The sequence below is a fragment of the Selaginella moellendorffii genome, unplaced genomic scaffold, assembly GCF_000143415.4.
Source record: "Selaginella moellendorffii unplaced genomic scaffold, v1.0 SELMOscaffold_53, whole genome shotgun sequence".
NCBI lineage: Eukaryota > Viridiplantae > Streptophyta > Lycopodiopsida > Selaginellales > Selaginellaceae > Selaginella > Selaginella moellendorffii.
The window spans coordinates 691,467-947,233 of record NW_003314314.1 but is presented as its reverse complement, the minus strand read 5'-3'; the positions used below and the strand labels follow the sequence as shown (position 1 = coordinate 947,233).

Here is a 255,767-nt window from a genome sequence, read left to right as displayed (position 1 = left end):
TCGAGATCATAGTCTTGGTCGATGGTCATGTCCTGGCAGATCCGGCTCATGAGCTCGTTCTCGGTGGTAGTCGTCTCTGGAAAGCTACAAAGATTTGAGATGTAAATGCAAAGTGGAAGTAAGGTCTCTGACGCACTTAACGAGCAGGAAGAACCACTGCGAATCGTCTTGAGCTCGTGTAATGGTTTCGTGCTCGACCTTGATCTTGATAGCAAATCACTGCATTTGCTTCTCTGGAAAAAAAAAAGAAGAAAAAAGACCGCTCAATCGATCACGAAGTGTTCTATAGTGATGAAAAAATACCTGTGGGGAATGCCACCAAGAGCCCTTGCTTTTAGCTTCTTTGCTGCGAAAGATTTGGGGAACCCCAAATCAAATGTAAGCTCAAGGAAGTCCCGGACACTACCTGATATCCTCTCGCACCCGGTGCTCCATCGCCAATGCGGCGCGGATGCTCGCAAGCTTCGTCTCCTTGTCTTTGGCCTCCTTCTCGAGCTTGATTGTGTCTTTCTCGAGCTTCGTCGCTTCCTCGTGGATCATCGACAGGCGCCGGGGAGATCTGTGGCTGCAAGGAAATAGTATCAGAATCGAAGCCTAGAAATCGAGATTTCTTGCATACCTCCGCCCATTGGTGCCCATCTCTCGGGTAGTTTCCACGCGAAGAACCCTAAGCCTAAATTTCTGTTGAGATTTCCCGCCGTTTTTTACGCCTTAATTTACTGTTTGTCGCTAGGGTTTCTTCCCCGAACGATGATCTCCGCTTTGGCTGTGATTCTGGCAGCGGTAGCTGGAGGAGCGTTCTATCCCTTCAAATTCCTCCATGATCAAGTCTCTTCTCCCTTCCCGACCGAGGCGCTGCCGACAATCTCCGGCTATTTCCCTCTCGATCGCTCTTCCAAGATGTTCTTCGCCTATTACGAGGCAATCGAGCCTGCCGAGGCGCTGGCGTCGACGCCGATCATCCTGTGGCTGCAAGGCGGCCCTGGCTGCTCAAGCATGACTGGAAATTTCTACGAATTTGGTCCCTGGAGGACGGCGCCGGATCTCCAGCTCCACCGGAACGAAGCGCCCTGGAATCACAGGTTTGGTGTTGTCTTCATCGATAATCCGCTAGGAACAGGGTACAGCATCGCTGAGAAAGACGATGATATTCCAGTGAATCAAGACGAGGTTGCTCGAGACCTCCATCAAGCTCTACTCCAATTCTTCAAGCTTGATCCTTCGTTCAAGAACCGGCCTTTCTTCATCGCCGGGGAGAGCTACGCTGGAAAATACGTCCCAGCTCTTGGTCACTACTTGGTGAAGCTATCCAAGAACTCTTCCAAGAACTCTTCTTTCCGGCTGGATGGCTTGATGATCGGCAATGGTCTCACGCATCCGATCACCCAGGTCCAGACCCACGCCGCCACTGCTTATAGCTTTGGTCTGCTCGACGCTGCCCAGAGATCCCACGCGGAAGATCGAGCAAAGGTGGTGGTGGCATCGATCGAGAGAGAAGACTGGCAGGGCGCCTACGAATCAAGAACACAGTACATGGAATGGATCGAGAACGTCACCGGGTTGGCAACAGTCCTGGACGTGAGAAGGAGCGTTCCATACCACTGCTCGGAGGATGGAACCGAGTTCCTGGCCTTGTTCCTCAATCGCCAGGAAGTGAAAGCGGCGCTCAAGGCCGACGATGCGGCGCAGTGGATCTCTTGCAATCCTCGGGTGAGGACGATCATGGCCAACGACACGATGAAGAGTGTCAAGTGGATGGTCGAGGAGCTGCTGCTCGAGATCCCGATCTTGATCTACCAGGGGCAGTACGACATCAAAGACGGCGTGGTTGCTTCCGAGGACTGGATGCGACAGCTCGAGTGGGAGCACCGAGAGAAGTTCTTCGCGGCCGAGAAGAAGATCTGGAAAGTTGGGAAATCCTTCGCGGGGTATTGGAGGAGCTATGGAACGCTCACTCACGTTGTAGTTTCGGGCGCCGGGCACCTAGTCCCAGCCGATCAAGGCGTGAACTCTCAGCAAATGGTAGAGAAGTGGATACGAAGCGCGTTACAGGTAAAAGACAAGTAGGCAAAGTAGCCTTTACGTGGCAGTACGGGATGCTGTGACACGTCATCTTCTTGTGAGTGGATTTGCAACGTGGCAGCTGATTGGACCGATTAAGAAATAAAGAGATTATTTAATTGAGAATAATATGGTCTTAACACGTCAGGACTTTTCGCAACGTGGCAACTGACTAGGACGACACAAAATGCGACTTAGCTTGTCATTACGGAAGGGGATTTTACAGCCATACCGTACGAAGGCCGTACGGGGCTACTTCTTCCCACTCTTTTTGATGCCGCCACTGGTGAGAGGGCCTTTCCCGGAGGCCTTGCTCTTGAGTTCCTTCATTGCCTGCCAAAGAAAAGAGGGAGAAATGGAAGAAGATAAGTAGGAGCCGTGGAAGGAATTACCTTCTCCTCTTCTTTCTTCTTCGCGATGTGCGCCTTATCCTCCTGTGAAAGCCCAAGCGACGATCGATCAGCGCAAGCGCAACCAAAAGAAAGATCTTCTTCTCTTACCTCGTCGTAATCCTTCTTGTCGGATTTGGGAGCTTTGAGAGGCTTCAACTTCCCACCTGGACAATCGAAACATTAGAGCGGCAATGCGGAGGGCTAGAGAAGAACAGCCGAGATCTAGAAGAGACGGGAGAAATTCCGAGAATCTAAACCGGAGACCGAGGGAAACAAAGCGCTCGCAATCTCCACAATCAATCAACCCTAGAGCATCGGGAAGGGAATCGATAGCATTACCTTGCTTGCTCGACATGATCTCCTTCCAAAATCACCGAGCGCCAAGCTCCTAGACCTCCCCTCTCGCTCTCCTCTTGACCTCTTCTTTTGCTCCTAGGGCTATTATATATACACCCAGTAACCGCGGTTACACCACGGTCACACCACGGTTCACCATGGTCACACCACGGTTACACCATGGTTCGACCACGGCGTTTTAATGATTATCAGCACTCTCGGATTTTCTTTTTTCTTTCGAAACCAGTGAGCTAGAAACACCTTTAGAAAAAAGAATTCTTCGATCACTCTCGTGAATGGAAGGAAGAAAACCGTGAGCATCTCTTTTTTCTTGGATGGAGCCCTCAATAAATCGATCCATCTCGATTAGTCGTCGCGGGCTTTCAAAGATCTAGAACTTGAGCTGTGTAGAAAAGAAAAATCGAAAGATGTACCTCAAGCAGGAGATTTATGGATCACGTCCTCTTTTACGCTGTTTTTCTTGCGATTTCTCCTCCTTACTTTCTTCCGGGAAGACCTCTCTCCATCGTTTGATGCCTGCAACACCATTTTCATGTTTAGCTGTCATCTTAGAGAAGAAAGAACTCTTACTTCTGGAACTTGTTTCTTTTTCTTGCAAGAAAGTGGATTTGGTCCCTGCGACGATGACCTCTTTCTTAGCGAAGAAGAACTAAAACGAAGCGAGAAACACTTACTTTTGCTCGCTTTCTCTTGAACGTTGGCCGGTCTCTCACCATCAAACTTTTGCTTCGCTTTGGAAGTTCCTCGTCCTCGGAGGTATGAGAGAGAAGTCGCTGCTCTCGACACTTCAAACTTTCGCGTTTGCTTTCCTCTTCCTTAGCAAACTGCTGCTGGAACTCTGACGGCGGTTCCACACACAGCGACGTTTTCTTCGAGTAGACAACAGCGCAACCAGGCATCTAGAGAAACAGAAATCGTGATCTTCGAAAGAGAGAAACGAGGAAGAAAAATATTCTTACGACTCGAAGCTTCTGGCGTAAATCACCATCTTGTGTTGCCACAAAAAAATGCTCCGGATTGAAGCTCTCCACGAGCGACTCCAAGCACTCGCTCCCTCCTTTTGCAGGCTCGTGATCGCACCTATAGAACAAACCAACAAAGTTTTCTATAACCGAGAAGAACAAAACAACGAAAGCAGTTTTCCTACTTGGCAAGATGAAGCTTTCGAGCAGCATTTAGAGTGTCCGAGAAAGAAGTCCCAAGCTTTTTAAGCTCCGCATTGATACACCTGATAGAAGAAATTCTCTTCGTTTTTCTTCCAGTGGATAGCTACATTTTACCGCAGACCTGGTAGTAAACGCCTTGGCGGCTCCTCCCAGCGCCTGCGACAAGAGCTTGTCGAAGTCTTCGCTGCCTTTGCGAATGTTGTGGAGGACAGAGTGCTGAAAATTACCGTCACAGAGGACTTTGAAGGGCTCCCGGAAGCCAAACGAAGCCTTGAGGAAGCGCACGGCCTTGCGGTAGCGCTTCTGCCTCTTCACCCTCATTGCATAAACCCTAAAAACAGAGCCCTAGTTTGTTAAAATAGCGAATATTCCACTGGCTCGTTATGACACTAAGAAAGGAGCTAGAGTTCTAGGAAAGACGTGGATTTTCTCCTCCTTCCTATTGTGGTATGGCGCTTATGATCTATGTACCTCTGGATCCCAAGAGTAAGACTCTTACCCGTCGTAAGCGTAGAATCTCTACAGGGGAAAGTCACAAACCAGATGAAGATTTTGGTCTTTCCATGGATATTGAAGAGGTAAATCCGCAGCCCAAGGAAACAGTGAGCCATGAGGAAACAGTGGGACATGAGGAAACAGTGAGACAGCCCGAGATTCAAGAGGAGGCTGAGAAGCAGCCCAAGATTCAGGAGGAAATCCAGAAGCAGCTGCCCATTCAATTACAGCCACGGGGTTTACCGCTTGTGTCTGAAGGTCGGTTAACCAGGATTGAAGAAGACATCAAGACTTCTTTTCCAGCGACGGGAGCTTGAGATGCTCAAGAAGGAGGTCCAAGAACTTGGGACACATGAAGCATGTTGTCCAGGGTCTTAAACGAGCTGCTGATACTCTTGTTCTTTATGATGTTCTTGACAACATCACAACGAAGCTGTCCTACGCTGTAACAAGGTTGATTGCAGAGGAGCTCCAAGCACTTGATACGAAGGCCCGGTGTGTGTACTTTCAAAGTCTCTTTCCGCACAAAACTTTACTCTCAGTCACATACCCTGGCATTCTCTGGGATTTGAAGGTGCAGGACGTAACGAAATATTTAGAGGAATGTGAGCAGGCGGATGAGGATCCTCAACGGGCCAAGGAGGAGCAGCAGGTCAATGATGAAGATGAAGGCCAGGAAAGAAAGAGGGTCAAATTGTTGGAGCAGCTACAGGTCCAGGAGTGGAAAAGGAAAAAGAAGGCACTTCTTTTATCTGCGGAGAGGATTGTCTCAACGGAATTGCAAGTTCCTGTCTCTTCTTTGAGGAAGACTGTGGTTTCATATGTCTTGGAGCTTAAAGGTCAAAGACACAAGCCAGTCCATCGATATCAGCTTCATCCACCAGTTAATGAGAGGAAAGTACTTGACACTAGTATGCCTGCTACCAGAGAGATGGTATCTACATGTTTGAAGACTCCACCTATGCAGTCATCAGCTACAGTGATTCAGGATGTGCAGGGCTTGCGGGACATTGTGGTTTTCTCTTCTCGGTTGAGTTTGCTTCTGCAGCATTGGACTTTCTGGCGTTTGGATAAGATTACAATGGAAGCGGTCCTGCAGATTCTAATTACCAGATTTTCAGGGAATATTGCACTGCGGTTCCAGGATTTTCTTGTGAAGAATGGACGTCTGCCTTTTCCATTTAATCGATTCTGGAGGACACAGATTGCAACTGATGATAAGTTTGACGGTTGGTTGATTTGTGATGATTCACATTATATTTGGCTTTCTCGGAGGGGCGAATGGATTAACGAAAAGTACGAAGTTGTGATTCATACCTTCGATGGTTGGAGTTTGCAAGAGAAGTAACATAGGATTCTAAATTTCTTGTTTGATGTGATTACAGTAAGACAAACTGATCATCCCACACCTGGCAAACTACATAGGGTATATTCCCAGATTATACCCTTCCGCATTTTTTAATTTTTTTTTCATATTTCTCTCAATGTGCTGAAATAGGCTGCAAAACCCCCAAGACTAGTATGAATGGATTCATGATGGTCATGATGCTCATACATGTGATGGGCCATAACAGGCACACATGGCATGTTACAAGCAAAGGTTAGTATTTGTAGATCAAGGATCTCTCTTGGTCTCCCAAAACACAGCGATCTGGAGAGGTATGGTTTGATCTGTAAAAAAGGAATTTGAATTTCATGTAGGCATCATGTAGGTGCCAGGAACACCAATTCTAACTAAAGTTGCGAGGCTTATGCTTGACATTGTTGTCTGATGCCCTGAAAGGGCTTTATATTTCTTTGTACATTTGAAAGGAATATTCTTTTGCAAATGGTTTTTCTCGTGACATTGTTAATGCATTTCCGTACAATTCCTCGTCCAGGAACTCAGAAGCACAGTGTTCACGATAAAATATGATCCTTTAGAGCTTCGGGTGTTATTTGTCCTGTTATATTATAGTCATTGAAACTCTCCATAATAACTGTTATTCTTCACGGGATGTTATGAAGCATATCAGATACAAGTATAAGCCTCGCAACTTTAGTCAGAATTGGTGTTCCTGGCACCTAAATGACGCCTACATGAAATTCAAATTCCTTTTTTACAGATCAAACCATACCTCTCCAGATCGCTGTGTTTTGGGAGACCAAGAGAGATCCTTGATCTACAAATACTAACCTTTGCTTGTAACATGCCATGTGTGCCTGTTATGGCCCATCACATGTATGAGCATCATGACCATCATGAATCCATTCAAAGGCCATTCATACTAGCGGATGCAGTAGTCCTGGGGGTTTTCTATTTTAGCACATTGAGGTGTGAGTGCATGGAATATGGAAAGAGAATACAGAAATGTGCATATCAATTAGCCTAAAAACCCTAGCTTATATACAGGAGCGAGTGGTCCAGATTGAAACCAATCCGACGGCTACCAAAATCCCACTACGCTAATATTAGTATACGGCATCGTAGCCGTACACTTGGCCCTCACATCATCCCCTCCTCTCGGAATAATGGAAGGCCATCAGGGTTCTCTTGTAGATGGGCCAGGATCTAGAGGAACGTCAGGAGGAGGCATCGGCGGATCTGTAGACGGTACTAACTGCTCCTGATCCCTTTGTATGAAGCGTTTTAACTGCTGCACATGCACAATCTCCGGAGGATCGGCCTACTGAACGTCATGCCGAACCTCATAAACTTGTGGTCCAACTTGCCGCAACACCCGATACGGTCCTTTCCACTGCGCAAGGAGCCCCTTAGATAAACCACGTACCGTAAGATGGGGAAAACGGACCAACACCAAATCATCCACTTTGTACTCTGCAGGTGGACGATGATGGGAATTGTAGCGCCGTTGTTGTCCCACGTGTACGCGGCCTAAGTGTTCAGCAGACTCTGCGCGGACAAGTGGAAGAATGCTTGTCAAATATTGATCCCATGACCTAGCATCAGGAACTCGTGGCAACCGCGAAGGTAAACCCAGCTCCGTTGGTAATATTGGATCATGACCATATAGAAGTTTATATGGTGAAGCACCAACAGAACTCTGCACCCCTGTGACATAGGCATACCGAAGAGACGGCAAATAACTATCCCAATCCGAATGCTGAAAGTTCACATACTTCGCTATCATCCCTTTGAATGTCCGAATGAGCCGTTCCACCAGACCGTCTGATTGTGGATGATAAACACTCGTAAAAGTGTGGCGTATCCCCAATCGAGATGTCAAAACATGAAATACCTCAGCCATAAATGCAGGACCATTATCCGAAAGAATCTGCTCTGGACAAGAATGCTGGAACACCACTCGATTGAGGAGGAAGTATCCAACAGCAGTTGCAGAGGCACTAGCAAGAGCACCAACTTCCACCCAACGAGTCAAGTAGTCAGAAGCAATAATAACATACTCATTGCCAGCAATCGATCGTGGAAAAGGTCCCATAAGATCAAACGCCACCAACTCAAACGGACGGGAAACTGCAATTGACTCCAACCGTCCTTCCGCAGCACAAGGGGGAGTATTACGAGCTTGGCACCAAACGCAGCTACGCACATACCGGATAATATCACGTCGCATCTCTAGCCAATAGAAAGACCTACGCAGCTTCTCAGTGACACGACGGTGTCCCATATGCCCACCTAGAACAGGAGAATCATGGTAGGCATGGAGAAACCGCGGAATAAACACCGAAGGCACCACCAGCCGTAAATGATCATCAGGATCCGTCCCCACAAAATAAAGAAGGCCATCTTCAAGGTGATATTGAGAATGTAAATGCCGGAAAGGCAAGTCATCAGCAAGTGATGCAGGATTCTCAAACTCATCTCGAAGCCTTCGAATCCACGGCTCAATCTTTTGAGCCTCGCGAACCTCATCAAGAGAAGGTAGATCTTGCTCTACGCCCTGTGGACACTGAACGTCAAGGACAGCAACCGCCGACGGCACAGAATCCTCATCTAGAAAATCCACAGATGCTGGAACAACAGGTTCGTCAAAAACATGAGAAGTGAGTGGAGAAGCAAGAGGAGCTCGAGAAAGGGCATCAGCATCAGCCATAGAACTCCCTAGGCGATGAACAACATCGAAATCATATATCTGAAGCTTCAAAGCCCATCGAGCCGTACGACCAACCAGGTTCTTCCGCTTCAATAATGAAGTAACAGCAGCATGGTCACCTTCAAGTAACGTCCGAGAACCATGTAGATATGCATGAAGTTTCTCGAAACCCCAGACTATTGCTAAACACTCCTTCTCTGTCGTGGAGTAGTTCATCTCCGCTGGTTGTAATGTACGGCTTATGTATGCAATGGGATGGCACTGACCAGGCACACTCGAGCTCTCTTGCATCAACACACCTCCAAGACCGATGTCAGAAGCATCCACGCGCAAAATAAAAGGTCGAGTGTAGTCAGGATATGCCAAAACCGGAGGAGTCGTCAATAGCTCTTTGAGATTCACGAACGCCCGCTCACAATCTGGAGACCAGATGAAAGATGACGTTGATGACTTCAGCAACGCTCGCAATGGTGTAGTGCGATCGGAAAGATGATCCACAAAACGACCGAGATACTGCACCTTACCCAAAAAACGCTGCACATCATTCACACACTTCGGAGTAGGGAACTTTAGAACAGCCACAAGTTTGTCAGGATCAACTTGCAAACCCTCACGAGAAATACGGTACCCAAGATAAGTTGTGTCCTTGGACCCAAACACGCACTTTGACCGCTTCAGCTTTAAACCAACGTCGCGTAGCTGATCCAACACTTTACAAACATCACGAACATGCTCCTCCCACGTCCCCTCCGAGTGGATCAAGACATCATCAATGAAGTCAGCCGTCACCTCCGGCATATCGCAAAGAACCTCGTCCATCATCCGCTGAAAAGTTGCTGGAGCATTGTTCAAACTAAATGGCATCACCAAGAACTCGTACAAACCAAATGGTGTACGAAAAGTAGTCTTAGGAATATCTTCTTCGGCCATCGGTACTTGCCAATACCCAAAAGCAAGATCTAGCTTGGTGAACCAACGACTTCGCCCCAGACGATCCAAGAGATCAGCAGTGTGAGGAAGAGGGTACACGTCCGGGATCGTCAGTTCATTTAATGGACGATAGTCGATGCAGAAACGAATACTCCTATCAGGCTTCGTCACAAAATGAGGTTCACATGCCCAAGGACTCCGCGACTTCCGAATAACACCCTTCTCCAACATCTCCTTGACGTTTGCACGTAAAATCTTGATCTCCTTGGGTGACCGACGACGAACAGGAACCTTGATTGGACGAGCATCCCCGGTTGGAATGGGATGACGTGTGGCAATCTTGGCCCCAGACGATAGGTCAAAGTCAAAGAGATCAGAATACTCCTTCATGAGCTGGTCAATAGCTGCAACACAAAGATCATCGGAGGGATCGGAAAAGGGAAGAGTAGAACAAGATGGAGACACAAGAGGAAATAGTGGGGGAACAAAAGTAATGGAAGCAGAGGTAAAAGTAGAGGGACGAAGAAGTACGGAAGTGAGAGGAATGGATGAAACATAAGGAAGTATGAGACAAGGGGGAGAAGCCTCAAAGTCACACTTGGCATGATTGCGCTGCAACCAATCCATACCAAGAATGAGGTCAAAAGCTTGACTCGGCACCACCCGCAACGACTGCAACTCAAGCTCGAAATCACCCACACGCACAACCAGATCCGCCTCATCTCGTGCACATGCATGTGTACGGCTGTTGCCATAAAGAATGAAAACTGGATCCGCCGCACGATGCAAGTGTAGACGACAACGTGTGGCAATAGGTCGAGCAATAGAAGATAAACTCGAACCTGTATCAACCAACACGGAGAGAAGAATAGGAGACCTCTTGTTATAAAAACGAGCTTGGAAAGTAAACACTGGATGAACTGGTGCCGAGTGAACCTCTTGATGATACTCCCGAAAGAAAGATGGAGGGGTCACTAACTTATTCGCGCAAGGTCCCTCCATTACTCGCGTGACTCCTCGTTTCCCGAATGCACCTCGGTATCCAAACCTTCCACCGCAGCAGCACCAACGGGACGTTGCTGACGCCAAGGTCTCCACCCAGGAAATGGAGGTCGCCAATCCGGAAAGCGCCGACAATGCCGATAAGTATGACCAACTTCATCACACGCCCAGCAACGAACATCACGGCCACGACCACGTCCTCGCCCTTGTCCTTGGACTCGAGTAGCAGCAGCATCAACCTCCATGGGAACAGGACCATCACTCATAGGAAGTGGAGCTAAAGGACATGTAGCAAAAAGTGGAAGAGGCGACGTCTCATAACGTTGTGCCAAGCGAAGAGCATCGTCAAGAGTGGCAGGAGCAAGTGCATGCACAAGTCCGACAAGATCTTGACGAAGTGCTAGCCACAACATTCCTAGCTTGATCCGCTCCGACATATTTGGTTCCGCACAAAGTAAAAGACTTCGGAAACGAATGCCAAATTGCATCACCGACTCAGATGGCCCTTGGCGAAGATGATGCAATTGTTGGAAGGCATCATCACAATCATCAGCGTGTCCGAAGGCGCGTTTGAAGACGTCCAGAAGAACACTCCAATCGCCACGAGTGGCTGCGCTCAATCCATTGTACCACTGCAATGCCGTCCCTTGGAGACATGTGGGGAACTCACGCAAACGTCGAGCATCATCCCAAGAATGATATGTGGCAATCACTGTGAAGTAATCGAACCAATGATACACATCATCCCCAGGATTCCCATAAAAGAACTCCGGCCGAACGCGAGGATTGGCACCAAGAGCAGAAGGAGTTGTAGGAGTTGTACCATGTGCCGTGAACGCCGCCATCAACTAAGTTTGGTTGTTCAATTGCAAGTGCATAGCATCAAGCAATTGAACCAACTGCTGCTCTAGAGTCAAAGGAGGAGATTGCGGATCAGCCATGAAGATGAATGAAAAAGAAAGAGCAAAAGAAGAGAAATGACAAAAAGCTGGAAAGAAATGGTAGATCTAGAAAATGCAAAAAGCTAGATCTAAACCAAAATCCTGAAAGGAAAGAACAAAAAAAAGGAAATGGAAAAAGCTAGATCTAGACAATGCAAAAGCTAGATCTAAACCGAAATCCCAAATCCAAGCACTCCCCCAGGGACAATCAAAGGTGCCCCTCACCTCCACCAATGTGAATGCATGGAATATGGAAAGAGAATACAGAAATGTGCATATCAATTAGCCCAAAAACCCTAGCTTATATACAGGAGCGAGTGGTCCAAATTGAAACCAATCCGACGGCTACCAAAATCCCACTACGCTAATATTAGTATACAGCATCGTAGCCGTACACTTGGCCCTCACAGAAAAAAAATTGTGGAAGGGTATAGTCTGGGAATATACCCTATGTAGTTTGCCAGGAGTTTGTCTTATTGTAATCACATCAAACAAGAAATTTAGAATCCTATGTTACTTCTCTTGCAAACTCCAACCATCGAAGGTATGAATCACAACTTCGTACTTTTCGTTGATCCATTCACCTCTCCGAGAAAGCCAAATATAATGTGAATCGTCACAAATCAACCAACCGTCAAACTTATCATCAGTTGCAATCTGTGTCCCCCAGAGTTGATTAAATGGACTAAGCAGACGTCCATTCTTCACAAGCAAATCCCGGAACCGGAGTGCAACATTCTCTGAAAATCTGGCAATTAGAATCTGCAGGACCACTTCCATTGTAATCTTATCCAAACATCCAATGCTGCAGAAGCAAACTCAACCAAGAAGAGAAATCCACAATGTCCTGCAAGCCCTCCCAATCATTGTATCTGATGACTGCGTAGGTGGAGTCTTCCAACATGTAGATACCATCTCTCTGGTAGCAGGCATACTGGTGTCAAGTACTTTCCTCTCATAAACTGGTGGATAAAGCTGATACCGATGGACTGACTTGTTTCTTTGAGGTTTAAGCTCCAAGACATATGAAGCCACAGTCTTCCTCAAAGAAGAGATAGAAACTCGCAATTCCGTTGAGACAATCCTTTTTGCAGATAAAAGAAGTGCCTCCTTTTCTTTTTCCGGTCAGCCTCCTGGACCTCTAACTGCTCCAGCAATTTGACCATGGCCTTTATCTTCAGCATTGACCTGCTGCTCCTTGCCATGCTCCTTGGCCTGTTGAGGATCCTCATCCGCCTGCACACAGTCCTCTAAATATTCCGTTACGTCTTGCCCGAGTAAATATTTGAGCGGAAAGAGACATTGAAAGTACTCACACCGGAGCTTCGTATCAAGTACTTGGAGCTCCTCTGCAATCAACCTTGTTACAACATAGACAGCTTCGTTGTGATGTTGTCAAGAACATGAGTATCAGCAGCTTGTTTGAGACGCTGAACCTCATGCTTCATGAATCCAAGTTCTTGGATCTCCTTCTTGAGCATATCAAGCTCCTGTCGCTGGAAAAGAATGCTCTTTTACAAACCTGCAGTAAACTTGCCTGTGGCTGTAATTGAATGGGCAGCTTCTTCTGGATTTCCTGGGCTCCTTCTCGGGCTCCTCTTGACTCTTGGGTTGTCTCATCTTTCTTACTGGGTGAGAATCTTACTCTTGGGATCCAGAGCTACACAGATCGGGGTGTATCCCACGATAGGGAAGCTAGCGAACCCTACCTCCTTATTCTCTGTTCCAATTTGGCCTCATATATTCTTTCTTAACAGGTACACAATAAAATGTGAATAGAATTTATAAATTTCACTTTCCAGATTTTATTCTGTAGACTGGAAATTATTGGGCAAAAAAGAATGGACAATCTGAGCAGCACAACAACTTTTCTAATCGATGGCAAAATTCTTGTCTGTTGATTTTGAGACAACTGAGCAACGCAAGCAAGGCAAGGTACTCAGAATGTCACAGGTCTTATCAGAGCAGCCAATCCACAGTCCCCACTTTTTCCAAGGTTCTTCTTTATTACCTCTGAGATACCCAAAGACCTCTCTGGTCAAGGAGCATGTGAAGTGGTAGCTCCAGAGCAGCATTCAGCTTGTATTTTGAATGGGGTATTTTCTGCTCCAGCTCCAGCTCCAGCTCCAGCTCCAGGCAGGCACTAACATTTTTGCAGATAGAGAGATGGGAATTCTTATCTCATGCCCTAAAAGCTTCTTTACAATGCTCTCTTGGGTGGGGGCAAGCTCAGCTTGCACTCACATGTAGAGTGGCCCACGCACAAAACATGATGAGTTGGGTTTCTAATGCCACCTTTCTGTAATTGTTGTGTTTACAATGCCACCTTTTTGTATGATAAGTTTCGAGGATTGGGGATTTCGGGGGTGGTGAGTGGTGGTGATTACCGCTTTTGCTTTGACGATCATGAAACCCGACTCGTAACGATCCTCATTTATGATCGCAGGAGCAGCAAGACGACGTGTGGTGTTCTTGTTCGCGTGTTTCTTTCGTTTTTTTTTTAGTTCTTCGTCTCTCGGTGAGAGCGAGGGGCGATCGACGCAAAGGGAAACAAAGCATGGTCAGGAGTTTTGTCCCGGCGCCAAGACACGGTTCGATCCAGGAATGCTGGTTGCTGGGAGGATCATGGGCTCCATCTCCGCGCGGGAGCTTCTGGAGGTAGCACAGCAGCGGATTGCGGCGGCGCTGGACGAGGCAAGCTCCGTGAAAACGTTCCTGGGGCGATGGCGGATCATCCAGTTCCGGCTGGAGAAGCTGGGATCGCAGCTCCACGACATGTCCAAATGCCCCCTCCTCTTCCTCGAGAGCTACTCCCTGTGCACGGAGGTGCTGGAATCCATGGTGGCCACCATCGAGGACGCCAAGATCTCCGCCCGGAAGTGCCTCCAATCCGGCCAGATCGATGGCAAGCTCCAGATGCAAAGCGCCCTCGACGCGCTGGCCGCGCGATTCCACCACCACATCCACGACTGCGACGTTGTCATCAAGAACAGCCTCGTCAAGGAGTCCATGGCGGCGCTGCTCCTCGTCACCGGCTCGCGAGCGTCGCGATCGCGATCCATGGTCATCTCGGGCGAATCCGCGCTGCGCTGGGCGGTGCGGGATCTCGTCGTGCGCCTCCAGATCGAGACGGATCCCAGATCCAAGCACCGCGCGCTCGCCTCGATCGTGGATCTCCTCGAGGGCGATGACAAGAATGCACTGCTGGTGGCGTCGCAGGGAGGGATTCCAGTGCTGGTCCGGTTGCTCGACGCTGGAATGCCGTGCGCCGTGCGGGAGAGGGCGGCGTCGGCGGTATACCGCCTGGCCCGCGCGTCATGCTGTGAGCAGGAGCTCATAGCCGAGAATGCACTGCCGCCGCTGGTCCGGCTGCTCGAGTCGGGCACCGGGCTGGCGAAAGAATGCGCGGTATCCGCGCTGCACTGCCTGACGTACACGCCCGAAAACGCGCGGTCCCTGGCGGCACACGGCGGCGTGGCGGCGCTGGTCCAGATATGCCGTCACGGTACGCCGCTGGCCCAGGCCTCGGCCGCCGGCGCCATTAAGAATCTCGCCGGAGTGACCGAGCTCCGGACCGCTATAGCCGAGGAGGACGGGCTGTCCGAGGGTGCCGTGGCGGTACTACTCGGGCTCGTGCTGTCCGGTACGGATGCCGCGCGGGACGCCGCCAGCGACGCGCTGCAGATACTGGCTGAGGCGTACGGCGCAACGCACGGCGGCAGGCTCGGCGACGTGGAGGCGATTCTCCGGTTTCTATCGTCGTTTCCGCCGCCGCAGGGACGCCGGGTGGCGGTAAGGATGCTGAGGAACATCTCGCGAGCCGGCGGCGTTGCTGGGACCGCTGCTTATAATGCTTTGGCGAAGCTTGGGGACGATGAGGAGAGTGACGAGCTAAAACTTACAAAGATGGTGAGTAAGAAAAAGCTGAGCTTGGGAAAAATGGTGATGGCGTTACTGACCAGGAAGATTGCCACTGCTTCTAGTTCGTCCAGTCACGAGAACAGATTAAAGAGTTTTTTTCTCAAACGATGGTAGCGCGCTTGTAAATAGAAGCGAAAACGAAAAGAAAAAAAGAATCCGATTGTTTCGAGTTTGATACCTTTAGAGGATGTACGTGTTGCGATTCAATGCAGAGCTAGATCTCGGATTTCCTGTGAAGCTGGATGAGAAACACAGAGAAAACGAGTTATACGTTACCTGAAATAAAACGTCTCGTCAAGAGAAAGCATTGGAATCTCCAGATCGCTTTTAGCTCAACAGAGCAAACACTCTCTGTTTTCCAATCCGAGCTTCCAGGACACGGCCGAGATGCCGGATTATCTAAAAGAAAATGTGAGCTCTTAAGTTTAAATGCCGGAGTTTCTACCGTGAGTATAGCTTTGCCCGTTGTGTCCATTTTCAACAATGGACCACGCATGTCGGACTCCAAGAAGAAATGCTTCCCTTTGATCGTCTCAGCTCCAGCAATATCTCGTAGTTCCTAGACGAAACACGAGAAAATGTTGGATGGAAATCAAACGAAAGACTTACCAGGACTTTCTCCAGGATATCGTCTCCCAGCTGTGCATATGAAGAAAGAAATTGTAACAACGCCATGCAAGCATTCAGTCATCGGAATGACCTTCTTTCTTGGTGCCTGTATTAGTCTTAGATTGTTCTCAGCAAATCCAGCCATTTCATCAATCGCAGAGTTGACTTTATCGAGAGTGATCCTTCCCCTCATATAGCTGAAAAGAAGCTTTCACAACAAAGACAAGGAAAAAATATAGACAACCTTGATAACGATGCGAACTCTTCGTCCGATACATACTTCCGAGGAGGCAAACCTTTCCCTTTCTTCTCCTTCTCCACCTACAGAACCAGCATAAGAGCGCAAAACGATGAAAATTACTCTTTCAAACCTTTGGATTTTGCGTTTGAACAGGAAGAATGTTGCTGGTGTGAGCAGCAGCTTTCTCAGGAACAGGAAACAATCTGCCAAGAAAAAAAATTCTTAGCAGAGAAAAGAAGGAAAATTTGCAGAGAAAACCTGTTTTTCAACGCGTCCGATGGCGCTGCAGCGGACAAGGTTGATGGAAAATGATCTACGATAGCTTGAATCTTCCTCGTTTGCTGGATTGTCAGCTCCGACAGTGCCTAGAACACACGCAGTTTAGTTTTCCAAGAGTTCTAGCCGAAGAAAACGAATTTGTTTTTTTCCTACCTTGGCCTTGCTGAGCGCCTCCATCTCCGATTTCACATAGCTATCCATCTTGCGAAAATCATGCTCCACGGCCTTGAGAGAAACATCCACAGCACTCATGTCTGCAGCTCTTCCTGAGAGAGAGAAAAAGTGAAGAAATTCACGAACAAGCAGTAGAGAGATCTAGGCGCCGCGCTTACCATCGCCGCGAAGAACCATGAGCTCCTGGAGGTCGGAGATCCGGCGCGTGAACGCCGAGACGATCTTCTCAAGCGCCATCCGCCCTAAAATCTCTTCCCGCCAAAACAACCATTTAGTAAAATGCAGCTACAGAAGGGCTGAGCTAGGGTTTATAGCTATGGCGATGCGTGCGATCACCCCCCAGCTCTTCGTCTCTCCCAATCAGCTCAGCGCGAGTGTGGAGCGATCGACGAGGATCGCGCTTCCGCGGCGCAATCCGGTAGGCGCCCGCTGCGCGATCTCAGAGAGCACCATGGCCGCGGAGGAGGTGTTGAATGCGCAGTATGGAGGATTCCAGCGGCCGGATGCATTTGGGAGGTTTGGAAAATTTGGTGGGAAGTATGTGCCGGAGACGCTCATGACGGCGCTGGCGGATTTGGAGGCCGCTTATCGATTGCTTGTTGTGAAGCCCGAATTCCAGGTCGGTGCTCGTGTTTTTTTATTTTTTATTTTTTGCTTGCTCATCTCTATAGAACACCCATTTTCTTGGGGTAGAGTTTCTTTTGTTGGATCTGTGTTCACTAGTTTTTCTAGCAGTGTTGCTGCATTCCAGCAAGAACTGGCCGAATTCCAGGTCGGTGATGGCTCTTGTTTTTGCGTGCTTTTTAGATCACTCTATAGAATATGCATTTGAGATGGTGGATCTGGCTCTTCTTGTCTCTAGTTTTTCTAACAGTGTTGCTGCATGAATCCAGCAAGAACTGGCCGGCATTCTCAAGGACTATGTTGGTCGAGAAACACCTCTCTACTTTGCGGAGCGCTTGACTCAGTTCTACAAGAATGCCAATGGTACTGGACCAGATATCTATCTCAAGCGAGAGGATCTAAATCACACTGGTGCTCACAAGATCAACAATGCCGTTGGCCAAGCCTTGCTCGCAAAACACATCGGCAAGAAGCGAATTATTGCCGAGACTGGAGCCGGCCAGCACGGAGTCGCCACCGCCACTGTCTGTGCGCGATTTGGATTAGAATGCGTCGTCTACATGGGTGCGCAAGACATGGAGAGGCAAGCTCTCAACGTTTTCCGTATGCGACTCCTCGGTGCCGAGGTAAAGTCACAGACATGGTTACCAAGTTTCAACAAGGTGGTGTTGTTTCTCTCTCAGGTCCGGCCTGTTCACTCGGGCACTGCTACTTTAAAAGATGCAACTTCGGAAGCTATCCGGGACTGGGTGACGAATGTCGAAACGACGCACTATATCCTGGGCTCTGTCGCTGGTCCTCATCCATATCCAATGCTGGTGAGAGACTTCCATACCGTGATCGGGAAGGAGACCCGGCGGCAAGCTCTGGAAAAATGGAATGGCAAGCCGGACGTGCTCGTAGCTTGCGTCGGAGGTGGCTCCAACGCCATGGGCCTGTTCCACGAGTTTGTGAACGACAACGATGTCCGGCTAGTGGGAGTGGAGGCTGCTGGCTTTGGCTTGGACAGTGGCAAGCACGCGGCAACACTGACCAAGGGAGAAGTAGGAGTTCTTCATGGAGCTATGAGCTACTTGCTACAGGATGAAGATGGCCAGATCATCGAGCCACATTCTATCAGCGCCGGGTACTTAGATCGTCCCCAGTGTTTAAGCTCGCTCGCTAATTCTTTTCTTCTCGCTTGTGTCGCAATCAGGCTGGACTATCCTGGTGTTGGGCCGGAGCATAGCTTCTTGAAGGACATGGGCCGCGCGGAATATCACAGTGTGACAGATGCCGAGGCCTTGGAAGGTGAATAGCATTTATACTTTTCTAGCGATGGCCGGCCATTGATTGGTGTGGTTTGTTGCCAGCTTTCCAAAGGTTATCAAGGCTTGAAGGTATAATCCCTGCGCTGGAGACCTCGCACGCTCTAGCGTTTCTGGAGACTCTGTGCCCGACTCTGGAAGATGGTTGCAAGGTAGTAGTGAGCTGCAGTGGTCGGGGTGACAAGGATGTCCAGAGCGCCATCAAATACCTCAAGTTTGAAGCTTAGAGAGGGAATTCAGAGGTCAATAAACACTTTTTTTGGCACTTACCGAAAAAGCTAAGCACACTCTCGAAATCACGATCATCGCTGGAGTAAAGTTGGCATCGAGGACCACATCGCCGCTCGGCATCGTTTTCCAATCCGAGCTAACAAAACTTGTTACTCAAAAACTGGAACAATAAAAAATTAAAAAAGAAATATAAAAATAAAATTGTCTGAACCCAGGTTTGAACTGGGGACCTCTAGTGTGTGAGACTAGCGTGATGACCAACTACACCATCCAGACCAAGAACATGATAAAAAGGAAGTAGTTTATCTTTACAATATGCTCTAGCTCTTTTACTTTTTATAAAAATTGTATGTATTTTTGGTATTTTGCAGTTTCTTTATGCATTTGTGTAGGTTTACCCTCTTCGACTTTCAATCTCCTATAAATTGTAAAGTTCATTTGGCACCAGCAGCTTTTTCTTCTTTTATAGATGCAAAATCCACGTTGGTGACCAGCAAACGCTACAGTTTGTTCTAAGGCAAAGTTTGATGGAGAGGCAATTAGGAGTCTAAACAGCTGCATGAAAAAACTCAATACCAACAAAAGGAGGCCCAATTGGCCTGTCCAAGCAATGTAGAGAGAATAGACCATAAATAAGATTTAGTTATAATCTTCACCTTTGTTTCAAAAGAAACTACCTAGAACCCAGGTCTGTAGCAGTGCCTTACAATTATAGGCGTTATATTTTGCGCAACGCCTAATTTCACACGTCTTTGCGATGGAGCATGTCACCAAGGACAAAAGATAATATACTTCGGAACCCTGATTAGAAACATTGTTTTTGCTAAGCTAAAAGTGCTGGAAAAGCAATTATTTGTATTTACGCCACTTGAGGCTTGGCTCTTGACCTTTAACCAAGATTCACACCACCGTGCTATGGATTGTGGTGTGCAGTAGTGACTCATATGGAAGACATGTTACTCAACAAGATGCCACTCAATCTAGATGATGACATGAGGAAAAATTCTTCCTTGCCTCGTCATCCATATTGAGTAGCATGTTGTCACGCAGTTACAAGTGTAGAAGCAGCTTGTGTAGAACTTGTGAGGTATTTCTTGTAACACAAGTAAGAAATGCCTAGGAACAAGAAAATTGAGAAATGAAGCAAAATTGACTAAGACGAAACTATTGCTTCTTTAGATCAAAGTTTTCCTCCACAATCTTCAATGGCCACTTCTGTGACAACGATAGTCCATCCGAAAAAAAGGAAAAGGGTGGCATGCATTCAGCTAAGATTTTAAAGACATTTATAACCTTTCTAACATTACTATTACATCAGTAATTTATCAATGCATTGCACTGCGGAGAATCTGTACTGTGGCGTATCAATAATATCAATTTGTTAGACAATATCTTAATCTTAAGCTCTGAACCCAGGTTTGAGGTTTGAATTGAGGACCTTAGCGTATCTGATTTGCTAACATCTACATAAACTAGAAACCTGTTGTCGCCACATGTAGGCTACGTGGCCGCAGGAGCGCTCCATCCAGATGTCTGCCATTCAACCAACTAACTAAAAGTCAGACCAGGCGAAAACGTTATAAGAGTTTCGCCATTGCATTGCAATATCTCATACCCTTGCTTGTTTTGTGCTGGTGAGGGAGATGGATCAGGCAAGAGATGTGGTTGATCAGAGCCCCATTGTGGAGGATCTGAAAGGTGAGGATCACCAGCCCAATGCTCCCCACCATGGCACTGAATACGCCGACCGTAAGAACGCCAAGAAGGGTGTGGAGCGCTTGAACAGGCACGGGGGACCGGTGGGGGTCAGGGCGCAGCCCAAGAAGGGCGGCAAGGGGGGCGAGTTCACTTGGGAAGGGAACAAGGATCCCACGCAGTATGACAAGGAATCAGTACCCGTGGCGATTGACGAGAAGGATCCCAACTATGTTGACGAAGAACAGGAGGAGCAGGACAGGAAAGTTGCCGCTGGTGTTGTGGAAGTCGCCAAGCTCGCCCCCCACGATATCTCGGTGATTGATGTTGCTGCTCCTTGAGCGTCGTCTTCGTGAAAGATGATTCCAAGACAAATGCTAGTATGTTCTAGAACGGCTTTTACTGTTTTAGATTAAGTTTTGTGTTATAAATATATTTGCACTTGGTTTGGGTATTTGGATATTCGGTCACTTGAGAGAACTCTGCAACGTTTGAAGGTAGGTTCAAGGGCAAAATACTTTGTTTTTTTAATTTTCTTTTTCCTCCTGGTGACTCATCACGGGCTGGCTTTCCAGGTTCTGCTACAGTCTCGTTCTCTATGAAGGAATGCCGAGCAGGAATAATTTAAAATATCTAACACGTATTGTGTCCCGATTTTCAAATATAACAGATAAATAATGAAAAAAGAACCCTAAACCAAATGGTCCATAAACTCTGTTTTATCCCTTTACTAAAAAGTAAAAACAAATTAAGAAAAAAATATTACTTCAATGAATAAAAATTGAGCTAAGTGATATTTTTCCAATTTCTTATAAGTACAGAGTTTGGTAATAAAATATTATCCAGCTATCTTAATCTCAGTTAGTAATTTTGAAAAACATAATCTAAATTAATTTAAGAATAGTTAAGGGTTTGACCTATGATATACCTAGAATATCCTCAAGAACTTAGGGCATTTCACTTCTATTTGATGTCCTAATGGTGCTGTGGGAGATCACATTGGCGACAGCCTATTGCTTAGGGCTCAAGAGGACCTATCGCCTTGTCCTGCGCCTGCAGCGCCGCCTCCTGTCCAAGCATCCAAGGATCCGCGCCTTCGTCTTCAGGTATGGATGCAATCTAGTTGAATAGTTGGCTTATGTGATTGAAATTAGATTTGGCCTCTTATTTTTCCTCTGTAAATTTGAGTGCAAGCATTCCTTTGCTTGATTCTTGCGTGAGCATTTCGTTTTCGTTATTAGTTTTTGGAAGTCTTTCTTTTCCAACGCTTTTTTGCTTGCAGGCGTGCTCGAGGGATTTTTGATGTAGCTCTCAGAGTCCATAGAACCGTCCAGCAGCGCGACATAGATGCAGGCAAAAGCGTAGGGAATCGAGTTCTTCGCTTTCTAGACCGCCTTCGACCATCAGCCAACATCCGCAAACACGACGCTCCGGAAAACAACGCGACTAAATCCAACCAGCCGGACGAGCCCGCGAGAAAAAACCAATGCCGCAGCAGCAGCAGTGGTGGTGGTGGCCAGAAAAGCAACGTAAACTTTGTCCAGCTCTCGACGACGACCCTCTACGGATCACACGCAGGTTTTGGAGCTCTCGCCTGGGACTTACACGCAACTCCTCGAAGATCACTGCCTCATATCCTTTTGGAAAACTTCTGGGCTCCTTTGAAAGCGAAGCTCGAGTTGTCACAGCGACACCGCGGCATTTCCTCGGCTTGTCTCCATCGCCACCCTGGTGGGATCCAGTGGCAACAGCAGCGTCTATAAGAAACCTTTTGTTTTAAGTGGGACTGACAACACCATCTATGTTGTGATAGAATTATCCTTGGAACTGAAGGGCTCTCGCGATTCTCCAGCAAAATAAATAATAAGCCATCTCCCAAGGTACACTCTTTTTATTCTCTCTCTTTCTCATGCAAGAAGACGAAAGCCTTAGGAACAGCGTGGAGCTCGTATAGATTGTGACGGGCCCCCGGTTTGCAGAGACGTGTTGGATGGTATGTGACACATTTTTTTGCCTTGCAATGTGCTGGAAGACTATTACGTCTTTGAATAAACTGTTCTAACAGATGAGCCTTTCTTTCCAGGACCCCACTTTGGATGCCTTGTTAAGTTTGAGGGATAGAAAGCCGGAGAAGGCACAGCGGCGGCATCAAGTAAGAGAGAGCTTTCTTCTTGTGTTTGTTTTTCTTCTCAATTCGAGAGTCTCCGAGGAGAAAAGGGAGAAGCGGTTTTCAGCAGGAATGGCCAAGTTTAAGGAGGGGAAGAGTGCGATGTGGATGTTGGTTCTGATACTGGTGATCTTCCTTTATTTCTCAATCCAAACAGCAGCTCGAGAAGAAAACATCTCAAGTGTCCACTACTGCTTTGGGGATGATGAGTGCTCTGTCGGTTGCAGCTGTGTTTACTACCTTCGAAGCTATGGCCGGTGTCTCAGCGGCGTGGAGAAAGAGCAGGCTCTATTGGCCAAGAACGCTCTCAAGCTTAAGATCAAGTCACCGCTGCCAGATCTTGGGAAATACTAGACGTCCTTCGACTGTTATCCACATTTGAGATCTGTGAAGTATGCTCTTTAGAGTGCCCAGATCTGTAATTCCCCGGGTGCGGAATACAAGTAAAAAATGTTTTCGTAAAAAATGTCTCAACCGGGATTCTAGACTAGCGAATTCAGACATAAATATATCATTTAAAAACTTCCAATTAACTAGATTAAATTCCTAAATTAATTTCATCTCTAAAAGTCAATGTCCATCCACAAAGATTACCTAGACTCTTTACAGCCTTAGGCCTACTTAGTGTAGATGTTAGATTGAAGTAACTAAAAGGAATAGTTTTAAAAAATCTATGTAATTCCAATATTGAAGGAAGTGCCACAAAGTCTTAACTAAAAAGTTTACATTTTATATAAAAAAAGGTCTAAACCTCTAATTCTATTTAATTAAGGGATATCTTGAGATTGACAATGTCCTTTGTGTGTGTGAGAGAGAGAGCAATTATTAACTTCTTTCACGAGGGTGTGAAGTTTGTTATAAACAATTAAAAATAACAACTTGAGTAAAATCTATGAGATTTAAATATAAAAAATAAAAATCCATGAATAGAAATATAACTCCAATAAAAGGGAAACTACTACTAAGATAACTGTCAATTAACAGTATCTCAAATGTCACTCCGGTTCTACTCTATGGTTAAGCCAACCTCAAATAAGCTAGTAAATAAATCAAATGTTTTTCCAACAAGACTTTGACATCCATTCTTGTGAGATCTATGGTCTGGATACAAGGCTATTCCCAATGGAAATCACATTGTGGGAAGAATTCTAAATATGGAGGGATACTTTGGAATGATGTGTCAATTTGCAATTATCAAGACTCCTCACTAGAACCTATAGATACACAGAAAGATTTGAGATCTAGAAAAAAGCCATGATTGGTGCAAAAAGTATATTATAAATAAGGTCTTAACTTATATACTACACTACATTTTAGATTAGCCATCACTATTGGTAAAAATAATGGTATCTATCTTTAGCCAGGATGGTTAAGTCCTTTGCCTAAAGCTTGACTGATATAGACCTTAGCATGAGTCTAAACCTAAGCCTAAGCTTGAGTTTAAAGTAGAATTCCTGATAATATCTACCTCTCTTTAAGGACAAGGGGATTAAGCCATAGTGACTTAGTTTTGTCTGCCTATGCTTGAGTGAAAGAGAAGAAGAACTAGGAATTTCTTTTTGCAAAGGTACCCCTTCAAGTTCCCTTCATTCATTCTAGACCAACCTTTGCTAGTATGATGAATCACTTATGGTTGGTTTTATTGGCCATTCATCTTTGTTCCTTATTAGTATCTTCCTAGCTACTTATCCCCCTCCTTTCTCAAATTGTGCCCACACCTGAATTGATGCTAGTTCTGATAGAGCTAAGAAAGGAGGAGGATCACAAACAAGATACACAAAAAAATTGCCAAAAAAATGCAAGAAGAAAAATGAAGTTTAGTGAAGAAAAATTGCAGCTATTTTGTTGCAGATTGGACTAAAAGAAAACCAAGGCAACATGTTGCAACACAAACAATCATAACTCCTAGAATATTGAGTGCACTTGAGCTCGTCAAAAAAGGAGGAGATCCACAACTTTCCAACAAGTTGAGGAATAAAACAATCTAATGCCACACTCAGAAGATGTAGCCACTAAAATCTTGGCACCACAAAATGGAAAAGAAAAAGAAATTATAGCCCTTGTGCTGTAGATCTAGAGATCAGAACCACAAAGATGCAACTATCATGCTGTTGAGCCACAGAACCTAAAGCTGACTATGGTGGCATCTTGGTCAAAAAGAAGAAAAGATCAAGAGCATACAAGAGCCTCAAATGACTCAAGGGAATTGAATTAAACTGTCAGGACTAACCCAAAGCAAGACAAATGGAGGAACTTGAATAGAGAAAAATCTTTAAAATCTAGAAAGAAATCATGACTTATAGGTAAGCTTATGGTAAAAATAATGGTAGCTATCTTAGCTAGTGCATCTGTACTAACCTATGTTGCCTAAGCTTGAACCTAAGGTTTAGCATGATCTTTAAATCATGATTCTTAACAGTGACTACTCAAGACTTTGGATGGTGGCATGCTTGCAAGAAATGGATAGAAAGACTTAATATTGACCTCAACATTCTTTTTCTTCATTCAATAGATAGCCACGAGTATGCCCACAGCCACCAAATCTTTAGGAGGATGGTTACTACTATCACAAGACTTTACTGGAGTGATATTTGGCATCACCTTCAAATGATGGTTGTATTGTACTACCAACCCAAATTCCATGAGTATCCTCTCACACTTAGCATCCATAAGAAACCCTATCACCCTCTTATATATAGTTAATTTGTAAATTTTTTTAAAAAACTATAGATGTTCACTACCCTTTCATTGGGATATAGCATGTATGGTTTTTATTTATTTTTTGAATGTAATAACTACTATAACAACTATAATTCTAAAACTATATTTCCAATATATAATTTATATTTGAAGAAAAGTAGTCTAAATTCATTACAATTTATAGCACCTTTTGCAGTTTTCTATTCAAAATTCAATTACAACCATGCTATAAAAAACATATTTTCCTCTCTTCCTTTCCTCTATTGAATTAGATATTGATTTTCTATGACTGGAGGTTGGAATCACCATAGTAACTTCTAATGGGATGAATCAAGATCAGCACAATATCTTGCTTGTGCTATTCCCTAAACCCAATTGGTGTGAGGAAAGTTCTTTTTTATGCACTTAGATTAATATATTTAATAAAAATTATAGCTTAATACATTTGTAAAGATAAGAATAAACAAGGGCTTAGACCAGTTTCTATACTTAATCTACCATAGATTTCACAATTGGACTTTTATAAGTGAGCATAAAGTCTAACTAGTGCAAAAGATTTCTTACCAACACATTTAGATGTAGAAGGCATTGTTTATTCAATTCTCAAAGTTGGAAAGATCTTTGTAAACTTGTACTTACCATATATAGACACATTTTAATATTCAAGGGTATATAATCTTTAAAAATTTCTTAAAAAATAAATAAATCTACGATATACACATACAAAAAGAATGTTTGATTTAAATAGAAAGCTAACTTATTAAGAATTCTTTACTTTGATTTATGGAAAAACTTTATTATGCTAGCAGCAACACTTGGTTTGCTTTATGTATTTTGAAATTTAAATATCCAAGTCTTAGAAATATTATATTTTATAAAAAAATTATTTTAATTTAGATTAAATATTAAAAGTAAAAAATCTTAATCCTACTATTAAGTTATGTTGGTGTTTAATACATAATTTATAGACTATTTAATATCTTTGATATCAATTTCTATTTTTAAACTTATAAATTAATCTAAAAAAAACTAGATTATTAATCCATAGAAACACATATAGTAGCCTTTGTTTCCCCTCAAGAGATAGATCACATCATAGATAGTTTAGCACAATATGTTCTGCTCTCTATGCTACTAAGGATGAAAATAGTGTGGTGTGGGAGGGGGTAGAGTGAGATTAAACTTAAATTCAACTGAGTTGTAAGAGACACTTAATCCAATCTAGAACTTATTGATTGTTAAAAGTTTACTTCCTCCTACCACAACACAAAGAAGGATTATTTTGTCAAGGGAGGGGTCCATGGCACTAACATGACTTGCTACTGTAGGGAATGGTGTTAGTCTATAAAGTGTGAATAGTTTTTTTTTTACTTTAATTAGTGTGTTATTACTCCTAAAGCTTCTCTAAGTGTTTTAGTAAATAAATATTAAGTCAGAAATGTAAAGAGTGTCATCCACTCTTTTTGGGCAAGTTTGATTATAATGGTGGAAATGTAGAAGCATGGAATAAAGTTGAGGTGTGTTTGATGAAAATATAATGAAGTTAAGATGAAGCTTTGCAAGTAAATCAATAGTTCCATTTTCTAGTTATAAGTAAGGATTAAAATCTGATTAAAAAATATTTAGAGTATAAATTTTATGTAAAAATCACAACAAATTTTATTGAATTATCTTAGAATATATATAGATTTTCTAAAATTATTTATTACACCTGTCCCCCACAAGCTTTCTAAAGAAAACAAAGAAAATATAAAATAGAGAATACTCATCAATGAAAAAGTTTACAACTATTAAAATTATAATATATGATTTTTTTCACAAAAATAAATATTAATAAAATATTACATAAAGCCATTATTTTAAATAGCTAGAATGGAGAAGGCTTTCTCTGAGGTAGAGACCAGAATTTTTTATTCTTATGTATGTGAGTTTCAAAAATTCCATAATCAAATACATAATATTCTATAATTAAGGCTTCTTCATAATCTTCATTACTATTTTGTGTATAAACATTAAAATTTCTTGATACTTGCGCATTCATATTAGTTAAACGACACCAAAATTGAGTTCGACCAAAATCCCAACGTGTTCCAAAACTAAAATGTAAACTTTTTCTATCAGCTATAATATTTGGACCAACTACATCATTAGATTCAGAGTCACAAGATAAATCAATGTCACCACCTAGTCTATTATAAATAAACATTTCTATTGAATAACAATTACAAAATAAACAGTAGAAAATAGAAATAGATAAGAATTTTGAATACATTTTTTTCCTAGGAAAAATTGCTCATAACATCTGGATTTAGACCTTCATATTAAAAGATTTACTCTCTTCTATTGGAAACAGGAAGCTCCAAGGAGAAAGTTACTAGAGCCAGTGGACTCCAAATTGGTTGGATTTTGACTGTTGCCAAGGGTCTTATCGGAGCTCCTTTCATAGGTATTCCAAGACTTTCCAAGTGGCAGAAGCTTGCAATATCTATGACAATTTATTACCAAACGACATACTATATTATCACACTGTAGGAGCCATCTGGAGCATGACAGCCTTGAGTGCCAAAACATAGCTGTATTGTGGACAATGTGGCTTTGATATATTGTCATGGCTCTTGCTTATATATATACTCTATGCATGGTGGTGACACGTAGACCCCTCATGTCATGAGAGGTCATACATCTCCAACACTCCCTCTCGCTTAATCAGATATGAAAATGTTGTGGTCGAAACACTGGAAGTCTCCCTCTCTAAAGCCTCTCCATCCTCATCCCGTCCCCCTCTTAAGGTGACGCCTCACACAAGGCTCTCTGATCACGTCACAGGGCGTGATCCACACCTAAATAGAGAGCAGGGACATACCCAAAAAGATCTAGAAGACTCCATCCTCTTGATCCAAGTCTCGGCCAGTCACACCTTGTCTGCCCCAGCCCAGCAGATCTCAGTGCATCCAAGCGCAGCACACAGCCCAGTTTTTCTTGGTGTTTTTATTCAAATCTCCAGCTACGTGATGATTCCCAGTTGGATTCTCATGGCTACCTTTGACTGAAGAGATGGTCCTTCGTTTCAACGCATCACCACCATGGATTGCATAAGAAACAGGGCGAGGAAGACGAAGAACAAGAAGTCGGTTGAAGAACAACGCCGGTCTAAGTCACGGAGAATTATCAAGACTCCTTTCGGCCGAACAGACATTACATGAACTGATCCACAACAAGGATAGTGCTCTGCTCATAGCATCCTTAAGGACGAAAGCCAGGAGGAAACCAAAGACGTGCAGCCATATTCATACTTGACATCTCCTTCAGGAGCGGGAGTAATAGTAGCAACTCTATATATATTTTCAACGATTTTATTGTGTTTATTGTAAATTTAAGTTATAAATTTCACTTTGCAAATTGGCTTTAGTTACAAATTTTGTGTTGTAATTTGTGACAGCTTGTATATTCACACAAAATTTAGTTGAAAAATAGAGTTGTTCTTTACAACTGAAATATATATAATAATTTATTATAGTTTACAACATATTCTCTAAAACTAGCTAATTGGTTTGCTTAAGCAAACCTATACGAATATACCTAGAATATGTTTGGATATTCTAGGATATTCTACCATCTAACGGTTGGTATTCATTTAGATTAATCTGGCATTTATAATTTATAAACATGTTTATAATTTATAAACTTTCCTAAACCCTTTCTAGTATATTTTTATTTATTCTATCATCTAATGGTTGATATGCAATAAGATTAATCTTGTGTTTATAAATTACAAACATGCTTATAATTATAAACTTTATTTGATCAATTAGATTAATAAGTAATAATAAAACTACCATTAAGCAAACCAAGTGTTGCTACATGCAACGGAGTTAGAGTTGCTATTTAAACTTTTATGTAATGGCTAAAATGTTAGTTGTTAAAGTGTTATAATTGCAAAATTTTAAACATTATATATCAACTAAATTACTAGTAGCAATGTAATGTGCCTACCTCTAACTCATAATTTTTTATTGAACGACTTTGTATTCTTATTAAAATTAATAAATTCTTTTCTTTCTCAAACTTATATTAATCCTTTTGTTTAAGATTTAGAAATGAAACTCACATGTTTAAGGTATGGAGGAAACTATATTCTCCTTATACATATTATCATATATCATATTTATCTTTATGGTAAACATCATTGAGCACCACATGATGCATGGTTTTCAGGATTAAATTACACATATTTACTTCTTCAGTAAAATATTTTAAAATTGGTGAAAATTCAGTAATTTTAGATGATTGTGGTATTAATTTGAGTTGGCAATGATAATATTGAGGATTATAATGTATTTAATTATTTCACAAAATGGTTACATGGGAATGAAACAATTGATTATCTATTTATAAAGTGGCTAGTGTTTCTATTTTGCCTGTGTGTTTAAGTATTCTAGATGTGCAAGTTACGTTAAACCAATATATGAGGTAACTAAGATTTAGTTTTAAGTTACTCATTATTTAGATGAAGGCTCTTCAAATAAATGTTTTATTGCAACTTAATGCAATAAGTGGGGCTAGTGGATAGCAATCTCAAGCTTGAAGGAGGCAGGTTTTAAAAGAGAAGATAAGCTGAAATATGCAGAGAATGGATTAGCAGTAACAGAGCTACAATGCTCTATCCTTAACGGGCTGTGGCTCGCCCGTTAACTTGATCCAACTATTGGCAGCCGTCAGATCGAGTCAAGTTCTCTGCGAGAACGTGGCTAACAACTGCCAGGTTCTCCAGAACCCAACTGCCAGCTGCTAGGTTCTGGAACCAACTGGAGAACCCTCTCATCCTCAAATAACATTCTTCCACGTGTCTGTTAACGGTCTCGCCACAGCCTGTTAAGGCCGTTCCACGGGCACGGGCTCGCTCGTTCCCTCCTGTTCTGGGCGGGAACATGCTCGCCCTACCCGGGAACTCCTTCATCGCAAACTTATCGGAGGCACTCAGAACTATGGTTGGTCCCGACCGTTCCGAACGCCGACTGCCCGACCGCCCGACCGTGGTTATCGACCGGCTATGAAAATGCCGAACGGCTGAACGGTTCACAAAATTTTTTTGATAAAAAAAAAAACATTTTTAGTAAAACTACATTAATAAAAGTAGAAAAACCAAAACATTAAACCAAACTAAACCAAACCATACATTTTATCACAATAATTACATTTCCAATGCCCAGTTCCTTTGCCAGAAGCATAAGGAATGAGCTTGGTAACATGGGACCATGCCCAATCAGGCGCCATCACTCAATTGTGCCAGAATTGCTACAAATCTCTAGAATAATCTCTGAACTCAATTGTGCCAGAATTGCTACGAATCTCTAGAATCAAATCTATGAAATCACTGGAATTTCCATTTTAGGGCAAAAATTTCAAGCGTTGCGGACTGGGCAATTTGATTTGCGAGGCAGCGAGCTGCTCTGCTCCACACTCAATCGAAAGCAGAGGCAGTGGTGATGGCGATAGCCGCTGCAGCATCAGAAATCTAGCGCGATCACAATTTTTTTTTTTGCCGAACGGAATACCGAACGGAGCTGTCCGACCGCGTTCGGCCGACCGCGTTCGGCGGCGGTCGGGATTTCGGCCGAACGCGTTCGGGACCAACCATGCTCAGAACGAACTTGGAGCTAGCATAGAAGATTATAGTGCGACACATCGTTTTCTTTTGTCTTCTTGCAGCACCTGTCATGTGTCTGCTTGAGCTGGAAGACGATTACACTGCTGGAAGAGTATTGAATCGCTGGAAAACGTGAAAGGTTCTCGGTGCTTGGATGTGGTGGATACACCACAAAAGTAAGAGTGTTTGTTCTTTCATTTCGATTCGAGAGTTTCTAAGGACCAGGAAGTGTGAACTTCAAGAATTTCGTGCTCTCGCTTAAGGTTTCCACCAGGAATGGCGAAGTTGAAGATCTCGATGGCGATCTTCCTCATTTTCTCAGTCCAAACAGCAGCTCGAGAGGAGAGTGTGCACTACTGCTTCGGTGACGATGACTGCTCTTGCAATCGCAGCTGCGTTTACTACCTTCGAAGCTATCGCCGGTGCCTCGGTGGCGAGGAGAAAGAGCTGGATCTTTCAGCCAGGAACGCTCTCAAGGACATACCCAAAAAGATCTAGAAGACTCCGCCAGTCACACCCTGTCTGCACTAAAACAAGATCTATCTATGGCAATGGGACAGAGGCGAGCCTAGAGCGCTGTACCAGAGGCGTGCTTGACGCTGGGCGCTGGGCACACAGGCGGAGGTGCTGATGTTGTGCAATAGCAGCGCTCAGCATCCAAGAGGGAACGCCCTCAAGGCCGATACCATGTCAAAACACAGTGGAAGCATAGTGTGGACAGTCATGGCTCATATAGAGGTAGCTTGGAGGCCGTCCTGAACATGACAGTCTCGAGAGTGTCAAAACATAGCGGAAGTGTCGTGTGGACAATGTGGCTCTGATATATCGTTGCCTTCGTCAACTTTAGCCAACGTGGTTCTATGAGGTGGCAACTCCTCATGTCATGAGAAAGCGTACTAAGAGTCATAGTTTCCAGCGTTGGAGAGCTTTCACAGCAGTTGACCGCGAAGAACACGGGGTCTTCCATCTCTTTGCCGTGAGGAGCTCTGGAATCTCACTCCTTGGCAACCCAATCACCTGCTTTGCAAACGAGAAGCCTTCCATGGCGTTGATAGTGAGAAGTTGTGAACAAAGTCTAATCTTCCACCGCATGAAAAATCGGCGGGAGCTAAATCTCCAGCTCTGCTCGTTGTCCAGGGGAGTTTCCACAACCACCTGCTCAAGTGACGGGGATTTGCCGCAGCTTATATCGAACTACGAAATGCCATGCCCTGGTTTTATCCAGGACTTGGTGATTGAAGTTCACAGAGACGACGTTCATGATCAGGAGAGGACATTGCGTTTCATGGAGCAGCCTCTCTCTCAGCCTCCTCCAATCCCTCAGCTCCTCCCAGCAGATCGATCATGCAGCCGCTCAAAGTGATGCTGTTTGGCCGCTCCCCGGCTTGCTTGAGCTCGTTGAAGAGCTTGAGCCCTTCCTGGCGTTGCCGTGCTGCACGTAGGCGGAGATCATCGTGTTTCAGCACAGGCCATTGAACGTGGATCTCGCGAGGCTGAGAGTTTCTGTAAGTGGTCACGACCACGATCACGCTCACGCGTTCCACTGGCAAGGATCCGAGAGTGGAGGCTTCTAGCCATGGCCAAACTTGAGGACGTCTCGAAGGCGCTCGTGTTTTTCGAGATCGAGCTCCCAAAAGACTCCCTGTGCTGTCGCCCGCATAAGCCTCCAGCGCATAAGCCGAGACCACCATTTCTGACGAAGAAATCAAGCTCCATTCCCTCGGTTTCGGGAGTGAAGAATTTTACGGCAGATTCTATCCCCGAGACCGGCGCAGGCTTCCAGAAAGACAATAAATGTCACGCCATTTGGCTTGACTCCCTCCAAATCCATGGAGGAACTCGAGAGCGTCTCTGTAATGCCCATTCCGGGCAAATTCTGGGAACATAGCAGTCAAGGAGACAGCATTCCTCTCTTTGATCCAGCCAAAAGCCGCGGTGGCCCGATCCATTATCTGGAGCTTCCCGTGCATGTCAACAATAACGGTACCATCAGAAACATCTGTCTCGAAGATCCTCGCCTTGATTTCCACGTCCCGCGGTGAAGGGCAAAGAGACAACTTTATATTGTTTCAAACCTGTGGAAAACTAAGCTTTCTCATCGCGTGACTTGTGAGCCCAACATATGCTACCACATCACCTTCCTCCTTCCCTGGGAAATAGTATAGCCTGCTATCCTCAGAAGGACGAACCAGCGTCATTCCAACCGGCTTTCCAAATCCAAAGTCCTCGAAGTAGAACGAACTACCAAGTAATCATGAGGTCTCTGTTGTTCAAACTGCTGAGAATCGCATCTTGATACTCCTGGTACTCACGCGGGGAGAGGCTTTCATTCTGCTTAAGAAAATCAGTGTCAATATCAAGACGAGCATGTTGAAAAAACCACTCACCTTTACCCCAGGTAACAAGGAGAAACTTTCAAGCTTGCAATATGGGCTCTTCAGCAGCTGGCCCACGAGCTGCGCGAAAGATAAATCCAAATGTCAGGAACCAGAGCTTGGACTTGGCATTGTTGTTTATGCAATCTGCCAGCAGGGAGATCTCCTCATGGCTAAACTCCAAGGCCTTCTATTGATCCGCAGATTTGGCTGAGTAGCGCCTGATCATTTGGGATGTTGTCCAGCGTTAGCTTCCGTAGACTTGTTCGAGGCTGGAAGAGGGCAGGGGTCAAGTATTCATTCTTAGTGAGGGACAGCTCCCAGATCTTGCAGGCTGGATCTTGCAGCAGCTTCTCCAGGTTGGGCGAGCAAGGGCAATTATAAAGCTCCAGACGTTCTAAATACTTTCGAAGTGTTGATTGATCCTGCTAAAGCATTTAAATCTACGTCACAGTGATATAGAAAAAGCGTCTTGAGCTTGATTGGCATCCGCTTGTGCTTGGCAGCAGCAATAGCATCATCCAAGCTGAGAATCACTTCATGATCCAATCTGCGACTCAGCCACGCGCCAAATTTTTCTCCAGAAAAGGCCAAGGCTGCTTAGCTTGGACACAGCTGCTTCTAGAAACCCCTCCACTTTGTGGTAGCCATTGCTACACAGGATTACGTGCTCCAGAGTGTTGTCCACCTGCAGCAGCAGCTCGCGCAAGCCTTTGATGTTTTCTGAAGCGAATTTTGCTGCTCTATATCTCTGTTCCTTCAGCTCCACAGTCAACACCTCATGGTTGCACATCTCCAAGCGAATGCTTGGCAAATCCTCGTAATCATCTATCCGGGCCTGCTTTGGCTCCCCCATAACTTCCAATGGAATACCCTCAGAAATTACAACAAATGTCGTTGATGAATCAACATCCAAATGACAACTTGGAAGTGGCTAGCAAAGATGAGTCAGAGGCTTGGCATGTTGCTTGGCTTTAAACATGAAATCAGATGCCAACTCTGACCTACGGTGCACGTTGTACAAAGTGGCATCAATCATGCCAAATCTTTTTCTTTTTCTTTTGCTTTTGCTTTGTAAAGGTAATTGTTTTTGTAGGCAATTAGCAAAGCACACGCGTTAGACAAGCTGTACAAGTTTCGTATGTCGTCCGATGGTTGAGCACAGGCCAGGTAAGAATGCCAAGCAGCAGCTCGTTCTCTCACTCGGAGCGTCTCCGAGTCTAGAATTTTACAATAACAACGATTTAATTACATGCTCTCAAATTCTCGATCTTGAATGGATTTTAGTCCGCAAAAATGCGCCTCCTATATATTTACATGGATAAAATGATTTAGGGGAAACAGAGTATGTCATTTAACTAGAAAACTAACAAGATCTTCCAAGAAAGAAGAAAAATAATAAGAAAGAAGACCCACAGGGATAGTCGAATGTTATCACATCCACGGCGTTGGTCGCTGTTGCCAACAGGTTCTTCCATCTTGCCAGAAGAAAGAAAAAAGAAAAGAAAAGAAAAGAGGATTAAAGCAAGATCCGGAGAGACAAACCTGATCATGCAGTCGGATGAGGATGGAACCCCAGCGCCGTGCGGCGGCACCGGATTCAGGCGCGGTCGCTTTGTTTGGATGGTTTCGAGCTCATCCACAGCGGGCTAGACAGCTTTTTGGTGGAGGGATTTGCTTAGAGTTTTTTTGCGGTACGGGGGACTGGCTTTCATGGCAGCGACTTGGGAGGTACATTTCCTGGAAGAGAACACGTCAATGTTATTGACTTGATTCTCTCGTGGTTTTCTTTCTTTTTTTTCGGTTTAGAACATCCGCGACGAAGAACGGGGATACGCAAAACAAAGCAAAGAGAGTATATTCGTTTCACGTGAAATCATCGAGTGTGGTACTATGCCGTAGGAGAAACGAAAAGATCTTTCTGGAAATTCTTTAGACCATATCCATTAAAGGGCTTTTTTTTATATTGCTCGAGGTTTAGAGGGTTTCTAGGGTTTAGTGATGGCTCACCCGATGGAAGAAAACGTTTTAAGTACCTTCAAATCCTCGTCGTCGATAGACGAGAACTTTCTTTCCCAAAGAATCGAGAAATAATGTTTTCTCTGTGTTTTAGGGCTCGTGGCTCTGGAGTGGAGCGAATGGCGCTCGCCGGTAAGCTCCAAATGCGCTAGCTCTCATGCTCCCGCCCGAGCGAGCTAATGGACTCAGGGCCTACATTGCCACGGATTCCAGGGACGTAGAGGGCGACGATGGGGAAGTACTCTCCCATTGTCTGGGACCTTGACGACGGCAGGAAATCTGATGCGGCGTCGCCCTTGTCTAGCTTCTCCGAGGCGGCTGCTGCTGGAGAGGATGAAACACAGCCGATTGACACCGATGTGCTTTGCAGCGGTGGTGGTGGTGGTGCTCAGGACAATTCCGGGAGCCGAGATGAGGAGCAGCGGTACGAGCAGGAACTGAACGAGAAAGAGCTTGTGGAACTTAGCAACGACGATGGTAGTGCTCCAGACGCGCTCGGGGTCGGACCCCCCGCAGCTACGTAGTCTTGATATGCTGCAGAGTGGAGAGATTGTGGCGCTCAAGAGAGTGAAGATGGTCCACGAGAGAGAAGGATTCCCCATGACTTCTCTACGGGAAATCAACGTTCTTCTCTCGTTTCACCATCCATTGATCGTGGATGTCAAGGAAGTGGTGGTTGTGACATTCTTCTCGAGTTTAAGCGTGCAAAGCTGGACACCCTTCCGAGGTACGCAAAAAGACAGACTAGTTGTTGCCAGTGTTGATGTTTCTCCATGGCAGATGGAGTGGTGGAAGAAGCTTGAAACTGGATGGTTCAGATCACGCTCCTGCTATTCTGCAGCTTAAGCATTACCTTCCATTCCACCACATGAAGCTCCACAACTGGCTGCTCTATTTATGCCTGAGCTTTGCGGTCGTCAGCAAAGTATCAGTGAGTAACTTCTTATAGCGAAGGACGTTTCTGACAACCCCTCGTGCTGACTGGTGTAGTTTCCATTTTCAGAAAGCTCAACGAGAGAACAACAGCTAACACCGAGCCTGATACAAGCCAAAATGTTTCCAAGCCCGCTTTTACACAGGAAACGGGCTGCAGGAAATTACAGAGGCTGTCACAAAGCAGATTGACAGGGTTTTGCTATCAAAGGCATGAATCTTCTGACAAGATGAGCTGCACAGAGGTCGCAGTGCATGGGCAGAGCGAAATCTTCCATTGTGCAAGGGACACGGTGAGCCTTGTGTCGTGAGAACAGTTACGAAGGCTGGTCCCAATCTTGGCCGTGGCTTCTACGTCTGTGCTAAAGCAAAGGTAGCCTTGAAAGATTCTGCATATTTTATTCGTTGTTTGCAACACGGCCCAGCTTCCAATCCTGAAGCAAGCTTTGCTGCTTAGGTGAGAGCGTTTTAACACAGGTACTTCTGTTTGTGAATGTTTTTGTTTCCAGACAATCATATCTAAGATCACTCCTAAGAAGGAAAGTTCCTTTAAGTCTACTTGATGAGTTTCCTGGGCTCGCTCACAAGCTCGGGATCCGAGACTTGGAACGCCTTGGTAATTACATCGTCGCTCACGTCCGCCCTGGAAGCAAAGACCGCCTTTGCAACCTCGAAGTCCCCGGATTCTGGCTGTTAAACGTGGCGATCCCCACAGCTTCCTCCTTCCCAACGTTGAGCTGGAAGTGGACGACACGAGGAAACATGACCCAACACGAACATGTTCCCGGCCTGGATCACCCCTCTGGACAAAGAGGAGCTCCGTACGCATAAGGATCCTCGTCTGATCCTGGAGCACAGGCCAGGAGGCTGGAGGAGAAGAATGGCCAAACAGCAGCACACTGAGAAAGCTCTTTCCCTAGTCTAGAATTTTCAATGAGAATTTTTTACTTACATGGTGCGCTCATGCGTGCCCAGGGGCTGAATCGTAGGACTCCTGCGTTGCACCGTTGCTTTGTGGAAACTTTGGAGTGTCCGATGGTGTGGAGAGAGGTCTTAAGGTTTGATCTCTAAGTTCCCTGGACAGCAGATGAGCTTTCGACATACAATATATTAAGTGGATAACCGCTGCTTTCTTTTATTTTTTTTCAATTCCTTCACTTCACCGCTTCTTCATTTTAGTAGTTTTACTAAGCCTGTGCCCTTCTTCTTCAATAATAGTGATCTTCACAAACCCAGCCACTTGGACTTTTGATGAGTCCAAAGCACTTCTTCATCATCAAGATTCGGTCCTCACCATATCGTTCAGGTGAATTCTTTTTCACATACTCAAACAACTCCACAATGTCATCTTCTGATGCAGGTTGCAACCTGTTATTGAGATCACCTTCAAAGCAAGAGTCGATTGTAGCCTTCAAGCCATTTGCACTAAGCTCAATCAAGGTGCTGACCAGCTCCCCTCCCTCAGGCAATGCCACTTTACCAAGCTTTGCAAGGGTGAAACACATTGTGATGGCTGGGACGAAGATGTTGCTATACTTTTTGAACCATTGATTTGGGATAGTGATTGGTACTCCTGGGTACTTCTTCAAATCAACTGGGTGACAGCCGCTTGGATGCTCACATAAGTAGCTAATATTTGCTCGTTTCCCAATCAGTTGAATATTTTAGCGACAGATTTGACTCCATTGTAAGGTGTGGGAGTTTTGGACACTCCAGCTTAATGGATTCCAACAGTGATGAGCAGCTCTTGATCAATACGTTTTCTGTGTCCTTCAGGCCCTTTTGAAGCTTCTGTAAAGATTTTTTGATATCTGTTATGGAGACCTTAAAGTCCTCCATATATATCTGCATCCCCTGCATTTGATGCTTGTGTAATTGATAGCAAAAGTTGGCAAGGTTACTCATGTCATCACTTTCAAACTTTGGGATCTCGACCTGCACAAGCTGTTGCTGCTGGCTTTGATACACTGGCACTATGTGCTGGTTGTATTCTGTGACAACCTCTTCAACAGAACGCTTATGTGGCTGAATGATCTCGTTGACTTCACTTGGCATTAAGAGTTCCAAGGCACTTGTGGAGTCACCAAAACCCCAGGTAAAGTGATAATCAAAGCCCTCCCTAGCTACCATCTGTTTAACCTCTTGCAATGCCCAAGAGCTCTTGTTGTTTTCATCGCATGACCTCTGTTGTCCTGATGCTTTTCCAAATTGTCTTACCTTCCCTGGATTCAGAACATGCTCTTCAAGCTTGATGAAAGGACAGGCCCTGTTAGTTTCCTTGACTACACAATCCGTATCTCATTCATGAACTGCTCCCCTTTGAGTCCCCTCTTTTCCTCCTTGGGCACCATCAACATAATATCCACCCATTGCCGATCTGTCCAATGCTTATAATCCCCACCAATAGTCACCAGAACTTGAATGAGATCCTCTTGGAAGGAAACCCAACCAGCACCAAGCTTACTTCCATGGCCCCATCTGTCACACATCTCCTTCACCTTGGCTTGAATAACTGCAAAAACTCCTGCTTGCAACCAACAAACATACAGACATCAATGTTTAATCTCAATCCCAGCAGTCAAGAGCATAATTACCTGATGGGAGAAGAACGAAGCCCTTGATAGTGTCGTCTGCTTGCAATCTCCGACCCCAACAATCATATGTTTGCTCCCTTTCAATCCACCCAGTGAACTCATCACGCAATAATGCAGGCACAATGAGGTGTTCTGGCCGATTTCGTGGCTCTGACCACCTTATGTCCCAGCTCCTCATGCCATCAGGAATCAAAACCCCCATCTCACAGAGCAGCTTGAGCAAGAAATAGATGTTGCCCTCTGAAGTCTCTCCATGTGTTCTGAGAGCTTCTACTGCTTCCTCAGTAGACCACTTGGGTTCCCCCCACTTCATCGTATCGTTTCTGTCTTGCTTAGGAATGAAAATTCCTAACACTGTATGGAGAAACCATGGCATGTCTAGAACAGCATTGTTGACAATCAATGCAGCTTCCTTGTCGTTTGGATCCGTGTTTTGATATGTGTCATCTGCCCCAAAGTAGACAGCTTCTCCCATGTCATGTAGGCAGATGAATGTGTATTGTGCAGCAAGTGCCTCATCTTCTTTCTCCCCCTGGAACCAAGCCTTCGACATCTCATGTAGGTCGACCACCCTCTGCTGGACAATTGTTTGTGCCCGTGTGTGGATATGATACCATGGTGAGGATGAAGCCCGCCCTCTGATAACCTCATCACAAGTCCAGGGAATCACGGGAACCTCATTTATCATTTCGCCCACTGCTATCGCCAGCCTGGGCTTCAGTTCCTCCTGTACCTGACGAGCATTCAACCCATTTAACTCGAAATAGTGATCACCACGTTGGCCCTGAACAAAGTCTAGCCTGTCCTTATACTTGAGTAACAGTGACGTCGCAGCTGCTCGAGCTTCTACCAAGAAACGGTCATGACGAACAAAGATGTTGAGTACTAAGAAAATGGTGGGTTTCCTAGCTGGTGCTGCAGTTTGGTGGGCCGCTATGAAGCGAAGCCAGTATTGGAGCTCTGTTTTCATCTTACCTCCACGACCTCCAACCTTGCACACCACCATGAAGAGATCTTTGTCGCTGCCCCTGAGGAAATAGTGATGAAAAGCGTGGTAGACCTCCTGGCCTCCCAGATCGTAAATCAGGAGTTTCTTCCTCTCTCCAAATCTGAGAGTCCTCCTCTCAATTCCCACTGTTGATGCATGATCCTGACATGGCGGCTTCACACACTGCCAGAGGGCTGCATAGGGGCGGACCAGATTGGTGGAGATGGTGGTCTTGCCCGAGGCAGTGTGGCCGCACATGAACAGCTTGGCAGTTGATGGTGTGACTGGAGGGTTTTCTAGAGCGCTTTGTGCAAGAACGGGGCTCTTCTGAAATAGAGCATTCCGGTACTTCACCTTCAACCATCTGTCCTCCAACAGTATGGAAGCCCATTCCCCGCCAATGCGCAGTCTCTGGATCCGGCTGCTGTAGTTGGCCTCCAAATTGCTGAGAATCGCATCTTGATGACTAGGTGAGGAGAGGCTTTCCTTCTGCTTAAGAAAATCGGTGTCAATATCAATGTTGAAACAACAACTCACCCCAGGTAACAAGGAGAGACTTTCAAGCTTGCAATATGGGCTCTTCAGCAGCTGGCCCACGAGCTGCACGATAGATAAAGAGAAATGGAATGATGTGAACTCCAGGAACCAGAGCTTGGACTTGGCATTGTTGTTTATGCAATCTTCCAGCAGGGAGATCTGCGCAGGGTTGGGCTCATTTGAAATTCCAAGGCCCTCTATTGATCCACAGATTTGGCTGAGTAGCGCCTGATCATTTGGGATGTCGACCAGCGTAAGCTTCTGTAGACTTGTTCGAGGCTGGAAGAGGGCAGGGGTCAAGTATTCATTCTTATCCAGGGACAGCTCCCAGATCTTGCAGGCTGGATCTTGCAGCAGCTTCTCCAGGTTGGGCGAGCAATGGCAATTATAAAGCTCCAGACGTTCTAAATACTTTGGAAGTGTTGATCCTGCTAAAGCATCTAAATCTACGTCACAGTAACATAGAAGAAGCGTCTTGAGCTTGATTGGCATCCCCTTGTGCTTGACAGCAGCAATAGCTTCATCCAAGCTGCGAAACACCCCCTCGCGAAATTTGTCTCCATAAATGGCAAGGCTGCTCAGCTTGGACACAGCTGCTTCTAGAAACCCCCCCACTTTGTGGTAGCCCTTCTCCCTCATGATTACGTGCTCTAGACTGTTGTCCTCCTGCAGCAGCAGCTCGCGCAACCCTTTGAAGTCTCTTAAATTGAATTTTGCTGCTCTGTATCTCTGTTCCTTCAGCTCCCTCACACTCGACACCCCATGGCTCCACATCTCAGAGAAAATGCTTCTCAAATCCTTGTAGTCATCTATCCGGGCCTGCTTTGGCTCCCCCATAACTTCCAATGGAATACCCTCAGAAATTACAACAAATGTCGTTGATGAATCAACATCCAAATGACAATTTGGAAGTGGTTAGCAAAGATGAGTCAGTGGCTTGGCATGCTGCTTGACTTTAAACATGAAATCAGATGCCAACTCTGATAGCAACGCAACCCTACGGTGCACGTCGTACAAAGTGGCATCAATCATGCCAAATGTTTTTTTTTAAAATTTTGCTTTAAAGGTAATTGTTTTTGTAGCGTTAGACAAGCTACGAGTTTCGTATGTCGTCCGATGCTTGAGCACAGGCCAGGTAGCTTGCGAGGAGAAGAATGCCAAGCAGCAGCTCGTTCTCTCACTCGGAGCGTCTCCGAGTCTAGAATTTTACAATAACAACGATTTAGTTACATGCTCTCAAATTCTCGATCTTGAATGGATTTTAGTTCCAAAAAATGCGCTTCCTATATAATTACATGTAACTAGAAAGCTCACAAGATCTTCCAAGAAAGAAGACCCACAGGGATATCACATCCACGGCGTTGGGTCGCCGTTGCCAACAGGCTCTTCCATCTTGCCGGAAGAAATAAAAAAAGAAAAGAAAAGAGGATTAAACCAAGATTCGGAGAGACAAACTTGATCATGCAGCCGGATGAGGATGGAGCCCCAGCACCGTGCGCGAAAACGTGCAGCGGCACCGGATTCAGGCACGGTCGCTTTGTTTGGATGGTTTCGAGCTCATCCACAGCGGGCTAGACAGCTTTTTGGTGGAGGGATTTGTTTAGAGTTCTTCTGTGGGACGGGGGACTGGCTTTCATGGCAGCGACGTGGGAGGTACATTTCTTGGAAGTGCTGGCTTGTAACACGTCAATGTTATTGAGTTGATTCTCTTGTGGTTTTCTTGCTTTTTTTTCGGTATAGAACATCCGCGACGAAGAACGGGGATACGCAAAACAAAGAAGCAAAGAAAAGCGAGTATATTCGTTTCACGTGAAATCATCAAGTGTGGTACTAAGAAACGAAAAGATCTTTCTGGAATTCTTTAGACCATATCCATTAAAGGGCTTTTTTTTATATTGCTTGAGGTTTCTAGGGTTTAGCGATGGAAGAAAACGTTTTAAGTACCTTCAAATCGATCTTTCCTCATAAAGAATCGAGAAACATAAAATGCAATAATGATTAGACCAACAAAGGGTAAATATTTTACTTCTCTGTGGTTTAGGGCTCGTGAGTGGACCGAGCCCGAGCGAGCTAATGGACTCAGGGCCTACATTGCCACGGATTACAGGGACGTAGAGGGCGACGATGGGGAAGTACTCTCCCATTGTTTGGGACCTTGACGACGGCAGGAAATCTGATGCGGCGCCGCCCTTGTCTAGATTCTCCGAGGTGGCTGCTGCTGGAGAGGACGAAGCACAGCCGATTGACACCGATGTGCTTTCCAGCGGTGGTGGTGGTGCTCAGGACAATTCCGGGAGCCGAGATGAGGAGCAGCGGTACGAGCAGGAACTGAACGAGAAAGAGCTTGTGGAACTTACCGATGACGATGGTAGTGCTCCAGACGCGCTTGGGGTCGGACTCGGACTATGACAATCGATCGCTGCCCCCGCAGCGACGTAGTATTGATATGCTGCGAGGCTGCCGAAGCGTGGACGAGTTTGTTGAGAGTGGCCCTGTGCCACGTGGCTAGTCCACGTGGAGAGACACGAGTCTTCATCGGTTCACCATCTTGCAGCAGCTTCTCCAGGTGGGGTAATTTTTTGTCGTCACGCAGAGGTAGCTTGGAGGCCGTCCTGAACATGACAGTCTCGAAAGTGTCAAAACATAGCGGAAGCGTCGTGTGGACAATGTGGCTCTGATATATCGTTGCCTTCTAGTTCTTCGTCAACTTTAGCCAACGTGGATCTATGAGGTGGCAACTCTTCATGTCATGAGAAAGCGTACTAAGAGTCATAGTTTCCAGCTTTCACAGCAGTTGACCGCGAAGAACACGGGGTCTTCCATCTCTTTGCCGTGAGGAGCTCTGGAATCTCACTCCTTGGCAACCCAATCGCCTGCTTTGCAAACGAGAAGCCTTTCATGGCGTTGATAGTGAGAAGTTGTGAACAAAGTCTAATCTTCCACCGCATGAAAAATCGGCGGGAGCTAAATCTCCAGCTCTGCTCGTTGTCCAGGGGAGTTTCCACAACCACCTGCTCAAGTGACGGGGATTTGCCGCAGCTTATATCGAACTACGAAATGCCATGCCCTGGTTTTATCCAGGACTTGGTGATTGAAGTTCACAGAGACGACGTTCATGATCAGGAGAGGACATTGCGTTTCATGGAGCAGCCTCTCTCTCAGCCTCCTCCAATCCCTCAGCTCCTCCCAGCAGATCGATCATGCAGCCGCTCAAAGTGATGCTGTTTGGCCGCTCCCCGGCTTGCTTGAGCTCGTTGAAGAGCTTGAGCCCTTCCTGGCGTTGCCGTGCTGCACGTAGGCGGAGATCATCGTGTTCCAGCACAGGCCATTGAACGTGGATCTCGCGAGGCTGAGAGTTTCTGTAAGTGGTCACGACCACGATCACGCTCACGCGTTCCACTGGCAAGGATCCGAGAGTGGAGGCTTCTAGCCATGGTCAAACTTGAGGACGTCTCGAAGGCGCTCGTGTTTTTCGAGGTCGAGCTCCCAAAAGACTCCCTGTGCTGTCGCCCGCATAAGCATCCAGCGCATAAGCCGAGACCACCATTTCTGACGAAGAAATCAAGCTTCATTCCCTCGGTTTCGGGAGTGAAGAATTTTACGGCAGATTCTATCCCCGAGACCGGCGCAGGCTTCCAGAAAGACAATAAATGTCACGCCATTTGGCTTGCCTCCCTCCAAATCCATGGAGGAACTCGAGAGCGTCTCTGTAATAACCATTCCGGGCAAATTCTGGGAACATAGCAGTCAAGGAGACAGCATTCCTCTCTTTGATCCAGCCAAAAGCCGCGGTGGCCAGATCCATTATCTGGAGCTTCCCGTGCATGTCAACAATAACGGTACCATCAGAAACATCTGTCTCGAAGATCCTCGCCTTGATTTCCATGCCGTCCCGCGGTGAGGGGCAAAGAGAACTTTATATTGTTTCAAACCTGTGGAAAACTAAGCTTTCTCATCGCGTGACTTGTGAGCCCAATATATGCTACCACATCACCTTCCTCCTTCCCTGGGAAATAGTATAGCCTGCCATCCTCAGAAGGATGAACCAGCGTCATTCCAACCGGCTTTCCAAATCCAAAGTCCTCGAAAACCGGGAAGTAGAACGAACTTCCAAGGATCAATGCTGTTTCCGTCTTAGATTGAGGAAGCGCTGTGAAGCCCCTGTCGCCACTGCTCACAACCTTTGAGTAGAGACCCACGCCTTCCTCCGTGAGCAAATCACCAATCTTTTTCTTGAGAAGATCCGCCCCGTTTCTCAGCTCATTTCCCTGAGCTCGTAGGCTCGAGACTTTGGTGGAAACGTGATCATACACCGCGGCCATTCCTACGAATCCCTTCGGCACAGTCTTGATCCGTCCTCTACAGTTCGCCGCGAATACAACAGTAGTGGTTTCGTCATCCTTGAGATCTCTCGCAGCGTTAACTCTGGACCATATGAAACTCGTGAGAAGCTGGAACGAGCTAAACCCTGGATTCTCGAGCTTCATCTTTTGGATCTTCTCCTTCTTGAATGCAAAGCACTTCATGTCATACTCCGCGGACTGCGATGTTGACTTGGTGCTTAATTTCAGTAAATCCGCGTTGCAGATCCTTTCAAACCCTGCTGGAAGCTCAAAATCTGTGGGATGATCGTCCGAGACCGCAATGCATGGTGGAGTTTCCACGACCACGGGCTTGAGTGACATAGATTTACCACAACAGACCTCGGCCCATGACTTGACAAAGTTCCAGGTCCCAGCTCCATCTAAAAGCTGGTGATTGAACTTGACGGAGATGCAAATGCCTCCACAAGAAAGCTCTGTCACCTACATTCGATTCGACTTGATTATCAATGCGAATATATATTGAAGTACCTGGATGATGAACAGAGGAGCATCGAAGGACCATGGAATTGTTAATATATCGTAGTCTCCACATTGTGCCAGATCTTCCACTAGTTTTGCTGGAATCCCCTCAAAATGACCACTCACTTCATCCTTTGCGAGCTCCTCAACAGTAACTCCAGTAGCACTGGCTTCAATGAAGAGCACGCCTTTGTCATTGCAAACCACATCCATCCGCAGTCCATTCTCGCTGTCACTCACAAGCAATCTCCCTGCCAGGGGATAAAACTCCACCAGCGCCTTGGCAAGAGAACTCTTGAGATTTGCTACAATGGCCTCGAAGGAGAGATGGGGAGGAGGCTTTCGGAAGAAGAGAAGGCGAGTCCTGTAAGGCACGAACCAAATCATATGAGAAGCAGCACCGAGACGCATTTGCTTCTTCCTCTCCAACAGATTGACATTCTCCGGGCTGTAACTTGGAGAAACCAAGCAAATGTTCGCCACTGTGATCCTGGAAGACTCCAGCGCCATAGCCAAAACTTCTGACTTTAGAGGAGAGAGAGAAGGCTCGACCAAACTTAATCAAGGTGATAAGGAAACATTAGTTAAATGTAGAGTATATCCTATGCCTTTAGTTTTTCCCTGGTGATTTTAGGGTTTTACTTATCTTATAAATTATTCTTGGAGGAAAATTTGGAGTTGCGAGAAGCATTAAGAGTATTATAAAAAGTTGGGCTTGGCTTAGGAAAATAAAAAAGGTGGTTATATCCATTTTTGATAACACAGAGTAATGACAAATGAGAGAAACCAAAGGAAAACTTTCATTTAAATCCATTACCATGAACGTTTTATAAAGGAAATGCTGAAGATTGATGAGTTCCTTGTAAATTCCATTGCTGTGGGTGATTGTATGCATTCTCTTATAAGGAAAGCTAGCAAATATGAAACAACAAATAATATAAAGTAATAAAATTGACATAAAAAAAAAATACTTGCATTCATTCACCACGACCTAGATAGTATTTATCAAGAGCACCTTTAAGCTTCTAAAATAGAAAAAAATGTAACTCCAAAATCAAAGACAAGCATTAAGACATATTGGTAATAAATTAGAATAGAAAACTGTTTATTTTTAAATATCATCATAAATAATGACTTAAATTCCCATCTTTACCACTATGTTTATAACTTTTCTTTTTGGACTTAAAATTTAGTCATAAATAAGAACTAAACATAACAATTACATATTTTCTGGTCAAAACTACAATTTTTTTTGTTTATAACTATTATAAATTACTTAAATAAGAATTTATAATTTTCTAATATAAAACTATTGTGTCTTAAATTTAGTTACAAATATCAATTGTTAGCAATCTCAAGCTTCAGCTTATCTTCTGTTTTCGAACCTGCCTCCAAATATGCAGGGAATGGATTAGCAGCAGCAGAGCTACGGTGCTCTATCCATCGCAAACTTATCGGAGGCACTCAGGAACAACGTGGAGCTAGCATAGAAGATTATAGTGTGACACATCGTTTTCTTTTGTCTTCTTGCAGCACCTGTCATGTGTCTGCTTGAGCTGGAAGACGATTACACTGCTGGAAGAGTAGTGAATCGCTGGGACACGTGAAAGGTTCTCGGTGCTTGGATGTGGTGGATACACCATAAAAGTAAAGAGTGTTTCTTCTTTCATTTCGATTCGAGAGTTTCTAAGGACCAGGCAGTGTGAACTTCGAGAGTTTCGTGCTCCCGCTTAAGGTTTCCACCAGGAATGGCAAAGATGAAGATCTTGATGGCGATCTTCCTCATTTTCTCAGTCCAAACAGCACCTCGAGAGGAGAGTGTCCACTACTGCTTCAGTGATGATGACTGCTCTGAAAGAAAAGTGGAGCAAGAACAATGGATTTCACTTCAACCCACGCATTGATTCATATATGGCTGTATATATATACAACTTCAATCAAATTGGAAATCACCAGAGATCTGATCACAATTTGGACTACTTCTGATATGAATCGTCTTGCTTGTCGTGTTTATCATTATTCCTACACTCCCCCTTCAAGCTGAGGGTGCTTGATACTCCAAGTTGATTCCTCAGCTTGATGAATGTGAGCTCCGAAAGTGGCTTGGTTAGAAGGTCTGCCAACTGATACTATGAAGGAACGTATTCCAGGTGAAGATCTCCAGCTGCTACATGTTCACGAATGAAGTGATGCTGCCCGTCTATATGTTTCGTACAAGCATGAAACACAGGATTCTTTGACATGGCGATTGCACTTTTGTTGTCGCAATGCAGAATGGTCGCATTTGATAGCTGTTGATTGAGTTCTCCAAGTCATCGACAAAGCCAGATGATCTCCCTTGCTGCTGTACTGGCAGCTATGTACTCTGCTTCTGCACTGAAAAGAGCAACCGTCGTTTGCTTCTTGCTTCCCCATGAAACCGGAGCACTAGCAATTATGTAGCAAATTCCGGAGGTTGAATATTGTGTATCCAAGTTGCCAGCCCAATCTGCATCGCAGTAAACTTGAAGAACAAGTTTGGACTGACCTGAGCATTTGTAAACCAGTCCATGCGCAACCGTTCCTTTCAAATACCTCAAAACTCTCTTTGCCATTTGCCAATGATAACAACTCGGAGATTGCATGTATCGGCTGAGGAGACCAACGGCAAAGGAGATGTTGGGGCGAGTCATGTTGGTGAGGTAGAGTAGTCCTCCAACAAGCGATCGGTAGACTGAGTGCTAGTCAAATAAATCATCCATCTTGCTTGTGAACTTAATGCTAGTGATGACTGGTGTAGCCACGGATTTGCAACTTGTCATGTTGAACTGGTTGAGAAGCTTCTTCACATATTGGCACTATGTGAGGGTGATTGTCCTATCTGCTTCATCCCTGTCAACTTCCATCCCTAATAGCTGCCGCACAACTCCTAAGTCCTTCATCACAAACTTGTCCATAAGCTTGATCTTCACATCCTTCAAAACAGTGTCATTGTTGCTGACAATCAAACAGTCGTCCACATAAACTGCTATCACAACAAAGTGATCACCCTGCTGAAGAAGATATAGATTTCCATTGCTGTTCAACCTCTACATACCGAGATCCATAAGAAAAGAATCCAAACATTCATACCACTGATGGGAAGCCTGCTTAAGGCCATAAAGAGCCTTGCGAAGCTTGCAGACTAGTTCGGAGCACCGTGATCCAAAAAGCTCAAAGCCTGGGGGTTGCCGCATAAATATCTCTTCCTTCAAGTTCCCATTAAGGAAGGCTGTTTTTACGTCCATGTGATGTGCACACAAATCAAACTCCGCTGAAAAAGCCAGAAGCATTCTAATACTTGTCTACTTCACAATTGGTGAGAACGTCTCATCAAAATCCACTCCAGGAACTTGTGAATATCCTTGAGCAACAAGTCTTGCTTTATAACGCTGTACCGATCCATCAGGATTTCTATGAAGCTTGAACACCCAGCATGATCCAACAACTTCACATCCTTCAGGAGCTTCCACCAAGTCATAAGTCTGGTTCTCATCAAGAGAATTCAACTCATCTTGCATTGCTGAAATCCACTTATTTGCATCAGGAGCTTGAATGGCTTGCTCAAAGTTGACTGGTTTAGAAGCTATTTCTATTGCTGCAAAAGACTATTGCTTGGGATGAGGTACTCTGCTTGATCGTCCAGATGATGTCCACCCATAGTTCTCCACATTGAATGGTAGATCACGTGTGAGCCTGTCGACTTCTCCAGTTCATGCACAATGAGCAGCATTGCCTTGTTCTTCAAGAAGAAAAGATCCAGAGACTGTTGTTGGAGAATCGTCTGCTAAAGGAGATGAGGGATAGATGATTGTTAAATCATCGTCATCTTCATCATCGTCTTCAACACCATCCCAACTCCATTCTTCCGGAGTCTAGTTCATATTTTGATTTGAGCTTCCTTCTTCTTGAACATGATCTTTGTAGAGTGTTCATTCATCAAAATGAACATCAGTGCTTTGTAAACAACCAAAGGGAACAACTCGAGAGACGATCCATAAGGGTTCAAATATAGAGGGAAAGGGCTCATGAATAAGAGTGCACCCCCTTTTCCAATCGGTTAAGGGTCTTGGGATATTTGGGGTTAAGCGTCTTTGGGTTTGAATAGTATTGGGCTGGGTGACCTCCCAAGAAGTCTAAACTTAGGAGCTTACATGCTTACAGAAATTTGATGATTACCAGGCTAGTATATGCAATATCCTTTTGAATTGGAATCGTATCCAACAAGAAAGGCCAGCTTGCTTCTGCTCTCCAACTTATCGAGATGCTCATCCACCCTTTTTGCAAAGCTTAAACAACCAAAACACTTGAGATGCACCACTGATTGTCTTTGACTAGTCCAAAGCTCTTCTGGGATCTTGTTGGGATTGCGAGAATGAGGGAGAAGGTTTTGAATGTGCACAGCTAATCCGACTGCTTCAGCCCAGAGGAATTTTGGTAGTCCTGATTCTTGAAGGAAGCACTGAATTGCATTCATGATTGTCTTGTTCTTGCACTCAGAGACTCCATTCTGTTGAGGGGTATAAGAGCAAGAGCACTGATGAAGAATTCCTCATTTAGCACAGAACTGCTTGACATATTCACCTCCTGAATCAATATGTAAACAGCCAACCCTCTGACCAGTTTTCACTTCGGCTTCTGCTACGAATTGCTTGAATTTGCTGAAGACTTCATCTTTGTGATGAAGAAGAAGACGTCCGTGTGTCTTGAGAAATCATCTGTAAGCGTCACAAAATACTTCGTGCCATTCTGAGCAAACAGTTGCATGGGTCCACAAACATCTGAGTGAATGAGCTGCAAGGGACGAGTGCTTCTGATCACAGCAGGTTTGAAAGTACAACGGGTTTGCTTGCCAAGAATGCAAGTGTGACATTTTGCTGAACTTTGAAGAACGTGGTCGTTGAAGCCATCCACAAGCTCATGCTTCTGCATACACCTGATGAGAGGGGGATTGGCATGTGCAAATCGAGAATGCCAGAGAGAACTATCTGCAGTCATGCATATCTCGCGTTTGATTTTTCTCCAAAAGCTATCTCCTTCTCAAACAAGTTACCACATATGGGAAAATGCAGTAATGGACGACCATTTGCAAGAACTTGACATTGATGTTTGGAGAAATTCACATCCAGACCTTCATCCGTAAGCTTGGCTACAAAAATCAGATTCTTCACTATCTTTGGAACATACTATGCATTCTTCAAGAGCAAAGACTTTCTTCCCAGTGGAACTCGCACATCCCCAGTTGTGCAAATAGGTAAAATGCTTCTATCTCCCACACGAATGCACTTCCCTTTTGCAGTACGCAACTGCACAAAGTTCGACCCGCTTTGCATCAGGTGTCTCTCTGAACCTGAATCAATGGTCAGTTTTTCAAAAACGTTTGGAACTGCTACCTCAGATGATGCCGCAAGTTCCCGTGTTTCCCCTTCCTGAGCATTTGCTGCGAGCCCTATGTTCATGCGTTGCAGCCAAGCTGCAACTAGGCAATCCTTGGAGTAGTGTCCTGGCATCCCACAGGTCCAGCATTCCTGTTTGTTCTTGCCCACAAAACAATCCCGAACTACTGCTTCTTTACCAGAATTCCCTGAATTCTGCTGCTGCTGCGGATTTCCCCTAAACCCGCAACCTCTGCCTTGTCCTCCTCTTCCGCGGCCTCCTCTGCCTCGATGATATGTGTGGGATGCAAGAACTAAAAGAAGAATCTTGCATGGCCTCGCAAAGTGCCAGAACTTTCTTGCTTTCGTTGAACGCCGCTGGACTGCCTTCAAGCTCCATCCACAAATCTTGCATCTTGGCGAGGAACTCTTCAAAGTTCTCGCCTGGATGAAAATGGGTCTCATGAATGCAAGTCTCGACCGTGCTGATCTTGGAGAGGGAAAGAACAGCATACTTGTTGTGGAGATGAGCCCAGATCTCACAAGCACTCTTATGACGCAAACGCATCATAAGGGCATCTGCAAGCTTAGAAAGAATCAATCCTTTTGCTCGAGATTCCTTCTTCTCCAGCGCAGCTTGTTCCCCTGGATCAAGCTGTTGTCAAGCTGCTGCAACAAAGGCACGAATTGCCTCTTCATCCACGACTTCTCCTTCCACCGAAGTTGAAGCTCCCAATGCAGCAGGGGCTTGCCGCATACGAGCATCTGCAGCGATTGTCGGTGGTGAAACGATTTCCCAGAGTTCTTCCATCTGCAGCATGCGCATCATTTTCTCAGACCAGGTGTTGAACCCTCTCCTCCCATCAAAGGCAGTGACTCCCTGAAGCAAGATCAATCCAACTTTGCTGCAGCTCATGATGTGAGGCACAAAGAAAGGAGAAGAAAGAGTTCAGAAACTGAGCTCTGATACCATGAAAGAAAAGCGGAGCAAGAAGAATGGATTTCACTTCAACCCACCCATTGATTCATATATGGCTGTATATATATACAACTTCAATCAAATCGGAAATCACCAGAGATCTGATCACAATTCGGACTGCTTCTGATATGAATCGTTTTACTTGTCGTGTTCATCATTATTCCTACATGCTCTTGCAATCGCAGCTGCGTTTACTACCTTCGAAGCTATCGCCAGTGCCTTGGTGGCGAGGAGAGAGAGCTGGATCTTTCAGCCAGGAACGCTCTCAAGGACATACCCAAAAGGATCTAGAAGACTCCGCCAGTCACACCCTGTCTGCACTAAAACAAAATCTATGACGGTGGGACAGAGGCGAGCCTAGAGCGCTGTAGTCATGGCTCATATAGAGGTGGCTTGCATGTCCATGGAGGCCGTCCTGAACATGACAGTCTCAAGAGTGTCAAAACATAGCGTGGACAATGTGGCTCTGATCTACTCAACTCCAGCCAACGTGGATCTATGAGGTGGCAACTCCTTCTCATGTCATGAGAAAGCGTACATCTCCAACTGAGAGTCATAGTTTCCAGCGTTGGAGAGCTTTCACAGCACTTGACTGAGAAGAACGGGGTCTTCCATCTCTTTGCCGTGGAATCTCACTCCTGGGCAAACGAGAAGCAAACGAGAAGCTTTTCATGGCGTTGATAGTGTGAACAAGTTCTAATCTTCCACCGCATGAAAAATCGGCGGGAGCTAAATCTCCAGCTCTGCTCGTTGTCCAGGGGAGTTTCCACGACCACAAGTGACGGGGATTTGCCGCAGCTTATATCGAACTACGAAATGCCATGCCCTGGTTTTATCCAGGACTTGGTGATTGAGAGACGACATTCATGATCAGGAGGGGACATTGCGTTTCATGGAGCAACCACTCTCTCAGCCTCTTCAAATCCCCCAGCTCGTCCCAGCAGATCGATCATGCAGCCCCCCAAGTGCTCGCTCAAAGTCCCGGCTTGTTTGAGCTCGTTGAAGAGCTTGAGCACTTCCTGGCGTTGCTGTGCTGCAAGTTGGCGGAGATCATCGTGTTCCAGCACAGGCCATTGAACGTGGATCTCGCGAGGCTGAGAGCTCCACACTTTCTGTAAGTGATGACGACCACGATCACGCTCACGCGAATTCCACTAGCAAGGATCCGAGATTCTAGCCATGGCCAAACTTGAGGACGCCTTCAAGACGCTCGCGATCCAGCATCGTGTCGAGCTCGCTAAAGACTCGGAGCGCTTCCCTGTGCTGTCCGTTTTGGGCATACGCCGCCATCATCGCGCAACGTGACCGCATTTCCCCAGCGCATAAGCTCCATTCCCTCGATTTCGGGAGTGGAAAATTTTACAGCAGATTCTATTCCCGGGACCGGCGCAGGCTTCCAGGGAAAAAAAAAATGGCAAGCCATTTGGCTTGACTCCCTCCAAATCCATGGAGGAGCTCGAGAGCTCGAGAGAGCGTCTCTGTAATGCCCATTCCGGGCAAATTCTGAGAACATAGCAGTCAAGGAGACAACATTCCTTGATCCAGCCAAAAGCCGAGATGGCCCGACCCATTATCTGGAGCTTCCCGTGCATGTCAACAATCACAGTACCATCAGAAACATCTGTCTCGAAGATCCTCGCCTCGATCTCCATGCCGTCCCGCGGTGAAGGGCAAAGAGACAACTTTATATTGTTTCAAACCTGTGGAAAACTAAGCTTTCTCATCGCGTGACTTGTGAGCCCAATATAAGCTACCACATCACCTTCCTCCTTCCCTGGGAAATAGTATAGCTTGCTATCATCAGAAGGACGAACCAGCGTCATTCCAACCGGCTTTCCAAATCCAAAGTCCTCGAAAACCGGGAAGTAGAACGAACTTCCAACGATCAATGCTGTTTCCATCTTAGATTGAGGAAAAGCTGTGAAGCCCCTGTCGCCACTGCTCACAGCCTTTGAGTAGAGACCCGCGCCTTCCTCCGTGAGCAAATCACCGATCTTTTTCTTGAGAAGATCCGCCCCATTTCTCAGCTCATTTCCCTGAGCTCGTAGGCTCGAGACTTTGGTGGAAACGTGATCATACACCACGGCCATTCCTACGAATCCCTTCGGCACAGTCTTGATCCGTCCTCTACAGTTTGCTGCAAACACAAGAGTAGTGGTTTCGTCATCCTTGAGATCTCTCGCAGCGTTAACTCTGGACCATATGAAACTCGTGAGAAGCTGGAACGAGCTGAACCCTGGATTCTCGAGCTTCATCTTTTGGATCATCTCCTTCTTGAATGCAAAGCACTTCATGTCATACTCCGCGGACTGCGATGTTGACTTGGTGCTTAATTTCAGTAAATCCGCGTTGCAGGCCCTTCCAAACCCTGCTGGAAGCTCAAAATCTGTGGGATGATCGTCCGAGACTGCAATGCATGGTGGAGTTTCCACGACCACGGGCTTGAGTGACATAGATTTACCACAACAGACCTCGGCCCATGACTTGACAAAGTTCCAGGTCCCAGCTCCATCTAAAAGCTGGTGATTGAACTTGACGGAGATGCAAATGCCTCCACAAGAAAGCTCTGTCACCTACATACGATTCGACTTGATTATCAATGCGGATATATATTGAAGTACCTGGATGATGAACAGAGGAGCATCGAAGGACCATGGAATTGTCGATATATCGTAGTCTCCACATTGTGCCAGATCTTCCACTAGTTTTGCTGGAATCCCCTCGAAATGACCACTCACTTCATCCTTTGCGAGCTCCTCAACAGTAACTCCAGTAGCACTAGCTTCAATGAAGAGCACGCCTTTGTCATTGCAAACCACATCCATCCGCAGTCCATTCTCGCTGTCACTCACAAGCAATCTCCCTGCCAGGGGATAAAACTCCACCAGCGCCTTGGCAAGAGAACTCTTGAGATTTGCTACAATGGCCTCGAAGGAGAGATGGGGAGGAGGCTTTCGGAAGAAGAGAAGGCGAGTCCTGTAAGGCACGAACCAAATCAGCCTCCCGTTAAACACCATCCTGATTCACTCTCTCTCTCTCCGCTTACCTGGCGATGACGTGGCATCAGCCCTCTTTTTTGTTTTATCTCCAGCGCACTCCCTCTCCCGTCCGTCGCCGCTGCACACTCCCGCCCGCGGCTCCCGCCCGCCCGCTCGCCCTCACGGCTCCCGCCCGCACTCCCACCCGCCCCCGCACGTCCGCCCGCGCCCAGCGTGCGCCCTAAAATTACTTCCACGTGGCCACAGCCCCAAGCCAAATTTCAATTAGCGCGCCCTGGTCCACCCATTCACGCCGGATGGTTGCTCCATAATTGACCTAAAAACGTTTCTGTTTCTTTTATGATCAAGCATGGCAGCAGCACAGCAATTTCCAAAGGTAAGCAATCAATTTAATTTCATATTGATTCAAGAAAATCATTTAAAATCCCCCATGGCTTGATGAGGTGCAAAAATTCCATGAAAGGGATTATTTTTGTGCAGATGATTTAGATTGGAATTTGTCTAAATCAAATGAAACTATAGTGTATATATTACAAAAGGATGTGAACAAGTTTCTCGATGGTGAGAGGAGAAGGGGTGATGGAATGGATTTTTGGCAATTTTCTAACAAAAATCGTGATCCTAAAGATTTGAAATAACCCAAAAATACAAACTTTTTATCATTAATTAGGTATATTTTTTTAACAAAATATAATTACTAACTTCTTGATACAGGTATTGGTGTGAATATGGAAAACAAGATGCTCGTGAAACATCCTCTATTATGATTGCTAAATCTACACCAAAGTCAGGACTTGGAAGTAGACCAAGTCAAAGTTCTAATAAGCGGGGCTGCCTTTGCAATTTTTTGGTCAAACAGTTTTACAAATGGCTTGATTATGTGCAGATTATATATTATCATAGAGAGCATTGTGATAAAAATGGGGTTCCTTGTCATGGTCAACTTGATCTGACTGGAGGAAAGTCATTATTTCCTCAAAAGCTTTCAACAGATATTTGACATTGGGTGATTCATATGATTTAGCAGGATTTCATAGCAAATCAGATTTATAATGAGCATATACAGATTGTGGAAAGGAACAAGTTAGCTGGTGAACCTTCTCATCGAGATGATTTTCTAACTATGCAGGATATCAACAATTTGCATAGGAAGTATTCACTTTCAACTTATCGATTACATAAGAATGACGCATAGAGTGTACATATTTGGAAGAACACAAATCCTGAGAAAGTATTTTTCTATCAAGAGGTGATCGAGGTAAAGATTGTTTTATTATTGGGATCCAAACAACTTGGCAACTACAAAAGATGGTGGACTTTTCAAATAATAATCTATTGAGTCTTGACGCAACTTTTGGAATTAATCGCTACAAGGTAAAATTTTCATTCAGTTTTAAGTGATTAATACTTAATAATTTATAGTTCCCATTATACACCATGCTTACTTTTGATTATCATAGAAATGGTATTCCAATTGCATGGGTTTTAACTTCTAGTGAGAAAGGAGAACATATGAAGAATTGGATAATAACTTTTAAAAAATAAGTTTGAGAACATATGCCAAATTGGAAACTACGGGCAATAATGATTGATGATGCTGAAACAAAGATTAATGTTATAAGGTAATTAATTTGATATGAAATAATTTAATTGTTTTCCTCTATATAGAGCTACATTTGATTGTCAAATTCTATTATGTATTTGGCATGTAAGAAGGAATTGGCTCAAATATATTATTCGTAAAGTGAAATCTTGGGATATTAAGATGGAAATATGGAAACGTTTTGGAAATATTATGTATCATTCAATTCATGCAACTTTTCATGATGATAATATTATGTGAGTTGAGATTAAACAACTTATTGAACATTTTGAGGTGGATTTTCAAAATGAAGTACCTTTTATCAAGTATTTTCAAGACGAATGGAAGGACAAAGTTGGTAACCAAAACATTAATTAAATGTAGAGTATATCCTACGCCTTTAGTTTTCTCCCTGGTGATTTTAGGGTTTTACCTATCTTATAAATTTTTCTTGGAGGAAAACTTAGAGTTGCGAAAAGCATTAAGAGTATTATACCCTAAATGGGTTAAAGATTGGGCTTGGCTTAAGAAAATAAAGAAGGTGGTTGTATCCATTTTTTATAACATAGAGTAATGACAAATGAGATAAACTAAAGGAAAATTTTCATTTAAATCCATTACCATGAACGTTTTATAAAAGAAATCCTGAATATTGATGAGTTCCTCGTAAATTCCATTGCTGTGGGTGATTGTATGCATTCTCTTATAAGAAAAGCTAGCAAATATGAAACAACAAATAATATAAAGTAATCAAACTGACATAAATAAAATATACTTACATTCATTCACCACAACCTAGATAATATTTATCAAGAGCACCTTTAAGCTTCTAAAATAGGAAAAAATGTAACTCCAAAATCAAAGATTGGCAATAAATTAGAATAGAAAACTATTTATTTTTAAATATCATCATAAATAATGACTTAAATTCCCATCTTTACCACTATGTTTATAACTTTGTTTTTTGGAGTCATAAATAAGAACTAAACATAACAATTACATATTTTCTGGTCAAAACTACAAAAAAAAATTTTTGTTTATAACTATTATAAATTACGTAAATAAGAATTTATAATTTTCTAATATAAAACTATTGTGTCTTAAATTTAGTTACAAATATCAATTGAAGCCATTTTATTGCAACTTAATGCAATAAGTGGGGCTAGTGGTTAGCAATCTCAAGCTTCAGCTTATCTTCTCTTTTCGAACCTGCCTCCAAATATGCAGGGAATGGATTAGCAGCAGCAGAGCTACGGTGCTCTATCCATCGCAAACTTATCGGAGGCACTCAGGAACAACGTGGAGCTAGCATAGAAGATTATAGTGTGACACATCGTTTTCTTTTGTCTTCTTGCAGCACCTGTCATGTGTCTGCTTGAGCTGGAAGACGATTACACTGCTGGAAGAGTAGTGAATCGCTGGGACACGTGAAAGGTTCTCGGTGCTTGGATGTGGTGGATACACCATAAAAGTAAAGAGTGTTTGTTCTTTCATTTCGATTCGAGAGTTTCTAAGGACCAGGCAGTGTGAACTTCGAGAGTTTCGTGCTCTCGCTTAAGGTTTCCACCAGGAATGGCGAAGATGAAGATCTCGATGGCGATCTTCCTCATTTTCTCAGTCCAAACAGCACCTCGAGAGGAGAGTGTCCACTACTGCTTCGGTGACGATGACTGCTCTTGCAATCGCAGCTGCGTTTACTACCTTCGAAGCTATCGCCAGTGCCTGGGTGGCGAGGAGAGAGAGCTGGATCTTTCAGCCAGGAACGCTCTCAAGGACATACCCAAAAGGATCTAGAAGACCTATGACGGTGGGACAGAGGCGAGCCTAGAGCGCTGTAGTCATGGCTCATATAGAGGTGGCTTGCATGTCCATGGAGGCCGTCCTGAACATGACAGTCTCGAGAGTGTCAAAACACAGCGGAAGCGTCGTGTGGACAATGTGGCTCTGATCTACTCAACTCCAGCCAACGTGGATCTATGAGGTGGCAACTCCTTCTCATGTCATGAGAAGGCGTACATCTCCAACTGAGAGTCATAGTTTCCAGCGTTGGAGAGCTTTCACAGCACTTGACTGAGAAGAACGGGGTCTTCCATCTCTTTGCCGTGGAATCTCACTCCTGGGCAAACGAGAAGCAAACGAGAAGCTTTTCATAGCGTTGATAGTGTGAACAAGTTCTAATCTTCCACCGCATGAAAAATCGGCGGGAGCTAAATCTCCAGCTCTGCTCGTTGTCCAGGGGAGTTTCCACGACCACAAGTGACGGGGATTTGCCGCAGCTTATATCGAACTACGAAATGCCATGCCCTGGTTTTATCCAGGACTTGGTGATTGAGAGACGACATTCATGATCAGGAGGGGACATTGCGTTTCATGGAGCAACCACTCTCTCAGCCTCTTCAAATCCCCCAGCTCGTCCCAGCAGATCGATCATGCAGCCCCCCAAGTGCTCGCTCAAAGTCCCGGCTTGTTTGAGCTCGTTGAAGAGCTTGAGCACTTCCTGGCGTTGCTGTGCTGCAAGTTGGCGGAGATCATCGTGTTCCAGCACAGGCCATTGAACGTGGATCTCGCGAGGCTGAGAGCTCCACACTTTCTGTAAGTGATGACGACCACGATCACGCTCACGCGAATTCCACTAGCAAGGATCCGAGATTCTAGCCTGGCCAAACTTGAGGACGCCTCCAAGACGCTCGCGATCCAGCATCGTGTCGAGCTCGCTAAAGACTCGGAGCGCTTCCCTGTGCTGTCCGTTTTGGGCATACGCCGCCATCATCGCGCAACGTGACCGCATTTCCCCAGCGCATAAGCTCCATTCCCTCGATTTCGGGAGTGGAAAATTTTACAGCAGATTCTATTCCCGGGACCGGCGCAGGCTTCCAGGAAAAAAAAAAATGGCAAGCCATTTGACTTGACTCCCTCCAAATCCATGGAGGAGCTCCAGAGCTCGAGAGAGCGTCTCTGTAATGCCCATTCCGGCAAATTCTGAGAACATAGCAGTCAAGGAGACAACATTCCTTGATCCAGCCAAAAGCCAAGATGGCCCGACCCATTATCTGGAGCTTCCGTGCATGTCAACAATCACAGTACCATCAGAAACATCTGTCTCGAAGATCCTCGCCTCGATCTCCATGCCGTCCCGCGGTGAAGGGCAAAGAGACAACTTTATATTGTTTCAAACCTGTGGAAAACTAAGCTTTCTCATCGCGTGACTTGTGAGCCCAATATAAGCTACCACATCACCTTCCTCCTTCCCTGGGAAATAGTATAGCTTGCTATCATCAGAAGGACGAACCAGCGTCATTCCAACCGGCTTTCCAAATCCAAAGTCCTCGAAAACCGGGAAGTAGAACGAACTTCCAACGATCAATGCTGTTTCCATCTTAGATTGAGGAAAAGCTGTGAAGCCCCTGTCGCCACTGCTCACAGCCTTTGAGTAGAGACCCGCGCCTTCCTCCGTGAGCAAATCACCGATCTTTTTCTTGAGAAGATCCGCCCCATTTCTCAGCTCATTTCCCTGAGCTCGTAGGCTCGAGACTTTGGTGGAAACGTGATCATACACCACGGCCATTCCTACGAATCCCTTCGGCACAGTCTTGATCCGTCCTCTACAGTTTGCTGCAAACACAAGAGTAGTGGTTTCGTCATCCTTGAGATCTCTCGCAGCGTTAACTCTGGACCATATGAAACTCGTGAGAAGCTGGAACGAGCTGAACCCTGGATTCTCGAGCTTCATCTTTTGGATCATCTCCTTCTTGAATGCAAAGCACTTCATGTCATACTCCGCGGACTGCGATGTTGACTTGGTGCTTAATTTCAGTAAATCCGCGTTGCAGGCCCTTCCAAACCCTGCTGGAAGCTCAAAATCTGTGGGATGATCGTCCGAGACTGCAATGCATGGTGGAGTTTCCACGACCACGGGCTTGAGTGACATAGATTTACCACAACAGACCTCGGCCAATGACTTGACAAAGTTCCAGGTCCCAGCTCCATCTAAAAGCTGGTGATTGAACTTGACGGAGATGCAAATGCCTCCACAAGAAAGCTCTGTCACCTACATTCGATTCGACTTGATTATCAATGCGAATATATATTGAAGTACCTGGATGATGAACAGAGGAGCATCGAAGGACCATGGAATTGTCGATATATCGTAGTCTCCACATTGTGCCAGATCTTCCACTAGTTTTGCTGGAATCCCCTCGAAATGACCACTCACTTCATCCTTTGCGAGCTCCTCAACAGTAACTCCAGTAGCACTGGCTTCGATGAAGAGCACGCCTTTGTCATTGCAAACCACATCCATCCGCAGTCCATTCTCGCTGTCACTCACTAGCAATCTCCCTGCCAGGGGATAAAACTCCACCAGCGCCTTGGCAAGAGAACTCTTGAGATTTGCTACAATGGCCTCGAAGGAGAGATGGGGAGGAGGCTTTCGGAAGAAGAGAAGGCGAGTCCTGTAAGGCACGAACCAAATCATATGAGATGCAGCACAGAGACGCATTTGCTTCTTCCTCTCCAAGAGATCGACATTCTCCGGGCTGTAACTTGGAGAAACCAAGCAAATGTTGGTCACTGTGATCTTGGAAGACTCCAGCGCCATAGCCAAAACTTCTGACTTTAGAGGGGAGAGAGTAGAGTTGACCAAACACTAAATCCCTTCTCCTTTACTGAGTTGATAACGTTAATTAAATGTAGGTTTTTCTTTTATTATAAAAAAAATTATAACAACTATATTATGCTTAGGATATTAAATATTTTAACAACTTGAATAGAAATTAAGAAGCTCACAGCATTGTGAACGTCTCTACAGGCAAGCAGCACTCTGGGAATAGTTTGATGTTATTTGGATTAAGTACGGCTTCAAGCATATTGCTGTGAAGTAAGTCCAGGTTTTTGTATTTGAATCTCCACAATGAACTCAACGTGGCTTTGTTTCCTAGGTGATGATTTCTGGAATCTCATGGCTACTTTGATCTAGAGCTCGGAAGAGATGGTCCTTCTTTTCATTGCATCGCCGCCATGGATGATGTAAGGATTGTCGAGCAAGACGAAGAATTAGAAGTCGAGCAGCCAAATCCTGGTTTACTGTCACTCGAAGAAGAACGCATGTTTGGTTTTCAACAAGTCACGGAGGATTATCAAGACTGGCCAGGACATATGCAGGGAATGGATCAGCAGCTGCAAAGCTACAGTGCAGCAGAAAACAAGAGAGACGCCGTCACTTAACATAATTTCAGTGCTCTGCCGTACCGCTGAACTTTCTATGGAGAGAGCTACACACGCAAATGGAAGCGTCCACGACGGATGAGAGAACTTGCGACAAGGAAGTTCTTCACTGGAAACATCTTTGAGTTTTTGCTTACTTTAAGTTATGTAATGTTTTCCTTCTGTGAATTCCCAAAATCGAAGCGACCAAATCCAACCAGCAAAGCAACGCAAACTTAACTCCCCGAAGATTTCCTTATCGCCCAGCCAAATATCTCGAGCTCTTGGAAAACTTCGGAACAGCGTGGAGCTAGCATAGATTGTGACGGCCTGCAAAGACTATAGTGTGACACATCGTTTTCTTTTGTCTTCTTGCAGCACCTGTCAAGAGATTTCTCTTGAGCTGGAAGACGATTACTCGGCTGGAAGAGTATTAAATCTCTGGAACAGGTGAAAGTTTCTTCCCAGGATCCACAGTTTTGGTGCTTTGATGCGGTGGATACACCACTAGGACCATAAAAGTAGAGAGTGTTCTTTCTTTCTTTTTGATTCGAGAGTTTCGAAGGAGAAGATTAGTGTGAACTTCGAGCGAGCCTCTCTTGTTCTTTCTTCTTTCCAGGGAGAAGGTTTCCACCAGGAATGGCGATGTTGAAGGCTAGGATGGTCAAGATCTCGATGTTGGTCGTGGCGATCTTCCTCATTTTCTCAGTCCAAACAGCAGCTCGGGAGGAGAGTGTCCACTACTGCTTCGGTGACGATGACTGCTCTTGCCATCGCAGCTGCGTTTACTACCTTCGCAGCTATGGCCGGTGCCTCAGCGGCGCGGAGAAAGAGCTGGCTCTATCAGCCCGGAACGCTCTCAAGCTCAAGATCAAGCCATCACTGCCAGAAGAAACTTCTAAGTACTAGCCAAGCTTGAGATCTTGAGCTTTCTAGATCGCCCAAACTAGCCTTGGTTGAATCGAGCAATCATGATCGAGCACGGTTCCCAGCCAACTCGAATGATCAAGATCGTTCTAAGCTTAGTGACTTAAAAGAATTTCTGGACAAAGCCCACTTTATAATGAAGCAAGCAAGCAAGCAACCTTCACTTTCTTGCTCTTCTATCTCTCTCCCTTCTATCTTTGCTACCTCGCTCCCTTTCTTTCGATCTATCCTTGCCGCGCATTGGAGGACTCCGGCTGCGGCTCCGGCTCCTGGTTCGTTTCCTGGAGAAGACGTCCCTCCTCTCGTTTCGATCTACAAGTTTTGATGGTCTAAGAGACTGGAGAACTATAAAATGTGAATCTTTCTTACCAGAGCCTCGGGAAGAATCCTCCACGCCAATATCTGACTCCAGCTTTTTCCTGTGTTGCATTACTTTCCTCTCGATCTCCTCCACGTTTCTCGAGCCTCTCTCCTCTAGCGAGTCCCTGTACTCCATCACCGACACCTCCAGCCTTCTCAACTTTTGCCTGTTACAAAGCGAAGTCGATCAGTCAGTACCAAGTGAAGAAAAACAGAGAGTGACTTGCCTTCTTTCTTCGTCTATTCTTCCATCGTTGTCCATGCGCCTCTCGAACACTTCGTCTCCGGACGAATACCCCACCCTTCCATCGTTTCTATCTTCCTCTTCACTGCCGTCATCCTCTTTCGACCACTTTGAAGCAGGCAAGATGGTTTTCTTCCGCGTATCGGCAGGATCATCATCGAAACGCTTGACCGGCCTTTGCCTCGCAGCCTTGTGCAAGTCGTTTCTTCCATTCCCAGCCTTCTGTTTCTCGGACTCTTCCAGATTTAATAGCCGGGCCACCATGATCCCTTTCCCTCCTCGTATGCATAGACCATTGTGACGGCATCTTCTTTCTAGTTCCGCACAGGGCAGGCTCATCAACTCGGCTGCAGGCTCTCCTTGGCAAACCGCAAGAGCGGCTTCATGAACTCTTTCTTCGTCCATACTCTGCTCATCTTCCAGTCCAGCTGGTGGAGCATCTCCACAGAGAGCATGGAAGCCAGGAACACCAGAGCTTCCAGAGCGTAGAAAAGTGACTCTTAATCCATTTACGTAGGCATCCGTAAATAAAAACCAGTCCGCCCAAACCTGTAAGACTTTCAGCACGCGCTCCTGCACGAGATATACGTATGTATAGTTAGTCAGCGTTCACGAACAAATATGATGCACATTACCTTCAGTGCTTCGGCTGTTATTCGTCCTGTTATATTGCGGTATAAGTCATTGAAACTCTCCATAATATCTGGTAGCCGAGCTTCAAAATTGGTGCGATAAGCCGATGCATTCTTCACCGGAGCACTGCTGTTATGTAGTATATCAGATACGAGCATAAGCCTCGCCACTTTAGTCGGAATTGGTGTTTCCTTGATTGTAAGGGACTCCGTCAAGACATCAACCACCTGCAAGTGTTTTTTTTTTTTTTTTTCCCAGAGAAACACCAAATCATACCTCTCCAGAAGCTTCAGAGTTGTCAAGAGCAAAACCCATTGCATCTCTTATTTGACTTCTTTCAAGCGTCAAAGCACGTAGCATATCTTCAAACTCGTCACGTTGGGCATCCGCGAGTGATCTTTCAAACGTATCTCTCTGTAAATCAACCTTAGAAGCAAGAAAAAAAAACGAGGAAAATTAGAGGTCTTACCCTGACTCTGCCAGCAGCAAAAGTTGATGCTTTCTCATGCTCGGGACTTCTTACAGCATCTTGCTGAGGTAACGGAGGAGGAACCCATCTGAACAATTAAATCCATCAGAAACAGCAAAAATATTCACTCCCTCGTGTATCCAATACTACCAACACTAAGAGAACAAAGATAATCCAATGGAGCTCTATAAGCGAGTCCAAACGGACTTGAGAAGATAAAAAAAGAGGAGAAAGAAAAACACAACACTCACCGCCCACTACCCGTGATCATGATGAAAGGCTCTGTCCTCCATCTTTGAAGTGTGTCTCCCTACATTTCATATAAGAAACTACTCGTCAGATTGTCCAGCAATCATAACCAGGCATGAAAAAGCTCAAGAAAATGAAAACTATAAACCCCACCCCAGTAAGCCATACCTGAGCAAAAGAATAGAGTCGCCAGACATAGTATGTGTGCTCGGGGGATCCCAGATCAAATAAAAAGTTAAATAAAGTGTTACCACGGCCTCTTTCCATAATGGCTTGCTCGAAAGGACAGCCATCGTCAAGAACATACATAGCCACGGTATCTATAACATGTCGAAGATGACTGTTTGACGGTGGAACCACCTCAATATCAGGAACGTTGGGTGTCAGCACCTACAAAAACATTGTCTTGATAAGGAAGCAAGTGCTTTAAAAAGCTTACCACTTCAGCATTTTGAGTATTAACTGAAACGGCAGAAGGAGCCCCTGGGCCAGACCATGCAACATCAGCTGTGGCACCGCCCTGCAAAGCGACGTCTCTACAAAACTTTCGATTGCAAAAAACCATCGTACCTCTTTCGACCGTATAGCCATTTGGCCAGGAGGAGGAGCAGGAAGAGCCTGGGCTGGAAGGGCGACAGCTTTACCCCAGCCGATGCGCAACTCATACTCGTATACAACAACACCTACAAACAAAATAATCAGGAAAGAATGAAGAAGAAAAACTTCTCAACCTTGCATCTCGTCTTTTGCAGCTTGAGCTTCACCCCTGTTCATAAAAGCAACAAATCCACAATTACGCTGCCTTCTTCTTTCCTCTTCTGTTCGTGGCCACATAATCTTGACGCTGGCAATTGGTCCAAAACGACCGAACGTCCTCAGCAGGAAGTTTTCGTCGACCTGAAACCAGTGCATATATATATATATCAAGAGAGAGAACGAGAAAACATAGAAGCTTTACCTGCGGTGAGAGATTTCCAACGTAGAGATTGGTCGTCTGTGGATCACCATCATCAAACGATCCAGGAAGCTTGCCGTTCGGATCTTCTTCGGGAAGCTCGTCGAAACGACTGGGAGGCTGGACACAGAAGGTAAGCCGGTTATTCACGAAAACGTTTAGCTTTTGCAGGACGATGTTGGCCCCAAGCGAGCGCGGACCAACTGAAAGCTATATAGTATATAACTACCGTTGAAGTGCCTCGTGGTTTTCCATCTCGTTGTCGATGCTCTCGGTCTTGATGGCGCTTCTCCCTCATTTCTTGTTCTTTTTTCAGCTCTTCCATAAAATTATCTATGTTGCGGGATTTGCCACGATCTTTTTCCTTGGCTTTCTCTTCATCCTTCTAAAGTAACGTGCAAATTTGAGTTGATAAGAGAATGAGGCTCTTCAGTTCATTTATCAAAAACCTGTAATCAACATGTACCTTCTTGTCAGATTCCTTGTCCTTATTTACACTTGCTGCCAATCCAGGCGGAATGAAAGATGGCACATACCTGGAGGAATCAAAAACAAAGAAACCTTTGAGCAAAGAAGAAGAAACTTGTGACTAGAAATTATACCTGCTGCCAGGTTTTTTTGCGGAGGAAGGCACTCTCGTCACAGGACCTGTGAGTCCATAAAAAACACGATCAAAATTCGAGAACTAGGAGAAACAAGGCAACATACTCTCCGAGCTACTCTTGTCTCTCTCCTTTTCCGAGGTGGCCTTTACTCGTTCGTTTGGATTCATAACTCCACCGCGAACAAACGCTTTGCTGCCTGGAGTGTCATCAGCCTTGAACGACTCGACAAACTCTTCGTAGAGACGGGCAGCTTCTTCGTCGGCACGCTACAATCGAGAGAATAAAAAGAAAGAAAGATGAAACAATCAAAACTCCCAATCACTTCTTCATACCTTCTTCTTAGCCTCCTCTTCTTCCCTGTGCTTCTGAAAGGGCGTCTTCTTCCGGACAACGGAGAATGCCGGTATTTTGTCTTGCGAATCAGACTGTGGCGGCAGAGGAGAATCGTCAATCCTTCCAATCGATTCAAGCTCAGACTTACATTTGAGGGACGCTCGGCGCCCCCGGAGGAAGATTGGAGCCGCAGCGCCATCGCAGTGTGCCGCAGAGAAGCGCGAGCTCCACAAAACCTACACCATAGAGTTCGTTTTAGGGTTCATGGAAAAGAAGAAGAACCAAACTCTTTTTTATTCTTAAAGAGCTACATCGACGGATGAAAATCTGCCACGCGGCAAAATCTTGAACGTACGCGAGGGCATTCATTAGAAAAATGCTTTTCTTCTAGGCCTGGATCATCGGCGTGAAAACTTTGAATACTTGTTCGTAGACTGGCTTCTTGAACTCTACGGCCTGGAAGAACACAGACATTTAAAAGCCACGAGAGATTTCGAGAAAGGAGAGATTTTTGAGATCTTACAGCTTGGATTACATCTGGAACTGGCAGCCATTTCCACTCGGCAAATTCAGCAGCCTCTTTGCCATCACCAGCAAGATCAATCTCACTCTCGTCTCCAGTAAATCTGAAGAGAAACCTGTCGAAGCAAAACAAACTAAATGTCTCGTCTCAGGAACCACGTAGAGACGAAGTTTACCACTTCTGTGCTTGACCCGTCCATTCTTTTCCCCAGAGCCGTGTGATCTTCGCTTTCACATCGGGAGGAAAGTCGTAAGTCAGCCACTCTGGAACCTGCGAGAAGCATAAATGAAAAAGGAGGATAAACATCGTTCTTTTGACTCACCTCTCCAAGAACTTCCACTGAAGTAACTCCAGTCTCCTCTCGTAGCTCTCGGATCGCAGCTTCTCGCGGCTCCTCCCCCTTGTCAACACCTCCCTATCGAAAAAGAAAAGATCTAGCTACGATCAGAAGGGAGGAAAGAAAAAACGATCTCATACCTGAGGCATTTGCCAGGATCCAGGAACATCGAGCCTGTTCGCAACAAAGACCTGGACAAGAAGTAAGTCTCTGAAAGAAACAAACGATCCAAAGCGCGAGTTTTCACCTGGTTTTTCTTGTTGATGAGACAAACACCGACATTGGCCCTGTATCCCGGCGGAGGAACGCTAACGATGGCCATCACCCGGCCTTGATCGCCCACTCTAGCGGCTACACGACTCTCTCGATCCTCCCTCTTAGCAGTGAGAGGCCTGGTAAAACCAAGTCCTTGAGCATGAACCTCGGACAAAAGACACGCACAAGGAAACGTGTTTGCAGGCGCTGCTAAAAGCCGAGAGTGACAAAATGGAAGACGAAGAAACGCATCAGCTTGTCGAATGGTAGCAATCATCGCAGGAAGAAACGCATGGCCCACTGGGAAAGGGAAGAAATCACTAGAAACTCGAGAAAATCTATGGCTTGCAGTGGCAGGAGAGAGCGATTGGCACAATTCTCACAAGAATCGAAGTCAACACTCGCTCTTGTCGCTTAATGCGATCAAATGTGCTGCCGCCGACAGCCTAGCGAATAGCGAAATCGAAGAAAACGAGTGATTTGTGCTGCAAACCTGGCGCTCCTGGCGATGGGCGCCGCGGGCCCCTTGCTCGCCTACAATAAACCTAAACGAAAAGCCCTAGATTTCCTTCCGTGCAAATTCGAATGGAAAACGTGGGCAGTGCCGTACGATTTTCCCGGGCTCATGACATTAAGCAGTTAGTTGACACGTGTCGCGGTCTTGTAAGCCCTAATTCTGTGACGCAGCGTCTCTTGGTCGAATGGAGGAGAAGATCGTTGAGAAGAGCGAACGAAGAGAGCATTGAGCAGCGAGGGGGGGAAATTTTAGGGCGCATGGGCGGGAGGATAGGGTTTCTATAGCGCCGCGTGGAGGAAGGAGAAGGAATCGAGGATCCTCTAGCGATGTTGCCTTGCCGGCAGAGCATTCTCAACAGGCGGCCTCGATCGGCCATCGCCTACGCCAAGAATGAAGAGGTGAGTGTCTGTTTCTCGCGCGATCATCGTCGAAAATTTTCCTCTGGTTTGGCAGAATATCGACAAGGAGTACCACGATCAGTTGGAGCTCCTCAAGATCCAGCAGGAGAAGTATTACATGAAGGAGGCGGAGGTGAAGCAGCGGGTTTCGCCAAACCGGGACGAGACAAGGAGGCGTCAGTAAGTGAGAATTTCATTCTTTTTCCCCAGGGAAGAAGTTTGTCCAAGCGTTTTTCCAGGCAGGAGCTCAAAGGTTGCATGGAAGAGCAACTTAAGATCAAAGAGTCCGAGAGGATCCGCAGAGCCCACGAAGATCACGACTTGAATTGCTACAACGAGTACCTAAGCAAGTAGGAAATCCAGATCTCTCCATTTTCTTCATCGTTTAGGTGGAAACTTTGTGACAGATTTGCTCCACATTCTATAAACCATGACATGGGACGAATCCAACATAAGAAAGACTACCTCAAACAGCTTATGGAGGACAACATACGGGTACTCTTTTCCTTTTCGCTCTTCGTAGCTTTCAACTTCGCGTGTTTACCAGGTTGCTGAAATGAAAAGGGAGTTAGAAAAGAAGGAAAAACAACGAGAAATCGAGCTAGATCATATCAGAGCCAAAACACCTTGTTGCTGGAATCGGCGTCATTACATATAACTCGCAAACGCTGGCCAGAATTTAGAGCTTTCAACAAGGGAAGACTAGTAATGTGTTATTCTCATAAATACATCGCTCACAGGAATTCCGGTGCTACCATATACATTGTTCCTGTTGGACAAAAAATCTCTGGAACTGGGTGACGCTAATTTTCATTGGCAAACCGCAAGAGCTACCTCTGATCGAGGGGAGAAAAATGCTCGCCAAGGCTCACAGGAATCATATGTGCATCTAAAAACAAAAGGATCCATTAAACGAAAAGAACTTCCGCAAGGATTTTAGTACCTTGTTAGACCACGTCATTCAGGACTTGTCGCTTCGAAAAGGTTTTCTAGAATTTCTCTGATTGTCCATCGCAACATCGAAGCATCGGAAGGTTTGAACCAGCGTTTGCCAAACTGCATAGAAAACAATGAAACACGTAAGAACGAAAGTTCGTTCCAATACAATAGAATCGAGAACAAGCTTAATACCAGGCTTGTTGTGTCTGTTAGCTTGCAAGGCAGAGGAGCGGTTTCCACAAAACGCTTGATGTAATACAAGAGAAATAGCCCACAATCATACTCGTTCTCTTGCCGAGGTACCTGAAACATAACAATGCAACAGGAGAAAAGTATGAAATGAGCCGCACCTCTACTCTTTTCTTCACAGTTTCACGCCATTTAACTTCGATTGCCGTCTCCATTTGAGCATGTTCCAGTTCAAGATACCTGTAGTAGAACGAAAGAGAGGAACTTAGAGGAAATCTAGTAACACGAAATATTGTCAAACTTTTGAATGTATTTGAAAAGTTCCCTGCTAGAGTGTCCATTGTCAAGCGAATCAAGATGGAAAATGTATGGCGTCAATCCCCCGTCTGACAGGGAGAAGCAGACGATAGCCAAGCTCCAGTGCAACCTGAAAAAAAAAAGAGATAGTAAAATTTTGTGAACAAAAAAAAACTTACCTGTCGTTGATTGGGAGAAAAAGATATGACTTCGAAAAAATGTCAATTCCTTTTGTCCACTTCCGTAGCTTGGAAAATGCTTCTACTTGTTTGGCCTACTGCGACTGTAAGCATTACAACGCGGACAAAGTTGTGTACCTCAGTGTCGAATGCCTCGCTAAGCTTTTTGAAGAAAAAGCTGCTGTAGAAATGGAACTTCTCTTTGCGTTCCGCATCTATAGCTTCCCTCTGGAGATACCTGATGGGTATTGCACGGGTCAGATAGGTGGCAAGCAACATAAGATGCAGAGAACGCACTTGATGTAGAAGTCGATCACTGTGTCATTCAGAAACTCCGCTGGTTGTAAACGACTAAAGTCTCCATAATAAACCTCAAGAGCGTCGGGGTCATCCCTGTAAGAAATATAAGTTCTTAGAATGATATAGTCATCCGAGCGAAACAACATACTTGGATGGATATGCAATTTTCATATTTAAGTCCATTTTCCTGACAAAACGAAACCAATGTGTAACTTTCACAGATGAACTGCACAGACCTTCTCGCTGCAATGCGCGAGCTTGTTCTCCTTGTGGATATAGCGGCAGGTTCCATGACTTTGATCTCATTTTCATCGTCAGATGAAAACAAAACCACCGTATCCTGATGAGTTGAACGAAATAGTACATAGATTAATCGCAATACGTCAAAGCTTACCGGAGACGAACGAGTATTCCTTCTAGCAGCAGTTTCCTCGGCATCTAATACCTACATCACATTGAAAAACTGTATAGCTCTTCAAAGACCCTCACCAGAGTACCTGTGGAGAGAAACGATGTTGTTTACCCCGTTCGGCCACGGTTGTTCTTATCAACCAGTGTCAGAAGGCCCGACCAAAAAGCGAAAGAACGAAACCTTACTTGGAAGAAAGACCATTCGAACAACTCTTAGGCATTTCGGTGGCAGGACTCTGTTTCCTTCCTCGTTGAAACCTGAGAATTTTTAGTTCCGAATCGAACGCTCTTGGAGGGCTAAGTCCCCTCGAGAGATTGATTTCAACTTTTCTTTCCTGTAACGAAAAAAACAAATATCACTGTTTGAAACTTTCGTCTATTCCATACCTTGGAGTTTCTACCTGTGTCAATAGGTGTGTTTCGATCAGAGCCGATGCAACCTGAAATTTGGTCAGGAAAAATGGAAATTCTCAAACTTGCTTAACTTCCAGCAAATTAAAACGAACGTTTTTCAGTGATCTGCACGACCGATCAAACACTCCATCAGAAGCATACGAAGCGAACAGAACAAGAAAAAAACATTCGATACCTGTTGCAAAGATGTTGCTCCAGTTTCCTGTTCGACGCAAAAACGAAAAAAAAAAAAAACAAAGAGAAGATCTCAAGCTTGGAACGAAACCAAAACGACGCTTACCTTAGATTTCTCCCGCCGGGATTTCTCTGCGAGCAAGGCATCCAGAAACGAAACAAGCTTTGTTTTGTCCACCTTGAGCGATGAGTCCTGTGTGTGCGACGTAAATCTTTGGATTTTTTCTTCCAGCTCGAAATCGCACAATTTCTTGGCATCGTTGGCCGGCGTATCCAAGACCATCACCGGTTCTTCGACCAGGCCATCCGTGAGGGCCTCGTAGACGTACTCTATCACCATTGCGACACGAAAAAAGAGCTGGAATCTCTCACATTCCAGCCATGGCGATACTCCACCCAGCCCCGGTGCTTGCCCGGCGCTTCGATCGCACCTATCTACGAGCGCTAAAACCCTACCGCCATGGCTTGGCGCTACTACTTGGAGCTTTAGGGTTCTTGGAAGAAATTTCATGGATTACACTTTAAACACAAAAAAAGAGGAAGCATTGCTCTTTCAATCCGAGTCCTCGTCGTCTCCATCCTTCTGGATCTTCGTCTTGCGCTGGAGGTGATCGATGCGGACGAGCATGGCGGTGACGCGGTAGAGGACCCAATAGAGGAAGAGCGCGGCGATGACGAGGAGGAGATTTCGCTGGCTCTTCATCTGGGATTTGGCGTGGTGCTCGCGCTCCACGATAGTGCACGACGGCCCCTCGCAACGCGGGTGATTCTCATACTTCCAGTACAGATCCAGGAGCAAGAAGAGCGCGAAGGGGACGATCGAAAGTAGCGGCTGGAGCGCGCTGCGCAGGACGGCGACGATTCCCTTGACAAATTTGTGAGATCCTGGGAATGTCGCGAAGAGTAGCAAGATTCCTTCGGCGGCGACGACGAGAGCCAGAGCTCCCCACTCCAGAGCCATCACTAGACGAGATAAAGACCCTAGAACGCCAGAGAGGAAATAAGAGTGCTTTTACACAGCGCTTTCGACGGCTAGGATGGAGAACTCCCGTGCGCGATTCAATCTCCACCGTGGGGTTGTCGTCACACGGGGGAGGGACACGCGCTTACACGTCAAATACTTGGTTGTAAAAACAAACTTGATTTTATAATCAAAACATGTATGTAGCTTCACTCTTAGAGTTTTGGGATTTTTCTTGCCTGGATTGAGTGCCTTTCTCTAGATGAGCCAGATGTTCCACGAATTCTTTCTTGGCATCACTGTAGAAGAAGAAGCAAAAAAGAAAAGGTTTTGCTGAAGTCCCACTTTGACTTTGGTTGGGAGGAAACTTTGATGGAAAAATGTGATCCCCTTGAACTGATGGTTTTGGAAGCCTTGTAACACCAATCTTCAGTACAGTTATACACACCCTTAGTTGAAGCCCCTGAGGGATATCAAGATCTGAAACTTCTGAGTTATGTTTTATGTGCCTAAGATACAATAAAATAGATAGAACGGTGAAACATACCTTTTATGTAGTCTTAAGTATATACTCCATATATAGCTCATAGAGATCTCAAAGCCAACATCTCCCAGCCCTAAATTCTGGAATATTCTTAGCATATTCTTGTGGCTCATTATGAATTAGCTATGAATGGCAGCCTTGAGAAGTTAAATAAACCTCACATGAAAAGAGTTTAATATAATACAGCCATGGAATTAAAATGTGCAAATGGCAATATCAAAGTCATGAAAAATAGCTATGAAAGAAAAAAAAGCAATATAACTTTCTCTCATGATAATATGGTCATAGAAATAAAAGACAAATCATATAGCAATATGGCCCTTTCTTTATAAATGTCATCTAAGTTATAACCAAAACTTAGACACACTCTTTTCATGTCATCTTTAATTTCCCATATAGCTTCATTCATGGAATGATCATTCCATTGAACTAATAACTCTTGAGTTGTCTTATAGCATATTTTCATTAATCTTTGAGTAAAAACATTAGTTAGATTAACCTTCCCAACATTAATCTCTGGGATTTAGATGATGGATTGATCCACAATATTACTAAAGTGTAAATATTGTTTATATGGAATGTTAAATGAATTTTTGAACTAACCACAGCCACAGTTCATGTAGCGCATGTGATCATGAGATGAAATTTGGATATATTGTCACCGTGGATCCTTGGAACCTTGGGGGATAAATAGAGATAAAATAACTACTAAGGGCTCTCTCATCAAGTAATTGCCCTTTTTTTAGTTGGCTTAAGGGGAAAGAGATAAAGTGTGCTACAGTTGGTATCGAAGCAAATGGCATGGGTTTGATTCCCATTGATTAGTGGCTACTTAAAATATAATATACCCTTGAGCAAAGTATATTCCTACCCCTAAATTTGAAATCGTATGTATTGGGCATCCATGCGTGCGTCCTTCCTCTTGTGTGGAGTATCCACGGACGAAGGTATCCACCGTGAGACTACAGTACGGGTGGATGACTAGTTTGGTGGAATAGCTGGTCTACACAATGGAAGGATTGGTAAATTGGCTCAGTAAGGGTTGTTAGTCAATAGTCAATGAGGACATTAACATCTCTGATGTTACCGTGGATCCTTGGAACCTTGGGGGATAAATGGAAAGATTGGTAGATTGAGTGTGGAAATGGAGGTGTTGATTCCCCTTGGCTCAGTAGGGGTTGTTAGTCAATAGTCAATGAGGACATTAACATTTCTGAAAGGGGGTGAGTGTAGTGCATGTGATCATGGGATGAGATTTGGATATATTATCATTGTGATCATGGGATGAGATTTGGATATACTATCACCGTGGATCCTTGGAACCTTGGGGGATAAATGGGGATAAAATAACCACTAAAGGCTCTTTCATTAAGCAATTGCCCCTTTTCTAGTTAGCTTAAGAGGAGAGAGATAAGGTGCACTACAGTAGTGTCACAAATGTAGTTATCTGTTGACCAGTCCTTACGGACACTTTTACATTACTGCCACGATGGCAAGAGGTCAGTATTGCTAGACCCTTTATCAATCCCTTTTGTGCTAGTGGAGTTAACTGAGCATTTTGAGTGTACTTAAACTGGATGAATATAAGGACGGAATTCCTACATGTTATTAGCTAAACATACTTAGCCCGGTAAGGAGTTCCCGTCTCGTTATATCTTGCACTGGCTAGTGACAAGAACCCTTGCATATTGAAATTGATCCCTCAATATTGCTAAATGATAGCTTATTGTGTCTGCCAAACACCCTTGCTATCATGCCCTTAGTGTTAGTCTCATTTCGGTCTTAAATGCTATTTATGGAAAGTGTCTAGATTTGCTCATTTGGCATATCTACGAAATGTAAAGATTGTCCTGAACACAATGGTGTTCGTTCCATGTCCAAATTTGTAATCTAGAGACATTCCATATTTAGTAAGTTTCGAGCTTGTCCTAGAGACTAACTCTTGGTACTAAGGGTAGGCTTGGGGTGAAAGCCCAAAGCGTGTGTTCCTCAAGGGGGAAGGCTATGGGGGGTTTCAAATGTATAGTAGGGATAGTGGGTAGGTCGGGTATGGCCGACCAACCTGAGGCACAATCTAGCTCCCACTTGCGTGCCTGTCCTTGTTCTGTGTCCAACTTGGGTCTAAGCCCAAGTTCCATTCCATGCTAGCTGGTGGAGTACCCATATCTTTGCATTAGGCCACCAGTATGCCGAAATAGTGCCAGACTCCATTTGGCTCCGTTTTGCGTGTTAGTCCTGGTATTAGGATGCTAGTTACTCTAGGATTGTTCCAAGTCACTCCAGGCTCCTGTCCCTTTGCTCCTTGGACTGTATGCTTGGGAGTTGCTCCGTGATCCGGTTCCGTTGCTCCTTGGCGCCATGCTTACGAGTTTGGCACTGTTCCTTCGTTCAGTGGCCCAAGGCCCTAAACCATGGGTTCCACACCACTGTTCTGTGGACACGTGGCATATGTCACATAGCATAAAGAGGGTTTATGTTCCGCTTTGTGGTGTTATTCTATAGTAAATCACTATAGGATAAAGGGTAAAAACCATGTGCACTACATTTGGTATTAAAGAATCCTTGGAACCTTGGGGGATAAATGGGGATAAAATAGCCACTAAGGGCTCTCTTATCACCTTTTCCAGTTGGCTTAAGGGGAGAGAGATAAGGTGCGCTACAATTCACTCCTTGTTAGTTTCATTAGTATTAAAGTAGTAGGAGGAAACTTTTAATGATATTATCATGTAACAAGAATGCTAAATCACTAGGTTGAGAGTGACATTAAGAATTCCATTAATATTATTAAGGATTTCATATTTTGCATTGACCCTTAATTTGAATCAATCTTGTGTTTGTGATTATCATTGTTACATCAATCATGCTAAGGATTATAGTATTGTGGAATGGAAGTCATCACTAAATGTTTGTGACAGCCAGGAGATTGATTATTAATTGGAATCATAAGAACCCTATTAATCTCATAACCTTTCTGAAGACAAAATAAAGATTGATTTTTTTATGATAAAGCTTATAGATCATACTTCTTCATGGTAGAAGAACCACATTAAAGCTAATATAAAGTTGACTTCTTGGAAAAGGTTTTTCTCACTTTAGTTGTCAAAAAGTTTGAAAAAGTTGATCTCATGAACTAATTGCTAAAGATTAGGTAGGGGACTTTATCTTTGGACTTTATCTTTGTGATCTTTGCATTAGTCTCACAAACACTTATGTTTCCTTAAATATTTAAATTTAGCGGATTGAAAAGATTTAAGCCTAGTGACATTAGTCAACTTGGTCAACTTTAGTCAATAGGATGGTCTATGGTAGTCAAAATCATGACTAGCCAACCAATACTTCATATTCAAGGAAGAAACAATCGAATAATAAAGATGGCAATGAGGCTAAAAAGTTTTGTTTAGATTAATAAGAAAAAGAGAGGTAAAAAATGATTGTTTTAGTTGCCACAAGGTTGGACATCAAAATGAATATTGTCCTCTTGTGAAGGGATCAAAGATAATTGTTAGGTGCTAACTTTGACCACATAGTCAACATTGGTCAAAGGGAAGCTTAAGGGTATATCAAGGCATGTTAGGGTAAAATACATAATTTACCCTTAATGAAGCTAACTTGGGGGTGATTAGGTGGTGAAGAACTTCAAGAAGAGGTGTAATGTAATTTAGGGAGATTAGATTTTTGTTGTTTTGCACTGGATCATAACATAAATGTTGTGTAATCTATTGTGGAAATGGCTTATGCATTTGTTGTGGTTCTATGGCAAAAGTTCAAGAACCAAAGTCTTGAGTTTGTATCAACTCTCTAGAGCTCAATAGTTCTATGTACAATCAATTTGTGAAAGCCCCTTAAGGGGATATTTAAGCTGGTGCATTTAGTATTCTTTTCAATCCAACTTGTACACAACTTATACACAACTTTTTAAGTACTAACATAGTGAAGAAACTTGTAGAAAAGAACTTAGTAATCTATAAAGTAGTTATGGCAAATAAAGCACTTATGTTTACTATAAATGGGCTCTAAGTGTTCTTTTGACTATTCAAAGGAATCTCAACCATCTGTCATTCCAAATAATGAATCCAAATGTTATTTTTAGGAAGGAATGGTTTTATAATAGAAAGCTAGGGATTGATTGGGAGCACAATATTCTAAGTATTGATGTTGATGGCACTGTGATAGAGATGGACAAAAAATAGTGATACTCCATTGATTAATACTTTAGAGTTGATGAAATGCACACATAAGGTAGTTAGTTCTCTTGACCAATGTTCTTCAGAACACATCAAAACATATTACTATTCATAATTGGGATGAAGAGTGTCAAATGGTATTTCAGCATTTGTGTCTATTAAAGATTTTTTATCCTAAAAAGCCTTTTGTGGTGAGATGTGAGTGACATTGCTATTGGGGTTGTATTGTTTCAAGTTGGGCATCTTCTCACATACATAAGCCACAAGTTTAATGCTACATAGTAGAATTAACCTATTTAAGATAAGGAGTTGTATGCTGTGAGTTCCTACAAAAGATGTTTGTTAAGATTTAATACAAGCATGGAGGTGATAATAAAGTGGTTGGTGCATTATCTAGAATGATAAATTATATTTTATTCATGAAGCTATCCAACAAACTCTTGAATGAGCTTAAAGAGTTTACTGAATTTGACTTCTTTATCACTAATATTCACAAAATTACTACTATTATGAGATGGAGGAGATTGAGTGTCCAATTAAGGAACCTCTAAATGTAGTAAAGATGCCTACACACAAGGATATGATTGCATAGATGAAAAAAAAAGGTGTTATAAAGTAGGCAATCTTACTACTACAATCAATGTAGACTAGAGTACATTCCATTGGCATTTGAAAAACATCCTTTTATCAATGAAGCTAGAGTTTTCCGCTTTCCACCATGTCCTGCTTCTGGAACATCATGATGTTCCTGCAAAAACAATTGCTACAAATCCTTAGAGGGAAGATACAATCTTTCTTGTTTATAGAATATAAGTTCATCCCAAACTAAGAAGTGAAGCTTTGCGTTGGTCCAACATCCCTTCTTAGCTGCTTTTTGAGCGGCTCTCGCAGTCAGGAACTTTGCATCCCAATCCTTTAAGGAGTGCTTTTGCAATTAAAAAGATACATCAGGATGTCCTTCTGACTTAAATGTGATACAACTTTGTCCAACACTATAAATCCCTTTTATATATTTGTTAAAGAAGTCTATATCAAACACCATTTGAAAATTTGGTATCATCAACACTACCAAATCCACTCTTTCTTTCCACTTGGATATTTTTATTGGAACATCACTCACAAACTTTCTGGCTACTTGCCCACCTTCTGCAAACTAGAAGTGCATAGGCAACATTTGCTCAACATTCAATCCTAACAACTTAACTAAGTTTTCGGATATCACACTGTGCATAGCTCCTGTGTCAATTGTCGCGAATGTGACTTTGGGTATCGAAAGTTATCTGTCGGTTAATCCTTACAGACACTCTTACCTTACTGCCACGATGGCAGGAGGTCGGTATTGCTGGTTCCCTTTATCAGCCCCTCTTGTTCAAGTGTTAGTTTACTGTCCTATGTACTTAGCCAGATGGACATAAGGTAGGAACTCCTATGTGTTTCTAGCTAAGCATACTCGGCCTGGCTCTTAGTTCTTTTTTGCTCTGTCTTGCACTGGAACCCTCATGTATTGAGATTGGTCCCTCAATATCGCTGGATGATAGCTTACCGTGTTTGCCAAACACCCTCGCTATTATGCCCTTTGTGTTAGTTTCATTTCGGTCTCAAATGCTATTTATGGAAAGTGTCCAGATTTGCTCATTTGGCATATCTACGGAATGTAGAGATCGTTCTGAACACAATGGTGTTCGTCCCGTGTCCAAATTCGCAATCTAGGGACATTCCATATTTAGTAAGTTTCGAGCTTGTCCCAGAGACTAACTCTTGGTACTAAGGGAGGCTTGGGGTGAAAGCCCAAAGCGTGTGTTCCTCAAGGGGGGGGCTGTGGGGGGGTTCCAAATGTATAGTAGGGATAGTGGGTAGGTCGGGCATGGCTGACCAACCTGAGGCATAGTTTAACTCCTGCTTGCGTGCCTATCCTTGTTCTGCGTCCGGCTTGGCTCTAAACCTAAGTTCCATTCCATGCTAGCTAGTGAAGTACCCATGTTCTCGCGTTAGGCCACCGATATGCCGAAATAGCACTAGACTCTATTTGGCTCCATTTTGCATGCTGGTCCTAGCATTGGGATGCTAGTTACTCTAGGACTGTTCCAAGTCGTTCCAAGCTCCTGTCCCTTTGCTCCTTGGGCTTTATGCTCAGGAGTTGCTCCATGGTTCGGTTCTATTGCTCCTTGGCTCCACACTTGGGAGTTTGGCACCGTTCCTTCATTCAATGGCCCAAGGCCTTGAACCTCGGGTTCCTATAGACATGTGGCATGGACACGTGGCATCTATCACATGGCATAAAGAGGGTTTAGGTTCCGCTTCGTGGTGTTATCCTATAGTAAATCACTATAGGATAAAGGGTCAAAACCACGTGCACTACATCAATGATCACTCGGATTCGGTGTCCACGGACAAAGCCTACCAGATACATCAATGGATTAGTGTTTGCATTGACTGTGAGAAAAACTTGAAGAAAGCAACGAAAGTACTCACCTCTTCTTCCTTATAGTCTACATTGACCAACTTATCAACCCTTTCAGCTTCACCACCACCGCCTTCCCTCATGACATTAACACAGGACCTTGTCTTATGCTTATTGGGATATTCCGAAGACCTATGTCCTAACTCTCCACAATGGAAGCAATGACCCACACTACCTATATTGCTAGGAGCAAATTTTGCAAGTTGTTGCTACTTGTACCCACCAAGAGGAGGAACAGAGAGCCTAGGACCAAAAGAAGCTGTTGGTGGTCTCCAACCACCACCACTTTTGTTAACTGTTGCTTGTGAGCCTCCAGGGCAGAACCTGCCTTCCACCCTCTGTTTCCAGTCACCTTGTTTATTCCTAGAATTTTTATTTTTATCCGAGTTACCAGCATATGGTTGTTGATATTGTTCCATGAGCGAGTGAATAAAGGCAACTTGCTGTGCTGCCTCCTTACACTCCAGGTATGTCTTCAGCTTAAATTTCAAAATCTTATTGCAAAAAAGTGAACTTAAACCCTCCAGAAAATAACTCTAAGCATCTTCATCACTCATATTTGCAATCATAATGCTCTTTTAAGCAAGCACATTAACGTAATGCATGAGATCCCTTCACTGCTTTAACCGCCGCAGCTCCACGCGATGTCTTAGACCAAGATCATCTGGCAAGTATTCCTTACAGATATGAGAATGCATCTTGGTCCAACTTCTAGTCTGCCCTTTTTCAACACACACTTGGCGCCACTAAGTTTTGGCATGATCGGTGAGAAAGGATTGCGCGCACACAACTTTCTTATGATCATCTACGTCTGCCGCTATGAAATAGTTTTCCATATCGTAGACCCAGTCTTCCAAAACCTGATAGTCCCACATGCCTCTAAAATTGGGTGGTTTTGGAGGCTTGAACTTTGAAACTTGTGTAACTGGGGGCGGTTGTAGAACTTCATCGTCCTCAGAACTTGAAGAGGAGTTTTATTGCTTAGGCTTTGCTAGTTTAGCTACTTCAGCTTCTTTCTTCCTCTTCTTATTCTCCTTTTTCAATTTGTGAATCTCCCTTCGCAAATTCTCGATCTTGACTTCCTAAGCCATACGCTGCAACACCGCAGCATCTAGCTCTTCCTCTTTTGACTCGGCCTCAGCCTCTTTTGTAGCATCTCTAGTAGGAGTTTCCTCCTCTCGATTCACCCCTCTAGAGGTTTCAGTGTCATCAGTATGGTTCCTTTTCACCATCCCGCTAACTGCATGCATATCTCTATCAATAACTGAACATACTTACAATGTTCTTACTGAATGGTGCAATCCAATTAATCCTACACAAGTCACTTCAGATCTACTAGAAAAGTCTCTGCGTATGCAACTTAAGTCAGAAAATCTGACAAAAGTTGGATAGGAATCGCTGAAACAATTCCTCTGATACCAAATGTAGCGCACATGAATTTGGAGCCGAACTCCAAGTCTGTTGCGCTACATTAGTGTCATGAATGTGACTTCGGGTATCAAAAGATACTTGTCGGCTAGTCCTTATGGACACTCTTTCCTTACTACCATAATAGCAGGAGGTGGTACAGTTGGATCCCTTTGGTAACCCCTCTTGTGCTAATGGAGTTAACTGGGCATTTCGAGTGTACTTAGACTAGACAAGTATAAGGACGGGATTCCTATGTGTTATTAGCTAAGCATACTTAGCCCGGTAAGGAGTTCCCGTCTCGTTATATCTTGCACTGGCTAGTGACAAGAACCCTTGCATATTGAGACTAGTCCCTCATTATCGCTGAATAATAGCTTACTGTGTCTACCAAACACCCTCACTATCATGCCCTTTGTGTTAGTTTCATTTCGGTCCCAAATGCTATTTATGGAAAATATCTAGATTTGCTCATTTGGCATATCTACAGAATGTAGAGATCGGCTTGAACACAATGGTGTTCATCCCGTATCCAAATTCGCAATCTAAGGACAGTGTTTTGCCACAACATCCCGAAGCAAGTGTTGCACCCAAGGCTTGGGATTTAAAGGGTCCTATGATCAAGTCTTGTTATACCAAGGGATGTTAAGTTTAGCTGGTTTAACTGCCTCAGCTTCGTTCTTCTTCTTTTTGTTCTCCTTCTTCAATTTATGAACTTCTTTTCACAAATTTTCAATCTCAATGTCTTAAGTTATATGTTGTAGTGCTACAGCATAAGGCTCTTCTTCTTCTGACTCACCCTTAACCTCTTCCATAGCATCTCTAACAAGAGCTTCTTCCTCTTGATTCTTTCGTCTAAAGGTTTCAATGTCATCAATACGGTTCCTTTTCACCATCTTGCCAGTTACATGTATGCCTTTTTTAATAACTGAACATGCATATAACATGTTTACCGAATGGTGCAATCCAATGAATCCTACACATGTCGCTTCGAATCTACTAGAAAAGTCTTTGCATATGCAACTTGAGTCAAAAAATCCGACATAAGCTGAATAGGAATTGCTATGACAATTCCTCTGATACCAAATGTAGCACACTTGAATTTGAAACCAAATTCCAAGCCTATTGTATTATGAAATAAGGGTCCCATACACTCTTAATCCTACGAACACCAATTTCCTGTATCTAACACTTGTATGAAAAATGGTGTCAAACAGTGTTTAACACAATTTTGATATACCAATGGCTTAAGGTGAGGAGGAAGGTACCTCACCGACTAGAGCAACATAGAACTTGCGTTTAGACTTAAGGCTTACAAGGCTTAGGATTTTGAAATCACAATCAAAACAATAAAGAGTTTGAATAAGATGAAACTAAGTCTAATAATGAGTCTTAGAATGAGTTTAAGATTGACAAAACCAAATCCAAGAAGGGCTCTAACCTTCATGTCATCCTTGGCAATACAAAATGGGCAATGCAATTGTGTGAATTTTATTAAAAATAGAAGCCCAAGCCCTTCTAATAGACATGATGTATACACTTGTGACCACTACACACACACTACACTCTGAAAGCACAAGAGACTAAGTGGGTGACTCTAGGACTATGGAGACAATCATTTATGCAGCTTATTTAAATCCCTTGGTCACATCTTCTTGGGGGGTGCCATGAGGCCATGTAAACAGAATATGAATGAATGCTGCTTTCCAATACTGACTGGCACATAAATTGTTGAGCAGAGCAAAACCATCCTAAAGTATATTCTCCCACTAGAATAAATTTGAGCTTAAACACAGCTTAAATTTAATGGTGCTTGAACGTGATAATCACGACTGTACAGTTCTCTTGTCTTCTATATGGATTTGGGAAGACATGGACTACACTGGCAATTTTCTTCAAAATGGCATTTCTAAATCTTTTGATTTCATGTTTCATGGTGGGCATATATAAATGAATAAAAACAATTTCATTGTGTTACGGTGACAGCCAAAAGTGACCTGTTTTGCTACTTGTGAAACTCCAGAATTGCTAGTCCATTGGAGACGTTGACAAGATGCACTTTGTTGAAACCAGCTTGTTCGGCGAGCGCCTGGTACTCTTCAAAGGTCCGCTCCTTGCCGTTGAAATTAACCATCATGACAAGATCTAGGAGCAGTCCAATTCGCAGCTCAAACTCACTGGCAGCTTGATAAGCTTCAGAAGGTAGTAAAACTTCCACGACAATGACTTTCCCTCCCTGAGCAGGAAGGGATTTGTAGCAGTTTTGCAGAATCTTCAGGCACTGTTCGTCGTTCCAATTGTGGAGAATCCACTAGAAAGGAATGAAACACCAGATTGGCAAGGAGAATTTGACTCTGGATCCTTTACCTTCAACATGATTGAATCTCCTTGGGGAATTGATCCAAACATGTCGCCACCAGCATGCTCCACTCCTGGAAGAAGTAAACAAAGAGTGCTTGAATGATCGAGCATGAAAAATCTGTGAGAGGATACCTTCAGATGCAATTCCCTGAGAAACAACATGGGGCTGATCGAAATTTATGCCTTTGATATGCGGATAGCGAGTTCGAATGTCACACAGCAATGCTCCATTGCCGCCACCAACATCGACCAGAGTTTTGATGCTTGCAAACCCCTTGTAGCAATCCAGCCACGACTGCTGGGTTGATCACAATCAGTTTGATACCATTGCCTTGAGCAGCAGCGAACTCCCATGCGGATTTTTCAGCAAGAGTCTTCGCCAGGCAGTACCACTCCTTGATCTGGACAACGTACTCCACATCGCTCCAGCATGATTCATCCACTGTCTGCTCCAGAGGCCGAGTTGGATCCAAATACATAGGACGTCATCACAACAGTGGAAACTCCAGAACTGAAGCTGGCTTTCAGGACGTTGAGTGTGCCTTTCACTGAAGGCTCGATCAGCTCGGTCTGCGGATTAATGATTCGGAAATTCGCCTCTGGACAGGGGCATGCCGTGTGGATCACAACTTGGCAAACTAGGCTATTGTCGAGCAAATCAGCTTTTACGTCTGGTTGGCCCCCTTGAGATTTTTGAGGTGTTCCACCTTGCGCAAATCCTCTGGATCTCGGACTGCTCCACGTACAGTATAGCCTTTGTCAAGGAGGTATTTGACAATCCAGGATCCAACGAAACCCGATGCTCCAGTGACACAAACCATCATCCCTCGCAACTGAGCCATCATCCCTCACTTCTGGTGTTTACTCCCAACATTTCTATTTATAAGACCTGAAAAATTGGGTCATTAACGTTCTCCCCCCGCCAGACAGTCTTTGAAGGATGTTCCTGGAATGTTTCTTGAAGGCCAAACGAATCCAAAACTTGGAAGGTCAAATAAAAAAGGCGCAAGAAGATTTAGCTGAGCTTTGGAGGGGGATCCTCCCATGTTAATAGGATTCGTCCGGGTCGACCCCAGGCCCATCGATTCTGTCGGGGCGGGTCTAGGCTCGTGCTTTTAAGGTCTCAATCTCTATGCCTGGCTGGTCTCGTGGGCAGCTCTGTGAATACTTGGTGGTGTATGATGCGAGAGTGAACACCACTGAGAACGTCCATCATAGTGTTTGGGTCGTCCATTTAGACCACCTCGTTGGTCCGTAATAAAGTGAGTGATCGATCGAGGTGGGGGTGAAGTGCATGGCGTGTTATTTTTAGACAGGTGCTGCATGAAAACAGTCCCTACTGATTCAATCGGGTCATCTCTTCAACAAACGTTCCTGACAGTCTTCAACCAGGAAGGATGTTTCTTTAAGGAGATTCTACTCCTATGTGTGTAAGGTCTCCCATGCAATATATATGTAGCTGTTGGGTCGACACGCATGCACCGCTCTTATTGTCACTCTGAGCGTGTCGTTCCGTAATGGTCTTTTGGTGCCTAGGAACACTACCTGTAAAAGACTTCACAACCTGTAGTCATTCCGCCTTGAGTAGTCTTGTCAAGCACAAAGATCTTAGGTTCGTGATTTCAAGGTCGTCTCACGGGCAGCTCTGTGAATACTTGCTGGTGTATAAATTCTCTACGGCCCTCGTCTCAGCTCTGCCTCACCAATAATGGATGTCATCTCGGTTCTTCTTGTCGCACTCGTGCTTGCATTGTCTGTTCTATGGATGGTGTGCAGCTTCTTCATGCGCTACTATTGGCTGGCCAGTGCCCTCCGTCCAGTGATGGAGAAGCAAGGCATACGAGGCTCACCCAATCCTCCGAATCCCATCTTTGATGTTTTGTATGGGAAGCCTGACATGAAGGAGATCAGCCACGATATTCTGCCTCATGTTCTGCACAGAACATCAAATTCTATGGTGGGCTTCAATTTAACTTCACAACATTATTAGTGTACTTTTAAATTCACTTTGACTTTCAGGGAACGTACACTTGAACTGGTGGCTGCGGGAGCCCCGGATTGTGATCTCAGAGCCCAAGATGATATGGGATCTGTTTATGAAGAAGCACAAGGATTTCATCAAGTCCCACTTCATCAAGGTCTTTTCTGATGATATCTTTCATAAGGGCCTCTTCCATGCAGATGGAGAAGCTTGGGCCAGGCAGAGACAAATTGTAGCTACATTGACGAAGTCAAGGTGATACTGTATTAACAAGGTCAAAGTTTAAGGTTGACTGAACTCTATTGCACACGCAATGGTTGAAACTGTGAACAATGCAACAAGCCAAGTCATGGCAAAATGGGAAGCCTTTGTGAAGGAGAGTGGAGACATGGAGAGGGAGCTAGATGTTCAAGTTGAGTTCATGTGCTTGAATGTGGATGTTGTAGCAAGGACAACACTGGGGTTGGAAAACAATGACTTTCAGAACATTCTCAAAGTATAACATCACATTGCTCAAGCTGCAAGATGACCAAGAGACCTGGAGCTGGTTACCATTTGCCAGGTACAGGTGGCTTAAGGAAAAAGCATATCAACTGTACTGACTTACGGAAGATATTGTGGTGCAGGCCAATCCCCTTCGGTATAAACGTTGAGCGGTGGAAAGTACGGAAACAGCTAAATGACCTTGTTCGTAAGCAAGTGAGAGAGCGAAGAAAGAAGACAACAGAAGGCAATAACGTTGATTTTATTGGGAAACTTTTGGATAATCCAGATGTTAGAGAAGACGTGATTGTTGCGGAGTTGAAAACACTCTATGCTACAGGGTTTATCAGCTTGGCCCCACTTCTCTCATTCACAATGTTGATGCTGGCTCTCCATCCCAGTTGGCAAGAAAAGGCAAGACAAGAAGTTGACCACGTTCTGGATGGAGGATTTGTTAGTCCCAAAGATGTCAGCAAGCTAACCACGGTAACCAGTTAATCGGATTTGTCCTTTGATCCACATAACTAAGCTTGCTGTATGGTTCTTGTTTGTGCAGATTGAGATGATTCTGCGCGAGACATTGAGGCTGTATCCCACAATGCCGCTCATCACAAGATTGTGCATTAAAGACACTATGGTGGGGGACGTGTCCATTCCCAAAGGACTGGGGGTGAGCGTTAATGTTGTTGCGCTGCATCATGACCCAGATCTGTGGGGAGATGATGTAAATGAATTCAACCCATCCCGCTTCAAGAATGGTACAGCAACTGCAGCCAAGCATCCCATGGCGTTCATGCCATTTGCCTATGGAGTTCGAACCTGCATTGGAAGGGCCTTCTCTGAGGTGCAGTGCAAAGTAATCATTGCTAACATCTTTCAGAGATTCGAGGTTAAATTGTCTCCAAATTACCGGCACCACCCAGTCATTACAGGACCCCTGATCCCAAAGCATGGCATGCCTGTCATACTCAAGCCAAGGCGGAACTTCTAAGACAAAAAGATTTTAAAATAAATTTGTTAAGATATAAAGACCTTTATTCATGTCCAGAAAATAACACTCGGCATTTGCTCTGAGAATCGCGTTCCACGGACGGAGGGGCAACAACATCGACCTGACCTACCCTTCCATGTACATGTTGGCCAGGAGAATGTAGCCAGCTGAATCCATAGCGGCACTCATAGCAGCCCGCGAGAGAAACCAGCACGAAGAGCGTTGAACGGATCCTCGGCAAAACAAGAAACTTCCCCAACTCATTCGTCTCACCTACCTGTCACTGAAATCTGTCCAGCCTTCTGGTAAGGATCATAAGGCAGCAGCTTGTGACCATCCGGCCACCCATTGTCGATGCAGTCGACGATGTGGGATCTTCTTGTACACCGGAATTGCCTGCAGAAGCTCCTTGCTCTTGTCTCCTCCTGGTGATGGTGATCCACACCCTTGATAGTCAAGGGATAGTGATGTCGCAAGCCGAACATGGTCGGCCAGAAATTGAGAACTTGCGAAGCCGCCATAAACCCTGCTCGATCCAGATGCCCGTAGCCTGATCGTCCAGGCGATTTCATCCCACTGCGGCATCAGAGTCAACAGATATAGCTTGAGATTCCCAGCGGATACGTTTGCCACACAGTCTAGGAGACTACATCCTTCGAACAATATACTGCTCGGGACTTGCCTGTTGCAATTGGAAGAGTTGAAGCGCTTGCCTCACAGATTGCATTCCATCTGCTGAGGATTCTGCTCATACCATGATCTCCAAAGCTTTTGGATTGCCAGATGCTGCTATCCAAGAATCCAATAATCATCCTTCCCATGTTCCAGAATGTAAAAAGACTTAGATGGTAAAGAATAAATTTAGAATATACTTTGATATTTTGGGATATTTTATCAACTAACGGTTGTTATTTATTAGATTAATTTTTTATTTATAAACAAGTTTATAATTTATAAACTTTCATAAATTTTTTTTAGTACATTCTAGTTTATTCTACCATCTAATGAATAAGATTAATCTTGTGTTATAAATTATAAGTATGTTAATAATTATAAACTTTCATTTGATCAATTGGATTAATAAAAAGAATAACACTACTATTAACTTAAGAAAACCAAGCATTGCTATGCAATGACTAGTATATTTATTTGTATAAGATTATTATTGCAATTTAAATGACTTATACTACAACAAGTCTTTATGCTTAAGAAAATATAGATAATATTTATCTCACATATTTTCATTGAATCAAAAGTTGTTGCTATTTTCAAATATTATATAAGTTATTTGTGTTAGGAGCTTGTTATCAAGAGAAGGTAAAACAATAAACAACCAATAAAATATTAAAGATAAAAAATAAAAAATGAATTTCTGTTGAATACCTTAAATACAAAGTTTTGGATCTCTAGAAACTAATCTTGCCCAATCTCAAACTAATCCAAAAACCTAATTTTGTTCATGCATATGCATAATAATTCTTGAGTTCAAATCCCATCAACAAATGTTTCAATTAAAAACACTTCAAAAAATACCAAAAGATGATAAATATATGACATCATCCCCCCTTTCAATACTAAGCACTAATAGGCAACTTAAATTAAAAACACTTCAAAAAATACCAAAAGATGATAAATATATGACATCATCCCCCTTTTAATACTAAGCACTAATAGGCAACTTAAGTGGTGTAAGATTTAGTTTGCATAGATATTGCTAATGGAAATTTATAATCAATTCAAAAACATAAAAATGAGAAATAGATTCATATAGCACATATGAATTTGGAATTGAAGTACAATTTTATTGCACTACAAAACAAAGATTCAATATGCACTCAAAATCCCCTCCCCGTATTAGATAGTATCTGCTGAGACTATTCCTATAATACTAAATGCAGCACACATGGTACTGATTTTATAATGTATAATAAATCATCATAATATAACCAAAGTGTGAAACCTAACTCTTCAATATATGTGCCACAAGCAATAAAGTGGGATCTGAGTTTCAAGGTTAGCTAACTCTCAACATACAACCAATGAGCAAAGGAATAAAAGTACAAAATAACATAGGATAAATATTAGAGTTTCCAGCATTTAAATGGCAAAAACAATATAGCCAAATGGAATTTAACACTATTTTATAAATGGGTTTAGACCCAAGTCAAACTCAAAACAAAGATAAACATGCCCAGTAAGAAATTAAATTATATATCCCTATTATACATTTAAAACCCTTCCAAAAATACTTTTCAGCCCTTAATTGAAGAGAAGATCTTGAAAGAGCATTCAGTGCAAGCTCAACCTTTTACCCATCTTGCTTCCCAAGTATGTTGAAGAGGTTTCCACTTTCATAATCCTTGATTATATTGAACCAAGGGTGGTACACTGTAGCAAGATGTATATGAGATTGCAATCTTTTTTCAAGGTTTTCTTTACAATCTCCTCAAAGTCCTGCAATAAAAAGGAATTTGGTACAGGAGATCTCCTGTTACATGATTGGACTAACCACAAAAGCAACCCCCTTTGCTTTTCCAGTGCCGAGCTTCCTTGGACAATCCAACTTCTTCCAATGGAAACAAGTGTGTTCAAGCATCTCCCAGATGTAAGACTCAAACCACTCCTTTTTGTTGGCGATATTGTGATGACCTCCAGAGAAGTTGATGCAGAAACAAAATTTGTCCTTGATACTCTATGGCACGTTAGGATCTTTCTAGATTTTATGCATCACAAGGCACAAGTGTTGCCTGGAGACTATGAGAAACTTCACGTTGGAGCGCTCCGAGTACTCATCTTTGAAACGAGTGAGTAATGTGGATTGCATTGCCCTCCATTTTTTTTATATGTATTACAACACCAATATCCGGGACTTTGTGGATTCTTGAGCATGGACTGCATCAACTGTTGAACCCAATCTTCATTCACCTTCCTGTGGTTGAACGTGTTGAATATGACACAATGGGAAACCTTTATAGCCACAAGAGGCATCTCGATGTACCAATCCTTCAAGTCTTCCAATAGCTCGCCAGCAGCTTCAACTATCCTCTCATCCTATAACCCACCCCATCAGATGGCGCTATCTAGCGGCCCACAAAGTTCACCTTTAAACTCAACTGGACGTGTGTTAAATTCTTCTCTAACCGAAGACCCAAGGTGTGAGGCTCTCCCATTGGCTGAGAGCAACATCCACAAAACTTTTCCAACAACCATGTCTCCTCAATGCCTAAGATTCGATGAAGCTATGCCTTATATATTGTTAACATGTTATTTTTTCTAAGGCACTAAAAACTTCTAATAAGGACATCAGGAATGTAGCCAAAAGTACCAAGATTGTTTCGTCAGAGCCATTGCCAGACGAACAAAGGAATCCTTACACAGCTCTTTCAGTGGATAGGATGGTAGAACTCGATTCAATCTCCACTGTTGGCTTTCACATGGGGGATGGACACACGCTTACACTTGTCAACGTTTTATAGACAAACCATGTGTTTGATCACCACGTACTAGCTTCAGTCTTGGAGTTTTGGGATTTTCTTTGCCTGGATTGAGCGCCTTTCTCGAGACGAGCCAGTTCTTCCACGAGTTCTTTCTCAGCGGCACTGTAGAAGAAGAAAAAGATAAGGATTTACGAAGAAGAACAAGGAAGAAAGTTTTGCTAAAGTCCCACCTGACTTTGGTTGGAAGTAAAACTTTGACGGAGAAAATGTGATCCCCTCGAAGGGATGGCTTTCGAAGCCTTGGAACACCAATCTTCGGAAGGGTTATACATGCCCCTGGTTGAGTTCCCGCAGGAATACGAAGATCCGAGAATCCTTCCAGCGTTTTCACCTGTTAGAGTTGTGTTTTATGCGACTAAGATACGAGAGAACAGCGAAACATACCTTTTTCGTTGTCCCGAGTATACATTCCGTATAGCTCACAGAGATCTCGGAGTAAAGACTGATGCCGTCTCTTCGAATTCCAGGCATGTCTCTGATTTTAAGATTGACGTAGAGATCCCCAGATGGACCACTGAGAGAGGGCACAGTCAGTCACAAAGAAACTATATAGAACAAGCACAAGATTTAAGCTCACCCTCTTTCTCCAGCATCTCCTCCACCAGCAACACGGAGAGTGCTCCCGCTGTCAACTCCACATGGAACACTTAGTTTGATCGTTTTTTTCGCTCGAATACCTCCTTTGCCTCCACATTTTCTGCAGTGATCGGAAATCACTTCACCCTCGCCACCACAGTTTGTACAAGTAGACACCTGAGAGAGAGAAAAACAATGTGAGCCAACAAAACAAACGTTATCGACGAATCGCTAACCTGTGAGAACATCCCAAAGGCTGTTTCTTGTGTTCGCATAACTTCACCCATTCCTCCACAGACTCGGCATTTCTTTCTGCTCTTACTTCTGGCGCCAGTTCCGCTACATGCCTCGCAGCTTTCCAAATGCCATATGTCAAACTGTTTTTCCACTCCAAAAACCGCTTCTTTGAAGTCAAGGCTCAGATCGTAGCTGCAGAAGAGACACACACACATTGTCACGATAAAAAGAATAAAATCCAAAAGAGAAAAACGACAGAAGAGCTTTTTGCAAGTTGGATCATACCTGAGATCGTTTCCTTGAACTCCAGACCAATTATCAGTGCCTCTGCGCCTTCCAAATCCGCTTCGACCTCCAAAAAACGAGTCAAAAATATCGAATGGACTATCCTGCACACACAAACAAACTCTAGATCATCTCTATCAATCGAAATGTTTGTGTCTTACCGTGAAAGTTGGACCTCCTCCCTTTAGACCATCTTCACCAAATTGATCGTAAATGGCTCTTTTTTCATCATCCGAGAGCACCTACATGGGAATGATCTTCGTCGAATGGAAAGAAATGCAAAGACCAATTCTTACCTCGTACGCAGCAGTGATCTCCTTGAACTTTTCTTCCGCATTGGACTCCTTGTTTACGTCTGGATGAAACTGAAAAACAACAAAGCTATCAAAATGCAAGCTTGTGAAATGCATAGGAGGAAAATCATACCTCTCGAGCGAGTTTCCTGTAAGAAGTTTTGATTTCCTGCTTGCTAGCGTTCCTACTGACCCCGAGAACTTGATAATAATCCGATGGGGTCGCCGCAGTCCTGCTACTTTGGTAAGAATTTCGACAAAGCAGCGGCCTCGCTTTGATTCTTCTCCCCGCAAAAAGCCATCGCTGCTCACCTACGCCTTTCCCAGCTCTAAATCCTACTCCTACACGCCCTCCAAGCGTGCTTCGTCTATCCCTGCATTGTGAATTCTCGGAGCTGGAACAAGACGCACAAGAAATAGCCCTCTTTTGGCGAGTGGAGGAAGACGATGGCTCCGAAAACACGCTGCAACGAAGTGACAGCGTCGACATGACGAGCCTCACAACACCATAGCTAGGCAAAACCCTAAAGTTCGAAAAGCCATTCCCAGGCTTCGAACCCTTGACCCCTAGATATTTTGTATAAATTACAAGTATAAATATACGCTAGAGGGAGGGTTCGAACCTCCGACCTTGTGGTTAACAGCCACACGCTCTGTCCGGCTGAGCTACTCCAGCTTAGTTGTTACTAATTTAAATATTTAAGCTACAAATACATCTTCAGCTGGAGAGCGCGGGAAAGCAAGAACTAGGGTTTTAGGGGAGCAGCGGCGTCTATGGCGGAACCATCGTCGCCTCTGGTCTTTCCTGGTGGGTTTTTCTCGCTTCAATCACTGAAATCATGACAATGTGGCGCTGATTTCTTCGCCTTCTTTCTCTCGCAGAATCCCCAGGCCTGTCCGATCGGGTTCCGGCCACTCCAGTGTCGGCGGCGCGCAATGGCTCGGCGCGCCGGCCGCGTCAATCGCCGAGCGCTGGATCATCGGGTCACAGCACGCCGATCCTCCCCGGAACCCCAGGTTTCGGCAATAGAACGCCAAATTATTTTAAGTTTACTGGAGGCCGTGCAAGAGAAGCCGAGCCACAAGCCGAAGGGGTGAGCTTTTACTTGTGCTACATTGTTGTGCTTCTAGTTTGAACTGTAGGTTTTTGCTCAGGCCCCAGTTGAGGATCCGGGATCGAAAACTTATGTCTGGGGTACCAACATTAGCATCGATGATACCCGCGAAGCTATGCATTTATTTTTTGAAAGATTTCGTGAAAGCCCAGAGGCTGTGGAGGCCAAGTATATCCAGCTTTTAGATCAGGTAAAAATGTAAACTTGCCATCGATCGTCCTTGAGGGTGAACTGTGGGTGCAGGTTATCGAACTAGAAGGACGCTCGCTAAATATTGACGCTCAGAATATATTTACCTACAACGAGGAGCTCTACTCTCAAGTTGTCCGTTATCCGCTTGAGGTTATTCCGCTTTTTGATATGGTAGTGGGAGACATAGCTAGAGAACGTAGGCCGGACTGGAACAATCATATTCAGGTACCTGATTTCCTTTTTCTTCTTTTCCCAAACCTGAAACTCTTTCAGGCAAGAATATTTAATTTGAAACTGAGCACAAATCTTCGGGATCTAAATCCCTCCGATATTGAAAAGCTCGTTTCCGTGAAGGGAATGATCATAAGGTGCAGCTCAGTTATACCAGAGATAAAGGAAGCATTTTTTCAATGTCTCATGTGCGGCCATTTTCCTGAAGTGACACCGGTTGATCGAGGTGAATCTTTTTCTTGTCCTTGTTCTATATCAAGCTATTGTTGCAGGTCGTGTAAACGAGCCGTCCAAATGCGCGAATCCTGCGTGCTCTGCCGTGAACTCCATGACAATGATTCATAATCGCTGCACGTAAGTTCCTCTCTATCGAAAACAAAATTATTAAGGCAGACTATTCTCCTCTTCAGCTTCACAGACAAGCAGATTGTAAGACTACAAGAAACACCAGATGCTATTCCTGAAGGGGAAACTCCTCACACAGTTAGTCTTCTTATGCATGACAAGTTAGTCGATGCTGCGAAACCAGGTGATCGTGTGGAGGTAAAGTATTTCGTTGCAACTGTTTGTGTACCCAACTTCAGGATATTTCAGGTGACTGGTGTCTTTAGAGCCATGGCAGTGCGCGTTGGACCAAATCAACGGACTCTAAAGTCTCTATACAAGGTGTTTTACAAAAATATTTTCGTGTGTTACAGCATTTCTCACCTACATATTACAGACCTACATTGATTGCCTTCATGTGAAAAAGGCAGATAAATCGCGTATGCAGATGCATGGTGGAGTTGAGTTTGATAATAATGAGATTTTCCTAGAGACAGATACCTCTCCGGCTGTCTATGAAGCCAAGGTACGCATCTTTTTCATATACACCACTGTTTGAGAAAGATTTCAGATTAACAAGCTCAAGGAACTTTCGAAGCTTCCTGATATCTATCAAAAGCTTACGAGGTCCCTTGCTCCCAGCATATGGGAGTTGGAAGACATAAAGAAGGGTCTTCTTTGCCAGGTGAGTCCGCTGGATAAATCGGCTTTTCTTATAACATTCTCTTGCAGCTGTTTGGCGGTTCTACGAAAAAGCTTTCGTCAGGAGCTTCGTTTCGTGGTGACATAAACGTACTCCTTGTTGGAGACCCAGGGACCAGCAAATCTCAGCTCCTTCAGTATGTGCATAAGATTGCTCCTCGTGGAATTTATACGAGCGGTAGAGGTAGTTCTGCGGTTGGTCTTACAGCATATGTTACCAAAGATCCTGAAACTCGAGAAACTGTAAGCATTTGTTTGAAACTATTCCTCTGAACAGTCTTTTGCTTTTGTTATCAGGTTCTAGAAAGTGGTGCTCTGGTTCTGAGTGATCAAGGAATCTGCTGCATAGATGAATTTGATAAGATGTCTGAAAACGCGAGAAGCATGCTCCACGAGGTACAAGACACATTGCAAGTTCATCATTGCATTTTGTTTTACAGGTTATGGAACAACAAACTGTGTCTGTTGCTAAGGCTGGAATAATCGCCACTCTAAATGCTCGGACATCTGTTCTAGCTTGTGCCAATCCCAGTGGGTCTCGCTATAATGCACGACTGTCTGTCATTGACAACATCCAGCTTCCTCCAACATTATTATCCAGGTGAAACTCATCCTTTCTTGATGTTGTTTACATGTTTTACTTCTTCAGGTTCGATCTTATATATTTGGTATTGGATAAGCCGGATGAACAGACAGACCGGCGATTAGCCAGGCACCTGGTTGCTTTGCACTACGAGGATCCGGAGGTAAGGCTACGTGTCTTCCATCATTCGTGTTTAATCAAAGTTGTGGTTCAGGTTGAATTGCTCGAAGCACTAGACTTGCCTACAATAGCTGCATATATCACGTATGCTAGGCAGCGTATACACCCAAAATTGTCCAATGAGGCTGCAGAACGTCTGATTGAGGGATATGTGAACATGAGAAGACGAGGAAACTTTCCTGGAAGTCGCAAGAAGGTATGAACTTTGTCTTCGTTTTATTCTCTAGGCTAAACGGTACAGGATGTAGGTAATAACAGCCACACCTCGTCAGCTCGAAAGTCTCATTCGAATAAGTGAAGCTCTTGCACGAATGCGCTTTTCTGAAACGGTACCAACAACTTTTTGTTCAAAGCTCCTAGTTATCCTAATTCTACTGCAGGTTGACGAGTGCGACACGGTCGAAGCATTGAGATTGTTGGACGTAGCATTACAGCAATCGGCTACTGATCATTCCACAGGTACTGAAATTCTTGTTCACAAACGTAGAGGGACTTCTGTTTTCCTGAACCAGGAATTATTGACATGGACCTCATCACAACGGGAGTTTCCGCCAGTGAACGCACAAGGCGCGAGAACGTCGTCTCTTCTGTAAAAGTGTTCATCATGGACAGAATTCAAGCAGGATCGAGCTTACGAATAACAGAGGTCTACTTTGTATTTTTATGACTTTTGTATTTTTGCTTCAATTTCTGGTTTTGAATGCAGTTATTTGAAGACATTCGAGCGAATGTCAACCAGGAGATGAGCTTACAAGATGTAAATTTCTTTGTTTCATGTTAAGCCTCAGATTTTATACTTTTCTTTTTTTGCAGCTCAAAACTGCGTTGAATACGCTTATGACAGAAGGATTTGTTTCAGTTCTAGGGGATAACGTGGCCAGAAGCTGAATGCCCTTGTAAGATTGATTTATTGACATGTTTTGGCTGGTTGTTCTAGGATCGCTTGCTGTTACTTCGAAGAAATTCATCATAAGTTTACGACGTGCTGCTTCCTGCTGAGCTATGCTACTGTCTGGCACGGGTAATGCCAAGGAGGCACTGCTCATGCCAAATCAACAAACAGCATTTGGATGGCAGTCGTATTCAATACAGGTAGTATGCTAGAACTGGACGAAGGAACACTGCTGAAAGGGCCACGTAGCAATGAAGTCATTCCAGACAAAACAAGGTCAGTGCTTCCTCTATTTTCAACTTCGTTCCCTCAGCATATTTTTCCTTTCCATGATTGAAGGTGTCACTCATACACATGGTGACAAGCTCGTTTTTATGAAGCTCCGCAACGACACACTGAAAAAGAACTCTAGCTATGGTTCGCCATGCGCTGGATTCGCCAAGAACACACACGTCCTCTTCCTCGAAGTATATAACTATATCGACTCTGGAGAGCCCGTGAAGTACCAAAGAACTTGGCAGCGAAATGTTTTCCAAAGTTGGAAAGAACCCGGCGGATCAAAGCGAGTAAGATACGGACTCGGGAGGATTTTTGAAAGGCTCGTCTATACACAGTGGACTTATACGTCACGACTTTGGGATGAAGAACAGGAAACGCAGACACCGTTTGCTCCAGCGTAACAAACTCTGCTTCTCAGTCTCCCAGCAGTAATGGCTACTCGGTATCAATATCAATCAGGTGAGCTTCCATGCTTTTCTATCTTTCTTCCGCTTGATCGTGGCTGGTTTTAATATCTTTGTGTTTTCCAGCCAAGAGTGGAAGCAGGCACGAAAACGACGCAGCCCAGGCTGGTAGGTACTTTTCCCGCAAAGCAATAGAGTTTAGAGTTCTTCGCAGTTTTCTTTCCATTCCTACGCAGACAAGCTTCCAGCAGCGATTTTTATACTCGTTTTTCGCGGGAAGGATAAGTTTTATATGAATTGAAGAGGGACGGGCAGACTGAACCAAGCCAGTTCTCCTTACCAGGTACCACTGATCATCAAAGTTACCACTCCAGTGCCTCGCTGTGTTCTTCGCAGTGTCATAAGCAAGAGCGATAGAAGAGGTCTCTGGCAGTGAAATAGACGGGGGCTGGATTCTACCGCATTTGAAAGCGCTCTTGGCGTCCTGGATTCCGGAATCTGGGAAGCGCGACCAACGGCCGGAAAACCCGCGGATCGAGGGTCCCTGCCACCCCTGGCCGTTCGATCTTACACCCGACAGGCTGCCCACATGGCGCGCATCCGTCCGTCGGATTGTGGGCTCCATCCTGGCCGTCCGAGTCGTGTCACGTAGCTTGCTCCCATTCGTGTTGCTACTATACCTTATCGCTCTCTCTCGCCAAAAACCTTTGCAAGGAATTTGGATCGCTCGCTCTCCTCCTCCAATCCAATCAAACCCAGGGGCTCTTTTGGGACAAAAACATCTTTAAGGAATCTTTGTGAGGTGGGGCAAACGTCGCATGATACATCGCGATCCATGGATGTTCTCGATTGATCAAATAATTCGTAAAGGCTCAAAGGTATTTTCCATGGTTTCTAGAATGCACCAATCTAGATAATGCCAAAGTTGGCGCCAATGTGGCGATTAAATTTTAGGGTCTATGGGTAGGAGGACGTGACGTTATGGCGAAAGCATCGCAGTAAAATCAGGCGCGAACGAAGGCGCGAGTCAAATTCTAACTGAGCGGGGTTAAATTAACTGACGCGTCTGTTTGCTTGTGGCAGTAACGTATACGCTGGAATATGCGTATATTGTGCCCTCTACTCGTAGCTCTCGTTCGTCAGTGCAAGAAAACAACGGCCAGGGGCGGGGAATAGGAGTGCGCGGCGAGGCGAGAATCCGGGCAGCGATCGATTCAATCCATGGCGCTGCGCGCTAGCGGACGAGCATTCGTGATCTTGTCTGATCGATGAGCGAGCTCCCCCGAGAGAGCGCTGCCGCCTTCTTGATTCGGCTGCGGCGAGCTAGGGTAGTGTGATCTTCGCAGCGCTCGTGAGGGCAGGGAATGGCGGCTCGAAAATCCGGGTCGCCGCGCGATATTTCGGGATGAGGAGAAGGAAGGCGGCGCGCACGAATCTTGCGGGATGAGCGTCGTCGCAAGATCATCCGAGGCGATGGCGCCGCTGCTGCTGCTCGCGTTCTTGGTTTGGGGGTTTTGCGGCGAGCTCGTGGCGGCGCAGGGAGGATCGGCTCAGAGCGATATTGCGGCTCTCATCGCCTTCAAGAGCAATCTGAATGATCCGGAGGGAGCGCTGGCTCAATGGATCAACTCCACCACCGCGCCGTGCTCCTGGCGTGGGATTTCTTGCTTGAACAACCGAGTCGTGGAGCTCCGCCTCCCTGGCCTGGAGCTGCGAGGAGCAATCTCAGGTAATCTTTCTATTTTCGTGTCTCGTTCTTCCCAGAGATTTCATCCACTCTTGCCGTGTAGATGAGATCGGCAATCTCGTGGGCCTGCGGCGATTGAGCCTCCACTCGAATCGATTCAACGGCACCATCCCAGCATCGATAGGCAACCTCGTGAATCTCCGGAGCCTGGTTCTGGGTAGAAATCTCTTCTCTGGGCCGATTCCAGCCGGCATTGGCAGCTTACAGGGTCTCATGGTTCTGGACTTGTCCTCCAATCTTCTGGGCGGAGGCATTCCACCCCTCTTTGGCGGATTGAGCAGCCTCCGGGTGCTCAACCTGTCAAACAACCAGCTCACAGGTGTGATTCCTTCGCAGCTCGGGAATTGCTCGTCACTATCTTCGCTCGATGTCTCGCAGAACAGATTGAGTGGGAGCATCCCAGACACTCTCGGCAAGCTCCTCTTCTTGGCTAGTCTCGTGCTGGGCTCCAACGATCTCAGCGACACTGTCCCTGCGGCTCTCTCCAACTGCAGCAGCTTGTTCTCGCTGATCCTCGGGAACAATGCACTCTCTGGCCAGCTCCCATCGCAGCTGGGTCGCTTGAAAAATCTCCAGACCTTTGCTGCCTCGAACAACAGGCTTGGAGGATTTCTTCCGGAAGGTCTCGGCAACCTCTCCAATGTGCAAGTACTCGAGATCGCCAACAACAACATTACTGGTACGAGAACGAGTTTTTTTTTTTTTTTTCTTTCTTTCTTTTTTCGTCTCCTTGTTTGCTTCCAGTGCTAAAAGCTTGTCTTTTATTTCAAACTACAGGTTCCATTCCTGTTTCGTTTGGAAACTTGTTCCAACTGAAGCAGCTCAATCTCTCGTTCAATGGCTTATCCGGATCTATTCCTTCTGGGCTTGGCCAATGTAGGAACCTCCAACGCATCGATCTTCAATCAAACCAGTTATCATCGTCTCTTCCCGCCCAGCTCGGCCAGCTCCAGCAGCTCCAGCATCTTTCGCTCTCTCGCAACAACTTGACCGGACCCGTTCCATCCGAGTTCGGTAATCTCGCCTCTATCAACGTTATGCTGCTCGACGAGAACCAACTTTCGGGTGAGCTTTCCGTGCAGTTTAGTTCGTTGAGGCAGCTCACGAACTTTTCTGTTGCTGCCAACAATCTTAGCGGCCAACTTCCAGCGTCGCTGCTACAGTCCTCTAGTCTTCAGGTGGTCAACCTCAGCAGGAATGGTTTCTCGGGAAGTATACCACCGGGCCTGCCGCTGGGCAGGGTCCAAGCTCTTGACTTCAGCCGGAACAACCTCTCTGGAAGTATAGGATTCGTTCGGGGCCAGTTTCCGGCGCTGGTGGTGCTTGATCTTAGCAACCAGCAGCTTACCGGTGGCATTCCTCAAAGCCTGACAGGTTTCACGCGGCTTCAGTCGCTGGATCTGTCGAACAACTTTCTTAACGGCTCGGTTACATCCAAAATTGGTGATCTGGCGAGTCTGCGGCTGCTCAACGTGAGCGGGAACACTTTCAGCGGGCAGATCCCATCCAGCATTGGCTCCCTGGCGCAGCTCACGTCGTTTTCGATGTCCAACAACTTGCTATCGAGTGATATCCCTCCAGAAATCGGCAACTGCAGCAACCTGGTTTCTATAGAGCTCCGGAACTCGAGCGTGCGAGGAAGCTTGCCGCCTGAGCTCGGCAGACTGTCGAAGCTCCAGAAGCTGGACGTGCATGGTAACAAGATCGCGGGGTCCATGCCAGCAGAGGTCGTCGGATGCAAAGATCTTCGCAGCCTCGACGCTGGAAGTAACCAACTTAGCGGGGCGATTCCTCCCGAGCTAGGCCTGCTCAGGAACTTGGAGTTTCTACACCTGGAGGACAACTCACTGGCGGGTGGCATACCTTCTCTCCTTGGCATGCTCAACCAGCTACAAGAACTGGATCTCTCCGGCAACAATCTCACCGGCAAGATCCCACAGTCACTCGGAAACCTCACTCGCCTCAGAGTGTTCAACGTCTCTGGGAACAGCTTGGAAGGCGTCATCCCTGGAGAACTTGGAAGTCAGTTCGGCTCGAGTTCCTTCGCCGGGAATCCATCGCTGTGTGGAGCCCCGCTTCAGGACTGCCCGAGGAGGCGAAAGATGCTGAGGCTGAGCAAGCAGGCGGTGATCGGAATAGCAGTGGGAGTCGGGGTGCTGTGCCTGGTACTCGCCACTGTCGTCTGCTTCTTCGCGATACTTCTCCTCGCCAAGAAACGCTCCGCGGCACCTCGGCCTCTAGAGCTGTCCGAGCCGGAGGAGAAGCTGGTCATGTTCTACAGCCCGATCCCATACTCGGGCGTCCTGGAAGCAACCGGCCAGTTCGACGAGGAGCACGTCCTGAGCAGGACGCGCTACGGGATCGTCTTCAAGGCCTGCCTCCAAGACGGGACGGTGCTCTCGATCCGCCGGCTCCCAGACGGCGTGATCGAGGAGAGCCTGTTCCGGAGCGAGGCCGAGAAAGTTGGCCGGGTTAAACACAAGAACTTGGCGGTGCTGCGCGGCTACTACATCCGCGGCGACGTCAAGCTCCTCGTCTACGACTACATGCCAAACGGGAACCTGGCGGCGCTGCTCCAGGAGGCGTCGCACCAAGACGGTCACGTCCTCAACTGGCCGATGCGGCACTTGATCGCGCTGGGCGTAGCTCGGGGCCTCTCCTTCCTCCACACGCAGGAGCCTCCCATCGTCCACGGCGACGTCAAGCCCAGCAACGTCCTCTTCGACGCCGACTTTGAGGCACACCTCTCGGACTTTGGCCTCGAGGCCATGGCGGTGACTCCGATGGATCCCTCCACTTCTTCGACCACGCCGCTGGGATCGCTCGGCTACGTCTCGCCGGAAGCAACCGTCTCGGGCCAGCTGACGCGCGAGTCGGACGTTTACAGCTTTGGGATCGTGCTGCTGGAGCTGCTAACGGGGAGGCGGCCGGTGATGTTCACGCAGGACGAGGATATCGTCAAGTGGGTGAAGCGGCAGCTCCAGAGTGGGCCGATCTCGGAGCTGTTTGATCCGAGCTTGCTGGAGTTGGATCCAGAGTCGGCCGAGTGGGAGGAGTTTTTGCTGGCCGTCAAGGTGGCGCTGCTGTGCACTGCTCCGGATCCTATTGACAGGCCGGCCATGACGGAGGTGGTGTTTATGCTCGAGGGGTGTAGAGTCGGCCCGGAGATTCCCACTTCTTCGTCGGATCCAACTTCGCATACGTCGCCAGTTTGATGGATCGATCTGATCAAGCAGGCAACAGAAACAGCAATGAAGAACAAGGAAGATTCAAGTGACTTTGATTGATTTTTTTTCTTTTCTTTTCTAGAGGTAGCACTAACCAGTGGAGTTGATCAAATCTCTTTTGTAAAACATCTGACTTGGGCCAAAGGATTTAAGCATGGCAAATTCTCATTTTAAACAAGCAAAAAGTGTTCATCTCATCTGGCCGGTTTCTAAGTTGCCGCTTTGTCCATAGGCCGAGATGAGCGAGTTCCCAGCGAGCAAGTTCCTCTCAGGCATGGAATTGTACACGGTGGACGCACCTTGAAAGTAAGCGTAGAGTTTGGAAGTCCAAGAGACGACATTCCTCTCGGGCATGGCGTCAAACATCCGCTTGGCTTGCCCGAGTTGCCCGAAGTTTGGATCATTCCATTCCAAGCTACCATATCTCTTGTTGGCATCAATTTTTCTTCCTCGTGCTTCCCATGTCCTTTCAGGGATCAAGTCAAAGTGGCTCAAAGACCCTATTGGGTATATGCTTGAAGCAGAGTGGTCCATGATACAATGTTGGTTTGTTGATTTTCTCAAACATGGATTGAGCTTTTTCCAAAAACCACAAGCTTGGAACATTGATAAAGAGCTTATACCCAAAGCCATAATGGCTAAGATCATAGATGTTAGTTGTACTACCATGGTTGATTTGGCGCAAATTTTTGGGACAACCGTGCCTAGTTGAAGTGACTGCTAGTGCTTGCACCTTGAGACACATTTGTTTTCATTGTGGCTCTCTTGAACATTATCATTCTTTCTCTAAAAAGAGGATTATGCCTCTAGGAATTGATGATGTCGAAGGATTGCTTACTGGTGGCATTGCATCTGGTTTTGAGATTGGCATTTTGTTTCATTCCAATATCTTTGGATTTTGTGGTGGCTGATGGAATTTTCCAAATTCTTTCACATCTTTGATTTGAATATCCTAGATCTTGAGTGGGCCAAACTATTTGGATCATCTTGATCATCAAAATCGAGGATACTTTGGCCCCTTCAAAAGTTACATGATCCAAAAAATTCAAATAAGAAATATGAAAGAATTTGGAAAACTCTCATAACCACCAACATATTGGAACAAAGCCAAACGTTGAATCTCAAAAATAGATGCAATACCACCCATAAGCAATCCTTCAAAAACATCAATTTGTGGAGTTAAAATCCTCTCTTTAGAGAAAGGATGATGATATTTAGGAGAGCTAATGAAAACAAACATGTCCCAAAGATGTGATCACCAGCAATCACTTCAACTGTACAGGGGTTGTCATATCCACCCCAAAAAATTTGTGTCATAACAAGATCAATTGTGGTAATATGACACAAAGGTAATGATATAGTCATCTGGACAAAAACAGAATGGTTGAAAACAATATAAACCCAAGTATCAAAGTGCACTAGCTCAATCTCAACAATTATGGCTTTACTCATGTTATTTTAATTGAATCTCTAATATATAATCTTAAGGGAAACATCAACTTTAACATATTATCTTGACTGAATATTTAATGACATGGTCTTTAAGCCAATTGGAAAAAAAAAATTTATTTGATGAAAAAACCCTTAATAGTTATTTTATCCCTATTTATCTCCCAAGGATCATGATAATAATATATTCAAATTTCATTCCATAATCACATTCGTTACACAAAAGGCCCTTTATAAAATATATCAACTACCATATCTTTTGTAGTAATAAAGTGTGGAGAGTAATTTTATCAAGGGACAACAAACAATTGAACATCCAAAAGATCTCACTCTTTACTGAAGTATAGAAGACAATGTGATGCTATAATGACATTTCTCTTTGGTACTTCAAATTGAATATAGTATCAATATACTTAGACTTGAAGTAAAGAGCTGGATATTTGGCTAAAGAAATAGTATATTGATTATCACAATATAAGGACATGGGTAGTGAGAGGATGTCCCAAGTTAATAAATAATTTATGAAACCATATGACTTCTCAAGTGGTTAGACTAGCTGTAATATATTCTACTTCTGTAGAAGATATTGCTAGCGTTGTTCATGCTTAGGAAATCAATAGACAACACCAGAATTTATATGAAAATAAAAGCCACTTGTAGATTGATGAAAGTTATTATTATACTAACCCAATCTGAATTAGTGTAAGCTATTAATGTCATAAAACGAGTCCATGATTATAGTGCCATTAAGATATTAAAGAACTCATTTTTCTACCTCCCAATAAATAATTTATGGAGCTATGAGATATTGCCCCAAGGAATTAGTAATATATGTGATATCAAGCCAAGTAGCATTACCAATGTATATCAGTGTAAACTTTGATATTTTGAAACATTTGTAAAAGCAGCAAAAGAAGTGTGAGGCTTTGGAGATGTAAAAATCCACTATAGCTTACAATCCACCATTCTGTAATATAATAAAGCGTCATGTAGAGGAATGTAATGTATTAAAGCATGATTAATAAAAACAACCTTAATGAAATTTAAGAAGAATTTAAAGGAAAATAACTTGATCAAGATTACAATGACCTCAATAACTCAATGATATTCCAAGCTCTATCTAAATTCCTATGTTTCAGCTTGGGTTGTCAAATACACTACTCACATTGTTAATATCTATACATCTGGGTCACCAACTTTACAACATACTTATCATTGCAGAAGCTCGTTACTTGGATCTGAGAGCTTCCCTGTTTCTAATATGATGTCCCAAACAAAATTTAAAACATAAGCTTCAACTAACAATTCCTATTTATACATGTTATTTATAATGCTATAATAAATAAAAATAAAAAAATTTTGTTACACATTGCATGTAACAACACTTGGTGTGCTTAAAAGTAGTGTTATTCTTACTTATTAATCTAATTGATTAAATAAAAGTTTATTATTATAAACATGTTTATAATTTATAAACACAAGATTAATCTTATTGCATATCAACCATTTAAATGGTATACTAAAAATAGTATACTAGAAAATGTTTAAGAAATTTTATAAATTATAAACATGTTTATAAATTATAATTACAAGATTAATCTAAATGAATAACAACCGTTAGATGGTAAAATATCCTAGAATATCCAAGCATATTCTAGGTACCATCCCAAGAAAACCAAAAAACATCATATAAATTAAGTTTGAAATCATGTGATTTATCAAATTATCACGTTGAAGTAAAATTCAAAAAATAATTATCAATCATTTATTTCTAAATTCTAATTTATCCATATCTATGTTACAATTTGAAGTGTTCTGTAAATATATTTACATATATAATATCATAAGGTAAATACAGTATATATCCCAAACACTCACAAAAAAGGCATTATTATTTTTTGTTATATTTCTTGAAGCTGGTCTTAGGGTTCATGGCAATAGATGAACTCCCAGTTGCTACATATGAACTTATTTCTAGTGGGTACACCTGTTGCTTGTGTGGCTGCTGTCACTGCTTGCATTGTTCAGAAGGAGTAGCAGCAAGATCTGTGATGCAGTGGACAAGTGGATGGTACTAGTTGCCAATTCATGGAAGTTAGTGTCTTGATCTAGGAGGCAGTAGATCATGACTGCTCACGGCCAAAAAACCACAAAGACACAAAGAAATGTTTTGCTTCTACACTCCAATTGATTGAGCTCATCACTATAGTCCAAGTGATCTAAGAGGTTAATTTGCGTTTAATGAACATATATGTACATCTCCTAATGTCCCAAAGGGACTAATACAAAAGGAAAATAACTTGATCAAGATTACAATGACCTCAATAACTCAATGAGGCATGTTAATTTATAATCCATATCTGGACATATAAGTCCATGTCAACTAATGATTATGTATTAGGGATTCAGTCAATATTGCTTGGCTTTATCATGCTAGAGTCTTTTGGCAAATATGGCAATCCAAGAGACAACATCAAGCAGAAGATATTCCAAGCTCTTTCTAAATTCCTATGTTTCAACTGGGGTTGTCAAATCCCCTACTCCCATTGTTAATATCTATACTTGGGGGTCCCCAAGCTTTACAACATCTTTTTCTTTGCAGAAGCCCAGAGGGGCCACCACCCGGGGGGGGGGGGGGGGGGGAGACCACTGCTAGCGACCTTATTGTCGCCATAAAAAATGACAAAGCAGGTGCTTCTGAAGGCATTTGTGTCCTAGTCCCTCTGATATACCTCGGAATTTTGATCCTCTGGTGTCATCCCTTTAATTAATGGCAATTGATGTCACTGAGCTCAGATTGGTGTTCACTGCAAAGAACTGCACTATGGCTTCAATGCACTGCTTCAACACCTTAGGAGATGCAAACCAGAACTGTCTAGGTCTAGGTTGAGGTCTTGTTGTCTTTCGGAAGCCTAGTGTTAACAGTTCTAGGTGTGAGGCACCTCTTGCAGGTGTGAGACTTGCTTGCAACCTTCTGCTGCACTACTACGAAAACACAAGTTATGGTATTTGGCCATCTGCAACACAGAAGTGAGGACAATGACCTTCATTACCAACATCACTTTCTGGTCAAAGTAGAAAATTATAATTACCTTGGGTATATAGTCTGCCAAAAGAATCTCTGGAAGGTCGAGACAATAGAACACATCCAAGCAGCCACAAGAGCATATTACTCACTCCAGAATGACCTTAAGCAAGCTGGCATTTTTGGATAGGATGAATGTAGACAGTATTACCACACAAAAGTGATCACTATCCTCACATATGCTGGGGAGGTTTGGGGCCCTGAACTACCACGAATAACGTGGTTGGTTCCTGAATATTGCATTTGGTTGCAACAAAGTGGCAATTGGGATCCTAATTGGCTTGCTCCTCATTGAACTCCAAGTGCGGAAAAACACAATACAATACATCCTCAATCTCATATGCACTACTCACCAAAATTCCAGCATGGCCATCAACCTGTAACGGCTTATCGGTATTGTTATCTACTGATCTTTGGGACAACACCACTACAGAATCCTGGCATGCTATCAAACAGGACAACATCACCTGCACTCAGAAGCTGGTAATTGGGAGGGATGCAAGTTACCCTGGGAGGACCAGATCTATTATTTATGCGCCAAAGACATTGAAACCGTCCTCCACATACAAACAACAACGGGACAAAGAACCACTCCTCAATTTTTGAGCTACCCCTCCCTCTCTTCCTCCAGTAATGGCAACACCAAGGACTTTGTGAGTACCTCACTGCCACCACAAACCTTTGTGATGAGCTGCTTCCCATTCTTGAACCTGCACGTCCCCAACTCCACACCAGCAGTATATAGGACGGTCTGATGCCTTTCATGACTATTCTACCTTACAGTTGAGGACAAGGACAAAGCTGAAGTGTTGTGCAGTCTATGGGAGAGGCTCCGTAGGACAGATTGCTGTGGCATGCAACAGCTCAAGAACTGTAGATGAATTATTCAGGGAGCTTCGTCAAAGGGAGCGCAGCGTCTGTGCCACCCACAACAGCATGGATCACGGAGTCGTTGGGAACATCAATTGCGATTTTCTAGATGGACAGTTCAAGGTGCTGGTGATCAACGTAGATATCCTCCAGGTCGTGCATGTCATCAACTTTGAGCTGCCGGAATCTTCTAGTGGCTACCTGTCTTCTGTTGGTATCAAGTCTGGGTTAGGCTCCTGCATAGTTATCAACTTGGTGACTAGCAGGGATGATCATTTTCTCAAGTACATGAATTCAAAAAGATCTTCATAAGATTTCTGTGGGCTACATAAGGTCTTCATAAATCCATAAGAAGTCCATATCAAGTCTGGGATAAGCTGCTGCGGGGTCATCAACATGGACTTATGTTGAAATTCTCATTTTAAACAAGCAAAAGCGTTCATCTCATCTTGTTAGGAATTTTGAGTTTTCCCAAACCCTGAAACTATGACATATTTAAGAAAGTTCTGTCCTCCCAAAATCCAATCTGAAGATAAGATAAATGTACTACAATTTTCTCTTTTAATTTTTGGTTTTCTTGAAAATGTTAGGAGCTATATTATCCAAATAATGCAGGATGGTCTCCACCCTTTCCTTTTCAGTTTTACTTGTGTAAAATTCAATCAAGAATAGTTGAAAACGCAAAAACTGCTCTCTTTCAGGAGCAGTGGCAGATCGATGTCGTCTATTATAGTAGAATTGAAAATTATTATTAATTGGCTCCGTCTCACCGGAAGAAACCGTCTCGGGCCACTAACACGGGAGTCAGACGTTTATAGCTTTGGATCGTGCTGCTAGAGCTGGGGAGGCGGCCGATGATGTTCAGGATATTCATGTGGGTGATGCCGAAGCGATGCCGATTATGGAGCTGTTTGATCTGAGCTGCTGGAGCTGGATCCCGAGTAGGCTGAGTGGAAGGAGTTTACATGGAACAAATTCTCATTTAAACAAGCAAAAGCGTTCATCTCATCTTGCCAGGAACTCTGAGTTTTCCCAAGCCTGAAACTATGACATAGTTGAGAAAGTTCTGTCATCGCAAACTCTCTTGATATTTACTGTTGCTAGGAAAGGAGACGAATAAGACACGGCATGGATAATCCAAATTGCATTTTTGCATCCATCAGTCTCACGCTTCAAGGTGGGCACCACGAGACTCTCAAAAAACAACATATAGATAGATTCTTGGAGTTCTTCACTATTTGATCAACATGGGGAAAGGTCACGCTATAGTTTTGGCCATTTTAAACAGCGAGAATCCTTCGTTCCAAATCCCATCCTTTTCTTTGTTTGGACCCAAGTTGAGTTACAAGATTTTGGAAGCGACTTTCAGTCTAGACAAGATATGAGCAACATGTGTTCTCCTAAAGCTTTGAACGACTTTACCTTTGATGTAATCCAGATCACAACACCAATGAGACTGTTACCGGCAAAAAACCGTCAGCCCTGCTTCTACAACTGAGAATGCTGCTCCTGCGGCTAGATGTCCAGGATGAAGCTCTGAAAGTTCTTGTCAATGTCCGTCTCCACTACCAGCTGAAACCTCACGTACATAATCCATCCTTAACCTTCTCTTACCTAATTGTTAACATCAATTGTCACCTTTCTGCAGCATTTGACCTGCTTCTGGCAGTATAATTCAACTAGCTATCCAATAACATGTGATATATGAAGGACAATCGAGCAAGAGATCCATGAAAATACACTGAAAGATTTGTGGGACAATCGGGCTAAAGAAGGTCAATGATGGATTCAGCTGATAACAAAGGGCTGTACATTTAGAGCTTCCCCAAGGTTTCCGTCAGGCATCTCCAGGTATGGTGTGAGGCGCCATCCAATCTCCTCCTTTCCCATAGAGCACGAATTCCAGTAAATCCAGCAGTAGCCATGTGGACAAGATCTACTGGAGATCCCTGGCAAAAACTTCAGAAATGTTACGGCTTTTCCACAGTGTCGCATGGAGTTTCTATGACTATACACTGGACCTTTTCGTGCGGATCATTCCAAACCGACACTGAGATTTGCCGAAACAATATATAGGACGCTCACCTTCATTCCATGAGACTACACAACACAAAAGAAAAAGGAGAAATAGATCGGTATCACACAAGAAAATCCCAAATACCAGGAACTTTGATGGAAATTCTAAGAATTCTGTCCAGATTTCCAAGCTTGCACTGTTTCAAACAGTTTTATTTGCGGTAGAAGAACCGGTCTCCGTTGAAGGAGGAGGAGGAGGAGAAGTTTCCGGCGGTGTGAGTGGAAATCCCACCCCGTGTCTGTTCGTGGGGAAGTACAAGAACACGGCACTGACGAGGAAGCCCGAGAGCGCCGGGGCCGATCCGACGAACGAGTCGGGCACCTTGACAAAGCAGCTGACAACGTCGGTGGAAAAGGTGGTGGTGGTCATGAACGCAAACACCGCGAGCAATGCGTGGACGAAGTCCGAGAACCTGATCCGGTACTGGGAGAGATTGATGGTGCATTGGATCTGGGGAGTCCACAGGCCTCGGAATGTTGCGAGGCCGTAGTAGACCTTCCCATTCGGGGCCTGGAAACTGTCCGTGAAGGAGAGCGTGAAGCAGAGGATCGCGCAGACGAGGAGGAAGATCGCGCTCAGGAGCTTGTTCTCGCAGGATCCGGCGCGGAAGAGGATTGGGTCGAGCATCTGGAAGAAGAGGACGGTGCCTGTTGGGAGCATGTTTGCCAGATTTGCGGAGCCGTGGAGGGCGGTGGTGAGCGTTCTCGAGATCAAGTTCTGGAATTCCTTGATGTCGTCGCTGAGCTTCTCGTCGTCGATGGCGTGATCGTGATCGTCCGGTGGAGACGACGAGGAAGTCGGGGCTCCGCTGGTTGGGAGGAGCCTCTGCGTCACCCCGGCATTGTCCATGGATGATCTTGGATGTTTGATTCTCCTAAAGAATGGCGTTGTCCCGAAAGACCCAATTGGAACACACTTTGATCTTTGAGGAGCCCGCTAGCTAATGATGGAATCAAGAAACGAGACCATTGAAAGAACAGAAGAAGAGAAATTTGATCCCGAGAAACTCACGAAAAGACCATCGAATGATCGAATAGCGTGCTCACCTGATCGAGATGAGAAATTTTTTGTAGATAACGAGATTACTCCCAAAAAGAGATCACATGTTCCTGGTATTTGTAATCTCTGCCCAGGAAGTGACAAGATCGATAGGAGCAAAACGAGAGTCCCTTGAGTAAACTTGAAGAGAGGAAGCCAAAAAGCCCAAAAGCAAGGAAAGAATTTGCCTGCACGTTTTCTCCACAGTTTTTGCGTTGCGTATCGAGCTCCGGAGTCGTGCGTTATAGGCTGGACTTTGCCTGTAATCAGAAGGAAAGAAGCTCTTTTTTCTTGGCTTTTGGGGAAGTTCCTCTCGTGAAACTGGCAGCCCTGATATTCGAACACAAACCTCGAGATTTGATTAGTCATTAACTAAGATCATGCAAAAGGTTTAAACCATATTAAAGGTGGATATCAAACAAATTCATACTATTTCACCTTCAAATCAATTTGAACTCTTTCACAATCAAAATATAGAAACAAATAATCGCTCGTGGACTTTTAATCTAAGTGACGATCATGCTTTGGAGGTCTATGCAGTCTAGATTAGAAAAAGTTTAGAAAAAACAGAAGAATCATAGTAAATAAAACAATTATCTAATACAAGAATATTTTATTTTGATATCTGAATCAATATAATCATGGGATTGACTCTCAAGAAACAAATATCTTAGATAAGAGTGAACTTTCCAATGCAGCTAAAGGTCATGCTTTGGAGGATGCGGTAGTCTTTGGAGGCTTCACAGGAAATCCAATTCCATGTCTCGTTGTTGGGAATAACAAGAACACACTACTCACGAGGAAGGCCGTGATGGAAGGCGCGGCTCTCACAACCTCGTCCGGAACCTTGAAGAAGCAACTCGCAACATCGGTGGAGAAGGCACTGGTCGTGAGGAACACATAAACCGTGAGAAAGGCATGGACGAAATCACCAGCAGTGATCCTAAACTTGGAGAGATCCACGCCAGGGCACGGCTGCTCGATCTGCGGAGTCCACATCCCGCGGAAGGTCGCGAATCCATAGTAGACTTTCCCATTGGGCGCCTCGAAGCTATCCGTGAATGAGAGGACGAAGCACACAACGCTGCAAACGATGAGGAAGGCGGCACTCAAAGTCTTGTCCTGGCAGCTCCCAGCTCGCCGGAGGATCGGATCCAAGGTCTGGAAGAGAAGCAGCGTGCCTGTTGGAAGCATGTTGGCGAGGTCGGCCGATCCGCGGAGCGCGCTAGCGAGAGATCTAGAGATCAAGTCGTCAAACTCCTTGACATCTTCGTCTACGTGTTCTTGGCGATCTTCCGCTTTAGGAGGAGCGATGAGGAGGCTGGAACTTCCACTGGTTGCCGGAGCCGCCATGAGATCTCTCTGGAGCTGGATCTGGATTTCTTCGCTGGTTTAGAGCCGGGAGCTTTATAGACCCTCCGCCTGAGACTGGAAGCCGCCATCGCTGGTGGTGTGGCGTGGACGAGACGAGCGGGTCGTGCGTTGGGATGTCCATTCCAATCTTGGAGAGATGATGTTGTCATTGGCGTGCGAGAGACTCGTTGATCGATCGAGGGTCGTCACGCTTTTAGTTGTATGTAGCTTCACTCAAGAGCTCCATCTTGCGGCAACATGTGATTTCTAGAGCTTTTAGCGAAGAAATTTGTTTCTTACGAACACAAGACCGTACAACAAAAAAGCAACGGATATACTACGAATAATCACGCCGTACTACAGCTTACACTTTTTGTTTAATGTTAAATTAGGGTACAATGATTCCTTAAATTCCAAGAGGTAAAGGCGCGATGCCTTTTGTCCACTTAAATATCTAGAGCCCTAAAGTTTGGGGTTTCTGATTTTAGGGTTCTTGCCTACAACAGGTAACTAGGGTCGATCGATAGGAAGAATGCTAGCGTCTCCAGGGCACTCGCCGCGGCTCATCGTGCCCCCCTCTCCATCGCCGAGCGTCCAGAGCTTGGATGGAGTCGTGGCGACGACATCCGGTAGGGCGATCATGGGGCCGCCGCCGCCAGGGAAGCCCAGGAAGAGTTCTCACGCAGTGCTGGACGAGGACACATACGTCGCCGCGATCGAGAGGATCGTGGAGCGGGATTTCTTCCCGGACATCCCCAAGCTCCAGAACAAGCTCGAGTGGCTCGAGGCGGTGAGGAGCGGGGATCCGGTGCTGATGCGCGAGGCCCAGCTCAATATCATCCAGAGGCTACGGGGGATTGGGCCGTCCGGCAAGGATGGAACGCCCTTGTTCCACACAGGAACTTTCGCTACTCCAGGGTCGGTGATGCCAACGCCAGGGTTTGCTACTCCATCCACGACTGCTGGAGCTCCATCTTCGTCTTCGAGCTTGGTGGACGAGCAGGGGACGGTGATCAACACCTCGGTGTCTCTGGACGAGTTCATGCGGCGGTACACGAGCGAGGACAACGAGAGCTTCTCCAAGATCATCGAGAAGGTGAACAGGAGGCGGGAGGAGAAGTTTAAGTTCTTGGCGATCTCGTCGTCGTCGCAGCCGCTCCAGCTGACCGACAAGGATCGACAGACCGATGGCTATGGAACTTCCAACCAGCCGATCAGCACTCTGGATACCTGGAGCTACACGCCCAAGAACTTACTAATGTATGATTCGACTCAAAGGGACGACGCTCCGCTCACCGAGGCCGAGAAGGAAGAACGCCTCCACGGTCCGCCAAAGTCCGTCAACCTGCGTAGTACTCGCTTCCACGAGAAGATCTTCGACGCGAAACTCCCGGAGGAGGAGTCCTTCTCGATGCTCTACACTCCTGCTCACCACGGATCTTCCACGCCGCTCGACTCGGCCACGCGGAGGAGGTATGATCTCGAGGAGCTCCGCAAGACCCCACAGCTCGGAGACAACGCCAAGCCTCCGCCCAAGGCCGGGACGGCGGGATACAGCTACGTCTCGACGCCATCGCCAGCTCCAGGAGTGGACTCCTCGCCGTTCGTGACTTGGGGAGAGATCGAGGGGACTCCACTGAGGCTGGAGATGGAGGATACTCCGGTCGGGATTGGTGGCAGCGGCGATGGTCCTCACTTCAAGATCCCAGCGCCGCCAGTCCGGGACACTCGAGCTCACAGCCTCTCGAGGGAGGCGTCGAGGAACATCCGCGAGAGGACGAAGATCCGGCACGCTCCTTACAGCACTCCATCGCCAGCTCGAGGGGCGGCCATGGGGAGCCCGGGCAGGGGCTACTTCTCCGACGCGGCGCAGCGGCTTGTCAACAAAACCATCGCGAGGACGTGCGCGTCGGTGGATGCCAAGCTGCGGGCGAGCTATGGCGCGAGCACGACGCCGGGGACGCCGAGGATGGCCAGGAACGCGGTGAGGAACAGCAGGGAGGGAAGCTTGCCGCCCGAGAGCCCGCGCTTGATGCGCTCTCCATCTGTTGGGCGGTAGTACGGCATGATTGTTCGTAGGAGATGGGTTGTACGACATGATTATTCGTGGGATATTCTTATCTTTGAAAACTTATGTACGGCAAACGTTACATTTTGTACGGTAGGAACTATGAATCGCCATCTGGTTTGAAATGGGTTTAGGGCTCTCGGCGGGCGGGAAGCGATGGACTGCCCCGTTTGCGGGTGCGCGGTGGACGATGGCGATCTCGATCGGTAAGCGCAGGGCTTTTGGGATCTAGTAGATCCCAAGATCTCGCGAGTTAGCTTCGGTTGTAGGCGTTCATTCGATTTTTGGGGTATCAGGCATGTTAATGAGCACCTGGATCAGGAGCAGATCGAGAGGGACGAGGAGTTTGCCCGAGCGCAAGTGAGTGCGTCCTTGTCTCCCGCATTTTTTTGTTTTTCTTTGTGTTCTCCTCTACATTTTTTTTTTCTTTTCTCTCGCTAACGTTTCCAGTGTTTTAGGACCGCTTGTTTAATAGTGTGGTAGAATGGGAGAGCTCATTGTTTTCCTTGAATGCTCGTCAGTCGGTACACTTTGAGGTAACTTTGCTCGGAAAGAGAGAGTGCCAAGAGTGAGAAGAGCACTGTTCGTGAGTCGAATTGTTTTTCCAGTTTTCTGGCCAGTTTTGATTGAAACTTTCGACTCTGGCAGCTCGTCGGAAATCCTCTAGATACCGGTAGCAGTAGCCAGCAGCAGCAGCAACAGCAGGAACAGTTCGTTGCTGCTCGTCCATCCAGCTCTCGAGATGGTTGTCCGTGGGAGGTTCCGGCAGTCATAGCTTCGCAGGAAAGAGATAGTTTTGTTCCGGTTGAAGAAGGCTTCGTCGATCTTCTCCGCAAGTGCGTGGTGGCCGAGCAGCAAAGGCCCTCGGCCTACGCACTTACGAGTTTCATCGATCATTATCAGAGCACTAGCCATGATCTGGGATGGGGCTGCGGGTGGCGGAACATACAGATGCTTAGCTCTCATCTCCTCGCGAGAGATGAAGCCTACAGGAAAGCTTTGTTTGGAGGAGCCGGGTTTGTGCCGACGATAGCAGCTCTGCAGCAGTGGCTCGAGATCGCCTGGTCGAAAGGATTCGACTCGGATGGAGCCGAGCACTTCAACGGTGCCATATACGGTTCGCAGAAATGGATTGGAACGACAGAGTGCGCTGCGCTGCTGAGACTGTTTGGAGTTCGTGCTAGAATCGTCGACTTCAAGGCACTGACGAGAACGACCGGTGGTAAAGTTCCATCGAAGAGGGTTGCGAAGAGACCCGGGGCAAGGCAGCAAAACGACTCCGAGAGAGGTATAGTTCAGCACTGGAACGCTCACTGTGATTCTTGCGGGATGTATCCGATTCGTGGTCCGAGGTTCTCGAGCAGCAAGCAACAGGATTGTGATCTCTGCTTCGTGTGCTTTAAAAATCAGCCAGGACGGTCGCATGAGTTTGAGAGGATTGAAAAGCCATCGCCGAAGGCTTGTGGTGGTGACTTCGAGGATTATAATCACCAGCGGCTTGTGGACTGGGTGTGGAACTATTACACCGAGGAGGACAGGGACCATGTAGAGAATCGCCAGCCGCTGGTTATCATCTCCAGACGACCGTGAGTATTTCTTTGCGTGTTCTTTGATGAGAGTTTTCTCTGTGCTCATTTAAACTTTTCTCTGGCAGGCCTCTTTACTTTCAGCATCAGGGGCATTCTAGGACAATTGTGGGGATTCAAAGAAGAAGGAAGCTAGGCGGGCCGGAAGAAGCGTTCCTTTTAGTTCTTGATCCATCACAGGTAACTTTGCTATGCTTTGCTGTTTCGTTGATGATACGTCCTTTGGCAGCGGACAGAAGAACTCGTGAAAGCTTTACGAGCGAAAACTGGATGGCAAAAGCTTATAAAACGTGGAGTTCATACGCTCAAGAGAGCAGCTTATCAGGTACATACTGTTCTCTTCGGTGTTTTTGTGTGCGTATGTGTTTCGCTGGAATGATTTTTCTTGCTGCTTCAGGTTTGTCATATTGATCCAGGCATTGCGCAAGGCAAAGAGCTCGAAAACTTGAAGAACTTGTCAAGCACCAGTTATTTGTATTAGAACAAGTTTTGATCCAACGATTCTAGAATCCAACGGTCATGATTTTCGTGGATATACAAATTCCAACGGTTGTAATTTAAAGTAGATCTGACGGTCACGATTTTCGCGGTGAAAATCTTACGAAATGGAATCTATCTTCGCCTTCAAGCTGTCACTGCAAAGCCCTAGGGTTCTAGAGCTAGGATGAGCGAGGAGAGGAGAAATCCGACAAGGAAGCGCGCGAATTCTATCAAAGAATGCGATGCGAATGGGAATTCCAAGCGCCGGCCCAAGGGGGAAGAGAAGAAGGAAGGGATTTTCTGGGGAATTTGTGCCCTGTTTGTGGAGCGCGGAGTGAATGGCACGAGGCTGCAGGTATGTAGGATCGCTGTGCGCTGAGATAAACCCCGCGGGGTGCTGGTAGATTTGGAAGAAGAGATTTGAGAGCCTGGGGGGGACGATTGCCGATCCAAACAAGAAGCGAGTGTCACGAGACTTGAATTATGTCCTGGCTGTCGATAGGAAAGCTCTGGATGGGCTTCCAGACGCTGAAAATCTCGCCAAGGTAAGAACACTTTGTTCTTCTTTCTTCATTCATTCTCAAGACTCTCCTTTGTTTTCTTATTTTTCAGTTGTTTCTTCCATATGATTGGCTTCAAACATGTTTGACAGAAGGAATTCTCGTCTCCACCGAAAGCTATCAATCGTCTGTTGTTCTACGCGAGCCTGAGACAACCATTGTTGCTACGGCCGCTTTAGAACAGCAAGATCTAGCGAGGACTTGCCAGCTCCAAACTCCGGATGTCACAAATCCTGGAGAGGAGCATAAGACCATCTCGGAGATCACATCAACTTCGAGAGAAAGCTCTTCGTTTCTGGACAGGACACAAGATGGCACAAGCTTTCTCGTCAGGACAGAAGAAAACGCAACTATAACCGCTGGAACTTCCGTTGCTGCGGACGATCAAGAGGAGCCTGTCGAAGAGGAGGATGCGAGCTCGGACGAGGATGAAAACATGAACTTCAAGGAGAAGTTAAGGCGGAAGCAGACCTTCTACGGCAAGCAAGAGAATCCAAATCTCAACGAGCATTTGACGAATCCGCTGGCTGAGATGTGGCACCTCTACGAGGACGTTTTGGGAGACCAGTGGAGATCCCTGATATACAGAAAGGTAATGGATACTCTTGCTTTTCTAGTTGTACTAAATCTTGGCTTTGTAGACTGTGAATAAGCTGCGAAGTTTGCCATACAAAGTGACGAGTGTCGAGCAGATTAGAGAAATGTATGGGGTGGGAAAATCCCTTGTAAAAATGGTGAAGGAGATTCTGGGAACTGGACAACTTCAAAAGCTTGACAATCTGAAAGCGCAGGTTTTTCTTCCGACATTTCTTACTTGTGGTGAAGCTGGATGATGATGATGTTCAGGTTGGCGAAATACAAGTTCTTGGCTCAGTGTGGGGTATCGGAGCAATTCAGGCACGAGAGCTGTATAAGAAAGGATTTCGCACTGTCAAAGACCTGGAGAATTACTCGTCCCTGACTTCTATGCAGCGCATGGGCGTCAAGTATTATGACGATATTAATTTGCGAATCCCTCGAGACGAAGTGGTGGACACCGAGAAGTTCGTGCGAGGTGTTGTTGAAACTCTTGCTCCAGGGGTAAGCTTTTACACATTTCTCCTCTTGCTTACCAGTGCGTCATTCTTGTAGGCTTGGGTAAATGCAGCAGGTTCTTATCGAAGAGGCAAGCCTACTTGTGGCGACGTTGATATTCTAATCACTCATCCCGATGGTTCCAGGTTTACGAGTTTGCCATGTTTTACACACTCCTCTCACTCACATTTGCTATGCAGCCATCAGGATCTTCTGGCGAGACTCGTCCAAGAACTGCGCAGAATCGAGTTTATCGTAGATGGTCTTCGCGTCGATGCAAATGCTCGAAAGGTAAACTCAGCTTTTTCTTTTCTTTAGTGTGCTTCATGTGATTCGAACAGGGAGGTACTCAACCCGATATGTTTATGGGGATTTTTCACTTTCAATGCAAAGCTTATCGAAGAATAGACATAAAAGTAAGCTTTCGCTTTGTTTCTCCGATGCTATGTCGTGCTCGTTCAGGTTTATCCAAGGCATGTGTACGCTTTTGCACTACTCGCCTTTACTGGGAACGATGTTCTCAACAGAAAGTAAGTTCCATCGTTTGATACCATTTCCATGCTTTGTTAACTGAAACACTGTCGAGCAGGATTCGATTTTTGGCTCGGGTAAAGTTTGGATACAAGCTGAGCGATCAAGGACTCTTCATACGCGAAAGCAAGAAGAAAGATGTATGGTTGTTCTTTCTCTTTTATCTTGCTCTAACCTTATGTCTTTGCAGTCTAAAGCAAGTACGGAATCCATTCCTTGTGAGACAGAGCGGGAGATTTTTGAGAAGCTTGGTTTGGATTATCCAGAACCTCATGACCGCAATTGGTAATGTATATACATATTTGTGATTCTTTTTTCCTTAGACAACATCTCATAGCTTCGAATATTTCTTTAGACACCGTTCGGCTATAAAATGTCATTTAGGTGCTGGTAGATACTAGTTCTCGTTGTCCTTGGGGTCAATGCCTGTACATGTAAAATTGAAAGAAGGTTTAGACATTCAAGCAAGCAACGGCCAACTTCCATCTCCTGGGCATCCGATGTCAAGGTGATATGCTCTTCTCATCATGAGATCCAGATGACATGTCTTGCCACCTTCCAACAAGTAGGCGTCACAACCCTTAACCTTTGGTTGTATATTCAATGTGATATATCAAACATATCATCTTTTGCCCATCCATTGTTGCTCCCATCCCACACATCACACATCAGTAGCTCTCGTAGAAATTTGGACCCCTCCGTCACTTATGCTTGGCACTACTAAGTGAAGTTCCAGCCAGATGAGAAGCAGGAGACGATCACAGACATTTAGTCAACTAAACATAATAATGATAATTTTTTTGGCTTATAACTATTATAAATGAGATTTAAAGTTAAAGTTTAATATTTTTTAAGTTGATAGTCACAAATAATGACTACTAATAACACTTATCAATGAAAAATAATAACAAGCTTAATGACAGAAAATTAAATTGTATAAACCAACTTAAAAGCAATAACTTAAAAAATTGTTATGTGTTGCATGTGGCAACACTTGGTTTGCTGTGTTATTCTTACTTATATCAAATGGTTTATAATTATAAGAAAATTTATAAACACAAAATTAATCTTATTTCATATCAACCATGATGATAAAATAAAAAAGAATATACTAAAAAGGGTTTAATAAAGTTTATAAATTATAAACATATTTATAAATTATAAATACAAGATTAATCTAATTGAATAATAACCAAACCAAAAACCTAAAGGCGCTAGACAACAGCAGGGGTGGGATTGTCCACCCCCCACTCTGATGTAGTAGTGTGGGATCCATCGCTCTATTCATGGTCTCCACTTTAGCCATCGCTAAGGAGTTTCTCAAGCATGGAATTTGCCTATGTGGTCTCTATTGTCATGAATTACAGGAGCATGTCTTTCTCGCCTACTGGAAGAAGGTGAGGAAGCTTTGCACAACTGAGCTCTTCACGGCCAAGAGGGTGAGTATGAACATGCAGATCATCCGGACGAGCTGTGGGAGTCGTGAGCTCTTCAGAGCTTCCAAGGCTGAGAGTGAGACCACACTGTCCAAGGCCTCAGGTGATCTTGCCATTGCAAAGGAGACCTCGAATTTCATAACGATGATTGATGAAATCCTTGACGAGGGAGTGGCGTTCTTGATCACAACCTATTTATCCTGACTTGGTTGCTGTGGGGATAACATGAAGGTTTTGGATGACCGGTAAGGTTCTTTATTTCATGGAGATCAGTCTCACATTGGAAACAATGCAGTCAACCTTGAAAACCTCTGCTCGTGGTGCTTTACGTTAACTTGTAACTATGATGGTTTTCTCTATGGAACTTACTTGATTCTTGATAGGATCTACTATTGGACATACCAAAGAGGGAGACATATCCAAGGTTGAGGGTTTGAATGCAATCATCAAGAAAATTTCATTTCCACCCTCCCATTCTTTTATTGCATGCATCAACACTTGGTTTACTTAATAGTAGCATTATTTCTATTTATTAATTAATTTGATCAAATGGATGTTTATAATTTATAAACACAAGATTAATATTGCATATGAACCATTAGATGGTAAAATTAAAATATACTAGGAAGTGTTTAGGAAAGTTTATAAATTATTAATACAAGATTAAATAATAACCTTTAAATGATAGAATATCCTAGAATATCCAAGCATATTTTAGATATATTCACTACCACCCGAGTGCTTAAGAAAAAACAAAATAGTAACAAGTTTGTGTACACATTCTTTTTATCATTATATAAAATAAAATAAATTATAATCACTTTATTTTTTTTCATTTTAGTTTTCTCTATATGTTATCATACTCTTCAAGAATTTAAGCACTCATATTTTTATCTATGTACACAGAGAGAGCCATTGCCTCCAATGGATATTCTGAATTCTATGGTTTAAGACTATATCTAAATTAAATATAAAAGATTTTTACTCCCTGAAAAGATTAGTTTTATTTTTATATAATTTAGAATTTTTATGGTAAAAATCTATAAATACTACTATAGATATTTACAATCCAGCTTAAAACATTCTTTTCAAAATAAGCTTAAAATTTTCTATTAGAGAAATAAATGTTATTGATAATATCTAGAATTATATTTTTTGTTATTTCTGGCATTCTTTCATTCTTTTGACTACTATAGTGATGCAATAAACTAATAATTTGTAATACCCTCTGCAACTACTTAAACAGAACATAGAAAAAAATTTCCTTCCTATTACCTTTTCTTTCCTATATTCTCTATATATTAGCCTAAACTTATAGCTTTATCTTTGTATAATATTTTTATATCAAAATATGATGATTATTTTACAATTGTATATGAGCAAGTTTATGGTTATCACCAATTACACTATAAAGTTTGATTTCACATGTATAGTATGTAAACAACAAAATTTTTCATTCTACTTTAATCTTTTAATTACACTTTCAACAACTTAAAGGAATTTCATTTACAATTTCTATAGGTCTTCATCCTAACTTGGGGTACTTATTAACACCCTAAAGGCTTCAAGACTTCATATTGGGTCCAAATACTTTATGTATTTGAATCCCACTTCCAACACCTAAAGCCTCTTGCATTAGAACCATATTCATTCTTATTGTCTTATTAAGAGTCAAAAACCACTCATACTATAATTTTATTTCTCTAAGATTATATCATTTATTTATAAATGGTTATTAATCACTCTTTACCATCTTTAAATTGCCTTAAGATATAAGGAACACCATCCCCTAATATCCTTTTGTTAATTCCCACCAAATCCTTTGATCATGGTAATATTTGCCAATACCACCACTAGGTCAAGGTTTAATCCCTACCTTCCACCACTAAGGTGTGGAAGGAAAGTTTTGCTCCAAAGTGTCATAAAGAATGATTAATAAAAGTGGTGGTTAGTATCTATTAGCTACTTCATTTAGTCATAGGCCCTTTCTTCTTCCTTCTAATAGGTTCAAGTAACAACAATTTATAAAATTTACTCCTAGCAAAATAAATAGTGTAGGTTATTGCTTCCACTATGGAAAGGCAAGAAATAGGTTTTTAGAATGTCTCAACAAGCATAAGGTAAAATTTCACATTAATGTCATAAAGGAAGATAGTGTTGGTGAGGTTAAAGGGGTTCATAAATTGGTTAATGGAGACTATAAAGAAGAAAAAGTGAATTATTCTCTTCAAGATTTATGCAATCACTAATCCATTAATGTATCTTATAGACTTTGTCTTTAGATACTGAGTCTAAGTGATGATTGATATAAAAATTGCATATAGCATGATATCCAAAGACTTAATTAAGTTGTTAGAATTAAAAGTTGAGCAAATATTGTTTATACACTTTTAATTTTCAAAAGATAGGCAAATAATTAAGAAATTTATAAATGATATACAAATAAAGATATATCTAAGTGGAAAGAAAGATTATACTTGGTAGTGTTAAAGATACCAAACTTTTAGATAATGTTTGGTATAGATTTGTTCAATAAGTATATTCAAAGGATATATAGTGCTAGATAAAGTCATATCACATTGTGGTAAGAAGGTCAACTTAATATATCTTTTCAATTGTAAAGTATTTTTTGAGGGATTAGGATATTATGTTCCTAACTGCAATAACAATTAAGAAGGAACATTAAATATTTTGGGTTTAAGTGATGGAGGTTGAGGGTGATGTTTGTTTAAATTTGAATAGATGATAGTGATGATCCTTTACTAAGGGAAGTTATGGAGTTGTTAGTGTGGAATTTAGATAAGTGTTTTCTCTCCATCATCAAAGATGCTTTTGAAAGTTATGAAAGTGCATCCACCATCAAGGAATAGTATATAGTTTCATTGAGAGAGTGGATGCTTGTGGAACATCTCGGAAGATACAATGCACTGCTTGAAAGTAAATATCATTAAATATAATAATTATACTGATTAGTTTTTATAAATATAATAATTATAGATGTGTTTAAGTTTTGTTTTTCCTCTTATAGCTTTTTCAAAACTGATATAACTGATAAATTCTGTTAAAATACTATTTACATTAAATGCTTATAAAAATTTAGCATAATTTTATTTATAATCAAGCTTATCATTAATACAAACTATATTTAGATTTATAAGGCATAACATTTTTTAGAATCAGAAATCTTAGTTATAGCTATACTGCATAACCATAGCCTTGACCATTAGAAGCTAGAAAAGAAAAAAGCAAAAATAGATAAGGAGGTGCCATGCTCTAGGGGACAATTAGCAAAGTTATAGATCCTTGTATTATTGCTTGCAATCCTCTATAAGCATTTCTTAGGTGTCCACTAGTAAGAAAAAGTTGTAAGGCTAATATATTGTCAAGATTTATATACTATACTAGAATTGTTAGATTGGTTATTACTGTTATTAATAATAATGGCAATTATTTTTAGCTAACACACCCAGCAATCCTTTGCCTAAGCCCCAACTTATCAATAAATCTATCACAACTAGAGCTTGAGCCTGGCTTATGCTTGATCTTAGTGCTTGAGTTTGAATATGGCATCAAATGCTGCTATGTAATGCATATGAATTTAAAATTAGTCTATTGCACTCCAAAATAAAGGTCTCACCTTTACAAACATCAGCTCCTTATATCCAGCTCTAATACACAAAATAGTGTCAAACAAAGTTTAACACAATTTTAATATACCAATGATTTAGTGCAAACAAGCAGATACCCCACTGACTTAACATGGAACTTAAGTTTAGACCCAATTTGAATGCAAAATAAGGAATGACACACATTTCACTAAATATTAGAACATTGTTGATATATAGAACAACAAATAAATCTTTTCTATAATGATATATAATCATGAATTCATAGGATCCATAATAAGTCCTAAAGGTTGTCTTCTTTAGATCTTGATCTGCCACCCATATCTAATGATACTTGGTTGCAAATCAAGTTGTATAAAATACTTAACCTTTAAAATTTCATCAAATATGTCATCAATATGAGGCAATTGATAATTGTTTTTTATTGTAAGTTTGTAGAGACCATGATAATCATTCATAGTACCATCTTTTTTCATAACAAAAAGGACTAACACTCTAAAATATGACTTACTTAGTTAAATATGACTTTATCAAGAACTTTTATGAATTGCTTCTCCTTGATGTTCAAACAATATAAAACCGGCTTAGAACTTGAAACAATCTCAATTTAATAATCAACCTCACAATTAGTTGGTAGCTTTGATGGTAAATCTGTTAGGAAGATGTCTTTCAAACTTTTCATCTATGACCCTATCAACAGTGATTCATTCCACTCGAGTTGGACATTGTTTCATGGCCTCACACGTTTTGTGGAATTGGTTCATCTTCATTCGCAAGCCATGATATAGCCTTGAGGCTCTCTCCATTTCATTCAGCAGTATCCCTGTGATGCAAGAAAAGATTTACCTTGACAAGGTAATGCTTCATCAGCTCTTCTTCTGCCTTCTTGCCTTCCTCCATCTTCCTTCTCCGTGAGAGTGCATGAAACTCCTGTTAGTGCTTCCCTCCCAATACCAATAATCTGAGAATTTACTTAGAGGCTCCCAAGTAATTACATAATGCCAGTATGAGAAACGAAAGACATTCGTGCACACTAAAACCAGGGCATCTCGAGCTACTTTGCCACCACTCTTGCAAAATGGTCCATCTAGCATCTCCCCACGAAATAGGATGCCTTCCTCCCTGGATGAAAACCTAGAACTAAAAAACAATGGAAGAAATACCATCCAGCTCGATTGGGATCCAAAAGCTGCAATGGCTCAGAGGGAGGACATCCTTCTTCTCACTGAGAAAGTACCATGTGCTCCCTGGTGGCCCTCTATCTCGTTTCCAGCAATACCACTGTTGATGTTATTGTTTTTATTGCATGACTCAATGTTAAACAAAATCTTTGCCGGTTTACTTTTACACTTCACTAATAGCCAATCTGGCATGGCGTTTTGGACGAGATTCTCGCTGCTCGAAGTGCGAGATCAACCCATCTAGAACCCGTCCTCCTAACTCTTAAATCCTGATCGCCTCGCCCCTTGACACCAAACCGCGTCTCGCTCTGGATCGTTCAAGAAGCCGAGTTCACTCGGTGGTGGATGAAAAGATGCAGAAACCTCTCTTGGAACCTCGGGCTCCCTCGCGATTGTTCTAAACGTTTCTGAGGTACTATGAAAGAGCAAATGATTTATCAACCAGTTTGGTTCAAGAACTCGGAGTAGTTCAACAAACATAACTTTTATGAACGTCTAATGCCACGAACATGCATCACATTTTACTGAGTACAAGCGGCACTCCATGGATAGGCTTCAAGCCAAACTTCATCGCAGGATTATGGTGGTAGTTCGGTGAAGCCGGAACACTGTAGTATCATAGCCAGAATGACTTTGGCTTCGATCATCGCAAACGGCTGGCCCACGCACACCCGCTGCCCAAACGAAAACGGCATGAAAGCATTTGGATGCTTGCACGCGCTTGAGAACCCATCTTTGAAGCGATCCGGATTGAATTGGCCTGCATCTTCTCCCCAGAGCTCCTTATCCTGATGCAATCCAGTGATTGGAAACGACACAGATACTCCTTTTGGAACGTGTAAATCTTGCAGCCAAGACTCCTCCACACACTCCCTGATCACCTCAATTGCTGGTGGATACAGCCGCAGAGTTTCGTAAAGGATCATTCCCACCTGTTCAAGAATCAAGATGTTAAGTTTTGGAATTAGGAGATATTGATTGACTTACGAGCTTGAGCCTGCTGACACTCTCGCCATCAGGAATCTCACACATACTTCGTGTACCTCAGCACGGGCGCGTTCTTGCCATTCAGGATAGCCTCCCAGTAGCATCAAAGTCCAGGTTAGTAAGGTGGCTGTGGTCTCATGGCCCGCAAGGTAGAACGTCTTGCATTCCTCTATCAGATCCCTGCTTGTGAAATTACTGCTGCTGTCACACTCCTTCAGCATCAGTCCGAGTAAGTCATTCCCGTATGTATTGCTTTCCCCTGACTTCACTGAGTTCCGACGCTCGTCTATGATCCCAGTGATCAGAGAATCCAACTCCTGATGAAGCTTCCACAGTCGGAGGTTGATTGGAAGTGGGAGAAACCTGTAAGCAAGTGATTATGATTCAGTTCAATAGATGATAGCAGAGATCCCAGCATACCTGAAGCCTGGAATCCAGGAAAAGCTGACGAGTTTGGGCAGTAGCTCTGGGATTTTCTTAGACAATATCTCGAAAACTCTCTTCCCTTTGAGATAGCTAGTTCCAAATGCTGTATGGGAGATAACGTCTCCTGTGAGCTTACGCACCTCTCCAGAGATTTCAATCTCGGGATTCTAGCTTCACATTGATCAAGCATGCGAGATGCGCACCCTGCGATTGCACCGGTCATTTGCTGTGTACAGGAGAATCAGAAACACTTATCAGCCAGATTTCATGAGAAGATAATAGTATGAATACCCACTTTAATACGTTCATGAAAGAATGCCGGTGCTACGAGTCGGCGGTCATGACTCCATTCCTCTCCAGTAACAGAAACTAATCCACGATCAAGGAACAAGTTCGCCAACCGCAGCCCGGCCTCCGATTTATCAAACTGAGAAAACTTCTTAGACAAAACCTCCCTTACGATCTCGAGACCGATATCCTTGGCTCAGTTCCCCACCAGAGCACAAATCTTCTCCCTGGACCATGCTCATCAGGAACGAAGCTTTGATATTCATCAGAGATGACAAGAACATACCATATTGCTTCCGCCATTTGAGCAACGCAGGATGTACCCGATGGAAAATGTCGTGGCTGAAACTTTCCATGTCGTGATCCTTGATGGCGCTCCTCGTGTTCTGGATTTCAGCTATTTGGCCTACCATGAATCGGGATGGAGGCCCCTGAATGCCCCCTTTTTCAGCTGCGCCGTGTACCAATGATCATAGCACTTATAGTAAACAAGGTGTTCAGAAACTATGAATCTGATAAATCAATTTAGAATTGCATGATGAAATTTTTGCTAGATTTCTTTGTCAAATTCTAATCGAGCTCAGACACCCCAAGACCCGGAGCTTAGGCACCTGACCCCGTGCTCGAGCTCGGGAACCCGGACCCAGTCGATGCATGCTCTGAAAGCAGTAGAGACGCACAACCATATTATTTATCCTAGTAATTAATTATTAGGATTAATTACTTATGGATGGTTCTAATCTTATCTATATAAAGAGACAAAATAAATGAATACGTTCCCCCACTGCGTCATTTTGTCCAGCTTCAGAGACGTATCAGCAGGAAGATCCAAATCGTTCACGGCTTGTTTATGCACGGATCTCTTCCTCCAAACAGTCAGCTTTGATGATTTTTAAGCTGCTGTCATATGATGCCAAATGATGGACTTGCGATTCTTGATTTAGGAGCCTAAAGTTCGCAAGAAACTTGCAGTGCAATACATCACCTTGGAAACTCGACAGGATAAAGCCCACGACTTCCAGGCTTTGAAGGCTTAGCAAAAGATATGGGAACCTGACAGAAAATTACACCAACACTCGAAGGGATCTTGTTAAGAGGCTCAGGTTTCACAGGTATGCTCGTCGATTCTTCTATGTTGGTGATTTTATACGTCCGCAATGGTGTGGCAAACGGAACTGGATGTCTTGTTAAGCTTTGTGGATCTGGCTGTAAGCTAAGTAAGGCCTATTATCACTGGAAGCTTGCTAAAATCAAGTGGCTACAAAAAAAAAAAGAACATAAACACAAAGTTAGAAGGTACACTAACACGCACGGTCTCTTACAAGTGAACTGCCGATGTCAAGTTATCAAGGTTAATTTTTTGAGAGTTTCCAGATGACACAGGCAGTGGGCCAGCGATTTGATTTTGTGCCAGATCAAACGTTTATTTTATTTAGATTGGTGTGAATATCTTGATGGCTTTCTGTTCTGCCATCGTGCTCGAAACCTCGGCGATATTAAAATCTGAAACTGAGACTTCTCTAATAATTATTGACGAACTCGGCCGGGGTACCTCAACTTACAATGGATTTGGTTCGAGTTTGCTAACTGCAAGGTTTTCTGGTGCTCTCTAACGCTCTGTAAACAATGGCAGGCCTGCCTTGGGCAATGTGTGAGTACATACTGGATGTGACTAGAGCGCCAATCAAGTCTCAAGGCTGCCTTGAAACTGGTTTAAAGAGTTAAAGATTTTCAAAGATCGATCACGTGAATTTTGATCGATGCTTGCTATTCAACATTGGAAAGGAAGTTAACGAAGATACTTTGCCAGCGGTATACAAAAGGAGGGCTTCAACAATTGAGGGGCAGAAAGTAGCAATGCTCTGGGCAGTCGTGCTCTTCCTCATCACAGCTTTCATTCTCAAGCAATGGCTCTCCAGCAAATCTCTCAATCTTCCGCCGGGCCCAAGGGGATTGCCACTCATCGGCCACTTCCATCTCCTGGGCAGGCTCCCACACATCTCACTCCAGCAGCTCTCCAAGAAATTTGGCCCGCTCTTCCACTTACGCCTGGGATCCGTCCCTGTGTTCGTGGTCGCCAGTCCAGCAATGGCCAAGGAGTTTCTCAAGAACAACGACACGGAATTCGCGTATAGGCCTCGAAACAATGTGGCCTGCATTGTCGTGAATTGCAAGAGCTTATCTTTCTCGCCGTATGGAGACTACTGGAAGAAGCTGAGGAAGCTCTGCGCCACGGAGCTCTTCACGGCTAAGAGGGTGAGCATGAACACGCACATCATCCGGGACGAGCTGTGGGAGCTCAGTCGCGAGTTCTTGAGAGCTTCTAATGCTGGCCAAGTTGTGGAAGTGAGATCACATTTGAGGGCGCTCAGCTTCAACGTTATGACTCGCATCCTGATGAAGAAGATTTACTTTGGATCCAAGGCCTCGGGCGATCCCGCCATTGCGAAGGAGGCCTCGAATTTCATAGCGATGATTGATGAGAACCTCGAGGTGGCAGCAGCATTCTCGATCACTGACTATTTCCCCTACTTGAGCTGGCTCGACTTGGTCGCCCGCCGTGCAAAGATGGCCGGGGATAAGATGAATGGCTTCTTGCAAAAGGTTTTGGACGAGCAACACCCGGGCGAGGTTCCCGATTTCGTGGAGATCACAAAGAATCACATTGGAAACGATGTGGTCAATCTCAGAGCTGTGCTCATGGTAAGTTTGGTTTTCTCCGTGGAACTTGCTTGATTCTTTTGTGATCTTGATAGGATCTATTGCTTGGTGGATCTGAAACATCATCCACAGTGACCGAATGGACTCTAGCGGAACTTCTTCATCATCCAGATTGGATGGTCAAAGCTCAGCAAGAGATTGAGAGTGTTGTTGGACGCACACGCATGGTCGAAGAGGGAGACATATCCAAGCTCGAGGTTTTGAATGCCATCATCAAGGAAAGCTTTCGTCTCCACCCTCCCATTTCTTTGCTCGTACCACACGCATCCATTGAGGCCCAGAAAGTTGCTGGCTATGACATCCCCAAGAACACAACGCTGCTTGTGAACGTCTACGCAATTGGAAGAGACCCTCAAGTCTGGAGTGATCCTCTGGAGTTCCAACCTCAGAGATTCATTGGCAGCAACATCGGTGTCAACGGCCAAGACTTTGAGCTACTTCCATTCGGATCTGGAAAGCGGTCTTGCCCAGGGCTTGCTCTGGGTCTTAGGAACGTCCAGCTTGTTCTTTCCAATCTTCTTCATGGATTCGAGTGGGAGTTTCCTGGCAGTCCGAAAGATCAGCCCATGGGTGAAGCTATGGGTATTGTAAACTTCATGGCACACACTCTCAAAGCCAGGATCACTCCCAGGCTCCACGAAAGTGCGTACACCACTCTCCAGTTGACTGAATAGCGTTATAAATTAATGCTACGATGTTAGCATATATTCATATATAAAATGGTAGAATATGCATTGACTTTGCACCTAAAAGTCTTTTGGTATATTCTACTCAATATAGATTTCATAACCTATGGCGGGAAATTTCTTAACCTAAGGGCGGGAGCGATGGTCGCGCCGGCGGTGGATTTGCTGCGGAATCCACTGGGCGCCGTGCGAGGCCTCTTCTCCATTGCAGCCATGGCCGCTTCTCCTGCTCCAGCCGCAACTTTGGAGCTCTCGGGGGGCGACTGGGGCGTCAAGGGAGTCTTCGACAAGTTTTTGTACGAAGAAGGCGCCATTGCTCAGGTTTGCTTTCTTCTTTTTACTTCTTAGCCGGGCTGGAATTGAATGCCGCTGCTAGGTTCCTCACATTGGCGATTTGGCGCGTGATTCTATTCCTTCTGGGTCGCTGGTTCGCTTCCGGGGAATGGTACATTTTTCCGAAAAAATTTGTTTGCAAACTTTTTATCTATGTTTCTTACAGATCCAAGATATGTTCGATGTGGAATACTATGTTGGCGCTTACAAGGTATTGCTCTTTCTCTTGAGTTTTTTGTTTTTCAAGGTCCTCTATCGTGATTTATGTTACAGGATTGCAATACTTGGCAAACAAACAAGTACACCGACAGCCCAGTTCCGCAAGATACCGAGCAGCAAATCTGGGATCGACGGCTGCTTTATTGCGTTCCAGTAAGTTTTCACTTTCTCAGGGTTTTCAACTTTTCTTCGAGTGTTTGTAGATTCCTGGTGAAAATCAATGGATGAAAAATAGATGGCATTCAAATGCTGTACAACCGGATGCAACTAGCCAGAGCTTGAAGCGCAAACGGGAGGATGTTCCAGCGACTGTGGAGGTGAAAGCTTTTTATGCGTTTAAATGGATATTCTTACCATATTTTTCTTTTTGCAGAGCATGGACTGTGACTCTCCAACGAAAGAGCAGAACTCGTGCCTCGTCAAAGTCGAGAATTCCGTTTTTTTTTTTCTGAGACTTAACCACTGCCTTTTTTTCTGCCAGATTTACGATGGAAACGATGCGGACTTGAAGTTGAATGACATCGCAGAGTTTGTTGGTATCGTATGGAAAGAATCGGAACTGGTTTCTAGCTCGGCTTCTGATTCATCAGCGCTGGCTGAATCCTTGATGGAAGATGACACCTCCTTGCAGTTACCGTCCAGCACGGTAAGAAGCTCATTTCCATTACCTCTCTGACTTTGATATCTCAAGGTTCCTCGACTTCACTGTATTACCATGAGAAAACTTTCAGCTTACAGTATTCCTAGTCAGCCGGGTGCTTTGGCGGATATATGCTCCGTGAGGGAATCTCTTCTTTGTAAATTACAATCTGTTCTCGGTGAGGACAGACTCGCCGCGGAATATTTACTCTTGCATCTTCTGTCAAAGGTATGCACAATTCTCGTCGTTTTTTACTTGGTGTTATTCTGACTGTGATGCTCAGGTTTATAGCCGTGTAGAGCCCTTGGCTGTTGGGAAGTTTTCTCTCAACTTTAGCGGGTGTCAAGCTGGTGCCGATGGTTCCGCATCACTCGTTGCCTCTGCAGTCGGGCACGCGATATCAGTACTTCTTCCCTGTTCACAAGTAGTGCCGCTGTCACTCCAGGACTTGAACTCCTGTCTGATCGCTCCACGAAAAGATTATGCCACCAATCGGTACGCTTCTTTCATTTTCTCTTTTCATTCCGGTCTCACTTGCTATAGTTTCACGTATAGATTGGTTACCGGTGGTTTACAACTAGCAAGCGGCACGCATCTTACGTTAGACGAGACTGCTTTAAACACAGGAAGGCTGAACGAAACCGGTGTCAAGAATTTGCAGAGCTTGAAGAGCGTCATGGAGTCTCAGAAAGTAAGTCTTGTCTTGCTCATCTCTTACGTGGTATGCTGATGTTTTCGTTCGTTTCAAAAGGTCGACTACGATTTCCAGTATTATCAGATGGAAATGCCGACAGATTTGCCCGTGTTGGTGGTTTCTTGCGGCAAATCGAGGATTTTACCAGCTGATGCGCTCGTACCTTTAAGGTGCAGCGCGGAAGCGGCACGTATCCATGCAGAAGCATCGGACTTGTCGAAATGGCGTATTTATTTGAGCAGTGCGCGGGAGGCCGACCACGTTATCGAGCCTTCAATGCAGAAGGTATTCTTTTCTCCAGTGTCTTTCTCCTTCCCGAGTTCTAACTGTTGGCTGCCAGATTCTGGAGGAAGATCTTGTGGCCGCACGCCAGAAGGATAGAACTGTAGGATCTGAAACGTTTCACAGGTATAGCGCTCCTTACTCCGAGTCGAGAGTAACAAAATCCTTGTTTCTCTTTGTGCGTAGATGGTTAACAATGGCTCGCCTGTTATCCTTGAGCTATGGCGAACGAAGCTTGACGAGGGAGAGATGGGAGATGACGAAGGAACTCGAAATGAGGTGTGCCGCGAGATTAAGAGAAACTACAGCGTAACAATTCCTAAGAATGGACCTTTGTGGAGTTCAAATGATCATCATTAACATCCTTCTGGAGCTCAATTAGATAAAAAAGAAAAAGATAGAACCTTTTATCTTTACCATTTAAAATTTAGGTTTTCGAGTTTAGTTAGCAGTAACCTTTTCCTTTTCCCTCTTCTATATAAACAAGTTTATGCATAGGTTTTGCCACAAAGGTTTTTGGCGAGATGAGGATTTTAGTGTTCGTGCTTGCGATCTTGGCTCTCTGCGCGTGCGTGTTTGGAAGGTCAATTCCTCAGCTTAGGACCATCTATATGGGAGATTCAATCTTTGATGTAGGAACTAACAAATACATGAAAAACTCAGTTTCGCGTTGTGACTTTGTTCCGTATGGGGAAACACGGTATACCAAACCATCTGGGAGGTGCAGTGATGGATTCATCATCCCAGATCTGATAAACAAGGCCTTGGGTTTGCCCTTTTCCAAGCCATTCCTGGGTTTGAAAGCTGAGAGCCAAGTTTTTCCTAGTATCAACTTTGCATCTGATGGTAGTGGATTATTCGACTCGACTCATTCGGACTGGGGTGTCGTGTCATTTAGTGAGCAGCTAAAACAACTCAGGGAATTCTCCATGAAGATCTCCAAGAAGAATCTCAATGACTTTGTTGTTGTGATCTCTTCTGGTGGAAATGATATCGCAGCAAATCTTCAAAACATTATGGATGTGGACTTGGAAGGGATGTTGCTGTCATTAGAGAAAGGTTTGCAACAACTTTACGAATATGGTTTTAGGAAGATCATCTATTCAAGTGTTGGGCCGCTAGGATGCTCACCTATTGTTACTTCAGGAGGAAATTGCGTGAATGAAATCAATAATTTGGTAGAGCAATTCAACACACAGGCTCGGGGGATTGTTCTAAGGGCAGAAGAAAGATTACCAGGGATGAGAAGTGCATTCGTAGATGGTTACTCACCAATTAAATCTTTTGTGGAGAACCCAATCCAATTTGGATTCAAGAACGCAGGAGGTTGTTGCCCTAATTGCCTCTCACATAAAAATACATTGAGCGGTCTGTGCAAGAATCCAAGTGATTATGTCTTTTGGGATATGATACATCCCACAGAGCACACATACACTCTCATTGCTAAGGAATTCATAGAGCAGATCAAAAGAGTGTTATAAAATTAACAAAACGAAAATGTTTTGTTATTCCTGTTTAAAAATCACAAGACATACTATTACTATATAATTTTTATTTTATTTTTTATATTTGAATAAAAATAATTCAACTTTTCCTTCAGTTTATGTAAAGTTTCATGTTAGGAATTGTGGTTGTTTCCTTCTGCCCCCAGAGTTCGATCTCCACTTCCGCGGAAAGAAACGGATGATCGATTGGATGCTGCATCTTGTTGAACGCGTGGGACTCCAAGGTACTACAGATGCTTGACTTGGATGACAATCCAACTATTGAGTCCATTCAGGATTCGCAAGACTCAAAGATCATCGAGCAAGAATGCTTCAGGGACATGTGGAAGCTCAAGGTGGAGCCTTTCCCGGTGTGAGGGAAGACAGGCTGCTTGGGTGCTTGGGAACCTGGTTTCCTCCTCTACGTTCTGGCGCTGCTGTTCAAGGAAAAGCAGAAGGTACTGCTGCTGACCAGAGGGGGATCTCTCTATTACTTCCTGCCGGATGGTAATGGAAGCTACAGAGTCTTGCAAGACTTTCAGGACGTATATGGAAGTGGAACTTGAGGTAGATCCGGATATATGTTTCTTGGCAGACGTGGAGCTGAAAAACGTCCCTCTTTTCATCAGCAAGGCACTCTTGGTAAGCAGCCCAACGAGAGAAAACTACAAGGACTACCGAAAGGACACAAAATGCAGGACTTTCTATCTCCCTGTGTGGTTGAGCAATGAGCTGAGCCCTCTCCAGAAAGAAGTCCTCCCGGACAAAGATCTGGAGGCCTCAAGACACAGGTACTGGCACTAGGGAGGCAATCCGAGAGAAGTCTTCCGTCACTGGAACCTTGGAGTCCATCACCAATTGGGTGGGAGACATGATACTGAGGAGCTACTATACAGGATGTTTCACACGAGTGCCTCCAGTACATCAGTGTCTCTAGTACGTGTCTCCGGTTACAAGACGGCCAGAGGCGGCTGATCTTCAGGAAACTGCATGGGCATTACGTGCCAGAGACACGGCTTTGAAGATCTGAAGACTGGAGTGGTGAGAGAACATTTCAGGCAGACATAGGACCTGTCATCGGAAGATCAAGATTCGTGAGGTGTTTGCAGGCAAGGGTGGCTCAGCTTGTGAAGAAAGGTTGTGTCCGGCATTTGATCCACTTTCAGGTCGTCCAGATACCATGCCTTGCTCAACCTGGCGAAGTCGAAGAATTCTGGATACCATGCGCTAGAGAATCCCATTGACACTGGATGTACACAGAATGAAAGGTAGGTTTTCCATCTCGTCCAACTCAAAGTGATGCAGAAGTTTGGAGCTGACAGTGTTGAGTTCTACATGGTCACTCCAAGTCAGTATTGGCCGTTTTTGGTGTTTTTTTAATTTCTCCAAAGATTTTTTCGTGGAACTTCGGTTTTATCTCTTTGTGTGTGTGCGTGTGCGTTTAAACTTTTTTGGACACGGGAAAGTGAGCTCGATAAATTGCAGGTTTTCTCGGAAAGACTATTTTAGAAAAGAATATCTGTGTGTCGACCAACGCTATCTATGATCCGACTGGGACCTCTGCATCCCACGATTGTCGTAGGAGCTTGCGCTTTTTCTGGATTTCGTCCCGGCTGCTAGAATTCTTCGTTCCTCCACCAGTTTATCTAGAGGCGGAGTACTACGTTCTCTAATACACTGTACAGAACACTTCACAGAGCTTTGGTCGAGCTCAAAGGTGAGAGGTTTTTTCTTAGTTCTGGTCTGGTTCATTTCTTTGTTTACTGATCTCACATTTTGTTGGCTGCGACCAGCAAGGATTTCCACCAGGGCCGAGCTTCAAGGTTGGAGAATTATTTGTCTAGTTTTGGAATCTCACGAGTTTTCTAGCAGGATGAGATGACAATGGCCAAACAACTTCAAGAATGGATCGCTGCTAGTATTGATATCAAGTTTATGGACGACAAGCTGACCGAAAGCAGTGCCTCAGGGCAGTCCAAGAACGTCGTCAGAGCTTTATATTGCTAAGAAGAGGTGCGTGTTCTATGCGACCTAGCGATTAGAATCATAGTAGACAGATGCCTGTGCCAGGAAACTCGAGAGGATGTCTCAGACATTCTACTCTCGGGTGATCTACAAGTTTGAAAGATCAAGACAAGATGAATTGGTGGTGATGAGGTTGGATCCTGCATCACAGGGTTTTGTTGAGAGCTAGGTAATACCCATTATAATATTATAACATATGGACCATCCATTTAGAATTGTTCTTGTATATGTGTATGCTCTAATTAATATATTATTTTTTATATCTTGAGCACTTATATTAGTGGAGATGAACAATATTGCAATTTATCCCTAAAAGGCATAATGCTCTATTCTAGTGTTTGGGATTGTGTTTTTTGTTCTTATTTCTTCATTTTCTTTTAGATCTAGATCTGTATTAAATTTTTCAAGATCTAGAATTCTAGCTATCATTGTGTTTAGATTTACTTATTTTTTTAATTTTCATGGCATTCTCTTCTTCTACCATATCATGTTGTCATCGATCAAGGAGTATATCACTTAAGGCTGTTAATGCTACTCTATTGAATTGAACTTTTGGTGGTATAGAGTGTGATCATATTAGTGTTGCACCCATCTTTGGTGTGTTGCTATTTTCAACTTCTATGGGATATGATTATACAATTTGTCCTATTCTTGATGTTCTACCATCTCTTGTTGATATGGAATGTGATTGTGACATCGATTGGCGAGCTATAAGGGGTTCCAAATGTATAGTAGGGATAGTGGGTAGATTGGGCATGGCAGACCAATTTGAAACATAATTTAGCTCCCACTTGTGTGCTTGTCTTTGTTTTGCGTCTGGCTTGGGTCTAAGCCTAAATTCTATACCATGCTAGTTGGTGGAGTATTTATATCCTTACGTTAGGCCATTAGTATGCTGAAATAGTGCCAAACTCTGTTTGGCTCTATTTTACGTGTTAGTTTTAGCATTGGGATGGTGGATGCTCTAGGACTGTTCCAAGTCACTTCATGCTCCTGTCCTTTTGCTTCTTGGATTGTACGCTCGAGAGTCGTTTTGTACTTCGGTTCCTTTGCTCCTTGGCTCCATGCTTGGGAGTTTAGCTCCATTCCTTTGTTTAGTGGCCCAAGGCCTTGAAACTTGGGTTATGCACTATTGTCCTATGGATATGTTGTTATGATCTAGCACAAAAAGACAAAAATCTAGCCACCCTAAACTATGTTACACCACCTCTTGAGGTTCTTCACCACCCAACCACCCCCGAGTTACCTCAAAAGCTCTATTGTGCCACCGCTCCACTATGAGCCTTAGGGTAGGTTAAGTCCTTTACCCTAATATGCCTTAATATACCCTTGAGCCTCCCTTTGACCGATGTTGACCATGTGGTCAAAGCTGGCGCTTAACATATGTGGCATGTGGCATGTAACATATGACACATGACACATGGAGGATTTAGGTTCCACTTCATGGTTATTATATGGTAAATCACCATAGGATAAAAGGTGAAAATATGGTTATTATATGGTAAAGTACCATAAGATAAAGGGTGAAAACCATATGTGCTACATTCCATATGCTCTGATACTTTAAACCAACTGGAAAAGGAACAATTGCTAACAATCCATACTAAGCCAAGGGGAACCAACACCTTCATTTCCATATTAAATTTACCAATCCTTCCATTGTGTAAACCAACTATTCCATGTGAGAGTAATTAGTCATTCACCTGCACTGTAGTCCTACGGTGGATACCTTCATCTAGGATGCTCCACAAGAGGAAGGATGTATGTATGGATGCTTAATACATATGATTTTAAATTTCGGGGTAGAAATATACCTTGCTCAAGGGTATATTATATTTTAAGTAGCCACTAATCAATGGGAATTGAACTTGTGCCATTTGCTCTGATACCACATGTAGCGCACCCTATCTCTCTCCCTTTAAACCAATTAAAAAAGGGGTAATTGCTTGATAAGAGAGCCTTTAGTGGTTATTTTATCCCCATTTATCCCCCAAGGTTCCAAGGATCTATAATGATAATATATCCAAATCTTATCCCATGATCACATGCGCTACAATATCTAACTTTGGGATCCTAGAGGGGAAACACTGTAGCTTAATGGCTCGGTATAAATACCCCTACTCCCCCACTTCCGTACCAAAAGAAAGGCCCAAGCCTTTAAAAAGGAGTAAAGACCAATTAGCCACATAGTATCAATTCGATTCTCAATCTTATAAGGCTTTATAAACCTTTTTAAGAAACTTAAAATCAATTCATGGAAACAAAACTTTAGATTTTTGGTGTTTAACTGCACTTTCTCCGCAAGTTGAAACTTTATGTCTCAGTTTGCCTTTGTTGAGTATGTTCTAAGAAATCCCTTATTAGATTCCAAATGTTAAATCTTTCTATTATGAACGCCTCCACTTTATGATACTTAGCCATGCCGAGTGTTATAAGGCCTTTAATAGCTCATCCATTGATGACTTTTCATAAACTCACCTTGATACTCAATTATGGTGAGTTGTTATAACACATTTCCATAAGTCCTAGATGACTTAATTAGCTTGGTCTCTAGAAACATATCATCCCAAATAGTCCTCTAGCCACCTATTCACCTTTTTTATTTTTCCATTTGTTAAGAAGTGTTATTGCCATTATACTTGACTCAAAATACTCAATACTTGTCTATAGGTGATAGGTTATGCTGAATTTCAGCTTGCTGTGATATTGCTCCAAGAGAATTTTCCAAAACTTATTAGTGAAAATCTTATCATAATTTTTTCTAGCCTTTCCTACACTTGAACCACTTGTTTTAAAAACAGCTTTGCCACACCTTTTGCATCCACTTCCGTTATTATGGGTATGAAATATGCAATTTTAGAAAATTAATCCACCACCACGAATATCATATCAAACCTTTCACTTGAGGGGAGTTTCATGATGAAGTGCATCATAAGATATTTTTACAAACGATTGGGAATTGGGAAGCTTTGCAACAAGCCCCTACTAGCCTTTGTCATAGCCTTTACCTATTGATATGTTAAGCATGTCTTTATATAGACTTGAACATCCTTAACTATATCTGGCCAATGATACTTTCTCTTGAGTAAACCCATTGTCTTGGGCACTCTGCCGTGTCCTGCAAAAGGTCCATCACAATACTCTTCTAAAGTTACCTTCCTTAGTTCCCTTTGTGAAATATACACCCTCGTTTGCTTATAATAAATGAGTTAATTGCATTTCACATAACCCATTTTCTCTTCCCTAGGTGGTTTGCTTCTTTGGTGAGCATCCTATGCCTCTTGGTTCTTTAGTAACACTTCTTATGCTAAACTATTGTCCTCATATGCTGTCTGCACATCATCCCAAAAGGTTACTATTGCACTGGATATCTATCTACCACGATATTGCTTTTCTTAGGGTATACACAATTTTGCAATCAAATTCTACCAAAACATTGGCCAACCAACCTTATTTTCCTTGAATGTCATACTATGACGAGAGATATTTTGTTGCCATATTATTCATGTATACTTTAAAGTGCCTCCCAAGGTAGTGTTGCCACTCATTGAGTGCTTTAACCACCACAAACAATTCCTTTTTGTAAGCAAGTTACTTTTGTTGAGCCGTGTTCAACTTTTTCAAGAAGAATGTCATTGGGTGGTTATTTTGCTTCAAAACTACACATAATGCAAAGTTTGAAGCATTTGTTTCTACCTCAAAGTCTTTACCAAAGTTTTGTAATGCTAATACATGAGCCTTCCTTAATTTCCCTTTGAAATGAATAAATGCCACCTCACATTCCATTATCTATATCATTTTCCTTTTTCCCATTTGGTCTATTAAAGGTAGGGTTATTCTTGACTTTTAATAGTAGTTGCATAGCTCTTAAAATGCCCTTAACTATGTACATTTGATAGTCATTCTCATTCTTGGATCATTTGGACATTCTTAGGGTTCACTTTGAGCCTGTTTTTGCTCATTACATATTCGAGAAACTTTACTTTTTGTTGAGTAAAGTCACATTTGCTCTCTTTAGCATATAATTGATGTTCCTTTAATTTCTCAAACACCTTTATCATGCTTATTTAGCATCTTGTTATAGATCAGGATGTCGTCAATATAAACAATGACAAAGTGATTTAGATAGGGTATAAAAATATGGTTTATTAGTGCCAAGGATGTTACTGGCATATTACACAACCCAAAAGACATCACTAAAGACTCAAAACTTCTATATCTTGTTCAATAGATTATCTTCTTGACATCTTCCTCTATTACCTTGATTTGGTAGTATTCAAACCTTAGGTCAATTCTTAAAAAGTATTTCACCTTTCTCAACCTATCAAATATGTCCTCAATCATTGGTAAAGGGTACTTATTCTTCTTTGTATATTTATTAAGCAACTGGTAGTCTATGCACATACATATAGAGATATCTTTCTTTTTCACAAATAATACTAACACCCCTTATGGTGACTTGCTCAACTTAACATACCTTTTATCAATAAACTCCTCAAGTTAGCACTTAAGCTCTTCAAATTCTTTTTCATTTAATTAATAGAGAGGACATCCTCAACTAGCTTAGTCTTATGTTTTATCGGTCGGGCAGGGGACCCTGTTGGTAATTCCACTAGCATAGTATTTTAAAATTGGTTTAACACATGTTGGATCACTAAAGGTACTTCCTTTGTTCCTGTCTTTTTGTCACTCCCCACTAAGAGTAAACACAAAATACTAACTTAATTCCATTAGTAAGTTATTCTTTTGTGGACACTAAGTTCAAACAAAAGTCTTTAGCCTTACATTGCCTTATTTTTAGATTTTAGGCCTCCACCCTAAATCATTCTCCTTGGGTATTCATCAATACCACCAAGTTCCTACTTTATTCATGTAATGCGACCATAAACCAATTAAACCAATTCATTTAGCTTTAACTCAATTTAGAAGCACCATTAGAGAGTTCCTTCAAAACTAGGTCTTGAACTTCATTATTTTTACTATACTATACTTTTAGAACCTTTTACAACCCCCCACCCTAGGAGATGTTCACTTGGGGTTTTCACCCCACAACCTGTATTAATATTTAGATTTAGTCTTAGACTTGACCTTGGACTTGGTCTTAGACTTAGTCTTGGACCCAATCTCAGATCTTGAACTCAGCTTTAAACTCAGTCTTTAACTTGGTCTCAAAGTTGGTCTTAAAGTCAATCTCAGAGTCAATCTCATTTAATGAACTCTTTATAATTTTGGTCGTGATTTTCAGGATCCTTTAGCCTACAACACCTCGGGGAGTTAGTTTTTTACAAATATCCACAGATAAAGGTATTCACCTTGAGACTATGTCAAAATTCAATGAAGACATTAACATCTTTGAAGGGGAGATGAGTATAGTGCCTATGATCATAGGATAAGATTTAGATATATTGGTATTATATATATCTTTTCTTCTATATTTGAACATTTATGGATTGTTTCTTAAGTTATTCTCTTTTATTGCTTACATGAACACAGATGGACATAATAAAGTCCATCTGTAAATTTAATGAAGTGTTAAAGAGCTAGCTCTAGCTCTCCCAAAAGATCAAATGGCTAATACTTTCTATTTAAGTATGGGTGGCACTATCTACTTGAATACTTTGTGTGGCTTATCAAAACCTTGTTCTAGCCACGTGGTTAGGGCACTCTAGTGGTAAAAAATGGAGGGAGTATCTATAATGCTCACATTAAGCTATAGTGTATTGAAATGTTATTTCAAAATCCTAAAAAGAAAAAAAAAATGGTCCTCTTAGTGACCAAAGGTATAGTTACATAGTGAAGAAGTCCTAAAGATTAATGAAATTTAATAGATGGGCCTTTGGACCTTAGGCCAATAATGGTGTTGATAAGTATTATTATAGACAAAGAAAAACTTTGTGGGGATTGAAAAAGGGATATTGAGGAATGGTGTTTTTTATATCTTGGGACATCTTAAGAATGTTAAGGTATAGGTATAGGATGACCACTCATAGACAGATAACCTAATCTTGGAGAGATGAGACCATACTGCAAGTGGTCTTGGAATACTAAGGAGACAAAGACAAAAATAAAAATATCATTAGTATAATAAATAGAGATGTTAATGATACATTTAGGTGTTTGAAGTGGGATTAGGCATGTAAAGCATTTTGATTAAATGCAAAGTTGATGTAATTTTGAGATCACATCTAAAGGATAACAAATACCCAAAGGCAAATGAAAACTTATAAAAATTGTGAGTGACACTCTTCTAAGTGGTTAAGGGCAATGGCAATAATGGTTCTTCTGCTCTTAGCCACTTTCATGATCTACATGGCTCTTCCTCGCCCTTCTTGACACTCCCAGAAGTGGGAGCTCTCTACTAGTCTTGTCACTACTACAGGCCACTCAACTGCTATGGACAATACCTCCTCTCAGCCTTGGCTGTACAGCAGTGCAAGCCACTTCCACCACTGCATTCCCAGAGCTCGTAGCAGCATTGTCGTAGCACAATTAGTTCGTCACAAAGTAGCATCATGTATCCTCTCTACTACACGCTAGTGATGGTATGATTAAGACTAAAGTAAAATAAAAAAATTTATTGTTTATAACTTGGTATTAGAGCTAACTTTTATTAGTGGTCAAATATATCACCATTTGATATTGATATCAGAAGGTCCTAAGAGTGGGTCTATCCTCAAAGAGTAATATATTAAGAGGGCATAGTTCTCAATTTTAATTCATATGTGAACATGTAAGCAATGTTGTGGATAAAGAAAGGGCTTATAAGGGAATGACTTTAAGATCTTACAAATAGTAAAAAGTTTTTCTTAGAAAGTTAATGATGTGATCTATATAAGCATTTAACTTAGGAAATTGATTGATGTGGTTGTGGTAAACTACAATTGGGATCATGAGAATGATAAAAATTCCTAGACAATGAAGGAATTATAAAATTATCCTTATATAGTTAAGGATGGTGCTCAATAGTTTGAAATTAAAGTTAATGTCCATGGAAAGTTAAATATGGACAAAGATATATATTCTTGAAATGGTAGCTAGAGCTACCTTTAATAAATGCTGGAACAATACAAAGATTGAGGTGTACTTAAAGGATGAGTTAACATTTTCATGACATGGAAAGATAGTTTTAAAGAGCAAAGGTAGTCCATATGGAATAAAGGATAATTAACAGAGTAACACTTGCAAGAATGGTCTTTCTAAATAGAATATAATACAAAATGTTGCATTCAAGTATAGTGGCACCTCAAGGTAACCATAAGACTAAAATCTTATAAGTCATCACACTTGCACAATCCAAAAGTTAAATGGCTTAGTGAAGTCAAGGGATAACTCTAAAGGCTTGAAAGAAACATATTGAGAGTGAAGTGTATTATGCACAATCATGCATTGGGAGGAATATAAAATTTAAGTATGAGATCAGTGAGTATTGTATTGATAGCAAAAGGTGCTATATTAAAGTCATGAAAAAGTGTTTACAAAAGAGAATAACTTTTGTGAAGAGATACGTGTAAAAATGATGGTGAAGTATCAACTAATAATTAATATAAGAAATGATAAATATAATCTTGATAAAAGACATAAATACAAGTGAAATATATTGTAAAAGCAAGCTTATAAAACTAATGGTGTAGACACATTAAATATCTCAAAGGAAGATGCCTTGAGGTTAAATTAGCTTATTTATTAGAACCTTTCACCAAATGAAATGGAATTAACATAACTTAAGTTGGAAGGTATAAAATTTGTGTGTTTTGTCCAAATAATGATGGAGGTGTGGAAGCATCAGCTATAAGTTATAAAATATATAACTATAAAGTAACTAAAAAAAAAGTTTTGATTAATTGGATGGAATTGTAGTACATGTGATCATAGGATGATATTTAGATATACTATCACCATAGATCTTTGGAACCTTAGGAGATAAATAAGAATAAAATAACCATTAAAAGCTCTTTCATCAAATAATTGCCCTTTTCCAATTAACTTAAGGGAATAAAGATAAAATGTGTTATAAGAATAGTGAGAGCTAACTTTCTGAAACTTCTTGTCGGGATAGAGAAAGAGGCTAAAAACATCTTTTAAAGGGCAAAATTATCTTAGAGGGAAGTAGGCATCCTTGCATAGAAGCTCAAGATGACATGAAGTTCATTCCAAATGATTGTCATCTGGTATTTATGCTTAGACCTCCTCCATGTCTATATGTTCTAATTATTTCTTTATAATGCAGATTCAAGGGAGCTGGATTCAAATCATCACTAGGCTAAATATGGGAGGCAAATCAACATATATCCATCAGGTGAGATTGAGTGTTTCTTGCTTCTTACTCTGATATAGTTTATTTTATTTAGATTGGTGTGAATATCTTGATGGCTCAATTGGCTCAGCATCTTCACCTGGGTTGGAGCAGGTGACTGCCAGGTAAACCCTTGACTTATAATGGATTTGGTTCGCATTTGCTAACTGCAAGGTTTTCTAGTGCTCTGTAACGCTCTTTAAACAATGGCAGGTCTGGCTTGGGCTATCTGTGAGTACATAGTGGATGTGACTAGAGCACCAACTCTATTTGCAATGCACTTCCACAAGCTCTGTCCATTTCTCATCGTCAAGGTCCATTAGCTCATGGTCGCAGCAAAGGTCCTCCTATAGGAATCTCCAACTTTCATTTGAGCGCACACATAGATCCTAGTTCCCAAAAGGTCACAATGGTTTACAAGGTACTTGTGTTTCTTCCTTTCTAATTCGAGATCTGGTCCATGAGTTCTTTCCCAAGTTGAAGATGGCCCTTTCGACCAGAGCTTCGGCATACATGTTACAGAATTTGCTCGATTTCCAGAATGTGTCGTCACACTTGCCAAGCAAAAGGCTGCGGAGCTCGAAGACTTCTCACCACTGGCGATTCTGAAGGACGAAGGTGACGCTGGAAGCAAGACCAAGCAGCAGCGGGGACAAAGGCTGGAAATTCCCCAAAGGCTTTGCTGCGGATCAGATGAGCTGAACATGGTCAAAGCCGAATAGTCGCAATTTACGAGTGGTTTAAAAAGTCAAAGATTCGATCACGTTTTCTATACGAATTTTGACTCTTACATTGTCGCTACTCGCTATTTAACATTGGAAAAGAAATTTACAAAGATTCCTTGCTGGCGGTATACAACAGCAGGGCTTCAACAATTGAGGAGCAGAAAGTAACAATGCTTTGGGCAGTCGCGCTCTTCCTCATCACAGCTTTCATTCTCAAGCACTGGCTCTCCAGCAAATCTTTCAATCTTCCGCCAGGCCCAAGAGGATTGCCACTCATCGGCCACTTCCATCTCCTGGGCAGGCTCCCACACATCTCACTCCAGCAGCTCTCCAAGAGATATGGACCCCTCTTTCACTTGCGCCTGGGATCAGTCCCTGTGTTCGTGGTCTCCAGTCCAGAAATGGCCAAGGAGTTTCTCAAGAACCACGACACGGAATTCGCCTATAGGCCTCGGAACAACGCGGTCTCCATAGTCATGGATTGCCGGAGCATGTCTTTCTCGCCATATGGAGACTACTGGAAGAAGCTGAGGAAGCTCTGTGCCACGGAGATATTCACGGCCAAGAGGGTGAGTATGAACACGCAGATCATCCGGGACGAGCTGTGGGAGCTCAGTGGTGAGCTCTTGAGAGCTTCTAAGGCTGGCCAAGTTGTGGGAGTGAGACCACACTTGAGGGCGCTCAGCTTCAACGTCATGACTCGCATTCTGATGAAGAAGACGTACTTTGGATCCAAGGCCTCAGGCGATCCCGCTATTGCGAAGGAGGCCTCGAATTTCATAGCGATGATTGATGAGATCCTCGAGGTGGGAGCGGCTTTCTCGATCACTGACTATTTCCCCTACTTGAGCTGGCTCGACTTGGTTGCCCGCCGTGCAAAGGTGGCCGGGGATAAGATGAATGGCTTCTTGCAAAAGGTTTTGGACGAGCAGCGCCCTGGTGAGGTTCCCGATTTCGTGGAGATCACAAGGTCTCACATTGGAAACGATGCAGGCAATCTCAGAGCTCTACTCATGGTAATTTACGAATCCATGATTTTCTGTGTGGAACTTACTTGATTGTTCTGTGATCTTGATAGGATCTACTGCTTGGTGGATCTGAAACATCATCCACCGTGACAGAGTGGGCTCTGGCAGAACTTCTTCACCACCCAGATTGGATGGTCAAAGCTCAGCAAGAGATTGAGAGTGTTGTTGGACGCACACGCATGGTCGAAGAGGGAGACATATCCAAGCTCGAGGTTTTGAATGCCATCATCAAGGAAAGCTTTCGTCTCCACCCTCCCATTGCTTTGCTCGTACCACACGCATCCATTGAGGCCCAGAAAGTTGCTGGATATGACATCCCCAAGAACGCAACGCTGCTTGTGAACGTCTACGCAATTGGAAGAGACCCTCAAGTCTGGAGTGATCCTCTGGAGTTCCAACCTCAGAGATTCATTGGCAGCAACATCGGTGTCAGCGGCCAAGACTTTGAGCTACTTCCATTCGGATCTGGAAAGCGGTCTTGCCCAGGGCTTGCTCTGGGTCTTAGGAACGTCCAGCTTGTTCTTTCCAATCTTCTTCATGGATTCGAGTGGGAGTTTCCTGGCAGTCCGAAAGATCAGCCCATGGGTGAAGCTATGGGTATTGTAAACTTCATGGCACACACTCTCAAAGCCAGGATCACTCCCAGGCTCCACGAAAGTGCGTACACCACTCTCCAGTTGACTGAATAGCGTAGCAATTTGATCTTTATTCGTATATAAAATGGTAGAATATGCATTGACGTTGTAACGGGCTAAGGTGACACTGGTGATAACGGTGTCTAGTTTGGTCGAGCCCTAACCGAGTGCTGACGTGGCAAGTGGGCGAGCGAGGGTTCTTGGTTCGAGAGGCAGGATGGAAAGAGAGAAGTGTGGGCGCTGGAGGTGAGCGCACGGGGTGTTCTGTTGTGTGTTCTAGTAGTTCAGAGGTGGATCTCTCTTGGTTTCTCTGGTTTCTTTGCTAGTGTCCATGAATGGACTGTTTGACCGCTACAACGTGGCACCTAAAAGTCTTTTGGTATATTCTACTCATATTCATTTCATAACCTATGGCGGGAAATTTCTTAACCTAAGGGCGGGAGCGATGGTCGCGCCGGCGGTGGATTTGCTGCGGAATCCACTGGGCGCCGTGCGAGGCGTCTTCTCCATTGCAGCCATGGCCGCTTCTCCTGCTCCAGCCGCAACTTTGGAGCTCTCGGGGGGCGACTGGGGCGTCAAGGGAGTCTTCGACAAGTTCTTGTACGAAGAAGGCGCCATTGCTCAGGTTTGCTTTCTTCTTTTTACTTCTTAGCCGGGCTGGAATTGAATGCCGCTGCTAGGTTCCTCACATTGGCGATTTGGCTCGTGATTCTATTCCTTCTGGCTCGCTGGTTCGCTTCCGGGGAATGGTACATTTTTCCGAAAAAAATTGTTTGCAAACTTTTTATCTATGTTTCTTACAGATCCAAGATATGTTCGATGTGGAATACTATGTTGGCGCTTACAAGGTAATGCTCTTTCTCTTGAGTTTTTTATTTTTCAAGGTCCTCTATCGTGATTTATGTTACAGGATTGCAATACTTGGCAAACAAACAAGTACACCGACAGCCCAGTTCCGCAAGATACCGAGCAGCAAATCTGGGATCGACGGCTGTTTATTGCGTTCCAGTAAGTTTTCACTTTCTCAGGGCTTTCAACTTTTCTTTGAGTGTTTGTAGATCCCTGGTGAAAATCAATGGATGAAAAATAGATGGCATTCAAATGCTGTACAACCGGATGCAACTAGCCAGAGCTTGAAGCGCAAACGTGAGAAAGTTTTTTATGCGTTTAAATGGATATTCTTATCATATTTTTCTTTTTGCAGAGCATGGACTGTGACTCTCCAACGAAAGAGCAGAACTCGTGCCTCGTCAAGGTCGAGAATTCCGTTTTCTTTTTTCTGAGACTTAACCACTGCCTTTTTTCTGCCAGATTTACGATGGAAATGATGGGGACTTGAAGTTGAATGACATCGCAGAGTTTGTTGGTATCGTATGGAAAGAATCGGAACTGGTTTCTAGCTCGACTTCTGATTCATCAGCTTTTGCTGAATCCTTGATGAAAGATGACACCTCCTTGCAGTTACCGTCCAGCACGGTAAGAAGCTCATTTCCATTACCTCTCTGACTTTGATATCTCAAGGTTCCTCGACTTCACTGTATTACCATGAGAAAACTTTCAGCTTACAGTATTCCTAGTCAGCCGGGTGCTTTGGCGGATATATGCTCCGTGAGGGAATCTCTTCTTTGTAAATTACAATCTGTTCTCGGTGAGGACAGACTCGCCGCAGAATATTTACTCTTGCATCTTCTGTCAAAGGTATGCACAATTTAAGGTGTTTTTCTTGGTGTTATTCTGACTGTGATGCTCAGGTTTATAGCCGTGTAGAGCCCTTGGCTGTTGGGAAGTTTTCTCTCAACTTTAGCGGGTGTCAAGCTGGTGCCGATGGTTCCGTATCACTCGTTACCTCTGCAGTCGGGCACGCGATATCAGTACTTCGTCCCTGTTCACAAGTGGTGCCGCTGTCACTCCAGGACTTGAACTCCTGTCTGATCGCTCCACGAAAAGATTATGCCACCAATCGGTACGCTTCTTTTGTTTTCTCTTTTCATTCCGGTCTCACTTGCTATAGTTTCATGTATAGATTGGTTACCGGTGGTTTACAACTAGCAAGCGGCACGCATCTTACGTTAGACGAGACTGCTTTGAACACAGGAAGGCTGAACGAAACCGGTGTCAAGAATTTGCAGAGCTTGAAGAGCGTCATGGAGTCTCAGAAAGTAAGTCTTGTCTTGCTCATCTCTTACGTGGTATGCTGATGTTTTCGTTCGTTTCAAAAGGTCGACTACGATTTCCAGTATTATCAGATGGAAATGCCGACAGATTTGCCCGTGTTGGTGGTTTCTTGCGGCAAATCGAGGATTTTACCAGCTGATGCGCTCGTACCTTTAAGGTGCAGCGCGGAAGCGGCACGTATCCATGCAGAAGCATCGGACTTGTCGAAATGGCGTATTTATTTGAGCAGTGCGCGGGAGGCCGACCACGTTATCGAGCCTTCAATGCAGAAGGTATTCTTTTCTCCAGTGTCTTTCTCCTTCCCGAGTTCTAACTGTTGGCTGCCAGATTCTGGAGGAAGATCTTGTGGCCGCACGCCAGAAGGATAGAACTGTAGGATCTGAAACGTTTCACAGGTATAGCTCTCCTTACTCCGAGTCGAGAGTAACAAAATCCTTGTTTCTCTTTGTGCGTAGATGGTTAACAATGGCTCGCCTGTTATCCTTGAGCTATGGCGAACGAAGCTTGACGAGGGAGAGATGGGAGATGATGAAGGAACTCGAAATGAGGTGTGCCGCGAGATTAAGAGAAACTACAGCGTAACAATTCCTAAGAATGGACCTTTGTGGAGTTCAAATGATCATCATTAACATCCTTCTGGAGCTCAATTAGATAAAAAAAAAAAGATAGAATCTTTATCTTTACCATTTAAAATTTAGGTTTTCGAGTTTAGTTAGCAGTAACCTTTTCCTTTTGCCTCTTCTATATAAACTTGCAACAAAGGTTTTTGGGGAGATGAGGATTTTAGTGTTCGTGCTTGCAATCTTGGCTCTCTGCGCGTGTGTGTTTGGAAGGTCAATTCCTCAGCTTAGGACCATTTATATGGGAGATTCAATCTTTGATGTAGGAACTAACAAATACGTGAAAAACTCAGTTTCGCGTTGTGACTTTGTTCCATATGGGGAAACACAGTATGCCAAACCATCTGGGAGGTGTAGTGATGGATTCATCATCCCAGATCTGATAAACAAGGCCCTGGGTTTGCCCTTTTCCAGGCCATTCCTGGGTTTGAAAGCTGAGAGCCAAGTTTTTCCTAGTATCAACTTTACATCTGATGGTAGTGGATTACTCGACTCGACTTATTCGGACTGGGGTGTCGTGCCATTTAGTGAGCAGCTAAAACAACTCAGGGAATTCTCCATGAAGATCTCCAAGAAGAATCTCAATGACTTTGTTGTTGTGATCTCTTCTGGTGGAAATGATATCGCAGCAAATCTTCAAAACATTATGGATGTGGACTTGGAAGGGATGTTAATGTCATTAGAGAAAGGTTTGCAACAACTTTACGAGTATGGTTTTAGGAAGATCATCTATTCAAGCGTTGGGCCGCTAGGATGCTCACCTATTGTTACTTCAGGAGGAAATTGCGTGAGTGAAATCAATAATTTGGTAGAGCAATTCAACACACAGGCTCGGGGGATTGTTCTAAGGGCAGCAGAAAGATTACCAGGGATGAGAAGTGCATTCATAGATGGTTACTCACCAATTAAATCTTTTGTGGAGAACCCAATCCAATTTGGATTCAAGAACGCAGGAGGTTGTTGCCCTAATTGCCTCTCACATGAAAATACATTGAGCGGTCTGTGCAAGAATCCAAGTGATTATGTCTTTTGGGATATGATACATCCCACAGAGCACACATACACTCTCATTGCTAAAGAATTCATAGAGCAGATGAAAAGAGTGTTATAAAATTACCAAAACAAAAATGTTTTGTTATTCCTAAGCTATTATAATTTTTCATTTATTTTTTATATTTATTTTGCAAATAAAAAGAATTCAACCATATTTGAATATGAAACCTTCAGTTTATGTAAACCTTCATGTTAGGAATTGTGGTCGTCTCCTTCTAACCCCAGAGTTCGATCTCCACTTCCGCAGAAAGAAACGGATGATCAATTGTGCTGCATCTTGTTGAACGCGTGGGACTCCAAGGTACTGCCGATGCTTGACTTGGATGACAATCCAACGACTGAGTCCATTTGGGATTCGGAAGACTCAAAGATCATCGAGCAAGAATGCTTCAGGGACGTGTGGAAGCTCAAGGTGGAGCCTTTTCCAGTGTGAGGGAAGACAGGCTGCTTTGGTGCTTGGGAACCTGGTTTCCTCCTCTACGTTCTGGCGCTGCTGCTCAAGGAAAAGCAGAAGGTACTGCTGCTGGCCAGAGGGGGATCTCTCTATTACTTCCTGCCGGATGGTAATGGAAGATACCGAGTCTTGCAAGACTATCAGGACGTATGTGGAAGTGGAACTTGAGGTAGATTCGGATATATGTTTCTTGGTGGACATGGAGCTGAAAAACATCCCTCTTTTCATCAGCAAGGCACTCTTGGTAAGCAGCCCAACGAGAGAAAACTACAAGGACTACCAAAAGGACACGAAACGCAGGACTTTCTATCTCTCCGTATGGTCGAGCAATGAGCTGAGCCCTCTCCAGAAAGAAGTCCTCCCTGACAAAGATCTGGAGGCCTCAAGACGGGCAATCCGAGAGAAGTCTTCCGTCGCTGGAACCTTGGAGTCCATCACCAATTGGGTGGGAGACGTGATACTGAGGAGCTACTATACAGGATGTTTTACACGAGTGCCTCCAGTACATCAGTGTCTCCAGTTACAAGACGGCCAGAGGCGGCTGATCTTCACAAAACTGCATGGGCATCAGTTGCTCCAAGGTTTCATTATGTGCCAGAGACATGACTTTGAAGATCTGAAGGCTGGAGTGGTGAGCGAGCATTTCAGGCGGTCGACATAGGACCCGTCGTCGAAAGATCAAGATTTGTGAGGTGTTTGCGGGCAAGGGTGGCTCAGCTTGTGAAGAAAGGTTGTGTCCGGCATTTGATCCACTTTCAGGTCGTCCAGATACCATGCCTTGCTCAACCTGGCGAAGTTGAAGAATTCCAGATACGATGCGCTAGAGAATCCCATTGACAGCATGTACACAGAACGAAAGGTGGTGGCAGTTTTACAGGTTTTCCATCTCGTCCAACTCAAAGTGATGCAGAAGTTTGGAGCTGACAGTGTTGAGTTCTACATGGTCACTCAAAGTCAGTATTGGCTGGGATGCGGAGGTCCCAGTCGGATCGTAGATAGTGTTGGGCGACACACAGATATTCTTTTCTAAAATAGTTTCCGAGAAAACGTTTTTGGTGGTTTTTAATTTCTCCAAAAGTGTACATATGTTTTGTAGAAAGTATCCTCGACGGTTTGACAAGGTTGTGATTTGTCACCCCGGGACGTCATCGTCAACGCTGGTGGTTCTCTATGCATACACTTCGATAGTTGACCGTCCAAAAAGGAGTGACATGCAACTTGACGCTTCCCCTTGTCAGATGGGCTGTCGTGAAACTCGATCGGGGCAGACTGGCTGTGCACTTTGGTGCGGATTTGGCACTCGAACTCAAGAGCCGTATTAACATGTCGTCTCGACATGACACCAAGTCTTGGGAGCGTGGAACCTGGAATCTTTTTCCTATGCTGACAGGAACGTCCCGCATCTTCCGAGACTTGAAACTCTTCAAGCTTGAGCGACTTGAGCGAGGGATTGAGCGAGCTGAGTACCTGGGGAGTAACTGGAGCGTGGAGGGAGGCAGAGGCTCAATTGCATTGCATTCATAAAGTCTTATACTTTTCCATACTATTCAGCTTTCAATTTGATTTAGCACAATGTTCTAAAACAGTTAAAACTCTTTTTGGGCTAATTGAATATGCATATTTATGTATTCCTTTTCTATATTCTATACATTCACAATATGAACACTGGACTCTGAATCCGCCAAAACATTGCAAACTTTTTGTTCCTCTTACAATTATTGGGACATTACCCTTTTTACCGGTTTAGGGCACAATTAGGGCTCCTATTTCCAAGGGAATGTTTGGGAGGAAAGGAGCACAGCTGTGCGTCGAGCTCTTGCACACGGAGGAAGATCAGCTGTCGCGGTTCAATGTGAGCTTCTAGATGGCCTAGATTTGCTCTGCTTATACCGGCATTCTTGTAGAATGATCTCTTCGAGCAGGTTTTGAACGAGACGAGCGAGCATTTCGAGCAGCTCGAGGCCAGATTGACGTAAGTGAGGCGATTTTCTGGCATTTCGCGTTTGCCTCTCGATTCCTCTATTGTCTGATCTGTGAGAATTTAGACAGGAAAATGCATGAAGAAGGATTGGACGCTCAAACCACCAAGAATGCGGACTTTTATGGAGGATTAACGCATCACACGAGCATTCTTCGTAATAAGCGATGCCTTCTAGCTTACATGTTTGTGCTTCTCTCTCCGTTCTTTTTTCTTTTTTCTTGGTTTCTTTTTCGTTCTTGAGTCCTAAATTGTCTTCCATTTTATTCTTTCCAGCTACCATCGAGCTCAAACGGTTCAGAGACTACGATGGCAACTTGGTGCTGTGCTTCCAGATGATATCCAGAGCAAGCTGAGCTACTCGGAAAATAATTATTTCAAGCAGTATTCAGATTCTCTGGGGGTTTATATGTCGAGCATTGATCTTGATCTTTCAGTGGTATGTTTTTTCATGTTTATCTGGAAGCCTTTTTCTTACTATTTCATTTATCGTATGCAGGATTTGTCACCACCAAAAGATCCTTACATTCAAGTGAAAGTTTTGGAGAACGTCGGAAATGTGTACTTAGACGATCAGTCAACGTCGCTGCTTCGGAACTCGATACATTTGATTAAACGATCAGAAGCAGAACCATTGATTTCGCAGGTAAGACTCTTATGCCTTTAGATTCTTTGATCCTCAATAGATTTTTTATTCTGCAGGGTCTCTTGGAAGAATTTATTGACTAGTGTTTGCATTGATTCTGGGACGCTGAGATGCTTCCCGGCTAGTGATTCTTGTTTATATGAGACCGCTGAGGGGCAAGCACATTGCTTTCCAAAAACCAGGAATCTTTCTACGCTGTCATGGAAGTTCCTCTCGCTCTGAGTGGCAGTGTAAGCTGCTTGCGCGCCTTGACAATGGTTCTCCAGCCACTCTTGCCGATATCATATGCGAATGTGGCCAACACAGAGCCCTTCAACAGGGAAAGCTGGTTCACGCACATATATCGCGGCAAGGATTGGACGGAGGCACATTTCTAGGCAACAGGCTCATTGAGATGTATCTCAAGTGTGGTTCTGTAGCTGATGCTCGACGAACACTCTACAGTATGCAAGGGCAGACAGTAGTAACTTGGACCGTGAACATGGCAGCTTTCTCACAGCATGGTTACTGCAAGGAAGCTATCCGGTTACTCAGAGAGATGCAGCTACGTGGTTTCCAAGTCGACAGGGTGGCCTTCGTCACAGCTCTCGGTTCGTGCACTACTTGCGGATCTCTCGTAGATGGGAAGCAAATCCACGCTAACTTGGTGGAGTATGGACTGGAAAGGAACGGCAGGGTGGGCAGTGCGCTCGTAAACATGTATGGAAAATGCGGGGACTTGGACGCTGCCTCAGAAGTCTTTGGTAAGCTCGATCCTTTGCATGTAGCGGCCTGGTCTGCGTTGCTTGGAGCTTATGCTAACTCTGAAAACGACGCTGTGCAGGCTTTGGAACTCTACAAGAGAATGCAGCTGGAAGGTGTTCGTCCGGACAGCGTTACGTTTGTCACCTGTCTCAAAGCCTGCACTGTCGAGGGAGCCTTGGGAGATGGCAGAAAAGTTCACGCTCATATACGCGAGTTGGGGCTGGAGACCGACATTTATGCGGCAAATGCTCTCATCAACATGTATGGAAAGTGTAGAAGCCCCGAAGACGCCTTCCAGCTCTTCAGCAGGATGGAGAGTCCAAACGTGGTTTCCTGGACGTCCGTCATCGGGAACTTTGCGCAGTATGGTCACCTGGGAAGAGAATCCGTGTTACTGTTCCGGAAGATGGAGCTCGAAGGGATCCGTCCGAACTTGATCACCATGGTGGCCGTGCTGAGAGCTTGCAACTTAACAGATGGGAGACAGGTCCATGGATATGTTTTGGAAGCTGGAATGAGTTTGGATACCTCGCTGGGAAATGCTCTCGTGGACATGTACTGCAAGACCGGGGGTGTTGACGAAGCCGATGTAGTGCTCCGTGAGATGCCCAAGCGGGACGTGATTTCCTGGAACATTATGATATCGGGGTATGCTCAGAGTGGAGACTGCAAGGAAGGACTGAGATGCCTTTGGCGAATGCAGCAAGATGGGCTTTCGCCAACCAAGGTGACTTACGCTACGTTGCTCAACGCGTGCTCGAGCGAAGAAGACTTGGGCGAAGGCAAGTCTATCCATCGCAGCGTTGTCGACATGGGACTCGACCGGGACGAGGTTGTCAAGAGTTTCCTGCTGGGGATGTATGGAAAGTGTGGCAGCCTTGAAGACGTGAAGCGAAGTTCCTGTGAAGTTCACGAGAGGAACACCATCGCCTGGAACACAATAATCGGAGCCTATGCTCGGTACAGCGATCACTTCCAGGCTTTGCGGAGCTTCCAGCAGATGCAGCTCGAAGGCGTCAAGGCAGACGCGGTAACGTTCGTTCTCATGCTTGGGACTTGCAGCAGTCCAGCACACTTGGCTCAGGGGATCCTGCTGCACGACTGGATCTCCCAGCTTGGATTCGAGTCCATCATCGTCCACAACTCTCTCACAGCGATGTACGCAAAGTGTGGCTCCCTGGACGCCGCACGAAAGATGTTCGAGGAGATGCCGTCACGGAACAGCGTGTCGTGGAACTCACTGATGTCGGCCGCGATTCAGCACGGCTGCCATGCCGACGCTCACAAGTTTTTTCAGAGGATGAAGCTGGAAGGCTCGAGACCAGACGAAGTTACGTGCATCAGCATGCTCGACGCTTGCACGAAGCAAGCAAATGCCAAAGAAGGGAGCAGCATCCACCAGATGGTCGTGGAGAGCGGCTTCGACAAGAGGACCGGCGTTGCAAACGCGCTCATCTTCATGTACGCGAAGCTTGGCGATCACGAAGCAGCGAGAAACGTCTTCGATGCCATGGCCGAGAGGAACACCGTCTCCTGGAACACCATCCTCGCGGCTTACGTTGAGAAGGGCCTCAACCGGGACGCGGTGGAGATGTTTTGGAAGATGGACGTGGCTCGAGACAAAGTCACGTACGTTGCTGCTCTAGACGCGTGCTCTGGCCTCGCGGGAGGCCTCGCTCACGGCAAACTCATCCACGGCTACATGCTCGATCACGGCTTCTCCAACCGGCTCGACACGGTAGCAGCCACGGCGCTCGTCAACATGTATGGAAAGTGTGGCAGCCTCCAAGAAGCGCGGAAGATCTTCGACGGGATGCTTCACAGGGACGTGGTGACTTGGACGAGCTTGATCGTGGCCTACGCGCAGCACAGCGAGATCGAGCAGGCGCTCAAGCTGGTGAAGATCATGGAACAGGAGGGAGTGAAAGTCGACGACGTTGTGTTCTTGAGCATCCTCTCGGGCTGCGACCACTCGGGCCTCCTCGAGGAGGGGTGCAAGTACTTCGTCTCCATGATCGATGACTATGGCATCAGTCCCCGGCTGGAGCACTACAACTGCATCATCGACGTGCTGGGACGAGCTGGGCATTTGGATCTCGCCGAGAAGCTCGTGGATCGTCTCCCGTCTCGATCGGATAGCAAAGTCTGGATGACTTTGCTTGCAGCGTGCCGGATGCATGGGAATCCGGAGAGGGGGAAGCGTGCTGCTCGTCGGATCACGCTGCTGGATCCATCCATCCCGGCTGCTTACGTTGTTTTGTCCAACATCTACACACAGACTCAAGCTTCTTGATACATGGTTTTAAAAGATGGTAACATTTTTCAATCGCCCTTTAGAAAAGGTCTCACGAAAAGGAAAAATAGGCTGAGGACTATAAAGGGGACAAACAATGTTAGGGTAGAACAATTCTCCTTTTATTTCTAACTTTGTTTATGGATACAGAAGACGATTATGTTCCCATTCGAAAGCGCAGGTTTGCCAAGCAACAACGTTTGCTACAAAGGAAGTCACAGAAGATCGAAGGCCAAAAGAAGGAAGAACCCAAGTCATGCGCTCCTCTCTCTCTGCTGGAGAAAGCATCACTCCTCCAGCACGAGAAGCAACAGGAAGGAAGACCTTTGCGCCCAAGTGAAGAGCTCCAAAGGCAAGAAAAGGATATGCTAGATAGATTGAACGACGAGAAGAGAATGCTACTGCCGGTGAGCGAGATTAGTAAGGGGATCAAGTATACCGAGCCCATGCACACGGGATGGACGCCACCTTCGCATGTTTCCGAAATGGGCGCAGTAGAGATCGAGGCGATTCGGAACAAGCTGCATATCCTGGTTGAAGGTGAGGACGTGCCACCGCCAATTCGGAGCTTCAAGGACATGGGTCTCCCGAAATCAGTCTTGAGAAAACTTAAGGAGAAGGGTGTGAAACACCCAACACCAATCCAGGTTCAGGGTCTTCCAGCGATCTTGTCCGGGAGAGACATGATCGGGGTGGCATTCACAGGCTCTGGGAAGACTCTTGCGTTTGTTTTGCCGCTGATTATGTTGGCTCTCGAGGAAGAGGAGAAGTCGAGGCTGAAAGGTGGCGAAGGGCCGGTAGGGTTGATCCTGTGCCCCTCCCGTGAGCTTGCGAAGCAGACTTTGGACGTGATCGAGGAGTTCGTGTCGGTGGTGAACTCGTCTCGTTGCTGCCACTTGAGGGCAATGCTGTGTATCGGGGGAACTGACATGAGGTCTCAGCTGGAGGCGATAAGGAGAGGAGTGCATATCGTCGTGGCGACTACAGGGCGACTTAACGACATGCTAGAGAAGAAGAAGATGAATTTGGAGCGATGCAAGTATCTGACTCTAGACGAGGCGGACAGGCTCTGCGACTCAGGATTCGAGGACGACATCCGAAAGGTGATGGATCACCTCAAGTTTCAGCGCCAGACGCTGCTCTTCTCGGCAACCATGCCCCGGAAGATCCAGGAGTTTGCGAGGGGCGCTCTTGTCAAGCCCGTGGTGGTGAACGTTGCCAGGGCCGGAGCTGCATCTCTGGATGTTGTCCAACAAGTGGAGTACGTGAAACAGGAGGCCAAGATGGTCTATCTCCTCGAGTGCTTGCAGCAGACGCCACCGCCTGTGCTCATCTTCTGCGAGAGCAAAGGCGACGTTGATAGCATCTACGAGTACCTGGTGCTCAAAGGCGTGGAAGTTGTGTCGATTCACGGTGGCAAGGATCAGGAGGAGAGGCAAGACGCAATTACTAAGTTCAAGCAAGGACGCAAAGATGTCCTGGTTGCAACTGATGTTGCTTCCAAGGGACTCGACTTCCCAAGCATCCAGCATGTCATCAACTATGACATGCCTAGCGAGATTGAGAACTATGTTCACCGGATCGGAAGGACTGGGAGGTGTGGAAAGACAGGTATCGCCACCACCTTTATCAACAGCAAGCAGAGCGAGAGCACGCTCTTGGATCTGAAGTATTTGCTGCGGGAAGCGAAACAGAAAGTTCCTGCGTTCTTGGAATCGCTCGAGGACCCCAGCACATCCATGGTAGAGGTTGGTGGTGTTAGAGGATGTGTTTACTGTGGGGGACTTGGCCATCGCATGGGAGACTGCCCAAAGCTTGATCAGCAAAAGAGCAGGGACATAGCTAGAAGAAGGCACACCAATTATGATAGATGAGAATTGTTGCTAATTGTATTTATAAGTAAATAAAATATAACAAGAAAAACTCCAAAAAAAAAACTCAACAGTGTTCCCATCTAAAATTACATAAATTGTCTGATCTGTGACAACGAGAACTTTGTAACCAACAATACCTGTCACAAACTGTTCTTTCTAAAATCTTCTTTTGTCTTCAAATCTTTGACTCTCCTCATTTACATTTCCATTGTATTTGGCATTATAATAGTTTAAGACACAAGGCATAAAGTATTTCATCTTAGCCATATATTTGAGGGGATTTTAGCTTCAAAGCTGCTGATTTGAGAATAGACGAGAAATAAACTTCTTATTAGCATTATCGAGTTCTCCCATATATAATACAACTTAAATTTTTTAGAAAACGTTCTATGGAATTTCTTAAAGGCAATTTTCCTCTTTCTAGTTCTATCTACGATCAGAAAGATGAACACTTTAAAGTATATAGCCTAGAAGATCACGATCGTGTGTGTTGATCAACCAAGCCAAGACAATCGTTAGAATCCTAGAGCGACTACATTTGTCTCACCTTCTCGCCCCAGTAGCGACTTGTTTGATCCAAGACAGGGACCTCGCGAGGGTGAATCGCCATGACCAAGCACGATATCGTGGCTTGAAACATCCGGTGTTGGAGAGGGCGAAGATGGAAGAAGAACAATTGGTCGTGACATGGAGCCACGCTCTCAAAAACCTGCCCTACGTCGGAGTAAATAAGTATCTCTTTTTAAAACTATTTAGTGTAACGTAAGATTTTGCCCTAAGTCAGCTTAGAATATACCACTTGCCACGATAGCAGACACGTAGATATCTTTACTCTGCGTGTAGTGCCACGTATGATCTCTCTGGCTCTGGGGCCTAGGTTTGACCAAAGAGAGGCGAGAGGGAGAGAGCTACTGTTCGCTCTTTCGATCGTGTCTCAGCTATCTACGCACGACCAGGGCGCACTGCGCGGCCCGAGTATCCAGCTTTGACATTCCGGCATTCTTGCGCGTCATGGATCGATCGCCTCCTCTCCTTCTTCTTGATCGCTTCCTGTGATCTTCCAGCGGCAATGCCGGGGATTTCTCCTGACGAGTGATAGGCTAGGAGCATCGGTTGGGAGAGCGGCTCGAGCAGGGAAAGCAAAATGGGGAAGAAGGTCTGGAGCGTCGCCAGGAGCGTTCTTGGATTGCGAATGTGTTCTTGGACATTCCCGGCCGATTCCGAGGGCTTTCCATCCGACGAAGAATGGGATTTCCAAGGCCGGCCGGCAACGCCGGCACGATCATCCATCAAGGTATGCTTCTTAGAGCTAGATCCAAAGCTCTCCTCTGGATTAGAAGCATTCCTCCTTTTCGATCGAGAAGATATTTATCATAGTTTTCTTCTTTCTAGTCGAGTCGAGCTGTGGGTAGCGTTCTTAGTTGTCTCTCTCTCTTCTCTTTTTTCGCGATCTTTGATCGTTCTTTGTGTGATTCCTTGCAGAGTTCTTGCCCGATCTGCCTGGAAGCTATCAAAACCGGGGTTGGACAGGCACTCTTCACAGCCGAGTGCTCGCACACCTTCCACTTCTCGTGCATTGCGTCCAACGTGAAGCACGGCAACATGGTGTGTCCCGTGTGTCGATCCCGGTGGAAGGAAGTTCCATGGCACGGCCCTCTTCCAGACACGAACAAGCCCAAGAGATCCTCGACCCCGCCGCCGCCACTCATCATCCCACCACCATCGCCGCTGCCAAGTTTCAACGAGCTTCTCCGCCAAGAACAACAACAACAACACGAGGAACAGGACCCCGTCATACGAATCATTGACGAGTCGATCGCAAACGCCAATGCCACTCAAGAAATCAGTCGAGCGTCGCCACCCTCGAGGCAACAGCAGCAGCAGCATCAAGTCATAGAACCTCTCGTTTACGACGATGACGAAGCTCTCGCCAACCAAGGCTCTTGCGACGATGAGTTTCCAGAAAATGTGACTTCGTCCGAGCAAAGATCCAAGCTCGAGCTCAGCGCTTACGCAGAAGTTGGCAGCGTGTCATTCTCGGAGCAGCGGAACAGTTTCAACGTCCTGGTTCACGTCAAAGCTCCGGAGCTTCTCGATTCCGGGACAGAACCAGCAGTCTTGGATCGAGCGCCGATCGATCTAGTGACAGTCCTGGACGTGAGCGGAAGCATGGCAGGGACAAAGCTCTTGCTCCTCAAGCGAGCAATGGCGTTTGTGATCCGCAACTTAAGCTCCCGGGACCGTCTCTCGGTGGTGGTGTTTTCCTCGTCGGCAAAGAGGCTCTTCCCGCTCAAGACTATGGTGGAGGAAGGCCGGCAGTTCGCGCTGCGAGCAGTGGAGACGTTGGTTTGCACCGGAGGAACGAACATTGCCGAGGGGCTGCGCAAAGGATCGAAAGTTTTGGAAGAGAGGCAGCACAAGAATCCAGTCGCGAGTATAATGCTGCTCTCCGACGGACATGACACTTACTCGCTGGGAACTCGGGGCCAGGTTTTCAACTCCTCTCCAAGCTCCAGCTTCCACCGTCACAAGCTACTGTCACGACGATTGAGCAACACCGGACAGATATCGCCACGCATTCCAGTCCACACTTTCGGATTCGGAGCTGATCACGACGCTGCGACCATGCACTCCATTTCTCAAGTCTCGGGAGGAACCTTCTCGTTTATCCAGGCAGAAGGTGGCGTCCAGGACGCTTTTGCTCAGTGCGTCGGGGGACTTCTAAGCGTTGTCGTCCAGGACGTTCAGCTGGTAGTCTCCACGAACGTTGGAGGATGTGAAGCCGGAGGGTCTCGGATAACGAGCGTTCATGCTGGCAGCTACAGGAGCTCGGTCGTGGAGGATTCGTCACGAGCAACCGTGAAGCTGGGGGATCTCTATGCCGACGAGGAACGAGACGTTCTTCTGGAGATTAGGCTCCCGGCACTCAACTTCAGCCTCAAGGAACAGTTTATCCTCGAAGCTAGGTGCTCTTTCACCGATCCAGTGCGTGGAGAGAAGCTTCACACTGCGTCCCGGAAGCTCTCGATCGCTCGTCCGGATTTCGTGAGCGCCAACCGGCAACATGTTAGCGTGGAAGTTGATCGACAAAGGAACCGGCTGCTGGCAGCAAAGACGATCTCCGAGGCTGGTTTTTTGGCAGATTCCGGTGACATCGAGGCAGCTCAGACGTGTCTTCGAGCAACTCAGCAGCTAATCCAAGCCTCGCTTTCGTTGCAAGGTGGTGACAAACTCTCCAAGGCGCTTGAGTCCGAGCTTGGAGAAATCCAGGAGAGGATTGGAAACAGGCAGCTCTACGAGAGAAGTGGTCGAGCATACATTCTCTCGGCTCAAAGCTCGCATTTCTCACAGCGAGCCACGACGAGAGGATACTCATACAATCGAGACTATCAGACGCCTTCCATGACTGGAATGATTCTACGCTCGCAGCAACATCCGGGCTACAGTAGCTCACCTCTTAGGAGCTAACTATCCAATGGAGGCGAAATTTATATTTCTCCAACAGATGCATGTCCTCGGTTTGAGATTGACGAGGTACGTTGTCTACAAGATACTTTCTCGTATTCTTTTCCTTCTCTAATGGTTAGAGAAAATTTTACAGGCCAAGCTAGTCTCTCTAGCAAAACTTTGGCTCGGCGACAGGAAAACAAAGGGATACGATAGAAAAAAGTGTCAGCTAGAGTATCAGGGTTCCAGGGATTTGTGATGGATCGGATCGGCTCCAGAGGGAACTTGCCTCTCGGGTTGGATGGCATTGAGCTGCTTGCTGGAAGGATCGTCCTTGAAAGTTCGAGGTGGGATAGAACGAGCTGCTGGGATAGCATTTATGGAAGAAGTTGCTGGACCAGATTGAGAAGAATCCTTGGAAGAAGTTGCTGCTGGAACTGAGATAGAATCCTTGGAAGAAGAAGAAGGAACTGGGATAGAATCCTTGGACGAAAAAGCTGCTGCTGGAACTGGGATAGGATCCTTGGAAAAAGAAGCTGCTCCTGGAACTGGGATAGAATTCTTGGAAGAAGAAGCTGCTGGTGGAAATGGGATGGAGTCCTTGGAAGAAGATGAAGTTACTGGGATGGATTGAGATCGATGCGTCAAGACATCGTGGTGAGGCTTGCCGACGGCCGAGTTCCAGCACGCAACGAAGTCCTTGAGGCGCTGGAATGGATCTTCCGGTCCAGTGGGAACTTCTCGCTCGAGGTGGTGATTGCCGGAGGGTGGCGCAGGGATCCCGACGCCGAATTCTTTGCGGCAAGCCGCCTGACTGATCGAGTTTTGGTACTGCTTTGGATCCGAGGGGCCGGAAGGAATGAGCCTCTCCGGCTGTTCCTCGCGATCGCGGAGAAGAAGTTTACGCGAAGTTCCTGGATCTGGCAACGAAAAAACCAACGAAAGTTAAGATCGATACTGGGCGATCGAGAGTGGAGGGAGCTGCTGCTTACCTCGAGATTCCAGAGCGTAGCAGCATAGCAAAGCCATGAAGAAGAAAAGGATGAGCGAGTGGAGCTCTAGCGCCATGGAAGGAGAGATTGATGGATAGTGGTATGTTAGCGATCGATCTGGGCTGAGATGCCATCGCGCTGGATTTAAATGGTGGCCAGCCGGAATTTCCGTTGCATGGAGAGCATGGGAGGGTGTTAAACGGTAACGAAACGCTCGCCACAGTGGGGAGATTGTGAAAGCAAGATGCGCCGCCTCGCCGGATTAGTTATAGCAGTTTTATAAAGGAAGGGAATGTTTAGCGCGCGCCCAAGAACCCTAAAATTAAAACACTTTTGCGCGCCAAATTTTAACTTTGTGGATTTTAGGGTTACTTGGTTTTAGGGTTCTTGGAGCTTGGTGCGAGGGGCGCCTGGCTCCATGCTCTTGCGGCGCGCTCTTCTCAGGCGATACAGGACGATTCCCAGCTTGCGCGAGGTAGGAGGTGTGAGGAGGAAGAATGCCGCTGGGCGGCGCAATCAGGGTGCGTCAGGGCAGCAGGACCCGATCGGGGTCTACGATCAGCTCCGCGGGGATGGAATCATGCCCAGCAATGCCGTGATTCTTGCGGCGTTGAAGGCGTGTACCAGCGCCAGGGATTTGGCCACAGGGATCAGGATCTTGGGCGAGATTCTGGAAGAGCACGGCAGCGATGGGAATGGAGAAGAGAAGAAAGGCTTGCACATCTTTGTGGCCAACACGGTGCTAGACATGTTCGCCAAGTGCGGTAGTCTGGATCGCGCTCGTGAGTTCTTCGAGAAGATGCCGAATCGCACAGTCTCGTCGTGGAACACGATGATTATGGGATTTGTCCAGGCCGATCAAGGGGAGTTGGCTCTCGAGTTCTTCGCCGAGATGCAAGAGAAAGGCTTCGTTCCGGACCCTCGGACGTTCGTTGCGGCTTTGAAAGCCTGCACAAGCCTGGCTCTCAAGGAGCAAGCCAAGCAGGTGGATGGAAATCTCGTCAAGGTGGAAAGTTTGAAGAGAGGAGCGGCTTTACACTCCGAGCTCGCCAGCCGAGGCCACGAAACCAACATCTACGTTTCAAGCACACTGGTGGACATGTACTCCAAGTGTGGCAGCATGGTCCAGACGAAGAGGGTCTTCGATCGAATGCAAAGGCACGACGTTGTGTCATGGAACGCGATCATCACCGGGTACGCACAATCTGGAGATGCCAATGAGGCTTTTAATCTCTTCTCTGCCATGCAGGAAAGAGGCTTCCAGCCCGACGCGAGAACTTTTGTCGCTGCGCTCAACGCATGCTCGACCTTAGCAGCGGCGGATCCGAGAACAAAGCTACGAGAGATTTGCCTGGAGAGAGGCCGAGCCATCCACGCTCAGCTCTCGAGTAGCGGATACGAGCATGACATCTTTGTCGCCAACACGCTGCTGGACATGTATGCCAAGTGTGGCAGCGTTCGTGAGGCAAGGAGAGTATTCGACTGCATGGAAAAGCGGGACTTGGTGACTTGGAACTCGATTATCATGGGATACGCAGCTTGTGGAGATGGAGAGACTGCTCTCCGGCTCTTCACTAGGATGCAAGACCAAGCAGGACTGGTGCCCGACTCAAGAACTTTTGTAGCTGCCATCAACGCTTGCACGGCTATAGCAGCCAGAGAAGATGCCACGGAAGTGGGAGGAAGGCATGTCAAGGCAGAGAGTTTAGAAAGAGCCCGGAGAATCCACTCGCAGGTTTCGAAGAGCAGCTGCGAACTGGATATGTTCGTCGCGAGCAGCCTCGTCGACATGTATGCGAAGTGTCGAAGCATGGAAGATGCGGGCAAGGTTTTCAACAGGATGCCTCGACACGACTTAGTTTCCTGGACAGCAATGATCTGGGGGCATGCTGAGAGTGGAGATGGCGACTTTGCTCTCTCCTCGTTTGCTCGAATGCAAGAGGAAGGCTTTGTTCCCGACGGGAGAACTTACGTCACGGCAGTGAACGCTTGCACGAGTCTAGCGGCCAAGGAAACTGGCAAGCAGGTTGACGGAAGAATAGTAAAAGCTGAGAGTTTGAAGAAGGGACTGGAGATCCACACCCAACTTCGCAAAGCTGGCTATGAATCCGACATGATCGTCGCCAACAATCTTCTCGACATGTACGTGAAGTGCGGAAGCGTGCCCGATGCTCGGCAGCTGTTTGAGAGGATGAAGCTCCGAGACGTTGTTTCGTGGACGACGATGATTTGGGGGTGTGCTCAGAGTGGAGAGGCCGACTTGGCTCTCCAGTACTACGCTCGCATCCGAGAGGAGAAGCTGGTTCCAGTTACGCCTCCAATCTTCGTAGCAGCGCTCAAGGCCTGTGGAAGATTGCCCGACTTGGAGGCCGGGAAGAACGTCCACGACGAGATTCGCAAGGCCGGCCTCGAGAACGATCGGCTCGTGGTGAATTCTCTCGTGGCTTTCTACGGGAGGTGTGGAAGCATGGTGGAAGCACAGCAAGTTTTCGACGCTTCCACGGCAAGAGACTTGGTAACTTGGAGCACTCTCATGGCCGGATACAGCCACCAATGCGACGCAAAGCAGGCTTTTGAGCTGTTCGAGAGGATGCGAAGGGAAAACGTGAGGCCGGACACGATCACTTTCGTCCACCTCCTATCACTCTGCAGCCATGCCGGCCTGGTCGACGAAGGCAAGCTCTACTTTGAGATGATGAGCCGGGAGTTCTCGATAGCTCCGCTGCTGGAACACTACACCTGCATGGTGGATCTCCTGGGTCGAGCCAATCAGCTGGAGAAGGCCGTGGAGATGCTGGAGACGATGCCTTTCAAGCCGGACACGACGGTGTGGATGTCCGTGCTCGCCGCGAGCCGGAAGTGGAGCAACGTGAGAGTTGGGAGGCTTGCTTTCGACTCGGTGGTGAGCCTGGACGACAAAGACGCTGGAGCCTACTCGCTCATGGCAAGCATCTACGCGAGCGCGGGGATGTGGGAGGAGAGTGGCGAGATCCGGAGCTTGAGAAGGGCTGCTCGAGCTTGGAAGAAGCCGGGGCAAAGCTGGTGGATCGATGGAGCTGGGACAGTGCACAGGTTCTCGGCGGGAGACTCGAGCCATCCTCAGGCGGAAGAGATCTCCGCGAGGCTCAAAGCAGTGACTTTGAGGATGAAGGAGGAGGGGGGATACGTTCCAGACACGAAGAGCGTCGTGCACGACATATCCGAGGAGGAGAAAGAGTCGGCATTGTGTGGACACAGCGAGAGGCTCGCCATAGCTTGCGCGCTTGTCAACTCGGTGGCCGGGACGGACATAAGGATCTCTAAGAATCTCCGGGTTTGCGAGGATTGTCACAGGGCGACGGCTGTGATCTCCAAGCTGGAGCGACGGACCATCGTGTGTAGAGACTCGAGTCGGTTTCATGTGTTTAGAGATGGAGCGTGCTCCTGTGGAGAATTTTGGTAAAGAGCTTAGGCGATAAAAATATTTTTGAAACATCCATGTACATCGTCAAACAGTAGATTTTGTTAGAGCAGTGCACTGAATGGATGAGTTCTCCATTAATCCTCGATGAACTTCTTTCAAACACTTCCTAAAATGCTCTCTCACATTCTAAAAAATATTATGAATTTAATTTTAGTTGAAGAATGATTTATAATGGTTTAATTTAACTTGTTCACAAAAATAACCATTATTTAAGGTATTTCATTTATTTTTGGTTTTTTTTTGCAATATTGGATCCTCTTTTGTAGAGCTCTTGCAAAAGGATCTTATATAAATTCAAAATAATATTTGAGTTTTGAATTTAGAATATATTGTATTCTGAAGTCTAGTTCAGTATCAAACTATAATAATAATAATAGCTTTCAATCTCTAAATTGTATAAACTATTAAAGATTTATTTAACTTAATTTCATTATTAAAAAAGGTTATATTTATATTTTAATTGTTCCAAATCTGAAGTAGATAAGGCTAAATCTATAAAATCCCATCAAATTTAAATTTAAAAGATTAACCTTTATTTATTTTGAGAGCACTTGAATTATTAAACTTTTATTTCAACCAAATTTAGATAGCAGGCATTTATATTTTTTAATACTCTTTTATGCAAAAAATTTTAAATTTATATATTTAAAATACTAATTTGAGATTGCCAAACTTTTACTAAATAATAAAAAATCAGTTTATTATTTGAATGATTTAGTATTAATATTTATAAATAAAATATTTATTGAAAAACAATAAAGCATTTTATCACGAAGTCCTGTTTAAGATCCCTACTTTGTAGCAATGTGCCTTTTTCAACTTCCATTCAATTTAAATGGAATTTAAGAACTTTCTATTGATTACAAACGAGTTTACAACCGCTTGGAATTTGGCGCCTCTTTTGCTTTCTTGACCTAAAGATGCCATGGCCGAGCATCCAGCAGGGGAGCATCAACCTCCATCGCCAGCGCCTCCAGCATTGGTAGCGGCGGCAGTGCCTCCCTCCTCATCCCACTCCTTGGGAACGCAAAGGAGCGTTCACGAGATTCTTGGAGGTGGCAAATGTGAGTGAATGTTTCTTTTCCCCCCCTGTTATATGTGTTGTTTCAGACGCCGATGTTCTCATGTGGAAGAAGAAGCATGTCACTGGCGGGATTTTGCTTGGAGCCACCGTTTCTTACGTCCTGTTTGAGTGGTGCGGCTACACACTTCTCTCCATCGCTTCAAATGCGCTCCTCTTCCTCGTCTTGATCTTGTTTACTTGGTCGAATCTCGCGGCCTTGCTCGACAAGTGAGTCTTTTCCTTTCACTGTGCTCTTCATTCTTTCGTTCTTCCAGGCCGCCACCACCGATTCCAGAGATACAACTCTCGGAGGAGATGGTCGAGAACATCGCTCAGACTCTTCGTCTGGAATTAAACCGAGCACTTGGAATAATTCATATGATCGCCCTGGGAAAAGATTTCATGCTCTGTGTCGAGGTAAATCCTTCTCTCTCTCCCTTTTTTTTTTCTCTTTCTCTTTCTTCTTCTTCCATATACTATAGTATTTTCGCTTTCTCTCTTTTTGGATCAAGTTGCGCTCCAAATCTCAATCCACTGTCTACAGGTTATAGCGGGCCTGTGGATCTTCTCTCTTGTCGGTGGCTGGTGCCACTTCCTGACGCTCCTTTATTTTGGTAATGTATTCCATTCCTCTCCTTTTCCTTCCAGCTTTTTTCGTACGCAAATCCTTGCGCTGTGCACGAAAGTTGCAAAGCTAAAAAACGTGCTTTGTCTCTCCTTTTGTATTTCCCAGTGGTGGTACTCGCTCACACGCTACCCCTCATCTATGACAAATACGAGGATGGCATTGATAAGTACCTGGAGATTGTTACCGCGCATCTGAAGAGCCAAACAAGTCGACGCCAAGTCTCTCCCCTCCAGAATTCCCCGAGCTAAAGTGCACTGATTCTCGCCGTGTTCCACTGCCAAAATTCCCCGGGTACGTGATATTCTTTTCGGAGAAATAGTCATTGTGCCGCTGATCGAGGCTCTTGCTTTCCAGTGAAGAGGACGCGACGCGATTCCTGGAAGCCAAAAAAAAAAAAAAAAAAGCCAAAAGAAATCTAACAGGTACTTAAAAAACTCATCCACAGGAACAGTGTGCTTAACACCCGGGTAACTCGCTCTCTCCTCCTGTCTGTCACTCAAGCTCTCACGTCGATGTTGCGGACTAAACTCAAACTCTTCTCTCTCTCTCTCTCTCTCTCTCTCTTTTCCAGTCAAATTCCGCGAGCTAGAGATGAACAAGTTGCAAGCTCGCCCCGCGTCTGTTCTTGCGTAAGTCGTAAGCCCGACATGTCGCTGCCAGAGATAATGCTGCAAACAACATACAAACACACCAAATCTTCACGAGAATCGCGTCTTACGAGCTTCCTCGAGCTTCACGATCAAGAGCAGAAAAAAAAACACACACACAACGAGAGAGAAGCTCTCAAGAGTAGAAAAGAAAACACCAAAAAAACGAGAGAGAAGTTCCGAGTGGTGGAAACTCTCGACACGAGCAAGTGCCGAGCCTTTGCATTGTCCAGGCGATGGGTGACAAAGCCCGCGTGGTTCCCATAACTCCGAGAATATTCGCGCCGTTCCCGGCGCATATTCTGCCAGTTTTTAAAAATTTAAAGGTTCCAGCGTGGCAGATCGGCCACGTCACCCCCGCTCTGCGCGCCATGTGTTTTGCCACACTCGTTCTGAAATCTCTTCGCGCCAACCAAACCCTTCCATATCCGAATATGTGCTTGGCGCAGGAATTCAGCACTGCAACCGATATAGAAACCTCAACACCAACCATGCGAAAATCAGCGGAACAGTGTAGTCTTTTTTATTGATTTCTCACTGAAATGAGCTATCGTATGAATTGATTGATGTTGTCTCTCTGATCCATCTGGAGAGCTCGTGTTGCGAATAGTTGTGTGTGTCAGCGCCCAATTCTTATGCCCCAAACTTTTGGCAAAACAAAAGCTATGTGTGTATGACTGGTCCATTGCACTTGAGAGATTCAGATCCATCCACACGGATCGAGTGGCCGACGTCGCTCCTCGTCGCCCCCAACTCAATCTATCCAATCGATCATTCGACCAAAATCAAAGCCCACGGGATGAATCAAGCAATCCATGCTTTGTTGTTCCCTTGCCAGCTTTTGCGATTCCATCAATTTTGCCCCCACGTAGCGAGATGTGGATGTTTTCTCGCTTAGACCAGCTTTTCAAAGAAGAGAGGCGATCGATCAGGCAGACAAGGTTTGGTTGCTTGTTGGATTCCGAAAACTTAAGGCGGGCCGATGTTGGTTGAGCTGGGCCTGTCGCCCGATTATTACAAGGCCTCGTGTGGTTGCCATTTGGTTAGATCACCGCTCGCTTGCCCATATCGATCCAGCCCTTCTGTAGTCTTCCTGGCACCAACTTTTCATGCATGATTTTACGTGGAATCTTGAACTAAACCCACCGCCACCTTTTCTCTCTCCTTGGAATGAATGAGGTGGCGATGGCGATAAGAGGGAGTAATAGCGGGGAAAGCAACCGAGGCATGGCCCCCCCTCTTTGGAGGGCCAGTGTCGCATTGTCCTTAAGACCGGGAACAGGGCCCTGTGGCTGGCCATGCAAAGGTGATGGGGACTTTGCCAGTGTCCCTCTTATGACATTTGGAGAGGAAAAAGAACGTCAATGTTTTGCTGCTTTGGTGGCGCACTGCCATCTTCTCTCTCCCCCTCCAAAGTGTGTTTGTCAAACCAGCGCTTGAATCGTGTTTTTAGGGCTAATGCATGGATAGATCGAGCCTTTGGATCAGGACAAACTCGCAGAGCCGCGTGCTTTCTAAAGTGCCTACGCACTTTACTCAAATCTTTGGTCTCCAAAGTGGAGAGGCCAACGAGCTCTCGGTTCCAGAAAAGAAGAGGAGCAAAACAACTTTGATCATGACGAGCGGGATGATGATGAAGAGAATAGGGCGGTGGCGAGCTCTCACACAACCTGGTATAAATTTGATGATCTTACATTTCACCCATATACTCAGTCAAAGAAAAAGAAAAAGGGAGAATGAGAAACACTACTGCAAGTGTATGCGATTCGATCAAACACCCAATTGCGAGGGCGAGAAGAATTTTTGTGGTTATGGGTAACACATGGGAGCGCACGAGAATGGGTTGGGTTGTTGGGCGACCGCAAGAACCCTAATTAAGATCTGACCGTTCAAACCGCGCGACGACCGACCGATCTCCGGATGCGGGGCCGACGGCTTTGACCCGGTGGGTGGGCCACTACTTACGCCATTTCGTACAGATGTCCGTATTGTTAGTTTACTATGTATCTTTTGATCGCATCGATTCTACGACCCCACTTTCGGAAAAGGGGTGAGGGCATTTGCGAGACAAAATTTGTTTAGAATGTTCTTCAACGGGTTTCCGCCACCTTTTTTTTTTTTTTTTCCTTTTCCGTTTGTGTTGATCTTTTTCCCATGCTACGACTCTGATAGCTAGGGCTCCCATCGCTTTCTTTTTCCGGAGAATTTGGCTTTTGCTTGACATGACAAGGCCCTATTCATCTTTTTAAAGATGAATCCATCCACCCCAATCCACTCCATCCATCCATTCACTGTGAATCGAGCAAAGCGCAAACATGTCCACCGGTGGGTCAACTTCGTGGCGAAATTGCAGCCAGTTTTATGGGGGGCGGGATTTTGGCGGCGAGGGCGAGAAAGCATGATCATCATCAAGCAGCACCATTTTCGTAATAGGCTTTAAAACTCTATCGCCCAACTGATTGCCAGCGACAATTGTCGGGGATTGGGATTGTTATAAGGTACAAAAGACAAGAATTTCACCTCGCTTGTGGCCGCCACCTTGTGAAATCCCTTAAAAAACCTGTCACCCCACCCTGGGTTGTTTCACAGCTACAGTGGATCCATGTTCTCCCGGGCATAATCATGGAAACTGGCACAAGTTCCTGATTAGATTATGCGCTTGCGCCCCTTGTGCTTGTGGGGGCAACTTGTGGTTCCCCAAAAACTAGTGTTAAAAAGCTGGATTGGGGGCATCAATAATGGCATCAACCAAGGCAAAGCGTACCTCGCAAAGTCAAAATCTATGCGCCCAAAGCTTAGAAAAATGGAATAACCCTCCTTGCCATTGTCTCGAGATTTCATAGCCCAACCAACTTCCCTAATCTCCAAATCATTTGCATTGTTTTGTGGGTGATGTCCCCAGGCAACTCACCACAGCGCCAACCGAGCATGTTCGCGCGAGCGAGTAGAATATTCGGCTAGGGCTTTTAAAAAAATGCCACAGGTTGGTAGCTTGGATTGCAAAGCCCTCACACTTCCTCCGCGTTGTCTGTCGCTGTTACGAATTGCCAGCTGCAGAGATGCCCTAATTTCCGTAGGTTGGGAACGCATTGTGGTTTGAAAACACCCCCAAACCAACCAACGAGAGAGAGAGAGATCTCAAGAGCCCTAAACTTTATGGAGAGAATCGGATTATATTACACTACAATGACCACCACCCACGAAATTTATAGGGCATTCATCGCCGATTTTATGTACGTCCCCAAACATCAAGGTGCCGCAGACTAACGGGAGAGGAGAATTTCTTCGTAAAGGTAAAACGGGGGGATAAAAGGAGCAAATCTACACAAATGGTAAAAAGAGGGTGGCAAAATTGTATTAAAAGAGGCGTATCGGCCTGACGGCCGACCGGATACCATTCCCGGCGACGGAAGTGGCTGCCGGTCGGCCGGCGGACCTGAGCACGAGGGACTCAATGCGATTTACCGCAAGCCTCGCGGACGCCAGACGCGGATTCCAATCCGGCTCACTGTCCTTAGGGGGTTGTGTGTAAAGGCCGGGTGTCCTTGGGCAGCATATGAATGTGGGCGGGGGCCATTCCTTCTAGCCTAGAGCTCTAAACTTGTTGTTCTTGCTTCTCGGGCGCCATAGCTAGAGCTTCACAAGGCACGGGAAGGGATTGCGGTTTCCATAGCTAGAATCGATCGAGAGAGGAGGCGCGGCAAGCGATGTGGCCCGGAGCTCGCGATAATCTGCATTCGCCTGGGGGCCTGGGAGTGGCGGCAGTGATTCTCGAGCGCTGATAGGGTCAGGACGAGGAGCGCGCGTCGAAATATCGGGTGTTGGAGCGAGCGCTGATCTTGTCAATGTCGTTTGTGGAGCAGCCGGCAGGGAAAGGATTCGCGGAGGCGGCAGGAGGAGCGGCAGCGGGTGCGGGAGGAGGAGGAATCGCGCCAGGAGGAGGAGCGGTGGTGAGGGATGAAGCATCGTGCATAGTCCAGGAGAGCAGCGGCGACAGCGGCAGCACGCTCAAGGCGCACGACTACATCGGCCTATCGGAGGTAACATCGATGCCTCTCAAGCCGGATAGCGGCAGCAAGCCGCTGCCGGATCTAAACCTGGGAGAGACCGAGCTCCGCCTCGGCCCTCCCAAGAGCAAGGAGCCAGCCAAGAACAATGTCGCGGCCGGCGAAGCCCCCAAATGGCAGCACGAGAAGGTCGAGCAGCCCAAGAGCGAGAAGAGCAACGAGCCAGATCTGTCCGGGGGCAACGTTTTCTGGCAGGCAGCAGCGCGGATGATCCCGCAGGAGGTCCAGGCGCCATCGCCAGCGGCGCACCAGGAGATGAGCCATGCCGCCTACTGCAATGTGGCATCCACCGCGGCCATGGCTGCCAACAAGAACAAGAGGGTCTTCTCCGAGGCGATTGGCAGCAATGGGCAGTTCGTGGAGGGGCGGTCCGTGATGCCCAATCCCCCCGGCATTGTGGTGGCGGGCTCTCCCAGCAACCCGGGCACTGGCAATGGCGGAGCTTCTTCCTCGAATCCTGGAGTTCCAGTGGCTCCAGCGCCATCGCAGCCCAGCAATGGCAAGGCTAGCGCCACTGCTCCGCCGCTCATGCCGTCTTCCATGTACCCATGGAACAGCTCCAAGCAGCTTCCAGCGGCGTGGAGGATGGGTCTGGAGCAGTCCAAGAGCTCGTTTGGCCCCTTCCCTTCGTCTTCTCGCATGGCACCCAAGATGGGCGATGTCGACAACAACAATAGCAACAGCGGGAGTCCAAATAGCTCGGGCCTCACTTCGCACAACAAGGAAGACGCTACAGAGGAGGCTGTTCCTTCGGCAAGGTGTGTTCTTTTCCTCTTTGTTTGTTTAGCCTCAAGTTCTTAGCTTGTTTTCTCATGCTCGGTGTTTTCGTCTTTGCAGTCCACCGGTTGTGGGCTGGCCCCCAGTGCAGTCTTTCAGGAAGAACTTGGTGGCTCATCCTCCACCTCCACAGCACAAATCTACAGAGACCACCACCAAGAATGGTGTTAGCAGCAACACTTCTGCTCCAGCTCCGGCTCCTGCTGCTGCGAACGCTGCTACTGCCAGTCCCTTGTTTGTCAAAGTTTACATGGATGGCGTTCCCATCGGCCGGAAGGTGGATCTCAAGGCCAACAACAGCTACGACAAGCTGTCTACCGTTCTCGAGGATATGTTTCTCCGATTCATCACTGGTAAGTTTGCATCTTTTGGTTTGCTTGTGAGATTCCTGAGCTGAGCTGGGGCCTTTGGTATCTAAACAGGTCAGAATGGCACTCCAGAGGTCTCGTCTATCCGCGATCCCGGCGAGAAGAAGCTCAACTTTCTCCAGAGCTCCGACTTTGTGCTGACTTACGAGGACAAAGACGGGGATCTGATGCTCGTCGGTGATGTTCCTTGGGGGTAAGTGTGCTTACACTTGTTTCTTCTTCTCCGTGCTTACCGAAAGCTCTTCCTCTTGGATCTTTCAGGATGTTCACTGGAACTGTGAAGAGGCTTCGTATCATGAAAGGCTCCGAGGCGATTGGCCTTGGTAAGTGATAGAAACCATCTTCCCCCTTGAGAAGCACACACCCAGAGATGATACCACACAGACAGTCACAGTCACACACTGCATTATACTTTTACATAGAGAGAAAGGCAGAGGACTTGGGGAAGAACTCTGCCGCTGAGAAGGCACGCTCAATCCTTCTGGCCCTCTTCCTGGGATTCTCATGATCTTGCCAAGATCAAAAGAAAGAAACTCTTGTGTGTGGATTTCTTTGCTTGTAGCGAGAGAGATCGAGAGGAGTGGTTTTTCGGGTTGATGTTATACACAGCGAAGCTGACGGATGGTTTTGTGTGTGGCCTGCAGCTCCACGGGACAAGGCTCAGGCATAGAGAAGAAAAAAAAAAGGAAGAAAAAAAGAAGAAAAAAAAACTTTGATCCCACTGTTTTTTTTTTCTCCCCCTTTTTTCCCCATTTTCGTTCTTTGGTTTTTATATTCTTTGCTTCTGAGAGTTCTTCTGTGAGAGTTCTTCCGTTTGATCTTCGTGAGCTTGTCACGAACTCCCCCGTGGACTTTCTGATCTCTTTCTCTCTTTCTTCTTGATGTTGGTGTGCAAGCTTTTGAAGAATCCCGCAAGGGTCTCTGTGCATTTGGAGTCTTTCTTATTTCCATCTCAGTGTGGTCTTGTTTTTGTGTGCTTTTAAAATTTTTTTTCTTCCTCCAGCAGCTGCTGTGTTTGAGTGAGCTTTGCCAATAAAAAGCTGGATTGGCTTGTTATGCCATATACTTTTATACATATATACATATATCTATACTATATAACCTCCTTTCTCCCTGCCACCCTTGTATAATCAACTTGTTCATATAAAAACCACCATCTTTTCTAAGATAAGTGTGATTTTAGAGACTAGATGAGTGATTTCAGGGCCAGGAAAGTTGTTTAGAGCGTCTGCATGGGGACCAAGTCCAGCAAAGAGGCCACAATTTCTTCTCTTGTATTTGTTAATGAGGCCGCCTGCAAGATGTACATGTCTATCCTGTTGTCTGTCTTGGATTGTAGCTGGCTTGCCTTGCTTGGCCCTTTGGCTGGCTGAGAGGGATCAGAAGATGGTGTGGAGATTTCACTTTCTCCATCATCTGGTAGTTTGGTTTGTCTCACCTTCCCATTTAATGCGGTTTGCAGCAACATTTCTTATGCTTCATGGTATGAGGCAGGAATTCACAGGTTTCAAGGTGAGAAAACTATGAATTCTTGGGTCCTTGTCTTCAAGAAAAGGGGCCTCTCTTCCTTCTGAACATTATGTCTCTCTTTTTTTTTCTTTTTTTTCTGGGAGGGTGTGTTGGAGCCTCAAGTTGGAGAGGGTTGGTGGTGGGTATTCGTTTGTTGTGTGTTGATGTTCAACTGTTGCAGTGATGTTGCTGCATGACTGCATTGTAGCATTGCTCTGCTGCGTGCATGCCAAGTGCTCTTCACCCAGCTGCAGATAGCAGCATAGCAAATGAAAGTGAAAGGATGGACAAACAGGAAACAATAATTGACAACTGGATTGGGAGAAGCAGCCAAGCCTCCTTCCCCTTCAGAAAAAGAGAAGGAAACCATAGAGTTTACGGGAAGAGCTGTCTAGAAATTCATTCCTTCTTGTTGTTTGTGAGTGCATGGTTTTTTCTTCTTTTTTCCCTTTTCTCCTCCTCAAGTAGTAGCATTGTGTGCTGTTGTGAAAGTGACTCCGAGAGGAATTAAGAATCCCAGGGCATTGTAGCCATGTGCTTTGCTGCTGGGTTACATGACACACTGCCTTACATTGATAATCCCCACTTATAAGTAGAGACTCTCTCTTCAACAGTGATCCTCTCAAGGGATCAGTTTCTCCTATGATCTGTGGTGGGCATGTGCAAATTCAAAAGCTTTTATACATGCATACATACAAGCAAAGACAAGAGGAGCTCTATGCAATCCCTCTTACACATAAAAAGGTAGAACTCCAAGAAACAAAATGCCAAAACCATGAAAATGCGGTATCTAGCAAAGTAAAAACAGTGAAAAACACATATATTTAAGCACCATTGAGTTGCATCTCACCTCGCCAAAATGTGGTACTTAAAGAGTGTCACGAACCTCAACTTCTGCATTTGCCCATACAGGGCAACGGCAGCAGAGTCCAGTATCTGGAGAACAGAAAGTTTTGAAGAATCTGTCTTTTAACCTTTCTAGTATCTACACAAAAAATGCCGCCACCCAAACCATCTAAGTTCTCTCAGCTTTGATCTCTGTGATCTCACTGCGAGGTGGAACCGGAGGAATAACAACGTAGTTATCATCATCCCCAGTGCTGTTACTATCGTCAACACTATCATCCTCGCCCCGGCGATGGCCACCATCACCACCATCGTCCTCCCCAGCCGGATAAACCTTGAACCCGGAGCTCACGAGCCCCGCGTACTGCTTTTGCAGCTCCTTGATCTCTTTCGACCTCCGCGAGTTCTCCTCGAGCAGCTTCAGGCTCGCCTTGATCACCTTGTGCATGACATCCCGAAAGTCGATGGACGAAGCATGGTGGCCGCCGTGATCGCCATCGAGCTCCTCGCTGTGCCTTCGCAGCACACACTCGAGGACATGGGGCTGGCAGAGATACGAGGCGTTCCTCATCGCCTTGTCATACACACCCGAGCTGAGCTTGGAGCAATCCACGAAGCTCCACAGCTTGTGGATCTCGTCGCCACCGAGCCTGTTCTTGGCGATCATCTTCTCCACCGCCGAGTAGAGCATGTCGTGGTTCCCGCGCGATCCCGGAGGAAATGCCCGCTCCAGCGCCACAAAAGTCTCGCACGAGATCACGCCGCTCTCGGCGTATCCCCACAAGCACCCGTCAACCTCGCTCGCCACCGCCTCGATCTCGCCCTCCCCTTGCTCCACATCAACTTCTTCACGATCAACCTCTTCCTCCTCCTCCGGATTGTCGTCCAGGTCCTCCATCTCCTCGTCCTCCAGCGCTGCATGGCTCGACGAGCTAATTCTACCTCTCCTCCTCCTCCTCCTCCCGGCCATGAAGTGCCTCACCAGCGCCAGCAGTGTCTCCGGCTCGAAGCTGTACGCCTGGATGTAATCGTCGAGCTCGTGCAAGCTCGCTCCAATCCGCCGCTGGAGCGACGCCTTCACCGCCGCCAAGCTCGCCCTCGCCGCCGGATCGTCCGTCTGCGCCATCAATCCCGCCGCGTGCTCCAGCAAGCTACACCAATACTGCGACGAGAGCTCCAGCCATGGCCGCTTCCTGGGAGCGTTCTTGAGCAGCATCCTGGCCAGGCATAGCACGATCCAGATCCGGGGCTTGATCCGCTTGCACTCGCTCCGGAGGAGATAGTCGATCCACTCCCGGACGCTCCTCGACTGGCGGCACTTGATGTTCAAGTTGGTATCCGAGGCGACGAGCTGATCGAGGAGCTGCATGGAGTAGCGATCGGGGAGCTGCGCCACCGCGATCAAAACGTCCTTGAGGTTGGCGCTGGGGGAGCTGTGCCAGGTGGTGGAGGCGCTGGCGCTGGCGGCGATGGCGAGCGAGGAGATCGGCACTGAGACGTGCTTGGTGTCGAGGAACGCCTTCGTGCATGCCGCGGTCACCACCTTGAGAGCTCGCGATTCGATATACTCGTCGGTGGAGGAATAGATCGGTTGGTACTCGCGGAGAAAGGTGACGCACGACTTCCAGCTCAAGAAGACGTTGGAGTAGAGGAACTTCTTGGTGCTGTCGATGAGATCGGCCATGCCCAGGAACTCGGCGGCGGCGCGCACGGCGGCAACGTTGGCGGTGGTGAAGCTGGGCCGGATGATGTAGCAGAAGTCGGCGGCGATGGAGAAGGCGGCGCCGCCGCCAGGGAGCTCGTCGATGGCCACCTCTTTGATCTGTTGGTGGTGGTGGTGGTGGCGATGGTGGCGGTGGTGTTTTCTTTTATCTTGAGGATCGAGCTTGGCGGTGGATGCCTCTCCGCCGGAAGAGCTGGAGCTGGAGGTGGTGGCGGTGGTGGAAGAATCCGGATTGGAATTGGAGGTGGCGGAGTTGATGGATTGGAAGTAAGTGGATTCGTTGACAAGCGGGAGCATATGGAGCTTGAATTCCTGGTCTTGGATCTTGACAGTGAGATCGCTGTGCTCGCCCGTCTTGCGGACTCTCTGGAGCCATCCCGCAAAGCTTCCTTCCTTCTTGGAGCCCATTGATTTAAAGTGGGAGATCTATCATCTATGCTGTATAATCTATGATCCTACTCCCCACACGAGCAAATGCTACCACCATACCTGAGGCGCGATCCATCCCGAGATCCACCACGAATTGGCCTCCTCCCACCGGAATCGCCTGGAGCCCCGCGATGAAGATCTGTGGAAGAAGATGAGCTTCCTCTCGCAGCACAGGAGCAGTGCCAGGAGACCCATCTGGGATTCGGCGCTGGCGGGGTGGAATGACCACGACCCAGATCGTTTCCTGGCTCGATCCGCGAGCCCAAATGCTGCGATCCTAGCTAGGATCGCTCCTCCTCTCAGAGGGTCGGTGAGGTTGCCGAGGAAGAACAAGACCAAAGAAGAAGAAAACCATTTTAATCGATCCTTTCGACGCACTTCTTTGATCGCCGTGCGAGATTTTTCTAAGGCTATAGTTCTATAGTTCGGCTAAGCGAGAACTGAGACGAAGAAAAAAAGGGAGAAAAAAAGAAAGAGAAGAAAAACCTCCGCTCCGCGATAACGGACAGGGCATGCCAGCGAATCTCTCGCTTTTCACTGCTTGTTTCTTTGATCCCTCTCCTTTTTTCTTGCTCGCTCGCTCGTACTCACAATAACCCGTGCCGCCATCTCTACCAAAGCTTTCATTTTCTTAGGAGCTTTCGTCCTTCCTAGCTAGCTTGGCGATGGATCGATCGATCATGGGGTTGTTTTCTTCGATCTACAGCCATAAGATAAGCAAGAATGGGAATCTAGTGGTGAGTTTCCTATGCGCGAATGCCGAGGAAGTGAAAGATTTTCTTTTCTTCTCACAGTGTAGAGTGAGTGAGTGAGTCACCGCACGCCTTGGTGTTGGTAGCTTTCAGCTTTCACGCAGACACGTTGCTCCTGGCTGCCGCCTGAAAGCCTGTTGACGAGCAACTGGGGCGTCCTTTTGCGGATCTCTGGCAAACCCACCAAAGAAATTCCATCCAAAGTTCCATCTTCTGGAGTCAAAAAAAATTACGAAAAATGGGAGGACATCGCAAGCAAGAAACACATGATCGATAGAAGGAAGAACAACTCAGGAAAAAAAAAAAAAAAAAGACGGGAAAAATACAAAGAGTTTGTTTTACCCCCAAGAAGAATCCCTGTCATGGTTTTTGGAATTTAATTGCTGTGCAGCGAGACAGTGCGAGGACGGGAGCAGTCTGCAGAGAAGAATCCGTTATGGATTCTCTGGTGAGATTGTTGTTTGTCACCATAGCCACAGGTTGAAAGGGATTGGATTGCTGGATTGATTGGATGGATCATAACATTTCTTCCCAGGAGTCATCCTTTTCGTCCATTTTGTTCTACAAAATGAAGATCATATATCATCATCATCATCAAAATGGAGATCATCAGATTCTCTTTTATCACAAACTGCCTGCCACCTTTCTTGCCCTCTTGCTGTTTTTTCTTGTTCCAACTTACATCATATGGACAAAACCTGGCAACACTTGGTTCCTGGCGACTGGTTGGCATTGCTTGTTCATCAAACTCTCCCTGATTTCCTTGAAATTTTGTCCTGGCAGCACTGATCCTTGTGTGTTGGTGAAGGGCTTGCATCACTGAAAAGCAAAAAAAAAGAGAAAAATAAAAATAAAAAAATAAAAAGAATAAAAAGCGAGAAACACAAAATTCACATGATTGCTGACTTGATGGGGGTGTTGGTCATAGTTGGTGTTTGCTCTGTGGTCCAAGCTCTAGAAATAGAGCAGAAAGACATATATATGAAAGCATCCTAAGCATTCAATTCACACACATTCACCAACTTTGGAAAGTTGGTGCAGCAAGAATTTGATGACCAACAAACACCCCATGGGTCACAACATACACACATCTCTCATACACTAGAAAAACATATACACTTTCTTGATCAATCACAGCATGAAAGAGTTCGAACTTGTCACAAACCATTTTGATCTCTCTGTCTCACGCATTCTCAACGGCGGCTTCTTTGGATTCGATGCCCCGCGGCTGCTGCTGCCGATTCTCCCCCTGCCACAGCCTCTCGATCTCCTCAAACGACAGGCCCTTGGTCTCAGGAACCCAAAAGAAGACGAAGAGCAGCGCCGCCACCGAGATCCCTCCAAACAGTAGAAACGTCCACGACGTTCCAATGGCCTTGGTGAGCGAGAGGAAGCTCTGCGCGACGATGAGGTTGGACACCCAGTTTGCGGTGGCTGCGATCCCCCCACAGACCCCCCGGTACTTGAGAGGATAGATCTCCGAGTTGACGGCCCAAGGCACCGGCCCCATACCTGGAGAGAACGCTGCGATGTAAGCTCCCAGGCCGATGAGAGCCAGCCACCCGTAGTGACTTGGACAGCCTTTCGTGAACCACGGTCGATGGTTGTCGCCACAAAAGTCACCCACGGTTCTGTTCGAGATGAAACAGCTCCCGGCAAACATCTATGAGGAGAAGAACAAGTTTTAGAAGCTGAGAGACTCTAGAGAGAGAGAGAGAGAGAGAGAGAGAGAGAGAGAGGATGCTTATGCTTGCCTGATTGGATTCGGCTCCACAGAAACCACAGTCGTGCTTTAAGCACGACATGCAGTCCCAGCGAGCGGAGTTCCTGGAGAAGTCCGGGCAAGTGTATGGAGAGGCGAACGAGGAGGTGATGTCCACCGCTGGAGCGTCGCTGGCTGTGATCTGGAACGCGGCCGTGAGGAGTCCCAGAGCGAGGATGACGCCGACGAGGCTGCTCATGGACAAGCGACGCCTGCCAAACTTGTCGATGAGGACTATCCCTGCGATTGTTCCCAGAGCGTTCATGCCGGCAACGATCATGGAGAGTAGCAGCGCGGTCTGGTGTGACGCGAAGCCGGCTTGCTCCACGATGGAGGGGCTGTAGTACATGACCGTGTTGATCCCCACGAACTGCTGGAAAATCTGTGGGAAAAGATATATCACCAAAGTTTCAGGAAAAAGTTTCTAGAGTACCTGGAGACCAACGCCAGCTCGTAGAGCAAGCCTGATTTCTCTGGATTTAATAAGTTCTTTTATCGAAGCCTTGTTTTCTTTCTCGGCATCCACGGAAGCCTGAAGCTCGCCCATTTCTTTTTTCAGTTGATCCCCGGGGTAGATATTGGTCAGCACGACAACAGCCTCGTCGACTCGTCCCTGGTCATTCGCGTGAGTTAAAAAACATTTTCAAGAGTTTTTTTACCTGTCTGAAGAGCCACCGAGGAGACTCCGGAAGAAAGAACATGAGAAACGCCTGGAGAAGGGCAGGCACGCACGCTACTCCCAACATCCATCGCCAAGTTCCAGGCAGCTGTATCCAAAATAGCATCAGCTCAGTACATCGAATATAGGAGAGAGAAGGAAGTACCTTGCTGAAAGCAAAATTTATAACGTAAGATATGAACTGTCCTCCGGTGATCATGAGAACGTTCAAGCTCACGAGTCCCCCGCGCTTACTCGCGGGAGAAGCCTCGGCGATATAGAGAGGAGCTGTCATAGACGCAACTCCAACTCCAAGTCCAACGAAGACTCGACCCACGATCAATAACGTGGCACTTGTTGCTGCTGCCATGAGCACCGCCCCAACTACGAACAAAGCATCCGCCACAATCAGCACGGGCCGCCTTCCAAAACGATCGCTCATCTTTCCACCAATGGCAGCTCCCAGGATCGCTCCAGCAATGGCCGTGCTAACAATCGTTTCCTGGTGTCCATCGAGTGAGAAACCAATTCAATGTTCGTTCTTTGCATCACCTGAAGGACCGTGCTTCGGTCCACCTCCGGGAAGTCATCACGGATGTATAGAAGCGCTCCAGAAATGACTCCTGCAGCTCAATTCCATTAGAGAAGAAGGAGAAAAGGGATCAGGAAGGCTCGCTTACCAGTGTCATAGCCAAAAAGAAGCCCACCCAATCCGGCCGCCAGCGTGAGCTTCATAACGTATGAATTTGGAAGCCATCGCCGCTCTTTGGAAGCTCCGCCATCGACCTCCATGGCGCGCTGCCCCTCTTTCTCTCGAGACTTTTAGTTGCCAAGATACTTCACAACATGAGAAAAAAATGTTGAGGGTCAGGCTGAATAATCGATACCGACAAGGAACTATGTTGACGAAAGAGAAGAAGAATCACGACGGAACTACAAGGCTTAGAATCTATTTAAACAGCTACTTACCCTTAACGCAAGGACACAGATTTAGTCCTCTTAAGATAGAAAAGGCATCTTATCCAACGCTCATTGTCAGGTGTAAGTCACTCAAAGGTAGCAGATGGAATGATCACCCTGCAAAAAAACAAAGGAAGGAACAAAGAAAGTAAGGACAAGCCAAGAAAAAAAATCTAAGTACCATCTCAATGTTCGAGAGAGTCACGTATGGTGCTTCACTCTCCGGGTCCAAGGCCTCGAGCTTTTCCGCAACACGACGAGCTCTCTCGACGTCACCGTGAACTCGGCAAGCAGCGAGCAAGGCTGTGAGAACTATGGTGTTGGCTGCCACCGGCATTCTCGAGAGGAACTCCTCCGCGGTGTGTAGATGCCCGGCTCTTGCGAGCAAGTCCACCAAGCAGCTGTAGTGCTCCATATTCGGCTCAATCCCGAGCTCGGCCATGGAGGCGAAGAACTCGCAGCCTTCCTCGATGAGACCGACGTGACTACACGCGGAAAGCATGGCGACGAACGTTAAGTTGCTGAGCTCGATGCCATCCTGCCTCAACCTTCGAAAGATCCAGAGAGCCTGTTCACCGTGACCGTGACGAGCGTAGGACGCTATCAAGGCAGTCCACAAGGAGATGTCCTTGTGCTTCGTCTTCTCGAAGACTATGCTGGCCTCGTCGAAGCTCCCACACTTCCCATACATGAAGACGATGGAATTCGCCACTGCTACGTCTGTCGCGAGCCCTCTTCGCATGACACGAGCGTGGATGGCCTGGCCTTGGCGTAAGTCGGAGAGATGCGCACAGGCGTTGAGAACCGAGATGAAAGTCACCCTGTCCGCTTCGACCTGTCTAGAGTGCATCTGCTCGTAGAGCTCAAGAGCTTTCCTATACTCGCCGTGCTGCTCGTAGGCAGTAATCATCGACGTCCAGAGGAATAAGTCCCGGTGGTGCTGCTGACTGTTGGAGAAGATGTTGTCAAAGATTTCTCTCGCGTTGTTCAGGCTCCCACAGTTGGCGTACATGGTGATGAGTCCCGTCACCATGACTATATCATTCTCCAGCCGGCTCTCCGCGATCCACGAATGAATCTGTCGGCCATCAACGAGACGATTAGGATCCGAACAGGCGTTGAGCAGGCTAGCAAAAGTTGCTTTGTCTGGTCTCATACCTTCGAGCTGCATTGCCCAGCAGAGTGAGATCGCGCCCTCTCCATCGCGGCCCTGGACGTAGGCAGCAATCATGTTGTTCCACGACACGACGTCCCGAAATACCATGCTGTCGAAAACCCCTCGAGCTTCTCCCAAGCTTCCACACTTTGCATACATGTTGAAGAGAGCCGTCGCAACGCGAACGTCCGCTGCGAATCCACTGTCGACTATCCTTCTGTGGATCGTCCTCCCGTTCTCCAAATCCGCCGCGTTGACGCACGCGTTGAGCACCGTCATGAAGGTGATCCTGTCCGGACTGACGCCTTCCGGCTGCATTTCTCGGAAGAGATGGAGAGCTTCGTGAGGATCCCTTTCTTGGTATGCTGTGATCATCGAGTTCCAGAGAATCCGGCTCCGGTTGTTGATCCTTTCAAAAACTTTGCGAGCTTCCCCCACGGTACCGCACTTCGCGTACATGTTGACGAGTGATATCCCCACAAGGTCGCCTTCTAAGCCGCTCTCTATAACGTGTGCATGGACGAGCTTGCCACCCTTAAGTTCCGCCAAGCTGCCGCAAGCTTCGAGCACCATCGACAAAGCTAACGTCTTCGGCATCACACCTTCGTGGAGCATGGAGCGGTAAAGCGGGAGAGCATCCCTGCAGTGGGATTCCTCCCGAGAGCAGGCCATGATGATCGTCGACCATGAAACCGAGTCTCGGACGCTCATTCTGTCGAACAAACTTCTCGAATCCTCCCAGCTGCGGCATCTGCTATACATCCCCAGCAGAGAATTCGCTACAACGACGTGTGACTCGAGACTGCTCTCCACCACTAGAGCGTGAATCTGCCTCCCTTGCTCGAGTGAAGATGGTGCTTCGCAGCCGCTCAAAATACTGACAAAGGTGACACTGTTTGGAGTAGTCCCTTCGAGCAGCATTTCCCGGAAGAGCTGGAGCGAGAGGCTGAACTTTCCATCCTGTGAGTAAGCTCCGATCATCACAGTCCAGGAGACCACATCCCGTCGCTTCATCCTCGCGAAAGTTTGCACTGCTCCATCTAGGCAACCACACTTCACGTACATGTTAATCGTGAGGTTGAGCACACCAATATCGAGCTCGAGCTGGGTTCCTGCTAGACGATCCTGGATAAGTTTCCCTTCTTCCAGAGCACCGAGCTTGGTACAAGCAGTGAGCAACGTCTTGATCATGACCCTGTCCGGTGGAATCCCTCTCCGATCCATCTCATCCAGCTGACCAAACACCAACTTCCATTTCCCAAGCCCCGCTCTAGCGACGATCACTGCCGTCCACGTTGCAACATCAAAGCTCTCACAAGCAGCGCTCTGGAAAACCCTCTCGGCCTCGTCGAAGCTCTGGCATTTGAGATACATATGGACGAGGTGATTGCCAAGGAACGCGTCGCGGACAAACCTGGATCTCACAACGTACTCGTGGACGCGCCGGCCCTCCGCGAGAGCGCTGGATCTTCCACAATCCAGCAGCAACCTCGCGAGCGTGGAAGAATCCAAGAAACCATCTCGACCTTGCCTGGAATCGAGATAATCCAGCGCCGCCTTTGCTCCTCCTAGCCGCAGCAATGCCGAGACATCGAACAAATCACTGGAAGACCCGCATTGCGTCGATATGCTCGAAACAAACAACCCGCGCCACGGCATTCTCCCTGAAAACACGAGAATCAATCAAAATCCGCGACAAATCCAGCACGAACCTGGCGCAAGCTGGCGCGTCGCCATCGCCAGAGCTTCCTCATCCTCAAGAACCCTAAAAAACAGGGGGCATCGTCAGCCCTAAACCCCATAAACCCAGTCTTTAGAAGGCCAGCTTCCGGGAAGCCGTCGATTAGTGGCCTCCGCGAATCTCGACCGTCCGTCAAGCCTAGGAATAGCCATTCCGCGTTTTTGGCCCCCTTTATAACGGGTACGCGCACCACTTACTCGTTCGTTTTGCTTTCGATCGATTCGATTTCTTGGCGGAGGAGAGGATGAGCTACTACGATCAGAAGCCGCCAGTGCAAGCGCCGCCGCCGCAAGGCTATGCTCAAGGTAAGCGCCGCGAGAAATCGCGAGATCTTTGCGACGATTTTACCCTGATCGCGAAGATATCTGAGAGATCTGGTGTGTTTTGGCAGGGTATGAAGCGTATCCCGCCCAGGGCTATCCTCCGCAAGGCTATCCTCCACAGGGATATCCTCAGCAAGGCTATCCTCCAGCGGGCTATCCAGTCCAACAGCCGGGATATAACCAGGAGCAGTATCATCAAAACAACAAAGGCCCATCGTTCATCGAGGGATGGTAAAATTTATAGTTCTAAAATCTCTGGAGCCTCGCTTCGCTCGAAGCTCTTCCCTTTTTTTTTTGCATTTGTTGTTTGTTTGATCCTTTTCTTTTCTTCCAGTTTGGCGGCCTTGTGTTGCTGTTGTTTGCTAGACGCTTGCTTCTAGCGCCCAAGACGACGATGTAGCTCCCAAGTTCTAGAATTATATACAACCGCCATGGTGTTTTTGATAGATCAAACTCTCTGTGGGAAAGGTTGTAGCTTCCAATACTTTGATTGGCTAGAACCAAAACTTTGGTTGGCTTGGACTTTTCTTCCATTGTAGTCTTTCTCAAGCAAAACTCTTTACCTTTGCTTCGAAACGAGATTATTCCGCGAAACTTTTGATGATTCTCGAAAGAAAAAGTGCTTTGTTTCTAAGAAAACCAAGACCTTTGAGCTTTCCTGTAGAGAAAAAACGATTTAGTACAAAGGAAACTTGGAGTCTACCTCTCTGGACCACGCCTCAAGTCCTCCCGTGACATCCAAGGCGTTAACTCCAGAGTTTCTGAGCAGCTCCACAGCTTCCTGAGAGCTATTCCCCCTCCGGCAGATAACAAAGACTGGCATCTTCTCGTCGTCGAGTATGATATCGCGGAGCTCTTGGCTGTTCTTCTGGAGTTGCGAGAGAGGAATGTTTGTCGACTGTGGCAGCGCGCTGATGGCGTACTGGTGCTCGTCACGGACGTCTAACAGGACGTGAGGGACTTTTTCTTCGATGCGTTTTCTCAGCTCTAAGCAGCTCAGGGAATTGGAAAGAGAGACCACTTGCTTTCGAACTGGAGCCTACGAAATGATAGAGAAAGATTATCGAAGATTTGAAAGCGTGTTGGTCCTACTTACCTCATCTGTCATGGCAACTCCGGTAAACTCCTCGTAATTCATGTTGTGAAAATTCGCTTCAGTGATTTCCGGATTGTCTCCACACGCCACACAGCTTGGATTCTTTGCTCTCAGTTTGATCTGATAAAAGACAAAGTCTAGATGACTTGCTCAGCTCAAAAGGAACAGCGTGCCTTACATTTTGAAACCTTCCCAAGGTCGCATCAAAGATTAGCATTCTGCTGCTAAGTGGCTCCCCGATACCACTTGCAAGCTTGATTGCCTCTAGAGCTTCAAGGGAGCCAATTATTCCTGGCACTGCAAGAACAAGAATAAAGGATTCAGATCTTCGAGGCTGTAAAGCTTCACGTACCAACACCAAGTACTCCGCTATCAGAACATCTTTGGCAAGCGCTTTGAGGAGGTGGGAGAGGAAATAAGCAACGATAGCATGGTCCATTCTTGTGATTGTAAACAGTTAGCTGCATAAAAGAATGTTGGATTAAATCACATCAAGCTGATGAAAGTCTTACCTGGCCATCTAGACCGAGTGCTGCGCCGGATACCAATGGCTGGAAACGCGAATTACGAGTGTTCTTTTATCCGTTCTATACATCCGAATTGATGGATATGTACCTTCCTTGCAACAACGCAGGCGTCACTGATGAGGTAGCGACTCGGGAGATTGTCCGTAGCATCGACGACCACATCGAACCTGTTGAAGAATGCGAAGAATTCAGGCGAAAGGACGATTGAATGGCATACTTTCTCACAATCTCCAATGCATTGTCAGCGGAAAATCCATTTGGAAACTCCAAAATGGATAGAGAGCTATTAATCCTGAGGAACGACAGGAAGAAAGAACTAGAAACCATTGCTGACGCATAGAAACACCATACCTCCTGCAAGACGTAGCAGCGGACCTCACTTTTGACGTACCGATGGCTTCCTCGGAGTGGATGATCTGAAAAGAACGAAGAAAAAAATGTCTGAAATGCGAAGAACGAAACGAAGTACCTGGCGATGGAGATTGTTTAGCTCCACAGTATCACGGTCCACAAGCCCAAGAACACCTGCCGCAGAAAAAATGATTCACGCACTAGAATTCGACGAAGTATACCAACACCAGCGGCGGCAAGATATAATGCGGCAGAAGAGCCTAAGCCTCCACAGCCAATAACCAAAATGGAAGAACTTAGCAACTTCTCTTGGCCTGATACTAGCTCGTTAGCCTCGAAGAAGAAAAAGGAAGTTCCAGAAGAGAAACTATTCGTAATACACACCTGCGATGCCAAAGGCCGGAACGAGGAGCTGCCTGCTATATCGACAGACCTGATACGAATCCAATCCATGAGTCGTGTAAGCCGACCGCAAATCCTCCGCCGCCGCGCTCCTCACAGGCACGCGATCTCGATCAGCCAGCTTCTGCTCTAGCATCTCCACGCGCTGCTGGAGACGAGAGATCTCCGCGCGCAGCGACTCGGCGTCTTCTCCCCCCATCTCGCAAACCCCAAAACCCACTAAGAGCCCTAAAAATGTGAGCGCCAAAATTCGATCTAGGGTTCTTGGGCTCGCGCGACGAGCGCCATGAAGCAAGTGATCAAGCTAGGCGCCATCGCTGTTCTCGTCACCGCGCTGTGGCTCAGTCTACTCCTTCGATCTGATCTACCGGATCCCGTAGCAAAATTCGTTCCTTACGTGAGTATTGCACTTCTATCTTTTCTTCGCTAAATATTTGACTTTGTAGCTCCCAATTCTCGCGATTTTTGCTTTGGGTTGCTATGGCGTCGTGATGGTTGCTTATGGACTCCTGGTTTTTCCATCGTGTCCCAAGGAGGCGATTCTACTACAACAGGTTTACTTTTCTCGATCAAATTCTCTCGGGAAAAAAGAGATTGATCTTTTTCGCTTCATTGTCTGTCAGGATATCATCGAGGCAAAAGATTTTCTTGAGAAGAAGGGGATCGTTTTTTAGTAGTGGAGCGACATGTGTTCTAACAGTCCGGAAACTTTGGTATAACCTTTTCAATGCTTTCAAGGAAACGAATTTTTTTTTCTTCCTACTTCGTTGTCTAAGTACTTGGTGATTGAATTTGATCTAGACAGCAAAGCAAAACGAGTGTGGATCATGCAGCGCATACACTGATCGATCTACCTGTCCCTCACAAGTTTTGGAGGTGTTGAAAGCACTAGAAAACTTCGTCGGTTCCCCTTCCTCCTCGAACCAAGTAAGCTACGAGATTTTTTAAGTCACAGTGGGATTACTTACTGGCAGCACTAGAAACAATGCTTTGGAGTTTCTCATAGTTTTTACAGGCAGAGAAGACAGAGAGGGCCAGCTCCGGTGCTCGCATTCATCGCTCCCCGTGCTTCTTCCTCGTCTTACACAACACTTTAGTCGTGCGAAATGGGGCTTTCGATGGGGAAACGCGCTTTCCACGATTAAGGTGTGAAGGAAACGAAAATCAAATTAAAGGAGGAGACCGAGGAGAGTCAAGAGTCATCGACAGCGAGCGATCTTTTGAGGTGGCAACTGGGGCTTTTGCTGACCGAGTCGGCATCGCATCAAAGGTTTGGAGAGGTAAGTTGTTAACTTCAGTTTCTCTTATTACATACTTTTTATTCTCTTTTTTGTCTCAGGGCGCGAGATTCCGTCAAGACTTCTCAGAGCAGCGGAGTCATCGCTGTATTTTGAGAGGGATCTCCATGGCTGGACTTGGCCAGGGTCTTGTACACAAACCATGGACTCAATTCAGAGGTACCAATCTCTGTAAAAATCGCTTTGAATGCCTCAAAACCTTTGTTTTCTTGGCGCTGCTTTCCTGGTAAACGTCAAACCGAAGTACAGGTAGAAGAAACACTCTGCAACTTTCTCGTCGTGAACTTACTGTGATTATTTTTCGCAGGTTTAAGGCCAGGGCAGCTTAAATGATTCTAGAAACCAGCCAAATGTCAGCAGCGTCAAGGTTCGCGAATTTATTGAAAAGATTAGAGCAAAGGTTTTTGGGTGTTTGTGGATCCGACAAGGACGTCCACGGATCCCCTCCATCTCTTTTCGTTTGCTTTCTGGGCGTCCTTGTAGCATTCCAGAGCTCCTGATTGACGAGAAATAACTCGCTCAGATGCAAAAAATGTCGAGAACGATCCCCCCCTCCGCCCCAGCGCAAGTTTTCAACGGAGTTCGACAGTTCGTCCACAGGTTAGCTGGGTGGGCGGTGCCACGCGGCAAAACTTTTAAATTCAAATCGGTAGAATATTCCTGTCAAATCAACGTCAGAGCTGGGCTTGACCGGGATCCTACGGCCCTTGGTTAAATCGGACATGGCTCTTTTTCACGCGCTGCGCGCTGAATTGACAAAACTGGATCGCGGAAGCTCCCCCAAGACCACGTAGAAGAAGAAAACAACGATTAGATTTACTAGACCGCGCACGCACAAAAATTTGGTGCTAATTTCCACTGTGCTGGAATGGTCAATGAGCCGCCGGTTTGAAACGATCGAGAGCTGCGAGAAAAGCCCGCTTTGGGATTTATAGCTCGCGCTCCGTGGAGGACTTTGGACGACGACTCTAGGTACCAGCAGCGCGGCAGAAAATCGCGGTCGTTCATCAATAGGCGTTCGCTTCCTCCTTACCGATCGAAACCCGAGACCGGCCGGAATTGCACGACCCGGGAACGAAAAATGTGCTGCAATTGGGGACGATCCAAGCTTGATCAGCTTGCTTCATGGACAGGTGTAGTGGGTTTCAGGCAATTCTTGAGAATTCGGTCTCCTTGGGTAGGAATTCGGGTCGCAAGAACAGAGCTTTAGCGAAGAAATGGGGTCTGGTATGTCGATTTCTCGTCGTCTCGCTGCTAATCCCTGCCGCGCGCTCATTGGGTTCAATGTCGGGGATCGCTCCCACGTACCCAGAAGCTCGGATTTGCGGGATTGTCCCCGGATTGGCTGGATCGATCATCAGCTGCGCGGGCAGCAATAACAGCGCCAGCCCCCCACTCAGCTATGGCGACGCTTCCTTCGTTGGTATCTCGGGCGGGAATGGATTCTTCTGCGCGCTCAGGGAGTGGACGCGGCAGCCCTTTTGCTGGGATTCCATGAATTTCAGCTCGCGCAGCCGCCTCTCGAGCGCGAGCTACTCCCAGATCGCGGTGGGCGATTCCCACGTCTGCGGCATTCGATCGATCGATGGCGGCGTGGATTGCTGGCGAGGGATCGGCATGGCGGCACCGACTAATCTAGCAAATCTCACCAGCATCACCAGCGGCTCGAATTTCAGCTGTGGCATCGTCGCGTCAAACGGGAGCGTCGTGTGTTGGGGCGACGAATCGATCCAACGGCGCTTCCAGCCATCGCAGGGCTCATTCTCGTCCGTACAGGCGGGCGGCCAACACGCCTGTGGCCTATACTCGTCCTTTGGGACCGTGTCGTACTGCTGGGGCGATAACACGTACGGGCAGCTGGATTTCCCTCCCAGTGTGGAGTTCTTCGCGTTTGCGTTAGGGCAGAGGCATTCTTGCGGGTTGGATCGATCGACGCGCCAGGCGCTCTGCTGGGGCGACAATTCCACCTCGCAGCTCGCGGCGCCAGCAGGAGTGAGGTTTGATTCCATCGCCGCGGGGGATTTCTACACTTGCGGCGTGAGGAGCGGCGATCTTGGGGTAACTTGCTGGGGCAGCGTCTCGATCGGGTTGAGCCAATCGCTGCCAGGATCGTGTAGCAGTGGGCAATGCGCGGCGGAATCGTACGCGCTGGTGAATGTCACAGGGAATTCCAGCGTCTGCGGTGGATTCAATCACGTCTGCGTGTCGTGCACCAGATGCCCGGAAGGGGCAATCGAGGAGGTCCCTTGCGGGATCACTGGCGGGGACAGGCAATGCAGCTTATCACCGCCACCTCCACCGCTAGCTCCTCCACCTCCTCCTCCTGGAAGATCTCGGCGGCGGAGGCTATCGAACGTGGAGATCGTGAGCGTGGTGCTGGGATCGACAGGGATGCTACTCGGCCTCGTTGCGATCGCGTTCTGTTCTTGGTCGAGGCTCCGCAAGCGCTCGGAGTCCGGAAGGATCCATCACTCCGTGAATGCCAACAATGGATCGGTGACGATCTCCCAGCAGCAGCAATTGCGACGGCAGCGCAGTGGAGCATCGTACGTGACCGGGAGCCGGAGGAGCCTGGGCCGAGCTGAAACATTCACGCTGGAAGAGCTCGCGGCCGCCACCGACAACTTCAGCGATGACAATCGCATCGGCACTGGCAGCTTTGGCACCGTCTACCGGGGTGTTCTTCCGGACGGGCGCGAGGTGGCGATCAAGCGCGGCGGGGTTGGATCGTCGGGCATGGACGCCATCGCCAAGAAGAAGTTCCAGGACAAGGAATCGGCTTTCCAGAGCGAGCTCGAGTTCCTCACCAGGCTCCACCACCGGCACCTGGTGACGCTGGTGGGATTCTGTGCCGAGGACGACGAGCGATTGCTCGTCTACGATTTCATGCCGAATGGAACCGTCCACGATCACCTCCACGGGCGAAAGGAGGAAGAACACCAGGAACGGCAAGAGGGTGGAGAGATCGTCCCACAGCAGCAAGAGAGGATCTTCGCGATCAATCTAAACTCGTGGCAAATGCGAATCGGGATCGCCCTCCAGGCCGCCAGGGGGATCGAGTACCTCCACACGTACGCGGTTCCTCCGATCATCCACAGGGACATCAAGTCGAGCAACATCCTCATCGACGCCGAGTGCTCGGCCAGGGTCTCGGACTTTGGCCTCTCGCTCATGGGTCCGAGCGATGGCGAGTCCCATCTCTCTCTCACCGCCGCCGGCACCGTGGGCTACATGGATCCCGAGTACTACAGGCTCCAGCAGCTCACCACCAAGAGCGACGTCTACAGCTTCGGCGTGGTGCTGCTCGAGATCCTCACCGGCAAGCGCGCGATCATCGTGGAGAACCGGCTCAAGCTCCGCCAGAATCCACAGCTGCCTGTCAATGTGGTGGATTTCGCGGTGCCATTCATCCTGGCGGGGCAAGTGATCTCAATCCTGGATCCGAGGATTGGAGTTCCCGAGGAGGCGGACGAGATGGAGGCGGTGTTGATCGTGGCGGAGCTCGCGGAGGAGTGCGTCCGGCTCGAGGGGAAGGAGCGGCCGAGCATGGGCGAGATTGTGAGCCGATTGGAGAGCGCTGTCGCGGTGTTGAATCGCAGCGAGAGGAGGAGGAAGAAGCAGCAGGAGCTGAGAAGCTCGAGCAATTCTTCGTCTAGCGGCCAGCTCTAGCTAGTTCGTGAATTTTTTTATTCCTTCGCTTTTATGGGGATATTCTTTTCTTGCCCGCGCCAGATTTTAAAATTTTAAATTGCAGCCGTTGGATAGATCCTGGAATGGACGGCTCGTATTTGGTAGAGATCTTCTTTTTGCTGCGCAGCTTTATTCCGCTGCAAGGTAAAGTACAAGCGCTTGTCACTTAGGTGAAAATTCCTCTCTATCCAGCTACCATGGAACGGAAGATTCCTGCGAGATTCCATACGCTTCTACTTTAGGGGCTACGATTAACATAACCGGGAAAGACAAATATTGTTCTGGCCACGTGGGCCGTACTGGATTTAAACCCCATGTGGCCCACCCTGGCAGTATGTCCGTACTAATCATGGTCTAAACCACAGGGGTTTATGCCGTGGGTTAAGCCGTATCATAACTAATCCGGTCTCGGTGTATAGGACGATCGCGTCCGTCCGATTGGCACGACGTGTCCACGTGGCACGTGTGGGGGAGTTTTGCCCGCCTGTCTATGGCTGCACTGTTGTGCTTGCTACAAGCAAAGCCATGACCCATCCTCTTTTCCTTGCTATTTAGCCCAGAAAGTACAGGGCATCGCCTGGCGATTCCTTTCCGGCCAGCAATTGGATCTTTCGTAGCTCTCCCCCTCCTGGATCGATCGATCCATCGCTGATCGCGAGAAATGCTAGTGGCGAGAGGAAGTGGAGTGGAATCGCCTCGGATGACTCATGGTTTCCAGAGGCCGCGCTGCCTCGATCACAGGCCGGGAAGAGGAAGGCCATAGCTATGGCGGGCAAGAGCTTCTTGGAATCGGTGGAGCTCTCGGATGATCTGGGCAGCGGCGGCGGCGGCAGTAGCAGCAGGAGCAGCAGCGGTAGATCTTGGCACAGCCCACGGATCTCGTTCTCCAACGATTTCGCCCAACTGGGCGATCTAGATCATCCCGGCAGCAATGTGGGCGCTTCGCTATCGCCACGCCACCGCCCCTCCTCCTCGTCTGGCGAGTTTGAATTCACGGCCAGCGCCACCGCCGCTAGCGATCGCGCGGCGCCGCCCAAGAACCCCCCAATGCTCTCCGCCGACGAGCTCTTCTACAAGGGCAAGCTCCTGCCACTCCATCTCCCTCCGCGAATCCAAATGGTCCAGGACTTGTCCGAGCTCCGGATGGATCCAGCGCCGCCTGGGAAGAACCAGCCCATCGCCCAGATGAAGCAGCAGCAAGGATCGATCGTGGCAAGATCGCCACCGGTTGCCCTAATGCGCCGCGAGCGCTCGCTGAGATCTCCCGCTCGCCCATTGGTGGTGGCGTCCACGCTCAAATCCTCTTCCTATCCCCCGCCGGGCTACACCTCGCGCCCCTCCTCACCCCCAAAATCTGGCAAGTGTTCTTCTTCCAGCCGCTGGAGAGATCTCTTCGGATTTCAAAGAAAATCCATTTCTTCCCCAAAAGCATCGAGTTCTTCCAAGCAAGGTGTTCCAGCCAAGCTTCTCAAGATGATCTTTAACCGGAGTAGCAGCTCCAATTCCAGCAGCTCCAATGCACCAGAGATCTCTCCTCCGGATGATCCGGCAGAGATTGTCCATGACATTTCTCTGGTGCCGCTGCTCAAGGATTCCTCCTCTAATTCCTGCGATCCCGAGATCCTGGCGCTCCACTCCTCGTCGGTCTCGTCTACTTCCTCCAATTCCTCCTCGAATTGGACAGCGTCGTCGGCTAATTCCTCTTCCTCCTCCTCCGCGGATTTCCCAGACGAGATCGCCATCGCCCCGGGCAGAAATTCGAGCAGGAGCAAGCCCGATTCGAACAGAGGCCGGGCTAGCAGCAGGGGGCGGCGATCATCGGCTGGAATCTCTAACGCCAGGCTCCATGGGCAGCTCCAGAACTCGTCGGCAGGGAAGAACAGCGGCAGCAATCTCCAGAGAAGTGGGAGCAATCGCAAGGCGAATTCTTCCACGCTATCGGCCAAGATGCAGCTCCAGGACCACGTCCTGATCGGGAATTCGCGGCCCCACAGCGAGAGCAACTGGAGGCGGCCATCGGATCACAAGCCTTCCTCCTCGAGCGTGCGAGTGACGCCCGTTCTTCACGTCCCGGCGTGCATTGGGCCGTCGCTCCGGAGCGTTAGGGTTCATGGCTTGCGGAAGCTCTTCTCGTCCTCGTCCTCGTCCTCTTCCAATCCGCCTCCCTCGCATTCGCACGGGCCGGGCAAGCCAGATCGCACCGTCGCTGTGATGTGAGACCTCTCGCCACCTCCAATCGATCGATCGACGGGAATGGATGGACGAATCAAGCACAATCCCGAGTGCTCTGGTTCATCGCTGGTCCGATGCTGCGATTCTACTGCAATTCGGGATGAATTCTCCCGATTCGCGGCTGCCCATCCAAGGAAATCGCGCGCTGCGGCTGCCCAAGCGATCGGAAAGCCGAGATTTGGATCCCAGAGTGAGGATTTGAGTGTTGTGTGTGTGATATGTGAGATAAGAGAGATATTCTTTGAGTGTGTTGAGTGAGAGACATGGACCATGACTACACAGGGGGAGAGTGGTCAACCAACACAATATATATAAATACCTTTGTTTCTTTTGGACATGTTCTTTGGCCAAAGTACACGCAAGACAGATCAAACGAGATGAGATATGAGGCAGGCAAGAGCGCGAACGAGAAACCAGCCCCTCGAAATTCCCCAGAGGCTTTTTTAATGCCTCGATCCTCTCATCGATGGAATGGATCGTCGACAATTCCATCATCTTTTTCCTTGTTCTTATGGTTGCTGTTGTTGTTCGTCCGTGAATCATTTCGTTGCACTCACCTGGGCTTGCGAGATTCTGCCCTGTTTTGCTCTGTTGCGCGCGGAATCAGGCAATTGGGTCCGCGCAGCTGTCCGGCAGCTGCGAGCCCACTAAAATAATTCGTGGAAATCGCGCTTGGATCGGCGAAACTCGCAATAGCCCTAGAAACAGGGGACCAAAATCCCTAAGAACAGAGTGACATTTATCAAGAACCCTAAAAACAGAGCTTCTCATCCCGCCACCAGCGGCATTTCCATATGGACGCGATTCTCCTGCTCGATCACGTCGAGGTAGATTGGATCGACCTTGATGTCGCTGTCGACGTGAACCTGGAAGACCAGCGCGATTGGGAGATTTGAGCGCGATGAATTGAGCCGACAAACCTCGAATTTGTGGCGCCATTTCCAGACTCTGGCGGCGCCGCAGATCGTGACGGTGGAGTGGAGCAGCATCTCGCGATTATACACGTCTTTGATGAGATCCTTGACGTGGTTCGTGACTTGGAGGCCATCGAGCTTGGCGGGGACGCGCAGGATTTTGGTGGAATCGGCCTCCTGGCTGCCTTCGTCAACCTGGAAGAAAAAAAATAAAGTTTTTTTTTTTTTTTGGTTGTTTAGACGTGAATGCACGCTCTCGAGCTCTGGAAGAACTTCCAAGCTCTCGATTTCTACGGAAGTTTAGATTTCTAGCTCAAATTTGAAGAAGAAGAGATTGGAGTGCTATTCATGCGAACCAAGACAATGTAGCAATTACTTGATCAAAGAAACAGGCAATTCACGAGGAAAACAATGTAGCAATTCCTTAATCGAAGAAACAAGATATTCACGAGGAAAAACTATGAGCAATCGTGAACAATCGAGATCTTGATTGGTCACGATTGTTTTTCATAGTTTTTCCTTGTGAATAACTTGTTTCTACAGTGTTCTCAATCTAGAACAGTTCTTGACAGGAGTGATGGATGATCTAACGAAAAAATGCTGGCTGCCATCTCAAAGCATTGATTTGATCAAGACAAAGAAAAAAAAAAAGATCTAGCACGCCTTGACATTCTTTTGGAAGAACGAAGAAAGCTATAGAAAGTATAGTAGAACTCACCTTGGCTTGCCCTAGAAGTGTGTCGTGGTAGAAGATGTCCATGGTAGTGCTCGTGTACTCAATCGGCGCGACGTTGGGATTGGTGACGCTGATGCTCAGCACCAGCTCCACATCGATCACCGCCATGAGCATCGGCGAATCCGTGCAGAAGCGCATCTGGAATCCCTTGAATTCGATCGAGGTTACCTCGAAGATGGGATCCTTGGGCCGGAATTTCCACAGCGCCACTCCCCCGGCTGCCATAGCTCCCGCCGCGGCGATCCCCGCCAGCGCCATTCGCATCAATCGATGGAGCTGGAGCGACCGATCGATCGCAGAGGAGGAGCAAGGGTTTCTCTTTTTTTCCTTCGGTTACACTTAAAGGTATGTGTCGTGGTCCCGACAAAAGAAGTGGCATGGTTTTATTGGGTGGTTTTTTAAGATAGAAGAATTTTTTTCTTCCACAGGTCTGGGCTTCACGAGATAAGAGACGGGAAGAACAGTGGATCCCTGGTAGCCGATTGGTACGTAGATTCGATGGCATTGCTGAGTTTAAGTCTCAGATCTCCTCGCCCGAGCTGCCATCCTCCGGAGAAATGGAAGAGAAATACCTGCGAGCCTGGAAATCGAAGTGGCACTGGTCGTGTTCTTCTCTCGAGACTTGGTGGTGGTGGAGGAATGGACATCCAGAGTAACTTACTTGCGCTCTCGGGAAGAAATCGTCGTCTCGTTCTCGTGCGAAGATCCTCGAGCACCGAAGGACACAACAGTGGAGAAGGGAGAGCTTCTTCTCTGGCACTCACGCAAGTAATCTTTCTTCTATGTTGAGAGATCTGAGTAAGATCTTTTGAGTTTTTGTCCTAGGTAGATCCAGTTTTTCGTTTTCGTTTTCTTTTTTCTATCGGCCAAGTTTTCGAAGTACTGAAGTTTTCTTGCGAATGTAGGTGGCTCATCTGGGAGTGTCACTGGGAATTTTCCTGGGACTGGATAAGCTACTCAAGAAACTCTTCGTTTCAGCGTCGATAAAGTTTCCAAGTGCGTTGTTTGGGATGTTTTGCATCTTCGTCATCCTCAACGTTTTGGACGCGGCATCACCCGACTCGGCTGCGTCGGTGGTCTCCTTTTTTTCTCCAGCGATCACGTTCATACAAAGATGGCTGCCACTTTTTTATGTGCCTTCCTTGGTCGTCATTCCACTTGCAACCAAAGGTATTCCTGCGTCCGCTGGTGCAAAGATTGGTGCCATTCTCGGTAAGATAAAAGAACTGTTTCAAGTTTTGGCATTACTGATATGGTTTGTTCCTTGGCAGTTTTTGGATGGGCTGCAACTTTGGCTGTGGCGGGATACACTGCGGTGGCTGTCAGGGGAATCGTTCGAACCAAGCTAGAGCCCACGGAGCCGACTCCAAAGCCTGCTCCATTCACAGCGAAAGAGATAACAACCTGGTCCATCGTGTTTGTATTGTCGTTTGGTCTAGCGGTTTTGTCTCCCGGGGCTCTTGGATCATTTCCAGCAACAGCGCTGCCTTTTCTACTTGCAGCAACTGTTCTCGGATATATGCTGGGCTCAAGGTTTGCTCGTCCAACTTTAGTTCTAACCGACTTTTTGTTTCATTGTCTGCTGTAGCTTCCCAGCGGATCTTAAGAAGGTGCTCCATCCGATTGTGTGCTGTGCTATAGCTGCAGACCTGGCCGCGTTCTTGCTCGGCCTTTTCACGCAAAGAGGATTCGAATCAATACTAGGTACACTTCCTGTGCAACCTGTTTTGCAACTTATTCGTGTTTTGTCAAATTCCTCTTTGTCAGGAGCTTATTTGACAAAGAATCCTAGGGATCCTGGTGCCGGTGACTTGCTCATGGGATTTCTTGGTTCGGTGATTCTCTCTTTCTCGTTCTCGATGTTTCGTCAAAGAAAGGTGACGTTTCTGTAAGATCTTATATGACTCGTTCGTTCATTCACTTAGAGTAATTTGTTTCTTCCAAACTCAGCTTGTCAAGAGGCACGCCGCGGAGATTTTTTCAGCAGTTATTGCATCGTCGCTTTTTTCTCTGTATTCCACCGCAGCAGCTGGACGAGTCCTCGGCCTGGACGGACAATTCACTCGAGCTATAGTACCGAGATGTGTTACTGTTGCTTTAGCGCTGCCAATCTCGTCTCTACTCGAAGGTTTGCTTTTCACTTTATCCTGCTATTGAATCGTTTTGTAAGCTCGCAGGTATTTTCTACAGCTCAAAATCAATCGTTGACAGCAGCAGTTGTGGTGTTGACCGGTCTTGTCGGAGCAAACTTCGCGCAGACATTAATGGATAAGCTCGAACTGGACGATCCGATTGCTAGAGGGATGGCTACAGCTTCCAGGTTTGCATTTTAAAATGCGTGAACTTTAATGTCTCATCATCGTCCTGATCCTTCTTCTTCTTTTTCTTCTTGCCAGTGCTCATGGATTAGGCACTGCAGCGCTATCCGCAAAAGAACCCGAGGCACTACCGTTTTGTGCGATAGCTTATGCTCTCACGGGAATAATCTCGTCGGTGGTGGCCGCAGTTCCCGTTGTCCAGCAAAGCCTCGTCGCTCTGGCCGGTTAGTTGCCAATGGAGAAAAAGGAACAGGCAATAGAAAGAAAAAAGAAACAAACTTCTCAGAGGTACGCGAGCGACTTTTTCAATTCGGCATTGATTGCTTGATTGATTCGTATATTTTTGCTGCTGCATTTCACAGAGAGCTTTCGCTTTTTCCTCCCATTGGTCTTGCACGAAAATCTCCCAGATGAACGCAGCAACTTTGGGGTGGAAGTATTTGTTTATCCAAGTCAAAAAAGCAGCTACCACAAATGGAGCACCGGAATTAAATCTGGACCATCATGAACAGCCGCTAGACGAAAGAGAAAAGCGGAGTTTATTCGCTGGGAGAAAGAAGATTAAATTATTTCTCCTTGGCGACGAGACGATGCAAGTTCTCATACGAACACAATCATTGTTTCAATGCGAGGTTCTTCTTCTTTCTTCCTCATCTTCGTCTAAAAATTTGTTTTTCCTTTCGTTTTTTTATATCTTTTTCTCTCTGCGAAGGAAAGAAGCTTCGCTTCAATCATTCCTGAGAAGCAAAAGCCGCAGGGAATAAAGTAATCGACGCTTCTTCTTCTTGTTTGCTCGCGCTTTTCCGTAAGAAGTTTTGTTTATGCAAAAACTTGAGAGCGTGTTAAAATGTTGGCAGGGTTTTCGGCTATAATCGCTGGTCCCTCGCGATGACGACGCTGCTGGGTCATGGCGCTCGTCCTCGGATCCAAGGTATGTAGCGTCACTGCTCGATTCTCTCACGACCCATCTAGTGCTTGGGATCAAACCAGCGAGAGGAGATCATGAGAGTTACTCGTCATGATCCTCGTGCTCCGAGAAGATCACAAAAATAAACAAGCATTCTTTAGCTTAGCTAGAGGGATTTGCGTTTAGAGTCGCTGCTGCTGTTGGATTCCTCACTTACTTTTGTCGATTTTGTCTCAGAAATCGAGGCGAGCGCAAAGAAAAACCATGCAAGGTTTTTATATCAATCATCCACCACCACTGACCAGCGCAAAAGGAAGAGGTATGTATATATAGCAACTGGAGAAAGTGAAGGAATACACAAGCTCCTCCCCACCACCTATGGCGAGGGGAGAGTTTTTATTTCCTGGAGGGATTTCGGAAGAATCAAACGATCAATCAGATCGGAGTTGGATCAGTCCAGACTGGAAAGAGGCATTGCATTGATCGCCATGCACAGAAATGCGAGCAGCGAGCGAGCAGAGACTCCAGGAATCAGAGGTAGCAGCAGCGATCATAAGATATCATTTTTCATCGTGCCTTGAAAGGAGGAGCGAGTAAATAAGTAAGCTATCACTCCTTTTGCTTCCATCTTCTTCGTTCTTCGTCTCACTCACACAAGGCACGGCTTTGGCAGAGAGGCAAAGGAGAGGAGCTAGCTTCTGGTCCGCCATGGCTGGGCGAGAAAAACGTTCTGCCCATCTATCAGCCATCGATCGAGGTAGGTTTTTTAAAGCTAAACTATGGAGTTGTGGCACTGGTAAGCATGATTTCGTCGAGTCTCACTGCACTCACGAGTTTTTTGCTTGGCTCTCATGCAGATATCTCCGCCGCTGCTGCCTCTGCAACAAGATCGATTGTTAAATCGATTGAAAGGACTGCGAGCGCGAGCTTCGCTACACGGAAAAACTTACGCGGTAAAAGTACCCCTTTTGGATTTCTAGGACGAACGAGCGAGTTTAGCGCAGCATTGTCTTCGCATCGCATCGAGTTGAGCTGATCCGAGAGTGGACATTTCATCTCAAAGTTAGCAGCTACTTACACCGATCGGATCATAAAACTCGAGACACGAACTAAAGCAGGCTAGAACAGCGATTTAAATGAGACGCCGACATGCCTGATCGAGCCTGAATGGGGGATCCGCGAAGCAAACTTCTAAAAAGAAATAAAAATCTCTACCAAATCTTAACCATAGCAGGCAAAACACCTTGGGGTATTTTCCTTTTATTTTCTCGCCCGAATGATAGTAAGTACGTTGGCTGATGATGATCATGCACAATGCTACGGCTACTTTTCCAAGTACCAACGTGGCACAAAAATTTATGATGGGCCATTTAGAGGGGCGCATCTTTGGCGGAATATGCGGTCAAGGGCTTGACCAGCGCAAACCCGAATATTCGCCAGGTGCTTAGGGCTGTATGTAGAGCAGTACGCTACGGCGTGGTTAATGCGAGATACGGTCCGTTTTCCCGCTTTATACGAGGCGGGTGGCCGGCGGACGTCAGTCGCGCTCTCAAATCCGACAGCCAAGCGTACCCCAAGATTTGACGCAAATCCAGTTTAGTGTGTGCTCGAAATCAAGGCCGTGTGTGTGTGAGTGTGTGTGTTTTTTCTTATGTTTTTTTTTTTGTCGCTCGCGAGTCGCGAGAGAGCGAGCGATGCGAGCGAGAGCCAAGAAATTGGTGCTAGCTAGAGAGTTCTTCTCCTCGATCCTGGAGAGGGAAGACAAGGAAAGCGGAGATGGGCTGATTGATTGATTTTGATCGGGTGGTCGTTCTTGCGGCGATGGAGGGGATGGATTCGGCGATCTGGGCGCTTTGACCCGGCGGGAATGGCGAGAATGGATGAGGAGGACGGATCACCAGCAGCGAATAGGTGTCTGATACAGTGGGCGTCACCGACGAGCGAGCGCAAGAAGAACAGGGGAGGGAGGGGATAAAGGAGAGACGGAAGAACAAGCAAAGAACAAGCGCGCTGTGGCTTGTGCTGGTGGTCGGGGGTTCCAAGGGATCCCACGCGGCCATAGCTGCGCTTAGCTAGATCGCGGCCGGGGAGAGACACGGACGCTGGTGGATTCAAGCGCAACTTGGAAGAGCGAGAGAGCGAGAGGGATTTGGTCTTGATGGGTCCTGCCAGGAGACAAGAACAGCTGGAGATAAGGACTTGGGTCGCTCTAAAATCCTCCCAATCGCCAGGAGCAGCCCTCCAGTCGCGAACCCACGCGCCAAATCCCGCCGATTGATCCACCACTCCCCTGTTTCTCCACCCCCACTCTTCAAGCTAGATCGCTTCCAATCGCCGGGCTTTGATGAGAGGCTTCGCCCGAGACATGGTGTACGAGTTCCCGGACGACATCCTCGAGCACGTCCTCGTCTTCCTCTCCTCCCACCGCGATCGCAACTCGGTGTCGCTCGTCTGCAAGTCGTGGTACAAGGCCGAGGCCGCCAGCCGCGCCAACCTCTTCATCGGCAACTGCTACTCGGTCTCGCCGGAGCTCGTCGCGCGACGCTTCCCCAAGGTGCGCTCCCTCACGCTCAAGGGCAAGCCGCGCTTCGCGGATTTCAATCTCTTGCCCCCGCATTGGGGAGCCTATCTCCTGCCATGGATCGTCACCTTCGCGCACGCGTCGCTCCCGCTGGAGGAGCTCCGCCTCAAGCGGATGTGCGTGAGCGACGAGGCGCTCGATCTCCTCGCCACCTCCTTCCCAAGCTTCCGCGTCATCGTGCTTAACAATTGCGACGGCTTCAGCACCAAGGGCCTCGCCTCCATCGCCAGGAACTGCCGGTAAGCATCTCCTCTCCTCTGGACGGATTGATTGGATGCTCATCGCCGTCGCCGTGATGATCTCTCCAGGAACTTGCAGGAGCTCAACCTCCAGGAGAGCCTGGTGGAGGATCACAGCGGCGTGGACTGGATCAGCGCCTTCCCGGACACCACAACCTCGCTCCTGGCGCTCCACTTCTCCTGCCTGGACGCGGCCGTGGACTTCGACGCCCTGGACGCGCTGGTCGCTCGCAACCCGCAGCTCCGGAGCCTGGGCCTCAACAAAAAGGTGGCGCTGTGGCAATTGCAGAAGCTGCTCCAGCGCTGCGGGCCGCAGCTCACGGATCTGGGCACGGGCTCGATGAGCGGCATCGGGAACCTTAACGGCGGCGGAGCAGTTGGCGTAGGTGGGCTTCCGCTTCCGCTTCCGCAGCAGCTTCAGGCGCAGATGCAGGTGCAGGTGCAGGTGCAGCCGCAGCCGGCTCCGGAGCAGCAGGAGATGATTCAGTGGGAGCGGATTCAGGACCTGAGTGCGTGTCTCGCGAGTTGCACCAAGCTGCAGAGCTTGTCCGGGATCTGGGAGGCGGAGCCGCCGTGTCTCATCGCGCTCTACCCGGTTTGCCTCAACCTCCTCTCGCTCAACCTCAGCTACGCCAACCTCCGCAACGCGGATCTCCTCCAGCTGCTCAGCCACTGCCACAAGCTCCAGAGGTTGTGGGTAAGTCTCTCTCGCTCTCGCTCTTGGATTTTTCATGGTTCTATGGCGTCTTTGTTGCTCCATGGTGATTGATCGATCGAGGCGAGGTTTTAGTAGTAGTAGTAGTGTTCGTGTGCGTGCATTGATGGTATGTGATCCCCTGCTTTTGTGCGGTGTTTTTGTTTTTTTTTTCGTTTCTTTTTGGTTGGGTGTGATCTCGATCGTGGGCTCCTTGCTACGGGCGTGCATTCGCGATTTCCTTGATGGGTTATACCCGGCCGCGGGAATCACGAGCTGGGTTGCGCTGAGTTTTGCCTCTTGGGTCGTCTCCAGGTCGATTTGTGGCTGTCCCCTTCTCTGGTGTTCTCTCTTTTCTTTTCTCGTTTTTTTTTTTTTTCCCCTTCTGCGTGATAGTTTGATTCTGAACAATGAACATGCGAGCCTCTCTGACTTTTGCTCCTTTTTGCTTTTTCGGTTTTTGCTGGTGTGGCATGGCATGGCCATTGGCATCTCTTCTCTTGCATCATGATTGCTTGCGACTCATTCGCTCACGAATGGAGGCAAGCAGCCTCTCGCTCGCTCTCGATCGACCCAGTCAAAAAGCCCATGCATTCTCTCGATCGATCGATCCATGATCCATTCATCTCACTTTTGCTTTTCTCCCCTGGTCGCAGCTCCAGGACAATGTCGAGGACGCCGGGCTGCGCACCGTGGCCAACACCTGCAAGGATCTTCGCGAGCTCCGGGTGTTCCCGGCGGATCACGAGGGCGTCGGCGTGGTGACCGAGCAAGGCCTGCTCGCCATCTCCGAGGGCTGCGCCAACCTCTCCTCGATCCTCTACTTCTGCCGCCGGATGACGAACTCGGCCATCACCGCCATGTCGCGCGCCTGCTCCAAGATGCGCCGCTTCCGCCTGTGCATCATCACCACCCGGCAGCCGGATCACGTCACGGGCGAGCCGCTGGACGAGGGATTCGGCGCCATCGTCAAGAACTGCAAGGACCTCAAGCGCCTCGCGGTCTCGGGCCTGCTCACCGATCGCGCCTTCCAGTACATCGGCGAATTCGGCAAGAACGTGGAGACGCTCTCGGTGGCGTTCGCGGCGGACAGCGATGTGGGCTTGGAGGCGGTGTTCCGGGGATGCACCAAGATCCGCAAGCTGGAGATCCGCGACTGCCCGTTTGGCGATCGCGCGCTCCTGGCGGGGCTGGAGCGCTACGAGACGATGCGCTTCCTCTGGCTCTCGGGCTGCCGGGTGAGCATCGCGGGCTGCGACGAGCTGTCCAAGAAGCTGCCGTGGCTCAACGTGGAGCTCGTCAAGGAGAGCACGGAGGACGAATATACGGTGGATATGCTGTACGTCTACCGTACGGTGATGGCGAGCGCGAGGAGCGACCGCCCGCCCAGCGTCATTGGGCTGCGCGGCGGGGAGTACTTTTGGCGGTGGGTGCGCGGCGCCGCGGTGGGCACGTCCAATTCGAGCATCTAGGAGAGCGCCCTGGGTCCTGGAAGGATTTTGGGCCTTGGGTCGTGGAGATTTTCTCCATCGAGAGCTGGGAATTGGGCGAGAAGAGGATTGGATGATGGATGCGCGAATTGGTTCCGGAGAAGAGTAGCGGCTAACATTGTTTGTAGATTTGCAGCGAAGGTGGTGATTTTTTTTTCTTGTCTCCTTTTGTTCTTCTTTGTTCCTTTTTCCTTTGAAATTCTTTTTCTCCCTCCTTTGAGCACGCATGGAGTAGCTTTTTCTCGCGAGAGACAACGAGGGGATCTGAGAGACGTAGTGAGCGATGATGAAATTTCTCCTTTTCTTTGCTTTCCTCCCTGCGCAGGCTTTGTCTGTCCAGATCTTGGGGGGGTGTTTTGTTTTGCTTTTGCTTTCTCTATCTTTTTTGGCTCTTCTAGCACTAGCTGCGTGTGCTGCGCTATCTGCCGTGTTGCTTTTTCCGTTCCTTTGTTCCTTGTTCGTCGTTGCTTGTTGCTCTTTCTGGGCACTTCTGGCCGCCATGCCTTGTACCTCCGGCTGGGAAAATCTCCCTGTATTCAATGATTAATCATTGCCGCGCCCACTCCAAAGTCGTGTGGGTCGATTTCACTCGCTCCACTCCACTCTCCTCTCCTCTCCTCCACTCGCCTCACTCGCCGGGAAGAATTCGATTCGATCGATCATCCAATCCCCGCACTTCGCGCGCGCGCCAGAGCCTTTGAATTTCAAAACGTGGAGGGATATTCCTGGTGCGAGAGGGCTTCTAGATTTGATTGATGCGTAGATTTTAGGTTAGCTAGGGGACGAATTTTCGCTGCCCGTTGGGGACGAAATCGAAGAAAAAAGAGGCAAGGACAAAACAAATGAAGTGACCACTCTCTTTTTTTTTTGTTTTTTTTTTTTTTTTTTTGCGCTTTACATGAATTCTTGTAGCTGGCTAGCAGCTAGTAGCTGCCTAGAATGCAATGAAAAGCCAGCCGCACCACCTTTTTCTTACCACATTTGTGCCCAAATCTCTACCTTGGATGGCTTGATTGATTGATGGATGGATAGAACGAACGAAACGTAAACGAGCATGGAGCTGGAAATTCTTCCTCTTCCGTATACTTTTGTCATCTCAAGTTCTTGGAAGGCTGAGAACTCGTTGCCTTTCCAGCCTGTTGAATTTTGGGCGAGAGACTTTTTCACCCGCCTCCACCTAAAGGAAAAGCTTGTGGAAATACACCACCACCAAGATCGCATCACTCCCAAAATTTCAGGGCAATCCAGATGCTCAGTATTCTTCCCCTCGTCGTCAACCATCTCACTTTCGATGGGCGTGCTGAATCCCGGACCCAGATCCACGGTACGGACGCGCCCGGTCAGATGTTGCAAAAAGGTGGTAAAGAATGCCCAAAAGATTTGAATTGAATGAATGGAGCTATTGCTTGGCTGGCTGGGGCCTCTCTCTCTCATTTCATCTCAATCACAAAACACACACCTCTTTTTCTCCTGAGATCTTTGTTTGCATGGCTAGCAGTTGTGGCGATAAAAGGTAAGAATAATGCAAGCAAAACAAAAGGGTGGGGAGGGGTGCGGTCAAAAGGTGGACCACTAGGCTAGAAGCAAACAAACAAACAACAATAACAGGCCAATTTCAGCCACATCCCTAACTTCCTTTCCACAGGTGGGAGGAGGGGGGCTCTTTAAAAACGTTGGCAGCCATGCACAGCAGAGAGAAAACACTCCACATAGCATACAAGAAAGAGAAAACACTCCACATATCATACAAGAGTCCTGAATTTGGAATTTTAAACTGCAACCAGAACAGAAAACTAGGAAATATATAATAATATTATATATACTTGGTGCAGGATTCCAACAGTTGTCTTATAAAATGAGAGAGAAAGAGTTGAGAGCAAGGGTAGTGAAGGCGGCCAGCCTAACATTGGGTGGCACCAGCAGCACCAGCAGCAGCAGTCTCCCCTCCACTATTTGACTGTTGCTGCTGCAAAGAGAAATTGTTCTTGTTCTTGGTTGAGAGCCTTGCCATTGTCACTAGCCTGGAACAAATTTGTCCTTGCCTCTCTGCTCCTCCTAATCTATGCAAATAAATACTGTAAAGTTGAAACCCTTGGTTGCTTGCTTGCTGGCTGTGTACACAGACAATCCTTTTCACAGAGGGTGAAGAAGTTCATCAATTCATGGCCCCCAACGATCAGATAGGAAACATGTGTTCTAATGTCTCTCTCTAGAGGTCTCCAGCCCCCAAAACTCCACCACCTTTCCACTTGGGAATCATGCAATGATGCCCTTACAAGCTAAGTGAATATCCTGGGGGCATTCATTTACTGAGCATGCAAACAATGCCTGCCTTTTCTCCCCACCAATGCCAGCTCCCAAACTTGTGTGTGGGAGAGTGTGTGTGAGCTTTGTGTGCCACATGACAGCTACTAAATGCTGCTGTTTTTCCTTGCATGAGATGGGAATTCATATGATGCTAATTATGACCTCCTGTCCAAACCTCTGTACTAGAGTGTGTCTAGTACAACAGCAGCCTCCTCTTCTTCAATCCTTCATCTGTTCTTTCTCTTCCCTATGTATGTGACACTTCCCCAAGCTTCCCACCTCTCCCCACCATAGCCAGCAAGAACAGCATAAAAGAAAAACACTAAAGAGGTGGTCTGTGCCTGATGAGTTGCTGCTCTGCTACTGCTGTTTCTGCCACTGCTACTGCTGCTACTCTGCTGCCTCCTTTCCTCGTCACCAAATGCACCACCATCAGCCTTCTAATCGCGGAGCTTATCATTTCTCTTGTGATTTTCCTCTCCCCCTGCCTCTTCTGCTTGGCTTGCTTGCTACCTGGTACTTCATATTGATTTAACTTATCAACGTCCTCGTCGTTGTCTGGAGACGCCCAACACGCGCATTCATTGGAATTTCCAGTCTATGTCCAACGCGTGGCTGCCTCCGCCTTCCTTTTCCTTGGGTCTTTCCATTTTCCCGGACTTTGATACGTCCCTTCTGTTGGACGACCCTTCTTCCTCACATTTCGCCAACTTCTCATTTCGACGGTACCACAGCTCGCTTTGCTGCTAGCTAGCTTTTCCCTGATTGATCCTGTCCATATGCAGCCCCAACAATGTCCCTGTGTTCCTTCTGCTACCCGGAACTCTCAAGCGTGACGCTTCAACTTCCTGCCTATCTAGCCGCGGGAACTATTGTCACCAGCCAGCCGCGATCATCTTAGAATACTCTCCTCCAGATCACCATTGCCGACCACTACCAGCAAGCCTATGCTCTAGCCTTCGAAACATCTCGCAATCGTCATGCCTTGTGCAACTTTTCGTCAGAGAACCGTCTTAAACAATGTACAAACGTTGCACAAGACACAAAGATCGCGTGCAAAAACCAAAAGAAGTACAGGCGCATACCGGAGAGATAAGCTCATTGAGTACGTGAGCTTTACTTCTAATGGTCTTGTGGATATAGAACCAGGTGACTTTGCTAGTTGCAGGAGCAAATCTAGTAATTCCAAAGAAACAAGGTTTTCAGCGTATATTGCCGAAGGCATACCTGAAGGCCTTCCTTTTCAGGCTCCCAAGTCGTGTGACTAATCAAGTCGTTCAAACTGTTTTCGGAAGCTGTGGTTCAATAAGTAGTTTCCACAATGGAAGCAGCTAAAACAGTGAACACGTGACTCGCCAAACCTGCAGATGAACCATTTTGAGGCACTCAGAAAACAAACCGTGCAGTACCTTATCGCCTCTGCCTATCGTCGAGCTTTTCTTTGAGCGCTTTATACAGGAGTAAGGAGATCGCAGTCGCAGGAACAATTTTGACATAGCTTGCGGCCAACCCTGTAACATTTCTCAAGTCAAAACAGAACGAAAGTATTCACGACATACCTGAATAAAGGCCATTTACACCCTCCTTTTCAAGGATAACTTGGAAAGCATTTATCATGTTATTGTATACCAGTACTCCTTGCTTTGCAGTCTCAGCCTGTACAAGTAATTAATCCAGGTCAAAGTTCTCTCAACGATACCTGCAACCTCCGTTGAACCACTTCGAGAGGATGCACCAGGGTCTGTGCCGCCGTAGCCGCCACTATCCTAAAGTGGAAAATGGCCAAGCGCGTGTCAAACCAGGTTCACAAAAATGTAAGACAACGCTTACCCGAATAAAGCATCCACGGAAGTTTTAATCTCGCCACCAGGACCAGTCTTTTGTCTATGACGTTCTTGCAAATGATTAAATACAGTGAAAGTTATCAGAGTATATGGTACTGCCCTCGCCTGCCAAATAAACACTCAGGGATCAGAGATTGCAAACAGCGCAGCTCGTAAAACTACGTACCAAGTTGGGTATAAGGCCTCTGTACAAGTTTAGAAATCCGCCATTGTCCAAAGCAGATTTTACCATCAAGTCGTCCACATGCCTGTTTGGTAATTGTGACGCTAGAACCGTTCTCATGGTATCCAGAGGATACCCGGCAATAACACCAGCCATAGAAGCAAACGTCCCCAAAAGTAAGCGATCGAAATTAGAAATTTCTGACTGCTTTCTTTTACTCAGCAGCGTTTCTTTAAGTTTGTCATAAACAAGGAACTCCACGACCTACACATGCAAACAGTCAACAAAGCGAAACAAATTTGAGCTTTGCAAGTCATACCCTGGTTGGAATCACGCGGGCCACATTCAGTAAGTTGCCTCTAAAAAGTCCTTGAAACCCCTCGTCCCTGCAGTCAAGCACTAAGTGATGTCAGCAACTGCAACCAGGTAAGTAGAACCGCTTACTTCCGGATTTCTTCGAAAGCCTTCCCAAAAGCAATATTGGAATCCACCGTTGAGAGAAGCTGCAATTTCAGCCAAACAAATTCTTGTCATGTTCGGAAGGTGTGAAAAGAGTAGTACCTTCACACGTTCCAGAGGTGCCACGAGCGTCCTCGTTACTGCGGAGGCAAGCACACCAAGAGACAAATGCTTCAATATCTTGTCCTTCGACAGGAGGAGGTCGCCAGCTTTTCCTTTCTTCGCAGATATAAGAGGGAAAGATGTATCCACGTCCCCTACATCTATCGCAGCTCGAGCCCAAACTTGATCCGCGTCTATCAGATCCTTTTGACTGTACGCCATCAAGCAATTCCTGCAGTAAAAATTCAGTTCTTAGTCGCAACCACCAGTACCGAGAATGCATATGAATTACCTGTAATCAGCAAAATCAAAGAGCTGGTTTTCATCAAAAGGACCAGCACCAACTTTGCTGTAGGTCCGAGCAAGTGCTTGCAGATCACTGTCCGAAAACCTGAAACGCAAAAAAAAAAAAGAAAACCGAGAGAGAGAGTTCGCAATTCACATACTTTGCACAGCCTACCGGAACTTGTATTTCACCAACGCGGCTTTTATTTCGTTCGTAGTAAGGTATCCTGTCTGTTGCAAGCCAAACAGACAACAGAGAACAATAAGAACTAGACGGACATGATATGATTCGTACGTTATTCTTGTCGAGCTCTCTGAAGGTATCAAACAGGAGGTTTTCTCGGCTAACAGCGTACTCCGCGAACTGATCAAATGGCACAGTATTGCCACCAAGCGAATCGAGAAACTCTTGAACATTCTGTGCATAGAAAACGTCACAACACCAAAGAGATAATAGAAAACAAACACTTAACAGAACCGAATTTTAGTACCTCTTCCGACGATGGGAGATTGAGGCTCTTGAGCACCGCTTTCAGATCATTCTCGCTTATGTGCCCAGCGTTTTGCTTGTCCAGCTCCTGAAAGAGCCAAAGACAAAGATCTTCCTTCGTCACGGCATGGGAATAAACAAAACAATCTAAAATCCCACCTTAAACCTCCGCTGTAGAGCGTCATGCGCATACGTCCCGCGCTTGGGCGAGTATGGCACCGCTTGAGCCGGAGCAGCCTCCTCCCGGCCCGCATTCTCTTGCTTGCGGCGTCCAAACAAGCTGATGCTCGCGAATCCCAATCCAGCACCGCCGAGGCCCAGATTATCGCGTGGAATCGGCAACACCGGGCTCAGCCCCTCGATTCTAGCCCAGCGCACCTGTGCTCGCCGTGCTTCCCTGTGATCGAGCGACGCCATGGAGGAATGGATCGATCCGAGAAACCTAGCTAAAGAGCTTCCATGGCAAGTGCCAAGTGATTAGGGTCTAACGATAGAAGGAAGACACATGGACAGCCGATAAGCATCAACTTGGCACATTGTGAGCCGATATGATTTTTCCACCCGGGCAAATCTCTACCGCCCACTTTGTGCTTGTAGTTAGTTCTTCACATATATCTATAGAGCTGACAAAGAATCGACTTAGTGGATCACTGAGATATCTTTTAAGGAATGGTGGAAGAATTTTATTGTGATAGAAGATCTACACACTCTTTCATAGCGCTAGAAGGAGTGACCCGAGCAGAATCAATAAGCCGCAAGGAACTGCAAGGGATGATCCGGCACTGCTTTGTCTGATCAAACAAAGCCCCGCCAGTGGCCCATCCCTACTCGTCCATACAACCTGGTTAGAGGACGTCACAAGTGAGAGCTCTCCACCATCGCTGAGCCTCGCAAAGCTCGCATTTCTCCCATCTGTGCTTGTGCTCCACACCACCTCCTCCATCACGACGAGCTCCAAGCTCCCGTTGACTTGGAATCGAGAGGAACAGTTTAGGCCCGGTGCGCAAGGCGAGCTCCAGAAGATTGGCGTTGGCTGGCCGAGCAGCACCGGCGTGTTGGTGGCTTGAATCTGGATCTGGCAGAAAGAAGCGGAAGTGCTGGCGAGAACAGCAGTGGAGGAGTTTCTTGGAGAGTTCAACCAAGTGACTGACAATGAAGTTCCTGGTGATGGAGGACCAGTGAAGCTTAAGTTTACAGAAAAATCACTACCATTCGTCTGGCCGAGTTGAGCGAAGCAGCGTGAGACAATGGACAAGAACAGCGAGAACAATATGAGCTTTTCCATCGTCCTTCAATGAAGTTTTCTCTATGATTGTGGATCGACTGAGCAATGCTTTGAATAAGAGCGTTTTGTTTCCATGAGAAGCTTATATATGAGAGCGATGTGGAGAGTTTTGATAGGACTCTTTTGTCAGACCATCAAAGGAGACTGGTTTGTGTTTTTCGTTGTTCTTGATTGGCGGCCGAGATTGCGCGGGCATTTTCCTGACTCAAATTGTGATTTAGTCAAATAAGGTGAAACGTAACAAAATGGGGTATAGGCTTGGCTGGGACAATGTCAAAAGTGATGATAGCAAGTGCATTTGAGCTCACTTTCAAGCCGGTGAGGAAATTGAGTATGAACCCTTTCAATGGGAGTTTGTTCTATAGGCTCCAACATCTCAGCTTTAGGCAATTTCTATTTGCAAGTCTGCAAGTCGCAAATTCAAAGGAGGAACTTCTTGAAGAAGTTGATTGTAATCCCTGGTACCAAAATAAAAATGGAAACAATATATTTTTTTCTATTTTTTTCATTTTTATATCGTGGTCTTTAGTTATTTTTATTATAGCCACTTGATTTATTGGATACAACATATACTTGAAATTAACCTCGATTTATTATTTACTTAAGGTCACCATACAGAGATAAAGTTCTTGAAATTATCTAGCTCATTCTTTATATTTGTGAAATAATTTAGGAGTGCTTTCTTCTACTATAGATGTACTTAGAAATGGCAGTATACCTTTCATTTATCATTATGGTGTAAATTAAATTGCATTTCTAGATCTAAGCCTATCTTCATTATGGATTTTTCTCCAATATCTGGTAAAGTTCATTTGCTAACACCAAAAAATCCACAAATATTGAGTCGAGGATATTTAAAATATTTCTTAAACTTTCCAAAGGCTTTTGTTCAAGTATTCTGAAAAATTGCATTAGGCTACTTATGTGTTTGTACAGAAAAAATTATTTTGAGTGTCTGATTTGAACACATCATTTGCAGTTATCACAACACTAAAATTATTATGAGTTCTGACACAAAATACAAAGGGAGAATAAATTTACTAGAAAATTTGCAAATAAAAAAGGCCTGTATGGTCTTATTATTTTTTATAAATAATGTTTTAATGCTTAATGAAACTAATGAAATAGAAAATATAATCTTCAATATTCTCTCTTTGAATCTTTTGGTTTGCTTAAACAAACTTGTAGAGGGGCTAGGATGGTAGTGGATATACATAAAATATACTTGGATATCCTAGGATATTCTACCATCTAATGGTTGTTATTCATTTAGATTAATCTTGTATTTATAATTTATAAACATTTTTATAATTTATAAAATTTCTTAAAACCTTTCTAGTATATTATTTTTTATTCTATCATCTAATGGTTGATATGCAATAAGATTAATTTTGTGTTTATAAATTACAAACATGCTTATAATTATAAACTTTATTTGATCAATTGGATTAATAAGTAAGAATAACACTACTATTAAACACACCAAGCATTTCTACATGCAATGTGTAGCAATGTTTTATTTTTTAATCAATTATCAATTACTTATCTTAATTTATATTTAATTTAAACTAGGTATCTAATAAATATGATATTATGCACTTAGATGATGGTGGCATTCATAGTGCATGATGTAACTTCTCTTGCTATTATTCCTAATCCTTGCATAAACTAGATTTTTTCCTTAGGAATTCTATAGATGACGTGTATCTTTCATTTAATCACTTTATAATGATTGCCACTTATCTTATGCCAATGTTTAGTGTTTACATAAGTTTCCCACATATTTTCAAAATATGTGGTTACAATGGTATAATGGTTTAAATATAACCACTCATGTTGATTAAAGTTTTTTCTTGAATATCTTCAAGCATGCATTTAAGATTGCGTAATTGCATTGTCTTATTAAGGGTTATTTGAGACTTTATCAAGATCTTATAAGATTTATACATGTAATTGCACTAACCACTTTGATGATACTTTTCAAGTAGCACAATACTATGAAACATATCTCTCCTATTTGTAACTATATATATTTACTTTTCATGAGACATTATAAAATTTTGATGATTGTTGCTACTTGTGTTCAAGGACAAAAATGAAAATATGGGCATGATCATTGCCAAGGGAGGAAAAAGAACTTTAAATTTCACTTCTCTAATGCAAGGCTTTAGATGATCTTTTCTATAACTTATGCATCGTACTTTATTAGGTGCGCTTTAGAGGGAATTTCAGAGCAATGATGTAATCAAGAATAAATCTTTTGATAAAAGAGTTGACAAAGATTTTATTAATTCTTCAGCTTCTCTTTACACAATTATGAAATCATTATGTTTGAATTTAGTGGTTAGTGGCACACTATTTTTATATACTTTGTGCTTTGAGAGAAAGAGAGAGGAGAGGGATTTCTACTAACTTGTAATTTTTATATTTTTTAAGGAAGTAAGGATCAATAAAGAATATTACAAAAATAAAATCACTCCATACTCAATGCTCTTCATTATATAGTCTTTAGAATATATTTTATGTTTTGCTGTTAATATCATAAAATATTGGTGTAGAAAAGGTGGCAAATTTAGATGACTATTAGTGAATGCATATATTACACAAGGAAATATTTTTGAATGATGGTAGAAACTTTTACAAAGTTGGAGGGTATACTTGAATATAAGAGTTATATAATATATCATTTTATAAAGATGATGGAAGATAAGGTTTGTGATAAGGTAAAGTGGATAAGTAATAGAACAAATATAAGATATAGAAAGGAAAGAGTAGTTATACTTTGACTTCAACTATAGAATTATAAGGAAAAATTGATAGTAGAGGTATAAGGAGGATGGTTTTGTATATACATGCCTTGTATCCAGATATCTTGACTTTAAACATGCCATTTTTGGTTGTATAATCCCACCCAAACAAGCAACATGGCTATAAGTCATGTAGGTTATTTACAACCTAATGATAATGTTGTTTTATAGTTGAAGTTAGAACATTTATATCCATGCACTAAGGTGTTCTGTTGTTCTTCATTAAAATCTACTAGCAAATATAATTCATTAGAATTCCATTTATAAAGCTTTTATAAATTTCTTATCACATCTATACTTTCTATTTTATTGAACTGTTTTTGTATATTGAAGAGCTAACATTGATTCTCATGTTGAATAAGCCTCAATTACAAGTCCTTCTTATCACTTAGTCCATGCTTAAACACTAATTATAGACTTAAGATTTTTAACTTAATTGGAAGTATAGCTAACTTCCTTGATGTTGGTTTTAATTTCTATTGCTTTAGCCCACTTAGTAAGGTAGTTTATTGCCACCAGGATAGATTTTTATAACTTAATGTCACTACAATTTGTCCTACAAAATTTATACCGTATTGCTCAAATGATCATGTTGACAAAATTGAATAAAGACTTCTTGATTGAAGGATTCTTCTTCTAAAGACTTGATAAATATGACATGACCTACACCATTTCTTTATATCTTGGAATAATGTTGACTAGAAATATCTTATATTTACAATCTTCTTAGTTACATAATTATGGGAAAAGTATCCACTACAATATCTTTTATAATTCTAAACTTTTGATCTCCTTTCATTTATTCTATTCAACTGCTCCCTAAAACATATTGTCTCATCCAATTTGGTGAAGTTGATTAATTATTAATATGAATGGTTTTGACTTGCATATGATTTTCTACTTCTCAATGCCTTTACACCCTTTTAAAAAACTCCTTATTTTCAAAATTGTAAAATCTTGATATTCTTTAAACACTCATTATCAAAACATCATGATCCTCTTCCTAGCATGGATCTCTTCTTGCTCTAGAGGTATTTTATAATCCAAAATTATAGCCAATTTTGCTTGAGTGAATTTTTTTATATTAAAACTCAAAGTTATAATTTGTTATAATTTATCATCCACTTAGAAAAATTTCTTAGAAGTATTAGCTTTTTTGCAATGTACCTCAAAGCAATATTATTTATAAGGAATACAAAATGCCTTCCTCACAAGTAATTCTTTAATTTCTCTATTGCATATAGGATACATGCATCTTGCTTCTCTAAAAGTGGATAACCAAGCTCAAGTCCTTGAAGTTTTCAACCAACATAGTAGAGGGGAAATATATATCCTTTACTCCTATTTTGGAATAAAATTGCTATAATAGAATATTTGCCATAGGTTCTTGTTGTTCATGCTAAACTATTGATGTAACCTCAAGAGTAAAAAAATCTAGATTGGATCTTTGTAATTCTACTTGTGCTTGCTGTTCCTCAAGATTTTAGCACATGAGTTCTAACTTTTGGGTAAAAGCCATTTGTAATTGCCTATTAATCCATCTATCTACTTAATTCCTCTTAGACACTAAGAGCACACACAAAAGGCTTTTAGGTGAAGTTTCACTCCCATAAAACCCAGAAACTTTGAAGCACACTTTAGAAATTATGATTTTCAATAAAAATTTTATATGCTAAATAACCTTTCAACTTAAAAAACTAATATGCAATTTATAAGTGTATGGAGAATATGGAAAGATGCATATTCAATTAACCTAGACTATAGTGGTTTGGATTGAAACCAATCCAATGATTATCAAAATCCCACTATGCTAATATTAATATATAGCATTGAGTTAATAAGCTAGGATCTTGAAAAACATTAGGAGGAGGCATTAGTGGATCTATAAGTAATGCAACTTATTCTTACAATAATAACTAGATGGAAAAGGAAATGCAAATGGTTTAAAGATATACTGATCATGATGAAATCTATTGTTAGATATTTCAAGTTTGTTACAATAACTCCAACAATATTGGCCCTTTTTCATTCTTCAAGGGCCAAGTGTTTACAAAATAAAGAACTTATAAAGCTAACAAAACTCAATTATATACATCTTTTACACATTGGCAAGGTTGAGAATTTTTTGAGAAGTTTTGAGAGCAATATTTAATAGCCTCAAATTTATAATCCTTAATAAAAACAATTGTGTCAAGAAGAAAGTAAAAACTACTACTATTTGAACTAATCTCAATGATAATTCTTTATGAGAGTTAGTTGACGATGTCCTCATTATTCTAAAGCCTATCTGGTATAGCATCAAATTATTCAATTGTAAAAGTCCTATATATGGCCTTATTTGGGAAAATTGAGAATCAATCTAGAGGTAAGTTTTTTATTATCAAAGTTCTTCAACTTTAAAATTTTCTTTATAGACCTCATTTTCATTTATAGTTTTCTAGGTGTTTGACAAAAAATATAGAAATATTCTAAGAATATCCTTTTAACGTTGGGATGCTTTAAGGAGGTTAAGGATTTTATCAATGTCATTAAAGATTTTCTTGCTTCACATGGACTCTCAAGATGAATAAATCAATCTCATATCTATGATTACCATTGTTACATCAATCATATAAAAGATTATGGTATTGTAAGATGGGAAGTTGTTACCAGATGTTTGTGACAATTAAGGGGTTGATTGTTAGTTAGAGTCATAAGAAAACTATTTATCTCACAACCCAATTTTTTTTCAATGAAGCTTATGGGTCATACTTCTTTGTGGTGGAAAAACTACTTTAAAATTAATCCAGATACAATTTAATAAAGGTTTCCTACCCTTTATTTGTCAAAAAGTTTGAAAAGGTTGATTGAATAAGTAATTGTGGAGCTTATCATTTCCCTTGTGATTTTGCTCTCCCTATGCCTCTTCTGCTTGGCTTGCTTGCTACCTGGTAATTCATATTGATTTAACTTATCAAAGTCCTCATCGTTGTCTGGAGACGCCCAACACACGCATTCATTGGAATTTCCAGTCTGCGTCCAACGCGTGGCTGACCTCCGCCTTCCTTTTCCTTGGGTCTTTCCATTTTCCCGGACTTTGATACGTCCCTTCTTTTGGACGACCCTTCTTCGTCACATTTCGCCAACTTCTCATTCCGACAGTACCACAGCTCGCTTTGCTGCTAGCTAGCTTTTCCCTGATTGATCCTGTCGCTTTCAGATCATTCTCGCTTATGTGCCCAGCGTTTTGCTTGTCCAGCTCCTGAAAGAGCCAAAGACAAAGATCTTCCTTCGTCACGGCATGGGAATAAACAAAACAATCTAAAATCCCACCTTAAACCTCCGCTGTAGAGCGTCATGCGCATACGTCCCGCGCTTGGGCGAGTATGGCACCGCTTGAGCCGGAGCAGCCTCCTCCCGGCCCGCATTCTCTTGCTTGCGGCGTCCAAACAAGCTGATGCTCGCGAATCCCAATCCAGCACCGCCGAGGCCCAGATTATCGCGTGGAATCGGCAACACCGGGCTCAGCCCCTCGATTCTAGCCCAGCGCACCTGTGCTCGCCGTGCTTCCCTGTGATCGAGCGACGCCATGGAGGAATGGATCGATCCGAGAAACCTAGCTAAAGAGCTTCCATGGCAAGTGCCAAGTGATTAGGGTCTAACGATAGAAGGAAGACACATGGACAGCCGATAAGCATCAACTTGGCACATTGTGAGCCGATATGATTTTTCCACCCGGGCAAATCTCTACCGCCCACTTTGTGCTTGTAGTTAGTTCTTCACATATATCTATAGAGCTGACAAAGAATCGACTTAGTGGATCACTGAGATATCTTTTAAGGAATGGTGGAAGAATTTTATTGTGATAGAAGATCTACACACTCTTTCATAGCGCTAGAAGGAGTGACCCGAGCAGAATCAATAAGCCGCAAGGAACTGCAAGGGATGATCCGGCACTGCTTGGTGTGTTCAAACAAAGCCCCGCCGGTGGCACATCGTTACTCGTCCATACAACCTGGTTAGAGGACGTCACAAGTGAGAGCTCTCCACCATCGCTGAGCCTCGCAAAGCTCGCATTTCTCCCATCTGTGCTTGTGCTCCACACCACCTCCTCCATCACGACGAGCTCCAAGCTCCCGTTGACTTGGAATCGAGAGGAACAGTTTAGGCCCCCGAGAGAGGGGGGTGAGAATGCGCAAGGCGAGCTCCAGAATGGCTGGCCGATCAGCACCGGCGTGTTAATCTGGATCTGGCAAAAAGAAGCGGAATTGCTGGCGAGAACAGCAGTGGAGGAGTTTCTTGGAGACTTCAACCAAGTGACTGACAATGAAGTTCCTGGTGTTGGAGGACCAGTGAAGCTTAAGATTACAGAAAAATCACTACCATTCGTCTGGCCGAGTTGAGCGAAGCAGCGTGAGACAATGGACAAGAACAGCGAGAACAATATGAGCTTTTCCATCGTCCTTCAATGAAGTTTTCTCTATGATTGTGGATCGACTGAGCAATGCTTTGAATAAGAGCGTTTTGTTTCCATGAGAAGCTTATATATGAGAGCGATGTGGAGAGTTTTGATAGGACTCTTTTGTCAGACCATCAAAGGAGACTGGTTTGTGTTTTTCGTTGTTCTTGATTGGCGGCCGAGATTGCGCGGGCATTTTCCTGACTCAAATTGTGATTTAGTCAAATAAGGTGAAACGTAACAAAATGGGGTATAGGCTTGGCTGGGACAATGTCAAAAGTGATGATAGCAAGTGCATTTGAGCTCACTTTCAAGCCGGTGAGGAAATTGAGTATGAACCCTTTCAATGGGAGTTTGTTCTATAGGCTCCAACATCTCAGCTTTAGGCAATTTCTATTTGCAAGTCTGCAAGTCGCAAATTCAAAGGAGGAACTTCTTGAAGAAGTTGATTGTAATCCCTGGTACCAAAATAAAAATGGAAACAATATATTTTTTTCTATTTTTTTCATTTTTATATCGTGGTCTTTAGTTATTTTTATTATAGCCACTTGATTTATTGGATACAAAAATTAACCTCGATTTATTATTTACTTAAGGTCACCATACAGAGATAAAGTTCTTGAAATTATCTAGCTCATTCTTTATATTTGTGAAATAATTTAGGAGTGCTTTCTTCTACTATAGATGTACTTAGAAATGGCAGTATACCTTTCATTTATCATTATGGTGTAAATTAAATTGCATTTTTAGATCTATGCCTATCTTCATTATGGATTTTTCTCCAATATCTGGTAAAGTTCATTTGCTAACACCAAAAAATCCACAAATATTGAGTTGAGGATATTTAAAATATTTCTTAAACTTTCCAAAGACTTTTGTTCAAGTATTCTGAAAAATTGCATTAGGCTACTTATGTGTTTGTACAAAAAAATTTATTTTGAGTGTCTGATATGAACACATCATTTGCAGTTATCACAACACTAAAATTATTATGAGTTCTGACACAAAATACAAAGGGAGAATAAATTTACTAGAAAATTTGCAAATAAAAAAGGCCTGTATGGTCTTATTATTTTTTATAAATAATGTTTTGATGCTTAATGAAACTAATGAAATAGAAAATATAATCTTCAATATTCTCTCTTTGAATTTTTTGGTTTGCTTAAACAAACTTGTAGAGGGGCTAGGATGGTAGCGGATATACATAAAAATACTTGGATATCCTAGGATATTCTATCATCTAATGGTTGTTATTCATTTAGATTAATCTTGTATTTATAATTTATAAACATGTTTATAATTTATAAACTTTCTTAAAACCTTTCTAGTATATTATTTTTTATTCTATCATCTAATGGTTGATATGCAATAAGATTAATTTTGTGTTTATAAATTATAATTATAAACTTTATTTGATCAATTGAATTAATAAGTAAGAATAACACTACTATTAAACACACCAAGCATTTCTACATGCAATGTGTAGCAATGTTTTATTTTTTAATCAATTATCAATTACTTATCTTAATTTATATTTAATTTAAACTAGGTATCTAATAAATATGATATTATGCACTTAGATGATGGTGGCATTCATAGTGCATGATGTAACTTCTCTTGCTATTATTGCTAATCCTTGCATAAACTAAATTTTTTCCTTAGGAATTCTATAGATGATGTGTATCATTCATTTAATCACTTTATAATGATTGCCACTTATCTTATGCCAATGCTTAGTGTTTACATAAGTTTCCCACATATTTTCAAATATGCAGTTACAATGGTATAATGTTTTAAATATAACCACTCATGTTGATTAAAGTTTTTTCTTGAATATCTTCAAGCATGCATTTAAGATTGCGTAATTGCATTGTCTTATTAAGGGTTATTTGAGACTTTATCAAGATCTTATAAGATTTATACATGTAATTGCACTAACCACTTTGATGATACTTTTCAAGTAGCACAATACTATGAAACATATCTCTTCTATTTGTAACTATATATATTTACTTTTCATGAGACATTATAGAATTTTGATGATTGTTGCTACTTGTGTTCAAGGACAAAAATGAAAATATGGGCATGATCATTGCCAAGGGAGGAAAAAGAACTTTAAATTTCACTTCTCTAATGCAAGGCTTTAGATGATCTTTTCTATAACTTATGCATCGTACTCTATTAGGTGTGCTTTAGAGGGAATTTTAGAGCAATGATGTAATCAAGAATAAATCTTTTGATAAAAGAATTGACAAAGATTTTATTAATTCTTCTTCACTAAGTTCACTTAGTTGTAATTCAATCACCTCGTAATATATATATGCATTCCTAAAATCTAGTCTTTATGTAGTAGCTCAATTTTGATGGTCCTTCCTATCCATATCACTTTAATTTGAGCTATGTTCATGTCTTGGAAGAGCAATAAAGACTTTTCTAATATGATTCAATGTTGCTAAGAACTTCCCAAGGATAAAATTTCTTAAAGAATCTAGCGGATTTACAAATTTTTTGCCATTAAAGATGAATTTTTGATCATGCAGTCTATAAATAGAACCATCCTCTTTTTGTAATATTGTAAACACCCAACTGGCCTAGTATATTTTAAAATGTATATAATTTTTTAGCATTAGTTTTTGATATCTTGAATTACCATCAAATGCATGGGTAATTTTTAGGCTAAGAACTTATTGCAAATTATTATCCCAAGTGTCATGAACTCACTCCCGTTGCTGTTGAATATCCAAGTTATAAGACTTCTAAGATTAAAGTTACTATAACTACAAATGAAATATCTAAATATCTATTGTAAGTAAGTTGGATAACAAGAAATAACTTTGGTAGATTGTAATAGTATAGTAAGTTCACTTTAAGCACATGACTATAATGAGTTTGTTAGAAATTGTCAAAAATTGCTATAATGTTATTGTAGCCTTCCTCTCCTGCCCCTACTTTAACAAGAAATTTGTCATCTCACATGTGATTTGCATTTAGACCACAAAATCCAACAAGTATATCTACCTTTACATCCAAATGTAATGTTGTTTTGATGTATGTCTCATCTTTAGCCCTAGTATAAGAATTCTCTCAGCATTTTGATTTATATAAGCATTGTAGATGCTTGAACTTGCTGGAATATATCAACCAATAATTCAATACTTAGTTTATATATAGAAAACTTGAAATCTATAGAAAAATACCTACACTCTAATACTGTAGTGAAGTGTTGTTCTTATAGCTCATCTGGTTATAGAAGTACTTGGCCTAACAAAATTTTAAGGATATAAAATCATCAATTTGTGCTTCTTCATGGATTTGAATAACCTCAAAAATTTGCTCTTAGCTTGTATTTCATGGCTATCCACCAGCTGGGCGAAACAAGTTCTTGGATATATCCACAAGAAAATTCCAAAACCCTATCTTCCTTTCAAATTTGCTATCTCGTGCTATATCACAAATTTCCTTGTAAAATTTTCTACTATCCATGTGATCTAAATCCTTTGAATACTGCTCACTAAGACCTTAAACTTTCATAATGATTCTTTATTATTGCTTCATAATTTGAGTCTTAAATTGTTATATAAGTTGATGCCTTAATCATGCATTAGCAAAAGCTCTTTCAATATCACCGTATTTTCTTAGAATCTTAGGGGATAAATGGGGATAAAATAACTACTAAAAAACTCTTTTATCAAGCAATTGCCCTTTTTCAAATTAGATTAAGAGGAGAGAAATAGAATGCGTTATATGTGGTATTAGAGCAAATGGCACTTACTCAATTCCCATTAATTAGTGATTACTTAAAATATAAATACCTTTGAATAAAGTATATTCCTACCCCTAAATTTTAAATTGTCTTTCCTTTTGTGGAACATCTAGGGATAAAGGTATCTATTATGAGATTGTGGTACGAGTGGATGTTCCTACTCCTAAACTTGAAATTATCCTTCCTTTTGTGGAGCATCCACGAACAAAGTTATTCACCATGGGACTGTGGTAAAAAAATATCAATGTAATCTACTATAATATTTATGTATGCTTTAGTTTCATTCCTTAGCTCTATGTTTAGGAGTTTGGCTTTGTCCCTTCCTTTAGTGGCCTAAGGCCCTAAAATTTAAATTCCACTCTATTACTATTGCAAAGGTTTAAGTTCCATTTTATTATAATCCTATGGTAAATCACTATAGGGACAAAAGTGAAAACCACATGTGCTACAAAATTTAAGCACTCATCATTGTCATTTCATAAGTGATAGAATAGATATTGATCTCATTATAATGTCTTATGCATTTAAAGTTCATCAAATCCATAACCACATTCCAATAACTTCATATTGGGATTATACATAAACTTTATCTAGTAATAAAGGATATATTGGCAGCAATGGTGGTAATATAAATAGTTATAGCTCAAGTTATATTAATTCATACTCTAGTTAGCCAAATAGTATTTGGAGAACTAGGAGTATAGATAGATATAATAGTAGTGGTAGGATTAATAGTGGTGGTGGAGACAATGATTGGTAATTCTAGATTTAATTATGGTGGAATGATGGGAAATAGTGAAGCAATAAGTGGAATGAAGGAAGCTATAGTGTTAATTATAGAACTAGATAGTCTAAGAGAAAAGAGAATCTAGTTGTTTAGGTTATACTTTTTAATGGTTTGTCACAATAGTTAATTCTTTCCTCTAATAGCTTAGAAAAGAGGATTATAATGACTCATAAACGCTTTTAACAATATTCTATACAGCATTCCATAAAGGGTAAACTTTTTTTATCTTTCTTATCTTTTTATTGTTTGTGATGGTAAGTATTGATGTCTCCTCTACACAAAATATATTTACCATTTTCATGGACTAGTTGTGGTGTATGCTTATTACCAGAGTTCAAGATAAATTCTTTTACTTTTTCTTCATCACTTTGATTTAACAAATAAGTTTTGATTAATGGTTGAAAGGTCATATTGACCAAGTTAATAATTGATTCCAAAGTGACTCTTTTATGATATTCCCAATTATGTATCCACACTAGTGGCTTCCTTTTTTACCAATGAAGATACGTGTCATCTAAGTTAATGATGATAGCACTTAGCCAATATCCGTGTTACGAACACGGCCGGGATCCCGGCCGTGTTCACCGTGTTTCACAAACACGGCCATGGGTCGTGTTCCCACGGCTGTGTTCGTGAACAGTGGTCCGTGTTAGTAACACGGACCACTGTTCAGAATATTCTCGCGCGGAATATTCTGGTTTTAGGGCGCACGGCATCACATGACAATCCAGCCAGGGCGCACCATTTCAGGGCACAGCAGCAGCAATCCAAGGCAAACAAGCATGGCGCAGCAATCCAGCATACTGCGAAAGCATCCTTCTTCGCGATGGTGGGATGAGGTAAGTGTTCTTGAGAGCAGGGGGCATGGCCACAAATTATGGTCATGCAAATACTGCCCAATGGTGAACAAACTGAGTGGTGTTGATCGTGTGCGAGCTCATCTGTTAGGAGAAGGCCCAAGCAGCAAGGATATTGTGAGTTGTCCTCTCATCCCAGGTAACAAGAAAGCGGATCTGCTCAATATGCAAAAGGTTATTGATTCCGAGAAAGGGGCAAGGGGGAAGAAACGGCCGAATGAATCTGGTGGTGCTTCTATGAGAATGGATGGCAATGTCCAAGGATTTCCACCGGTGGTATCATCCCAGTCAAGTGGAAGTGGCTGCAGTTCCCTGTTTTTTAGCAAACAGAGTCAAGTCCATATTGTTGATTCGATGGATCCTGAGCGGAAGAACCGAGTTGATGTGGCTATCAAAAGATTTTTCTGGAATGAACACATTCCATTTGTCAAGGCTCGGTCACCTTACTTCCTCAATATGATACAGGAAGTTGCCAGGCATGGTGTGCCTTATGCACCACCAAAATATGATGATCTCCGGGATAAGCTTTTGGTGAAAGAGAAACGATTCATTGACATTGAGATGGCGTCCTTGAGGAAGCAGTGGGAGCAGAGGGGTGCAACCATATGCGCAGACGGGTGGGCAGATAGGAGGAATCGGCATATCATGGGGCTTGTGGCATATAGTCAAGGACGAGGAGCTTTTTTGAAGGCTATCGACATTTCCTTAACAGGAAAAACAGCTGAAAATACTCTGCGTTGCTGGGAAGAAGGCATTAACATTGTAGGTGCAGAGAACGTTGTCATGGTTGTGACCGATGGGGAAAATGCAAACAGAGCAGCAGCAGCACTTTTGCAACAGAGGTACCCGAAAATTCAATGTTTTGCCCATTGCTTGAACAATGCCTTGAAAGACTTCGGTGTACTTCCATGGATGGCAACACTTCTGGAGCGTGGAAAGTCTTTGGTGATCTTCGTTAGAAACCACTCTCATATAGTGGCACTGCTGGCGGAGTTTACTCACAAGCGATTGCTGCGTTATTGTGATACCAGGTTCGGCTACAACTTCATTATGATGGAGAGGCTGGTGGAGCTCCGAGAAGCTTTACAACAGATGTTCGTATGCCCTGCGTACAGAGCAAGGCCTAAGTCGAAGTCGAGAGCAGGAAGGGACAGTTATGCAACGGTTTTTGATGACAGTTTCTAGCAACAGGTTAAGGACATGCTAGAGGTGTCCAAGGATGTTATGCTGCTTCTTCGTGTTGTGGACGGTGATATACCTGCGATTGGAAAGATATATGAGTGCATGAACAGGTTGGATGCAAGTTTAGAGGAAGGACAGTCGGATTATGGCAGGTACAGGGAACTTCATCAGATCATGTCTAATAGGTGGCATGAGTATCACTCGCTCATGCACTCGGTGGCGTACATGTTGGACCCCGAGTTTCAGGAGTATGAAAAGCATGCTAACAGAGAGGTCATGAAGGACTGGAATGCTTATCTGCTGGCCATGTTTACATCCAGTGAGAGGGATGTGATACGTGATGAGCTTTTAACTTACCGGAGGATAGGAGGCATTTTCAACTCATATGATGCTAAGGCTGATCGCACTAAGAGGGGAGCTGTACGTTGGTGGGAGGATTATGGTTATGAAACTCCAGCTCTTCAGAAGTTGGCCATTCAAGTTCTAAGTCAGGCATGCTCGTTGTCCTCGGTGGAGAGATTGTTCAGTACTTTCGAGCATGTTTCTTCAAAAAAGAGGAACAGACTTACCATGGACAGGACAGCGGATCTGGTTTTTGTGGCTTGCAACACCAGGTTGTTAACCTGCAAAAATGATCGTGATTACGACAAGTTTGTAAGCTACAAAGTCCTGGAGACAGTTCCTCATCCTGAAGACGAGCTTGAGTCAGGACAGGAAGAGGAAGATGGAGATGATGTCGAAGATTGTGAGGTCGAAGATCATGAGGTTGAAGATGACGATGAGATGTAGGATATTTGAGTAGTTTAAAAGTGTGAAGTAGTTTATGTGCAAATAAAAATATTAAGAATAATATAATAAAATATAGCATATTCCTATAATAATATAATAAGAAATAGAATATAATTTTTAAATAACATATTCTTAGAATATTCAGTAGAATATTCGTGAGCCATCGTGGGCCGTGATCGTGTTCCGTGTTCGGGTTCCTGAAATCTGAGGCTCGTGTTCGTGTTCCGTGTTCGTGTTCGTAACTATGGCCAATATACCATGTTGTTTTAAAGAACTCCATATCCAAGACTTACTATTGTTTTAGTTTGCAATTGTGATTATGTATCATAAACTCATTATGCCAATCTATTTTTGAATAAAAAAGGAATTCTTATTCAAATGCATAACAAGAGTGTTTTTAACAATTTTTTTGGAATCAACTTCCATAAATGGCTTGAATGTTTTTTTACTATGGCATTTAAGGTTGAGGCAATGTTTTTTCTTTATCAACCATACTATCAAAAATATGTTATAGTTCCAATGATGCTATTAGTTTTTCATCATTAGAAATAATATTACTTTCCACCTCTTCTAAAACATCTACTTCGTCACTTATTATATTCATAACTTTTAGTGTTTTTGTTGTTTTTTTTATAATGCACCCTATTTCTCTCCCTTTAAACCAATTGGAAAGTGGGTAATTCAATAATAAAGTATTGTAGTGCACTCTATCTCTCTCCCCTTAAATCAACTAGAAAAGAAACAATAATAAGTATTGTAACGCACTCTGTCTCTCTCCCCTTAAATCAACTAGAAAATAAACAATGATAAAGTATTATAGTGCACCCTATCTTTTTTTTCTTAAGCCAACTAGAAAAGGGGCAATTTCTTGATGAAAGACTTCTTAATGGCTATTATATCCTCATTTATACCTTCATCCACATATATGCTACACTTATATCCTTATTGACTATTGACTAGATTTATTTTTTAAATAGCCATGAGAATTGAACTCATGCCATTTACTCCTATACCGTATGTAACATGCTTTATATTTCTCCCTTTAAACCAATTGAAAAAAAGGTAATTGCTTAATGAGAAAACCCTTAATAATTATTTTATCTTTATTTATCCCCTAAGGTTCCAAGTGACAGTATATACAAATTTCATCTTATAATCACATATGCTACAAATATTCAGTTGATGACTAGTAGATGCAAGCACTCTTAAACTTCTAATAACACCACCTTTATTATCAAACTTCACTTAGTAAGTAACTTATATTATAAAATCATTTTCCATAGGAATTGAAGCACACTTCAAGTATATTAGATTTGCAAAGCCTTCATGGTTAACTCAAATGCATGATTTATGATAAAAAATACTTTTAATCTTAACTTCCTTCCCAAGATAGATCACAATTTGTTAAGTTTCCAACTTAGCAAACTAATTCACTTCTAACTTATCTTGTAGAAATGGCTTTAAGCTCACAAGCATTTTGTGATACTTATATGTTAGAAAATGATATCCCCAACATAATCATGACATTATTTCAATCCCTAGAAATACACACATAAAAACTATTTATATCACAACATTAAGAATGCATTCTGTCTTACTATATTCTTTTTAAAATGTTTTGAAGAACCAATCAATCATCTATTGTTAGAAAGAATTTAGCAATATTTGGCTGTCATGCATTAATAGTAGCAAGATTGAAAACATCTAAATCACTAATTTTTCATTTTGCCTTGCCATCAGTAGTGTTTTTCATGATTGCTTCTACATAGCCTTTGGAGACAAGATGTTACTCTATATTTTGAGTGTAAGAGCCTAAAAAAATAATTGAATTTAAAATGAACATAATGCTAAAAAAAAAAAAAACAATTCACCTTGTCATGGAAAGAGTTTGGTTACATAGAATCTTCATACTTTCTAAATTGTTAAACTTACAACCCGGCAAAAGAACAGTTTAACTCCTTGCAAATGTTAACAACTTTCTCCATCATCCATGAGTTGTTGGTTTATGGAGGGTAAAAGAACTTAATCACTGCCAACTAAAAGAGTGGTTATGGCACATAAGGCACATAACGTAGACATTGAGCACCCACCTCTCAAAACCAAACGAATGCTCTATAGGTCAAAGGACCATACTGCCTCTTTTTATCCACACTTGCAGTGTGAGAAGAGGGGATAAGAAGCTACCTAAATTGGAAAACCATAAGCGATTCCAATTCCCAGTGTATCTCAAACCGCAATGCGTCTTTGGATAAAACAAAATTCCACCACCTTGTTTGCCACATCCAAACCTTCTGAGCTTGCAGCTCGAAGTGGAGGATCGCCTAGTGTGGACGAGTTCTGGTGGCCTCAGAGGTGCCACTACCGGATTCTTGCTTGCTTGGACATAGCCGCGATTGCGGCTTTGGCTCCGCCTTACACTGCTCTCAATCGTGTTACTCGCTTCTCTCTAGGAAAGAAAGGTTACCTCTAACTCGTGTAGTTTTGTCTTTTGCAGAGTGTCTTCCATCTTGCTGCTGCTCAACATTACGGTCAAAACGATTTTCAACAAAACAAAATCCAAACCTTACCTCTGAGTCGATATTAATCGTTCTCAATCACGCGAAAGCTTGCATGTTTGACAGAAGCACGTACACAGCCGAGTCTCCCATGTCTCCGGAACTCAAAACGCTCGTCACGGCTTTCTTCCCGTGCCTGACATCGTTCCGGCCTCTACAAGCTCCCAGCAAGGACTTCCACTCGACACCATCCGGCACAAACGGCATGTCCGCGATGAGCTCTGTCGCCTCCACCAAGTGCCCGGCTCGAGCAAGTATGTCCACCATGCACGAAAAATGGTGCTTGGAAGGCTCGATCCCATAGTCCATGATCATCGAGAGAAACCACTGCCTCGCATCGTAGACTTTCCCTGCGTGGCTGCTCGCAACGAGCACCGAGACGAAACAAACATCGTCCAAGGCGTGAGCGAGCTTCATCGAGTGGAATATCTCGAATGCCTCGTCGGGAAGTCCGTTTTGAGCGTAGGCCGCAAGCATCGCCGTCCAGGACACCGAGTTTCGATCCAGCATTGCCTCGAACATTCTTCTGGCAGTGACGAGATCTCCTGCTTGGAAGTAAGCCGCGAGGATCGAAGTCCAGGAGAAGGAGTCTCGCTCCGGCATGGCATCAAAGAGCTCCTTTGATTCTTCCACCAGGCCGTGACGAACGTAAGCTCCCAGGATGGAGTTCCAGGCCACGAGGTTCTTCTGTGGAAGCGTATCAAACATAAACTTTGCTTCCTCGAGGTGGCCTTGCTGAGAGAAAGCACTGATGAGCGTGGTGACGAGCACCAGATCTTGCTCGGGCATCGACCAGTAGAGCGCTCTCGCTTGATCAAACCGGCCCTTTTCGATGCTGCAAGTGATCATCAAGCTCCAGGAAGCCAAGTCCTGCTCGGGCATGCGATGGAAAACCTCCATAGCTTCGTCCAATCGCCCTTCCTTCGCAAACGCAGCAGCGAGGACGTTCCAAGACACCATGTCCCACTCGGGAATCGAAGAGAAGAAGTTTTCCACCTCCTCGCAGTTCCTGTTTTGTGCAAAAGAAGTCAAGAGTGAGTTCCAAGAAACCAAGTTGTGCAAAGGCATTCGATCAAATACCTCTTTTGATGACGCAAACTCCCCATTCCGGGCAAATGCTGTGATCATCGCTGTCCACGAGACAACGTTCTTCTCTTTGATCATAGAAAATATCCTTTTCGATTCTCCAAGACTAGCAAGCTCCGAGTATGCAACCAGAATAGCGGTGCACGAAACAGTGTCCCAAAAAGGCATAGAATCAAACACCCTTGTCGATTCCTCCAGATGCCCATTCTGGGCATATGCTTCCAGCATCGCGGTCCAGCAAAGAACATCCTTCTCGATCGCGAGAGTGAAAATCTCCTCCGCCTTGTGAAGATCTCCACTCTGCCCATACGAAACGATCATCACCGTGCAAGCCACCGAGCTCCTCACCGGCATTGCGTCCCAGAGCTCCCTCGCTCGATTGATCCCGCCATTGCGGATGTAGGCCACAATCATGAGATTCCATGAGAAGAGATCGAGATTTCTGGAGCCGTGGAGGGCGTCGAAGACCCGGCGCGCGTCGCTGGAGCTGCCGCATCGCCCATACATCTCGATCAGCTTGTTGAGAAGGAAGACATCGTCGTCGCGGACGAGGTCGCGAATGCGGGAGTGGAGCGTCGACGCCGCGGAGAGCTTGGTGCACGATTGAATCGCCCGGAGTGTTTGATTTCTCCCCTCGATCATAGAATACCCAAGAACCCTAAAAGTTTGAAAAGGGGTAAAAAGGAACAAGAGCCCTAAACTTTGAAAGGGAGAAAGGGGGCAAAAGAAATATTCCTTTTAGGTCTAGCGCCTTAGGGTTTTTCCAGGGTTTGGGCGACGATGAAGGTGAGAGTGATCTCTCGATCGGAGGAGGCGTTCACTCGCGAGCGATCCCAGGATGTCACCAAGGTATTCCGCAACCTCGATCCCCGCCTCCACCCGATGGAGCGCGCCCAGGAGTACACGCGCGCGCTCAATGCCGTCAAGCTCGACAAGATCTTCGCCAAGCCCTTCATCGGCGCGCTCTCGGATCACAGGGACGGCGTCTCGTGCATGGCCAAGAATCCCAGCCGCCTCAATTGCCTCGTCTCGGGCGCCATGGATGGAGATGTCCGCCTCTGGGATCTCGCCTATCGCAAGACCGTGGCAGAGTTTCCAGGCCACAATGGGGCCGTGAGAGGGGTCTCCATTTCCAGCGATGGAGATTTCCTGGTTACCTGTGGAGACGATTGCACTGCTCGGCTCTGGGAGCTTCCAGCGGCGGAGATTGGAGAGGTCTCGGGTGGCGTGAAGCACTGCGAACCTGTGATGGTTTTCCAGGACAAGAACTCTTTCCGAGCAGTGGATCACCAGTGGGAGAAGAAAGTCTTTGCTACTGCTGGAGCCAACGTTTCGGTGTGGGACTATAACAGGTCCGAAGCAATGACGAGCTTTTCCTGGGGATCCGAGACAGTGGTATCGGTGAAGTTTGATCCGGCCGAGCCGGACGTGTTCGTCACCACGGGGAGTGATCGAAGCATCTGCCTCTACGACTTGAGGATGAACACTCCACTGCGGAAGCTTGTCATGCAGACTAGAACGAACGCGGTTGCTTGGAATCCTCGCGAGCCTTTCAACTTCACGGCCGCCAACGAGGACTGCAACTGCTACACTTACGACATGAGGAAGCTCAAGTTTGCGAAGTGTATCCACAAGGATCACGTCTCGGCGGTGATGGACGTGGATTTCTCCCCGACTGGGAGGGAGTTTGTGACGGGGTCTTACGACAGGACGGTGAGGATTTTCTCCTACAATGGTGGCCACAGCAGGGAGATTTACCACACGAAGCGCATGCAACGTGTTTTCAGCGTCAGGTTCAGTGGGGACGCGACGTACGTGATGTCCGGCAGCGATGACACCAACATCCGTCTGTGGAAGGCCAAAGCATCGGAGCAGCTCGGCGTGCTACTTCCGAGAGAAAGGGCCAAGCACGAATACCTTGACGCCGTGAAGCAGCGGTACAAACATTTGGACGAAGTCAAGAGGATTGACAGGCACAGGCAGCTTCCTAAGGCGGTTTTTAAGGCGAAGAAGTTGAGGCAGGAAATGACCGAGGCGGCCAGAAAGAAGGAGAGCAGGAAGAGAGCACACAGTGCTCCCGGGAGTATGCCTCGTGAGGCAGCGAGAAAGAAGAGGATCGTAGCGGAGCTGGAGTAGTTTGGCATGCAAGTTTCAGTTCAGTTTACTAGGTGGTTTGAGCGTCACTCGACAGGCAGCAAAAGTCCAGGGAACAGCTTTCATCTCCAGTCAGAAAGTTTTACGGATCTGGTCTGTAGAGCTTGAGGAGATTCGCCATCCTTTTCACAGGGGATTCGCTTCAAGTTGGAAGAGAATCCAGGAGGTGCTTCCAGGCTGCTGCAGGCTTCAATGAGTGAGGACTTATGATTGGTCTTTGGGATCGTGCGTAAAAGTCTCGAGGTGGCGATTTTCTTAAGTCGGGGAATTCGCTTTCTTTAAGCGGTGAGCACCGATTCGTATCCAAAGAGACAATCGAGTACGTACCGAGTGGTGGGGGCTGAGGCCTGTGCACGACAAGTTATCTGGGATTTAATTACGACAGCAAAGAGGAGGTGCAAAACATGTCACAGTCGCAGCTCGCGCGTCAACTGCACTCATGTGGCAAGTGGATATTAGTTTTCTCTCCAGTCGCAAGACTCGAAGAGCTGGGAAATCATCTCACAGTCAGAGCTCCAGGGGATGGGAAAAATGGACGAAGAAAAAAGGAGATTTTGCGTGCTCGATGCGCACGATCCCACGAGAAGTTGAGAAGTTGAAGCCGGTAATGGAGGTGGATGGTCGTTGTGACGATATCAGATAGATAAATAGTACGGAACGTGCCGGGGCGGCGGCGGCGGCGCCAAGAGCTGAGATGGAAGTCACGAAAATGGCTTCTGGAAGAATCGGAGTATTTAAGGAGGGTGGAAGCTCGCAGCTCTCAGAGATCCTCTTATCCGGAGGCAGTGGCAGCAGTAGCAGCAAAGGAAGGAAGATGGACTTCTTTTCGGCAGTTTTTCTTCCGGCTGCGCTGCTATTGTTCGTGGCTCTCAATCTCGCAGCTGCGCAACAATGGAGCAATGCTCATGCTACATTCTACGGGGGCAGCGATGCCTCGGGAACAATGGGTATGGCGAAGTGAAGTTCCTTTTGCGATTAGTTTTTGCTGACAAAAGTGGTCTTTTGTTTCTTGAAGGTGGTGCTTGCGGCTATGGAAACGTGCTTAGTGCTGGCTATGGAGTCAACACCGCGGCGTTGAGCACCGCCTTGTTCAATGGGGGAGCTACCTGCGGAGCTTGCTTCCAGATGCAGTGCGTCAACTCGAGATGGTGTCGTCCCGGAAAGTCGGTCACCGTCACCGCCACGAACTTTTGCCCCCCGAACAACGCCCTCTCAAGCGACAATGGAGGCTGGTGCAACACACCCAGGGAGCACTTCGATCTCTCCCAGCCAGTCTGGGAGCAAATGGCCATTTACCAAGGAGGGATCGTCCCAGTTCAGTACAGAAGGTACACGCAAAAGCTTCCTTTTCCCTGTTTGTTTTTTCTCCAGGACTTTGATTTTGATGACGGAATTGATGATGTGGTGATGGTCTATCAGGGTCAAGTGCTACAAGCAAGGTGGGATCATCTTCACCATGAACGGTAACCCAAACTTCAACTTGGTTCTCATAAAAAACGTTGCCGGATGGGGGGATTTGAGAGCCGTGTCGATCAAAGGCTCCAACACCGGCTGGCTCCCAATGAAGAGGAACTGGGGATCGAATTGGGAATACCATGGAGTTCTAGTCGGCCAGTCCCTCTCCTTTCTGCTCACACCCAGCATGGGAGGATCTCTCATCTCGTACGATGTTTTTCCTCGCAACTGGCAGTTTGGACAGTCCTACTCGGGCCGGCAATTCAGCTAAAACGAAGAGCCTTGCAGAACAAACGAAGAATAAGCGAGGACTTTTCTTAGTTGTGGGAGCGCTGCTCGAACTTTTCTCACGCGGAAAGAGTCTTCCAAACTCTCAGCTTTGCTGCGGTGCTTCAGGGGTACCCGCCACTGAGACTCCATGTTGATAGCAGTTGGATTTGATAAAAAAAAAAAAACAATGGCCATCACAGCAAGATTATAGACAAAGTTTTGCCATGGTAGAAACATAATATGCATTGCATGGAGAAAAGGACCACTTGGCAATTGCTAGCATGCATAGTTTAGGTATATATAGGGTCTCAAGCCTCCAGCAATTAATCACCAATCCAATAGGCTCAATCAAGCTCGCTGTGATTACTCTCACCATGAAGGCTGCTTTAGTGTTCGTAGTGTTTGCAGTGGTTACTTTCCAGATTGCATTTTCTTCTTCTTCTTCAAGTAGTTTAGATGAAGTTGAGGTCTATGGGGTTTCAGCAGCTGTGGAGCCAGCGTCTAATTCTTCACTTGTGAATCCTTCAGAGATGGATGATTGGGAGCAAAGTGGTGATGGCCAAATCAAGCACAAGAGGAAGAGCAACAACAACAACAACAACATCAACATTAATATCAATATTTTCTGCAAGAACAAGTCTATGGATGGTGATCACGAGGAGGAGGAGGATGACAAGAAATCCATGGATCACGAACACAAAGATGAGAAGGAGCAGGATGATAAAACTATGGATGGTGATCACAAGGGGGAGGAGGACAAGAAGTCCATGGATCAAGACAAGAAAAAGTCTTTTCCATAGACAATGTAGGAGTCTCAAAGCACCAATAAAATCATGAAGCATTCATATAGTTATTGAGAGAATGCATAAGCCCTAGTTGGAAGATTTTCTAGGGTTTAAGCGAGGGGCAATGGCGCTGCGCGGCGTCTGGCAGCTCAAGAAGCTCCTGGTCCACTACTGCAAGCGATCCGGCGGCTCGCGAGGCGCGAGGTACTGACGATGACGATGACCGCGGTTGCAAGCGCCTACATTCGTTTTCTCTAGGGATTTCGTGGAGACGCTCCTGCCGCGCTTCGCCAAGGCGAATCCACAGATCGAAATCGAGGCGAAGTGGCGCCCTCACCAGGATCCTTATCTCGAGGCATTCTTTCGTGAGTGTTTTAGAGCTCTACAAGTGGTTTTTACTCCTCTTTTATATTCTTGTTGTGTTCTTCATGTTCTTCCGGGTGTGTTCTCAGCTTGTCTGTGTTTACGTGCATCCACTCTTTTGGCTTATCTTTTTCTGTTCTCTTATATTTTTCTTTGTGTTTCTCATGTGTTCTCATCTCCTCTTTCATCTTTGCCTACATTGCTTTCTTTGCATCTCTGCGTTTCTCATTTCGGTTTTCTCTGTTTCGAGCAGTGAACAAAAGGGAGAGGACGATTGGTCTCAGGAACTTAAGCGCCGAGGATTGCCTGGTTCAAGCCAAGAGGCTGCGCAACCTGGTTGGGCGGAGACCGATCAAGAGGAGAACGAGAGAGATCTCCACAAGAAAGAGCATTCAAGGGAGATGGACTCCCTTCCTCAAAATAACGTGATTTTTACGTGGAGGTAAACTCGAAAGTCCTGTTTTTCCTCTTTTATAATTTCCAAACCACGGTAATTTGTTCCTAAGATGGTTTCAAGGTGTTTGAAGCTGTGGAAGAATCGATGCAGGACGACGAGGACTATTACAAGATCAAGCTTAGTGAAGAACATCTTTGAGACGGAGTTGGGAAAAGCTGTGTAGCTCCCAACATCAAGCCGATTTGCTTACCTCTTGACAAAGATCTTTGTTGGTACTTTTGATATTTCCAGCCCTAGAATCTCGACTGCGTTGATCTCAGAGATGGTAGCAATAAACGCTGAACACAAAGAAAATATTGCCAGAGTTTTCTCTATTAACAAAAGAAGATCATGATGGCTGAACACAAAGAAAATATTGCCAGAGTTTTCTCTATTAACAAAAGAAGATCATGAAGACCTTCAGACTGTTATTTCGCTTATTAATGAGATTCGGCTCGTATTGGTGTCAAACAAGCTCTAGGCGGTCTTGGGTGGTGGTAGTGGCACAGCTATGGTTTCCAGCTCTCGTTCTTCAAGCAAAGGTGATAGTGGGCTTGGATTTTGGGACTAGTTTTCTACTCCCATCTGGCCAGTTGTGGAAGCGTCGCACACCATCCGGATGAGAGTGATGCACGAATGAGAGGTGCCAAACATGAAGGTGCCAGTTCTGGGGGACTGGGAGGAGGAACTTATGTTGACAAGAAATTTCTCGACTTACTGATCAGAAAGATTGGGTGTCTAGAGAACATCATCAGATGGTGGCTGGGATCGCTTGGAAAGAGTAGTTTCAATGGAACTGGTGTCAAACTGTTTGAGCTTCTATGGAAGCTATTTGATGGGCAGCTGGGATGCATAGAGGGTCATGGTGAGAAGTATTATGAGGAGATCCACCCTTGACACCGAGGTGGAGAAGGTTGCCTCTCATGACACGATGATCAAGCATGTCTTTTTGGGTGGCGGATTTTCAGAGAGCCTCGTGATAAAGATCATGGAGGAGTACCAGAGTAATGCTGACGTGACAAGAGAGGTGATCTCTCCTCCATCACCAGATGTTGCCATTTGCAAAGGAGCAGTGTGTTAGAGGTATAGATGATGTGGCATGTAATTATGCCCATGTGGTAGTAATTTCTATGTATATGTATTTGTCCATATATTATAGTTGAAATACACAAAGAATTTTTCCTCCTTGTGCACATCTCTCCACTATTAACATAGTATCAAAGCAATTAACTCCTTGATTCTGAGAATGACACTTGCTAGGTATAAGGCCAATAACAAGGAAAATGAGCTTTTGCACTAGCGCAGTAGCAAAGTCAATGGGGGTTAAGAAATTTTAACATAACCTTATTAAGCTATATGTATATTATAATATTTATAGAGTGTATGGGATATAGAAAGGGAATATAGAAAATGTGCATATCAATTAACTTAAAAACCCTAACTTATATATAAGAACAAATGGTCCAGATTGAAACCAATCTAACAGTTACTAAAATCCCACTATGCTATTATTAATATATGGTATCATAGCCATATACTTAAACATTACATCATCCCCTCCTCTTGAAATAATGGAAAACCATCAGAGTTCTCTTATAGATAGGCTGGGATTTGGAGGAACATCAAGAGGAGGCATTAGTGGATTTGTAGGCGGTGTTAGTTGTTTCTGATACCTTTGTAAGAAGTGTTTTAATCATTGCACATGCATAATTTATAAAGAATTGGTTTGCTAGATATCATACCAAACCTCATAAATTTGCAATCCAACTTGCCGTAACACCTAATATGGTCCTTTGCTTTGAGCAAGAAGCCCTTTAGATAAACCAAGATGGGGAAAATAAATTAACACTCAGTCATCCACTTTGTACTCCACCAGTGAACGATGATGGGAGTTATAATGCCATGGTTGTCCCATTTATAGATGGCTCAGGTGTTCGGCAAACTCTACTTAGACAAGTGGAAGAATACTCATCAAATATATACTTGATCTTACGACCTAACATCGGTAGCTCGTGGCAATTATGAAGATAAACTTAAATGACCATATAGAAGTTTATATAGCGAAGCATCAATAGAACTCATGATCATCCTTTTGAATCCCTTCGCGATCATCCCTTTGATTATCCCTTTGAATCCTTTCGCAATCATCCCTTTGAATGTCCAATGAGCCATTCCACCAAATTGTTTGAATGTGGGTGATAAGCACTAGTGAAAGTGTGGTATATCCCCAACCGAGATGTCAAAATATGAAATACCTCAGCTATAAATGCAAGGTCATTATCCCATTCCAGACAAGAATACTGAAATACCACTTAATTGAGGAGGAAATATCTAATAGCAATTGCAGAAGCACTAGCAAAAGCACCAACCTCTACCCAATGAGTCAAGTAGTCAGAAACAATAATAACATATTCATTGCTAATAATCAATTGTGGAAAAGGTCCCATAAGATTAAATACCACGAACTCAAATGAACGAGGAATTGCAATTGACTCCAACTGTCTTTTTGCAGCACGAGGGGGAATATTATGAGTTTGGCACTAAATACAGTTACACACATATTGGATAGTATTACATTGCATTTCCAACAAATAGAAAGATTTGCACAGCTTCTTGGTCACACAACAATATCCTATATACTCACATAAAATAGGAGAATCATGGTAAGCATAGAGAAACCATAGAATAAAGATTGAAAGCATCATTAGCCATAAATGATCACCAGGATTTATCCCCACAAAATAAAGAAAATCATCTTCAATGTGATATTGAAAATATAAATGCTAGAATGGCAAATCATCAACAAGTGATGCAAAATTCTAAAACCCATCTTGAATTTTTTGAATCCATGGCTCAATTTTTTGAACCTTATGAACTTCATCAAAAGAAGGTAAATTTTGCTCTACACTTTAAGCACACTGAACATCAAGTACAACAACCGCAGATGGCATAGAATTTTTATTTAGAAAATTCATTGATGCTGGACCAACAGGCTTGTAAAAAACATAAGAAGAGAGCAAAGAGGGAAGAAGAGCCTAAGAAAGGGCATCAGCATCAACCATAGAACTCCTTGGGTGATAAATAATATCAAAATTATATATTTAAAGCCTCAAAACCCACTGAGCAATATGACTAACTAGGTTCTTCCGCTTCAATAATGAAATAACAGCAATATGATCACCTTCTAGTAATGTTTAAGAACCATGTAGATATGTATGAAGTTTCTCGAAACCCTAGACTACTCCTAAACACTCCTCTATCATGGAGTAGTTTGCCTCTATTGGTTGTAATGTACGGTTTATATATGTAATGGGATGGTGTTATCCAGGCACACTCAGGTTCCCTTGCATTAATACACTTCCAAGATTAATATCAAGAGTATCCACGTGCAAAATGAAAGGTCGAGTGTAATTAAAATATGCTAAAACCGGAGGAGTTGTCAATAGCTTCTTGAGATCTATAAATGCCCGCTCATAGTCTACAGACCAGATGAAAGATGACATTGATGACTTCAACAATGCTCACAACGGTGCAGTGCGATCAAAAAGATGATCCACAAAATGACAAAGATATTGCACTTTGCTTAAGAAGCACTATACATCATTCACACACTTTAGAGTAGGAAACTTAAGAACAGCCACAAGTTTGTTAAAATCAACTTGTAAACCCTTACTAAAAATATGGTACCAAGATAACTTGTGTCCTTGGACCCAAACACACACTTTGACCGTTTTAGCTTTAAACCAACTTCTTGTAACCAATTTAACACTTTATGAACATTATAGATGTGTTCTTCCCACATCTCTTCCAAATGGATCAAGTCATCATCAATGAAGTCAACAGTCACCTTTAGCATATCACAAAGAACTTTATCCATTATTCGCTGGAAAGTTGCTGAAGCATTGTTCAAACTAAATGACATCATCAAAAACTCATACAAACCAAACGATGTATGAAAAGTAGTTTTAGGAATATCTTCTTTAGCCATTGATACTTACTAATACCCAAAAGCAAGATCTAGTTTAGTGAATCAGCGACTTCTCCCTAAATGATTTAAGAGATCAACAGTATAAGGAAAAGGGTATATATCTGAGATTGTCACTTCGTTTAACAGATAATAGTCGATGTAAAAATGAATACTCTCATTAGGCTTTATCATAAGATAAGGTTTATATACTCAAGGACTTCACAATTTTTGAATAACACCCTTCTCTAACATTTCTTCACAAGATGAAGTTTATATGCTCAAGGACTTCGTGATTTTCGAATAACACCCTTCTCTAACATTTCTTTGATATTTGCACGTAAAATTTTGATCTCTTTAGGTGACCGATGACAAATAGGAACCTTGATTAGATGAGCATCCTCAATTGGAATCAAATGATGTGTGGCAATCTTGGCCCCAAATGATAGATCAAATTCAAAGAGATTGGCATATTCCTTCATGAGCTGGTCAACCACTACAACACAAAGACTGTCAAAGGGATCGAAAAGGGGAAGAGTGGAACAAAATAAAAAAACAAAAGGAAGTAATGGGGAAACAAAAGTAATGAAAGCAAAAGTAGAAGCAAAGTGACAAAAAGGTATGGAAGTGAGAGGAATGAATGAAATATAAAAAAGTATGAGATAAAGGGGAGAAGCTTCAAAGTCACATTTAACATGATTGTACTGCAACTAATACATACCAAAAATAAAGTCAAAAGCTTAACTCAGTACCACCGGTAATGATTGCAACTCAAGTTCGAAATCTCCCATACGCACCACTAAGTCCATGTAAACTCTTGAATTTGGACTTCCCAGGAGGTCATCCAGCCCAATACTAATCAAACCCAAGGATATTTAACTCTAACTATCCCAAAACCCTTAACCGATTGGAAAAGAGGGTGCACTTTTGTTTATGGGCCCTTTCCCTTTATATTTGAACCTCTATGGATCGTCTTTTGAGTCGTTCCCTTTGGTTGCTTATAATCCACCACACTTCCCTGCAAGTTCACACCCTCATGAACGGAAGCTGAGAGCTGTAGCTCTTCCGAGAACCCCGCTCTCTTGACACCCGACCCCTCAGATCGAGCCCAGTGGGAGTAAATTGGACCAGTTGAGAGCCGTAGCTCTCCCAAGAGCCCCGCTCGGTGCAATCTTGTTCATGGACCCTTTCACAAGTTCACACCCTTGTGAACGGAAGCTGAGAGCCGCAGCTCTCCCAAGAGCCCCACTCTCTTGACACCCTACCCCTCAGCCTAGTGGGAGCAAATTGGACCAGCCAGATGTCAATCAACATGTGGTGTGATTCCCCTAGCCAACCAACAAAGTCGGATTTGAGACCGCTCTGATACCAAATGTAAGTTCTTGAATTTGGATTTCTCGGAAGGTCACCCAGCCCAGTACTATTCAAACCCAAGGACGCTTAACCCCAACTATCCCAAGACCTTTAACCGATTGGAAAAGGGGGTGCACTCTTATTCATGGGTCCTTTTCCTCTATATTTGAACCCTATAGATCGTTTTTCGAATTGTTCCCTTTGGTTGCTTACAGTTTGTCTCATCTCATGCACCATGTGTATGGCTGTTGCCATAAAGAATGAAGACTAGCTCTATTGCACGATGCAAATGTAGATAGCAACGTGTTGCAACAGGTCGAGTAATAGAAGATAAACTTGAACCTATATCAACCAACACAAAGAGAATAATAAAAGCCCTCTTATTATAAAAGCGAGTTTGGAAAGTAAACACTGGATGAACTTGTGCCAAATGAACCCCTTAATGATACTCTTGAAAGAAAGATGGAAGGGCCACTAACTTATTCATGCAAGGTCCCTACATTACTCATGCGACTCCTTATTTCCCATATGCATCTTGGTGTCCAGACCTTCTACCGTAGTATCACCAATAGAACGTTGTTGACACCAAGGTCTCCACCCAGGAAATGAAGGCCGCCAATTCGGAAAATACCAACAATACTGATAAGTGTGACTAGCTTCATCACATGCCCAATAGTGAACATCATGGCCATGACCATGTCCTCGCCCTTGTCCTTAAACTCAAGTAGCAATAGCATCAACTTCCATTAGAATAGAACTATCTCCCATAGGAAGTAGAGTTGAAGGATGTACAATGAAAAGTGGAAGAGATAACGTCTTATAATGTTATGCCAAGTGAAGGGCATCGTCAAGGGTGGTTGGAGCAAATGCATACATAAGTCTTACAAGATCTTAACAAAGTGTTGGCCATAACATTCCTAGCTTGATCCGCTTTAACTTATTTGACTCCGCACAAAGCAAGAGGCTTTGGAAATGAATGCCAAATTGCATTACTGACTCAGATGGCTCTTGACGAAGACAATACAATTGTTAAAAGGCATCATTATAATCGTCGGCATGTTCAAATGCGTGTTTGAAGACATCTAGGAGAATACTTTAGTCCCTATAAGTGGCTGTGCTCAAACCATTATACCACTGCAACACCATCCTTTGGAGATACATGGGAAATTCACGCAAACGTTGAGCATCATCCTAAGAATGATATGTGGTAATCACCATGAAATGATCAAATCAATGGTACACATCATCCCTAAGATTCCCATGAAAGAACTCCATCAGCAATTAAATTTGGTTGTTTAATTGCAATCGCATAACATTGAGCAATCGCACCAATTGCTGCTCCAAAGTCAAAGGAGGAAATTGCTACTTTGCCATAAAGATGAATGAAAAAGAAAAAGCAAAAGAAAAGAAATGTAAAAAAGCTAGAAGGAAAGGGAGATTTAGACAATGCAAAAGCTAGATCTAAACAAAAATCCCAAAAGGAAATAACAAAAGAAAGGAAATGGAAAGGGCTAGATTTACAATGCAAAAGTTAGATATAAGCCAAAATCCCAAATTCAAGCACTCTTTACAAACAATCACAAATGCCCTTCACCTCCACCAATGTGAGTGTATGGGATATGGAAAAGGAATATAGAAAATGTGCATATCAATTAGCCCAAAATTTTTATAAGAGTGAGTGGTTTGAATTGAAACTAATCCGATAGCTACTATGCTAATATTAATGTATGGCATTATAGCAGTACACTTGGATTTCATAATAGTATTGATAATTTTAGTGATAATATTATAATACAATATTAAAATTATATTAATTCTTTGTAGGAATTTCTAACAATTGGGAAGGATGTTTATAAAGATTTAAGTAGTAGAAATGGGAGCCTGACAATTCATAGCTAAAACCATATACTAGTGGCAAGATTGAAGCCATAGCAAATAGCAACAATGTGTGTAAGTAAGGCTAAGACCAAAAACCAATTTTGGGAAATGATTAATTTTTTCATTCTATTTTAATCATTTGATAACTTGGAAAAGTCTTACTCACAACCTCCATAAGTCTTATTCTCAATTTAAAGACTTGCTAACCCTGTGAATGGCCTTTATGCCACTCTACTTTTGCATTTGGTTCAAGTGCTCCATATGTTTAATCTTACTATAGACACCCAAAGGTACCACTAATGGTCATCCCATTACCATATCTTAGCATCCTTAATATGCCTAGAGATATGAAGAACACCTTTCCCCAATATCATTTCTTTAGTCCCCATTAAGTCTTTCTCCATCCATAGCAAGGCCATCAACACTGCTATTGAATGAGGGCTTGAAAGCCCAACCATTAAGTCCTATTGACTTCTAAAACTTCCTTACTATATGATTATACTTTTGGTTATTATGCAAGAGGATTGTTCTTCTTCCTTTCCACAATCTAAAACTTTAGGACAATATTTTGAAACATTGTGGCTTTATGCAAACCTTGTAGATACTCTTCCCACATTCTACCACTAGAGTGCCCTAGCCATGTGGTTAGAGTGAGGTTCTGATAAATTATGCAAGGTATTTAAGTAAGTCACCCACACTTGGATTGTGAGCATTAACCATTCGATCTCTCAAAAGAGTTAAAGTTAACTTTTGAACACTTTACCAAGTTACCCCATTTGTCCATCTGTATTCACTCTAGCCTTGGACTCCTTAGTGGTTATATCAACTTACCATATGGGTGTAATCTTCCTTGGTTATACTAACCTTTCCTTATCAAACTAGTTCTACTAGAGTCCTCCCTCTACTATCCTATAGGGACTCACTAAACCCCCTAGGGTTTGGGAGAATTTCACTTTTGGACTTGGACTTAGACTTAGACTTGAACTCAGACTTGGTTTTAGACTTGGACTCAGTCTCGGTCTCGGTCTCAATCTCAATCTCAATCTTGGTCTCAGTCTCAAACTCCTTTTTGGACTCCATCTTAGACTCCATTTTGGACTCCATTTTGAACTCCTTCTCGAACTTCATCTTGGACTCTTTTTCAGATTCCATTTCAGATTCCATCTCAAACTCCATCTCAAACTCTATCTTAGACTCCATCTTGGACTCCATCTAAAACTCTTTTTCGGACTTTATCTCGGACTCCTTTGTAAGCGACTAGATTTTCCATTCTACTTTAGTCACTTAACCACACCTCCGACCATTTGGATGAGTCTCACTCACAACCTTCATAAGTCCTATTTTGGACTTAGGGACTTGCTAGCCCCAAGAATGACATCCATGCCACTCAACCATTGCACTTGGTCCAGTGCTCCACGTGTCCGATCATATGACTGACACCCCAAGGTACCACCGACATATCAGTCTGTTACACTAAGGCCATGCCCATTCACCTTGGTCACACTGGTGGTCTGACACCACTTACATGTAAGCGATTAAATTTTTCCATTCTACTTTAGTCACTTAACCACACCTTCGACCACTTGGAGGAGTTTCACTCACAACCTCCATAAGTCCTATTTTGGACTTGGGCTTGCTAGCCCCAAGAATGGCATCCCCGCCACTCAACCTTTGCACTTGGTCCAAGTGCTCCACGTGTCTGATCCCAAGACCAACACCCAAAGGTACCATTGACATATTGACCTGTTACGCTAAGGCCATGCCCATTCACCTTTGCCGCACTGGTGGTCCAATACCACTTGCATCACAATCCCATCTCTCCAAGACTGGGCTGTCCATCCATGAGTGGTCATCCCAGATCCACTCCTTAGCATCCTTAGGATGCCCATAAACATGGGGAATAGCCTTCCCCAACATCCCTTTGTCAGTTCCTGCCAAGTCCCTTTTCCGTCCATGGCCATGTTCACCAACATTGCCACTAGATCAAGGCCCGCAGGCCCGGCCACTAAGTCCCATTGTCCTCTGGGACTTCCTCACCATGTGATTGTATCTGTAGTCACTACACTAGAGGAAAGCTCTATTTCGTTAAAGTGGGAATTGTCATTATCCCACTTGTAAAATAAGGTTTCCAAACCTTTATATAGTATATAAATATAATAAAATTCAACTGCATTGAGGCACATGCCATTTTATTTTAAACAAGGAAATGTCTACTTAATCACTTCTCCTCCCCCTGCCACTACTTCACCTCTCTCTTCTCCTTGTCATCGTCGTCCAATTTCTTTCCATCCTTTTAATATTGGCTTAGTTGCTCCGAGTCTAGGTGGAGCCCAAGTCCCCATTCAATCTTTACTTTCCCCTTATTAATAAAATAACTTGTTAAACTTCCAATAACATGCTGTAACACTTCTAGTATAATGCAAATCCTCTCAAAGAATTGTCTTTTAATATTAATACAATGGCATGGAACCCCATGCCATAATAAGTTACATTTTTAAATAAATACATGCCATCTCAGACTGTTATTTTTTGCCTCCAACGCCTATACAATAATCTTGGAATTTCATCACTCTCCACACTATCAGGATTTAAACCCAATAGTAATGCCATCTCTTCTCTAATACGTCCACGCTCATGTTCAGTGGTCGAAGAACCCATCCGGTTGAGCAGATTATGGAGATGCAGATAGTGCTTGGCTAGACAATATACATGCCATAAATGATGACTGGTGTCTATCCGATCAAATGGCTTTTGATATACCGTTCCATCTGCCATTTGGTTGATTTCTGCAGCCACCTCCTAGACTGGCCGGTTCTCTATCACCATCGCTCCAAGCCGTTTTGCAAGGTCCCCCAGAACATATGGTTTCTTCTCCCTAGTTTCCATACTGCAAGAGATGGGGTGCACTGCATATGTGTGCGTGTTCGCTGTAGTTTTAATCGGCGAGTCATCGATGATGAGGATTTCACTTGACCTAGCAGTCCGGTTCATCACTACAGCCTCTGGCTTGACGAAGATGGGCTTGCTACCCCTCACATGGACCATAGTCAAGCAATCCTCCTGCGTTAGGAGAAAGTCAAATGGTAATATTACTCGTGTCTAATCATGCACATCTGTAGCAACGTTAATGCATTGTGGCGCATCATGGATGTCCAAACTCCCAATTGCAAATTGAACCCGGCCCTCTGTTTTAAGTGTCGCATGGTCATTATTAGATCCCGCAGTTTCTCCCGTGTGATTAATGTGAATCTGTCTCTTTTGACCAACTTGCGACCGCAGGCTTTGGAGGGTGCAGTGACATTCGAGGACGAGCCACGCTCATGGGAGAAAAGGACACCGTTTAGATCAAAAACGATACAGTACCTTCGCCGTGACTCTGAAATGAAATGCGTCAGCATAAAAAATGGTACAAGTCAATTTTACCATCTACAATATTAGCGAATGGTGCTCCCGATGGTCGTTGAGAGGGTTTTGGTCGAGGAAACGTGAAGGGCGGAAATACTCTCCTCTGCAATGTGGGGTCAATCGCATCCAATGGCGTGTGGGCACATGCCATTTCAACTGTAGACTTTGGTACAACTGGCTCAACAGTGGCATGGGGTGGTTCCGATAGCGTGTGATCACACGCCATTTCAGCTGGTGCCTCCGTTGGCAAAGTGGACATGACCGAACAGGCAGCAGGGGCGGTGTAGGGAGGTTCCAACGGTGCGTAGTCAGACGATTGGGCACACGTTGAGTCCGTTGGAAATGAGGATACGACCGGCTCGGTGGCTGGGGTGGCCTCATGCGGGTCCAATGGCGCCTGGTCACCGTCAGTTGGATACGTGGACAAGATTGACTCAGTGGTATGGGCAGCATCAAGTGGAGCGTGGTCAGCTTGCTTGGCGTTGATATGGATAGTAGCCTCCACCAGCTCTGATGACTCTTGCAGGCAAGTAGAGTCCACTGGCGGATCCATATGCATGTCCAAATATCTCCCTTCGATTGAGATGGTATCCTCCCTACTGGCTACTAAAAACAAACTCATTAGCACATTGAATCGACTATACTGTATTTACCATCAACTGCTATTGAGGAACTAGGACCGATATCACTTGGGCGCACTGCTGATTCTGAAGGATTGGACATTGGCACTATCCTTCCTCGACACTAAAGGCTAGAGTTTGTATCTTAATTCAATTGAATAATCTCTACTTACCATTTGCTCTGCGACCTACATGGATAATGTTAGAAATGGTAAAAGGTTAGGAATGGATGTACTATTATTTACCTGATGGTTTGTTTTGTATGACCTTCCTCCGCTGCTCTTTGGCCACCTCAGGCTGGTCATCGTCGTCATCATCGTCGTCGTCGTTATTGTGATCGTCACCATTGTGAGGACCATCCAAGTCCTCTTCGTCCTCCTCTTCTTCGTCCTCCTCTTCTTTGTCCTCCTCTTCGTCCTTCTGCTCTTCCTGCTCATTATCTTTCTCTGGCTCCTCATCCCCCTCCTGCATTTCTTCCATAGGCTGCTCAGGTTGGATGGCTTGTTCTTCCAGGACCATCTTGGGAAAATCATCTGGCCGAGTCTCCATCTCAAAATACAAGACATCCATAGCCTGTTTTAGTGCGTGACCTAGGACCGTATCCTCACCCGACTGTCTTAACATGGTTTCTACACGTTCTTGCACCCTTCGAAGATGACGAGATGAGAAAAACATGGCCCTGACTTGAAAAGCATCCCTCATCCATTGTACCTCTCCATTGAGATTGGGGAAGGGGAGTCCGCCATAGGAATCTGAGTCAGGAGGTGGTGACTAGCTGCTTTCACTCAGCCCTTGATCTACAATGAATGGCATGAGCACACACGCCATAACTGCGAGGCATTACCTATCATCTTTTCGTTGCCCTTCTTCCTTTTCGAATTAAACGCTTCTGATCCTGACGACTGTCCAACGTGCTTTTTATGACCACTGTCAGTTTGAGCTTGGCTGGTGCTTGCCTGTTTTGCCTTTGAAGAAGTGTCTCCTGCAAGGAATGGCATGAGACCACACGCCATTGCAAATATAATTTGTACCTCCTTTTTTCCTATTGCTTGTCTGTTTGTCCTTCTTCGACGCGCCACCAGTGCGCTTTTCAGTCCTCGTGTCTGAATATTCACAACGATCTATAATCAAAATGGCGTGAGGCCTCACGTGACCTTACCTTGTGCAGGTTGTGAGCTCGGCCCAACATGGGTATCTTCAACAGTAGCTGTTAACGCCGTTTCAGCATCTGGGGGTGGCCACGCTCCTGCATACAGAGCTTGTGAGATAACATTTAAACTTAAAGTGCGTACTCACCAGGTTCGCAGAGAAGATACTGTTTTTCTTTGGCAACTGTAATTATATGCTCCATTGAAGTCACCTCTTCAATGGAGTTTGTCACCGCAACACACGGGACACCCTTGAGTAGTGCGGCTCGAAAGAATAGTCCGCCGCAGTTGTACTCGACAACGCATTTGCCCTTGGAGTCGGAAGCAGGTGACCCACCCGCTATTGCGTTGAAGACCCAGCTGAGCATTTCCCATGCTGCACCTGGAGCTTTCTCTGGATTCGAAAGCTCCATAGCCGTCTTCAGTTCCTCAGGCACGGGTAAATTGACCTCCCTCAGATCAATTCGATCGGTCTTGTCGAACGAAGCTGGGAAGTCAATCCAGTCCCACTCTGCTGCAGGACCAATAACAAGGGCGAGTGTGAAGATGCGGACATTCGTCAGTATCTTCTTCTTAGCCATTATCCCATGGATCTCCCGCATCTCCTTGCCTTTCAACCGAGCCTTCACCTCGTTCAAGGCCTTCCAAAACTTGTGATAGGATTCGGAGTCGTAGATCATATAGTGGACTGAAGATTCCACCTCCGCAAGTCCCACCATTAAGTCAATGATGGAGCTGACTTCGTCTGCATGAGTGATCTCCTCGTTTGTGAAGTCCATCACACAAAAGATGTTCTTGACCTGCTCATCTCCGCGGGAAACGATGCTCCTCCTCATCCGAATTCACGTATACCCGGTAAGGTTCTCGATAGGCCTCTATTGCGGGGTTGAGCTGTTTCTGAAGCCGGTGGTCGACATCCCTCTTAATGAAATTTGGATACTGATCCAACTTCTCAGCTTTACTTTTCGTGGCATCCCGCAGCAGATCGATGAACTTGGGGGCCCCCTTCACGTACTCGTCGATGTCTTCATTTGACAACTCCAGTTCTTCCATCATCTCTTGCGTGGTGTCGATGCTCACCCTCTCCACGGCCACTTGCTCGAAGATCCAATCCTTCAATAGCGCACGAGCTCTCAGAGTCGTGCACAAGTCCTCGTATGTCACAATATGGCCGGGAGTCATTTTGGTCTTGTTGAAGACTACCTCACCACGTAGAAGAGCATTAGCCACTGTCAGAAGGTCGTCGTTGTCTAGAGACCACGAGAAATGCAAGGCGTTGAGCTTCAAATCATTGGGCTTCCGGCCGTTCTCCACACCCATTGAGTTTAGCAACTCCCCGTCATGGTACCTCCTCAGCACATCTACCCATTTGTCAAAAACAACTTTTGTCGCGAGTAGAATGTTATGGATGCTGAGTGTGTCATTGACCCCCAGTGTTTTCGAGAGAAGACTCGAGAATTCCTACAATGGAAATGACGTGAGGCCACATGCTATGCCACATGCAACGAGGCTTACCTGCCAGGCGCTAGTTGCTAGTGCACGTCCTTGTCCTGGTTTTTGTGGCTTCTTCAGTTGAACCTAGAGCTTCCGTGTTCGTGCCAATGTCTCGTGCAGACTCGATTTGTAGTACGTTTCTTGCTTGACATTCTGCGCGTGGGAGATGTATATGATAGATCGGAGGGGCGAGTTGCCTTTTATCAGGCGGACAACTCTTGTCTTGAAGACTTTCTTCACCTCTTCGCCCACCATAATATCCACAACTATCTCTTGCATCGCCAAGCTAGAATGCTGCCCGGAGACGGCATAAAACCGGATGTTCTGATCGTCCAACACCTTCCTATTGATCAAGTCTGGAAACCTCGTCTCGCCCTTCATTGTTCGGTAGTAGGGGATCACGTCTACGATGTCGGGTGTTACTGGACTTGCCAGCATCTTCTGCTTCAGTTTCTCCACCCACTCATCAGATACTAGCCTGTGGTTGTATTTGCTTTGGATATCGATACAGCTCACGTCGATTGTATATACTTTGTTGGAATAGTAACAAGTACTATTATCTGTGACGATTTTTGCTGCCTCTTCTTGCTCTTTCTGCTCTTTGCGGCTCTTCTTTTTGGTGGGTGTAGTGTTCGAACCCGAGGCAATGGCATCACCGAGTAGCTTCTTTTTTGGAGCAGCAGAGTCGGACGTCGGCTTGAGCTTGACCACCCTTTTCTACTTTGGGGTAGTTTCCAGATCGACCCCCTTCCCCTTCGCTTCGCGAACTGGAGGCACTCTCAACGGCTCAATGTTGGAATATAGTTTTTGAACATCGCTGTAGGTGAGGTTCGTGGATTCCATGTGATCTTCATAGACCCGCAGCGTCTTTGAAATTGTGGGCCTCCTGGACAACCTCTCCCTAGCTCCCTCTAGGAATTCCTCATAGCCGCTGCCCCCCTCCGGGAAGCCGCTAGGATGTGCAAGGTGGATCTTGAAGGTGAACGCTGTCTCTACCACAAATGCCAGTCCATATTCTTGCATGGAACTGCATGGAGTGTCTGTCACTTGGATGAGGATCCCCATGCATTCTTTTCTCCCACCATCTGTGTTGTACAGCCTCAAATCCTCGCCTTCCATCCCGAAAGTCCAACTGGTGAGCTCCTCCCCCTTCTCTGCATCCACATTGACAATGGCTGGAAGAAGAACGCAATTCCTCGCCTGTTTAGAAATGCATAACAATTAGAGTTGACAGATGAAAAGCTAGCAGCTGAAAATAACGTGAGGCCACACGCCATTCACCACTACTGCATCAGATGTCTTGAGGCTGCATCCTAAGATGGCGTGAGGCTACACGCCATCTGTAACCGGACTACACTCGAGAGCCCAATCGGTGCATGCCAATGTTGCTACTGAATGGCATGTGGCCTTATGCCATTTTCTACTTGGCCTAAAAGACTTACCATTTGAAGCCGAATGGAGGCGTGACAATCGAGGCCGGACTCGCTGGCGAATGTGCACTATGTGTGCAGTGGATCGTAGCAGCAAGGCTACTCTGCCACTTACAGTTGGAGAGTGGCGCTGAAATCTCCCGGGACGCCAAGTGGGCTGCGTGTGGGTGGCGGAGTGGGCGGCGGAGTTGGCGGCGAAGTTACAAACTGGGTGTGTCTTGAAGTGGAAGCCGATGCACACGAGCGTGATGCGAGCGCGAGTGTGATGCAAGCGCGAGTGGATGCTGATGCACACGAGAAACCTGTAGAGAAGGTAGATGAACGCGAATGTGAGTGTGATCGCGAGTGGGAGCGCGATGCGAGCGCGAGTGTGCGAGCGTGAGTACGATGCAAAACCTAACCTCACACGCGCGAAATGTCACGACGGTTGGTAATCCCGCAACGTCATCATTCCTCGGACTTGGGCGCCACCATTAATTTCTGGATCGCCGCGCGCATGCATGCACGTGAAATCCAAAAGAAATCCGCAACGTCATCATTCCTCGGACTGCATGCATGCGAAATCCAAAAGAAAGATCATGATTGGGATATCATTTAATACCCTCGCTATATTTATACCATGCATGATTGGATATTCCAAAGCATCTTGTATTTCCAAAAATGCCAGATGTTTAACTAAATAAAGAATGGTATACAATGTCCTTCTTGATGACCCTGCAAAGAAGCATCTCGATCAGACACCACATGAGACCACACAAGCCTTACAATGTTTCAGGGGCATTTGCCATAGATCCGACCGTTATTTTGCTCCAAGATTCTACAGTTTAGTGTGCATTGACCTTTCCATCGACACTGCAAAGGGACATCACAATCAGATGCGGGATCACAAGAAACTAACTTCACTAACTCTGGTTTCACCAAGATCTACGTAAGGAGTTATGAAATGAAAGGACCCTCTCTATTGAAATGTGTTTATGGTCCTAGGGGCATTGTGACATATCAAAGGATTTTGCATCAAGTTTTGTATTTGCATGTTTATCAAGCTATTGAATTGCTAAACCCTAAACCCTAAACATGTGGCAAATGCTGCGTGAAGAAAGATGCCCTTTCTGGGCAAATGCTGTAAGAGGCAGATGCCGAGCAGATGTATCTCAAGCTAGCGAAGGGGACAAACGAAAGCTAGTTATAAATATGATGGGATGCAAATAGATTACTAGGCTGGTCCTGCAAAAATCAAAAACCATAATTGAAAACATTGAAAATGCAAAAAGAAAGGTTTATAATATTTTTGAATTTTAAGCAACCAAAGGAATGTAAGTAGGGCATGTGTTTGTAAGTTTAAAAATGCCTCAACCACTTAAATTCCCAAGTAAATAAAGCTGTTTCTATTTTTGGTATAGGTAAACTTTATAGCGTGTGGGCTCATGCAATTTTGAACCCAAAAATGCACCAAAAAATGCTCGACTAGCATTATTCTTTGAATGGCGTGTGGCCTTATATTGCCATAAATGGACGTACACACACAGCATAATTATTCCTTTACACGGTGAATAATCTTGGCGCGGATCGCTGACATGGCATGGCAAAGTTCGAATCACTGACATGGCACAGCTGGATCGAGGCAAGGACATGATGTGACAAAGTTCAACGTCCGACAGCAAAGTCTAGAAGCTACTCAGTTTGAAATTTGTCAGAGGAATCATAAGATCTGGTTTGTCAGAGGATTTGATGTGACGTTCAAGCGTGTGTTATTTTTGAATTCTCGAACTCATTCCTAGGTCTATCATTTTTGTGCACCGTGTTCTTGGTTCCGCTGAGCGCAGTGAGCACTGCTTGTGTAAGCGGCGTTGTGAGCTGTGGTTTATGCGTCTACGAGCGGTTGCGGCATTGCGAGCGGCAGTTTATGCGAGTGGCAGTTTGTGCGAGCGGCGCTACGAGCAGTTGCGGTGTTGCGAGCGGCGCTACGAGTAGTTGCGGTGTTGCGAGCGGCATTGTCTTTGGTGTGGCTACCGCTTCCTCTTGATATTCGGCACTTGTGCTTCCTGGTATGTTCAACATGGAATGGCTTAGGACCACATTTAGAAATGGCATGAGGCCACATGCCATCTTGGGCCCTTGCAATTTCATGGCTAGCGTATTGTCATGTATGTTTTTACTTGCCTACAGCTGTGTGTATATCAAGATGGCATGAGGCCTCATGCCAATTTTGTGAATGCGAAATTTCACGTGGGTGTCAATAGCATGTTTGAATAATGGCATGTGGCCTCATGCTATTGAGGTTGTTTGGTATGTTATGATTTAGGCCATTCTCCAATCATTTTTTGTATGGTCTTAACTTCTTTTCTGCACTTTCAGAATGGCCTCCGCAAGTGCGACGCATGTTCCCTTCGTGGATCTTAAGAACCGTGGTACATGGATTCAGGCAAAGGTGTTTCTAAACAACCCCGAGGGGGAGGTGGTAGCTGAGGGCTTAGCCACAGTTGTCGATCCAAGAGATGCAGTTGCTAATCAAGAATTGGGCTGGGATGATATTGGAGTTGCGATTTTAGAGGTTGTTGACACAAAAGAAAACAATCTGACTATTGGAAGCATTGTGCGGTGGAAATTGAGGCACTTAGTGTTTGAGAATGTGAAGGATTCATAATCAAACACCACTACAATTGATGACAGAACATCTTTTCATGGGAAAAGAAAGTACACCTTCCTAAAGCGCAGCCAAAGGGATTTGAGCAACGAACCGAAAAGGCAGAAAATGGCGATGGAGGTTCGAATGGTCTCGACAGTTGCTTGTTGCAAGAGGAGGTGCTGTCAACATGTTGATTGGGATGCTATTGAAGAGGAGAGAGCAAGATACAAGACATTGTCCTAGAAGGCAGCTCGCAATTTTGTGTATAAGGCATTATGGTCATCTGTTGATGCTTCAGAACATCAGGTGGGGGGCATGGTCTTCCAGAAGGGTTTGGTCTGCATGAAGGCATAGAGAATCATTTATGGAATCCCTCGAACCACATTCTACAGAATCAAAACTGAGTTCGAGGAACAAAGGGTTCAACAGGCAGTCCATGGGAACGACGGCACTCACAAAACCAGGGGTCATGTTGTATATGGAGAGGCAATCTTCAAGAGGTTTGTCGAGACATGTAGCGAGCAACAACCACATAAAACCCGCCTCTTGGAAGATGGAACTCGAGACACCCAACGAGTTCTCCCTTCCATGTATACCAAGGGGGCCATATTGGAAGATGTGAATCGGGAACTCCAGAGTAATGGCTACAGGAAGCTGAGCCAATCTAGATTTAGTAGATTGTGGAGTAACAGGTTCAGGGATGTGAGTATAGGAAAGTACTCCAGCTTTTCAAAGTGTGACGAGTGCACTGCTATCAAAATGGCTTTGTCGAAGAATTCTTGCATCGCTCAAGAGCGAGAGACGTTGGTTAGAAGGCGGCTCGACCACAACATCGAGTAGAGAAGCTGCAAGACTGCATATTATCATAACAGGATTCTCTCCATGGAGAGACCTGACTCTTACCTCTGCATCATCCACAACAAAATGGGCTAGAAAAAGACGTGCTTACCTCGACTCAATCCTGCCCCCAAGGCAATCTCTTCATCCATGCAGCTGCCTGTGTCTCTGTTTGGCATAATCGCTCATGGGCATGGTGCCCAGAACTATGGGAACTTCTTTGTACCTCTATGGGGTGGCGAGGGTGCAAACATGATGATTGCGTCCCTAGCAAAACACTTAAGGTCTCTGCAAAGTGCGCAGACTGAGCTGAACGGCCAACCCTTGCATAAGGCCCTTGTCGATCGAACCCCATACAGAGTTCAGCTGGAGGAGGAGCAAAGGCTTGCAGTATCGCGTGGGGCCCCATGCCATCCCAGTGAATATGTTGGCCGTCAGATTGTAGGGTTATCACGTGAGGCCTCATGCCATTCCGACGAGGCTGGTCGCCCGGTGAATGCACAGCCTCATCCAAACGAAGTAGAATCTCAAGGAAGTTCTTGCGGCCGATGTGGCCTTCCACCCCATCTTCTGCTCCAATCAGACAATGCTGGCAGTGAGAACAAAAACATGTACGTCTTTGCGTACTTGGCGATGCTTGTTGCCAAAGGCATATTTGAAACGGTTACACTTGGCTTTCTCATGGTTGGGCACACTCATGAAGACGTCGATGCCATGTTCAGTCACCTAGCCGAGTCCCTTCGGCGATCCAATGTCCTCACCCTCCCACAACTCTACGATAAATTCCAAAATTGCATCAAAGGCACTGTTGAAGCTGCACTTGTGATAGAGGTTCCAGACTTTAAGGGGTTTGTAAGAAGCTACATCAGGGACGGATCCGAAACGCTGATTGGCCACTCCAAGCCTCTTCAGTTTCATTTCAGCATGCATGACGGTGCTCTAGTGATGAGGTACAAGATGAGAGAATGGGACACAGTGTGGCTGCCAGTGGACGGCATTGAACTCTTCAAGAGAGATCCCATAACTGGGGAACCTATGATTCCTCAGGGTTCCCCACGACCGATGCACCCGGATGGACTCAAAGACCAAGAAAGTATAGTGGCCGGGATTAGACAACATATTGCCTTCTGGAAGAGGGGGTTGGTGTTTGGTGGAGAATCCTATTTTCAGAGGTGCAAGCCTTTGCTCGAATACTAGGAGAAGATTATATCTGCTATCCAAAATGGGCCGGTTGTATATGAAGAATTGGAAGAGTCCTTTTGGCCAGAACCCAGAGCACCAGATAGTAGCGGAACAATGTCCTCTGGAAATGCAGTGATAGATAACGATGTTGAGGATCACTATTGTGGGCCGAGGAACAAGAAGCCGGATTCAGCATTCAATCCAGTACCGGTCTGCAAAGGAATGGTCATGCTTGTCAGACCCAGTAATAAAAAACAAATGATATGGGTGGGGCGCTGCATCACTGATGTAGAGGAGGACGCAGAAACTAACTCCTTCAATGTAACTGTGGAGTGGTTCAAGCCAAGTTCCGGATATACGAAGGATTGCCTAGAAAAGAGATGGGTGCTGAATCCAAGGGATCCCAGCATGAGCATATTGGTGGATAATGTTGTGCATGGTTGGATGCGGAAGCAGAGTGCCACCATCACCTTGCCAGACCATGCAAGAGATGCAGCAAGAGCATTCATAACCCGGGTTCAAAGTGAGATTCATTAATATTCCTTTACTAAGTTTCTAATGTATTTTATTTCAAGGTGAACAATCCGAATCTGAATCAGAGGAGGCGTGATGGCATGTGGCCTTACGCCATTCCTAGGTGAGATGATACAAATAACAAGTATAAATTCTTAGTTGTTCTAGCAAATCTTACTTAAGTTCAAGGTGAACAAGCCGAATATGAATTCATCGGATTGTTATAACAAATTGTGAGGTGATGGCATGAGGCGATACGCCATTTGAGAGTGGTAGCCATTCCTATATGAGGTGAGTGAAATATTTATTAGAAATACCTCATTCAATTGTGCACTTCTAAGTCTTGGTCCACTCAGTACTGTTTGCATGTTTCTATTTTAATTCTTTCTCTAAAATGTTATTTAGCATGTGGCTTCATGCCATTGCTCTCCACAATCATGCATTGAATTTTTCTATCCTTGCATAATACTTCTCCATATATATAGCATGTGCGCACATGTGATATGGTTCATTAGGCCTGATATAGTGTGTGAGGTAAAACAAAGATGATGTGACATATGCATTTACCAATCACACGTGCATAAATCTAATAATATGGCGTGTGGCCCATATTAATGGCACATAAACCCATATTGTGGGCTTACGTGCTTTATGTACCATCATTCCCTTGCAGCGTGTGTGTTGGTTTCCTTTTATAACACAACGAACTCCATATTTTAGGGTGAAGAGCGTTCTCATGGCAAGCACAAAATTTGTAAGTGAGGCAGAAAAGGAGACGGAGAAGGAGATAGGTGAAGATGTAGAATATATAAGTCTTCCAAACTCCCCGTACTATACTCCAGGTGATCATTTTTCTGAACAAACGACA

The 255,767-nt window shown here is 45.0% G+C and overlaps 61 protein-coding genes, 2 non-coding genes and 1 pseudogene across 85 annotated transcripts in view; 34 read left to right on the top strand and 30 right to left on the bottom strand.

Moving 5' to 3' along the window:
* Nucleotides 1-666, bottom strand: part of LOC9660907 — a 1,412-nt gene extending 746 nt beyond the window's left edge. For 2 of the 3 annotated variants that reach the window (XM_024687468.1, XM_024687471.1), the window contains exons 1-4: nt 620-666; nt 407-565; nt 304-346; nt 1-233 (exon numbers count right to left, since the gene is read on the bottom strand). The exon at nt 1-233 is cut by the window's left edge and continues 125 nt beyond it. In XM_024687468.1, coding sequence (XP_024543236.1) covers nt 1-233; nt 304-346; nt 407-565; nt 620-639 — 455 coding nt within the window. In that variant the 5' untranslated portion in view covers nt 640-666. The remainder of the gene's footprint in view (nt 234-303; nt 347-406; nt 566-619) is intronic. The other variant, XM_024687469.1, reaches the window with a different exon arrangement.
* A 70-nt stretch (nt 667-736) lies between these two features.
* LOC9636229 (serine carboxypeptidase-like 50) lies at nt 737-2,147 on the top strand. Its single transcript, XM_002982366.2, has one exon. The coding sequence runs from the start codon at nt 751-753 to the stop codon at nt 2,065-2,067; it is 1,317 nt and encodes a 438-aa protein (XP_002982412.1). The 5' UTR covers nt 737-750; the 3' UTR covers nt 2,068-2,147.
* An 89-nt stretch (nt 2,148-2,236) lies between these two features.
* Nucleotides 2,237-2,870, bottom strand: LOC112350725 (translation machinery-associated protein 7-like). The gene is made up of 4 exons (XM_024687456.1): nt 2,793-2,870; nt 2,562-2,617; nt 2,454-2,495; nt 2,237-2,394 (listed from the first exon to the last, which is right to left on the bottom strand). Exons 1-4 carry the CDS (start codon nt 2,806-2,808, stop codon nt 2,314-2,316), a joined length of 195 nt encoding a protein of 64 aa, XP_024543224.1. The 5' UTR covers nt 2,809-2,870; the 3' UTR covers nt 2,237-2,313.
* A 125-nt stretch (nt 2,871-2,995) lies between these two features.
* Nucleotides 2,996-4,309, bottom strand: LOC9660906 (rRNA-processing protein UTP23 homolog). 3 transcript variants are annotated; one of them, XM_024687454.1, is made up of 7 exons: nt 4,098-4,309; nt 3,958-4,038; nt 3,770-3,890; nt 3,485-3,709; nt 3,381-3,425; nt 3,224-3,326; nt 2,996-3,180 (listed from the first exon to the last, which is right to left on the bottom strand). In XM_024687454.1, exons 1-6 carry the CDS (start codon nt 4,295-4,297, stop codon nt 3,225-3,227), a joined length of 774 nt encoding a protein of 257 aa, XP_024543222.1. In that variant the 5' UTR covers nt 4,298-4,309; the 3' UTR covers nt 2,996-3,180; nt 3,224. The 3 variants fall into 3 exon arrangements, with proteins under 3 accessions (XP_024543222.1, XP_024543223.1, XP_024543221.1); XM_024687455.1 differs by having other exon boundaries at nt 2,996-3,169; XM_024687453.1 differs by having other exon boundaries at nt 2,996-3,326.
* Nucleotides 4,310-13,750: 9,441 nt separating this feature from the next.
* Nucleotides 13,751-15,553, top strand: LOC9636228 (protein CELLULOSE SYNTHASE INTERACTIVE 1). The gene is made up of 2 exons (XM_024687435.1): nt 13,751-13,768; nt 13,846-15,553. Exon 2 carries the CDS (start codon nt 14,004-14,006, stop codon nt 15,432-15,434), a length of 1,431 nt encoding a protein of 476 aa, XP_024543203.1. The 5' UTR covers nt 13,751-13,768; nt 13,846-14,003; the 3' UTR covers nt 15,435-15,553.
* On the bottom strand, nt 15,330-16,892 carry LOC9660904 (spindle and kinetochore-associated protein 1 homolog). Its single transcript, XM_002982251.2, has 10 exons — nt 16,782-16,892; nt 16,603-16,715; nt 16,429-16,535; nt 16,301-16,373; nt 16,174-16,250; nt 16,021-16,126; nt 15,930-15,959; nt 15,766-15,879; nt 15,597-15,719; nt 15,330-15,550 (listed from the first exon to the last, which is right to left on the bottom strand). The coding sequence occupies exons 1-9, from the start codon at nt 16,858-16,860 to the stop codon at nt 15,648-15,650; spliced, it is 771 nt and encodes a 256-aa protein (XP_002982297.2). The 5' UTR covers nt 16,861-16,892; the 3' UTR covers nt 15,330-15,550; nt 15,597-15,647.
* Nucleotides 16,893-16,903: 11 nt separating this feature from the next.
* On the top strand, nt 16,904-19,016 carry LOC9660903 (tryptophan synthase beta chain 1). Its single transcript, XM_002982363.2, has 5 exons — nt 16,904-17,242; nt 17,517-17,873; nt 17,931-18,373; nt 18,443-18,537; nt 18,600-19,016. Exons 1-5 carry the CDS (start codon nt 16,940-16,942, stop codon nt 18,779-18,781), a joined length of 1,380 nt encoding a protein of 459 aa, XP_002982409.2. The 5' UTR covers nt 16,904-16,939; the 3' UTR covers nt 18,782-19,016.
* On the bottom strand, nt 18,988-19,061 carry TRNAV-CAC. Its single transcript has one exon. It is a non-coding gene; the product is annotated as a tRNA-Val (tRNA).
* Nucleotides 19,062-21,441: 2,380 nt separating this feature from the next.
* Nucleotides 21,442-22,820, top strand: LOC9636227. Of its 2 annotated transcripts, XM_024687481.1 has the most exons (4): nt 21,442-21,586; nt 21,763-22,360; nt 22,419-22,473; nt 22,564-22,820. In XM_024687481.1, exons 1-2 carry the CDS (start codon nt 21,459-21,461, stop codon nt 22,241-22,243), a joined length of 609 nt encoding a protein of 202 aa, XP_024543249.1. In that variant the 5' UTR covers nt 21,442-21,458; the 3' UTR covers nt 22,244-22,360; nt 22,419-22,473; nt 22,564-22,820. The 2 variants fall into 2 exon arrangements, with proteins under 2 accessions (XP_024543249.1, XP_024543248.1); XM_024687480.1 differs by having other exon boundaries at nt 21,763-22,473.
* Nucleotides 22,821-33,033: 10,213 nt separating this feature from the next.
* Nucleotides 33,034-60,865, bottom strand: LOC9636223 (fatty alcohol:caffeoyl-CoA acyltransferase). 3 transcript variants are annotated; one of them, XM_024687486.1, is made up of 4 exons: nt 60,704-60,865; nt 54,278-54,647; nt 53,507-54,229; nt 33,034-33,219 (listed from the first exon to the last, which is right to left on the bottom strand). In XM_024687486.1, the coding sequence occupies exons 1-4, from the start codon at nt 60,832-60,834 to the stop codon at nt 33,064-33,066; spliced, it is 1,380 nt and encodes a 459-aa protein (XP_024543254.1). In that variant the 5' UTR covers nt 60,835-60,865; the 3' UTR covers nt 33,034-33,063. The 3 variants fall into 3 exon arrangements, with proteins under 3 accessions (XP_024543254.1, XP_024543253.1, XP_024543252.1); XM_024687485.1 differs by lacking the exon at nt 33,034-33,219 and having other exon boundaries at nt 53,321-54,229; XM_024687484.1 differs by lacking the exons at nt 33,034-33,219; nt 53,507-54,229; nt 54,278-54,647 and adding an exon at nt 57,706-60,285 and having other exon boundaries at nt 60,334-60,865.
* LOC112350734 lies at nt 36,503-37,287 on the bottom strand. Its single transcript, XM_024687490.1, has 2 exons — nt 37,274-37,287; nt 36,503-37,188 (listed from the first exon to the last, which is right to left on the bottom strand). The coding sequence occupies exons 1-2, from the start codon at nt 37,284-37,286 to the stop codon at nt 36,527-36,529; spliced, it is 675 nt and encodes a 224-aa protein (XP_024543258.1). The 5' UTR covers nt 37,287; the 3' UTR covers nt 36,503-36,526.
* Nucleotides 37,380-41,348, bottom strand: LOC9636225. 2 transcript variants are annotated; one of them, XM_024687483.1, is made up of 3 exons: nt 40,441-41,347; nt 38,916-40,392; nt 37,380-38,845 (listed from the first exon to the last, which is right to left on the bottom strand). In XM_024687483.1, the coding sequence occupies exons 1-3, from the start codon at nt 41,275-41,277 to the stop codon at nt 38,604-38,606; spliced, it is 2,556 nt and encodes an 851-aa protein (XP_024543251.1). In that variant the 5' UTR covers nt 41,278-41,347; the 3' UTR covers nt 37,380-38,603. The 2 variants fall into 2 exon arrangements, with proteins under 2 accessions (XP_024543251.1, XP_024543250.1); XM_024687482.1 differs by having other exon boundaries at nt 38,916-41,348.
* LOC9636224 (fatty alcohol:caffeoyl-CoA acyltransferase) lies at nt 44,320-45,819 on the bottom strand. Its single transcript, XM_024687488.1, has 2 exons — nt 45,294-45,819; nt 44,320-45,245 (listed from the first exon to the last, which is right to left on the bottom strand). The coding sequence occupies exons 1-2, from the start codon at nt 45,792-45,794 to the stop codon at nt 44,367-44,369; spliced, it is 1,380 nt and encodes a 459-aa protein (XP_024543256.1). The 5' UTR covers nt 45,795-45,819; the 3' UTR covers nt 44,320-44,366.
* On the bottom strand, nt 50,388-52,207 carry LOC112350733. The gene is made up of 2 exons (XM_024687489.1): nt 50,696-52,207; nt 50,388-50,652 (listed from the first exon to the last, which is right to left on the bottom strand). Exons 1-2 carry the CDS (start codon nt 51,188-51,190, stop codon nt 50,635-50,637), a joined length of 513 nt encoding a protein of 170 aa, XP_024543257.1. The 5' UTR covers nt 51,191-52,207; the 3' UTR covers nt 50,388-50,634.
* A 1,576-nt stretch (nt 60,866-62,441) lies between the features above and the next one.
* LOC9636221 (protein RRC1) lies at nt 62,442-66,467 on the bottom strand. 2 transcript variants are annotated; one of them, XM_024687384.1, is made up of 18 exons: nt 66,363-66,467; nt 66,214-66,306; nt 65,985-66,147; nt 65,879-65,924; nt 65,743-65,812; nt 65,506-65,661; nt 65,280-65,396; nt 65,053-65,218; nt 64,892-65,004; nt 64,761-64,841; nt 64,490-64,711; nt 64,324-64,382; nt 64,073-64,160; nt 63,880-64,017; nt 63,606-63,830; nt 62,954-63,543; nt 62,736-62,893; nt 62,442-62,678 (listed from the first exon to the last, which is right to left on the bottom strand). In XM_024687384.1, exons 1-18 carry the CDS (start codon nt 66,411-66,413, stop codon nt 62,527-62,529), a joined length of 2,688 nt encoding a protein of 895 aa, XP_024543152.1. In that variant the 5' UTR covers nt 66,414-66,467; the 3' UTR covers nt 62,442-62,526. The 2 variants fall into 2 exon arrangements, with proteins under 2 accessions (XP_024543152.1, XP_024543153.1); XM_024687385.1 differs by having other exon boundaries at nt 65,506-65,658.
* Nucleotides 66,468-66,483: 16 nt separating this feature from the next.
* Nucleotides 66,484-67,879, bottom strand: LOC9660900 (nudix hydrolase 25). Its single transcript, XM_002982246.2, has 6 exons — nt 67,322-67,879; nt 67,215-67,265; nt 67,060-67,152; nt 66,913-67,007; nt 66,738-66,852; nt 66,484-66,670 (listed from the first exon to the last, which is right to left on the bottom strand). Exons 1-6 carry the CDS (start codon nt 67,604-67,606, stop codon nt 66,602-66,604), a joined length of 708 nt encoding a protein of 235 aa, XP_002982292.2. The 5' UTR covers nt 67,607-67,879; the 3' UTR covers nt 66,484-66,601.
* Nucleotides 67,880-68,162: 283 nt separating this feature from the next.
* On the top strand, nt 68,163-68,902 carry LOC9636220. The gene is made up of 5 exons (XM_002982359.2): nt 68,163-68,244; nt 68,300-68,424; nt 68,484-68,594; nt 68,652-68,739; nt 68,792-68,902. Exons 1-5 carry the CDS (start codon nt 68,173-68,175, stop codon nt 68,900-68,902), a joined length of 507 nt encoding a protein of 168 aa, XP_002982405.1. The 5' UTR covers nt 68,163-68,172.
* A 32-nt stretch (nt 68,903-68,934) lies between these two features.
* LOC9636219 (ubiquitin-like-specific protease 1D) lies at nt 68,935-71,681 on the bottom strand. 3 transcript variants are annotated; one of them, XR_002993861.1, is made up of 18 exons: nt 71,254-71,681; nt 71,149-71,175; nt 71,066-71,078; nt 70,947-70,999; nt 70,746-70,894; nt 70,646-70,691; nt 70,543-70,593; nt 70,385-70,488; nt 70,297-70,335; nt 70,146-70,241; nt 69,987-70,086; nt 69,849-69,943; nt 69,674-69,799; nt 69,534-69,612; nt 69,376-69,486; nt 69,188-69,300; nt 69,079-69,133; nt 68,935-69,031 (listed from the first exon to the last, which is right to left on the bottom strand). XR_002993861.1 is itself a non-coding variant. In XM_024687450.1 (17 exons), exons 1-16 carry the CDS (start codon nt 71,656-71,658, stop codon nt 69,202-69,204), a joined length of 1,593 nt encoding a protein of 530 aa, XP_024543218.1. In that variant the 5' UTR covers nt 71,659-71,681; the 3' UTR covers nt 68,935-69,133; nt 69,188-69,201. The 3 variants fall into 3 exon arrangements, 1 of the variants encoding a protein (XP_024543218.1); XR_002993862.1 differs by having other exon boundaries at nt 68,935-69,013; XM_024687450.1 differs by having other exon boundaries at nt 68,935-69,133.
* Nucleotides 71,682-71,700: 19 nt separating this feature from the next.
* Nucleotides 71,701-81,600, bottom strand: LOC9636218. The gene is made up of 2 exons (XM_002982244.2): nt 81,504-81,600; nt 71,701-72,128 (listed from the first exon to the last, which is right to left on the bottom strand). The coding sequence occupies exons 1-2, from the start codon at nt 81,598-81,600 to the stop codon at nt 71,701-71,703; spliced, it is 525 nt and encodes a 174-aa protein (XP_002982290.2).
* A 1,109-nt stretch (nt 81,601-82,709) lies between these two features.
* Nucleotides 82,710-83,907, bottom strand: LOC9660899 (annotated as a pseudogene).
* Nucleotides 83,908-85,359: 1,452 nt separating this feature from the next.
* LOC9636217 (cytochrome P450 734A1) lies at nt 85,360-86,520 on the top strand. The gene is made up of 3 exons (XM_024687369.1): nt 85,360-85,508; nt 85,673-85,997; nt 86,086-86,520. The coding sequence occupies exons 1-3, from the start codon at nt 85,360-85,362 to the stop codon at nt 86,518-86,520; spliced, it is 909 nt and encodes a 302-aa protein (XP_024543137.1).
* Nucleotides 86,521-89,830: 3,310 nt separating this feature from the next.
* Nucleotides 89,831-91,943, bottom strand: LOC9660898 (chaperone protein DnaJ). Its single transcript, XM_002982241.2, has 9 exons — nt 91,542-91,943; nt 91,412-91,480; nt 91,277-91,357; nt 91,116-91,219; nt 90,830-91,022; nt 90,595-90,770; nt 90,402-90,531; nt 90,188-90,348; nt 89,831-90,119 (listed from the first exon to the last, which is right to left on the bottom strand). Exons 1-9 carry the CDS (start codon nt 91,896-91,898, stop codon nt 90,014-90,016), a joined length of 1,377 nt encoding a protein of 458 aa, XP_002982287.2. The 5' UTR covers nt 91,899-91,943; the 3' UTR covers nt 89,831-90,013.
* Nucleotides 91,944-92,010: 67 nt separating this feature from the next.
* Nucleotides 92,011-92,084, bottom strand: TRNAN-GUU. Its single transcript has one exon. It is a non-coding gene; the product is annotated as a tRNA-Asn (tRNA).
* A 69-nt stretch (nt 92,085-92,153) lies between these two features.
* Nucleotides 92,154-95,716, top strand: LOC9660897 (DNA replication licensing factor MCM4). 2 transcript variants are annotated; one of them, XM_024687460.1, is made up of 20 exons: nt 92,154-92,216; nt 92,291-92,502; nt 92,564-92,713; nt 92,767-92,940; nt 92,989-93,172; nt 93,219-93,300; nt 93,357-93,489; nt 93,541-93,612; nt 93,668-93,796; nt 93,842-93,955; nt 94,003-94,215; nt 94,270-94,368; nt 94,413-94,573; nt 94,622-94,718; nt 94,770-94,931; nt 94,984-95,064; nt 95,116-95,194; nt 95,248-95,381; nt 95,442-95,492; nt 95,549-95,716. In XM_024687460.1, the coding sequence occupies exons 1-20, from the start codon at nt 92,183-92,185 to the stop codon at nt 95,621-95,623; spliced, it is 2,436 nt and encodes an 811-aa protein (XP_024543228.1). In that variant the 5' UTR covers nt 92,154-92,182; the 3' UTR covers nt 95,624-95,716. The 2 variants fall into 2 exon arrangements, with proteins under 2 accessions (XP_024543228.1, XP_024543227.1); XM_024687459.1 differs by having other exon boundaries at nt 94,622-94,931.
* A 1,694-nt stretch (nt 95,717-97,410) lies between these two features.
* On the top strand, nt 97,411-101,481 carry LOC9660896 (probable inactive leucine-rich repeat receptor kinase XIAO). Its single transcript, XM_024687414.1, has 3 exons — nt 97,411-98,039; nt 98,101-98,736; nt 98,835-101,481. The coding sequence occupies exons 1-3, from the start codon at nt 97,754-97,756 to the stop codon at nt 101,270-101,272; spliced, it is 3,360 nt and encodes a 1,119-aa protein (XP_024543182.1). The 5' UTR covers nt 97,411-97,753; the 3' UTR covers nt 101,273-101,481.
* Nucleotides 101,482-108,826: 7,345 nt separating this feature from the next.
* Nucleotides 108,827-110,123, bottom strand: LOC9636214 (protein DMP6). Its single transcript, XM_002982240.2, has 2 exons — nt 109,812-110,123; nt 108,827-109,705 (listed from the first exon to the last, which is right to left on the bottom strand). The coding sequence occupies exon 2, from the start codon at nt 109,612-109,614 to the stop codon at nt 108,907-108,909; it is 708 nt and encodes a 235-aa protein (XP_002982286.2). The 5' UTR covers nt 109,615-109,705; nt 109,812-110,123; the 3' UTR covers nt 108,827-108,906.
* Nucleotides 110,124-110,508: 385 nt separating this feature from the next.
* LOC9660895 (protein DMP4) lies at nt 110,509-111,156 on the bottom strand. The gene has a single exon (XM_002982239.2). It carries the CDS (start codon nt 111,154-111,156, stop codon nt 110,509-110,511), a length of 648 nt encoding a protein of 215 aa, XP_002982285.2.
* A 476-nt stretch (nt 111,157-111,632) lies between these two features.
* LOC9660894 (splicing factor ESS-2 homolog) lies at nt 111,633-113,311 on the top strand. The gene has a single exon (XM_002982354.2). The coding sequence runs from the start codon at nt 111,689-111,691 to the stop codon at nt 113,213-113,215; it is 1,527 nt and encodes a 508-aa protein (XP_002982400.1). The 5' UTR covers nt 111,633-111,688; the 3' UTR covers nt 113,216-113,311.
* A 59-nt stretch (nt 113,312-113,370) lies between these two features.
* Nucleotides 113,371-115,343, top strand: LOC9660893 (zinc finger with UFM1-specific peptidase domain protein). 2 transcript variants are annotated; one of them, XM_024687427.1, is made up of 7 exons: nt 113,371-113,430; nt 113,521-113,584; nt 113,683-113,760; nt 113,873-114,810; nt 114,879-114,990; nt 115,040-115,135; nt 115,208-115,343. In XM_024687427.1, the coding sequence occupies exons 1-7, from the start codon at nt 113,381-113,383 to the stop codon at nt 115,289-115,291; spliced, it is 1,422 nt and encodes a 473-aa protein (XP_024543195.1). In that variant the 5' UTR covers nt 113,371-113,380; the 3' UTR covers nt 115,292-115,343. The 2 variants fall into 2 exon arrangements, with proteins under 2 accessions (XP_024543195.1, XP_024543196.1); XM_024687428.1 differs by lacking the exon at nt 113,683-113,760.
* Nucleotides 115,344-115,430: 87 nt separating this feature from the next.
* LOC9636213 (DNA polymerase lambda) lies at nt 115,431-118,079 on the top strand. Its single transcript, XM_002982352.2, has 11 exons — nt 115,431-115,645; nt 115,695-115,835; nt 115,903-116,442; nt 116,492-116,641; nt 116,697-116,930; nt 116,982-117,070; nt 117,125-117,215; nt 117,266-117,340; nt 117,387-117,454; nt 117,514-117,595; nt 117,646-118,079. Exons 1-11 carry the CDS (start codon nt 115,475-115,477, stop codon nt 117,742-117,744), a joined length of 1,740 nt encoding a protein of 579 aa, XP_002982398.2. The 5' UTR covers nt 115,431-115,474; the 3' UTR covers nt 117,745-118,079.
* Nucleotides 118,080-124,128: 6,049 nt separating this feature from the next.
* On the bottom strand, nt 124,129-124,719 carry LOC112350719 (cytochrome P450 72A13-like). Its single transcript, XM_024687433.1, has 2 exons — nt 124,686-124,719; nt 124,129-124,630 (listed from the first exon to the last, which is right to left on the bottom strand). Exon 2 carries the CDS (start codon nt 124,622-124,624, stop codon nt 124,277-124,279), a length of 348 nt encoding a protein of 115 aa, XP_024543201.1. The 5' UTR covers nt 124,625-124,630; nt 124,686-124,719; the 3' UTR covers nt 124,129-124,276.
* A 9-nt stretch (nt 124,720-124,728) lies between these two features.
* On the bottom strand, nt 124,729-126,085 carry LOC9660892 (cytokinin hydroxylase). Its single transcript, XM_024687368.1, has 5 exons — nt 126,016-126,085; nt 125,686-125,850; nt 125,407-125,594; nt 125,106-125,337; nt 124,729-125,048 (listed from the first exon to the last, which is right to left on the bottom strand). Exons 1-5 carry the CDS (start codon nt 126,083-126,085, stop codon nt 124,987-124,989), a joined length of 717 nt encoding a protein of 238 aa, XP_024543136.1. The 3' UTR covers nt 124,729-124,986.
* Nucleotides 126,086-127,256: 1,171 nt separating this feature from the next.
* LOC9660891 (flavonoid 3'-monooxygenase) lies at nt 127,257-128,841 on the top strand. The gene is made up of 2 exons (XM_002982351.2): nt 127,257-128,102; nt 128,156-128,841. The coding sequence occupies exons 1-2, from the start codon at nt 127,257-127,259 to the stop codon at nt 128,792-128,794; spliced, it is 1,485 nt and encodes a 494-aa protein (XP_002982397.1). The 3' UTR covers nt 128,795-128,841.
* An 84-nt stretch (nt 128,842-128,925) lies between these two features.
* Nucleotides 128,926-131,390, top strand: LOC9660890 (mini-chromosome maintenance complex-binding protein). The gene is made up of 13 exons (XM_024687424.1): nt 128,926-129,127; nt 129,183-129,251; nt 129,306-129,350; nt 129,413-129,511; nt 129,562-129,675; nt 129,732-129,782; nt 129,840-130,004; nt 130,050-130,226; nt 130,282-130,493; nt 130,554-130,689; nt 130,750-130,977; nt 131,033-131,100; nt 131,161-131,390. Exons 1-13 carry the CDS (start codon nt 128,948-128,950, stop codon nt 131,285-131,287), a joined length of 1,671 nt encoding a protein of 556 aa, XP_024543192.1. The 5' UTR covers nt 128,926-128,947; the 3' UTR covers nt 131,288-131,390.
* Nucleotides 131,391-143,634: 12,244 nt separating this feature from the next.
* Nucleotides 143,635-145,268, top strand: LOC9660888 (cytochrome P450 71A1). The gene is made up of 2 exons (XM_002982348.2): nt 143,635-144,517; nt 144,580-145,268. Exons 1-2 carry the CDS (start codon nt 143,672-143,674, stop codon nt 145,216-145,218), a joined length of 1,485 nt encoding a protein of 494 aa, XP_002982394.1. The 5' UTR covers nt 143,635-143,671; the 3' UTR covers nt 145,219-145,268.
* A 318-nt stretch (nt 145,269-145,586) lies between these two features.
* LOC112350718 (mini-chromosome maintenance complex-binding protein-like) lies at nt 145,587-146,287 on the top strand. Its single transcript, XM_024687432.1, has 5 exons — nt 145,587-145,789; nt 145,845-145,913; nt 145,968-146,012; nt 146,075-146,172; nt 146,223-146,287. The coding sequence occupies exons 1-5, from the start codon at nt 145,610-145,612 to the stop codon at nt 146,245-146,247; spliced, it is 417 nt and encodes a 138-aa protein (XP_024543200.1). The 5' UTR covers nt 145,587-145,609; the 3' UTR covers nt 146,248-146,287.
* On the top strand, nt 146,238-148,112 carry LOC112350717 (mini-chromosome maintenance complex-binding protein-like). Its single transcript, XM_024687430.1, has 9 exons — nt 146,238-146,310; nt 146,369-146,419; nt 146,476-146,640; nt 146,686-146,862; nt 146,916-147,127; nt 147,188-147,323; nt 147,384-147,611; nt 147,667-147,734; nt 147,795-148,112. Exons 2-9 carry the CDS (start codon nt 146,372-146,374, stop codon nt 147,919-147,921), a joined length of 1,161 nt encoding a protein of 386 aa, XP_024543198.1. The 5' UTR covers nt 146,238-146,310; nt 146,369-146,371; the 3' UTR covers nt 147,922-148,112.
* Nucleotide 148,113: 1 nt separating this feature from the next.
* LOC9660887 (GDSL esterase/lipase 6) lies at nt 148,114-149,445 on the top strand. Its single transcript, XM_002982347.2, has 2 exons — nt 148,114-148,746; nt 149,209-149,445. Exons 1-2 carry the CDS (start codon nt 148,114-148,116, stop codon nt 149,443-149,445), a joined length of 870 nt encoding a protein of 289 aa, XP_002982393.2.
* A 1,789-nt stretch (nt 149,446-151,234) lies between these two features.
* On the top strand, nt 151,235-152,231 carry LOC9660886 (DNA replication complex GINS protein PSF1). The gene is made up of 6 exons (XM_002982346.2): nt 151,235-151,318; nt 151,371-151,438; nt 151,516-151,629; nt 151,721-151,883; nt 151,944-152,090; nt 152,147-152,231. Exons 1-6 carry the CDS (start codon nt 151,244-151,246, stop codon nt 152,171-152,173), a joined length of 594 nt encoding a protein of 197 aa, XP_002982392.2. The 5' UTR covers nt 151,235-151,243; the 3' UTR covers nt 152,174-152,231.
* Nucleotides 152,218-155,160, top strand: LOC9660885 (pentatricopeptide repeat-containing protein At3g09040, mitochondrial). Of its 2 annotated transcripts, XM_024687417.1 has the most exons (2): nt 152,709-152,833; nt 152,914-155,160. In XM_024687417.1, exons 1-2 carry the CDS (start codon nt 152,792-152,794, stop codon nt 155,125-155,127), a joined length of 2,256 nt encoding a protein of 751 aa, XP_024543185.1. In that variant the 5' UTR covers nt 152,709-152,791; the 3' UTR covers nt 155,128-155,160. The 2 variants fall into 2 exon arrangements, with proteins under 2 accessions (XP_002982391.2, XP_024543185.1); XM_002982345.2 differs by having other exon boundaries at nt 152,218-155,160.
* Nucleotides 155,161-155,198: 38 nt separating this feature from the next.
* On the top strand, nt 155,199-158,097 carry LOC9660884 (putative DEAD-box ATP-dependent RNA helicase 43). Its single transcript, XM_002982344.2, has 3 exons — nt 155,199-156,979; nt 157,587-157,725; nt 157,891-158,097. Exons 1-3 carry the CDS (start codon nt 155,268-155,270, stop codon nt 158,095-158,097), a joined length of 2,058 nt encoding a protein of 685 aa, XP_002982390.2. The 5' UTR covers nt 155,199-155,267.
* On the top strand, nt 157,903-161,785 carry LOC112350715. The gene is made up of 3 exons (XM_024687421.1): nt 157,903-158,295; nt 158,484-160,535; nt 160,603-161,785. The coding sequence occupies exons 1-2, from the start codon at nt 158,146-158,148 to the stop codon at nt 160,467-160,469; spliced, it is 2,136 nt and encodes a 711-aa protein (XP_024543189.1). The 5' UTR covers nt 157,903-158,145; the 3' UTR covers nt 160,470-160,535; nt 160,603-161,785.
* LOC112350703 (flocculation protein FLO11-like) lies at nt 160,666-161,393 on the bottom strand (the record flags this gene model as incomplete). Its single annotated transcript, XM_024687366.1, has 1 exon — nt 160,666-161,393. A coding segment is annotated over one exon (708 nt), but the record flags the coding sequence as incomplete, so codon positions are not given.
* Nucleotides 161,786-161,806: 21 nt separating the features above from the next.
* Nucleotides 161,807-164,981, top strand: LOC112350712 (pentatricopeptide repeat-containing protein At3g24000, mitochondrial-like). Of its 2 annotated transcripts, XM_024687416.1 has the most exons (2): nt 161,807-164,356; nt 164,475-164,692. In XM_024687416.1, the coding sequence occupies exons 1-2, from the start codon at nt 161,859-161,861 to the stop codon at nt 164,575-164,577; spliced, it is 2,601 nt and encodes an 866-aa protein (XP_024543184.1). In that variant the 5' UTR covers nt 161,807-161,858; the 3' UTR covers nt 164,578-164,692. The 2 variants fall into 2 exon arrangements, with proteins under 2 accessions (XP_024543184.1, XP_024543183.1); XM_024687415.1 differs by having other exon boundaries at nt 161,819-164,981.
* Nucleotides 164,982-165,828: 847 nt separating this feature from the next.
* LOC9660883 (reticulon-like protein B2) lies at nt 165,829-166,986 on the top strand. Its single transcript, XM_002982343.2, has 6 exons — nt 165,829-165,967; nt 166,014-166,194; nt 166,242-166,383; nt 166,511-166,580; nt 166,700-166,885; nt 166,949-166,986. The coding sequence occupies exons 1-5, from the start codon at nt 165,829-165,831 to the stop codon at nt 166,840-166,842; spliced, it is 675 nt and encodes a 224-aa protein (XP_002982389.1). The 3' UTR covers nt 166,843-166,885; nt 166,949-166,986.
* Nucleotides 166,987-170,778: 3,792 nt separating this feature from the next.
* On the top strand, nt 170,779-173,556 carry LOC9636212 (auxin response factor 6). The gene is made up of 5 exons (XM_002982342.2): nt 170,779-172,066; nt 172,146-172,438; nt 172,508-172,646; nt 172,715-172,776; nt 173,098-173,556. The coding sequence occupies exons 1-5, from the start codon at nt 171,087-171,089 to the stop codon at nt 173,121-173,123; spliced, it is 1,500 nt and encodes a 499-aa protein (XP_002982388.2). The 5' UTR covers nt 170,779-171,086; the 3' UTR covers nt 173,124-173,556.
* A 1,421-nt stretch (nt 173,557-174,977) lies between these two features.
* Nucleotides 174,978-176,939, bottom strand: LOC9636211 (BTB/POZ domain-containing protein At5g48800). The gene has a single exon (XM_024687365.1). The coding sequence runs from the start codon at nt 176,937-176,939 to the stop codon at nt 174,978-174,980; it is 1,962 nt and encodes a 653-aa protein (XP_024543133.1).
* A 1,751-nt stretch (nt 176,940-178,690) lies between these two features.
* Nucleotides 178,691-181,208, bottom strand: LOC9636210 (probable inositol transporter 2). 2 transcript variants are annotated; one of them, XM_024687423.1, is made up of 8 exons: nt 181,102-181,208; nt 180,813-180,969; nt 180,685-180,755; nt 180,299-180,634; nt 180,134-180,241; nt 179,908-180,087; nt 179,467-179,856; nt 178,691-179,375 (listed from the first exon to the last, which is right to left on the bottom strand). In XM_024687423.1, exons 2-8 carry the CDS (start codon nt 180,922-180,924, stop codon nt 178,896-178,898), a joined length of 1,677 nt encoding a protein of 558 aa, XP_024543191.1. In that variant the 5' UTR covers nt 180,925-180,969; nt 181,102-181,208; the 3' UTR covers nt 178,691-178,895. The 2 variants fall into 2 exon arrangements, with proteins under 2 accessions (XP_024543191.1, XP_024543190.1); XM_024687422.1 differs by having other exon boundaries at nt 180,134-180,634.
* Nucleotides 181,017-184,002, bottom strand: LOC112350713 (pentatricopeptide repeat-containing protein At5g39350-like). Its single transcript, XM_024687418.1, has 3 exons — nt 183,961-184,002; nt 181,274-183,912; nt 181,017-181,209 (listed from the first exon to the last, which is right to left on the bottom strand). The coding sequence occupies exons 1-3, from the start codon at nt 183,983-183,985 to the stop codon at nt 181,183-181,185; spliced, it is 2,691 nt and encodes an 896-aa protein (XP_024543186.1). The 5' UTR covers nt 183,986-184,002; the 3' UTR covers nt 181,017-181,182.
* A 133-nt stretch (nt 184,003-184,135) lies between these two features.
* LOC112350720 (cysteine-rich and transmembrane domain-containing protein WIH2-like) lies at nt 184,136-184,839 on the top strand. Its single transcript, XM_024687434.1, has 3 exons — nt 184,136-184,294; nt 184,381-184,543; nt 184,647-184,839. The coding sequence occupies exons 1-3, from the start codon at nt 184,234-184,236 to the stop codon at nt 184,690-184,692; spliced, it is 270 nt and encodes an 89-aa protein (XP_024543202.1). The 5' UTR covers nt 184,136-184,233; the 3' UTR covers nt 184,693-184,839.
* A 109-nt stretch (nt 184,840-184,948) lies between these two features.
* LOC9660882 (adenylyltransferase and sulfurtransferase MOCS3-1) lies at nt 184,949-186,887 on the bottom strand. Its single transcript, XM_024687429.1, has 11 exons — nt 186,671-186,887; nt 186,508-186,600; nt 186,405-186,460; nt 186,287-186,351; nt 186,153-186,227; nt 186,024-186,102; nt 185,921-185,959; nt 185,761-185,869; nt 185,587-185,705; nt 185,409-185,528; nt 184,949-185,351 (listed from the first exon to the last, which is right to left on the bottom strand). The coding sequence occupies exons 1-11, from the start codon at nt 186,885-186,887 to the stop codon at nt 184,989-184,991; spliced, it is 1,335 nt and encodes a 444-aa protein (XP_024543197.1). The 3' UTR covers nt 184,949-184,988.
* An 82-nt stretch (nt 186,888-186,969) lies between these two features.
* Nucleotides 186,970-191,757, top strand: LOC112350714 (putative serine/threonine-protein kinase-like protein CCR3). 2 transcript variants are annotated; one of them, XM_024687419.1, is made up of 6 exons: nt 186,970-187,085; nt 187,135-187,242; nt 187,312-187,615; nt 187,704-187,968; nt 188,028-188,235; nt 188,294-191,757. In XM_024687419.1, the coding sequence occupies exon 6, from the start codon at nt 189,112-189,114 to the stop codon at nt 191,653-191,655; it is 2,544 nt and encodes an 847-aa protein (XP_024543187.1). In that variant the 5' UTR covers nt 186,970-187,085; nt 187,135-187,242; nt 187,312-187,615; nt 187,704-187,968; nt 188,028-188,235; nt 188,294-189,111; the 3' UTR covers nt 191,656-191,757. The 2 variants fall into 2 exon arrangements, with proteins under 2 accessions (XP_024543187.1, XP_024543188.1); XM_024687420.1 differs by having other exon boundaries at nt 187,312-187,968; nt 188,028-188,145.
* An 89-nt stretch (nt 191,758-191,846) lies between these two features.
* Nucleotides 191,847-194,243, top strand: LOC112350716 (probable membrane-associated kinase regulator 1). Its single transcript, XM_024687426.1, has one exon. The coding sequence runs from the start codon at nt 192,442-192,444 to the stop codon at nt 193,891-193,893; it is 1,452 nt and encodes a 483-aa protein (XP_024543194.1). The 5' UTR covers nt 191,847-192,441; the 3' UTR covers nt 193,894-194,243.
* Nucleotides 194,244-194,611: 368 nt separating this feature from the next.
* Nucleotides 194,612-195,894, bottom strand: LOC9660881. The gene is made up of 3 exons (XM_002982233.2): nt 195,541-195,894; nt 194,829-195,017; nt 194,612-194,774 (listed from the first exon to the last, which is right to left on the bottom strand). The coding sequence occupies exons 1-3, from the start codon at nt 195,820-195,822 to the stop codon at nt 194,676-194,678; spliced, it is 570 nt and encodes a 189-aa protein (XP_002982279.2). The 5' UTR covers nt 195,823-195,894; the 3' UTR covers nt 194,612-194,675.
* Nucleotides 195,795-198,667, top strand: LOC9660880 (plastidal glycolate/glycerate translocator 1, chloroplastic). Of its 2 annotated transcripts, none has more exons than XM_002982340.2 (10): nt 195,795-195,903; nt 195,987-196,326; nt 196,464-196,770; nt 196,830-197,091; nt 197,147-197,262; nt 197,326-197,435; nt 197,509-197,686; nt 197,749-197,878; nt 197,955-198,164; nt 198,239-198,667. In XM_002982340.2, the coding sequence occupies exons 2-9, from the start codon at nt 196,057-196,059 to the stop codon at nt 198,103-198,105; spliced, it is 1,524 nt and encodes a 507-aa protein (XP_002982386.2). In that variant the 5' UTR covers nt 195,795-195,903; nt 195,987-196,056; the 3' UTR covers nt 198,106-198,164; nt 198,239-198,667. The 2 variants fall into 2 exon arrangements, with proteins under 2 accessions (XP_002982386.2, XP_024543193.1); XM_024687425.1 differs by having other exon boundaries at nt 197,736-197,878.
* A 1,786-nt stretch (nt 198,668-200,453) lies between these two features.
* Nucleotides 200,454-204,375, top strand: LOC9636207 (protein AUXIN SIGNALING F-BOX 2). The gene is made up of 3 exons (XM_002982339.2): nt 200,454-201,603; nt 201,673-202,300; nt 202,954-204,375. The coding sequence occupies exons 1-3, from the start codon at nt 201,128-201,130 to the stop codon at nt 203,767-203,769; spliced, it is 1,920 nt and encodes a 639-aa protein (XP_002982385.2). The 5' UTR covers nt 200,454-201,127; the 3' UTR covers nt 203,770-204,375.
* A 1,821-nt stretch (nt 204,376-206,196) lies between these two features.
* Nucleotides 206,197-209,931, bottom strand: LOC9660879 (uncharacterized mitochondrial carrier YPR011C). 2 transcript variants are annotated; one of them, XR_002993860.1, is made up of 15 exons: nt 209,597-209,931; nt 209,439-209,525; nt 209,243-209,365; nt 209,123-209,178; nt 208,955-209,053; nt 208,663-208,894; nt 208,546-208,604; nt 208,421-208,487; nt 208,105-208,365; nt 207,925-208,043; nt 207,794-207,860; nt 207,654-207,750; nt 207,504-207,605; nt 207,322-207,455; nt 206,197-207,270 (listed from the first exon to the last, which is right to left on the bottom strand). XR_002993860.1 is itself a non-coding variant. In XM_024687449.1 (14 exons), exons 1-13 carry the CDS (start codon nt 209,852-209,854, stop codon nt 207,505-207,507), a joined length of 1,626 nt encoding a protein of 541 aa, XP_024543217.1. In that variant the 5' UTR covers nt 209,855-209,931; the 3' UTR covers nt 207,058-207,455; nt 207,504. The 2 variants fall into 2 exon arrangements, 1 of the variants encoding a protein (XP_024543217.1); XM_024687449.1 differs by having other exon boundaries at nt 207,058-207,455.
* A 6,393-nt stretch (nt 209,932-216,324) lies between these two features.
* On the bottom strand, nt 216,325-217,189 carry LOC112350711. The gene is made up of 2 exons (XM_024687406.1): nt 216,842-217,189; nt 216,325-216,770 (listed from the first exon to the last, which is right to left on the bottom strand). The coding sequence occupies exons 1-2, from the start codon at nt 217,097-217,099 to the stop codon at nt 216,525-216,527; spliced, it is 504 nt and encodes a 167-aa protein (XP_024543174.1). The 5' UTR covers nt 217,100-217,189; the 3' UTR covers nt 216,325-216,524.
* Nucleotides 217,190-223,416: 6,227 nt separating this feature from the next.
* Nucleotides 223,417-224,559, top strand: LOC112350702. Its single transcript, XM_024687364.1, has one exon. The coding sequence runs from the start codon at nt 223,417-223,419 to the stop codon at nt 224,557-224,559; it is 1,143 nt and encodes a 380-aa protein (XP_024543132.1).
* A 15-nt stretch (nt 224,560-224,574) lies between these two features.
* On the top strand, nt 224,575-225,345 carry LOC112350701. The gene has a single exon (XM_024687363.1). The coding sequence runs from the start codon at nt 224,575-224,577 to the stop codon at nt 225,343-225,345; it is 771 nt and encodes a 256-aa protein (XP_024543131.1).
* A 2,095-nt stretch (nt 225,346-227,440) lies between these two features.
* On the bottom strand, nt 227,441-229,643 carry LOC112350695 (pentatricopeptide repeat-containing protein At4g02750-like). The gene is made up of 2 exons (XM_024687337.1): nt 227,913-229,643; nt 227,441-227,858 (listed from the first exon to the last, which is right to left on the bottom strand). Exon 1 carries the CDS (start codon nt 229,626-229,628, stop codon nt 227,940-227,942), a length of 1,689 nt encoding a protein of 562 aa, XP_024543105.1. The 5' UTR covers nt 229,629-229,643; the 3' UTR covers nt 227,441-227,858; nt 227,913-227,939.
* Nucleotides 229,644-229,718: 75 nt separating this feature from the next.
* Nucleotides 229,719-231,546, top strand: LOC9660878 (DDB1- and CUL4-associated factor 13). The gene has a single exon (XM_002982338.2). The coding sequence runs from the start codon at nt 229,767-229,769 to the stop codon at nt 231,120-231,122; it is 1,356 nt and encodes a 451-aa protein (XP_002982384.1). The 5' UTR covers nt 229,719-229,766; the 3' UTR covers nt 231,123-231,546.
* Nucleotides 231,547-231,720: 174 nt separating this feature from the next.
* On the top strand, nt 231,721-233,081 carry LOC9660877 (expansin-A2). The gene is made up of 3 exons (XM_002982337.2): nt 231,721-232,087; nt 232,156-232,468; nt 232,560-233,081. The coding sequence occupies exons 1-3, from the start codon at nt 231,835-231,837 to the stop codon at nt 232,864-232,866; spliced, it is 873 nt and encodes a 290-aa protein (XP_002982383.2). The 5' UTR covers nt 231,721-231,834; the 3' UTR covers nt 232,867-233,081.
* A 641-nt stretch (nt 233,082-233,722) lies between these two features.
* LOC9660876 (NADH dehydrogenase [ubiquinone] 1 alpha subcomplex subunit 2) lies at nt 233,723-234,764 on the top strand. Of its 4 annotated transcripts, none has more exons than XM_024687342.1 (4): nt 233,723-233,854; nt 233,909-234,015; nt 234,267-234,455; nt 234,541-234,764. In XM_024687342.1, the coding sequence occupies exons 1-3, from the start codon at nt 233,775-233,777 to the stop codon at nt 234,440-234,442; spliced, it is 363 nt and encodes a 120-aa protein (XP_024543110.1). In that variant the 5' UTR covers nt 233,723-233,774; the 3' UTR covers nt 234,443-234,455; nt 234,541-234,764. The 4 variants fall into 4 exon arrangements, with proteins under 4 accessions (XP_024543110.1, XP_024543108.1, XP_024543109.1 ...); XM_024687340.1 differs by having other exon boundaries at nt 234,531-234,764; XM_024687341.1 differs by having other exon boundaries at nt 234,520-234,764.
* The last annotated feature ends 21,003 nt before the right edge of the window (nt 234,765-255,767 follow it).

Excerpts from the sequence above, each read along its gene's own strand:
- LOC112350711 (XM_024687406.1), bottom strand. The coding sequence starts at position 217,099 with ATGGCGTCGCTCGATCACAGGGAAGCACGGCGAGCACAGGTGCGCTGG. Across the intron at positions 216,771-216,841 it reads CTCTACAGCGGAGGTTTAAG|GAGCTGGACAAGCAAAACGC; the intron begins GTGGGATTTTAG and ends TGGCTCTTTCAG.
- LOC9660904 (XM_002982251.2), bottom strand. The coding sequence starts at position 16,860 with ATGGCGCTTGAGAAGATCGTCTCGGCGTTCACGCGCCGGATCTCCGAC. Across the intron at positions 16,716-16,781 it reads CATGGTTCTTCGCGGCGATG|GAAGAGCTGCAGACATGAGT; the intron begins GTAAGCGCGGCG and ends TCTCTCTCTCAG. Across the intron at positions 16,374-16,428 it reads TCGGACGCGTTGAAAAACAG|ATTGTTTCCTGTTCCTGAGA; the intron begins GTTTTCTCTGCA and ends TTTTCTTGGCAG.
- LOC9636214 (XM_002982240.2), bottom strand. The coding sequence starts at position 109,614 with ATGGACAATGCCGGGGTGACGCAGAGGCTCCTCCCAACCAGCGGAGCC.
- LOC112350716 (XM_024687426.1), top strand. The coding sequence starts at position 192,442 with ATGGCGGGCAAGAGCTTCTTGGAATCGGTGGAGCTCTCGGATGATCTG.
- LOC112350718 (XM_024687432.1), top strand. The coding sequence starts at position 145,610 with ATGGTCGCGCCGGCGGTGGATTTGCTGCGGAATCCACTGGGCGCCGTG. Across the intron at positions 145,914-145,967 it reads TGGTTCGCTTCCGGGGAATG|ATCCAAGATATGTTCGATGT; the intron begins GTACATTTTTCC and ends TGTTTCTTACAG. Across the intron at positions 146,173-146,222 it reads CGGCTGTTTATTGCGTTCCA|ATCCCTGGTGAAAATCAATG; the intron begins GTAAGTTTTCAC and ends GAGTGTTTGTAG.
- LOC9636211 (XM_024687365.1), bottom strand. The coding sequence starts at position 176,939 with ATGGGCTCCAAGAAGGAAGGAAGCTTTGCGGGATGGCTCCAGAGAGTC.
- LOC9636221 (XM_024687384.1), bottom strand. The coding sequence starts at position 66,413 with ATGGCGCTGCGGCTCCAATCTTCCTCCGGGGGCGCCGAGCGTCCCTCA. Across the intron at positions 63,544-63,605 it reads TAACAGCCGAAGCACTGAAG|GAGCGCGTGCTGAAAGTCTT; the intron begins GTAATGTGCATC and ends TATCTCGTGCAG. Across the intron at positions 62,679-62,735 it reads GGATTCTTCCCGAGGCTCTG|ATCGAAACGAGAGGAGGGAC; the intron begins GTAAGAAAGATT and ends CAAAACTTGTAG.
- LOC9660892 (XM_024687368.1), bottom strand. The coding sequence starts at position 126,085 with ATGGTTGTGCGTCTCTACTGCTTTCAGAGCATGCATCGACTGGGTCCG. Across the intron at positions 125,851-126,015 it reads TTCCCGAGCTCGAGCACGGG|CTGAAAAAGGGGGCATTCAG; the intron begins GTCAGGTGCCTA and ends TACACGGCGCAG. Across the intron at positions 125,049-125,105 it reads TCCTGGATTCCAGGCTTCAG|GTTTCTCCCACTTCCAATCA; the intron begins GTATGCTGGGAT and ends ACTTGCTTACAG.
- LOC9660900 (XM_002982246.2), bottom strand. The coding sequence starts at position 67,606 with ATGATTGCTACCATTCGACAAGCTGATGCGTTTCTTCGTCTTCCATTT. Across the intron at positions 67,008-67,059 it reads CAGTGGAAGTTCTTGGAGAG|GTTCCAGAGTGGCTGACTTA; the intron begins GTGAGTCAAAAG and ends TGCTTCTCGCAG. Across the intron at positions 66,853-66,912 it reads ACGGGTCAAGCACAGAAGTG|GTTTCTCTTCAGATTTACTG; the intron begins GTAAACTTCGTC and ends TTGCTTCGACAG.
- LOC112350712 (XM_024687415.1), top strand. The coding sequence starts at position 161,859 with ATGCTCTTGCGGCGCGCTCTTCTCAGGCGATACAGGACGATTCCCAGC.
- LOC9636218 (XM_002982244.2), bottom strand. The coding sequence starts at position 81,600 with ATGGTGAAAAGGAACCGTATTGATGACATTGAAACCTTTAGACGAAAG. Across the intron at positions 72,129-81,503 it reads TGCTATGGAAGAGGTTAAGG|GGTCTTTATCTCGTCTAGTG; the intron begins GTGAGTCAGAAG and ends CTGGCGTTCTAG.
- LOC9636227 (XM_024687481.1), top strand. The coding sequence starts at position 21,459 with ATGGTGCTGTGGGAGATCACATTGGCGACAGCCTATTGCTTAGGGCTC. Across the intron at positions 21,587-21,762 it reads ATCCGCGCCTTCGTCTTCAG|GCGTGCTCGAGGGATTTTTG; the intron begins GTATGGATGCAA and ends TTTTGCTTGCAG.
- LOC112350733 (XM_024687489.1), bottom strand. The coding sequence starts at position 51,190 with ATGCTGTTCTTTCCCTCTCCAAGATCAGCACGGTCGAGACTTGCATTC.
- LOC9660894 (XM_002982354.2), top strand. The coding sequence starts at position 111,689 with ATGCTAGCGTCTCCAGGGCACTCGCCGCGGCTCATCGTGCCCCCCTCT.
- LOC9660898 (XM_002982241.2), bottom strand. The coding sequence starts at position 91,898 with ATGTCGACGCTGTCACTTCGTTGCAGCGTGTTTTCGGAGCCATCGTCT. Across the intron at positions 91,220-91,276 it reads GAGGAGGTCCAACTTTCACG|GATAGTCCATTCGATATTTT; the intron begins GTAAGACACAAA and ends TTGTGTGTGCAG. Across the intron at positions 90,771-90,829 it reads CCTTTGGGATGTTCTCACAG|GTGTCTACTTGTACAAACTG; the intron begins GTTAGCGATTCG and ends TCTCTCTCTCAG.
- LOC9636228 (XM_024687435.1), top strand. The coding sequence starts at position 14,004 with ATGCTGGTTGCTGGGAGGATCATGGGCTCCATCTCCGCGCGGGAGCTT.
- LOC112350719 (XM_024687433.1), bottom strand. The coding sequence starts at position 124,624 with ATGATCCTTTACGAAACTCTGCGGCTGTATCCACCAGCAATTGAGGTG.
- LOC9660903 (XM_002982363.2), top strand. The coding sequence starts at position 16,940 with ATGGCGATGCGTGCGATCACCCCCCAGCTCTTCGTCTCTCCCAATCAG. Across the intron at positions 17,243-17,516 it reads TTGTGAAGCCCGAATTCCAG|CAAGAACTGGCCGGCATTCT; the intron begins GTCGGTGCTCGT and ends GCATGAATCCAG. Across the intron at positions 18,374-18,442 it reads CCACATTCTATCAGCGCCGG|GCTGGACTATCCTGGTGTTG; the intron begins GTACTTAGATCG and ends TGTCGCAATCAG.
- LOC112350695 (XM_024687337.1), bottom strand. The coding sequence starts at position 229,628 with ATGATCGAGGGGAGAAATCAAACACTCCGGGCGATTCAATCGTGCACC.
- LOC9636217 (XM_024687369.1), top strand. The coding sequence starts at position 85,360 with ATGGTTGAAACTGTGAACAATGCAACAAGCCAAGTCATGGCAAAATGG. Across the intron at positions 85,509-85,672 it reads GTAGCAAGGACAACACTGGG|GCCAATCCCCTTCGGTATAA; the intron begins GTTGGAAAACAA and ends ATTGTGGTGCAG. Across the intron at positions 85,998-86,085 it reads GATTTGTTAGTCCCAAAGAT|ATTGAGATGATTCTGCGCGA; the intron begins GTCAGCAAGCTA and ends TTGTTTGTGCAG.
- LOC112350715 (XM_024687421.1), top strand. The coding sequence starts at position 158,146 with ATGGGGAAGAAGGTCTGGAGCGTCGCCAGGAGCGTTCTTGGATTGCGA. Across the intron at positions 158,296-158,483 it reads CGGCACGATCATCCATCAAG|AGTTCTTGCCCGATCTGCCT; the intron begins GTATGCTTCTTA and ends GATTCCTTGCAG.
- LOC9660890 (XM_024687424.1), top strand. The coding sequence starts at position 128,948 with ATGGTCGCGCCGGCGGTGGATTTGCTGCGGAATCCACTGGGCGCCGTG. Across the intron at positions 129,351-129,412 it reads ACTATGTTGGCGCTTACAAG|GATTGCAATACTTGGCAAAC; the intron begins GTATTGCTCTTT and ends TTTATGTTACAG. Across the intron at positions 131,101-131,160 it reads GGATCTGAAACGTTTCACAG|ATGGTTAACAATGGCTCGCC; the intron begins GTATAGCGCTCC and ends CTTTGTGCGTAG.
- LOC9636212 (XM_002982342.2), top strand. The coding sequence starts at position 171,087 with ATGTCGTTTGTGGAGCAGCCGGCAGGGAAAGGATTCGCGGAGGCGGCA. Across the intron at positions 172,439-172,507 it reads GTTTCTCCGATTCATCACTG|GTCAGAATGGCACTCCAGAG; the intron begins GTAAGTTTGCAT and ends GTATCTAAACAG. Across the intron at positions 172,777-173,097 it reads CTCCGAGGCGATTGGCCTTG|CTCCACGGGACAAGGCTCAG; the intron begins GTAAGTGATAGA and ends TGTGGCCTGCAG.
- LOC9660880 (XM_002982340.2), top strand. The coding sequence starts at position 196,057 with ATGGCATTGCTGAGTTTAAGTCTCAGATCTCCTCGCCCGAGCTGCCAT. Across the intron at positions 197,092-197,146 it reads GGATATATGCTGGGCTCAAG|CTTCCCAGCGGATCTTAAGA; the intron begins GTTTGCTCGTCC and ends TGTCTGCTGTAG. Across the intron at positions 197,436-197,508 it reads CGATGTTTCGTCAAAGAAAG|CTTGTCAAGAGGCACGCCGC; the intron begins GTGACGTTTCTG and ends TTCCAAACTCAG.
- LOC9636213 (XM_002982352.2), top strand. The coding sequence starts at position 115,475 with ATGAGCGAGGAGAGGAGAAATCCGACAAGGAAGCGCGCGAATTCTATC. Across the intron at positions 115,646-115,694 it reads TGAATGGCACGAGGCTGCAG|ATTTGGAAGAAGAGATTTGA; the intron begins GTATGTAGGATC and ends GGGTGCTGGTAG. Across the intron at positions 116,443-116,491 it reads GATCCCTGATATACAGAAAG|ACTGTGAATAAGCTGCGAAG; the intron begins GTAATGGATACT and ends TTGGCTTTGTAG.
- LOC112350717 (XM_024687430.1), top strand. The coding sequence starts at position 146,372 with ATGGACTGTGACTCTCCAACGAAAGAGCAGAACTCGTGCCTCGTCAAG. Across the intron at positions 146,420-146,475 it reads AGAACTCGTGCCTCGTCAAG|ATTTACGATGGAAATGATGG; the intron begins GTCGAGAATTCC and ends TTTTTCTGCCAG. Across the intron at positions 146,863-146,915 it reads TCTTGCATCTTCTGTCAAAG|GTTTATAGCCGTGTAGAGCC; the intron begins GTATGCACAATT and ends TGTGATGCTCAG.
- LOC9636220 (XM_002982359.2), top strand. The coding sequence starts at position 68,173 with ATGTTGCCTTGCCGGCAGAGCATTCTCAACAGGCGGCCTCGATCGGCC. Across the intron at positions 68,245-68,299 it reads CCTACGCCAAGAATGAAGAG|AATATCGACAAGGAGTACCA; the intron begins GTGAGTGTCTGT and ends CTGGTTTGGCAG. Across the intron at positions 68,595-68,651 it reads TACAACGAGTACCTAAGCAA|ATTTGCTCCACATTCTATAA; the intron begins GTAGGAAATCCA and ends ACTTTGTGACAG.
- LOC9660906 (XM_024687453.1), bottom strand. The coding sequence starts at position 4,297 with ATGAGGGTGAAGAGGCAGAAGCGCTACCGCAAGGCCGTGCGCTTCCTC. Across the intron at positions 4,039-4,097 it reads GCCAAGGCGTTTACTACCAG|GTGTATCAATGCGGAGCTTA; the intron begins GTCTGCGGTAAA and ends TTCTTCTATCAG. Across the intron at positions 3,710-3,769 it reads TACGCCAGAAGCTTCGAGTC|ATGCCTGGTTGCGCTGTTGT; the intron begins GTAAGAATATTT and ends CTGTTTCTCTAG.
- LOC112350725 (XM_024687456.1), bottom strand. Across the intron at positions 2,496-2,561 it reads ACAAGAAGGATTACGACGAG|GAGGATAAGGCGCACATCGC; the intron begins GTAAGAGAAGAA and ends GGGCTTTCACAG. Across the intron at positions 2,395-2,453 it reads AGAAGAAAGAAGAGGAGAAG|GCAATGAAGGAACTCAAGAG; the intron begins GTAATTCCTTCC and ends TTTCTTTGGCAG.
- LOC9660887 (XM_002982347.2), top strand. The coding sequence starts at position 148,114 with ATGAGGATTTTAGTGTTCGTGCTTGCAATCTTGGCTCTCTGCGCGTGT. Across the intron at positions 148,747-149,208 it reads TTACTTCAGGAGGAAATTGC|GAATTGTGGTCGTCTCCTTC; the intron begins GTGAGTGAAATC and ends CCTTCATGTTAG.
- LOC9660876 (XM_024687342.1), top strand. The coding sequence starts at position 233,775 with ATGGCGCTGCGCGGCGTCTGGCAGCTCAAGAAGCTCCTGGTCCACTAC. Across the intron at positions 233,855-233,908 it reads GGCGGCTCGCGAGGCGCGAG|GGATTTCGTGGAGACGCTCC; the intron begins GTACTGACGATG and ends CGTTTTCTCTAG. Across the intron at positions 234,016-234,266 it reads TTATCTCGAGGCATTCTTTC|TGAACAAAAGGGAGAGGACG; the intron begins GTGAGTGTTTTA and ends TGTTTCGAGCAG.
- LOC9660884 (XM_002982344.2), top strand. The coding sequence starts at position 155,268 with ATGGATACAGAAGACGATTATGTTCCCATTCGAAAGCGCAGGTTTGCC. Across the intron at positions 156,980-157,586 it reads AGGGACATAGCTAGAAGAAG|GGACCTCGCGAGGGTGAATC; the intron begins GCACACCAATTA and ends GATCCAAGACAG. Across the intron at positions 157,726-157,890 it reads AAAACCTGCCCTACGTCGGA|AGAGGCGAGAGGGAGAGAGC; the intron begins GTAAATAAGTAT and ends GTTTGACCAAAG.
- LOC9660895 (XM_002982239.2), bottom strand. The coding sequence starts at position 111,156 with ATGGCGGCTCCGGCAACCAGTGGAAGTTCCAGCCTCCTCATCGCTCCT.
- LOC9636210 (XM_024687422.1), bottom strand. The coding sequence starts at position 180,924 with ATGGAGGTCGATGGCGGAGCTTCCAAAGAGCGGCGATGGCTTCCAAAT. Across the intron at positions 180,635-180,684 it reads ACCGAAGCACGGTCCTTCAG|GAAACGATTGTTAGCACGGC; the intron begins GTGATGCAAAGA and ends GATGGACACCAG. Across the intron at positions 180,088-180,133 it reads CTCGGTGGCTCTTCAGACAG|GGACGAGTCGACGAGGCTGT; the intron begins GTAAAAAAACTC and ends GCGAATGACCAG.
- LOC9636224 (XM_024687488.1), bottom strand. The coding sequence starts at position 45,794 with ATGGCGCTGGAGTCTTCCAGGATCACAGTGGCGAACATTTGCTTGGTT. Across the intron at positions 45,246-45,293 it reads CTCCTCTGTTCATCATCCAG|GTGACAGAGCTTTCTTGTGG; the intron begins GTACTTCAATAT and ends AATCGAATGTAG.
- LOC9660885 (XM_002982345.2), top strand. The coding sequence starts at position 152,230 with ATGAGACCGCTGAGGGGCAAGCACATTGCTTTCCAAAAACCAGGAATC.
- LOC9636219 (XM_024687450.1), bottom strand. The coding sequence starts at position 71,658 with ATGAAATTTCTTCCAAGAACCCTAAAGCTCCAAGTAGTAGCGCCAAGC. Across the intron at positions 70,594-70,645 it reads AACATCGTTTCTCTCCACAG|GTATTAGATGCCGAGGAAAC; the intron begins GTACTCTGGTGA and ends AATGTGATGTAG. Across the intron at positions 69,800-69,848 it reads TTTCTCCCAATCAACGACAG|GTTGCACTGGAGCTTGGCTA; the intron begins GTAAGTTTTTTT and ends TTTTTTTTTCAG.
- LOC9660891 (XM_002982351.2), top strand. The coding sequence starts at position 127,257 with ATGCTCTGGGCAGTCGTGCTCTTCCTCATCACAGCTTTCATTCTCAAG. Across the intron at positions 128,103-128,155 it reads ATCTCAGAGCTGTGCTCATG|GATCTATTGCTTGGTGGATC; the intron begins GTAAGTTTGGTT and ends TGATCTTGATAG.
- LOC9660886 (XM_002982346.2), top strand. The coding sequence starts at position 151,244 with ATGTTTGGGAGGAAAGGAGCACAGCTGTGCGTCGAGCTCTTGCACACG. Across the intron at positions 151,439-151,515 it reads CAGCTCGAGGCCAGATTGAC|GAAAATGCATGAAGAAGGAT; the intron begins GTAAGTGAGGCG and ends GAATTTAGACAG. Across the intron at positions 151,884-151,943 it reads TTGATCTTGATCTTTCAGTG|GATTTGTCACCACCAAAAGA; the intron begins GTATGTTTTTTC and ends TATCGTATGCAG.
- LOC9660888 (XM_002982348.2), top strand. The coding sequence starts at position 143,672 with ATGCTTTGGGCAGTCGCGCTCTTCCTCATCACAGCTTTCATTCTCAAG. Across the intron at positions 144,518-144,579 it reads ATCTCAGAGCTCTACTCATG|GATCTACTGCTTGGTGGATC; the intron begins GTAATTTACGAA and ends TGATCTTGATAG.
- LOC9636225 (XM_024687482.1), bottom strand. The coding sequence starts at position 41,277 with ATGGGGGAGCCAAAGCAGGCCCGGATAGATGACTACAAGGATTTGAGA. Across the intron at positions 38,846-38,915 it reads CTTCGTTCTTCTCCCATCAG|GAGTTTTTGCAGTTATTCAA; the intron begins GTAATTATGCTC and ends GGTTGCAAGCAG.
- LOC9660878 (XM_002982338.2), top strand. The coding sequence starts at position 229,767 with ATGAAGGTGAGAGTGATCTCTCGATCGGAGGAGGCGTTCACTCGCGAG.
- LOC9660882 (XM_024687429.1), bottom strand. The coding sequence starts at position 186,887 with ATGGGGGGAGAAGACGCCGAGTCGCTGCGCGCGGAGATCTCTCGTCTC. Across the intron at positions 186,103-186,152 it reads GCATTGGAGATTGTGAGAAA|GTTCGATGTGGTCGTCGATG; the intron begins GTATGCCATTCA and ends ATTCTTCAACAG. Across the intron at positions 185,960-186,023 it reads CCTGCGTTGTTGCAAGGAAG|CCATTGGTATCCGGCGCAGC; the intron begins GTACATATCCAT and ends TCGCGTTTCCAG.
- LOC112350713 (XM_024687418.1), bottom strand. The coding sequence starts at position 183,985 with ATGGCGACGCGCCAGCTTGCGCCAG. Across the intron at positions 183,913-183,960 it reads GACGCGCCAGCTTGCGCCAG|GGAGAATGCCGTGGCGCGGG; the intron begins GTTCGTGCTGGA and ends TCGTGTTTTCAG. Across the intron at positions 181,210-181,273 it reads CTCTCTCGAACATTGAGATG|GGTGATCATTCCATCTGCTA; the intron begins GTACTTAGATTT and ends GTTTTTTTGCAG.
- LOC9660877 (XM_002982337.2), top strand. The coding sequence starts at position 231,835 with ATGGAAGTCACGAAAATGGCTTCTGGAAGAATCGGAGTATTTAAGGAG. Across the intron at positions 232,088-232,155 it reads CGATGCCTCGGGAACAATGG|GTGGTGCTTGCGGCTATGGA; the intron begins GTATGGCGAAGT and ends TGTTTCTTGAAG. Across the intron at positions 232,469-232,559 it reads GTCCCAGTTCAGTACAGAAG|GGTCAAGTGCTACAAGCAAG; the intron begins GTACACGCAAAA and ends ATGGTCTATCAG.
- LOC9636223 (XM_024687486.1), bottom strand. The coding sequence starts at position 60,834 with ATGGCGCTGGAGTCTTCCAAGATCACAGTGACCAACATTTGCTTGGTT. Across the intron at positions 54,648-60,703 it reads GCTGCATCTCATATGATTTG|GTTCGTGCCTTACAGGACTC; the intron begins GTTCGTGCCTTA and ends GAGGCTGATTTG. Across the intron at positions 33,220-53,506 it reads TCTACTTCCCGGTTTTCGAG|GACTTTGGATTTGGAAAGCC; the intron begins GACTTTGGATTT and ends TTCTACTTCGAG.
- LOC9660896 (XM_024687414.1), top strand. The coding sequence starts at position 97,754 with ATGAGCGTCGTCGCAAGATCATCCGAGGCGATGGCGCCGCTGCTGCTG. Across the intron at positions 98,040-98,100 it reads GCTGCGAGGAGCAATCTCAG|ATGAGATCGGCAATCTCGTG; the intron begins GTAATCTTTCTA and ends CTTGCCGTGTAG. Across the intron at positions 98,737-98,834 it reads CGCCAACAACAACATTACTG|GTTCCATTCCTGTTTCGTTT; the intron begins GTACGAGAACGA and ends TTCAAACTACAG.
- LOC9636229 (XM_002982366.2), top strand. The coding sequence starts at position 751 with ATGATCTCCGCTTTGGCTGTGATTCTGGCAGCGGTAGCTGGAGGAGCG.
- LOC112350714 (XM_024687419.1), top strand. The coding sequence starts at position 189,112 with ATGGACAGGTGTAGTGGGTTTCAGGCAATTCTTGAGAATTCGGTCTCC.
- LOC112350702 (XM_024687364.1), top strand. The coding sequence starts at position 223,417 with ATGGTGAACAAACTGAGTGGTGTTGATCGTGTGCGAGCTCATCTGTTA.
- LOC112350720 (XM_024687434.1), top strand. The coding sequence starts at position 184,234 with ATGAGCTACTACGATCAGAAGCCGCCAGTGCAAGCGCCGCCGCCGCAA. Across the intron at positions 184,295-184,380 it reads GCCGCAAGGCTATGCTCAAG|GGTATGAAGCGTATCCCGCC; the intron begins GTAAGCGCCGCG and ends GTGTTTTGGCAG. Across the intron at positions 184,544-184,646 it reads CCATCGTTCATCGAGGGATG|TTTGGCGGCCTTGTGTTGCT; the intron begins GTAAAATTTATA and ends CTTTTCTTCCAG.
- LOC9660879 (XM_024687449.1), bottom strand. The coding sequence starts at position 209,854 with ATGGCGTCGCTCGATCACAGGGAAGCACGGCGAGCACAGGTGCGCTGG. Across the intron at positions 209,366-209,438 it reads ATCTCCCATCGTCGGAAGAG|AATGTTCAAGAGTTTCTCGA; the intron begins GTACTAAAATTC and ends TTCTATGCACAG. Across the intron at positions 207,606-207,653 it reads TGTAAATGGCCTTTATTCAG|GGTTGGCCGCAAGCTATGTC; the intron begins GTATGTCGTGAA and ends GAAATGTTACAG.
- LOC9660883 (XM_002982343.2), top strand. The coding sequence starts at position 165,829 with ATGGCCGAGCATCCAGCAGGGGAGCATCAACCTCCATCGCCAGCGCCT. Across the intron at positions 166,195-166,241 it reads CTCGCGGCCTTGCTCGACAA|GCCGCCACCACCGATTCCAG; the intron begins GTGAGTCTTTTC and ends TCGTTCTTCCAG. Across the intron at positions 166,384-166,510 it reads ATTTCATGCTCTGTGTCGAG|GTTATAGCGGGCCTGTGGAT; the intron begins GTAAATCCTTCT and ends CACTGTCTACAG.
- LOC9660881 (XM_002982233.2), bottom strand. The coding sequence starts at position 195,822 with ATGCGAATGGCGCTGGCGGGGATCGCCGCGGCGGGAGCTATGGCAGCC. Across the intron at positions 195,018-195,540 it reads CACTTCTAGGGCAAGCCAAG|GTTGACGAAGGCAGCCAGGA; the intron begins GTGAGTTCTACT and ends TTTTTCTTCCAG. Across the intron at positions 194,775-194,828 it reads AATGGCGCCACAAATTCGAG|GTTCACGTCGACAGCGACAT; the intron begins GTTTGTCGGCTC and ends CTGGTCTTCCAG.
- LOC9636207 (XM_002982339.2), top strand. The coding sequence starts at position 201,128 with ATGAGAGGCTTCGCCCGAGACATGGTGTACGAGTTCCCGGACGACATC. Across the intron at positions 201,604-201,672 it reads TCCATCGCCAGGAACTGCCG|GAACTTGCAGGAGCTCAACC; the intron begins GTAAGCATCTCC and ends TGATCTCTCCAG. Across the intron at positions 202,301-202,953 it reads ACAAGCTCCAGAGGTTGTGG|CTCCAGGACAATGTCGAGGA; the intron begins GTAAGTCTCTCT and ends CCCTGGTCGCAG.
- LOC9660893 (XM_024687427.1), top strand. The coding sequence starts at position 113,381 with ATGGACTGCCCCGTTTGCGGGTGCGCGGTGGACGATGGCGATCTCGAT. Across the intron at positions 113,585-113,682 it reads AGGAGTTTGCCCGAGCGCAA|GACCGCTTGTTTAATAGTGT; the intron begins GTGAGTGCGTCC and ends CCAGTGTTTTAG. Across the intron at positions 114,991-115,039 it reads TAGTTCTTGATCCATCACAG|CGGACAGAAGAACTCGTGAA; the intron begins GTAACTTTGCTA and ends GTCCTTTGGCAG.
- LOC9660897 (XM_024687459.1), top strand. The coding sequence starts at position 92,183 with ATGGCGGAACCATCGTCGCCTCTGGTCTTTCCTG. Across the intron at positions 92,941-92,988 it reads ACTGGAACAATCATATTCAG|GCAAGAATATTTAATTTGAA; the intron begins GTACCTGATTTC and ends AAACTCTTTCAG. Across the intron at positions 95,065-95,115 it reads GAATGCGCTTTTCTGAAACG|GTTGACGAGTGCGACACGGT; the intron begins GTACCAACAACT and ends ATTCTACTGCAG.
- LOC112350701 (XM_024687363.1), top strand. The coding sequence starts at position 224,575 with ATGCTAGAGGTGTCCAAGGATGTTATGCTGCTTCTTCGTGTTGTGGAC.